The 275,008-nt window shown below is 48.0% G+C and overlaps 21 protein-coding genes, 1 non-coding gene and 1 pseudogene across 39 annotated transcripts in view; 6 read left to right on the top strand and 17 right to left on the bottom strand.

Annotated features, from left to right (window-relative positions):
• The window catches only part of LOC135409336 (olfactory receptor 10AC1-like), a 1,011-nt gene extending 232 nt beyond the window's left edge, over positions 1–779 (bottom strand). The window contains exon 1 of the mRNA XM_064644719.1: positions 1–779. This exon is cut by the window's left edge and continues 232 nt beyond it. Within this exon, the coding sequence (XP_064500789.1) occupies positions 1–779 (779 nt within the window).
• A 42,078-nt stretch (positions 780–42,857) lies between these two features.
• On the bottom strand, positions 42,858–54,203 carry PEX5 (peroxisomal biogenesis factor 5). 5 transcript variants are annotated; one of them, XM_064644711.1, is made up of 16 exons: positions 54,091–54,203; positions 53,596–53,799; positions 53,111–53,146; positions 52,801–52,933; positions 51,970–52,104; positions 50,828–50,933; positions 49,537–49,627; positions 49,053–49,169; positions 48,596–48,688; positions 48,305–48,424; positions 47,583–47,726; positions 45,384–45,454; positions 44,999–45,214; positions 44,694–44,859; positions 44,349–44,506; positions 42,858–43,985 (listed from the first exon to the last, which is right to left on the bottom strand). In XM_064644711.1, exons 2-16 carry the CDS (start codon positions 53,743–53,745, stop codon positions 43,784–43,786), a joined length of 1,938 nt encoding a protein of 645 aa, XP_064500781.1. In that variant the 5' UTR covers positions 53,746–53,799; positions 54,091–54,203; the 3' UTR covers positions 42,858–43,783. The 5 variants fall into 5 exon arrangements, with proteins under 5 accessions (XP_064500781.1, XP_064500780.1, XP_064500782.1 ...); XM_064644710.1 differs by lacking the exon at positions 54,091–54,203 and having other exon boundaries at positions 53,596–53,920; XM_064644712.1 differs by lacking the exons at positions 48,596–48,688; positions 54,091–54,203 and having other exon boundaries at positions 53,596–53,922.
• A 4,800-nt stretch (positions 54,204–59,003) lies between these two features.
• Positions 59,004–67,423, top strand: LOC135409337 (solute carrier family 25 member 36-like). 2 transcript variants are annotated; one of them, XM_064644721.1, is made up of 8 exons: positions 59,071–59,142; positions 61,142–61,204; positions 63,365–63,541; positions 64,115–64,192; positions 64,514–64,614; positions 65,214–65,280; positions 65,481–65,764; positions 65,872–67,423. In XM_064644721.1, exons 3-8 carry the CDS (start codon positions 63,483–63,485, stop codon positions 66,069–66,071), a joined length of 789 nt encoding a protein of 262 aa, XP_064500791.1. In that variant the 5' UTR covers positions 59,071–59,142; positions 61,142–61,204; positions 63,365–63,482; the 3' UTR covers positions 66,072–67,423. The 2 variants fall into 2 exon arrangements, with proteins under 2 accessions (XP_064500790.1, XP_064500791.1); XM_064644720.1 differs by lacking the exon at positions 61,142–61,204 and having other exon boundaries at positions 59,004–59,142.
• Positions 67,392–82,911, bottom strand: CLSTN3 (calsyntenin 3). Its single transcript, XM_064644682.1, has 18 exons — positions 82,671–82,911; positions 79,851–79,973; positions 78,692–78,887; positions 78,007–78,215; positions 77,555–77,704; positions 76,734–76,919; positions 75,832–76,101; positions 75,430–75,542; positions 75,186–75,348; positions 74,082–74,138; positions 73,135–73,292; positions 72,807–72,955; positions 72,120–72,346; positions 70,867–71,037; positions 70,117–70,262; positions 69,851–69,986; positions 68,190–68,407; positions 67,392–68,105 (listed from the first exon to the last, which is right to left on the bottom strand). Exons 1-18 carry the CDS (start codon positions 82,894–82,896, stop codon positions 67,935–67,937), a joined length of 3,069 nt encoding a protein of 1,022 aa, XP_064500752.1. The 5' UTR covers positions 82,897–82,911; the 3' UTR covers positions 67,392–67,934.
• A 348-nt stretch (positions 82,912–83,259) lies between these two features.
• Positions 83,260–85,256, top strand: RBP5 (retinol binding protein 5). Its single transcript, XM_064644726.1, has 4 exons — positions 83,260–83,722; positions 83,977–84,155; positions 84,634–84,735; positions 85,124–85,256. The coding sequence occupies exons 1-4, from the start codon at positions 83,650–83,652 to the stop codon at positions 85,175–85,177; spliced, it is 408 nt and encodes a 135-aa protein (XP_064500796.1). The 5' UTR covers positions 83,260–83,649; the 3' UTR covers positions 85,178–85,256.
• A 4,727-nt stretch (positions 85,257–89,983) lies between these two features.
• Positions 89,984–97,609, top strand: C1R (complement C1r). 2 transcript variants are annotated; one of them, XM_064644696.1, is made up of 11 exons: positions 89,984–90,232; positions 91,001–91,229; positions 91,460–91,652; positions 91,836–91,979; positions 92,127–92,323; positions 92,813–92,960; positions 93,043–93,164; positions 93,752–93,830; positions 94,247–94,387; positions 96,004–96,078; positions 96,321–97,609. In XM_064644696.1, coding segments are annotated over exons 1-11 (2,130 nt in total). In that variant the 5' UTR covers positions 89,984–90,230; the 3' UTR covers positions 97,121–97,609. The 2 variants fall into 2 exon arrangements, with proteins under 2 accessions (XP_064500766.1, XP_064500767.1); XM_064644697.1 differs by lacking the exon at positions 89,984–90,232 and adding an exon at positions 90,252–90,330.
• Positions 97,610–99,061: 1,452 nt separating this feature from the next.
• On the bottom strand, positions 99,062–108,067 carry C1S (complement C1s). Its single transcript, XM_064644698.1, has 12 exons — positions 107,893–108,067; positions 107,356–107,420; positions 106,725–106,929; positions 105,469–105,646; positions 105,077–105,202; positions 104,261–104,460; positions 103,895–104,048; positions 103,546–103,661; positions 103,235–103,313; positions 102,853–102,990; positions 102,279–102,353; positions 99,062–100,289 (listed from the first exon to the last, which is right to left on the bottom strand). The coding sequence occupies exons 2-12, from the start codon at positions 107,358–107,360 to the stop codon at positions 99,496–99,498; spliced, it is 2,070 nt and encodes a 689-aa protein (XP_064500768.1). The 5' UTR covers positions 107,361–107,420; positions 107,893–108,067; the 3' UTR covers positions 99,062–99,495.
• An 8,878-nt stretch (positions 108,068–116,945) lies between these two features.
• LPCAT3 (lysophosphatidylcholine acyltransferase 3) lies at positions 116,946–131,529 on the top strand. 2 transcript variants are annotated; one of them, XM_064644677.1, is made up of 13 exons: positions 116,946–117,091; positions 125,643–125,750; positions 125,869–125,975; positions 126,129–126,222; positions 126,336–126,373; positions 127,433–127,611; positions 128,033–128,141; positions 128,827–128,913; positions 129,229–129,395; positions 129,985–130,132; positions 130,652–130,810; positions 130,928–131,054; positions 131,185–131,529. In XM_064644677.1, the coding sequence occupies exons 1-12, from the start codon at positions 116,995–116,997 to the stop codon at positions 131,042–131,044; spliced, it is 1,410 nt and encodes a 469-aa protein (XP_064500747.1). In that variant the 5' UTR covers positions 116,946–116,994; the 3' UTR covers positions 131,045–131,054; positions 131,185–131,529. The 2 variants fall into 2 exon arrangements, with proteins under 2 accessions (XP_064500747.1, XP_064500748.1); XM_064644678.1 differs by lacking the exon at positions 116,946–117,091 and adding an exon at positions 124,403–124,504.
• Positions 131,530–131,746: 217 nt separating this feature from the next.
• Positions 131,747–136,833, bottom strand: EMG1 (EMG1 N1-specific pseudouridine methyltransferase). Its single transcript, XM_064644679.1, has 6 exons — positions 136,665–136,833; positions 136,483–136,584; positions 135,341–135,482; positions 134,889–134,947; positions 132,890–133,039; positions 131,747–132,075 (listed from the first exon to the last, which is right to left on the bottom strand). Exons 1-6 carry the CDS (start codon positions 136,800–136,802, stop codon positions 131,962–131,964), a joined length of 705 nt encoding a protein of 234 aa, XP_064500749.1. The 5' UTR covers positions 136,803–136,833; the 3' UTR covers positions 131,747–131,961.
• On the bottom strand, positions 133,111–134,213 carry LOC135409322 (adiponectin receptor protein 1-like; annotated as a pseudogene).
• A 175-nt stretch (positions 136,834–137,008) lies between the features above and the next one.
• PHB2 (prohibitin 2) lies at positions 137,009–142,270 on the top strand. Its single transcript, XM_064644676.1, has 8 exons — positions 137,009–137,186; positions 137,264–137,348; positions 137,424–137,503; positions 138,158–138,342; positions 140,410–140,539; positions 141,015–141,118; positions 141,544–141,621; positions 142,147–142,270. The coding sequence occupies exons 1-8, from the start codon at positions 137,060–137,062 to the stop codon at positions 142,225–142,227; spliced, it is 870 nt and encodes a 289-aa protein (XP_064500746.1). The 5' UTR covers positions 137,009–137,059; the 3' UTR covers positions 142,228–142,270.
• Positions 142,271–148,125: 5,855 nt separating this feature from the next.
• PTPN6 (protein tyrosine phosphatase non-receptor type 6) lies at positions 148,126–164,136 on the bottom strand. 5 transcript variants are annotated; one of them, XM_064644670.1, is made up of 16 exons: positions 163,981–164,136; positions 162,781–162,882; positions 157,733–157,855; positions 157,247–157,441; positions 154,030–154,252; positions 152,828–152,944; positions 152,522–152,635; positions 152,025–152,121; positions 151,533–151,612; positions 151,291–151,440; positions 151,040–151,171; positions 150,604–150,758; positions 150,238–150,305; positions 149,713–149,864; positions 148,965–149,062; positions 148,664–148,843 (listed from the first exon to the last, which is right to left on the bottom strand). In XM_064644670.1, exons 1-16 carry the CDS (start codon positions 164,034–164,036, stop codon positions 148,735–148,737), a joined length of 1,971 nt encoding a protein of 656 aa, XP_064500740.1. In that variant the 5' UTR covers positions 164,037–164,136; the 3' UTR covers positions 148,664–148,734. The 5 variants fall into 5 exon arrangements, with proteins under 5 accessions (XP_064500745.1, XP_064500740.1, XP_064500741.1 ...); XM_064644671.1 differs by having other exon boundaries at positions 162,781–162,879; XM_064644672.1 differs by lacking the exon at positions 163,981–164,136 and adding an exon at positions 163,079–163,206 and having other exon boundaries at positions 148,667–148,843.
• A 1-nt stretch (position 164,137) lies between these two features.
• C2H12orf57 (chromosome 2 C12orf57 homolog) lies at positions 164,138–165,292 on the bottom strand. 2 transcript variants are annotated; one of them, XM_064644681.1, is made up of 3 exons: positions 165,224–165,292; positions 164,539–164,715; positions 164,138–164,457 (listed from the first exon to the last, which is right to left on the bottom strand). In XM_064644681.1, the coding sequence occupies exons 2-3, from the start codon at positions 164,660–164,662 to the stop codon at positions 164,309–164,311; spliced, it is 273 nt and encodes a 90-aa protein (XP_064500751.1). In that variant the 5' UTR covers positions 164,663–164,715; positions 165,224–165,292; the 3' UTR covers positions 164,138–164,308. The 2 variants fall into 2 exon arrangements, with proteins under 2 accessions (XP_064500751.1, XP_064500750.1); XM_064644680.1 differs by lacking the exon at positions 165,224–165,292 and adding an exon at positions 164,858–165,015.
• LOC135410540 (U7 small nuclear RNA) lies at positions 165,026–165,086 on the bottom strand. Its single transcript, XR_010428729.1, has one exon. It is a non-coding gene; the product is annotated as a U7 small nuclear RNA (small nuclear RNA).
• A 177-nt stretch (positions 165,293–165,469) lies between the features above and the next one.
• Positions 165,470–193,844, bottom strand: ATN1 (atrophin 1). Of its 3 annotated transcripts, XM_064644668.1 has the most exons (10): positions 193,725–193,844; positions 174,440–174,626; positions 174,105–174,242; positions 173,610–173,723; positions 170,296–172,295; positions 169,855–170,077; positions 169,029–169,746; positions 167,712–167,855; positions 167,264–167,444; positions 165,470–166,728 (listed from the first exon to the last, which is right to left on the bottom strand). In XM_064644668.1, exons 2-10 carry the CDS (start codon positions 174,515–174,517, stop codon positions 166,695–166,697), a joined length of 3,630 nt encoding a protein of 1,209 aa, XP_064500738.1. In that variant the 5' UTR covers positions 174,518–174,626; positions 193,725–193,844; the 3' UTR covers positions 165,470–166,694. The 3 variants fall into 3 exon arrangements, with proteins under 3 accessions (XP_064500738.1, XP_064500737.1, XP_064500739.1); XM_064644667.1 differs by lacking the exon at positions 193,725–193,844 and having other exon boundaries at positions 174,440–174,481; XM_064644669.1 differs by lacking the exons at positions 174,105–174,242; positions 174,440–174,626; positions 193,725–193,844 and having other exon boundaries at positions 170,296–172,292; positions 173,606–173,714.
• A 7,314-nt stretch (positions 193,845–201,158) lies between these two features.
• On the bottom strand, positions 201,159–210,717 carry ENO2 (enolase 2). The gene is made up of 12 exons (XM_064644648.1): positions 210,543–210,717; positions 207,506–207,597; positions 206,488–206,583; positions 206,138–206,196; positions 205,068–205,137; positions 204,760–204,893; positions 203,945–204,167; positions 203,295–203,492; positions 202,965–203,166; positions 202,647–202,755; positions 202,451–202,509; positions 201,159–202,112 (listed from the first exon to the last, which is right to left on the bottom strand). Exons 2-12 carry the CDS (start codon positions 207,588–207,590, stop codon positions 202,043–202,045), a joined length of 1,305 nt encoding a protein of 434 aa, XP_064500718.1. The 5' UTR covers positions 207,591–207,597; positions 210,543–210,717; the 3' UTR covers positions 201,159–202,042.
• A 165-nt stretch (positions 210,718–210,882) lies between these two features.
• On the bottom strand, positions 210,883–219,648 carry LRRC23 (leucine rich repeat containing 23). Of its 2 annotated transcripts, none has more exons than XR_010428141.1 (7): positions 217,018–219,648; positions 216,829–216,941; positions 215,743–215,996; positions 215,523–215,653; positions 212,372–212,508; positions 211,561–211,725; positions 210,883–211,274 (listed from the first exon to the last, which is right to left on the bottom strand). XR_010428141.1 is itself a non-coding variant. In XM_064644649.1 (7 exons), exons 1-7 carry the CDS (start codon positions 217,117–217,119, stop codon positions 211,197–211,199), a joined length of 1,041 nt encoding a protein of 346 aa, XP_064500719.1. In that variant the 5' UTR covers positions 217,120–219,632; the 3' UTR covers positions 210,883–211,196. The 2 variants fall into 2 exon arrangements, 1 of the variants encoding a protein (XP_064500719.1); XM_064644649.1 differs by having other exon boundaries at positions 211,561–211,786; positions 217,018–219,632.
• A 1,380-nt stretch (positions 219,649–221,028) lies between these two features.
• On the bottom strand, positions 221,029–223,837 carry TPI1 (triosephosphate isomerase 1). The gene is made up of 7 exons (XM_064644663.1): positions 223,590–223,837; positions 222,792–222,915; positions 222,622–222,706; positions 222,356–222,488; positions 222,164–222,249; positions 221,856–221,943; positions 221,029–221,589 (listed from the first exon to the last, which is right to left on the bottom strand). The coding sequence occupies exons 1-7, from the start codon at positions 223,699–223,701 to the stop codon at positions 221,471–221,473; spliced, it is 747 nt and encodes a 248-aa protein (XP_064500733.1). The 5' UTR covers positions 223,702–223,837; the 3' UTR covers positions 221,029–221,470.
• Positions 223,838–223,895: 58 nt separating this feature from the next.
• Positions 223,896–238,768, bottom strand: USP5 (ubiquitin specific peptidase 5). Of its 2 annotated transcripts, none has more exons than XM_064644638.1 (20): positions 238,612–238,768; positions 237,044–237,169; positions 236,683–236,749; positions 233,709–233,842; positions 233,278–233,423; positions 232,789–232,973; positions 232,107–232,201; positions 231,399–231,592; positions 231,175–231,246; positions 229,854–229,935; positions 229,508–229,633; positions 228,917–229,070; positions 228,358–228,532; positions 227,018–227,106; positions 226,631–226,822; positions 225,935–226,078; positions 225,631–225,776; positions 225,394–225,544; positions 224,676–224,760; positions 223,896–224,505 (listed from the first exon to the last, which is right to left on the bottom strand). In XM_064644638.1, the coding sequence occupies exons 1-20, from the start codon at positions 238,717–238,719 to the stop codon at positions 224,412–224,414; spliced, it is 2,565 nt and encodes an 854-aa protein (XP_064500708.1). In that variant the 5' UTR covers positions 238,720–238,768; the 3' UTR covers positions 223,896–224,411. The 2 variants fall into 2 exon arrangements, with proteins under 2 accessions (XP_064500708.1, XP_064500709.1); XM_064644639.1 differs by having other exon boundaries at positions 226,700–226,822.
• Positions 238,769–239,053: 285 nt separating this feature from the next.
• Positions 239,054–241,621, top strand: CDCA3 (cell division cycle associated 3). Its single transcript, XM_064644665.1, has 5 exons — positions 239,054–239,249; positions 239,327–239,456; positions 239,539–239,748; positions 240,708–240,829; positions 241,221–241,621. The coding sequence occupies exons 1-5, from the start codon at positions 239,136–239,138 to the stop codon at positions 241,359–241,361; spliced, it is 717 nt and encodes a 238-aa protein (XP_064500735.1). The 5' UTR covers positions 239,054–239,135; the 3' UTR covers positions 241,362–241,621.
• Positions 241,622–242,309: 688 nt separating this feature from the next.
• GNB3 (G protein subunit beta 3) lies at positions 242,310–254,235 on the bottom strand. The gene is made up of 10 exons (XM_064644650.1): positions 252,605–254,235; positions 247,911–248,012; positions 247,503–247,541; positions 247,229–247,335; positions 247,054–247,117; positions 246,774–246,936; positions 246,606–246,672; positions 245,460–245,661; positions 244,105–244,321; positions 242,310–243,296 (listed from the first exon to the last, which is right to left on the bottom strand). The coding sequence occupies exons 2-10, from the start codon at positions 247,965–247,967 to the stop codon at positions 243,190–243,192; spliced, it is 1,023 nt and encodes a 340-aa protein (XP_064500720.1). The 5' UTR covers positions 247,968–248,012; positions 252,605–254,235; the 3' UTR covers positions 242,310–243,189.
• A 131-nt stretch (positions 254,236–254,366) lies between these two features.
• P3H3 (prolyl 3-hydroxylase 3) lies at positions 254,367–265,787 on the bottom strand. Its single transcript, XM_064644640.1, has 15 exons — positions 265,309–265,787; positions 264,427–264,579; positions 263,571–263,757; positions 263,312–263,443; positions 262,324–262,457; positions 261,946–262,035; positions 261,547–261,599; positions 261,305–261,363; positions 260,038–260,162; positions 259,823–259,918; positions 258,715–258,865; positions 258,431–258,548; positions 255,939–256,014; positions 255,376–255,516; positions 254,367–255,063 (listed from the first exon to the last, which is right to left on the bottom strand). Exons 1-15 carry the CDS (start codon positions 265,714–265,716, stop codon positions 254,851–254,853), a joined length of 2,136 nt encoding a protein of 711 aa, XP_064500710.1. The 5' UTR covers positions 265,717–265,787; the 3' UTR covers positions 254,367–254,850.
• A 1,001-nt stretch (positions 265,788–266,788) lies between these two features.
• On the bottom strand, positions 266,789–273,092 carry GPR162 (G protein-coupled receptor 162). Of its 2 annotated transcripts, none has more exons than XM_064644641.1 (5): positions 272,985–273,092; positions 269,559–271,327; positions 268,560–268,749; positions 267,846–267,997; positions 266,789–267,675 (listed from the first exon to the last, which is right to left on the bottom strand). In XM_064644641.1, exons 2-5 carry the CDS (start codon positions 270,396–270,398, stop codon positions 267,148–267,150), a joined length of 1,710 nt encoding a protein of 569 aa, XP_064500711.1. In that variant the 5' UTR covers positions 270,399–271,327; positions 272,985–273,092; the 3' UTR covers positions 266,789–267,147. The 2 variants fall into 2 exon arrangements, with proteins under 2 accessions (XP_064500711.1, XP_064500714.1); XM_064644644.1 differs by lacking the exon at positions 272,985–273,092 and adding an exon at positions 272,534–272,631.
• Positions 273,093–275,008: the final 1,916 nt, after the last annotated feature.

Here is a 275,008-nt window from a genome sequence, read left to right as displayed (position 1 = left end):
TAGTGCAACAACGTGATGGCCAAGTGTGAAACACAGGTAGAAAAGGCCTTGCCCTTTCCCACAGAGGACGTGACATGTAACAAAGCCGCAGCAATGCAGATATACGAGGTCAGGATTAGGAGGAAGGGGAGCAGCAGAAGGAGCACGCAGGCAGCCAGCAAGGGCAGCTCAGGGGTGTAGCTCTGTGTACAGGCCAGGTGCAGCACAGCAGGGACATCACAGAAAAAGTGGTTGATGTGACGAGAATGACAGAAAGGTAAGCGGAAAACAGCCACTGTCAACCCCAGGGCAACAGCAAAGGCTCCCAGGCAGCACACCACAGCAAGCCTGAGGCAGAACCCTTCGCTCATCACAACCACGTAGTGAAGGGGCTGACAGATGGCAACGTAGCGGTCGTAGGACATGGCTACCAGGAGGAAGCATTCAGCCCCACCGAGTGTGACAAAAAGGTGCATCTGTGCAGCACAGCCTATGAAAGAAATGGTGCTGCCATCCACCACTATCAGGCTGAGGAGTGCCTTAGGGACAATGACTAGGGTATAGCAGAGCTCGATGGCAGAGAGCTGGCAGAGGAAGAAAAGCATGGGGGGACGTGAAGGCTCCATAACCACTGCCATGAAGACCATCATATTCCCTGCCAACGTGACCAAATGAACAATGAGAAAAAAAAGGAAGAGGAGGACCCGCAGACAGAGCAGCTCAGAGAAGCCAAGCAGGAGGAACTCCATGGTTGCACCAGTGCTCATATTGTCCCTCTCCATGCAGCCTTCACATGGCATCTACAGGGAGAGAAGCAAAAGGGAGACAGTTGAATTTGACCTGATTCTTGGCAATCAATTCCACATAAGAAATAGTGTTGCAGTACTGTAGAACCAGTGTAGTAAAGCTGATTGTGTAGGGAGGAAGGTGATTTAGTTAAAAAAAAGCAGACTGATTTCACTCAGTCACATTCAGCATGCTCTCGACCCACATTCTCACAACCACCAAGGTTCTTGTGCCTGAATGATCTCCCTAGGATTCTTTACCATGACTTTGATGACAAAGAATTTCAACAGTTCTGTCTTCATTACTTCTTCTGAGTTGTTCTTAGGTTTGTGACCATGTGCAAGTTTTGAAAATGCATTAGGTACCCTTTAGGAGGTAACTCTGATTAGTCTCTCTGTCCTGTCCTTTCTGATCTGATGTCCTAAGAAGCTGCAGACAGATGTGTTTGCATCTTGATGACCATCAACAAGTAGGTCTTGGAGACATTCTGCTACTGTTTCTTCTGGTGCTTCCACTCCCAGGCAGACCCATTTGTTCTCTGTTCACACCACTAATGCAGCCCTCTATATCTGTCCCAGAGATGTACAGGGGCAACTAAACAGTGAGCTGGAGCTTCTATGCTACTGCTTGACTCTCATTAAGGGGAATTTGAGAAGTTTGCTGACTGGCTTTTCCCTCTTTTCCCTCTGCTACAGTAGATCTGCCATAAAGTTCACACAGGAGCAAGGTTTCAGTGATTAGGCATGAGGATTGCAAATTAGAGCTGATGTTTTCGCTGCTTACATCTTTATACCTGGCTCCACCCTATGGCATCAGAGTTAAAGTAAACAACCAAAGATTTCCATGACAACATACTTTATAACTGTTTTTTAAAAGAAAATGCAAAGCCAATATTTTGGACTTAGAGAGAATGAGATTCTGCTTTTCACAAGAAGAACAGAAATTTCCTAGGAATATGGAGTGATGCAAAGCTATTTAAGTAGAAAAACCTAGGAAAGATAAGGATGTAGAGAGCCATATAATAATAAATTACATATACTGGTCACAGTTGAACAGTGTTCACTGCTCATGTGTTCATCATGGAATACAATATTTACTACAAGGAATAATTCCCACTCTTTCTACACTTTGTTGTAAAATAAGAATAAAAGCAGTGATTCCTTGAAGATTTCTGCTTATATTAAAAAAACCAGCAATATTTTAGTGTGAAAGAAACTGGAAAAATACATCAAATATCATGAAAGACAAATTAAAGGAATGGGAAGTTGATGGGAAAAGTATTAGTCGAGACAGGTGTTTTCCTGGAAAAAGCCATCTCAAAAAAGCTCCAGAAAGAAATAATCAATAAAATTGAGGAGGTGAATATACTAAGCCTACAGATCTTTCTTTTATTTTTGCCCTAAGGTTTCCTTGTGATTCAGTATCTCAGCAGGATTCAAAACATCTGGGGACTCAGACAAATAATGAAAACCTCCACAATTATATTACCTCAGTGCAAAACTAGGAATTAAATTTCTCTGCTTCAGAGCAGAAGTCAGCAAAATGGACAGGTTAGGAAGAAACTACCATAAGCTCCAAGACAAAAAAAATGGACAGTCAGTGAAGACCAAGAAGGAGCTCTTTAGAGAACACAGAGGGAACAGCAATCCTGCAAAAGGAGGTAACTCAACAAAGACCACTGCTAGAAACAGTTCCCAGGGTTATAAAGCCACAACTAACTCCTACATCTACCTTTTGCTGCTGCAAGACCTCCCCAACAGCTATTCTAAAGTCTGACTACAAAGCTTTCTTGATACTCTATGTAAGTAGTAGGTCTTCACAGAAAACAGGAGTAACAGGTTGATACATGACTGTGGACTCAGTCACTGAGGACCAGCTTGCTCCAAGTACTGAGACTTTAAGAGGATTCCACTAAGCACAACGAAGGTAAAATGTGGGGAAGAAAGAGGGGGTTCCCTCCCTTTGGTTTGGATCTGATCACTTCAGTGACAACATACCGTCTTCTCTGGGTTAGAAGGTAAGGAAATAAAGACTTCTTCCCCTTGATGATGTGCGCTGCTCAGTCTGGGCTGAGATTCTGTTTCTTGCCCAGTCTGGGGTCCCTCTGGCTGTGAGTGTCCCTAGGGCCAATGCTTTCTTTCAGCATCTCATATTAATTCTCTCTGCAGGATCCAGCTCCTTATATACCATATGACACAGAAGTCTGTCCTCTTCCCTGATGCCTCTGTTCTCCCTGCACGAATGACAGGAAATTCCACTCCAGCTTTTCTGTAAATCAAGTGATAGGATGTAATTGGACCTTCAGAAGAAGGCAGAATTGTAGCACTAGCACTCTCCTCTCTTGTTCTTTTCACTGAAGCAGTTGAAAGTACCTGATTATTTACTGGGATAGTTTGTACCTGGAATGGCAACATTTTGATTAACAGAATGTGTTGCTGCTCTTCTTAAAAATAAATCTGTGGGTCTTTAAGTAAGTTTAAACTAAACTCACACTTAAAGGCAAAGCAAAGCACATATAAAAACTTTAAACCCATCTGTGTGTGGAGTTTTCACGAGTTCAGATGACCCATTGTTTCTTATTTAGTCAGATGAAATCACTATTCAGCAGTAAGTAGGACTGCGATTATTTGAACCCAGCTTATTTTCATTGCCATTGTTACATTCATTCCTGGCCACTTACACTGAAATCTAAAGAGATCTGTAGGCTTCTGTGAGTACAAAAGAGAGGCAAACTCAAGATTTTTGACTGCTACAATGGATCTGCTTTCTGTTAACCCAGCTTGGCAGAAACATGTGAATATGCTATTTTAAGATTTTTCACAAGTTTAAAAGAAGTCCTTTCAAAATATTCTTCTATATTTTATCTATATGACATAGTCATTTTGGGACAAAACTGCTTCATGCATCAATCCAGTTTGGGGACCAATTGTGTTGGGAGCAGCTCTGCAGAAAAGAATCAGGGCTTCCAGCAGACAGCAAGATGAACAGGAGCCAGGAAGGGGCAACAAAGACCAACCACACACTGGGCTGCAATAGCATGAATGTGTTCAGCAGGTGAAGGAAAGTGATTATTCCCCTTTACCTGTCACACATGTAGCCACATCTGGAACACTGGGTCCACTGTTGTATTCCCCCATACAAGAGATGACAACAAGCTCAAGAGGAGCATGTGATGTCCAAGGGGAGGCTGAGGGACTTAGGTCTGTTCAGCCTGGCAAAGACAAGGCCAAAGGGGTTGATTTTAGCTACAAACTGGGAGGCTACAGAGACATCAGAGTCAGTTCTCTTGGAGTGGCACAGCAAAAACAGTCACACTGTTTGAATCAAAGAAAATTCTGATTAACCATAAAGAAAAAAATGCTTCTTTTCACAGTGGTGGTTCAGCACTGGAACAGGTGTCCTGAGAGGCTGGGAGATCTTTCTCCTTGGAGATGTTCACAGGTTGTCTGGACAAGACCATTAGCATCCTGATCTAGCTCTGGAGCTAGCTGTCTAAATCTTTCTTTGAGTCTATGATTCTGTACAGCCTTGGTCAGGCATCCAGTATAGACAGGATCAGAATTGTGTGTACCCAAGGAACTTTAAAGAACTTTGCTGTCATGAACTGAAATACTCATAGAGTTTTGGCTCCTCCAAGGCCTCTATCTGGGATTCTGTAATGTCACAATTTTGAAATTAGATAGAACATAAATGACAAAGTTGGTTTTAGGTATTTGTACTTGCTTTTAAACCTGTCACATAACTTCTTGGAATTAAAGCTATGACAGTGGAGTCTATCCTCTTTAGTCTCTCAATTAATTTCCTAAACTTTCAATGCTTTTTATTTCAATTTTTTTTCCTTTTCTTTTTGTTTAAGATTCTGCAAACATTTCAGGGCACAGAATGTCCTTAGAGCATTTACAAAACCAAATTCAGAATTTATCTGGAATTTCTAGATATTGTTGCATAATACTGAACAAAACAAGAACCCTGAAGCCTCTCTCTGGCATGTTGTCTCTGCAGATGTAATAGGAGTAAAATTGAGGAGCTGATTATTTTCTAATTATGTCTAGCAAATTGAGGAGGTTATAAATGGAAGCAAATCTTTACAGTGAAATCTAGTTTAGTCAAATGCTTTGCAGAGTAAGATTGCTCCCCCTAGTAAACTCTGTGAGAATTTCAGAACATCAGCTGATTAACTCACTCATAGTTTGTGTTGTAAAATAACACTCAGGGGTTTAGGTCCATTTCTTACTTTATATTTATCCTCTTCTCTAACCCAAACTGTAGGAGAAAATCTGCTGCCTCAGTAACAATGCAAAAATAATTACAAGGAACTATTTTGACAAGTCTGTTCCAACTTTCTCGTCTTCAGATCGTCCTTTGCTCCTGCTGGACTGGAGGTGAACTGAGGTGAGTCAGCACGTACCTAGTAACCAATACCACAGAGTCAGCAGTTATATGCACTAATTTTTTTTTTTGCCATAGTGCCCAACCTTACACTGAAATAAGTAAGGCAAATTACTGTTTCAGTTTGTGAGTGTGTAGATAAGCTGTCATTTATTAACATGCAACTTACACCTCCCTGCAATGTTTCAACACACTCCCACACGTTACCTCCAAAACACAGCTCACCAAACAGGGGAGCATTAGCTGGAGTGAGGTATGCATCTCAGTGCCAGAACACACAGCAACAAGACAAACAACAAGCAGGAGAGGATGAGAATATGCATGTCAAAGCGACTCCATACTTCCTCCTCTAGCCCACAACTTTCAGGTTCCCAGCATTTTCATTGCATCAGCTTACAGCCAAATTCATAATAGATTATTAAAAGCTGCACATTGGCATTAGTGTTTGCATGTCTTGAGTTTGCAGCATGTTACAGAGATGTACCTTCTTCCTTGCTGCAGAGTTCAGCCCTGCTCTCCTCCCCCGCACTCTAACTGTGTGATTTTTTTTCAGTGCATGCCTGCGAGGCTTTGGGACGGCCTGCCTTAGCCCGAATTTGTATAAAGAGTTTCTTGGAATCCAGCTACAGTTAATGAATCACATCATATCAGCTTCTATCAGCAATTGCAACACACTTCAGAGGATGTTTCCCCTGGTCTTCAGAAAAAAGGACCCGTGCTGGGCTTGCCTATCCACACCCATGAATCACCAGCCTGCTCCAAAGAAGGCAACAGAAACTAGGAAGCTCAGTGTAATTTGGAGCAATCTGGACAAACTGGAAACAACTCAGACAGGTACCAGGAAACCTGGAAGAGAGGGATGGCCAGTCCCAGTGATAGCTGGGGAAACAGTGAGCTCAGCCCAGGCAGCCATGACAGAGAGATACAAAACTTTTCAGCAGGCTGAAAATAATGTTCAAGCAACATGAAGTAACTAGCCGGTGGTAAAAGAGAATAAAGAGGATAAGAAAGATTGCAGATCTTCTTTGCATGTAAAAGCATGCTGATATTGATCCTCTGGGGGTATCATGCCATTGTATGGCAAAGAAAAGAAAGCAAAGATTTTGGCTTTAGCAGCTGCACTGATGTTCTGCTGCAGGTATGTTTAGTAGCAGAGGCTACTTCATTATTGAGAAACATGATGGTGAGTTACCTGATTAGAGAACTAAAGGTAGTTTTAAGGCAGATTGCTTGAATTGGTTTTGGTGGTTGATGAAATGTAAGATTTGCTCTAATGAAAATGGTAAGAGTGGCAACGTAAAAATAAATGTTAGTATCATTTGAGAAAGTGCATTTGTGACTCCAGTAAGGTTGATTAGGATCAGAATATAGCAGGGCCACGGGCTGAAAATTATAGCATTTTGACAGAGACATTTTAACAGGGATGGGATCCCCATTCTGTAGCCAACAGAAGTCAAGAATGCTGCCTCCCACAGGGGCAAGGCACTGAAACAATTGTGCATAGCCTTTAGGAGGAGCAGTGTTTCCTTATTCTTATAATGTTCAGAGGTTTCTGGAAACCAGGAACTGAAACTGGCTGAGATGGTAACAGCAGGATGACTGGCATCAATTTGCCTTGGTGAGAAAAAGCATCACCTTTCTCTTGTTGAGTTTCTGTTGTTTGGCTTGATAAACACTGTCTGGGAACTCAGTCTGGGAAAGATGAACCATAAACCAACCAAAACAGAGTTTTGCAAAAAAAGGGTAGGCAGCCTGACAGCTGACTACTCCTCATGATTTTTAAAAGGTGGGGTGTTTCTTTCACCTCGTTGTACTTAGTCATAGTCTAACCAAGCCAAAGGCATCGTCTTGCATTTCTACTAAAAAAAAAAAAATCCCTTAAAAGTATCATAAACATACAAGCTCTTCTTATCTGGAAAAAAATAAAGTTACTGGAAGAAAACTGGTTTAGAACTAGAGAAAGAAAGGATGAATCTAAAGGAGGAATTCATGAAAGAAAGGATGAAAATATTTAACCCGAGAACAGCAGGTTAAATAAAAATGAAAAAGACAGACAAACTGAAAATTAAGCTACAGGCCTTGGAAAATATTAATTTGAACCCCAATAGTTAAGATAAGCAGATGAGGGTAATAAGGAAGACTGATATTCTGAGGACAGATCTAAGTTTTCTTCTTTTATCTGACATTAGTTTCAGATTCATTTGGACAACTTTATGAATGTCTCTGTGGATCTAATTAAAAGTTTGGGTTTTAACTACCTGCAACCAGAGAGACTCATCTGGAAAGGAACAGAGTAGCTACAACTCTCATAGTCCTTGAAGGAACTCAGCAGTGCTCAGACCCTCTTGGGGCAGGGATCACTCTGGGGTCTTGCTGAGAATCATGGTGTTGACTTCTGAAAATCATGTATTTATTGTTCCCTGTGCAATGGTAGATGAGGCACTGTCCCACCTGAGCTCTTCCTTAGGGTGGCAGTGGCTGAGACACTCCACCTGGGGACATCATTTGTTTTTGCTTAATTTATTCTGATGCAACTGCAGCTCCTGGGAGAAAACACAGAAAAGTTCATTCTCTTATGAAGTTCTCCAAAGGAGACACCATCCCAAGCTGATGCTGCACACACTTCATCCCCAATGTACCCAGGCTGCCACTCATTTCATCCTTCTTATCCCATCTCATGTTTGGCCATCTAGATTAACATTTTGCATCTATGTCAATTAGGAGCCCAAAGCTCATTTTCAGGATAGTGAGGTGAGTAACTATTAGATCAATACGCTTTTCCAAAGATGCTTATTGCAGAAAGTAAACTCTGGAAACCACCATCTCAGAGTGAATGAACAAAATCCAGACAAACTGGAGCTTGTTTAGACAGAAGAACTATGGCAGACATATATGTGTGGTCAGAGACAGCAGGTGAGCTTCAGAATGTGTTCTAGCATTGAACTCTTGAGGTTGTTTCAAGATATTTTTCAAGCACGTTAGTTGGAGGTGAAAGAAAAGAGAAATCTGTCATTAATGGTGGGAAAAAGCCATTCAGCTGTTGCCTTCAGCATTCTCTAGCATCATTTCTACTTATTGTGTCACATAATTATATACATTTCATACTTCTATTATTTTGTTTCTTGTGTTCACATCAGCTCTTTATACTTACCTGCCATAAGAGCAAAAACTAAAACAACTCAGTGAAAATTTGGCAAACTATTCTTCATATAAAGCCAAGCATTGCAACACCACAGCAAAATACAGGGTGAGATGCAGTACAATGTTACTGGTCCAGGTGTCCATGAATGCAGATGTACAGGAAATAGTTTCAAGACGAGTGGATGTAAAAGAAACAGACTTCTAACAGCTTTTCTTCATGAGGACCTGTTAGAGATAAGGGAAAGACCTGTCAGCCTGCAGGGATCCCTGTCTATAGATGTGTCATATATTTCTGCATTGTGTTCCATGGGTGACCAAAGCTCTTATCTGAATTCATGGCACAACAAAATCATGAGCTTCATGGAGGAACAGGAGCAAGAAGAGGACAGTAGCCCTATTATTCTTCCAATGAGCAGGCAAGCTATACCAGTCTGCTTCACTGCCCATTCCCATCTAGTTTTACTATTGGGGCTCCTCTAGAACAAATAATTGGCAGATAAGGTGACATTGAGCCCTCACTGTAAACGCAGGCCAAAAGCATTAGGCCCTTATCACCTTCTGGGAGTCTCAGCGAAGATGTGGCATTAACAGAGGACTTGTGCTTGGCTGAGGTCTCTGGAAGTCCTAGGAGTTACACTCGGTGATCCTTGTGGGTCCCTTCCAACTCAGGACATTCTATTCTATTCTAGTCTAGTCTAGTCTAGTCTAGTCTAGTCTAGTCTAGTCTAGTCTAGTCTAGTCTAGTCTATTCTTACCTTTTGTGGCTCCTTGCATTCCCAAATCTTCATTTGCAAAGCTTAGCCATGGAAAAAAAAAAAAACAAAACCCCTCATATTTACATGTTTGTTGACCAATACAGCAGCTCCAGTCCTTGGATGCATGATTAAAAGCCTGATACCTCTGGTGCCCATAATGTTTTCCAAGCTGTATTTTTGTGGATCTATTTGGTACAAAGGCTTGTATTCAGAAATAAACTGCTTGTTAGAGCACATGCTGGCTGATGTGCATATTTATGCCCTTTCCTTTATATTCAAACACTGAGAAGAGCTTCCTCCATATTCGGTTTTAGCAAGTTTCCTTTATTAGCAAAACCTCATTTTCCAGAATGGGGAACATAGGCTGCAGATCTTGTGATAGCCTGAGCAACAAACCAGGCTAAGTACTCAGCTGTTCTTTCAGCTGAGTATGAATGGGAAATGTAATGAAGCTGGATCAAGTGGATGTGATACCAAAACATTTTCCCATGCTACAAAAGCTCTTCACTGAATCACAAAAACATAAGAAAGCTGTTTGGAAGATCCAACCTCCTGCTCAGAGCTGGAGTGTCACTAATTCTGCTTCCCATAACGATGGTCTTGTCTAACTGCATCTTGAAAGCCTCCAAGGCTGGAGACGACTTCATCACTCTGGATACCAGTTCCAGTGCTGTGCTGCCTGTTGCCGAAAGTTTTTCCTAATGCCAAATAGAACTCCCCGAGGTATGATTTAGAGCTATTTACCATTACTGTTAATTTAATGGAGTTGTAATAAACTTCTGTTATTTGGGACTGGAAGGTGAGGGGCAAAGAGGAACAGGACAGGAAGGAGGAAAAACAAGATCAGTGCATGAAGACTAGGTTGGAAAACAGCCTGTTAGAACACCATAAAGACAAAGTAGTCTTCTTTACTCTTCTTTTGCACAGTCACAACGTGAAAGAGTTGAAGGAGCAGAGAGGCAGAGGAGACCTTCTTTGCAATAAGCACCATTTAAATACAATGCCTTCGTTTGAACTGCTGTGCTCACTAGCCAGCAGTCTTTCTGTGCTAAGCAACTGCATTTGAACTGGTACAGAAATAAAAAGCATGAAATCTACTGTCTTCTGTGGTATAAGGCAAGTGCTTGGCAGGCAGAGCCTATTGACTACTGCATTGCTAATGGCTTGAGCTGAGCTGACTGCAGGTAGCTGTGCAGTGAAACAGAGTCCAGCTTCCAGTATGCCCTGACTTCCATTTTGGTTTCCATACAGTTGGACAGAGGACCCATCTGCAACTGAGTGTGTGTATGACAAATATCTTGTACTGCTGAGAGACACTGCTAGTAGAGAGCTTTGTTTATAATTTTTCTTTTGTGCTTGCTTTTTTTACCCCCTATGGCCTCATCAATCATCATATCTCATTCACTACTTCAAGTTCACAGAGGACATCAGAATATCAGAATATCAGAGCAGTCAGTTCAAATGGGCTGCAGATATGAAAATTCATTAGTGAGATAAATGAAAGGAAAGTTAGGAATCCATTCTTTTTCTATCATAGGAAGTGCACTAATGTAAACAGTTTTCTCTCTCCTGAGGATCTGGATAGATGATGTCTCTTACAACAGCTCTCTCTTACAGTCTCAAGAGGTGAGTAGTCAACTGGGAAAGATGTAACTGTAACAGATGCAGCTATGCACTTGACAGTTATAATAAGGATAGGCCACCCATACCTTTGAAGGATGTGAAGTCAAAGAAATTTATTAAGTGCCAGCTGGAAATATCAATGAAACTCTGCAATATGTGCATGTTCTTAAAAACTGATTTTATTTGTTTTAGGCTTTGATGAATAGAACAGCCTTTTGTTGCCCAAAATTTGGAACAATGTTAATGTTGCATAAATTAGGTCACTGAGATAGGAGTCTTGATACGTGTTTCTCAACACTACTGACGGACACTAAAATCAGAAGATCAACTTCACTGGAATTAAGTAATGCATATAATTGTATCTAAGAATTAAACTTTTTTTTTCCAAGATGCTCCAAACCAAGGCTTTAACTTTTACTCAGGGTGGAGAAACAGTATCCATATTTTCTCAAATCACTACTGCGGATTTGAGAAATCACAAGTCTCATTTTGGAAGCTCCACAACTATTCCTAGAAGCACAATTGTTTTCCCAGACAACAACCTTCCTATGAATTTTTCACTTCAGAAGTTCATATTAGACTTAATAGTACCCATTTTGTGTCCAGACGTTGAGGACTGTGGAGCAATGGAAATGTCTGAATGGTGGGTAGAATGCGAGATACAAAATAGAGCTCTACATGTCATTAGTTACACATGGCATGGAAAGTAAAAAGGGCACAAGGCCACACTGAAAACAGTGAAGTCATTGGTAATAGAGGTTTTTTAATGTCCCACAATAATAGGCCCTAGTCAAAAGCAGAGTGATAAAACTGGGAGCAGACCAAGCCTGGGCACTGCTACTTGTCTCATGGGATATTTCTTTAGAGGAGAAAACCTGTGGAAAAGCATGAATTTTGACAACTCTGTTGCAGAGGAAGGTCAATAGTCAAAACAGTGTGCTGACATTCAGGCAGATAAATGGACTAACACCATTTTCCACTACACTGAGGAAGAAAAAACAAAAGTCTAGAAATTCAGATAATAAGACAAAAGCAGAAATGTTTCCTTTTAGTCAACTGCGTCTGTGATGTTTGATGTGCTGGCAACGTTAGGCAGGTATTCACTTCTCTACCCAGAAACAATCTCCTCTGTTAGGCTGATTTTTTTTTTGAGATTCACTTCAGTTCAGGAACGGCTTCAAAAGAGTATGTTATTTAAAACTGTAAACACAAGATTTTTCTCTCCAGGAAAACAAAGCCAAACTGAGAATGAGAATAGAACTGGTAAGTACCTCAGCCATGACTGCAAAAAACACGTAGGCTGTTCTTGATGTCGCAACTCTGCAGTGTTGTAATTACATTGCATTTAAATGGAGGACTTGGCTGTCTATACTTGTTTTATTTGAGTCCTGGAAGTGTTATATGTGGAGCTGTTGAAGGCAGCACCTTGTCTGTGGCAGCCTGTGCAGTTGGCCATGGCCATGTCCCTTCCATGGACAGGTGCGTGCGTGTCTCTGGGTTACACACCCAAACTCAGCCCTGGCTGAACTTGCAACCTGGGGAGCAGCAACCATGAAAACCTGCCCTGGATGGGCTCCAGCAGCTGACAGCTGAGCAGGAGGAGTTACTGGGGCTGAACCCTGGTCATCCCTTAACTATACTTACACACTGAACTTGAAAAGTGACTTGGCCAGAAAGAAACTCTGGAACTCTCTTTTCTCCCCAGAAAAAAAAGCAGCTTGTGTAACTTTGTTGTTATTTTCTTTTACTTTCTGTCCTTGTTCTGTGATATATTTTCATCCTTTCATTCTTTGTTGCTGATCAGCTGCTTGCAGGAACTACCATGAGCTATCTTGGAAGGGCATGTTTTGTGTTGAAATCTTACAGAACAGTGGATAATATTTCAGTTCTATTCTTCTTGCAGTTGTTGTAGGATGTTATTCTATTTTTGCCATGTCAAAAACAATAAAGATCTGGAAAAATTCCTTTCACAAAGGAAAAATAAAAAACAGATTTACCAAAAACCATAAGGTGGAAAGGGACCAGTGAAAGCCTCTAGCCCAATCTCCTGCTGACAACAGGGCTGACTTCAGTTAGGTGGGATTCCTTAAGGCCTTGTCCAGATGAGTTCTGAACATAGAATCACAGAATGGGTTGGAAGGGACCTTTAAATATCATGACTGCTGGAAACCACCTTGAAGGTACTGGATGGGGGGGACTGTCAAGCATTAGGAGCTGCATTTAGCAAAGGCCACCTGGTTGGTCAACACCCGAGGCTCCATCAGTTGAGGTGGCCCTGCCCAGTCAGAACCTTCACGTACTGTAGATGAAGTCCCTGTGGTGCACATAAGAGGTATGTTAGGAAAGACTGTTTGGATTAGTCCTACCTCAAGTAAAGGCAAACCCATAAGTGGGATTGTTTTTGCTCAAGGACCTGGTTTCACTTAGTGGGTAATAGATAAAGATGGGGAAACACATTTTGTACCACAAGAGGTCCTAATTTTGAGTGAGAACTGTCTGTAATATTTCATTATATATATACAAATATATATATGTATAGTTAAAAAAGGTATTAATTTAGGCATGACATAAACGGTATAGAATAAGGGGTGGATAACGTCCTAGTTACAGGGGCTGGGACCAGTTTATCACTATGTGGGTATAACCAAAACTGTGTATTCTACACCCTCTATGTAATTTCTGATGGATTGTTAACAAATGGATCATTTGCAGCAGCTGCCGAGGGCACACCTGACACCTCAGGCTACAAGCTGAGCGTTAAAGAAATCTTGAGAGGCAGGAGAGTGTTTCTTTGTCTTCACACCAATGACTCAGCTGAGACAACTCCCCTCCAGAGAGGCATAAGCACCTTCACACCCAGCCTGAGGGGTCATCTCTGCTAATGGGCCACAATGGACTGGCATAATAGGCAGCTGCAATGACCTAGACCATCAAAGATTCTAAAACTATCCCATGACTCACAGAGTTAAATTACCCATTGTGAAACTCCCTATCCTAGGGGAGGTACTGGGCATTCCCACCTGAACCTAAGCATATATAATCTTGGGGTTTGGGCACTTCTGGTACCACTCATCGGATCCAGAGGAGGACCAGAACTTTGACAGAGCTGCGACCATCATCTGGACCAACAGGTTTCCTTTGCTTTTACTTTGCACTCTGGGGGGCCATGTGGTGCTCAGCACAGGGGCTAATGAACACTGTTCTGTTCTTGTCCCAGGGAGCTGGGTTGTATATCTGTTTTTGTGGGTTAAAACCAGTTTTTGCAGTGTCATTGCATTTATTGTAGCCTTTTTAGTAAATTGTAACTCTGACTTGTAATCTCTCTTGAGTTGGGTTCATTTCTTCTGCCAATTTACTTTTAAACCAGCACAGTACCTCAGCCTTCTCCATATCAGTTTGTTACCATTTCTCCTGTCTTATTTATTAGTGGGGTGGGATATGACATTTTCTTTAATCTTCCTTTTCTGGTCAATGTACTTATAAAAGCCATTCTTATTATTCTTGCCAAATTCAGTTCCGGCTGTGCCTTGGCTTTCCTGATACCATCCCCTGTAGCTGGTAGTAGTTGGCTTCCTGCCAAACCCCACAGACTACAGAAGAAAAGCTCCCAGAAGAGAGAGAAGAAAAAAAACGGAATAGCAAAAGCTATATAAAATATATATATTTTACATATATCACATATATACAATTAAGGTCCTGTGTACATATGAACACATGAACCCAAATCGCTCCCAGAAGGGAAAGAGGAGAAGGGAAAAGGGACAGAAAGGGACAAAAATGAACAAAAACAAAACAGGTATCCACAATTGAAAAACCCGGTAACCGACAAAGTAAAGAATTAGCAAAATCTCACCACTTCCCTTGAGAAAAGCAGGACAGTCAGACCCAGCCCAGCACCCTCCCCTCACACATGGCAGACAACAGCAGTCGCTGCAGGCCTCAGCTCCAGATAAGCAAGACCAACACAGGGACCTACTGTTCCCAAACCTCGCCGGAAGAGGAGAGAGAGAGAGGTCTCTCTGACCGGTTTATTTATACCTCATGTCACATAAAGGAATAGCATGGAATACTTCTCTGGTCACTTCCCTAGTTCCTTCCTGGTTACAAGCTGGTCTCCAGGAAGGCCTAGACTGAAACTATCACAATCCCCTTATGTTTAGAGCATAGTTACATCAGTTAGGAACATGAAACTTCTGTTTCCTTGAGTCGCTGAGGGAGATATTTTTTCTACACTCCTCATATCATACTCAGTACCTTTCCTTGGAGGAGAGAAAAAGCTACATTTACCTACCCTTTAGTAGTTTAGGGAAGTCCTAAATTAAAGAAATACAGTACTGTGGGGTGGACAACCCTCACACAAAGTCAGCGTTTACACAAGGGCTTCCACCAACTGTGCTAACCATAATCTCAGTGCATGTCACTTAACGACCATACCCTTCTGGTGTTTGCACAAGTCTTCATCCATCTTCATAATTGTCCTGACACAAGATGTGGTTTGGGAGGGTTGGGCCAGGTATTAAGAAAAACTTTTTCAGTAGGACTCTATGCAGTGCGGGATCAGGTGTAGGATATTGACTTCATCAATATTTTCAACACTTAGCCAGATAAAGTCACGGTGACTTGACGTGGTGTTGCAGATAGTCTCACTTGAAGTAGAATTTCTGAACAATACACCACTGATTTTATGACACAGAAATCCATGAGCAACTGATAAATAACAAATGAATACTTACTTGTGCTTACAGCTCCAGCTTCTCATGCAGAGGTTATCTTAATGTGCTTCCCTTCCCAGCTTGACTGGAAGCTATTTCCACCACCCTCCTTTATGTTCCTGTCATATTCATTCACTATCAGATGAGAGACATATCCAATGATATATTGAAGTTCAGACCATGACATCTTTGCTTAACGTTAGCCCTTGACATCTTATTAATCGTAATGACAGTGCAAGAGAGAGTTCTGATGAAATTCCAGGCAAGTTTTAGCAGTTTTCTTCAAATACTGCAAGAATGGAATAAAAAAACCCTATCCTGATAGAGCCTATCGTCCCCTCTCCTCCCCATTCATTTTAATGATTGATATTATTTATTTTTCTAGGAAGCAGATATTCAGGCTATAGTGACCACAATAATCTGATAACGGCCACTGCAGTCTGCAAGTAATAGTCCAGCTAAAGATTAATTATGTCAGCTATGCAAATAATGATATTCTTGAAGTGTTTGGTTTACTTTTTAACTTCTCTTGCAAGGACTATAAGTAAAAAGGAGTTTCTTGTACTAAGTCCCCTTTCTTTAAAACCCTTTTGCAGCTGGCCCCAGGGCCAAAGGCACTAGGCTGTTGCACATCATGGCAACCAGTTCCTCAGGGCACACTGGTCCCAGCTTCATTGCCCACATCTTTCCAATCAGGGCCACGGTAACAGTGTCCCATCCCCTGCCCCCCGCCCAAATTAAGGCCAGGCTTTCTTACTAACAGCAACCCCCCCAACCCAACAAAGGAAGACATTTAGGGTCAGCTTGCTGCAGCTGCATCCTGTCCCTCTCCAGAGGATGGCAGCAGAGCTCAAGCAACCCTGAAGGATCTTTTTCCCCACCCTGGTTCATAGAATCACAGAATGGTTTGAGTTGGAAGGGACTTCAAAAACACCGAGTTCCAACCTCCAAAGTTCAGACCCTGCTGAGCTCCCTGCTATTTCCAGGCTTGATCTAAGCAAGCTTCCCAAGGGATCCAGGTGAGATCCCTTGGAATAAAGTAGTATTCAGTAGTACAAAAAATCTGGTCAGTATTCCGAGGTAACACCGAGAGAAAGTACAGTGAGCAGCGCAAGAGTAGCGTCACCACCCCAGCCACATGGCTGTCCTGGTGGACACCCAGGATAAGGAGGGTCCCCACCTGGATGCCATCCGATGTTCATAGTCCTCTGCACCCTGGTCCTGCACCTCCCGAAGCTGTGCAAGGAATGCTGCTTTCCTGCTTTTCTCAGAAAAACTTGGGATTTCAAGGACTGGGAAAGACTGACCTACCACAGCACTGGATTGCCTGTTGAAAATAAAACGTATTTATTTCAGCAAGCAATGGAAAGTGTATTATGGATGCTCTGGCTAGCATAAAACAGGGGTTGGGCAAATTTGTTAGATAAGGAAATTTCAGTGCTGATTAAAGGTGAACATACCTTGTACTACCTGTAGATTATTTTTCTGAAAGTTGGTGAGAGTAAAATGAAAATGCTATGTCTAAATAAATGTCTATATCAACAAAAAAATATGTCTACAATGGAGTTACAGCACTGGTGGAAAGGGGAAGTGTTTGGCATTATCCATCTGGACTTGTGCAAAGCATTTGAAGCTTTATAGCATAACATCCTTGTCTCTAAACTGCAGAGATATGAATTTGATGGATGGGCTACCCGGTGGACAAGGAACTGGCTGGATGGTCACACTCATGGAGTTATGGTCAATGACTCAGTGTCCAAGTGGAGACCTGCAACAAACAACATTCCTCAGGGGTTGGTATTGGGACCAGCACTGTTTAATGCCTTTGTCGGTGACTTGGACAGTGGGATTGAGCGTACCCTCAGTAAGTTTTCCAGTAACACTAAGTGTGGTGCTGTTGACACACTGGAGGAAAGGGTTGTCATCCAGAGGTACCTTGGCAGGCTGGAGTGTTGAGCCTGTGTGAACCTCATGACAAGGCCGAGTGCAACGTCCTGCATGTGAGTTGGGGCAATCCGAAGCACAAATACAGGCTGGGCAAAAAATATTTTGAGAGCAGCCCTGCAGAGAAGGACTTGGGGATGTTGGCTGATGAGAAGCTCAACACGAGCTGGCAATCGAAATGTCTGCAGCCCAGAAAACCAGCTGCATCCTGGGCTACATCAAAAGCAGCTGGCCAGCAGGTTGAGGTATGTGATTTCTCCCCTTTAGTTCCACTTTAATGACACCCCACCTGGAGGCTGCATCCAGCTCTGGAGTCCCAACATAGGAAGAACGTGGATCTGTTGGAGAAGGTCCAGAAGAGGGCAATGAAGATGGTCAGAGGGCTGGAGCACCTCTGCTGTGAAGACAGGCCAAGATACCTGGGATTATTCAGCCTTGAGAAGAGGCAGCTTTGCGGAGATCTTATAGTACCTTCCAGTACCTAAAGGGACTACAAGAAAGCTGGGCAGGGACTTTTTACAAGAACATGCAATGATAGCACAAGGAGTAATGGCTTTAAACTGAAAGAGAGCATATTTAGATTAGATATTAGGAAGAAATTCTTTGCTGTGAGGGTGGTGAGACTCTGGAACCTGTCGCCCAGAGAAGCTGTGGATACGCTTTCACTGGAAGTATTCAAGGCCGTGGAGCCCTGAGCAATCTGGTATAGTGGGAGGTGTCCCTGCCCATGGCAGGGAGGTTGGGACTAGAGGATCCTTAAAGACACTTTCCAACATAAACCATTCTATAATTCTGTGATGCTATTGCTTACATACTTATTTAGCCCAGACACTCTTGCCTCTGTTCTCCACAGTCATCTTGATCTCCTAACACAGCAGTTTTACTTCCCACACTTCAACCATCAGCCCTTGTCCCCGGGAAACGATGATTTTTCAGCATATTCCTGTCACCTCCTGAAAGGTGGTGCTGGGGATGGTTGGAAGGCTGTGTCTATCTAATATGTCATGGGCATTTCCAAGAGCAGGTGTGCTGAGTACAGGGTTCCAAGCAGCAGTTCATCACCTCTCATCTGCTTTGTACACTTCGTGTCCACTAACTTTGTCAGTGTCTCTTGCTCCTGGTTCCTGAGTGACCACAGGAAGAGAAGGAACATAAAGTGACGGGTAGACACCTGCCTTGCTGTCACTGGTCATTTCTTAAATATGCTGGAGATTTTCCTCCGGTATGTCTGTTTGCTGTGATTGCCTGTGGGGAAGAGGCTGGCTGGTAGGCTGTGACTTCACTGACACCAACAGAGAGTTCATTCCCAGCCTTTTCAAAGACATTTGACTGAGTTTTGCCACCTCATTTATTACTCTGATTTGTGAAGTCCGGTAGTGCACACGAACAGCAGCTCATTCCATCTCATGGTGCTGATAAGGACACTTCAAGCTGCGTTGTCCTTGTGCCTGGGTGTCACCGCAATGGGAACTGAAGCGCAGCAGCTCTAGATTGATAAGCTGCTTTATTCCCCACAGGTCACATTGCTTTGGGAGGGTGTCTCAAGCAGCAGATCTGGTTTGAGTGAGCCTCCCTATGGGACATAGAGATCATACACAGGCCAGGAGCCTGGGAGATCCCGGATGAGTCTGTGCTGAGCTCTGGGGCCGATGGTGTTTAGCTTGGTGAACTGCACTCTTAATATGTGGGACTGTGTGAACAGGAATAGGGCTTTGTGACAGTAAAAATGACAAAGACAAGTTTGGTCCAAGGAGGGAATTCCTCATAGGAATAACCTGCTGCAGTTGCGTACGTTTCACTGTCACAATTGTTTTCCTGATGATCTCTAAGGATCTCTGAAGGAAGGTCTCTTGTTAATGCTTTTGTCAGCAACATGCTTTGCATTTTTTGAGATTTGATTTACAAGGATGGAGAATCTCATTTAAACTTTGCTGATTAACCCAAAGTCATATAAGGCACTGTCAAGAAAACACAGTAGCATAAGGGGAAGGAATATTCTGACAAAGAAAACCTAGAAGAAATTAAAGGAAACATCTACAACTGAAATGAAGGTGAGGTGGTTGTTTAAAAAAGAATGGACAGACTTTCCCATTCAGATCAATCATTTAGCCGATTCCGATTTATCAAAGCTTTCTGTTTGATTATGTAATTTGGGGCAGTAGAAGGCTCTATTGTCGGTATGATCAATGCCTTGAGATACAATCATAGTTGTAATAGTTAAATACAATCTGCAGGTGAAATATGGGCCAGGATCACAGCAATAATCAACATGCTTACCAAGACTTTTAGTCTGATTGAGTCAAGCCTGAACGTGCTGTTACTGACCCATGAAACTGGAAGGAGATAAAATCTTTCAGGAGAGATCCAGGAAAAATGTTTGCAAGTGACTGTGTGAATCATTCTCTGGATGCACAGAGACATCTCATTATGGAAGGGCAATACTGGTCTATACTAAACAGTGCATAAAACAGACCCACTGTTGCTTGCAAGAGATTCTTTAATGGCATCAACAGAAATGGATTACAGAAAATGGCAGAGGCCAAGGCACTGCAAGGGCATTGTAAAACAAATTACAAAGGAATCAGCACAAGCAGAGGCAGAGATCTAGGTCTCCAATTTCTTGCTGGGGCTGCATCTTCCCTTGGCATTGTAGGATTTGCATTCTAATAGGAACGGCCAGGGTGAAGGGGACGCAGGAATGAAAGCTTGTTGTTGAAGTTGATTGCCTTGTAATTTGGAAGGTGTTCTTTTTCTCCTGCAAGGTATTGGATTCCACTTCCATCACTGTTCTCACACAACAGCCAGGCCCCTCTCTGGACTTTGTGAGAAGACATAATATCATTATCATGTCCCGCAGCCAGATTGGTTGCTTCTTTTATTACCCTCTCCTTCCCTTGAGACTGGGTGTGTTCATAGAGAGTGATCTCAGGATTGTGCAGATCTTCAGTGATCATCTGCAGAGAACTGATCCTATCATTCATCCTTCTACCAACAAAGCTATGTTCTCCCTCTCAAGACCAGAAACTGGCCGTTATAGTTTGCATGCTCATACGCCACCCAAGGCTGGCCAATTACTTTTGCCGAGGAGGCAATGTCATTCCAATCTTTATCTCTTAGATTGGAAACATCAGTGGTGAATTCTTTGGACAAACCCTGGAAGTTGGCATGCTCATAAAGAATGATTTTTCCCATCTCAGTAGGACTTCTGGAGTTTGGACTTCTTGCTGCAGGAGCTGGATGACAGCCTGTGTGAAAGAAACAGAGAAAACATGCAGTGCTTTTAAGAAGCCTTTAGGGAAAACGCACAAAATGATGGAGAGCCAGGAGGGAAAAAGAAACAAAGGAAAAATTAAACATTTTTAACAAAGAATAAACAAAGCAGCAGCTGGAAAAGAGTGGGGGCATGACACAGAAATTTGAAATTGGAGGAAAAAAGTAAAATATTTTATGTACCCACAACTGTCCAGTTTTATTTTGTTGTGCGTGTAGGTTTAGGTATATGCCAAAATTAAGTTGTAAAGTACTCCCGTTTTCACCCCTCAGAATTGTGTAGCCATAGCCCTCTCCACCCATTCCTTTTGTAGGCTATGTTTGTCCTGCAACCATCTTCTCAACACCTGAAAGATGGGATAAGTGTCCACAGATACAGACAGCATATTCTCACATATGTGCTGTAGCCCTCATCCCAACACTAAAGCCTCTTTCTCTTCAACTGCATTTCACGGCAGCTGCCCAAGAAATCATTACAGTTTTCATGTAAAAAGTGTGCCTCTCACTTTGATGTCAGCTTCAGGGATGGGAAGAGCTGAGGGCAATTCCTGCAGTCCAGGGCTGCTGTTTGTGAAAGGGATTTCACCTGCCTCCATTTATAGCTTGCACAGAAGTCTTGTGAAACACCCCAGTCAATGGAACTGGAAGTGGCCAATATTACACTCAGGGATCAAATTTCATTGACCGTATGTTCCTACAAGGACATCCAGCCACCTCACTGCTCTGGTTCAAAGTCTGTTGAAGCATGAGCATCTTGATAACCCTTAGAGCTTCAGTTATTGTTTGTCCTTATCCTCTAGAAGCTTGCTGAACCACAGTGGTTGGAACACATTAAAGTACTTTGTGACACATGGGCTGTAGAATTTTTCTGCTAATTGCAGTTTACATTTTTGCTTACCTGGGAAGCATAACTAATGCACAACCTTTGTTTCCAAAGAGTTTCGATGGGAGATATCCATCAACATTTAAGTAGCTTTTTTTCCTAAACCTCCTTTCCCTCTTAGAACCACAGTATTATTAATGTTGTAAAAGGCCTTCGAGATCATCAAGTCCCACCATCGACTGAATACCACCATGCCCAATAAATCATATTGTAAAGTGCCACTTCTAAATGTTTTTTGAACATTTCCAGGGATGGCTACTCCACCACTTCCCTTGACAGCCTATTCCAATGCTTAACCACTCTTTCAGAGAATACTTTTTTCCTAATATCCAACCTGAACATGGCATAACTTGAGGGCATTTCACCTTGTCCTATTACAAGTTGCCTGGGAGAAAACACAAACCCCCACCTCACCACAAGCTCCTTTCAGGCAGTTATGGAGAGCACAAAGGTCCCCCCTCAGCCTCCTTTACTGCAGGTTAAACACTGCCAGCTCCCTCTCTCTCTCCTCCTCATGCTTGTTCTTCAGACCCTTCACCAGCTCTGTTGTCCTTCTCTGGACTCACTCCAGCACCTTAACAGCTTTCTTGCTGTGAGAGGCCCAAAACCCAACACATGATTTGAGGTGTGGCCCTACCAGTGCCGAGTTCAGGGAGACAATCACTGCCCTGGGCCTGCTGGATCCACCATTTCTGATGCCAGCCAGGATGTCACTGGTCTTTTTGGCCACCTGGGCATGCTGCTGGCTCATGTTCAGCCAGCTGAAGCTGTGGATGCTCCATCCCTAGAAGTGTTTTTTAGGCTCTCTTCCAACCCAAACTGTTCTCTGATTCCATGACATATGTGTTCATACACACCTTTATGTATAGTCATAGATGTAAAGGGTACTATTGTAGATGATAATCAAAAGCACCAACATTGTTGTCTCAAAACCAGAAAGCAGGTCACCGTGTAGAACCTAGAAATAGGGTGTAAATAGAGGCCTATTAGTATGGTTTAAATAGTAGCTTAAAAGTCCAAATTTCAAAGCTGAGGCATGGGAAAAGAAACATGGATATTTGCAGACACTTTATTCAGTAAATACCAAATATTGTAAATTGTGCTTTATACTGTCAGTTTTGAAATTAAATAATTTAATCTGGTTAGAGGTGGAGTTTCTTTCACACCCTTGTTAACCTGCAATATTATTCTCCTAAATATGACTCCAAATATTTTCCCAGTTCAGTCTGAAGTAAATGATTGATATAGTATTTCTTTTTAATACTTTTCCTGTATCAATTGTTTCCATTTCTGTCTATGGAACAAGAAAGCTTAGAATGTTGTTCCCCAGCTTATTTTTCTCTTTTGAAATTTCTGAACCACTGATCTTGTTTCTCTTCATTTCCCCATCCTCCTTTATTTTCTTCTCTACATGGGCACAAGTATTCTTCTACATCAAGTTACTGGTTCTTCCAAATGCCAGACTTTGCTCTCAACCAGTCCTACTGGAACTCTTCTTTGCAGAAAACACCACTCCTTAAACTCTATTGGAGTGAATTCTGTAGTGTGTCCTCAGGACTCAACCCATCTTCCCTCTGGTCACTGTCTTCCAAGGCTCAAAGAGGGTTGACTTCCTGCTTTCTGCTCTGGTGTACTTGACCAATTGTCAACCACCAGAAAGATCATCTCATAAGTTATTGAATTGAATTAGAGTGAATTGCAGAATTAGCTGTATTTCAGTGTTTTTCCTCATAAGTATTAACTACCTGCCTTACATCACTAATCACTAGGAAGTTACTTTACAGAATCAGGCTACTGGAGGGTACGCTTCCTCTCTGATGGTTAATCTTGAAATTAACTAACAGGCATTCTGGACAATATTACAAAGTCATCACTAAAACAATTCCCAGAGTTGGCTTCCAACCTTGGTTGCTTTGTCAGTTGTTAAAAATATTTCTGGTTTATGTTTTCACAAAATGTCTTTTGTTATCAGGTAAAACATTTGTGAAAACCTACGTTAGCATAAAATGAATTTTTAGCACAAAAATAAGAAAAAGTGATGATGGATCGTTTGGTTGGTTTTCTTTTAAATTTCTGCTTGCCTTTTTTGTTGAAAGAACGTCATACACTACTGATGTCAACTCAGAGGAAACTGTCTGCAGTAGCCTGACCATTCTTGGAATTATAAGGACAGGAAAAGCTAGAGAGACCTGAGAGACCTATGAGACCTATGTCACTAGGTGGTCCTAATGGGTCTGAGGCTGTCTTCATCAAGCTTTGAATATTGTGTGGGACAGAGAAATGCATGATGCTTTGACAGGGAAGCTGGTCTTGCATTAAAACCTCAGATATAAAAGATGCAGTGACGTGATAGAGAGGCTGCTACAGGATATATGGTCTGCTAGACTAGATTTAAGAGGCATGGACCCTGCACGGGTCTGAACCTAAATGAATTGTTCTGCTGAGCCTTGTCTCTTCTGCTTCGGTCACTAGTTCTACAGGTGTCTCCTTCATTTGTTCTTAGTGTCTGCAAGCTTGTAGCACTTGTGAATTTTAAAGTTTGGGAAGTCAATCTTGTAAGAGTGTATGAAATATGACAGCATCTGTTTCATTAATTTTACCAAACAAAGATCTTTTTGGTTCAAAGTGAGCCACAGTGGTGTAATTTTCTAACAGACTTCAAGCCATCAATTAGGGCATGGATCCAGACAGGGATATCACATAGGCAGAAGACTCCTCCTGGTATTCAAGGCATCCATGACTGCGAGAATGTTTGAGACAAGTGTGTGATGTGTGTATGTGTTAGCTAGGAAGTAACAAGCTGCACCAGCCAACAAGTAGAAGGCACATATTCTTTGGTCAGAGTGCCAAGATCCAGGCATGATATTGGTCAGGGTGAGGGCTCATAGTCATATTTGAAGGACCTGTGAATGCACTTGTGGATCTAGAGACTGAGATTGTGTATGTTTTCACTAGTGAACTTCAATCTTGATCATCTGGAGAGGAGGAAGGAGACTTGGCTGTCTACACTTACATTTTATGTCAGTCCTGGTCATGTTATATGTGGGGTTGTCAAAGGCAGCACCTTGTCTGTGGCAGCCTGTGCAGTCCATGGCCTTTCCATGGACATGTGTATGTGTGTCTCCGGATTACACACCTGGGTTGGCTGAACCTGCAACCTGGGGAGCAGCAGCCATGAAAACCTGCCCTCAACAGAGACCCTGGCTGGGATCCAGCAGCCAAGCAGAAGGAGTTCCTGGAGCTGAATCCTGATCATCCCTTAACTGTACTTGGACACTGAACTTGAAAAGTTGGTCAGAAAGAAACTCTGGAACTGGTGTTTTCCCACAGAAAAAAAACACCCTTGTGTAACATTATTGTACTTTCCTTTTACTTTCTGTCCTTGTTCTGTGATATATTTTCACCCTTTCATTCTTTACTGTTGATCAGCTACTTGCAGGAACTATCATGGGCTGCCATGGAAGAGCATCTTGTGTGTTGAAATCCTACAGATAAGCAGATGCTATGTCAGTTCTCTTTTTCTGGCAGTTGTTGTAGGATGTTATTCTACATCTGCTCACTCAAAGGCAGTAAAACCACATCATTAAAAATTCCTTAAAAAACACCAAATTAGCAACAAAATTCCCCAAACACCAACCTGAGCAGAGACAATTTGCAGGGACACATTGATTGCTGAGTGCAAGGACAAAGCAAAGGAGCTCCTTAGACCCACTGAGTCAATGTCAGTGCACATAAACCCCCATCAGGACAGACTGTCATGGCTGAAAAGAAGGTATGGACAAGGGACATCAATCCCCTTTATTTACAGAAAGATTCCTGAGGAATAATATGGATTAGGAAGTACTAGGATCTGCCAGTCTTGTGTTTTGAATGATTCTGCTAGCTGGGAGGATTGCGGGATGATAGGATAATTCATGTTGGAATTTGCCTTTTGATGCCATAGAGTCCAATCTGCTGCTTAATAGAGAGACAATTATGAGGTGAGTTATGGTTGCTCTGGGCTTTATCCAGTCAGATTTTGAAAACCCCTCCAGACAGAGACTACCCAACTTCTCTGGGTGGTGTGATTTAAAATTTACTGAACTCACAGGGGAAAAGTTTCTCATTATGTCGGTTGGAAGCTCTCTTGTTTCGGTTCATGCCTATCACTTTTTCATCCTTCCATGATATGCACTCCAAAAAGCCTGACTTCATTTTCTCAGTAACTTACTTGCAAGTATTGGAAAGTTGTTGTTAAGTCCCACCAAAACATTTTTTCCAGGACAAACAAGCTCAGTCCCCCAGCTTCTCCTCCCAGGGAAGGTGCTGCAATCCCTTGACATCCTCCATGGCCCTACATAGAACTCCATCAGTTTACCAACATCTTTTTATGCTAGGTGACCCAAAACCAGAACAGTGTTTTAAATGCTATCAAAGAAGCAGTAAGCCCCCTAATCTACTGACTTAGGCTCCTGTTAATACACCCCAGGATGCTGCTGGTCATTTTGCTACCAGGGCAGACTTGGTTCATATTCAGCTTCGTGCCTACAAAGACCACAAGGTCTCTTTCAGCAGAGCTGCTCCCCAGACAGTCATTGCAAGGGGTTCTTCCTTTCCAGTTGCAGGACTTTGTCCATCTGAAATTTCATAAGGATCCCACCAGCTCATTCCACTTGCCTTATAGATCCCTTTGTATTGGAGCTCTGTTGTCAAGGGGCAAATTTGTTTAACGAGCTCTCCATCACCTCCTGCAGCCTATGTCTTTCAGTCATAAATACATGGGTGCTGCAAACCTCCATCTGAAGGGCATGAGGGGAAGTGTCCTACTGAACAAGCCATCAAAAAAGTGATATCTGTGGAACTGGAAAAGGGCAGCCCAAAAAAGGGCAATGATCCTGTATGTCAAGAGAGGGAAGAGAATCTGCAAGAAACAGTGTCAGCACTCTTTTATTCTGGCCCATGGCCCATCCTTTGCTAAAGAATCAATAATTAAAATGTGTGAAATATTTTAGCGGCATAAATACAAGGACATAAATTCTACTGATTTATGAAGTAACAAACATGAAGACCCAGATGGCAATGCAGTAGCCTGGTGGAAGAGCATCACTTTCTCCTCTTACAAACCTGTCACTCATCCATAGTTATTAGGAACATTAGGGAGTTTCTCAGTTGTCAAAATTATTAGTTGTAAGACCCTGGGAGAAACATACTTCATCCTTGAAATTCAGAAAGAGATTTTTTCCAGATGTCTTCTCTCAACACCTTCTTCTAGGATAAAGGTTCCCTCTCTTGCATAGTAAATATGCAAAACTTTCAAAGACTTTGACACTTAAACTAATGAAAAAGAAGATTTATTAAGACTACCATTTGAAAAATCCAGTTGTTGAAAAGTGACAGCACTGTACAGATAAGATCCTGTGTGACTTGGGTCTTCGTCCAAACAGGGTTAAGAGGCCTATCATGATTTAGGTGCAGTTTGTTGCCTCAGTCCAACCAAGAGTTCACATACCAGTCACCCTGTTCACCTGCCCACTCAAAGGCCGGTCTTTGTGTACACTGCTGTGTTCATCTGACAAAGGGCCATCATGATCTGCTGTGTCTGTAGGGCACAGCACCTCCCTAAAAAAAGACATGAACTTGGATCCTGTACACACAACTGTGTGTACGTGGCAGTAGGGCACAGTCAGTGTGCTAGGAGGGGCTGATTTACAACAGGTTAATTGACTCAGGTGCAGCCTTACACTTGCATGTTCCTTCAGTTTAGGCTCCAGAGTAGTTTTTTATGCCATGCTGTACTGCCATGTAAAAGCAAACCCATTGGCACCGCTAAGGCCAGATTCCCAAATTGTGTGTGCTCACTAGCCCACAGGGCTCCCTGGGGTGAGTCATGGGAGTGCCTCGGTTGGTGTCTTAGCAGGGTAAGTCTTGAACGTGTCTGGCCTGTACAGCCTGTAAAGCACCCTGCGGATAACCTGTCCTCAGAAAGGTGGTAAAAAGAATTAATATTTCACAGGTAGAGACAACCACAGAGCAAGACTGGGCTGGTTTAACTCACTGCCAAATGTACAAACTGGGCTCAAGGTCAGATCTTGTCTGCCTGGAAACCAGATGACAAGCAGGCATACCTGCTTCCCTTATTTTGCAATATATGTATGTTTGTAATATGTGTGCAGGATGCTAATAGTTGACTGCTAAAAGATAGGATGTACCAAAAGCAGTGCTCTCCTTGTCACTGAGCTGGTTTTAATGCCAAGGTTCCACCTGCAGGTGGAATGAGGTCTTCACACACTGTTTAATGACTACAGTATGGACAGAACATAGCACTGGAAAGGCTGGTCACCTGTTACTGTTTCCTATAATTTTAAAATTGGATTTCAGTATTTAGATTATTTTCTTCTTGTTAAGCTGAAAAATTAAATTGTGAACTGTTTGTACCACTTTATTTTTTACTCATTTGAGCAAATTATACTTTCAGAAAGCCTCTTCTAAATGAAGTTCTTTGGAATAGTTTGTTTTCTGAAGCTGGTTCCTCAGGCAATAGTGTTCCCAGCTCAATGGGTGAACACTTAATGCATGATAACTGGAGCAATGGTACCTCCAGTACATTTTTGGCAACAAGATCAAGTTTGACAACAGAAGTAACCCCATCATTTATAAAAGATGGCATTGTGAAGTTGGAATCAAACAACATTCTTCCATATCATGTTTGGACAAATATTGATTAACTAGAGGGATCCCAAGACAGAGGAGCTGGTCTTGAAAGGAGCAACACTCTCACCAAAGCTTCCTGTCTACCTTAAAAGAACTCAGGTTTCCCAGATATCCCACTCTTGAAGAAGAGAGATTGCAGAGAACCAAGATCATAAGACATCATATTATATGATATATATATTATATGTTTCATATTTCATATCATATACTATGCATTATGCAGTATATGCAGTATATCATACATATATAGTTCATATATCATATATATTATCTGCTATATATGATATTGTTCACACCCTCCACAGCAGGGTCCACTGTCTGCTGTGAACTGGGGTGATGGGGCTCTCAGAAATGGTGGTATTCGGTGTGAATGTCACAGCAGAACTGATCCATTGGCTTAGAAGTGAGATGAGCACAGACTTTGGCTGTCTCCTTCCCCTCAGCCTCTCCCCCACAGCAGAGTGGAAACTAAGGGAGCTGAAAGTTTGGCTGAAATGTGGTATTTCTACAGGATGACATGGGGCCCATAATTTTACAGGGTGAATAAGGCTGTTTCTGCTGAAGCTGCTAGAAGGATCAATGGATTGTGAAGACTAACAGCACAGGTGACATTTCTAGCCTCTTCTGTCAGCAGTGTGAAATGCCTGAGAAGGCTCACAGTGTGGGTACAGAAGATACCACAGTCTGGGACACAGTACTCAATCTAAAAATTGCAGTGTAAATTTGTATAGACGGAAATAAATGCATAACTATCTATATACCCAGCATAGAGATGCACAGATAGAAGCGTACAGAAGGCCATGAGAACATCCTGCCTCTGTGTCCAGCAACATGGCCAGACAATATCCTAGCAACTGAATCCCTCTCCACAGGGAGAAATACACACACCTGTGCACTGATTTCCCCTGAAAAAAAAACCCTCTCTGTCCCAGTTGGATTTTTGGAACACTTCTGATCTCATTCTCCGAGGTGTAATGCCACAGGCACCAACACAGAAACTATGCTCTTGTTTTACAGATAGTTGTTGCTGTCAAGGTCAAATGGTAGCAAAAATAGGGAAGAAATGTGAAGCACATCCATATCGAGATTAAATTAGATGCTCATAAAATTATCTGCCTTCCAAAGCAAATTATGTGCTTTTGTTGACAACATGGAAGGAGGGCAGGGGGGGCAGAGCTTGAAAAACATTCAGTCCTGATGGCACGCCTATGGGAAATGCAATGGTCTCAGTGCCTAATCCCTCTTGAGCAGATTCTCCAGCTAAACTGGAGCCAGTAGATGGCCAAAACATGTTTCTCATTATGGACCATAACTTGAAAAGTCTTTATTATAATATATTTCAGCAAGAAAGGAGCCTGTAATTGGGACAAAACAGGTAATCTGTAGGAAGTGGGGGTTGCTCACCACCAGATACTGCCACTTGGCTCCACAGGCGCCCACAAGCATGCTAAAGAAAGTCTATCCTCTAACAAAATGAAGCTGTGTCCCTCTTTAAGCAAAAGGGTGAGGATACAGCATACCTCAGGGTTTTTGAAGCAACTAGAATAGTAACTTAGAAATTTAGACAAATGTTTGTCTCATTTCCTTCCCAAAACAACCATTGACCTTTCCTCAGAGCTCTCAAATTCAACTCGTCTGCAATTCCTTTCATGTGGTGTCCTGTGGTGACTTCTGAGTGACATGAGCAAGGTAGGGAGACTGAACTCAGTTTTTCCATGTTTGTACAGGTCTTCAGGCAGTCAGATATTTCAATACTTAACTACAGTGGATCACATTGTGAATTACGGTTCCTATGTTTTGACAAATAAACTAGAACCCTTTCATAAAACCCTGAGGTCTCTGTAGACTGATGTATAACAGTGTAAGATTAAGAGAAATTAGAAACTTATGCAATGGATTGTAAAAGTACATTTGATCACCTGGAAATACATTTTATTGCCTTTTTTTATTCCTAAATGCTCAGAAATATGCTAAATGGCTCAATAATACAGTTAAGTTTTCATTCATGACTAACCAACATTGTCAAAACACAAGGATGACCACTTGACAGATGTTTTCTCTGCAACTGCTTTCACAGCCTCATCCTATCTTTGCTGTTTCAAGATTTCTTTCCCATTAGGGATCACAGTAAGTCAGTTCTCATTCTACACATGAGACCTACAAAGAGATGATAGGCCCGTGGGGAATTTGCACAACTTTACTTTCATTTATAGTTTTGTCATTCACCATGGCAGGTTTTAGACTGAATTACATTTTACAGAAGTTTATCTTATTCTATTGGCTGCCTAGTAATACAAAATTTCCCCAAAGTAGACTGTTCATGTATTAAGACAAAAAGAATTTCCATCCAGGTCTTGATTGATCTTCAGCTGTACAGTACAGATTATTTCTGGATGAAACAGCTAGGTACATCTTTCATCATCCTGAGCCACACAGACTCAGAAGTGAGATGAGAATTACAAAGGTCACAGTGAACCTTAATAAAACTTTCATCCTGTCATAGCAGAGCTTATCTACTTCAGAGCAATTATTTCCCTGCATCTCCACCTGCAAACATGCAGAAATAATAAATGAACTTTTATTAATCATCTCTTGAATCCACAAATAGTCCCTAGAAGGACCCTCAATTCAGAGTTTTGCACAGCATCATTGCAGTGACATCAAAACAAAATTCAGATGAGTTAATTTGCATTTGTCTCAGTAGCAGTCTAACCATACAGAAGCAGAAACCCTATTTGAATTAGACCATGTGTGATTTTTAATGGCACCTACTAGTTCCTAGCTAAGGAACTACCATTATGTAAACCTTCATAATATACTCCATGTCCGATAAATCCTTGGTGTGTTCTAATTTCTTAATCTAAAAATCCAATTATTCTGATAACTTTTGTATTTATATTTAAACTACATGCCTGTAGTTTTATATAATACACAAAGTTACTAAGAGAAATAGATTAGAGAACATTTATTATTTTTATTCAAGGGTTACTTTACATAATTTATTTTATAGAAGCTGTTTTTACAAATATTATCAACAGGAAGTTCTGAAATGCCTCCAGAATTATTTTTTTTTTACTAAGATGTAATTCTCAGTTTTGAAATTCAGAGGATGCAGTTACCAACAAATAGCTACATCTGCACTGTGTCTGTTATTCTACCATTTTGTCACTATTAACATTCATCTTTTTTACAGCTGAGATCTCTCAAAGTTTTGATGCCCTAGGAAAGTTAATCTGAATGGTCCTCAGGCTGTGCAAAGGATAGTCCATCTTAAACAATTCTTTTGCTTAACAGGTTTTTGTAAGCTGAAGCATAGAGGACTGTATGACAGCATTGTTCGAGCAAACAAGAAATGAACTTGCCCCATGCTTGAGGAGATAGCTGATTACATGTGGACTGTGGAGAGTTGCCTTGCCATTGGTCCCTAACAATGTTGACTTTGTTAAGGATGAGGTATGAAGCAGAATCTTGCAGGATCAATACCTATAGAGCCCCTCTTCTGTGAACATCTGAGTTCTGGACCATCTGGAAGAACAGGAGTCCAGCATGAGCTACATTTGATGGGCTTGCCATTTCCTAATCCAAAATTATTGTAAAGCACTGTGAAGTGGATTGACTTCACAGAATGAGGATCCCAGCATTGGAATACATAAGCCTGCTTCTGGAAGTCATCGGCTAACAAATCTGAGTGGGAACCACAGCTTTGGAAAGCAAAGACTTTGAGGGAAGTATGGGAGTGAAGCCCAGCACTTTGTAAAAAACTTGCATCTGACTGCAAGTTGCAGCCATGGTAACTTGATTAATGGACTGGACAGCAGGATGCCCAAAATGTAGATCACAGAAGCTTTCTAAGCTGGAGGATTTCTTTGGTTAAGGGAACTGATGACACCTGGCAACAGAGGCAACATGCAATGCTTCTACATTCCAAAGTCCAGGACTCCAGAATGCCAGCAGCAGGTGCAATGTGTTACACACCCTGATGTCTCTTAGCATAGTATCTCTTTCATATAATCAAGAACAATAATTCCTGCATTCATGGGGCAGGAGAAGAGTGCAAGGCAGGATTAATTACTTTCACTGAGGAGACAATATCATTCCAATCTATAGCTCCCAGATCGGAAATGTTGCTGGTGATTTCCCTGGACAAACCCTAGAAGTGGGCGTGCTCATAAAGAATGATTTTTCCCATCTCAGTAGGACTTCTGGAGTTTGCATTTCTTGCTGTAGGAGCTGGATGACAGCCTGCATAAAAGGGACAGAGAAAACATGCAGTGCTTGTAAGAAGCCTTTAGGAAAAACACACAAAATGATGGAGAGCATAGGAGTCAAAAGGAAAAGTAGAACATTTTTAGCAGAGGATAAACATAGCAGCAGCTGGAAAGGAGTGAGAGTGTGACACAGAAATTTGAAATTGGAGGAAAAAAGTAAAATGCGTTATGTACCCACAATGGTCTAGTTTTATTTTGTTGTGTGTGTTGGTTTAGTTATATGCCTAAGATAGATAAGTAAAATATTTTCCCTTTCATCCTTCAGAAATATGTAGCAATGGCTCTCTCCATCCTCTCCCTCAATAAGGTATGTTTGTCCCCCGGCCATCTTCTCATCACCTGAAAGATGGGATAAGTCTCTGCAGATACAGACAGCAGATCCTCACATACTTGCTGCAACTCACTGCAACACTAAAACCCCTCTGTCTTTAACTGAATTTCACAGCACCTGCCCAAAAAACCACTACAGTTTTCATGTAAAAATGTGCCTCTCACCTTGATGTCGGCTGTTTATCACTGCATTGAAGGGCAGATCAATGTGCCAGCGCTGTAGTCTTTCCCAAGCAAGAGTGTCGCACAGTACGTTTTTGCAGCCTGGGCTGCAGCAACCATGCCCTGGGTGAGGCTGTTATCTTTAGGAACACGGGTCTGGCAAAGAGCCAAGTCCAGATCACGAGTTTTGAAAGAGCAAAATTCCAGCTGTTTAAGGAGTTGGTGAATGAGATCCCCTTGGAAACTGTTCTCACTTCTTGTGGGGACCAGACCTGGCAACTTTTAAGGTCCCTTTTTGTAAAGTACAAGAGCTCTCCAACCCCATGTGTAGGAAATCAGACAAGACAGGCTGGAATCTGGCATGGTTGAGCAAGGACCTGCTCCTTACACTAAGGCATAAGAAAGAAATGAACAGCCGGTGGAAGCAGGGACGGGTGGCCTGGGGAGAGTACCAGGGTATGATTCGGACGTGTAGAGATTTGGCTGGGAAAGGCAAGGCACAGATAGAATGGGACTTGGCAAGGGATGTGAAGACTAACAAGAAGGGATCCTATGAGTACAAGGGTCAGAAAAGAAAGGCCAAGGAGAGTGTACATCCCAGATAAATGAGAAGGGAGAACTGGTACCAACAGATATGGAGAAGGCTGAGGTAGTCAATGAGTTATTTGTCTCAGTCTTCACCGGCAGTCAGGCTTCCCATGGGTCTCTGTAAACAACCTCATGGATACTTGGGCTAAAGAACATGGCACTGAGTGAGTGTGCCACATCCCCTGTCATGCACCAGCCTCTGGAGAAACTGAACGACGCAATGGTCTGTTAAGCGCTACACTGAGAGCAGTGGGTGGTGGGACCTTCAAAGATTGGGATACAAGCTTAGCAGAAGCTACCTATAATTTAGGGCAATAGAAGACTATATCATCAGTGTGATCAACGTCTTGAGCTAAAATAAACTGGAAAGAGGTAAAATCTTTTAGGAGAGATCCAGGACAAATGCTTACAAGGGATCATTTTCAGGATACACAGAGACATCTCACTACGAAACAGCAATATTTATCCATTATAAACAATGCATAAAACAGACCCACTGTTGCTTGCAAGAGGATTTTTAATGGCATCAACACAAAATGGATTACAGGCAATGGCAGAGGCCATAGTATTGCAAGGGTACTGTAAAACAAATTACAAAGGAAGTGATATTGGTTCTATATTCACATTTTGTTTATGTACCTGGCAGCAGAGGCAACATACAATGCTTCTACATCACATAGTACAGGGCATTGCCAGCTGTGAGTGCAATGGCTTACACACTCCTGGCATGTCTCTTAACATGAAGTCTTTTCTATATGATCAAGTATGAAAATTCCTGCATTCATGGGGCGGGAGAAGAGTGCAAGGCAGGATTAAGAAGTACAGATCTGCAGGGAAGCACAGCAAGGAGCTCTTGCATCTTTGCTGTTCCTGTGACACAAGGGAAAAAAGCAACACAAGCAGAGGCAGAGATCTAGGTCTCCAACTTCTGCTGGGCTGCATCTTCCCTCGGTCTTGCAGGATTTGCAGTCTAACAGTGCTGACCTGGATGACCTGGATGACCCGGATGACCTGGATGACCCGGATGACCCGGATGACACGAAAGACCCGGGAGAAGGGGACGCAGGAAAGAAAGCTTGTCATTGAACTTGATTGCCTTGTAATTTGGAAGGTGTTCATGTTCTCGTGCAATGTATTGAAATCCGCTTCCATCACTATGTTCACACAACAGCCAGGCACCTCTTTGGACTTTGTGAGAAGATGTGGTGTCATTGTCATGTCCCCTAGCCAGATTGGTGGCTTCTCTTATTATTCTGCTCTTCCCTTGGTAATCAGCATGTTCATAAAGAGTGATCTGAGGATCATGCAGATGTTCAGTGATCACCTTCAGAGAACTGATCTTATCATTCATCTTTTTACCAACAAAGTCATGATCTCCCTCCTCAAATACCACTAAGTTGCCCGAATAGTTTGCATCCTGATAAGCCACCCAAGGCTGGCCAATGACTCTCACTGAGGAGATACAATCATTCCAATCTACATCTTTTAGATTGGCAATGTCAGTGAAGAATTCTTTGGACAGACCCTGGAAGTTGGCATGCTCATAAATGATGATTTTTCCCATCTCAGTAGGACTTCTAGAGTTCAGATTTTCTGCTGTAGAAATTGGATGATAACCTGCAGAAAATGAAAACAGAAAACAAGAAATGTGAGAAGCCTTTACACACTAGAAACGAAATGCTGGAGAGCATAGGGGACAAAAGATAAAAAAAAAAGAAAAGTAAAACATTTTTAGCAGAGGATAAACATAGCAACAGCTGTGAAACAGCGAGGACATGACACAGAAATCTGAATTTGGAGAAAAAAATAAAATGAGGTATGTACACCGGAACTATCCATTTTTATTTAGTTGCACATATTGGATTTTGTGTATCTGCAAGGGACATCTGAGCATTTAGTTTAACATTTTATTGGTATATGCAAAATAATAATGAAATAAAATATAGAGCGGGTGATAAATCTTTCAGTTGATATTTGATGCTGCAATTGAGAATTATTTTAGAAACTGGCCCTCATTGTTTGGACTAGGTTTCATGATCCACATAGATTACAATATAAAAGCATTGAGACATAGAATTAATTTCTAAAAGAAAGTGCATTTTGTACTTCAAATAGGAAAAAAAAAGCTATTTTTAAAGGCAGAAATGAACTTTAGAGTCACTGAAATACCTCATTTCTCTTTTTATATGAAATTTTATTGAAATCAAGAGATTCCTGTTCTTGACATATACTGAGAAGCAATCAAGTTCTAAGCAACAACTCTTTGAATCAGACTAAATTTCAGATTGTACATGTCTTTTTCTAACACTGTTAGGAATACACATATCTAATTCCACACAGTCATCTGGATTCAGACCTATAGTATTTATTAGTAACAGTTTCAGGAACAGTCATGAGCAGCCAGTTATGGTAACAACTCCCTCTTTAAATCATATAACAGTCATCAGAGCAAAGATTTAGATTTCAGGGCAAATATATCTGAGGCAAAAAAGCAGTTCCTCTAGCTGATTGTGAGAAGGGATGAGAGAAGACCAGATGTGCCCAGTAATATTAAAAGCCAGACTAATACTGCAAGAAATGTGCATCATAATAAGTAATAAAACTCCCACAATCCCTTAAACCTTTTTAGAAAATCTCACTATGTGATTAAAAACACTTAAGCATTTTTTCACAGTTGCAATAGAATTTATGGAAGCTGAGGGAACCTGAACTTTAACTTACGGATTGATTAAGCAGCATTACATTCTACCTGTAGAAAAAGTAATAATAGTAAGCCAGTTAATTTTGCTGATACAGCATAAAGATCCCGTGACCAAGATAAATTTGTAAAGTATTTTCATTTCACCCTCGGAATTATGTATCAAGAGCCCTCTCCACACTCTCCCTTTGTAAGGTATGTTTGTCCTGCAGCCATCTTCTCATCACCTGAAAGATGGGATAAGTGTCCACAGATACAGACTGCAGACCCTCACACATGTGCCTGCAGCTCTCACCTCAACACTGAAACCCCTCTCTCTTCAACTGCATTTCACAGCACCTGCCCAAGAAATCATTACAGTTTTCATGTAAAAAGTGTGCCTCTCACCTTGATGTCAGCTTCAGGGATGGGAAGAGCTGAAGGCAATTACTGCAGTCCGGGGCTGCTGTTTGTGAAAGGCGTCTCACCTCTCTCTATTTATAGCTTGCACAGAAGTCTTGTGAAACACCCCAGTCAATAGAACTGGGAAGTGGCTAATATTACTCTCAGAGAATAAAACTCATTAACTATTTCATTTGAATTTTGATCTTCCTACAACCAGCCATCTTATTGCTCTGGGTCAAAGGTCTGTTGAAGCACAAGCATCTTGATAAAACCTTAGAACTTTGGTTTTTGTTTGTCCTCATTCTTCAGAAGCCAGATGAATTACAGTAATAAAAAATGTATTGAGGTATTTCACGACATACAGGCTGTAGATCTTTTCTGCTGGTTGCAGTTTATATTTTGCTTAGCTGGGAAACAACATTAATTTTCCAAAGACTTTCAATGGAAGACATCCGGGTGACAGAGGTGGCATTTAAGCAGGGTTTTTAAAAATTCTTTTCCCCCTTCTCACCTACATTGCCTTTTGAGCAGCCACAGAGATGCAGAGCTGGTAAAGTGGGGCAAGGAGGCTGCAGCAGAGCTGCAGTGGCAATATTTTTTCTTATTTTCACAAGGCAGGTTCACTCTGTAATGTATTTTCAGAGGGGTTCATTGGCTAGCATGCCAGAAAGCTGTACTACAGCAGGAGGAAGCAATGGGATCTTCATTAGTTTGCTGTGGGATGCTTCAGGCATCCCTCCTCTGTCAGGTAGGAAGTTACTAGCGAAGATGGGGAGCTGGAAAGGGAGACAGTTTATCCCTGCCAAAACAAGCAGCCTGTACACTAGCTCCAGCCAAATCCTCATGCTGCATCTCTTTCACTAGTGCTTGGCTGAGCCCATGGTGTGCCAGATGACAGAACTAAGCCAGCATTAAAATACATAGTTGTGGTTTTGGTTTTTTTCCACATGGTTTATTCTTTTGCTGCTCTGCAGAGGCTAGAAGCAGAGCAATCGAAATTTTCATTTTGGGATCTGGAGAGAAGCAGGCCCTTACTTTATAGCAGCAGCTATATGTGAAATCACTTCTCTGTACAGGCAAATCACACAATCACACTTTGAGGGCATGGTTTTGTGTGTTGCACTGACCTCCACCTACAGTTCAGTGCTGCTGGAAAGGGGAAGGCCCTGTTCCACTCTTCAGCCATTGTGTTCACTGTCTGGTAAGAGAAGGGAGGGAGAATGAGCACACCAGTGAGAGGAATGCTTGAAAGAAGGACTAAAACAGCCTAGAACAGGATGGATTTATGTGGCCATTGAACAACATTCTTCTTAGCCTGCTAGTATGTTTTACTCGTGAAATTATTTAGTTGTGTTCCTAAAAAAAAAATATATATACATAATATGACATAATTAATTGTGAACTAAACATTCCCATCTTTCTCAGCACCTGCATACTCAGAAAAGACCTTTGGCCAAATGTGTGAGCCATGAAGGCATCACAAATACTGAGTGTATCTCAACTATATTACAAGGTGATGCAGGCAACAGTGGACTCCTAAATCATCCACATACTCTCTGCAGAGCACCAGAGCTGGCAGTGGGGCTTTTCATGGCTTCAAGGAAAACCAAAAGGTGATATATGATGGGATATATTGATACAAAAAGATGGCAAAGGGTCTCTCTACAAATACTCCCAGGTTCACAGAAAAAAATGAGTCCTTGGTTCTGATGACCTAGTACTATTGGGATTGAAAACTAAATGGATTTAAATGCTGCTAACCTCACTTATATGGTGCTTTATGCACAAGGAAGTAAGCCACTGAAAAAAAGGAGAATAGCACAGGGTGGGGTTAGGGGTTTGACATTGGAAATACTTATGGAGTTTTCTTTGTGGGTTGGGTTTGTTTGCTTTTTTTCTTTATGAATCACAGAATGGTTTGGGTTGGGACAGACCTTAAAGATCATCTAATTCCAACCCCCCTGCCATGGGCAGGGACACCTTCCACTAGACCAGGTTTCCCAAACTTCCCCTTATCCCCTTCCTGCAGAAACAGCAGTATCTCAAAATCTGGAAAAGAAAGTTTGTTTCAAAAGTGAAAGAGAAGAAAACTCCAAGAGGAAAGGGTTAAACCCCTCTTTCTCTATTGCCCTCAGACAAAAATCAATAGGAGCGAGATGAATGATGAACATAAAGATTCTTTGAAAATGAGTAAATATGCAAAAAACACTTCAACAAGCAAAGACTAAAGACTAAAGTATTTTTATCTCTTTCATAAAACTGGTTTTCTCTCTTTTTTTTTAGAGACTATTGCAGGGTGATAAAGCAATTTCACTTAAAGCAGTAGATTTCTGTATGCACCCACTTCACAGTGCTCAAAAAGGTAAAATGGTGAAAAAAATCAAATTAACAGCAAACTCCTTCACCCACCAGATCATTTTGTGTTCCCATCCTGCTCTACCAGAGTGGATACCTTAGTCTGTATCTCAAGAATTATTCATCTGTTTTATTCCTTACTCTAAAACAAGAGGATTAAAAAAAATAATAAAATCACACATAAACTGCACCTCCCCAGTTTCTGATAGCTTTTTTTTTTTTGATCTGGTAGTTTTGAACTCAAGGGAGCAGGACACTGGTTCCTTTGTTTTGGAGGAGTTCTTGTGGTTGGAGGGGGTAGTTTTTTGGGTTTTACACTCTTAGCAGTTGTTAGGGCTGGTAAAGTAATTATTCACCACAAAGATGAAGTCTGTCTCACTTTTGTCTCTCAGACTTCTGTTTCTCAAATAAAACAGTCCCCAAAAATGCAACATAGGAACATGCAACTGGACCACAGAATCCCAAGCTGTGAACAGCCCACTTACAGACTAAAATGCATTTACTACCAAACCCTTGAGGGGCAACAAACAAACAAACAAAAAAAGCAACAGATCATCTGTCAATAACTGTTAGTTCAAAATGTCAGAAACCCAATCGGCTTGCTTTCTGGGTTGTATAATAAATGAATGTGTGGGTATCCATGGCATAGTTGCTAGCCTGGGCTCCACAAACACAAAGACCCGGATTAATTCGATGCTTAGTACCAGGGAGAAGCAGGGGCTTCACAGCACATTTGGCTGGGAAAGCCTCTCCAGCTCACAAAAGCTGCACGTTCAGAAAATGCATCCAGCATTTTGTTCCTTTCATGTTTGATTAGCAGGTTGTGCTCCCAAACCCTTTAGTGTCCTGGTCCAAGCATGAGTGTGACAGACACGGACCTGTCCTCGACTCAACACTAGGTGTCACTTCTGCTTAATAAATGCAACAGGGAAACGGAAAAGTTTCAAGATAAAACCCAACCCATCCGGCATCAGGTATTTCAGGGGACCTCTGTACCTATAACTCTTCCTAAAGTCATGGAGAGTTAGAGAGTTTTAAAGTTTTACATGCCTCAAATCAAGCATCCAAAAGCATCAGAAAATACCAGACAATACTTTGCCATACTAAGCACAGCAGTGACCTACAAAAAGTTTCTCTTTTGTGGGTGCAAAGGAATACCTCCCTCAGTGAAAAAGGGGCTACCCAATGGAGAAGCTGCCAGAGCCTGCTCTGACAAAGTAACCTGTCTTGCTGGCCTGTCTCTATTGCTGCTGTGCTGCTTTCAGTCCTTCCTTGCCTACCAAAAGATTTCTGAGCATCAGGGGCCAACTCAGAGGAGGAAAAAGAGGCATGGTGGTTGTGGTCAGGGCCCCGAGGCAGGCTAGGGCATGAAGGAAATACTGGCAAGAATACAGTAAAAGCAGAAAAGATACAGAAGTGTGGGGTACAGAGGTAGGGAATAAACAGAACCATTTCATTTGCTATGCCTCACAGCACATGAAATAGGACACCACAAAAGATGAGAGAGCAGGCTTAAAAAAAAACCCAAAAGAAAATACTTAGGTATTTAAACACAGTTCTTGTGTGCATCCACCCGACATCAAAAAGACCAGAAGCGCCATGTGGTTTAAAAGTCAAAAAGTCACAGGCAGAGAGTAAATTCACCAAAGGCTCTTAAACAAGCATACTGATGCAATTTCTGGGTCAGGCAGTCTTTCAAACAGCAGATTCCTAGAGAATATGAGAGTAGCCACTATATGCTTGCCCTTATGCTCTTTCCATGAAGACCCACTTCAGGTTACCACCCCAAGAGCATTCCTCTAGAGAAGGACTGGTCTGAGCACTTTTCAGACAACTTTTCAGCACACACAGGCAAAAGAGGTAAGAGTCTGGGACCCAAAACGTGAGCTCAGGGGTTAACTCAAGAAAACTTGGAATTATAATGAGGCTCAGCAGCTCAGGATGAGGAAGCTGCAGTGGTAAAGCAGAGTATACAATGACAGCACGACCACCTCCTTGAAAAGTATGGCAGCTAATGAGGAGCACAGCAGCTAGAGATATAAGGATCTCAAAGCACATTTTCATTTTCTGTCTGGATGTTAAGGTCAACACCAAGAGATTCTATGACTTATTGGGGCCTTAAGCAGCAAATAAATAAAACACTGAAGGAAGAAAAACAGCAGAAACATATCAAGAGGCACAGGTGGAAGAACATGTACTGAACTATCCCATTTGACCACATGCTCATGGCCCAATGAAAGATTAGCTTGTCCCCTGTAATCACCAATGATTTGGTAAAGGGCATGCTGGGATCCCTCACAAGTTTTCAGTGGTGATAAGCCCTGCCACTGTTCTGGGCATTGGGAAAAGTATGAGAGGAGAAAACACAGAAAGCACAAAAATTGGAGAGTATGTTCCTTTATAAGGCCCTCAGCTACCTGATCTACCATTAGGGTCAGGCCTGTTGTGAGCAGGGGGTTGAATTAGGGGCATCCAAACATCCCTCAGTGCCTTACCTTTCTGTGAATCTAAAATGCTCGGTACCTGCTACGCACCCCCACTGTACAACTGGGCTTGCTAACAGAAGACATGGATGTGGCTGGAAATGCAAACTAGGATCATGATACATAGAGTCCCAGTTCAAGCTGGGTTTGGAGACCAGAGACATGGTTGCAGAGGGTAGGCAAAAGGTGTGAATTGGAACCAGAATGCAGATCGAATCAGTCAGCTGGTGTTCCTTGCATCAACACTCCACCTCCAAAGACAGCTCTTAATAGGACAAGGTTAGACACAATTTGGAAAAAGGCAGCTCAACTTTCACTCAGCCCTGGGAGATTAAATAGGGACTAGTGTCTAGGTGAAGATTCATCCTCAGCAAAGGTAGCACACATGCTGTGAGATGATTTAAGGTGGGAGGGGGGAAAAAGTGAGAAGAATTTATGGGGAAAGAAAACAAATGGTGACAGCCCACCCTAACTGCAGGGACAGGGGAGTGTGTGACAGGGAAGGATACCAAGCACCAAGTCAAGAGATTAAGCCAAATGGCAAGGGTAATTGAGGCAACTAGGAAACCAAGGAAAGGAGAAGCATTAGTGAAACCTGAGGATGAGAAAAAGGAAAGGTCAAGCAGTTATAATGTGAGTGTGAACAGAGAGGAATGTGGTGGAGCAAAGAGGCAAAGGAAATGAGTGGTGAGAGAGACAGCAGAGAACAGGGGAAGGGAAAACACCCGGACAGCAGGTGAGGCATAGAATAGGTGCAAATGCCTTCTTTCACTTAGCAGAGAAGAATCTGAGATCAGTAAAAACCAAAAGACACATCTCTGACCAGGAGCAGTGTGGGTGAGCAGGTTGCAAAAGTAGTGTTTCCTTTCCTTTTAGGCTGCACAAGCAGCAAGTTGTTTTGTCTGCATTACAGCAATCTCAGACCAGTGCAGGTAGGTCTTGGAGAACACAGGGCTGGATGGGAGACACCGGGGAAACTAAAGCTCAGAAAACATACAGCAAGAACTATTCCCTGCACAGACTTCCTGCTCCTGACTGTTACAGTATCAAGAGAAAACCAAGCCTGAGAGGTAGAGGTATGAAGAAACAGGTGCCTGGAGGAAGAGAAAGGGTTGGTCCTCCCTGCGAAAGCCCCCAACCTTGACTACTGCAGCAGTCAGGTTCCATAAAGAGGTGATAAAATGTAACACAACCTCCATCACTGCAGATGGCCAGAAGATGAAAAAAAAGTGTCACTGACCTCTAAACCTAAGTAAGGAAAAAGAGCTGTTGGCACAGGGAAGCTCTTCTGCTGGCTCACTGAACTGAAGCCTGGGGCTACAGCAAAATGAGGTCCTTTAAGCTTCATTTAGATAAACTATCCAAAAAACAAAACCTGGGTCAAAAAGGGAGACAGAAACTGAGAGAGATTCTAATCTATCTTTTGAAAACCAGTGGGTTTATACCTTTATTATACAAAATACTTTACAATTAAAAAACATTTTCCCGAATAGAATCATATACAGATATTTATAATTAACAAGATTCAGTTACACACAAAATGGGAAACTTCTGCACAAAGGAAAACAATGACAGGTGAGCAAGAGAAAATTAAGACTTGACCCCTTTCCCCACCATATTCTGGGAGGAGAGGTTACATTTTAGACTTTTATTCCTATCACAATCTCTCAAGCCTGAACTCTGGGATCTCCTCTTACCCTAACAAGGTAAGGGCCTCCACCCGTGTCCCTAGCATAAGTAAATACTCTTGTCTTAAAAGGTTCATGAAGAGACACTGAGAAACTAGCATCTGTCTGTACCATGAAGTTACCAGTGGCCAGAAAAGGGGACTACTGCCCCAGTTTTCCCTAGCAACCCATATATACATACATGCAAGCAAATACATGGGGAAGCATGCTCAAAACCCAGAATTTTTCACCCTTTCACCAAATGGCAATCCCACCCCACCCAAGCAACCTGCACTCAAAATACACCCTTGCAGGCAGTCTCTGCAGAATGGCTAACACAAAGTCTCATGGCCAAGCTGGGCATTACTGCAAATGCAGTCTGGCAAGAGGGCTGGATGTTGCTATCTTCCCCATGTTGATGATCTGCATACCACCAAAGTGTCAGTCAGTCAAGGAGGTGATAACGTGAACCACTCAGAGATGCTCAAGCCACAACAGACAGGTTGCAAAAGTTGCACACGTCAAAAGGGGGGGCCTTGAAAAAAAAAAGTTGCCAATGATCTGCCCTACCAGGGCAAAGATTTGTGTGAACCCTTGTGAACATTTTCTCTCTAAGAAAGGTCACTCATTGCTGGGCTGGGCCAACCCTGCACTCACAGGGGAGCCCATCCCAGAGTCACTGCTGGAGGCCAAATGCCTGAAGCAACGTGGGAAGATCCCGGGCATCAGCTGCCCCATACAGGTCACTCTGCCCCAGCATGGAGAGGGCCATGCGGAGGGTGCTCCAGATGTTGTCAGACATAGCTCCTTGCTGCCCCCGTGGACCTCGGCTCTTCTGCTGCATGTGCAAAGCCTCTAAGAAGTGCTCCACAGCCTCACTGTCAACATGAGAACACACACATGCTTAGTGGAAAAGATAGCACATCTCATACTCCCTCTCCCATTTGCTTCTAAAGTATTTTCCCTCCAAAACAGTTTCCTCCTCTTCATCAGATTCTGCCCCGTTCTAGAACCAGAGGTCCCCCTTTTCTCTCTAAAAGAATCTGAAGTCCAGGTGGCCTCTACTCCAACTGTAACTGTGTGACACTTCGATTTCAGGGCAGAGTCCACACACTTGCTCTGCTCTCCTATGCCAAGAGGCATAGGCAGTGTGGCACTGTCCTAGTAATCTATTGCAGCCTGTCTCCCACAAACACATGCAAACTCCTGGGTCACAGCACATCTGCCCATCCTGTGCTCACCGGTGGGCACCTAAGTTGATGCAACTGATGCCCAAGTTGTAACGAGAGCGGATGTATCCTGGCTGGAGCTCCAGTGCCCGACGATATGCAGCCACAGCTTCTTCACTCCGATTCCCATTGGCCAGGGTGGCACCAAGCTTGTTCCACAGAAGATGGTCCTGGAGGAATGAGCAGAGAGAAGGGACTGACCTGAACTGGATGTCTTTAAGCTTCAAGCTTTCCTTCCCCGTGTGTCTGTCTTATTCCTCCAATATGTACTCCAAATATGTACCTCTCATACACAGAGCGCCTCCACCCAAGCCTTCACCCATAAACCTCTGGCATCCACAGTCTGCCCTTTCTTACATTGGGGCGCACACTGAGTGCAGCACTGAAGCAATCCACAGCCTTCTCGTACTCGCCACTGAGGTTGAAAAGGACACCCAGGCCACACTGAACATCAGGATCCACAGTTGAGGGGTTGCTGCGCACAGCTGCTAAGAACAGCTCTTTCACCTCCATGAACAGCGAGCTGGAAAAGCACAGAACAGGATGTTGGTGTACTGTGAAGAGAGCTGGCCTGGGGTTGCTCACTCTGTTCCTGCCTGGACCAGCCCGAGCCCTCCAAGAAGCCTGTCAGCTGAAGGCTGAAATTTGTCACCCTAACTCACTCAGACAGCAGGGAACCTAGGACACGCTTGGAAGGCCCCAGGTTTGTCCCTGAGACACTCTCCTCTGGTTCCTTCTCCAGCAGGTGGGCATAGTCCGGCTTATGGCGTAGCCAGTCCCGCAGGGTCTCACATGCCTGCTTCTGCAGGGACTCATTGGTGAAGCTGACTGCTAAAGCCATAAGTGCTGTGAGGTTCCCAGGCTGCAGTTCCAAGCACCTGCAGGTCAAAGAAAGAGAAGTGAATACAGTATTAAATCAGTCCAGGAGACACCCAGATACAGGAGGTAACACAATCGAGACAGAGCACACCATGAGAACCATATGGTCCTTGTGGCACCACACACAAGACAAGGAGCCATGCTCAGGAGCACTTCTGCAACACTCACTGTCTGAGGGCACTGATTGCCAAAAGTTCCTGTTCATTCTCTGCTTGGGTGGTTCCCAGATATTGCCAGGCCTGGGGAAGATAAAGATGTATAAAGTCCAACTTACTCACAGAGAAAAAGATCAGCCAATAAGCCACAGACACAGAGATTAAATCCACCATATTATCCTACACATTTTAAAAATGAAACCAAATATATCAAAATATACACATTAACCACAGGTATAAGTTCCTCTCAAAAGATACACAGATGTCATGGCACATAGGTCCTCAAGGCCAACAAAACTGGCATTGTTATAGTGAAAAGAAGTGAATGTCTACCTGGAAATCTATCATAAAGCAACTGTTGGCAGTTTTACACTTAAATCACAGAATCTCCACTTTTAACTTCTAACTGTGGTCAAACTGCAGAGGGAGGAGGAAAATGCCGATCTCTTATTTCCCAAGAACAACACAGCATAGCAGCAGTGCTAACAATAGGAAGACCCCCGAGGCAGGCAGCTGTATGTACTTGTGCAGTGGTCCACTAGCAAGTGGCAATCTTGGAGAGTTGACTATCAGACCTGAAAGTAGAAGCACTGTTATTTTACTGAATTTTCAATCATCGTGATACCAGTACATGAAAATGACTTCCATCTCCAGGCAGGTGACATAGGGAATATTTAACTAAGGCACTAAATCCAAAGCACGTGTTTTATCTACACTTTATGTTGATGTCCACACCCCCGGCTTCAAAATAGGCTACACAGTTGGTGGGACTGTCAGCACGAAGTACCTGCTTTTGGAACATAAGTCACAAAATGCAGCATCCACTGCGTCACAGAAGGAAGTTGTTTCATTAGCAAAGACCCAGAAATGCTGTACAAGCCACCACAAGCAGAAGGCAATCTACTGTCTTGAATTTCTAATGCCTTACCATACAGCCTGCTGCAACTCAAGAAGTGCTGACCACACAACTACATAGTGTTCTGCCAGCAGAAGAGCTGAGATTCAAGGTAAAGTTGTGACTTGGACCAAAGCAAACCTGACATTTCCTTCAGAGCAATTGTTCATGTCTATTTGATCACAGTACCATTTGTGAAGTCTTGACTTCTGTACTTTTTGCAGTCACAGTAGAAGAATTCAGAATGTTTTCAATACAGCCAGCCAGAACTGGACCAAGATTTCTTCCCCTAAGGTTTCTACTAGCTCTCCATCATGCTCAGCCTGCAGCCCACACTGCCTATGAGAAGAAAGCGACAGTTCTAAAAGAGCATTAATAATGCCTTTCGACCACCTTAAAGCTAAAGCTGATCTTCAAACCTTCTACTTCAAACCTTCAAACCTACTTTTCACCTACTCCCAGTATCCTAAAAAGACAAATGTCTATTCCCCGAAGGCAAGAACCTCTGTTCCAAGGCGTCACTCATCTAAGTCTCAGAAGAAACAAATTATGTATGTCCAATCACATACAATTAACAGGGCTTGAATTAGACACACAGAGAATTCAGCGGCCCCGAGTCCTTGAGGCAGACACTCCAGAAACAGACAACACAAGTATATTTGCATTCTTCCTCCTGAAAACATCCATGTCCTGTACCTCTGGAGAAAGGCACACAGACTATTCCATTTCTCAATTCATCCTGCAGAAGCTGAAATGATTTATGGAAAAAAGTATTCACTGAATTTGGAGCTGGAAATCTGTCTTCAGTGTAAAAATCATTCTTTGGCCCACAAATTCAAATGAAGACTGTGTAGACACCCAAGCCATCTCTCTCAACCCTTTTGGGTTACATCTTCTCCCAGCATCTAGATGAAAGTCTTAGCCAGAACCCCAAATCTAATGAGCTGCTCAGAATTAGACTTCAATACAAATACTGAAAGCAGTTATCTGTCATAAGTATCTCTAATCTTACAATGCCAATAAAGACTTTCACAGAAGCAACTTAAGAGATGAGACGTTGTCTTGGTTCCGTGTGCAGTATCATGTGCTACAAAGATTTCAGAGCTCTGGGCCAGAGCCTTTGTGTTTCCTCTAACTGACCTTAAGTCATAAACCTCCTTTGCTCACAGCCCCCCCTGGGATCCACATATATCAACTACAAACCCAGAGCCACAAAAAAATGAGGTGTTTTCATACATCCTGCACAGCTCCTAACACTGAAGTAAGTTTTCTACACTCACCCTGACACCTCTGCCTGTTACCTCCGCTGTCACTCACCTCCATATGATCTGGCTTCTGTTGCACTGCAGCCTCAAAGAGCAAGACAGCATTGGGGAGGTCACCTTCCTGTAAGCGCTTCCGCCCCTCTTCAAATGCATCTGGGTGGTCTCTCATGGGATTATCTTCCTCAAACTGGTAACCCTAGCAGGGAAGACAGACAGGGCTAATGCTAGGAGACAGGCTTAGGGAGAAGAGCACTCTCTAAAGCACAGCACAATCTAGTCTTGTTGCTTCAGGAACAATCAAACTGCAGACCAGCTAGCATCTCGTCCTCATTGCTAATTTGTAGCAGATCAGAGAAGAATGGTTCTTCTTCCTGTCTGCTCTGCGTTGAAAAATTCTCCCAAACCAGACCTGGAACAAGTTGCCACAGAGACGAAACATTTGGTATGGATCTTATCAGCTTGGGAGGGGTGGGGAGAGGGGCATGGACAGGGCCAGGGGACGCAACACTTGTACCCATTGCATAGAATCCCTGCATTCACTGGTATTTGGTGTTGGACAAGAACCACACAGCATTTGCAGACAAGCCTAAGTGAAAACAGCATTTAACTCCTAGCTGATCTGGGATGAGAGTGTAAGTAGCAGTAAAAGATCAGTGTGAGGACTCCTATCAGCATTTAGGGTCTGTGGAGTTCACATGTGAGCCAGACACACTGCCAGCCTCCTCAAGGCATCCTATCACAGTGCTAGGGCTGAGAGACCCTCTTCTCCATTACCTTGTCATATGATGAGGAGCTGAGGTCTTCATAATCAGAGAGCCAAGGGTGAGCCTCTGCATCCCTCTTGGCCATCTCCTCACACTCTGCCTGGAGTTTGTCCCAGAAGTCCACATCTGACTGAAGGGAGAACAGAATGTGACTAGAGTAACTCAACCATAAACTCAGATCTACACATGCCAGAGAACTCCCTCTAAAATGCCTCCAGCCCTCCTCATAGCATGCAAAGGAGAGAGGTAACCCTACTATGGGCACTCAGTTGGCACCCCAGCCCTCCTCAGTCAGCTTTACCTCCACAGCAGCCTTTGCCTGCTCAAATTCCGTATCAAGAGTTGACATGTTCCCAGATCGCGCAAATTGATCCACCCAGGCATCGGATGCCCCCTGGGAGTTCGGAAACAGAAACACACTTTTCTTTTTAGAATTTGGCTACCTTAGGGCACATCCCAAAACAGCAGGAGGGTCTGTGACGACCCCTCCTCCCCATCAGTAAGAACTGATGGCCTATAAAGTGGAAAAGAGTTCATCTGAATTTCCTCTTCCTCCCAGACGCTATGGGAGATGAGAAAACAAACTGTCCACATACATTCCCAGCTTCTGGCTAGACTCTGCTAAGAACCCAACAGCCCCTCCCTTGTCTCCCTCAGCATTGCTGAGAGTTGGATTTGCCATTCTCCCTTGCTCCCAGACTGTGGCACTGTGGCAAAAAACTTTCTTCCTTCAGAGCATACAGGCCTGGGGCTCCTACCTGCTGCTGTATAAACTCAGCTGCCCATTGCTCTGCCTGATCTTGGTCTCTGTGGGTCACCTGATTAGCTTCGATCGATACCCTCCCATCTCCGATCTGGCGGACAAACTTTAGGAACTGCAGCAGAGAAATGAAACAAGGGTGGAGCTGGGCAGATGCTGTGCCAACAAGCCCTCTGCCCATGCCCCCCTCCTTCGCTAAGAGGGCTTCTCTCTGCAAAGTGAGCTCAAAAGGCCCAGAAAGGTGGGGAGGAGAGTCATGTTGTAGAGATGGATAATATCTAAAAGTGGATTGTAGGATTCAACTTCCAGGAATCAGGGAAGAAATGGAAATATGGGACAACAGGAGGCTTTATTCCTTTACTGTCTTCACCCCTCTCAATTCCACACACCCCTCACTCACAGTAATATAACTACTACCAATTATAAAATTACTAATTCATAGTAATAATTCATCTCTCAGCCCAAATCAGGAGCTTTCTCACCTCAGTGTTCTTGAGTTTTGGATCGTCCACTTTAGAGAGGAAATCAGTAACAGTTTTCTTAAGATCTTCCTCAGGTTGATATTCCTCATACCTGTGTTCAGAGGCAGTAAAAGGGAAAGAGGTGGCCTGATACCAGGCAACAGCAAACTCTTTCATTAACCACAGTGTACACAATGGGCCAGACAACAGTACTGAGGGATACAACCCCTCCTCAAAGATTCTGGGGTTTTCCTATGTGATTCAGTACCACTATCCATCTGTAAAAATTCAAAATTAGTCCTAAGTTAACTGTGCGAGTAACTTACGCAAACAGTATCAGAATTAAACAATCACAGAGTCAGCACAGTTCTGCAGAGCAGTCTGGATTCCCTGGCAAGCTCTCATGCTATCAGACACTGCAAGTTTTAGCACTACCAAAAACAAGGTCATATATCCAGGAACAAAGAAAGTAGGTCATGTCCGTTGAAGAGGAAAACAGTGTCTTGGAAAAGCATCAGCTCCACAGAGGACTGAGGGCTCACAGTAAGTACAAAATTCAATATGTTGTCTGGCTTACAGCAGGATAGGACCAGTTCTAGGTGTTACCACTTGAGGAAGTCTTTGGAACTGGTGGCAATAACTCAGGAATGTCCATTATTTGCAGAAAGGCATCAGGAAAGGCATGAGCTGAGAGGAAGGAGAATCCAAATACGCAAAATGTCTTTTAGGAAAAGATCTAAGAGGTCCAAATTGCTTGTGTGTGTTTTGCTTCTTTAACTGAAAAATTTGACTATACTCAACAGGTACCTACAGAGAGATGATCCGAAGCAGTAGACCGTTCTTTTATCTACCAGAAAAAAACACATTGAAATAATATCTAGACAGTTGAATCCAGAAACATATTGAGGAAAGGCTAGAAGTCAGATAGTGAAAATAAAGTGATGAAAGTTTACAACTAGGAGAGTCTAGTACTTGAAATCTCTAAATCTAAAAAAGCATCTGTTGCTAAAAAAAATTTCCTGAGCTCACTCCTGAAATCACTATAAGGAGTTTTGCATTAGGCATGAGATTGAGCTAGCCTACACAATCAAAGTATCTTCCTGGAACTAGAGAACAGAAAAGCTGGGATCTCTTAAAAACTTCAGTCTCCAAGCATGGTTTCCTCTTCTCTCTGAAACCAAAGGCCTGAGAACATCATTTTAGGTTAAAAGACTCAAAAGCATTCAGGTCATAGCAGACTTGTATCATCTATCCAAATTTCACCGACACAAGTACCTAGCAGCAACAGCTAGTCTTGAAAAGTCAGACTCACCATTTATCTGCCAAAGACTGATCTTCTGATTCCCCAAGCCACAGTTTCTCCTCTGACTGCTCTAGGTATTCTTCTGCCCACTTGGCAGGAGACACAGACAGTGGATCTGCACAGGACATCAGGAGGAATAGGGAGAAAAGTAAGACAGGCAGACCACTACACCTTTGCTTCTATTTGCTAATTCTGTATTTGTTTATTCTGATCTCGAAATCAAGCCTCAGGTTCAGACAGTGTATTAATACAGATGCCACTGTAGTGAGAATAAACTTATGATTTTCTGCTTTAATATCACAACTTATTCATCTGCTCTCTGTGCAATACTATGTAGGTCAAGAAAATTAGCAATGCATTACAAGTTTCTGTCAAAAGCAGAGCCTACAAAGCACTAGGTTTTCAACAGGACTTTCTCAAAGACCTTCATAAATGCCAGTTTATATTCCCAGAAACATAAAGACTGAGGGTCAAGGAATGGGACTACCCAGTTTTCTACAGTGGCAACCCCAGGAGAATAGAATAGGATCTATTTAAATCTTACTCATAATTTCCAGATTAGGACATGGATGGTAACAGGATCCTATTCCAGACACAGTTCTATACACAATGCAGAATGGCTTTTCAGATAAAGTACTGGCTTGCTTTAAATAAGAAGCTTAACTTTTGGGCCAGAAACATTCACTTTGCACATTTCCAGGGTGTAACTCCCCTCTACCTCCATTTAACTGACACAAAATATTGGTCAAAGATTCGCCTTTGTACCAAAGAAAAATTTAGCATTAAGAGAGGGAATTAGAGAACATGAAAGCAAGAAGCAGTACCAGACCATCTCCAACTTGCATTAGTTGAATCACAGTTTTTATAAAAGCAGTTTAAATAGAGTGCTTCTCCTAAATTCTCCAAGTAATCTAAGATAAAACCAAAAGATCTTTACACCTAAATAAAGGCTTCCACAGCACATTGTTCACAATTTGGCTAAGCCATCGCAAAGCAGCTTCCCTACCCACCACTCCATTAAAGTTGCTACAGGAAACAATGACTGCTGGGCCCAAAGCAAGACTCCCAATTTCACATTCAGTAACTCTTCACTATACACAGGCATGTGACTGACATTCATCTTGACAGTAATTCCAAAAGGGACACTTCACCTGTCACTTCAGCAATGAACTCCTGTGACCAGTCAGCCTCATTGTAATCTGAAGAGACATCACCAGTGCTATCTGTTGCAGCCAAGAATTCCTGGGTCCAGTTTTCAGACAGTGCCAGAGCTGCCACACCTGGAGCTACATGAAGAAAAAAAATGGAAGTGAGGATTGGAGCACTCAAAGGCATCATTAAAGTGTTCCAGGTTGGCCCTCATCACCTCTGACCTTTCCCCTTCTCTTTGTTAGAATAAAATCACAGAAATATTCCACTTGGAAAGAATCTCTGGAGGTTGCTAGTTTTCTCATAGCAGATTAACACTAAAGCTGGAGATCAGGTTGCCCAGGGCATTCACCAGGTAACTTCTGAACTTGTCCAAGGCTGGCAATTCCCCAGCCTCCCTAGGCACCTGTTCCAGTACTGAACTGTCCCCTCCAAGGGAAGAAATGTTTCCATACACCTACTCAGTTTCTCTTTCCATAAGTTGTATCCATTTCCCTTTGTCCTTCTCCTGTCTATCGCTGTGAAGATCCTGACCATGGCTGCTGAAGACAGCAATGAGACACTCCACCCCCCTGCCCCTTAGACTCTTCCCTAGGCTAAACATATCCAGTTCCCTCGGCCTTTCCTCTTCCAACATGTATTCCTGTTCCTGAATACTCTACTGATCTCCACTGAACTTGTTCCACTAGCTCAGTGTACTGGGAAGCCCAATCTTGAAACTATACTCCAGATACAATCTCACAAGTGCTGAGTAGATGGGAACCACACTGCTAAGAGCTTAACCATAACACCAAGATCTTTTCCAGACCTCTACCTACTCCATCTCCCCTCACCTCGCTGAGGGGCCTGCCGGAAGCTTGACTGCTCAATCTCTTGCATCTCAGCCAACAGGTCATCCATCTTAAAGGTCTGGGGTGCACGGGATAGTAAAGGGCCATTCTGTGCTTGCAGAAACTCTCCAACCAGCTGCCAAAGACAGAAATGGATTACAAACATTGCATAGAAGATGAACAGACAGATCCATGGAGCATGAGAGAAAGAAGTGGGCTTGTCAGAACGAAATACTAGCATCAGGTAGGGAAAAAAAATAACAAATAGTGTTGATGAGAAAAGCTATAAGGAGATGAATTAATCTGTTCTTACCTCATCTTCGGTGGCCACTCCCAGTGGTTTGGATACCTGCAGGGAACAGTGGGCAATTGTGTCAACAGTTTTGATCCCATAACCCCCTCCACACACACACTGTGACCCAATTAGATTACATCTTCCTCTTCCTTCAGCTTAGGCTGTCAACATTTTCTTGCATTAGCTGCCTGCTAAAGCTAAAGCAGCAGGAACACTTTGAGGGATTCTGTCCAACCCCCCTCCCACCACTCTCTGGTTTAGGACGGTGACAGCAAGGTATACAGCTCACCACAGCCACCAGCATCCCCTGAGCGCCCACAAACATGCCCTCACCCCACAGCCCTGTGCCGGGTGACCCCGCGGCCTCTTTCCTCAGAAAAATGTCCCACTGCCCCTTTGTGCAGGGACTCCCGCGCAGTGCTCACCCTGGGCCGCCTTCGCAGCCCACCCCCGACCCGAGTCGACCGACCCAGCCATAGCCCAGCAAGCGGAGCAACACTCACGGCTGCGGCTTCGGTAGCCCCGGGGGGCCAGGCCAGCGGGCCCTGCAGCCCTTCCTGCCGCAGGGCTTTGTCCTGCGTGAAGTGCCCCGCCAGCTTCATCAGGGGGTTGGAGCCCCCGCACTCCGGCTCCACCAGCTCCCTCATGGCCATGGCGCCGCGCAGGGAGGAAGGGAGGGTCGGCGCCGAACGCCGCCGCGCCTGCACCTGGCACCGGGGCGGCACAGTCACCGAGTGAGCGCCGGGCGAAGCGACCTGCTGACCCCGACCCGACCGCGACCCGCCAGCACCGCCCGCCCCACGGGCCCGGCCCGGGAGAGGACGGACACTCGCTCGCCAGGACGGCAAGGCCGCGGCGCCCGCCCCCAGCCCCGCGCCCCCACTCGCCCCTCCCTCCCACCGCCCGGGACCCCTGTCCCGCCCCGTCCCGTCCCCGCCCGCCCCGCGCCGGCGGCGGCGCCGGGACGGGCCGCGGGGCTCCCCCCGCCAGCTCCGCACCTGGGGCCGCCGGGGCGCGCACGGCTCGCGCGGAGGGGCGGGGCCAGCCCTTAAAGGGACACGCACCGGGGCGCCTTAAAGGGGCAGAGTCCCGCGGGCTGCACCCCCCGCGTCACCGCCCCTGTCACCCCCGGCGTCACCGCCCCTGTCACCCCCCGCGTCACCGCCCCTGTCACCGCTCGCCGCCGGGCACCACACCCCCGGCCGCTGCACGGCCGCTGGACCCGCCCCGCCCCGCAGCTCCCGGACCGGTTCCCGAAGCAGTGTGTATATGTACATGGTATGCACCCTGCACATCTCGTTGAATATATATATAAATGCACACGTATATTTATATGTATAGTTATATACACATATATTCATATATACATACATATGTCCGCGAATACAACGAGATGTATATGGTATGTATATCTGAGATATATATGTAGCTCTATATACAAGACGTATGTGGTATGTATATATGAGATATGTATGTGTATATATATGTGAGGTATGTATATGGCATGATTATCTGAGATATGGATGTATATGTATATACAAGCTATATACATGCTATGCACCATGTGCATCTTCTGTATTTGTAAATACATGTACATATATATATTCATATATATATATTCAACAAGATGGATATGGTACGTACCTGTATATATTTGCATATATACGTAAATGAATGTATACTGTATTAGAACACGCTCATCTGGCTGATGGACTAATATTTTATAGTTTGCTCTGGGATCAATAAAATGTTGCAACTGGCAGCCACAGGTCAAAAGTGGCTGCGTTTGACTGAAAAGTATGTGATGGTTTCAGATAAGCCATAGAAACGTCAACTCCTTTACAGCCTTGATCCTTCTACACACGTGATTCCACAGGAGGGTCAAACCACTTGGAAAATCAGAGGTCATTTGTGTATAGCCTCTAAAAGAATGGGGAAAGCACAAGGAGGGGTTTGCATGATGTGTACTGCCTCCCATGACAATAGGGTACTAGAAATAAATTGTTTACAGAGTCAAATCCCATCTTCTCCTTTTCAAAGGAATATGTTCCCCTGCATGCTCCTGTCCAGATTTGCCAGGTGCAGTTCATCTGTCCAAACACTGACATCTGGTGCTGGTTTAGACACAGTTCTTTGGCAGTAGGTCTTCTTGACTGCTCTGCTTACAGCTTTGAAACACATGTGACATCTACAGCCAGTTCTGTGCTAGCAAGCAGTATGGCTCAACAGGAGCAAATCTTTAAAGTCATAGGAGCTGAGGCTGAAAATACAACATCCACACCAAACAGGTTTGGGGAGGTGTCTCCTATGTGCAGCACACTGTCTTAGCACCACCTAAAGGGAATCCTGTTTGCACACTGAGACTGTTCTGCAGCACAAGCCCAAGCTCAGCAAGCAGGGACTACTGGAAGATTCATTTTGAAAGACCACATCAGACACCCATTCAGGCACGGATGTGGAAGTGCCCTACATCTGACAGGTAGCTGCATTAAGGTGGTGATGCTTGAAAAGCCATTTACATAACTACTCTTACACATGGAGACCAAGTTGCACATGCGATGTAACACAGGCACAATACATTCCACTCTTCCAGATGTCTGCCCTATTGTCTGCCCTTCCTGTAAGTTGTAGTCATCCTAGGACTGCGAGTGCACTAACCCGACCCTTCCAGAATGAACCCCCGGAAGGACAAAGCAAGGCTCGCCCCCATTACCAAATGGCAATCCTACATACACTCAGTGTGATCAAGGGTTAACAAGAGCTCTTGAAGAAAGAAAGATGAAGGAGGCCTTGGGGCAGAATCCTGAATTACTTTCTAGAAGAACAGGTGAGCAATGCTGCTCCTAGGTAAAACCAACAGACTGCACAAAGACATGGAGAGCAGGAGTATAAGCATTGAGGCAAGGCATGGACAGAAAAAACAAAGTCATCACAGACTGAGCAGTGAAGAAGTCAAGATGAAGCAGTTCTAATTTATAAACATTTGTAACAAGGTCTTGGGGTATGCCTATGACACCAGCCTATGATACCAGTCCAGCCTGGCTTACTGGTTCAGGACAGGGACTTGGAAAGACTGCTCCGTAAAAAAAGTCCCCACAGCCTCCCTTCTGTGAGCAGCATGGCTGAGGAGCAAGAACAGCCCCATAGAGAATACACCCAGGGTCATCGCTGCTGCCTGCAGGGACAAGAAATACTAAAGAAAAATGTATCTTCTCTTCCCCTCTTTCTCTTCTCCTGGGAAGACAGCTTTTCCTGTTTCTTGATGGCTTTCAGGCTCACCAAGAGTCTTGTAAAGCAGTGCTCATTGATGAACCAGTTCCAACAATGAGCAATCTTTTGGTCTAGTGAAAATGTTGTGGTATCATTTGCACCAGGCTGAAGACAGCCTGCAGTGTAGGAGCCCTTCAGAAAACATCTTCTATGACTCAGTCATAGTTTTCCATTGCTTAAGAGTGAGGTATGGATGCCCCTCCACCTGAAGGTACAGAAAGAAACCTTGCAGAGCAAGACTTTCTAGGTCTTAGACCCAGAGTAAAGGAGAAAAAAGGAAAAGTTGGATGGCCCCATATATCCCTTATAGTCTCAAAAGAATGTGATGATACTGAAAGGGCCAGAAGTGGCAATGGTGGCAAAGCATCCAGGACAACCACAGCTATAGCTCATGGTGCATAAGTGTCCTGCTGAAGCCACAACTATTTCTGTTCAGAGACAGAAAACAAAAGGTCTGGATCTACAGTCATCAGGAAAAGAAGCAAAATCAATGGACCCTTGCATGTGAAGTGTAAATAATTTCGCAGTAAGAAGTGAAATATTAGGGAGCCTAAATAATTCACAGAGACGTGAGAGAAGCAAATTGTACAGCTCCTGAAAAGGCTATTCCAGGCTCTTCATCCTTCAGTCAGTCTGAGTACTCAATACTATGCTGAATTTCCTGGACCTGATGGGGACCAGTGACAAAATGCAGGTCTCTGCCTAGTTATTCCCCTTCCTAACTGTGAAATTCATTATTCCTTTCCAAGTACAGAACTTTGCACATGCTTTTATTAAATGGTGTTCTAGTCTTTCAGGCTATTCCTCCCATTGATCAAGATAATTTGACTAAGAATTTTCTCTACCAAATACATTGCAACCCCTCTCAGGTTAGTGTTGTCTGCAAATTTAATAGGCGCACTTTCTAGTCCATGTATAAATAACTGAAAAAACTTAATAGCACACTGAAAAGAGATCTCTGTGGGACTGCTTCTTGATATTTTTCTCCAGATAGATAGCATAGCATCAAAATCTAATCTTAGAATTTTCTAATCAGCATCAGACTCTCCTAACACTAATTTCAGTAGATCAGTTTCCCATGTTTCTTAATGTGTTATACTGTCAGATGAAATGGAATAAAAATCCCTACTGAAGTCAAAATATTTAACATATATTGTTACTTCCTTATCCAAAAGGCCTGCTAGTCCACCATGAAAGATTGGTTTGACTTGATTTCTTTTTCTGGCAAATATAAAATGTGAGTAGTCTACTTAATGTTTATTTGTTCCAGTATCACAGGGGCAGGCAGTAAAGTGATGCTGGCTGGACAATAATTAATCAGATATTATTATTATTGTTATTGTTGTTGTTATTTAGTAGCCAATATATTTGGCCTTTTCTAGTCTTCTGAATCTCTCCATTATCTAGATATCTCAAAGATAACTGCCAGTGAGCCTGATGTTGCTTGAGCCAGTTCTCTAACCATCACAAAATGAAGTTCATCAAGCCTAACTAGTCTGAAAACATTGACTTTGCGTAAGTGTTTAGAAATCTAGAATGACTTTTCCCCCATTTGCAGCTGGTGCTATTTAAGATATTCACCTAGCCACCATACAGTGAAGACAAGTAAAAAATACTTGCAACTTCTTGGTATCTTTGACCAGTTTCTGATTTCACTGACCAGAAAGCCAGTCTTTTTACTGATCTTCCCCTCATTGCTCATGTAGTGACAGGCACTATTGATGAGCTGATAGTTCTGCTCTTCTCTACCACAGATAAGGTACTCATTTCCTTTTTGATGTATCTTTGTATTTAATTGGAGTCAGTTGCCATGTCTCCCTCAATTCTTTGTTCTCTAGACTAAACACTGCATTTTTTTGCAATCCTTCTGCTTAGATGGCCAAAGTAGTTATTCCCCTCTGCAGGTTCACTTCGGCATGTTTGCCTGTGTTGTAGCAGCATGTGTCCAAACTGGACACTCGTCCTGTGCCACTTGGTGCTGTGGGTGAAGTCACAGCAGTACAGAGTTGATCTGACAGCTTGTTTCATCTGACCTACAGGCTATCCTTCTAAACACATAAACTGATATGATGTGTGCCTTTTTGGCAACAGCATGATGTTGATGTACGTTCTGCTCTTTGTAAGGAAGATGATGAATTCTGACACGCTCTGAAACTGTGCATTTGCAAAAACAACAGAGGATCTTTTGGCCCTGACTATTTCCCGTCTTTGACACACTGACCCTTCAGACTTCAAAATCATGGGTCTAATTTGGGTGGGTTTTTTGTCTGGAGAGCACTGGCCTGTTTTCATATGAACCCAAACATCCAAGGAAGCATCTATGGGTCCCGTGAGCGACAATGGGAGTCAGGAACGACTTGACTCTGCTCCTGGACCCGTCACTTCCCTGTAGTCAAAAAAAAAGAATTAGTTTGGCACTCTGCCTTGGCTCCCCTAATTGCAAAACAAATACGAGTTTGTTTGGTTGTGTGGGCTTGGGCGGTGGTGGTGTGCGTGGGGATGTTGTTCTCTTTTTTTTTTTTTTCATGGAAGAGCCTGAGGAACCGGGCAAAAGGGGCTTTGCGAGCCGTGTGAACTAGCACCCTGAAATCTGTAAGGAGGGAAACTCGGCTCCCCACCCAGCGCCCCGGCCGCCCCTCCCGCGGGCTCCTCCCGCGTCCGGCCCGGAGCCAATGTGGGGCTGCGGGCGGGCCCGGCGGGGGCCCGGGGCGGTGGCGGGCGGGCAGAGGGAGCGGAGCCATGGAGCCGCAGAGCACGCTGCTGCATCTGGTCGCCGGAGGGTGAGTGGCCCCGGGACGCGCGGCCGGCGGGCCCTGGACTTTGCTCCGGGGAGGAGCCGCGGGAGAGGAGCCCCCGCGCCGCCCCTGCCCCGCGATCCTCGCCCGCGCCGTCCTGGCCGTGCCGGATTCGCGTGTGGGCTTCATTGCCCTGGAGCAGCCGCGCAGCGCCGGGGTGAATGTCTGGCTCTGCAGTTTGGGAAGAAGGGGAGCCTCCCTGCGGGACGTGGAGTTTCATCCAGCCTGAGCTTGCCGGGGGTGGGGGACAGGGGAAGCGAGGAGCTGAACGGGGGGGATGACAGGCGCCACGAGGCCTCTCCAGCCGAGCAAATGGTGGAGCATCCATATCTTTGGGAGAGTAGCCAGCTCTCTAGCATCGCATGGCTGGCATTCCTGTGTGTCTTTTCTGGCTTTAAATAGTGCAGCTGATTCTGGTGAGTTAGGTGGTTGGATCCCAGCAGTGCCTCTCTGAATTCGAAGTGTGCCCTTGAGCAAGTCCCTTCTCAAGTGGCGTTTCGCCCTTTCTCCTTTTAAAGTCTCAAAACAATGAGCTTCAAGTTTTTGATGCCCTAAAGCAGAAGATAATTGTGGTCCTCTGGACTTTGCTGAGTAACTGCAGAAGTCCCTCGCTTAGGCAGCCACCTAATGCCTTTCCAAATCCCACCAGCCCGCTGGAGTCCATGTGACAGTGAAACCTGTGATACAGCGCGTGCAATAACGCGCGATTACTTAATTGCTCTTAATTAGCAAATTTTCGGTTTTCTGCAGCTAATGCAGTTGTTATACTACGGCAATCTTTGTTTATATGTACTTGCCCTCTCTGTTCCCAGTGTTATTTTGTATGTTATTCTCTTTTATTAAATTATCCTTTGAACTATATAGTTACTGCATCTTAGCCTTTCTCAATGTATTCTTATTTCTTAGCTTTCTTCTTAAGCCTTTCCTCATCCTCATTTTCCACCTTGATTACTGAAAAACTATGAGAGTTTGGGTAGGGACAAGAATGTCACTAGCGGAACTTTGTCAGTCTGTATCCTGTCCTCTTCCGTATTGCTTCCATTAAGCAATAATCCTTGAATTACAATTAATTAAAATTCAACGGATAATAAAGTAAGACATTAATGAGAAGTTCAGCTTATTGCTGCCATATATAGTTAATATTATTGTTTTGCTTAATGAAACAGGATCTCATTCATGAGGAACAGTTGTTCACTTTATCTTCTAGTGCAAGAACTGGGGACCATCAAACAAAACTTGTGAGAGGTTTGTTCAAAACTAATGAAAGAACATCGTTCTTAACACAGCGTGTGGCTAAACTGTGGAACTCCTGGCCACAGGATAGTAGGGCCTAAAGGCTTTTTATGTGTCCAGAAAGCATTTTAAAAAGATGAATGAAAAAGAATGTGTTGAAGGCTATTGAAAGCAAGGCAACATTTCTGGCTGGGGAAATCCCTGAACTGAAAATTGCAGGAAACTGGGAAAGTATTCTGGAGAGGAGTATTTCTCCTACTCTTCTCTAGGTGACCTTTATTTGCCCGTGTCCTAGGCAGAAGCCTGGTTTAATTATAGAGTTGTGTGACCTAGCATTGTTATTTTTAAATTAAGATCTTCAAGCCATCTCAATTTTTGACTAGCCTAAGAGAGAGCTAAACTTAGAATTACGAGTAAACCTTGTCACCTCTGTGCATGCGCTTAGGCACTTTTCAGATCACTGAAAAAATGTTGACGGTGGTTTTTGTATTTCTCAAATAATCTTCTTTTTCTATCACCTGAGACTTTCCAGTTTTCCTTTTAAAATGTGAAAGCAATATCTAAGGCAAGTACTATTTTCTAAGGTAAAATTACCTGCCTTCTTCAATTAGCTCTTTTTGATGCTGCTTTTCTCTGAGAGTACATGTTGTACTGTTTGTCAACTGCTGCTCTTCATCATATTTTGCAGGAATTGCTTTTTTTTTCTGCTTCTAGAGTAATGACACATAATTTTCCATTTCTCCTGAAACAGAAGAGTTTTGCAGACCTATGCCTTTCATACACTGTGAGCAGCTGTATCATCGTGTAGTTCATGGTAAGACAACATAGTTGAGATTTGTTCTAGTTTTAGTACATCTCATTTCCTTGGCTTTGAGTGTTCTTTGCTCCTCTTTAGCCTCGCCATTGAGCCATAGTGGCTCAGAGGTCCCCATTCACCTTGAACTCTCTTACTGCTGATTAAATTACCACCATACTAAGGAGTAACAATTTTTTAAACTCTTATTGCTTTTATGATTCTTCTCTATTGACTAACTATATGTATCAGTAGCTTGAGGAACTTGAACGCAAGAAGCTTTTATACATACTGGAAGCATGGGTTCAAACTCGTATCCTGACCATCGCAGGTGGGGACTTTTTGAAGAAACGAGATATTAGAAGAACATTACATACAGTTGTGCCTTCTTATGGACTGTTAGAGAGAAGAATTTTTAGTATACCAAGCAATTGCTTTTCTAAATGATGTCCTGTTGTAATGTTTGCTCAGCTTTTAGATAAAAAGTTGAAACTGGTCTATTCAGACCTTTTAGACATCTTAATCTGTCACCAGTGTGCTCAATCTTCTCCTGAACTGGAAACTACCCTTCTGATCAGGAAAACAACAGGCATGTAAATCTGGAGCCTGTATCAGACAAATCAGTGGAAACTATGGTAAATAACAGGACTGTTGGGCCCCTGAGTGAGTATGGTCTATATGGGAAGGATCAACATGACCTTTGTAAAAGGAGACCTTGCCTCATGCAACTCTTGAATTGCTATGTAGGCTGTGTCTTGGAGTCTGTGCTTGATCAGCTTGTTCATCCAGAGAATCTAAGCCAGAATGTTTACTGCTCTGCTTTGTGTTATCTTCTGAGCTGGAGTTAAATTCTTGGGTCATGTTCCCAGACTCCCACCGCTCATCATATCTCCTAAGGGAAATTGCTGCTGATTGGCTGCTCTGCAATTCATCACCACTGCGTAGATCTGCCAAGGGCTTGACAAAGCAGCATGAGTGTTATGGAATAGCATACTAGTTGCTGACATCATTATCTGCATAATATTCTAGTTGTGAGATCTTCAACTCTTGGACATCATTGCAATAGGCATCCAGGCCTCTTTCTTTTGTTTCCCCTCCCTAACCTGTAGGCAATAATAAATGAAGCCCTAGGAGCAAAGCCTGGGAGAACAATATATATGTGTGTTGAGCTCTATAGACTTTTTCAAAATAATTCTTCAGAACTGTAGCCATTTGCTGTCCTGTATGGTCACATGTAATTCTGTTGATATACCTGACTCTTCCCTGATATCTTATAGTTCTTTGGTTAGCTTTTCTTTCTTTGGAGTACAGTAAGCTTTTTTTTTTTTAAGCCTCCATCTCTTGTGAAACAAAGCAGCTTTGGCTGTAGCACACGTGAACAATTATCCATTTGTCAAAGCCTCTTGCATGGCTGTTACATGCAAATTCATCTCAAAGTGGTCTTTCAGGCACTGAGCATCCCCTAGAAGAACAGAGTTCTTCTGGAACAGAGTCTAAGGATCTGAAGGGGCAGAAGCCGAGAACCAATGGTTCTAACTAGTCCCTGGGTGGTAGAAAGGAAAAAAAGGAATATGTGTCCTTCCAGCATTCTTGCAGTGTGACTAGACTGATTGATGATGATGGCTCACGAGTTCCAAAAATAACTTCTGTCTGCTGAAGATCAGGGTCCTTGGTCATTAAGCAAGTCAGGCTTGGGGTGAGCCTGGCTATTGGCAGAAAAAACAGATCTTGCTTGCAGGGCCTTGCAAATTTGGGAATGTGAATGGGTTATGGGTTGAAGACATGGGTAGGCTGAGGGGTGGGGGTGTTTCGTGCTGCCCTTCTCGGAGCCTGTGCGGCTGTGGAGAGGTTGAGGCATGGTGCCTGGTGATCTCAGCAGAAAGCATTGCTGTGAGGTTGGGCAGCAGAAGTATTTTCTCTGGGGGACTGCTGAGTCCCTATGGACTTGGGACTGTTTGTGTCAAATACTGAGTAAGGTTTCAGAGTGAGGCTGCCAGATGATGTCCCAAGCTCAGCTGTTATTACGTTAATCAGTGTCAGAGCAGGAGGTCATGTGTGACGCAGGCTGGGATACCTAGCCTACCTCTTCTTCTAGAGGGGAGAAGTTGTGGACAAGCAGGGTCGGAATTATTGCCCTATTATGGCACAGAAGTCATTCTGAAGTGTGCTGTTATGCCCTAGATGTGGTGGTACAGCTGGAGCCATCCTGACCTGTCCCCTGGAAGTGGTGAAGACACGTCTATAGTCATCCCAGCTGGCACTGCGGCCTCTGTGCCTCTCAGAGGTACAGCTGCCAGGGATGAGTGTGAGGATGATTAATCCCACCCCACCATCTCCTGGAGTGCTCAAGTTGCTGAGGTGAGTAGGATAGAGCAATGTGCATGTTAGCACCAGAGAGGTGAGAGTTGGCCATCAGTTGAAGGGGTTGAGGGGGGGGAGAGAGAGAAAGAAATAGAAATAGCGTTTGAGCTGAGGCTCTGGATACTGCGAGTGTGACAGAAGATTTCATGAGAGCACAGGTACATCTGCTTCTCACCATTGATCTGTGCTTTGAACAAATTTGAACAAAGCTATCCGCAAGGCAGCTTTGGAGACTGTGAGGAATTTCTGAGCTAGTGGTTTGATCAGACCCAGAAAGATGGTGTCAGCAAGAGTATGAAGAAATGACTGCTGAAAGGTGTCCCTGCCTGTGGTAGGGGGGTTGGAACTAGATGACCTTTAAGGTCTCTTCCAACCCAAACCGTTGTATGATTCTATGACTGAAGGAGAGAGAAGTGGTTGGAGAGAAAATGAGAGCAGGGCAGAAAAAGGATAACATGGGAGGTGAGGAGAGGATGCTACAAAAAATTCTGAAGAACAAAGAAGTAGGAGAAACAGGAGAGCCCCTAGCTTAGTTATTCTGCTGATTTTTCTGTTCATTTCCTTCTGTAGGGCCATCCTTGAGAAGGAAGGCCTGCGATCCCTATTCCGAGGTCTGGGTCCAAACCTTGCTGGGGTTGCTCCTTCCCGGTGAGTACTGCTCCATGACAATGGCTCAGGTTATACGGTTATAAGGGACCTCTGTGATAGCTATTGCTCCACATTCTGAAAGCAGTCTGAGTCTTGTGCTTATGTGCCATAGGACCCCTTCACACAGACATTTTCTGGAGCTTCAGATCATAGTATTAACATAAGATGATTGCTGTGGGCCTGGATTAAATGTTATCTGATGTCACAAAACAAACCCAATAAACCTGTGCTGGGACTAAGAAAAGTTGGAGTCAGACCCACAGCAGTGTCTCTGCTCTTCATACAGGAGCTGTAACCTCTTCTGTATTTCTTTCCAACCAGGGCTATATATTTTGCTGCCTATTCTGGTATTAAGGAGAGGCTCAATGCTATCCTTGTACCTGAGTCCAAGAAGGTACATATACTAGCAGCAGCCTTTGCAGGTGAGCCTTTTCTGTCTCAAATCAGAGCTGAGGGGTCCTTTGATCTCTAAGTGTCAACAGGTTTCATTTCTTCGCTGTTGCTGCTCCCATCAGTCCTGCTCTGTCTCTGAGGTTTTCTCCCTCCACACCTGGAGAAGTGAGTTCAGATAACCAAAGTGTTTTCTCGCTCTTCATTCTTCTTAGGCTCACCTCTTCAAACTCTTTACCTCTTCAGCTGCTATCAGAGCTTCATTCAGCTGTGAGAGGGAGAAGGCAGTGTGTAATTTAGACCACTCACAGAATCTTTCTCTTGATATATCCCAGATCTCTAACAAAATCCTCCACTCTTGCAAAATTAGCCTGCTGCTTCCTGCCTCTTTGTAACACCAGGGCCTGTAGTAGGGTTTTGTTGGAGGCTAATTACCACCAGACAATGGCTGGAAGATGGGAGAAAGAGAATCAAATAGCCTGCCCTAAATATCTCTTCTCAAGGTCATTCTCAAATTGCAAATGCCTGCAGCTTGCCAAGCAGAGTTCAGAGAGCTGATAGATCAGCACCTCTTCACAAACTGTCAACATGATTCTGGTGCTCATGCCTGTCATCCTCTTCTGTTCTCTAGGCATGAGCTCAGCCACACTCACCAACCCTATTTGGTTAGTGAAAACCAGGATGCAGCTGGAAGCCAGGTAAGGCAGGCCAGCAATGCAGAGCCGCTCTGTGTCACATCATGACTAGTTTGGGGGTGGGGTTGGGTAGGGAACGTTCTGTGACTTGCCGTGAGAACATGGTAAGTCATAGACTGGGGAAGAGTCTTATAGTTGTGTTCACAACAGGATTTTGGGTCAGCGGAGCAGTGTGACGTTCTAACCCTCTCTCCTCTTGACAGGGCAAAGGGGGAGATGGCCAGCAATGCTCTCCAATGTGCCATGCACGTGTACCGCACTGAAGGCCTTCGTGGATTTTACCGTGGTGTCACTGCCTCCTACGCTGGAGTGTCAGAGACCATCATACACTTTGTCATCTACGAAGCGCTGAAACAGGAGCTGAGAAACAGCCATCATTCCCATTCCCCACCACTCACACATTCACCAAACAACTATGATTTCTTTGGACTAATGGGCGCTGCTGCTGTCTCCAAAACATGTGCTACATGCATTGCATATCCACACGGTGAGTGTTTAGTGGTCCCCTCTCCTTGATTCTGTTACCCTTGATGGGAGATGCTGCGTCTGTAGGATCCATCTGCTAATACATTGTTTCCCTTCCTGTCTCTCCAGAGGTCATTCGGACACGGTTGCGAGAAGAAGGGTCACGATACCGTTCTTTTATACAGACTCTGCAGCTTGTGGTCCATGAAGAGGGACCCTCAGCTTTATACCGAGGGCTCCTGGCTCACTTGATCCGCCAGATCCCAAATGCAGCCATCATGATGGCTACCTATGAACTCATTGTACATTTGGCCTCTTCCACCGTGTAAGCATGCTGTAGCTCCTGGCTGAGGCTGCTGTAGAGGTACAGGGACCTCGTGGTCCTGAGACCCGGTCTTTCTCAGTGTTCTGAGAGGTGGTGGTTTTTGTTGCAGATCAGAACTGGGTCAGGCATTCTCAGGACATAAGACTATTTTGTGCCAAATTTTCTGCTCCAGTGTGCACAATGTAGCCTTTTTTCTTTCTGGAGACTTGAATTATTCCAGCGCTTCAAGATGTCAGGGCACTGGTTTGACAGTGCCTGTTGTAATTTCCCTCCATGAAACAAGGGCAGGGAACTTACTGGGAAGGAGACAAAGCAGAAAGCATAAAAGTATCTTAGCCTTAGCACGTTCACTTCTTTTGGACCTAGTAACAACCATACGTGGGTACAGTTGGGCATGAAGACAGGCTAGACCTGAGACATTTGAGAACTGCAGCAAGCAGAGATCTTGTGCTGCAACCTTTCATGTCCTCAGAGGGGCTCTTCCACTTTCACCTACTGTGCTGCCTTCTTGCTCCTCAGGAGGATTTCTCAACCTTGGCTGCCAACAAATTGCAGAATTTTCCTTTGGGTCCTTAATGTTTGGCTGCCATTGCCTCAAGATGTGTCAGCCAGCTGACAGCCTGCTTTTGTCTTGCAAGGTCTGAAAAAACAGACCAAGTATATCAAGGGAAGAAGCACAACCTGCTATGAAGCACTACCCTAAAAACTCATGCTACTGCTGGGCTCAGAGCCATGCTTTCCCAGTATCTGATGTGTTTCCATCCCCACCCTCCTCAGTAGAAAGAGGAGGGCACCTCTTTCCCTCTGAAGTGCTCTGTTATGCTCTGTTCCAGCTGTTATACAAGCTGGAACCTCTAATATGAAAAAATACTTTTTCGTGCTGGTATGAATAGCAGATCAGGTGAGAAGATGGATGAAGCTAAGGAGGTTTGGCCTGTTTCTGTTGATGATACACTAAGTGTATCATCAAGAGATGAAAGAGTCTTATTTATTCTTTTCCATTATCAAGAATTTAGTTTCCTGCACACGCTACGTTTGCCTGTGACAGGCTTGGATGCCTTCTGTTCCTCTGTGGGTTCCTAACCCTGTTTCCTGGGGAAGGCTACATTGTGTTTACAAAGAGTATTTTGAGTCTCAGAAAGGCAGAGGGTACAGTCAGGAGTGACGTGTTTTTCTTGTTTCATCACATATGCTAAAAAATGTAACCCTTCCCCAAGATAAGTAATTTCAGTAAATACGCGCTCTGGACAACCTCCAGTCTCACATTAGAGCCTACACTGTTTCTTTCTCTGCTTGTAGTGAAAAACTGAAAAAGCCCTGAATATTTTATTTGAAATCCATTTATTTTAAAATCCACTTTGTTTCCTCATCTTTCTTACCTTCATTCCTTTAGTTTAGGAGTATTGACAATTTTACAAAGCGACACAAGCTGCAGTGGTTTGTTGGTTGTTTTTTTTCTTTTTTTTTGCATGAAACGAGAATAAACCTCAAATGACAACATTGAAAAAATATACAATATATATATATAATATCTGGGTAGGGGTTGTGAGAGACCCCACTCTGAGCCCTATGGCTGGCTCTGCCTTTCAGATTTCTGTTCTTTCCAACATCTGGATCATAGTTTGAACCGTGCCACGATCATGTGTAAGTGCCCTAACACATGTTTCTAGAGAGCCAGATGGGGGGTCATTAATGTGGGGAATGTCCACAATGGGAATGGCAGAAGATGAAGGAACACGGGAGGCAGAAATGACAAATGAGGGAGGAGCACATGTGTACACAGTGGGGGAAGAAGTTGAAAGTAAGACACCTCCTCCTTCCAGCCATATGTTTGGGGGGGATCCACTGGACTGGTGTTTTAAAGCTCCTAGTAGCGGTGAGAGACGTTGCTTTTGCCGATGATGTGTCGATCATCCACGTCGTTGCTGTCCGGGGAGTCGGGTGTCTCCGAGTCAGTGCTGTCGTCCTCGTCATCCATGCCTTCACCAGCTCTGCCCTCAATGCTTCCTGCTGCCCTCTCCTGACAGCTCTGGTAGGACTGGGGAGGTGAGACATGCAGTAAGTGAAAGGATCTGACAACCAAGCTGCCTGCCCAGCCCCAACCACTGTGGCTGCTCCTCACCTCCATGGGGTTGACGATGATGGTGAGGGCCGAGTCGTCCCAGAACATGTCGCTCTCTTTGCCTCCAGTGCTGGCGTGCCCTGATTCAGCAGCCCCAGGGACCTCTTGCCCCACTCCCCGCTGGTGCAGAGAGTGGATGCGAAGGATGCCAAGGATCACCATAAGTGCCAGGAAGCCCACACACACCACAATGATGACAGTGGCAGCACTGGGGACCACTTAGAAAGAAAGTGAGAAGGTATGGTTAGAGTCTGTCACAGAAACATGCATTTCCAACCTGACATGCAGGAGCTGAGATTCCTGGGCAAAGTTTGGGTTTTTGGCCTAGGCAGGGACATGTCCTGACTCTTCTGCTCCCCTGGGCACAGGCAGTTCCTGCCTTCAACTCCTGTGTTTTCTCCTGAGGGCTGCATGGTTTTCCAGGATGCGTAGGTCCAGGCACCCTCTGATATTGGCCTGGCCTTTAGACTCTGCATGTCTTTATCTGCAGAATTCACCAGAATATGTTGCACAGCAGGTATTTGTATCCCCCTCTTGGGAGGGAGAAATGTATGCTGAGGAGAGCCTTTAAGGGCTTGAGGATGATTTTCAGAGGGTGTCATTTCTGGGCAAGCAGTAGAGAAAGCAAGAAGCCAAAAGATGCCTGCATTGCACACAGGGAAGATGACAAGGCTATGATGGATTTCTGGCTAGTGCCATGGTAAAAGCCTGGCTTCTCCACAGGATAAAACTTTAAATTTATCTAAGACCCTTAACCCAACTCCCACCTGTTTGTTCTAGGCCTGTAGGCTGAGCCTTAACTCTCCAGACAGTCGCTTTCTCTGCAAAATCTATCCAGGCCCTTCATGACTGTTATGGCTCTGTACAGCAATGACAAGTTTTCTGCTGCCATCAGGCAGAGCTAGGGAGAAGAGTGACAAAGGCTGGCACATACATAGGCTGTCTCTGAAGTGCCAGCTGCAGGACTGGACTAGCTTGGAATCAGCTGCTGCAGGAAGCTGCAGCAAAAGATAGCTTAAAGGTGCCTTGTTTGTACCTTACAACATGGGACCAAAATGTCTGTAAAAAGTCCTGAGCTTTCACAGCCTGGAAGGAACCAACTGGACTGTGTTCATGCTTGTGGCACAGAGCTACCAGCACAAACCAACATCTAGTGTAGCTTTCAGGTTTCTCCTCTGTTTTGGGGGCAAGAATTCTCCTCTCGTCTTTGTAGTGCCATTTCCTATATTTTTCTGCCTTGCTGACCACCACATCTTTTTTTTTAGAGCAGTGGCAGTCTTGACTCACTTGTTTCTCTCCTGCTGTTGAAGCTTCTTTCTGAAATTACACAAGCATGCACAGCACCTTTACAAGGTGTGCAAATGAAATCATCCAGCTCACGGTTGTTCTTTATAGACCCTCTGAGGTGTAGGTTTCAGGCTGCTTCTACATCAAGAAAACAACACACCACAAGAGGAGGATTGTTGCGCCATGCTCTAAAATACAATTTGACACAGACTGCAGTCCATTGGCTAATGACAAGTGGGATAGGACAGTATAATGAGAACCCAATAATGGGTATAGGGAGCCTGAAAGGAATCCTCTGCTATAGATTCTGCCAAGATATCAGAAAATCAGCATCTTGACCTAAAGGAATAAACCCAAAAGACAGTGTTACATACTTGGGTTGCTATGGGTGCTTGCCAAACTGTGCCCAGACAGCTCTGGGGGTAAATGATGGCCTCGGTGCACGAATTGCTGGGAACTCAGAATATGGTTAGGATGAGCAGCTCGGTTCATGTTGTGGAGGACATTCACCTGTAGAAAGACCAGAGTGAGAGGACTCAGCCCTGTGTCCATGGTACATTCTACGCTGTGTGCATTCCCATCCACCATGTCCTCTCCATGCCTGCGGAAGAACCTATATGTGCATGTATTGGTCTTGTACCTCAACAGTAAACTCATTGCTGGAGTAGCGCCCATTCATCTCAGTGCAGGACAGGTGAAACTTCCTTTCATAAAGAGCAGCACCGTGGTTGATGTGGTATGAGACCTGGCGTAGTATTTCCTCATAAACTGCAATGCTCTCCACACCTGAGACAAGAAGAGAGAATTAGTGTGGGGTTAGGAACCTCCTTCTTCAAAGTCATCTGGCATCATAACCCTATAGCAACTAGAAGCTATAGAGGAATCCAAGGCAATGCTGGGTTCATTAATTTTCGGAGGGGCTCCAAGATGGAGCTTGCTACTAAGGACATGATGAAATCCCTGCTTGCGTTGATAAAACAAGTGGAAGGGAAGGAAGGACCAAGAGCAACAGCCCTGTTAAGTTCTGGAGAGCACAATAGTGTTGTACCAGTCCACAAGTTGTGGGATGTTGTCCCTCAGTCATGTGATGCAAAATGTTGCTGACACCTGAGAACACCATACCCCAAGGAGTAAGTCCAGAGGAGTGATACAAGCCTGGGTGAGCACTCAGACACTATGCTCCAGTACCATGTGGTGGAGGAGAAGCCACCTCCCCAAGGAAATGGCATGGGACCTCCAAAAGCCAGGAGTTCATCAAATGGTTACATCTCAGAGTGTCACAAAGTACCCCAACATATCTCTAACATCAGGTTAAGTGCTCCTCACAGTGATGTCTGACAGGCAATGAGAGAGACATAACTAGACAGCTGTGATCAAGGAGAGGACGTACCTGTGATGGTCAGGTAGGCAGAGGTGTTAACAAGCTCCAGGCCTCGCTGCTGCAGCAGTGCCCCATCCAGGAGCAGATACTCCCTCTCTGGGTCCAAGTCATCTCCTACCAATGAGATCTCGCAGCCATCCAGGTTGTGCACAATCTCATCTGACATTCGTGTGTCTGTCACTGAGATGCAAAAGGAAAGAAGACACGGCCAGAAAGCCAGACAGCCATCAGTGAAGGCAGGAGTTACTCAAGAGTGGTACCCACTTACTTAAAAGTACTCACATCATATGTAAATACTTCTCCTTCTCTGGCTAGCACTGACCTTGAGTAAAATCACTGTCAGTCTAATTACTTGTTGCAGGAATCCCTCTGGTTTTAATGACACTATTTATGCACATAATAAAGTCACTTTATTTTGGAACAACATACTAGTATCAGACTGGTTCATGATAACACATCTTGGCTGTAAGTACTCTGTTGACAATGACAATGTGCAAATTAAGAACAATGCTCACACATTCCCAGGCCCTGCACGCTTTTCCCTGTCTCATGACTGCTGGTTACCATAGTTGAGATCTTATCTTCTTTAAAATGGCAATCACATTCAATAATTATCTGCCTTCAGCAGGGTTGAGACCAATCTGCTCTAAGTCGAGAAACTCATTGTATGAGGAAAGACAAAGCTTATAAACAGAAAATTAGGAGCTAAAAATCTCATTACCAGAAGAGATACGGAAGAAGTGGAAGAACACATAGAGCACAGAGTGCAGAGAAATAATCTGAGGATGATGGAGAGAAATTGAAGAACAAGATATTATAGGGTGTGATGAAACTGAGGAATTCACAGATATAAATGATGCAGGAAGAGAAGGGAGGGGGCAAGAAATAAGGGAGAAGGAGAGAAGGAAGTAGGAGAACCCTAAGTAAGTGCAGGAGTAGAGAGGGTAACAGGCAGGACATCCATCTAGTGCGGGATTCAACAAAGAGAAATGTAGGTAAAATGTAAAAGGGATTAGGAATGAACAGCCTGGGAAAGAATTAGGAGAGAGTGAGGCAAAGGAACTGAGTGGATAGAAAAAGTACAGGGAGGAGCAGAAAGGGATAAGAGCCGATTAGCCTACATATTGACAGACAATGTGCCTTGCTTCTATATTTGTAAACTCTCTCTTTCAGGTGTAATTATAGGGGCTCTACTTCCTCTGCAGGACCACAACTCTCATAGGTCTTTACAGTTTGTCTTTTATATCTTGCCCTATACTCACCGGTACCGTGCCAGTTCTCATCCTTCTTGACCTCCACCTGGTGAGAAATGGAGCAGGTGATCTGGAGGTTGGGGAACAGGGGGATCCCATCAGGAGACTCAAAGTCTGATGCAGGATGAGCAAAGTGGGCACTGCCACTCAGTAGGATCTGTGGGGCATCAGGCTGTAGCACCACAACATAGCCTTCCACATCAGGAATGGAGACACAGGACTCTTCACTGAAACACCTGAAGGAGAGCAGTAGAAAGCATCAGTTGGCTCAAGCTTCCACCAACAACATTATGGACAATGCCTCCTGCCAATTACTTCCAGTGAAAGGAATATCCTTTTTCCAGTAGTCTTCCTAAAGCTTCCCTATAGCCTGCTGTGCAAGACAGAGTCATGTGGTGGGAGTGACACTACTGGGTTTCAGGTGCCTAGGTCACGTCAAGAAGAAAGAGAAAATTAAAACCAGTCCACAAGCCTGGTGAACATTGTGAGTGAAAGCAGAAGTTATGCACAGACCCTAGGAACCAGTATTACAGTATCCATTTGGATATTGGATACTTTAATGTTTATTTGCAGGAAGATTTTTACCCATTTTGAGACTATCAGAATTAAAATACAAGGCGGGTGCGTGTAACTTCAGTCCGAAAAGAGGTAACCCTCTTGCTGAACTTAGCTGGAGGTGATGCTTTGTCCACTCACTTGACAGCAGTGGTGAGCCTGAGAGGCCGGACCCCAGGGGTAGCGAAGCGCAGAGAATTCATGTAAGCCACGTGCTGGATTGCATGGTTGAAGGTTTCGACATCATCACCCTCCAAGGTGAGCAGGGACTGAGAGGGGTTCACGTGAACCTACAAGTGGAAGAGAAAATACTCATGGTTCCTTGGCAAATGCCCAGAGTCCAGGCTAAGTGAGACACAAAGGAGAAAGGCGGGGACTTGTCAGAGGTGGGGGAGCAGGCAAAGTCCTAGGAAGCAAGGCTGGGGAGGAGAGTGGAGGAAACTCATGCAAGCTGGGCAGATGGGCATACCTTCATCCCTTTGCCCAGACTGTCGAAGTCACTGTAATCAAGCCCCTCACGGCAGGCATACAGGCATTCAATAACCTCCCGGCTCTCCAAGCTACCAGGGCGCACAGTGAAGCCAGCCAAGTAACCATGGAAGTAGTGGTGTATCGACAGAGGATCTCCTGAGGGAAACATGGGAGGTGGAGGGTGTGAGAGACATGGCGAGGAAGAGAGCAAAACCACAAAAGCAACAGTGTGAGGGACTTACACTGTAAGGGAGGTAGAGAGAGAGAGAGAGGGGTGCATGGGGCACAGAAAAGCCCAGACAACAAAAGCAAAATATGAGGGACATACAGATGTTAAGGGAAACAGGGAGAGACGGAGGGTTGCACAGGACAAGGAAAAGCAAAGACAAAGACAAAAAAAAAAAAAAAGACAGGGGATGCTGAAGAAAAGAGATGATGAGTTTTTGAATTCCAGATGGGGGAAAGTGAGAAAAACAGACCAACAGAAAGACTAGGGCAGTGAACAGTGGGTAGCATAGAGAAGTTTCTGCCACACTGCTGAATGCCAGATGGAAACAATTTCTTGTCCCCTTCTCACTCTGCTTCCTGTGAGGGCTTGTAAAAGAAACTGTACATTCCACAGATAGTTAGGGATGAGGTGACATCTCCTGATGTCTCTAATGGCTATTGTGTTCTTCATAGAGCAGCTTTAATGATCAGGCATGAGGACTCTTTCTCCACATGAAAAGCATACTCTATCTCTCAAAGCAGGCTGCAATCCTTCCATCAGCCTTTTCATGCTCCACAGGTATCAAGGACCAATCTGCCAAATAAGGAGGTTTCTCCCAAGGCAGTGGGAGGTGGCAGGACAGGATTGGGGAAGCTGTATGAGGAAGGCACCATGCAAGATGTGACAGTCATGCACAGTGAAGAGGAGAAGAGGACCATGTTCTTTCTTTTCCCTACCTTGTACAGTATCAGTGGAGTTCTCACTTCCTTTGATTTTCTCTTTGTTTTTCTCCTCTGCAAAAGGAGAACATCCAGACAAGCAATCAGGCATTGGAAGATGGTAGTTACAGGGTCAAGAAATTACCAACACAAATGCCTGTATTGGCCATTCCACAGGAACAGCTCTGTGCCAAGCAGTGTACCCTTCAACCCTAGAGACAGCACATCACAGATGAAAGAAGGCAGACTCTCTCTCGTGAAGGGGATAGTGAGATTGTAGGATGAGTAACTGATTTAGGGGAGCAAGTAGTGTTTGGGTTTTTTTAATCCTTTCCCAGTGTTATCTATTTTCAGAATTATCCATGTTCACAACAAGCCATATTCTCAACACCCCTTTGAAACTCAGATAGCTCCATTAAGAGGTCCCAAGTTGATCAATATTTGTTGTCTGCAAAAGGCCAATCAAGAGCACAGAGCTGTGGGAAGATCCCTGACCTAGGAGAAGCAGCACTATAGTAAAGATTTGATCTTGCTAGAAATTTCTGCCAGAGTGAAGGCAAGCAGCAGGCAAATTCCTTTCATTCTGTTCTGCGTCAGTCTTGCAGGAGACCTGAAACACCTGGGAAATGCAGCCTTACATCTCCACAGAACAGGTTTTAATCTGGTAATGGCCTAACTTTGTTCCTAACCTGATTTTTGTCTTCCAACACAATTCCTGTACAGAATGATTTGTGTCTTCTTCATATAGACCTTCAAAACACAGAAATCCCCATCAATACAATCAGTAGCATAAATAGTACTGCCTGCTCTCTGCTGAAAGGCTTTAATAGAAATGCCAGTGTCTGAATGAGGTACAGAGTTTCAACTCTCCTCTGCCTGAAAGTTGGTTATCCATTGCATATTCTATGGCTGTTGTCCATGAAGCTGCCAGTGACACCTTTCCCTGAGTTGTTATAACCTTGATCCACAAGGAAGGAAGGAGCCACATTGGCTTTGGTGCCAAGGAGGCAAATTGGCTGCAATGTGGTTTGCATCATTTAGTATTGAGTGGTGTTTCTTTCACATCTTCTCCCCTTTTTTCCCCCATATGGCAGAAGCGTGGTTTGGGGAGTGGGCACTCACCAGTCCAGCAGGCTCCAATCATGAGCGAGGGTTCCTGTCGTGGAGGGTGAATGAGGCCATTGTCATGGATGAGGGCAGGGTCATAAGAGACGCCATCCACATAGAGCGTGACAGTGGGAAACTCCAGGTTGAGGGCATAATGGTGCCACTCATCATCGCAGACCTACGGCCAACAGCAGAGGAAGGGATCAGCAAAGGGCAGAGGAGTAGTAGGGACATGGGGAAGAGGCAAATGATTCCTCACCTGCTCAAGTTTCCAGAGGAATTTCACAGGCCTTGCACTTTCTAGCAACGGCCAGTAGAGGAAAGCAATCCGGCAGCCATGCACAGACAGGGAGTAGTGCGAGTAGCCCTCCTCTGCCAGGGACAAGCACAGGGAGTTATACATCACACCTCTGAGCAGTATCACTAGCCAGAACTCAGCAGCCCACTCTATCCTGCACAACTGGCGCTCAGCACCATATGCTCACAGTAGGTTTGAGCGCTCCCAGAAAAAACCTTACACCTAAAGAAGCTGTGTTCCTAAGGAGGGACCCCTGCTCAGGTCCTGCTCCCACACAAGAGATTTGCCCCTGCAGGGACAATCCATTCTAACAAATCAAAGGCAGAGGGCAGAAGTGTCACCACCCCAGGAGAAGTGTCTCACCACTCTGCACTGTACTGCAGATCACTGTCTCCTCTTCCCGCCTGCCTTTGCCAGGTACCACGGCATGCTTCATCCATACGGACAAGGTGAAGTGGTCACTCAGGCCCTCATGGGCATTCGGCCCATTCACCACAGGCACCTGGGCAGCCTGGCTGCCATTGAACCAGTAGATGAGGCTGCTGTCCTGGCTGTAGTGCACCGAGAGCCGCGCGGTCCAGTTTGCTGTGGGGCTGGGCACTGGCAGCAGGTCAATCTCTCCTGAGGCAGCACCTACCGAGAAGGAAAGGAGTCAAGAGTATTGGCACAGGAGAATAAGGAGACTGAGAACTGGGGAACAGAGAAAAAGGATGCTAGAAGGCTCATCGTAATGTCCCAGTGCACAGGGAGAGGCGGAGTTATCTATAGGCCTTCTCCTGGAGAAGGATTTTGACTTTTCCATCTATGCTGAAGGAAGTACCACAGACTCTGTATACTAGGGCAATGCACAGAAACCTCTGGCTTCCCAGCAAGGAAAGCACAGGCAGCCCCTTATAAAATAAGAAAGTTTGGATGCCCTATCCCTGGAAGTGTTCAAGGCCAGGTTGGATGGGACTCTGAGCAACCTGGTCTAGTGGAAATTGTTGCTGTCCACAGCAGAGGAGTTGGAACTAGAGGACCTTTAAGGTCCCTTCCAGCCACACCTTTCCACAACTCTATGAAATACGGGCAGTAATGCCCATTGCCCCTCAATGCAGCGTGCAAGCTAGGTGTCCTCCCAGCTCCACTGACCCCAACAGATGTGAGGAATGCACCCCCCACCATCTCTGTTGTGTGAGGCACAGAGCTACCATGTAAACCCCTGCAGAGGAAGCAGCAGGGTGCTGTGCCACAGCTGCTCTCAGACCAGGAAAGAACCAATTTACCACAGAGTTTGCGCAGTGACTTCTCAGAGTAATTATCCCGGTCACAGCCCTTGGCCACATGGTTTGTCTGCAGCTCCACCGTGGCCTGGATGTTCCACAGGGGCTCATCACATGTCTCCAAGTGAATGGTGGGGAAGAGTGCGAGGCTGCCTGCACCTGGGGTGTACTCAATCCTCTTGTTCCAGCCTAATAAAGAGGAGTAAAAGAGAGGGGTTAGGTACTGCCAAGGACCCAAGGCCAGAACACCTGGCACGCACACAAGTGGCATCTATAAAGTTGTCCAGACTTTTGGCCCTTTTCACATTGGAAAGACAGTTTTATGCAGCTGGCATCAATGCAAGGAAAGGTTTCCTAGAAGTACAGAATCCAAGGTCTCTGCTTCTACAGCTTGTACTGGTGGGGCATCACTCCTTGGTTGGTCAGCCTCTCCTATCAGGCAGAGCAGATGTTTAGCTGTTCAATTTCCCCTTAATTCTATAGACTAAGGTGAGCCTGCAGGCACACAACACCCCTAGAAAAGCCAAATATCCTCAAGATGAGCAGCCCCATTGAAGACAGCCTATGAACCTTATTAAACACATAGCAGCTCACAGCGATCCAAGGAATGATTTTCCAATGTTAGAATTTGCCTTTCAATGGCTTTGCGACAGACTTAGATGTCCGCTGTATCCCCTGATGGGGATGGGTTGATGCTAGAACTAAACCATATCAAAGGGCATACAAATTTATAGGTGTATGTACAAACATTTGCGATGAGCTGGACTGAGTAGTAGTTAAGCAAAAGCAAAGGGAAGACATATCTGTGTTTGGAGGTTTCATACCCTGCCAGCTGGGCTTGCAGGTGGGTTTCACCTGGATTTCCACTTCAGCATCATCTGAAGCCCGTTTCTTTCCACAGTCATAGGCTGTCACTGTGAATTTGTAGACATGATCTCCACTGTACTGCAGCTTCTCTGTGTTCTCGATGTTCCCTGGTTAGCAAAATAAAGAGATCAAGGGAGAGGAAAGACAGTCTCCTCTAAGATGTTCCTTCTAAAAATCACTCTTTCTTTATCAATGACAAACACAACCAAAAAAGGGGTTGATTCCCCCTGCCCAATGCCACTCCATAACAAGCTATAGCATCTCACAAAACAGCTGCTGCATCTCTACACCAGGATATATCAGCACTGCTAGAAAATTCACATAGCACAGCTCTGTAAATGGGACTGGCAGAGAAGGAGCAAAGCAGGAAAGAGGGAGTGATGTGCACATGGTGGGTGTGGATTCTTACCGTCATTGTCAATCAGAAAGGGAATATTGGGGGTCAGGATCTCATAGTAGCAGATCTGGCTGTACTGTGGTGAGCAGTCTCCATCAATGGCCTCCACACGCAAGATGCGGTCATACAGCTTTCCCTCAGTCACTGCCACGCGATACAACTTTTCCACAAAGACAGGAGCAAACTCATTCACATCGTTTACTCGAACGTGCACTGTGGCCCTGACACAGAGAGACACCAGTGAGAACTGATGGACTGCTAGGAGCCATACACCACCTAAGTTTCAAACCAGTCCCCTAAAGTGCACCAGTCTGATTTCCATCTGTCAAAAACAAGGACAAGGAAAGAGACCTTGGTTTCAATGCAGCAATGCTGGCACACAGGAGCTTGGACAACGGTTTCCAACCCCACAGAAAGAGCAAAGGAATAATAATGCAATCTGGACCTCCTGCCTATATGCAGCAACATAAAACATCACCCTTAGACACCACTGTTAGAAAGCCCTCATTTCTAGTATATTCAGTCATGTAACAGTCAATGAATATTTTTCTTTGGGTCTTCTTAACATGTTGAGTTATAGTATCACAGATAGAGAAAAATACTTCTGGCTAAAGAAAGTGTTTCCACAGCAACTTTCCTTTGTGTTTCTGTGACAGATCACATTTTGTAACATGCAGCAATGTCTGCATGAACTTACTTGTGTGATTTCTTGGTATTTGCTCCATCAGGTCCCTCTCCACAGTCATAAGCCTGGATGGTGAATGTGTGCTCCTTGTGTGCTTCACAGTCCACTGGTTCCTTGGCCCGGATGAGCCCCTCGCCCGTAGCTTTGTCCAGGATCACAGCTTCAAAAGGTACCCCTGACCCATGAATCCTGAAGCCACAGATTTCACCTGGTACACACAAAAGCAGAGAAGAAGGGGAGAAAGAAAAGAACTGAGGAGAGCATATCATACCCCTTGGTTTCCTTTTCCATATTTTCTTCCTTTCTAACTTGCACTCTCCATTCTTCCTCATTATCACCCTTCATTTTGAACAATTTTTAGTTCACTAGGACTTCCTCCTGCTATCCCCTACAGCCATTAATGGTGCAGATTGCCATCTACTGGAGACTACTCCCACGGCAAGGAGTGCTGACCAGCATCACAAAGGATTAGAGGTTACAAGGCTCAAACTACATGTGTTAGTGCTACATAGCCACAGTCCTAAGGGAGCACCTTATCTCTCCTTTGCAGCCCTCAGTGAGGTAAAACAGGCCATATACTGCAAATAGACAGCCAGAGCATGTAGATCCATGATGTCTCATCCACCCACACATGCAGGAGGCGCAGAGTACCGCAGGGAACTGCAGATAGGGTCACTAAATCCTAAAATTCAGCTCAGAGGGACCACTTTTCCTCTCCCAAAGCTGCGAGAGGATGCATGAGGAAGCTCCGGGCATGGCCTAAGCAAGCATTAGGAATATAACCCTTGTAAAACCTCATCTGTTGTAAAAGGCATTTGTGCTTACTGCGAGAGGATGTAGCACTGCCAACCAAGTGTGCCCTACCAGCTTTCTCCAGGGCTCACAGACACAGCGCTGTGCATGTGATCTTTGGAAATAGCAGAACTGCGTCAAAAAGTAGCTGACTCCACCCTCAATTTCCCTCCCTGAGGAAACAGCTCACAGCATCCTAAATCAAGCTGTGCCCAAATTGCCTCCAGACTTCACTAGGGACCTCCTTTGGAACAAGGTCTGGAGGTGATCGTTTCCTGGAGAGAGCTAGGATCCAGCATAGGGATGAATGTCACCCTGTCTCTGCCTCTTCATAAGTCTGTCCCTACCTCCCACCCTTTCAGAGCTCTTATCCACCTACCTGCATAGCGCAGTGGAGCATCTTTGTCCAGAGCGAATAGCGGTGGGTTGAGCAGGACTGTGTTGTCATTCTCCATGACGATGCCCTGATACTCGGCTTCAATCCAGGGTTTGTGCTTGTTTGCTGAAGTGGATTTGGGGCAAGGGATGGAGGACAGGAATGTATTAGCCACCAATGGCAGATTCAGTGGAAAACAAGCAGAATATTATCCAGTGTCAAGTAACAACCACCCCTCCCCACCTTCTTCTACGGAAATAAAGAAGTCTAAAATAGGCTGGGAGGAAGAAGTTATCTTTATTTAGTTCTGCTCTTGGGAGACTCATTAGAAACAACGTGTTCCTTCTGGTCTCCTCATTACTATCTTATCAGAAATATGTAGAGAAGCATATGGGTGCCCAGGAAAGCTGGAGCAGTTAAAAAAGAAAGTGAACTCCAGAGGCAAAAGTAGCCTGACCCTGGAGACATATCCCAAATGCTAAATCCTTTAGCTCAATGAAGCCATAATTAAAGGATCTAGGCTACATCTTCCCTTGGGGTGTCCCCAGGGAACAAGTCTTGCATGCAGCCATTAGTACTTGTGTGTGCATCCTCTAGACTAAGGCCCAGGACCTACACACATATACCCAGGCACACTTCCAGGCAGACATCCCATGCACATAATAACCTCCTCTGAGAGTGCCTTGCTCCTTCCTTCCCCACTCCATGGTGAGCACCATATTCCCTTGGCCCCTCCTTGCTAATCCTGTTGGCTGGAGCCCAGCCAGGCTTGGCATGGAGGCAGCAGCCAGCAGGAGGCTCTGAAAAATGTCACAGGCCCAGAAATAGCAAATTAATCTTTATCACACAGGCTCCGGGGCAGGGAAATGGAGAAATAAAGGGGTGGGGGGGAGGGAAGGGAGGGGAGAGAGAAAAAAAAATCATTACAAATTAAAAACCCCTCCCCCATGCCCACTCCCTGCCAAATGGGCCTCAGAGATTATATTACATGGCCTAGTTACAACCCCTATTCCCAGATAATCCCCCACTCTCCCACCCCCTGGAGACCAAGATTTATTACAACCCAGCAATACTTTGAGCATAGCATGGCTTAGAGCTGGTGGAGAGTAGGATACAGAGCCATTCCCCTCAAGGGCACTACTTCTAATATGTGAATCCATTCTCTGCAGCACAGTGTCCTCTGAAATGCCGTATTGGCTTGGCCTGATGTGTTGACTCAAGAGGGGTAGTATCCTGAACAACCAAGCACTTCTGCACTCCGAGGCCAGGGAATGCTGCCAGAGGTGGGTGGTGGGCTAGCAGGCAGGGTGACAGGTCAGAGTGGGGATGCCCCAGCAGGGCAGAGTGGGCAGACCCAGCCTGGCGTAGCAGTGAAGAGCGTGGGTTGGCACTTCTCCATCACCGTATTGATTGAGATTATAAAGCATTGCGTAGGAAACCCAGAGAAACATCCATCCTGCTCAGTATGCAGGTGGAATCCTCCCTGTATGCAAGTGCCCACGTCTCCCCCTACCCCTCCATTGTCCCCTCCAGCTTCCATTCTCTACGGCTCTAGTCCATGCGCCACACCACCGAGGTGGAAATCCATAGCTATAAATGCCAAATGTGCCCTGTTGCTGGGGTAACAAGCTGATGGTAGAGAGATAAATCCTTTGCTGCATCCACCTGCAACTTGGGAATCACCAATCTGATTTCTCAGGAAATGAGTTGCTGGAGAATAGAAAAACATTTTGGGAATATTTTTAGGATACAGACTCCTACCAGCTTCAAGAAAGCGCCTGTAAATCTAAAAAAATTTGCCAAAGGTGGGTAGATGTTTCCAAGTGCATATTCACAAAGGAGAGAGAGAATCCAGAGCATGAGGGGCCTTTCCTTGCCACTGGGCCGCATGGAACCAGAGCAGTACAAATAAATGCCCCTGCCAATGTCAGTGTACACACAGCTCTGCGGTGCATCCGCCCTGTAGCCCTACCTCTTCCAAAGCACGGGAAGCACCCTAAGGTGTCACATTCCCTGATGACCCCTGAGTACCTTAATAGTTTGCAGATTCCCCCACCCTGTCAGATTATTGATGCACTGACTCCCCTCAGATGAATCTCTCATGCCTGTCTCTACAGCAACAGATCTAGAAACCTACATCTTTGTACATCACTATACGTGTTCAAAGAACATCTGCATTCAGAACGTTACAGCTGTAGCACTGGGGTGGTTTGGGTTTTCTTTTATCTTTATCACATAAAATATTCTTTTATATAAGCAACCTGCATCCTTAACACATAACTGTAAAATAATTCCTATTGACAGATTGTAGATGGATGAACTGGGATTGGAAGGTGGAAATAGGAGATGTGTTTTAGAGATCGCGGGGGTCTGTGGAGAAACAACATATTCTCTCTCAGCATGCAAGGGAAGGGAAGGGAACGTAAATCCACAAAGCGTTAACTAAACAAAAGCAAGACAAGTGCATGGAAAAGGGGAAAATGCGAAGGGAACGCTAGAAGGAGATGACAGAACGGAGAAAAACGCGGTGGTAGGATGACAGATGGAGAAAGTAGAGAATGGGGATGGCATGGCATGAGGACACCCGAAGGGGCGAAGAACGCCAAAGCCGCCGGAAGATGCCGAAGATGCCCCAACAAAAACGTGTTGGGCGAAGGCGGCGGGCAGCGCGAAGCCTCACCACTACCGCGGGGGCGGACGGACGAGCCGCGGCCAACGTGCCCCTCCAGAGCCCCGGCGAGGGGGGCGACCGAGGGGGTCCAGCGAAGCGCCCGCCGCCGCCGCCGCCGCCTGGGACCGTGCCCACGGCGCTCCGCTGCTCACCTTTGTTGGAGGCGCTGCCGGGCAGCGCGGCGCAGAGGCAGAGCAGAGGGAGGAGGACGGCGGCGCGGGGCCGAGGGTCGCCCATCGCGGCGGCGGCGGGTCCCGGCGCGACCCACGCCCTCGCTCCCGCGGCGGCGGCGCGCAGGGACGGCGGCACCCCCGGCACCCCTGGCACCTCCCGCACCGCGCTCCGCGCCCCGCCCGGCCCCGCCCCGCACTGCAGCATGACGTCACGGGCCGGCGGGGGGCGGCAGCCAATGCGCGGGGCCGCCGCGCCAGGTGCTGCGGGATGGGGATGCGGGGCGGGGCGCGGGAGCCGCTCCGCGCCTTCCCACTGCGGTCCGGGCAGGGCGCGGAGAGGGGTGAGGGCTGGGCGCGCCTGCCTGGGAAGGTGGGGGGGCTTCAAAACCGAGGCGGCTGCCAAGGGACGTGCAGGGGTGTGAGGATCGGGGGATGCGGGAGCGAGGGGCTGCAGACCGCATCCGGACCTCGCCGGCCATCCGGAGCTCGGGCTCGGCAGGGCGGACCCGCCAGCCTGCCGCCGCCTCTCCTCGACGGGGCGTCCGGGCGGGGGGGAGCGCAGGCCGGGGCACTGCTCCGAGGAAGCTCGCAGCCACCGGTGTAACGGTGTGAGAAAGGGCCGGCGGGAAGGGTTCCTTGCCGCTGGTTGGAAGCCCAGAGTTTAATACGAGCAGCCCCCGAGGAGGGCGGAGGGTGAGGAGGTGACCTGCCATCCTTACGTCCTGCCCAGCCAAGGCGTAGGTGCTGGAGCAGGGGCCGTCCCGGCCCTTTCCGCGCCCCCCGGCGTGGGGACTCTTACTGCGGCGGGGAGCCCGGGAGTCGGGCCGCCCCGCAGAGCTCCCCTCCCCGCGGGAGAGGGTCCGGGCCGCTTTGCGAGCCAGCTCTGTGCCGGCTGCCTGTCTGCCCTGCTCCTTGCGCTCTTTCCTCCGCACCGTCCGCCCCGTCCCTCTGCCCCAGGATGCCTCCCAACCTCACCGGCTATTACCGCTTCGTCTCCCAGGAGAACATGGACAATTACCTGCGGGCTTTAGGTAATTCCACCCTCCCCACCACGCTCCCTCCTCCACGGCACGCTCCCCTCTATCTCCAAAAAGTCAGGAGTTGGGAAGCGGAGGAAGGTATTTGGGAACCCTCTGGTCCTTTCTGTCTGTGACCATCGCTTTTGAGCTGTGGTAGTAGGGGGAAGGAGGTACCATGGCTGGTGCTCCCTGGCTAAGAGTGGAGGAGCTCTGATGGAGGAAGGGCCCAGGTCGTCCACACATCTTCTCTCCCTCTCGTCCTTCAGATATCAACGTGGTCCTGCGAAAACTGGTTTGCCTACTGAAGCCTGACAAAGAAATCATTCACACGGGGGATCACATGGTTATCCGCACCATCACCTCCCTGAGGGACTATGTGATGGATTTTGACCTGGGAGTCCAGTTTGAGGAAGACTTGGGACCTGTGGATGGACGCAAGTGCCAGGTGAGAAATCCAAGAAGTGCAGTTTCACAGGGGACTGGGGTGTGCTAGGAAGTTCAGGGACTCACTCAGCTTTTGATTCAAAAACCAGATGAGAGCCCAGCCCAGAGCTGGCATGCCCCTGCAGGTCCAGGGGTAAGTGATTCTATGAGTAAATTACTCACAGCAAAGGAGGATGATCACTACAGAGCCAGAAAGCCAGTACTGTGGGACCCAGAGGATATTATCCTTTGGAGCAAAGCCCTGAAAAGACAGAATGTCAGCCCACTTGGTGGAACTCTGTTGTTGCACTTGGAAGCCAGAGGGTCATTCACCTCCCATGAAGAGCATCAGTCCCAAGAAGCCACTAAAGAGACACCAGATCAGGGACTGCATTTGAAATTGTGTCTGAAAGGAACAGCCAGTGACATCTCTGGAAACCTGTATTGCCAAGATCCGCTTGTCTCTGGACTGTATCTTCTCCTTTCCTCCTTTTTTTCAGACAACTGTCTCCTGGGAGGGGGATCAACTGGTGTGTGAGCAGCTAGGAGAGAAGAGGAACCGAGGCTGGAGGCACTGGCTGGAGGGGGACAAGCTGCATCTGGTGAGGAGGGGTCCAGCGCAACTTGATAAATCCTAATTGTGGTGGGTGGGGGGAACACAGTGCGGGTGCTGTGGGCTCTGAGCCAGCCCTGCAGCTTCCTTCCAGCTCCTCTCAGACTTCATCCACGGCTCCCCGGGAACAGCCACCACTTTACACAAACATCCGCCTCCAGGATTTAAAAATTAAACTCAAACAGGTCAACAAAGGCCATGTCCCTTCCCTACCCTGGAGCTGGACCCACTGAGGTTTTGGGAGGGTCGGCTGTGCAGCGCGTGGCCTGCAAGGCTCCAGCCAGCAGCAGGAGGGCTGGCAGGACTGCAGCGGAGGCAGCTGGAGTGGGAGAGGAGAGAATCTAGGCTAAACTCCTCTTTTACCCCGCTTTCCCCAGCGCATGACTGCTGAAGATGAGATCTGCGTCCAGGTTTTCCAGAAGGTGAAGTGATCGCTCCCCGGAGGGATGCCCGGGCGGGACCCTCGCTCCCCAGTATGAAAAAGAAAACGAAACAAGACCCGAGCGAGCCTAGTTCCCCCAGAGCAGTGTGTTTTCTTGTGCCTCGCCCCCCGCCGAGCAGCGGCCGGGCCGGGCCGGGGGTCACGGCTGGGCCGGGCCAGCGGGGAGCGGGAGGCGGGGAGCGGGATGGGCCGGGGCGGGGAGGGCGATGGGCCGCCGGCTGCACGGAGGCTCCTTTCAGAATAAGAGCAGTTGGGGAGGAGCGGCGCAGGGGCTGCCCCACGGCCGGCCCGGCCCCCGCAGCTCCAGCGCTCTTCCTGCCGCCCCCGCCGCAGCCCAACCCCGCGTTGCCCTCCAGCTTCCCCGGGGATGCGGGGGTCGGTGCCCGAGTGGGCAAGGGTGGCTCAGGCTGCCCCTTCTTCGGCAGCCACCAACACCTGCTGTCTTCCAGGGGTGCCACATTTTTCTTGGAGTCCCGGCATCATAGAATCATTTAATGGTTCGGGTTGGAAGGGACCTTAAAGATCATTTAGTTCCAACACCCCCACCATGGGCAGGGACAAATTCAGGAAGAATTTCAAAGAAGGGGTTGTCAAGCATTGGAAGAGACTGTCCAGGGAGGTGGTGGAGTCACCATCCTTGGAGGTGTTCAAGAATAGACTGGACATGGCACTTAGAGCAGCCATGATCTAGTTGACGAGGTGGTGATTGGTGAAAGGTTGCACTCAATGATCTTGGAGGTCTTTTCCAACCTAAATGATTCTGTGACACCTTCCACTTAGACAAGGTTGCTTAAAGCCCCCTCCAACCTGACCTTGAACACTTCCAGGTGTGGGGCAGCCACAACTTCTTGAGATCCTCAAGCTGGATGGGTAGAAAACAGCACTTCTCCTTCAGAGTCAGGTATTCTTATTTAATGCTGTGCAATCTGAGGGCTGGAGCAACTACGCCCACGTTCACTGCACTCCTGAGAAGGTCCCATGGGTGAGGAAGGCTCAGGCTCTTTTCCTGGGTAAGAAACCATGGCTACCCCCTCTAGTCCCAACACTCCCTCTGGCATTCTTGATGGCATCTCCCCATGACCATCACAGGTCCCCTGGTTCACAGCTGTCTGGAATTGGAGACCAAGGGGCAAAACCAAAGGAGGTGAAGTACCCTGAAAAAGCCAGAACAGGGACAAAGAGAGAGGTGTCCTTTAATGATGACACCTCATGGGGTGGGCACAAGCCCACATGCAGTTGTTTCTGAGCAATCTTTGTGATTACCCCCAACAAAAGATTAAAGGGTGGGGACACAAAAATGTGTTGCTATTGACACCACAGAGAACCAAGATATTGGCAAATTTTGAAAATACAGATCCTTTTCAAGCTGAGAAAATGCATTTTTTTTTCCTCCAGCAGCTCATTTAAAAATAGTCTTTTCTGAAGAGCTTCTTTTCAGGGAACTGCAAAGTTGAGTGCCATGAGAAAAGCATTACTTCAGAACATGTGATAAGCAAAGGGTTGGGGAGCTGCAGCTGTGCCTACAATGTCAACCTCTGGCTCTTCACAGTTGTCTCTGAGGACATACGAGATGGGAGCACCCTGTCAATATCCACAGGGCAAGACTGCCGCAATCAAACCAGTGAGCAACCCTAGCCATGCCATCCAGCACGTCATTTATCTGCTCTGTCCAGACCTCCTCAATCCATCATTCTATCACAGGGAGCCTCTGCGTGATCTTTGTTGTATCATGAAGTTGCAAAAGGCAGAGCTTTGACTAACAGCAGCTGAAGCTGGTTCAGCTGTTGCCCTCTTCACACTCTTCCATACCACAAGAGCCCCTCTGGGCTGCTTCTGATCCCCAATACCAAGCTCACTTCACCATGTCCAGGCTGGTATCTTCCAGACTGTGTGATCAACAAGTAATCAACTCATTTCAGGTCCTGGACCACAAGCTGGAGCCTACATTCTGATTGTATGGCAGACAGCTATTGCCTTCAGGTGATTAGCCAGACTCTTCCACTGGCCTGCCAACAGTTCATGTAATTGTCATGTAAGCCTGTGAGGTGACATGCTGAGTAGATTGCTTCTGACTGGTTGCCAGCTATCATATATCCACGACAGCCTCTCTTCTTCAGGAAGCATCTGGTTGTGCCAGAGCCATAGATAAGAATCATGCACACTTGATGTGGTCCACAGTAATAATAATCACAAGGGATAGTACTCCAACCTATTCTAGAGCTTCAGATAGTAACTACCAGAACTAGTAATTCATTGTTTTTTCTTTTGTAATCATGTTGTCGGTGTGATGGCCAAGTCAGATGGTGACTTTACACAACAGTACTATATTCATGAGACACGAGCCTGTGGGAAGTGAGGATGCCAGTGCAAGGCAGGGGATGAAGTGCGATATTGGGATGACACTGTCTTTGTTCATGCTCCATGCTGAGTGGTAATGCAGCAGAACTGTGTACCTCCTGGGGTATTACACTTGGCTTGGTTGCTTGATTTAGAAGACACAGAAGCAGATTACCAAGATGCTGTGGCTGCTCACCCTCTCATATCAGGGGAAAGACCCACTCTTAAGAGTCTTTTAAGAACCTTATTTTGGTCTAAGTCATCCTCTCCATATCAGCCAGAGCTGCAGGAGTGGCATGATTTGTCTGAGCCATTTGACAGCACAGACCTGGCTGTGTGAAGCTTGAACCCAATGGCTAGTGGCAGAGTGTCCCCAAATGGCTCAAACCAAGTGTTTGGGTACTTTGGGTAGTCAGCCAAGGGGGTTGAAGGTAGAGTGCCCTGGGAAAGCAACTCAGTGTTTACAGGGAGCCTGGGTCTATGGCCCTGGTGTGGTGTAGGGTAGGTGGTAGAGCTGTAGGAGGCCAAACAGAGGTAGTTCTCTGTCCTCCTTGCTTCAGGTCTGAGGGTAAAGTATCCAACTCTTCATCTTCTCAGTGGATGAAAGGGTCTGGTCTGCATTTCAGATGATAATCTCGTTGCTTCTGAGGCTGTAGAGCAGGTTTCTTTCAAATGACTTCCTCCAACACACTGTATTCAAAGCAGGAGTCATGCTCCATGAGAGGATGTTGGCATCTTTGACCATGCTGAAGATCTACATTTTCTTTACTTCACTCTGATATTGTCTGGATTTATTGTCTAGACCACTTGTCACCAGCTGAGTCAAGCAGGCTGCAAACAGGTACTAGTTTTGGCATTCTGTGTTCCTACGTGTATTCCATGGTCCTGTGTGAATTCTGCCCTTAAGCACAGAAAAGCACAAACATCCTCCTCCCGAGGAAAATTTGCTACCCAGGTATTACCTGGCTTCTATCTCACATAAAGATTGCACAGGGCATCTGAAGGGGAATGCCACGAGTGGGAGCACTGGAGCAAGACTGAGGATGCAGCTGTATTGTCTAAATCAGGTGGGTCTATGGGACATGTTAGAGGTGGGCTGCTCCGGCTAGGCGTATTCCCAGCTAATCACCCTTGCTTCACCAGCTGAAGTACTCTCCTATTATCACAGATTATGTTGTTGGGGTGGGAGAAGGAAATGAAGACATGGGAGATGTGCCTTGAAAGTGTCACAGGACACTCATAAGATTGTTTGTCAAGGACACAATGAAATGATCAGCTTCCTTACAAATGATCTTCAGGCACCTCTGTCCGTCTGTGCTTTGCCAGGGAATACTCTTCCCACTGGTGACAGGCTCATACCAGATCTCTCAAACAATAGCTTCCAGTATTTCCTAGCTACTTTCCAGATGTGATTTCTGACTAAAAGCTTCCCTTCTCATGAGACAGTAAGCCAGCAGAACCCACTCTGGCATGACACAGCAAAGCAGTGATCCTGCCCAAGTGTGTTCATCATGCATATTTGGACATCAGAAGTAGTGGGATAATGCCCCTCACTGAATCTTATATCTGATACATGGGGGCATAAGGTGTTATTACAGAGGCACTAATTGCATGTTTATTTGATCTTTTTCAGATAATAATTCAAAGATGTTTGATGAGCAGGTTCTCTAGTACACTTCCATAAATATCCCAAAGATGCTTTCTTCATTCTTTTTAGCACTATTTTCGTCTTCATTCCTCATGTTTTTGTAGCTGTGAATTACTTCCTGTGATTTCAATGCAAGACACTTGCTAACTTCTCTGAAGCCACCCATAATTCTAAGGAAAAACACTAAAATGGTGTTTTATCTCTTACACCAAAAGTCTGAAAGCCAAGAAATTTTGAACTTCATAAAGCTGGGGACACACAATATATGTCTTGGGCACTACATTGTTAAAAGCCTGAAATGGGTTTGTAAGTAGCTATATTTTCTCATTTCCCCGTTAAATAAAGGGCCTTATCTATCTATCTATCTTGTTTTTTGTAAAAATGCTTGCAGAAGAAACAGCAAGAAGGGTCCTTGAAAAGGGATTTTTTTCTTAGAATGTTTTTAATTCTGTAGACTTTCTCATTTTTCTTAATATTTATTTAACTCAAGTGCCTCAGGTTTTTGCTTTCCTCGAAGAAGATCCCAGTTCCCTTCCCACTCCAAAACAATCTCAGAAGTGCTCTTCAGCAGGCCGGAATTGAGAAAACTTGGGGGTGTTGACGGTTTGATTTTTTTTTTTAAGTTTAAATCAGTTTGGGAAGACTATATAAGATTTCTGGTCTTCTATATCAGAAAACAGCCCAGAAGGATTGGGGAGTGGACTTCCTAGGAGGATGTCCAAACTCAGAGCAGCCACTGGATTGCAGATCAAACCCTCGGAGGGGTCTCTAGCAATCGTTTTGCTGCCTCCTCGCCCAGAAAAGGTAACTCGGCTCTGCGTGGCCGGGCCGGGACAGCCCCCCCGGGGCACTCCCTTGTTCGCGGACCGGGACCCGGCAGCAGAGGGCAGCAGACGTCGGGCGCCGCGGACCTGGTCCGGTGCCAGGCCGTTCGCAGCCCGGCTTTCTATTCCCCGCTCCTGCCTCGCTCCCTCCTCCTCCTCCCCCCGCCCTGCCCGCCCCCCGGCTCCCCGCTGGCTGCCCCTCCGCAGCTCAGGCCGGGCAGGAGCGCACGGAGATGTGAGTCGGGGCTCTGTGGAGGGGGACGCGCTGGCACAGCCTTGCGGGCAGGGATCGGGGGGTTAGACCCCTCCAGGAAGGAGAAGAGGTCAAGGGGGGTAAGCTGCTGCTCGCTGTCCCTTCGTTGAAAACCTTGCTAGCACGTAGAAGAATCTTCCTGACTGATGTTTGCCTGAGATCTGGGCAGTGAGCTTCTTTCGGAGGAACACAGAGGGGAAGAGGGAGGATCTGCAGCATGAGGAGAAAAAAGAAACTGAGCTCCAGCTTTCGGCAGAGAGAGATCGAGGCATGACTGGGTAGAGGGCTGCCGAGGAGACATTGGCAGGATTAATCCTCAGCAAACCAAGCTTGAGATTTTCAGACCCTCACCAATGACCCTAAAACTAGCAATAACCAGAAATGACCTGCTGGCCCAGGGCCAAAGGGAACCACACTTCTGGTTCTATGAGAAATAGCCCCATAACTTCTGGGAACATGCAGACCTTGCTCAGGGAATTCACCCACGCTTCTTCGCGCTGCTTCCTGGGTTGATGATTTTCAAATTTCTCTGCCTTGATCACAATGTCTTGCTGGAATCTTGCTAATGCTGGTGTCCTTGCTTCAGCTGTCCCCCTTGTTCCTGAGTGATTCAACCTGGGAGTTCGTCCTGCAACTAGACCTCCTGTGTTTGCATTCCTTTAGACAGTGGACAAGTCACTTGTGAAATCTCCTCTGATTTTGAATGACCTAATTTTATGCAATGTCTTCATTTATTTGTCATATTCACAGGCATGTTCCCTGTCTCCCATGGGCCTTCCTCTTTTTTGGAGTGATCAGTTCCAGTCCAGTCCCAAAAAAGCTTTATGGGGAGATCAGATCCCCTGGTTATCCCAAGCCATATCCAAACAATAACGTCAGCATCTGGGACATCCAGGTCCCAAAAGGCTATGTAGTGAAGCTGACCTTTAAATACTTTGATCTGGAGCCATCTCTGTCCTGCTTCTACGATTATGTTAAGGTATGTGCATAGATACCTGCACCAAGGAATGGATCGAGATGGGAATCTAGTGGCCACCACATGCAATGGCTCTTCATTCACCAGGCCTCCTCTGATGCTTCCCACAAAGGAAAGGGAAGGAGTTAAAGATAGAAATGGGTGGAGCAGGTACTGGCAACTCGTGGTTGGGTAATACATGTGCATGGAGCACACTTGATCTTACAAGGCTGATTTCTCCTTAACCTTGACAGATCAAAGCAGACAAGAAGGACTTGGGCCGATATTGTGGCCAGCTTGGGTCAACCACGGGGAATCACCCGGGAAGAAAGGAGTTTGTATCTAAGGGGAACAGGATGCACCTGGAATTTCACTCTGATTTCTCCAATGAAGACAATGGCACAGTGATTCCCTACAGGGGCTTCCTGGCATACTACAAAGCTGTGGGTGAGTAGGAAATATCCTCAACATGTGGAAAGAAAAGCCTGTGTGGCTCCAACCAGTTTTCCTCCTTGCCAGGCAAATGAAGAGAAGCTTCAAGCAAGGATCTGGATCTCTAAGTACTTCCAGTGTAGAGCAGAGAAGTTTAACACTTTCCTCCCCTTGTCCCTGCATTTCCTTTGTCTTCAGATCTGGATGAATGTGACTCTAATAATGCTGCTGAGAAGGATGAAAGGCCTCAGTGCCAGCACTTCTGTCACAACTATGTGGGTGGCTACTTTTGTTCTTGCCGCACTGGCTACCAGCTTCAGAGCGACCACCACTCCTGCCAAGGTAAATAGAAACTCTAAAAGATTAGAGGGTTCCAGAGAAGGAGCCCTTCACTCAGGAAGGGTGGGAGAAGTGACTTAGCAAGCAGATGATGGGGCTACACAAGACACAGCCCCATGATGTGACCTCCACTTTCTTCCTCTTCACCAGTGGAGTGCAGCAGTGAGTTGTTCACAGAGGCATCTGGGTACCTGAGCAGTCCTGAGTACCCCCAGCCCTATCCTGAAGACCTTCGGTGTAACTACAGCATCCGTCTGCAAAAGGGCCTATCTATCACCCTCATGTTCTTGGAACCCTTTGAGATTGATGAACACCAGCAAGTCCACTGTCCTTATGACCAACTCAAGGTACTGGAGATTAGCAAACTCTGCTTCCAGCCCTGCTGCCAGACCTGGACAGGAATTGCGTGGATGCCACTATTCAGATGAGAAATATGGGATCAGTACAAGGAGAATGCCCCAGCATGAAGGACTGAGCGCTTGTCCCTCCCTCAGGGCACTTAATTACCACTGTCCTGAGGTCAGAGACTCTGGGTCACAGGCCCCTGTGAGTAGAGAAAAAAATACCCCTCCTTCTTTCTTCCAGTTTAATCTCCCTTTGATTTAATCTCAGGACTCGAAGGGGTTGATAACTCTGATTGCTATGATAAGGGAGAAGCAGAGCATGTGGTAGGTCAGTCCTGATCTGTCAGTGCAGACATAGCGAAGATGGGTCAGACAACCAGCCCTATTCACTGTCATAGGCACTCTGGTAAACTTGGTCTGGATTGAAATAGAGATACTGGGGCAGAGAAGCTTATGTGTTTCTGTCCTTGTGATACCTGTTTTTCTCATCAGATCCAAGCACGAGGGAGAGAGATTGGTGAATTCTGTGGCAGGGAATCACCTGGCATTATTGAAACTAACAGCAATGAGGTGGACATACTCTTCCTCACTGATGAGTCAGGGTTCAGTCGTGGCTGGAAGATCCACTACACCTCGGAGAGTAAGAGATTTCTCCCCCACGGGCTACTACAGCTTACTGACACTGTTTGTTAATCCCAACTTAAACTGTCCCTCTCTCACAGAAATACGGTGCCCACAGCCTGTCCCACGGGATCAGTTTACCATTATCAGAGACCTGCAGTCTGTGTATCAATTTCAGGACTACTTTGTTGTCAGCTGCAAGACTGGGTATAACCTGATGGAGGTGAGATCCCTTCTCCACTCCCTTCAGCCATATTTTGGCTTCTCTTCAGTTTGTGTCTTTCATCTTTCAGTAAGACTTTCTTTGGAGACTTCACTCATGACAACCTCTTGCAATTTCGGTTTCTTCCTTGCTTCTCTTGGCTGTCTTCCAGTGGTTTCTCTTTTCCTAGCTCTCTTCCTTATGCAGTTACTGTTTCATGAAACCATGGTAGAAGACGAGAAACAAAAATCCCAGGAAACATTAGTAAATAAGGATACCTCTTTGGAAGGATATAAAATCAGACTCAAAGCAGAAGATGTTACCTGCCTCCCTTGCCATCCCATTGCCAGGACTGGATAGCACCCCATAGTTGTCATGGTTTTATGGTTGCTGGCTGCTGGTATCTTGGCCTCTATGAAGAATGTGTAGGCTGTGGCAAATACAGGATAGAGGGAAGGCATCAAAGGGAGAAGACAGCAATTGGAACAGACCTCAGAGGGGCAAATATTGGACAGCAGTGAAAAGATGGGCAGATAGAATAATATTTTAATGTGGGGAAGGGAATGAAAGACTCTGTCGAACAACAGTTATTTTCCTCTTCCACATAGGGCAACCGAAAGCTGCTGTCCTTCACTGCTGTCTGCCAGGCTGATGGGACATGGCACCAACCCATGCCGCGCTGTGAAAGTGAGTGATCTGAGAACAGGGATTGTGTACTCTGCTGTGGCTTTCCCCCTCCAGGAAAATGGGGGGTTCAGCCTCTGTGACTCAGTTCGTCCATGCCATAGACTCATGGATGTGCTGGCTGGAAGGACCTGTGGAGGTCCACCATTGACTTACATTTTTCCACTTGCAAAAATTTAAATGTTTTTCCCCCCTTACAAAAATGCATAAAATATCACTCAAAATTTGCAATAATGTTGTAACATCTGAAAGTAAAAGATCCCAGTTTGGAATCCATTTTGGAACAATCTCTCTCTGCCAACTCTCCTAACTGGTCCTTCACACAAAGGCCACAATGCAAGTTGAGCCTAGACCTGCAGGCAGTATGAGTTTGTTTGAGTTGTCTCTTTTTTTTTTTTCCCTTTTTTCCTTTTTTGTAGTTGTGAACTGTGGCAGCCCTAAAATCCTGACCAATGGGGCATTCAGCTATGTTAATGAACTTGCAAACAATAAGTACCAATCAACTATCTCATACCGATGCAATGAGCCGTATTATCACATCGTCACTGGAACAGGCGGTGGTGAGTCCCAATCCCACACAGACACTGAAACCTGTGCATGAAGAGCCCTCTCATGTTTCCATTTAGAATTGTCTCTTCTCCCCAGGCTTAGGGCTCATGTTTTTCTCCTGTGAAGACTCAACAGTTTTTCCTTGACTGCATATATCTCCCGAGGCTTGTTGTTTCAGCCTATTCCCACCCTGCTTCTTTCCCAGAGTCCATTACATCCCTCTTTCATGCTCCTCCTAACATTTGCAGAAGGACTTATTCTCTCAGCTGTAGTCATGGTTCATTCTTTTGTAGTGGATTTCATTCTTTCGCTGAAATTTGAGACATGGTGTCTGGGAATCATCAAAATTCAAAAAACTCACCTCATTGGTCCAAGTTGCTACGAATGCAAATAAATAAACTCACACTCTGCTCCCCTATAACACTGTTTAGATATTTGAAATATTTTTCAGCTGCAGAGATATCTAAGAGCTAAATAAAATCTTACTGAAAAATATGTTTTTATGCAGCAGGTTAGAAAAATTAAGTCACTGTTCAAAACCATTCACACGCCTTCTTTTTACACCCAAGACATACCTTGATGATGCAGGACCTTGGATTCCAAGAACAGCACAAGGAGTTCATGATTTCCTTGCCCTTGGCAGCTCATTTAGCCTTCCCCTGCCCCCCCTTCCAAAAAAAAAAAAAAAAAGGCAGCAGATTTTTTAAACCGAATCAGTTTGCTGGATACAGTTGCCAGCACGCATGCAGCATTCTGGAGAGAGGTGACATGCTACCACTGGGGCCAGGAGCAAGCAGCTGAGGAGTTCTTTAAGTTGGTACTAATGTTGAATTTGATTATTCTCGCATCTGAGTTTAACTCCTTCATATAGAGTCAGAGCTTGGTCTCATCAGAAAAAAAATCAGCAGCAAATAAATATCAGCATTGGCCAAATTCTGATGGGGAGTCAGCGTGATTTAGTCAATTTTGAAAGAGAACAGCAAACACTTCCTTAGAAGCATTTACTTCAATGTTAAGATAAATTGTATAAAAATTATTTTTAGTCACCAGAACAAACTTTCTAAGAAAAGCAAGAGTGTTGGAGGTAGTGAAGTTTGTGTTGAGAGGTGACGTGCAAGTTTAGCCAACCTGCAACATCAGCTCAGAAATAGGTACTGAGCATGTACATCTTGTTCCCATTTCTGAAACAAACACCTTGTCCTACTCTCTGCAAACTACAAAGACCAGAAACTTGAATCTAAAATCCATGTCTTTACTTCTCATTTCTTTGGGATAAATTGGGTCAAACAGTGCTCTGTACACACGTGGACTGAGTGAAGTTAAGACTTCCCTCAGATGGCCCTTCAGGCTTTTCTTCTACAGAAGCAGTGTCTGAACTTTACTGGTCCCCTGGAACTGAGGTGCTTAAAGACGCACAGACAGAAACATTCCATACTGTACCACAGACAGCTTTTCCCAGGAAGGGATGCTTTGGGATGGAAGGGCTGAGTGTAGTATGTGGGACACTTTGGAGAAAGGAACCTCTTGAAAACTATTCTATTCTATACTATTTTGTTCCATTCCGTTCTATTTTCCCACCCCAGACCCTGCAGGCCTGGGTCTCATTTCCTTCTCTCTCATCCTGCAGACAGATTCACCTGTTCTCCTGAGGGAACCTGGCTGGACCAAGATGGCCAGGCAAGGATTCCTGCCTGCTTGCCAGGTCAGTAAGAACTCCGACTTCATCTAGTGTTTACCATCTCATGCTTACAATCAGTACAAAACTGGGACAACATGCAGAAAGGGGAGTGAGAATAATGGTATCAGTGAGGGATGACAGGGAAGTCTATCCAGGAAGCCAAAATAAGGTGAAATCAAGCAGTGATGGTGTAGGAAACAGAGAGACAAGCTAGGGCAACAGAGGGTGTCATGTTTTTCATGTTTTTTCCTTGTATTTCTCCACAGTGTGTGGGAAGCCGGTCCATCCTGTTATTAAAGTCCAGCGGATCTTGGGTGGCTTGTCAGCAAAGACAGGCAATTTTCCTTGGCAGGCTCTGACTGGCATCAATGGACGAGGGGGTGGTGCCCTCCTGGGTGATCGCTGGATCCTGACGGCTGCCCACACCATCTTCCCCAAAGGAGCAGTAAGGAACAACATGAGCCTGGACCAGATAGCAGAGGAGGCTGAGGTTTTCCTCGGCCACACCAATGTGGAAGAGCTCCACAAGATGGGTAACCACCCTGTACGTAGGATCTTTATCCACCCAGATTACAGCCCTAAAGATGAATACAACTTCAACGGGGACATAGCCCTGCTGGAGCTGAAACACCCAGTAACCTTGGGCCCTACCCTACTGCCCATCTGTCTCCCAGATACCACCAACACCACGTTCTATGTGGATGGGCACATGGGCTACGTGAGCGGCTTTGGTGTGGATAAAAACATCATCTCAAATGATTTGAAGTACGTGAGCCTACCAGCAGTTGCTCGAGATAAGTGTCAGAGTTGGCTGGACAGTAAGAAAGACATCCCTATGGTTTTCTCTGAGAATATGTTCTGTGCTGGCTTCCCCAGAGGCAAACAGGATACCTGCCAGGGGGATAGTGGGAGCGTCTTTACAGCGTTAGACAGGGAAAGTGGTCGTTGGGTGGCTACCGGTATAGTTTCTTGGGGTATTGGCTGTGCCCAAGGTTATGGCTTCTACACCAAGATCCTTAGCTATTTGGACTGGATCAAAGGGATAGTAGAGGAGGACAAGCTCTAGATGATGCTGTCCTACTAGCTGAAGGATCACTGCTAGCATACCAATTTCCAGATACAGCAAATCATATCCAAAGCTTCTGATGATGTCCCAAAGGCTTTTCAAACAGGCAAACCATGTAACCTTCATCATAAGCACTTCTGAAAGCCATCATACTGTTTGATGAATTCTTGGTGGTACCATCAAGACTTACCAAAACTGCGGTACCATTGGCAGCTTGTGGGATGCCTTTGTGGATGTTCTAGTTCTTCCAAATCTTATTACTGGATGAAGCCTTAATAATATCAGAAAATCTCAGGACAGCAAACATGTTATTGTTTGAAATGCTGACAATATCATGAGACTATTGTGGTCTACTTTTGTACTCTATTGTGTGGGAAGATTACAGGGCAGAAGACTTTCTTGAAAGATGTGGTTTGTGCTGTGTACAGTGTGTGTTTGCCCATTGGCATCACTGAGATTCTATAAATATTAAAATAATTGCTGGAGAAACCAGGTGTGTTATGGTTTTCTGTCTTTGTTTTTAATGATGACTGAATATTCCCACCACTGAAAGCAACTTCTGGACTTTATACAGGGATTGCTTTACCTACCGCTAAAAGTGTTTCCAGTTCCTCAATGCCCTGTGGCAGCTGCTCACCTGTCAAAAAATACTGTTAGATTACCCAGTCTGAAACCCCAGGTGGCTTCAAGGGAGATGAAAAGAAGTTGTCTGTGTGATGCCACATTCAAAAAGATAGGGAAGACAACAACCAAACTCATGGAGAAAAGAGCCTAGGAGCCTTTACTGATCAAGATTTGAGGGTGGATTTTTTACATAATATGAAATAAAGCTTTAACTGCAGGACAGCAGCTCTAAAATGATGCTAACCCAAAGAGAAGGTGATCTCTTTTGTGTTGTGGGTATTCTCTGGAGTTGTCTTCTTGTCTACTTTTGCTACTGCAGAATAACCTACCATTTTCTTGTGACTCACTGAGAGAAATGAAGTTTGCAAGAGCTTGACAGGAGAACTCTGGGGGTAAGGTCATAGTTGCCTTCTTGCACTGTTTTCTGTGAGATCCAGCTCCAGATCTTCTCAGATGTCAGTATATCTCATTTGCTTCAGAGATAATATGCCCTAGGAAGTGATCTGTGAAAGTCCACAGATGATAGAAGTTCATCCATGATATCCATGAATCAGAATTCTGTTGATTTTTCCCATCTGTATGGGCAAGGGAGCATGAGAGGCAACAAGAGCAGGGAAAAAAAGAGGTTTTACAGGAGCAAGAGATAAACCCTGGTTTGGGAGAGGGAATCTCTTGCTTTGCAGGAGACTAGGAAAATTTAGGAAGCTGAGGCATGGAGAGTAGATCATTTGCCAAAAATCCCCATAGGAATCTGAAAACCTCCTAGGAATAGCAATCCCAGCTAAATAAGTATTTTTCCTGTCTCCTCCTCCTGGACCATTCAGCTATATTTCTGTTTTTCTTGTCCTCTGCTGTCCTGAATTGAGTAATATGGGATCTTCTGGAGCAGAAAATACCCCTAACACATGTCAGGTAATCTTTTCCCACAACACAACCTGCCATAAATCAAGGGAAGGAGTGTTGTGGGAGAAAAGTGAAACTTCATTTCTTATCTAACTCCATAAAGTTTGAAAAAATAAAGCCCGAGGACCAGTGAATGACAGGATTTTGAAGACGTCTGTTCTGTTTAGCTTGATTGAGAAGTCTGAAGTCCTCATTGCTGGTAATGGTTGATCAGTGAGATGCAACCATCTCAGAAGAACTTCATAAAGACTCTCAGGTAGAGAGGTGAGGTAGCACATGTTATAGCTTGGTGCAAGCTGGCAGCATAGAGGGTCAGAGTGTGACTAGACATACAATTTAGGGAGTTCAAGGAGAACTAGGTCTAGACTGAGAAAAAGAAAGGCAATACACACACAACAGCACATTGCAAAAAAGGCAGTTTGGACATTTTTTAATGCTGTTAGATATTCTGAACAGTAAAGGAAATTCATAAATCAGAAACCAGGCTCTGAACATATATTGGGAACCAACAATTATTCTTTCTTGTCTTCATTGAAATCTCCCCGTTAGGTGAGCCATGGCCAGGTCTTCTCCAAGTGGGAAAAAATAGGACAGAAAAAAATAAAAGGAAGCTCTTTATTCAGAACAACATATTGCTCTTTAGCTATTATGAGCAGAAAAAAGAGAATTTCCCTTCCCAGACATGATGACAGCGGGAGAAACAGATACATATTCCTGACTCTCCACTCAGCATAGACACAATGAGTTACATTGTGTTATATATTGCCCATTATATACACAGAGTGAACAGGATCACAGCCAGCCCAAACATATAGCCATCATTCTAGGGTACGTGTGCTGAAAAAGAGCTATTTCTGCCAAGCTTCTTCATCCTCATTCTTGCTCATGGTCTCTCTAATCCAGTCCAGATAACGCACTACCTTGGTGTAAAGACCAAAGGTACCGCATTTCGGTCCCCAGGAGATCAGCCCCGCAACGTAGTACCGTGTGTCATTAAGAGGATCTTGGATAGCATAGGCTCCACCACTGTCCCCTTGACAGCTGTCCTTGCCCCCACCAGCACAGATCATATTGTCGGTGAACAGGTAAACAATGGAATCATCGTAGCCCTCTGGTTTCACAGATCGGCAATTGTCCATGTTAACCACGGGAATCTGGGCCTTCCAAAGATCCCTAGGTAGTTTTCCTCTCTCTCTCTGGCCCCATCCAGCAATGTACCCCAGAGTTCCTTCTTGCAGCTCATATTCAGGTGATTTACCAGGAAGACAGAGGGGTGAGATGTTTGGACCCATCTTCACAGGATCCCTCAGCTTCACTAGTGCAATATCATTATCAAAATCGGTCCTGGTTTCTTCGGGCTCCTCCTTCCAACCAGGATGGATGAATGAAGCTTCTGGGATCAGATGTTCGGCATTATACTCCAGAGATTCTTTACTAACATCGACTACCCCAGCATACATGGTGGGCTCTTCATATCCCTCCAAAACATGAGCTGCAGTCATTACCCATCTTTCAGAGATGAGTACACCACTTGCTCTTGGGTACTGGAAATACACCTGCCAAGGAAAGTTGCCCTCTTCTGCACGGGTGCCTCCAAAAATCCTTGCTTTGTCTCGGATGGGATTACTAGGTATCCCACAGACTGGAAAGAAAAGAAAAAAAGAGAGGAACCAGACGGGAGAATTAGCAGTTACAAACAGGGTTCTTTGGTACTGCTAAAAAGCCCATAGTTGCCTCTTTCCTGTGTCCTCTAAATCATTTTTGGTTCTGAGTAACCAATGTTTATATTCTATGCCACAGAGGTCACAACTAGTATTTACAGAGAAATTAAAGAAAATTTTATGAAAACTACTATCAATATTCAATTTAAACTGAAAATACTCATTCTCAAATTCTTTTTTCCGGAAACCAGTTGTCACCCCGCCAGTAACACCATTTAATTGCCTTCTAGCTGGCATTTTTACTTTGCTGCATTATGCCCTTTACATGAAGGAATTGTCTTTGAAAAAATATTTGCTTAATTTCTTAGAAATACAACACTGCTCTTTAATTTTTTTTTCTTTTTTTGGTGAACTTCAGATACTCTCAAGTTAAGTGCTCAGGTTTGTCATTGATGTTTTACCATTTTTCCTCTCCATTCTATTAGTATGTAAAAATTAAGCAGTGTGAGATCTCATCTGTGGGTCTTACGGTTGCAGAGATGCTCCGTGCTTTTTGAGTAAAATGTTCTGTAACATTTTGCAGAATGTGAACACCAAGGGCATAAATAAGATTGGCCATTCTAACATAGCTAGGAAATTGATTTCTTGTCACATTGCCTTGTTTACATTGAATCCTTAGTCATATAGTCAGAGATTAAGGAACTATAGCCAGTAGGTAGTTTCCAATTTGAATGAAGTAGAGTTTGTTAAGGAATTTTACATAATCATAGCAGGATTTAGGCTGGAAGGTACCTCTCAAAGTCTCTAGTTCAACCTATTCCTTCCTAACTGCCCTCCCCCCTGCCCTCATAACTACGAAGTCAGGTTGCTCAGGCGCTTTGACAGGTGACTTCTGATTGTCTCTCAGGGTGGTGATTAGCCAGCCTCTCTGGATAACAGTTCCAGTGCTCCTGGGGAGCATTTTTCCTTAAATACAGTCAGAATTTCCTTTGTTGCAAATTGAGCCTGTCATTGTCTTTTATTGCTGTGTCCTACTGAGAAGAGTCTGGCTTCATGTTCTTTGTAACCTCCTCTTGGGTGGTAAATTCCCTGAGCTTTATCTTACAATTTGTCTTTTGCACTGTTCATTTATACAATCCAAGTCACTGGCTGAGCTGGCCCTTAAGAGGGTTGAATCATCTTCATCTGGATCTTGTACTTTGCCAATGAGGATTTGGGGGTTTGAAGTAGTGAACAGGCCTCATGTACAACTAGGCCTAGTCATGCTGCCTCCTCTAAGAGGCTAAGCTGAACAGAGTGCAGTATATACAAGTTTTAAAATTCTCTCTATCAGCTGGAAGTTGAGACCCAGCTATAACTCCCAGCAGTCAGGAGCAGGAGCACTACCCTCCCTGGGAGACATAGTGTCTCCCAAGTACACGAAGAGAAGATGAGAAGGTCCTTGACAAGGATCTTGCTTGAGCTTTAAGACATAGTAACTGTAGCTGAATACTGAAGGACACATTAAACCTTAAGGGATTAGGCTATGACTTCCAGTCAGAGTAGTGAAAGGCCTTTCCCTATAGTGCTGCAGTGTAGCCTGGGAAAGACTAAAGATAGAGAGGTCCAGCATTGTCAGATATATTTTTGACCTGTCAGTCTTTTTGCTACTTTCAATGAAGATGGAGATCTAAAGCACTGAACAACTTGAGAATATGCACATTAGAAGGTGGGGCAACTGGTGCAGAAACACACACTGATGCTTGAAGAGGCCCTGTTATATCAGATGTCTTATTATGTTGCCCATTTCTGTTTCCAGCTTCTTTCTCCTGCCTCATGGGGCCCACAACTTTCAGAAATACCCTGTTCAATGTGACTCAAACATGAAAGGATCAACTGTACTTTCAGGCTCAACAGTTTAAAAACACAGGGATGAAAGAAGCAGTGGTCTTCACAGGCCACACATACATACACACAGTTCTTGGTAGTACCTGGGGCACATTTTGGTAGCTTTGTTCCCATCTCTTCATTGACCCATTCTCCGCTGGCTGAGCACTGATACACCACTTTGAAAACATGAGAAAAAAAAGGACTTCCATAAGGATATAATCAAGATGAAGAGAGGGTAAGTAGCATTACTGTATATGATGCATTAACCTTCTCATTTCCCAAGCAAGCACAGCTTGGTAAACATTGCTGTTATCTACCCACCACGGTGCTTCTTTCCCTTTTTTTATAGAGACCTCATTTAATACATTTCTTGAGTCCTTTACTTTTCTACCAGAAATCTGTGCTACGTGTGACAAAAACCTCCATGGTTTGCTCACAAGGCAAATGAGAGAGGACTTGCTAATGCATTTAGGGTCAACAATCCACGTACAGACATTGTTAGAGTGTATTAAACACAGAGGCAACACAAAACTACTGCCTGCAACCCCACACCAATAAGAACTTTTTCCCAGTCTTGACCTGATGGGATATAATACCAGCCCCATGACAATACCAGAACCATTTCTTAGGCCTTTGATCAACTAAATGTGATTGTGTAGCAGAGGAAATACTTACCATCCCCTTTGTTTTCTAGGGTATAGTAAGGTGCATCACACTGATACCGGACAGCAGCTTTATAGAGAGGCTCATGGAGTTCGGAGACATATAAGGCTTGGGCGTTGTCAACAGGAGGGGGATCACCACAGTTCACAGCTGTACAAACAAAATAAAAATGATTAAAGGGGCATCCTCACTCAACAATATGATTATTCTGTATGGTGGGGAACCACTCAGCTTCTCTGATCCCTGCACAGCCATGGGTGCTCACTTTCTCTGTCCCTTTAGCATGCTCACCTCCCAGTCCTTCAGCATTCACCTAATCTGGAAATATAGTGAATCTATAGCCTAAAGACTCCATTCTAGTCTCCTTCCCACAGTACAGAGACGGGTCACTTACGAACACAGCTCAAATGGGAGTTGCTCCATTCACCATTGTCCTGACAGCTGGAGTGAAAACTTGTGATGCTATCTCGTTGCTAGGGAAAAGAACACATGATCCATGTAAGTCTCCGGACATGAAATATATCTGATATAGGCGCTCCCATGGAGTGTCCTTAAAATACTGCTGTGGCTGGAAGAGGTTTCTGCTTACTACTGCTGTGTTGAAAACTTTGAGTCCCCAAAGGTACTCAGGGCACCTGATGGGAAGTGGCCTCATGATGTTGCTGAGAGGGCCAGAGTGGACACATGCTTTTTTATGTAACTTACCCTCACAATTTCATAGCCTTCCACACAGGTCACCTTCACATTGTCCTTTAAGATATACCTGTCCTTCTTTGGGTCAAGAACAGAGTTGGGGATGACACTCAGAGGACAGGTTACAGCTTTGAAGAGATAAGTGGAAATCAGTGATTATTTCGTTCAAGATTTACTTTCCTTCCAGCTCCCAACTTCTTTCTCCCAGTGATTTTTTTCTCTAGTAAACAGGCCTCCTCTTTTTACTCAGTATCAGCAGCAGTGAGCATGTTAATATGCTATTGTACCGTGAATTTGACCTGGAACAAACCCTCTCCCTAACTCAGTAGCAGAGTGAAGGCATTCCTAAGTGTTTACTCACGATCCCCATAGTAGCGTATTTTCCAGCCTTTGTGCTGTACAGCATGGTCTGTCTGGAAGATTATGTCAAGGATGTTGTTCCTAATTTTGATTTCAGGAGGACCTGGGAATTTGCTGCCACAATAGGGACCAAAGTGTTGTTTTCCAGAGACAAGCTGGGAAAATAACAAACAAAAATAAATGAAAGATATCAAATGTATTTAGAGAAAGAGTAAAATGTATGCTCAATATGTACATATTCAAATGCATTCTCACAAACTCCAAAAGGCAACAGAGCTGAAAATAAAGTTAAGCAGTCAGAGAGTTTTCTGAATATGAGGAGGTTGATAGGAGATCCAGAGCACCCTGACTCCCTCCCCACACCTACTGTTAAGCTGTCGAGGCAAGTCCCATTTGAGTCGGCTGGTTCCACGTCGAAGTCCCCGCTGCGTATGGTCAGCACCACGAAGTAGCCTGGACTCAGAGCCACTCGGTACTCACACCGTGAGTTCTCTGGGTACTGGTCGGGATAGTTGGGGCTGGCAATCTCCCCTGAGAGCTCAGTGAAGACATTTCCACTGCAGTTCACTAGGATTAAGGAAGGAATGCAAGCAGGATTCAGAAAGGAATCGGTCCACGTGCGCTGCTGCCAAACTGCTTCATGCAATAACCATGTCACAACGTTGTATCTCTCCAAGAAACTGAAGCCAGGTCCGCTGTCTATCCAGTTAGCCAGACTTTAATTCCTTTTCACCCTCCACCTGCAATTTAGGCTCCTTTCATCATGCTCTGGTCCTCATATTATACTCCTTTCAACATGCACCATTTGTGACCTTGGAACTTTTTGATTCAAGCCAAGCAGGCCCTTGGCCATCTTTTGTGTCTTTATGGAACTGCCCTGTTTTGTTAGAGATTTAAAGACTCAAAGATAGCAGTACGCTAAGGGTCTCCATCACAGTCTTTATAGAATGTCATTTAATAGTTTCTTAATTCTCTTGACACAAAAATAAAAATAAGAGTGTTAAGAATATGTTAATAGAAATTTCCAAAATCACAGTCTACTGCAGTTCAGATTTGCACTGGGTTGGGTTTTTTTCCCCAAAATATACCTGTAACAAATGGCAGAGAAGGTCTTCCAAGTACAATATCTCACTTGGCCTAAATTATCTCTTGCTTTTGACCACAGCTCATGTAGATGTCTCACCTCCACAAGTTCTGTTATCCTCATAGAGGAAATAATCTGGTGGACAGGTACAGAAGTAACCTCCAATGTAATTATTACAGTAATGACTGCAAGGCTCCTCCACAAAATCCGTGCACTCATCCAAGTCTGCAAGTGTGAAAAGTGGAATCAGCCAAAATTAGGAGAGGGCCCTGAGGGCAAGAGAAAGATTAGAAAATGAAGCAAACACTAAAGGATAATAAGGAAAAGGTATCTCTAAGACAGTATTTATACTGGCCATGTTGGAATGCAGTCCTGTCTGCTGGGATCTCTTTTAAATAAGGCATTCTTGTAAGGAAAACCCTTCTATCAGTTTTTCTTCCTGCTCCAGCCTGCACACTACAGAGATTCAGAGGAGACTGTTTTAACCTTACCTACTGCAACATAGTAGGCTGCAAAACCAGTGAAGCGCTCCTCATTGGAAAAGTCTGATTGGAAGCTCAAAGTGAGGGTGTTGTAAGGGACATGAAATTCCTCCACAATCGAGGAGCCAGGGGCACGAGGTTTCTTCCGCCCACAAAGCACACCTTCAACATGGTCACCAGACAGGATCTGCAGAAGAATTCAGAGACCTCTTACTTTGCTACTGGAACATGTGTGATTACCAACACTTGATTCTTTCAGCTTATGGGTGCTAAAGTGTAGCTGAATGGAGCCCCTAGACAACCAGTTGCATGATATTTGTGAGACACTTGAGTAGTGCTCCCTCCTACTGACTTCCCAGCTGTGAAATACCTGTCTTAAATTCTCATCTGGAAATTAATCCAGACAGTTCTCTGTTAACATCCTTTCCTCATGGCCACTTGTATAAAAAATGAGCACCGTGATTCGAAATGGCAAAACCAATCCCTGACAGTCTGAAGAGCAGTCCAACGGGTTCATCTGTTTGTTGCAAAAGGACACATTATTACAGAGCAAGTCCCACCCTAGTCCTCCTTGAAGGTCTCCTTCTGGTGGTGCACCTGATCTTATTGCGCCTTTTCACACAGAGATATGGCAGGGTAGAATGGTCTTGTTTCTGCCTGTTTGTGTGGAAGTGTTCCATCTTTAGTGCCTTATGGGACAACATGGAGCTAGTTTTAAGAGGTCTGTGGTACATAGATCATAGAAAACTATGGTGGAAGGGACCACAGCACTTTATCTGAGTGCCCGCTATCTGTAACAGATAGATTGTTTCTAACCTCCGTCCTTTCCAATCAATCTCTGATTTCATTTAATCATCTATGTCCACTCATGGATTAATTCTGAATAATTTCAGGCACAGACAACCATTACCCTAGGAAAACGGTCCTTTTACATCTACAGTTCACTGGGTAAGAATATGCCTTGCAATAGGGAAGTGTCAGAAATGCCTAAGAAGGCTTTTCCTGTGAATATAGGAGAAACATGGGGAGGGGGGACATAAATGGGACAATCAGCTAGCAGGCAACACTCATGTGGTTATGAGGCAAACTCAAATCCTTTAGTGACTGTTAGTGGAGATATACTCAGTTATTTGGGCTTCTTGGAGCTCAGAACATGAAGGATGTGCTTAACTCCTCTTTCAGCTCTGAGCTTTGTACACAGCTTTGTTGTTCTGTGTTCTAACCCATCTTCATGTCTTTTTCTCACTCAAGGATGGGGACAGTACCTTCACAAAGTCATATTCGCAGTTCTGTGATGGTTCAAGATCCAGATGCGTGAAATAAAGGTGAATACCATATCCCGGAGGGACCTGGATTTCCCAAGATTCCTTCACATCATTGGGATACAGCTGAGGATAATTGGGTGACAAGATCTCTCCATACATGGAAGCCGCATCAGCCCAGGCAGGGAGAGAGAAGAAGATAAGGTACCTGAGAAAAGAGGAGGGAAGATGGCATTGCAGAAGGCTTCTCCGTCCACATACGTGCACAGTCCCCAGTGAAAAAGCTAGTCTTCAACTGTACACAGCATGCAGCAGGGCTCCTGGCTCTGGAGTTTTAATGACCAGTGCTGGGCCTGTGTGGGGATTGTCTTTCACCTGTGACTTTTCACACAGGAGTACAACCTCAGTGGTGCTCTCTGGTTCTCTCAAGCTCTGTAAGAGCTGGTAATGCTGCAAGAGCTGAACACAAGGGTCTTAAATCCTATTCCCTACTTCATTGTCCTGTTCTTGAAGCTACTTGGGCTATAGATACATTCAGATCTGACAATCAGTACGGCATTACAGGAAAAACACCTAATTTATAAAATGAGATTACTAATAAACCTGAGTTCCCCTTGGAGATTTAATAACTCACCACATCTGGAAAAAACAGTTCTTCCTTTCTGCAAACTTTCACGAACTGGACTTTGGAGTTACGGTCTGGGACAAAAAACAGCATGATTGATTAATGTTGCCTGTGCTTCTGCATGTCCATTAAGCAGGTCAAAGACCCTAAAACCTCAGCTTGCGGAGACTAGGTCAATGTTTTGCTTCAGAAGCAAGTTTGTATCTCTGTATCTTCCTGCATATAGCAACCCCAAGCATCAAGAAGGGATGCTTAAGCTCCATATTGACAAAATGGAGAGATGATCTCTATCTTGGTACTCATCAGTACTCACACTCTGTCTTTGTGACCATCAGGGTGTCCAGACACCATGCTGGTGCACAGCAAATTAAGACAGAAACACATTCCCCCCTCCCCCCTCAGGTACCCAATTCATTCTTCTCAGCACCTCAAAAATCATTCTAAGACCCTGGGGTTGGGGAGCAGCTCGTCCTGACTCTTCCAGCTGTCAGACAGCAATGCTTGGAAATATTTTCCTTTCCCATTTCTAATGTTTGCAATATTTACCTTCTCTCCCTAGTTCATGTCTGGTTTTCTTCTCTCTTCGCTTCTCTTTCTAATCTTTCGCTTTTTCTTCCTGTGCACACCCTCCTCCAAACGCACCCAAAGCAGGGTCTGGGGAAGGGAGCTCTAATTCGCAACATCGCAGCACCCTCTATCTGTGGGATGCGGCTTCCCAGCCTTCCCTCTCGGGTGAGATGCTAGCCTCGTCAGCTCTCGGCAGGAAGGGGAATTCCCAGAAAGAGTTGCACAATCCTGCTGGCCCAGGCTGCCAGGGGGAGTGCACAGGTCTCGTCTCTATTTTCGGGAAATCAGATGACTTTTGGGAAAAGGGAGGGGTATAGAGTTTTCGGTTGCTGTCCCTCTCTTCCTCTTTCCCCTCCCTTTTAAAAGTTGAGAACAACATCCAAAGGGTGTAGAAAAGGGAGAGTCCAATGCTTCTGCATAGAAAACTTGTTTGATCATCCTGTCCAGAGATCACTTTGCTGAAGTTCATTCTTACTGCAACCTGGTGGCCACAGGGCTGCTCCCACTGCTCCTCATTTGATGCTTCAGAGACCCTTTTAAAGGGGAAAAAAAACCCAAAAGATTTAATGTTGTGCCTCTCTGAGGCTACCAGTAGAAGTAGGAGTGCATGGCTTTGCTGGATTTGGTATGGAACACTCATGTAAGGGTTTAGGACTAGGAATTCATAACTACCTCTTTATTTGTCAAGTGCACTTCATGTAAGAGCATGTTCATCATGTTCACATTCATCAGACTTAGCCCCAGAGCAAGGTAGATCCAAGACCCTTACAGAAAGGAGTTTAAAGGCTTACACTAGGTAGGACCCTTAATCCAGCCAGTGTCCACAAGCCAAGACTAAAATACAAACTAAAATCTCTGTCACTAATACTCTAGAAACCCCCTCATCTCACAAACTAGCTGCACTAGGATTGGACTATAAATGAAAATGTAAAACTCCATTACAGCCTCTACTCTTTACAATCGGCACAGCACACTCCAGGTCTTGTTATAGCCAGGAAAAAAGTGCTTCAAGTTTTAGCAGGCCATAGGCAAAGTGCATTAGCAAAGCCTGGCTGAAAGAGTTTTTTATATTTACAAGGGAGAGAAACACCTACAGATGAATCATAACTGACTTCATTGTAGTCAGGATAAAGGCTTTGCTTGAAGAACATGACTAGTCTGTTTTCAATGTCAAACTGAGAATGGAGAGAGAGAGAAAACAGTGTCATCTCACTTCTGATATCTCTTGGGAGCACAGCTTGATGTTTCTAACTGGAATTTTGGAAATCAGGAAAACAGTGATGAAAGATACACAACAAATCATGGGGAGATGTTTTCTCCTCTGAGCTGAGCAAAGTAAAAACCCTGTCAGTGACTCTTCGAGCCACAATCATATTTTAGAATGGGCATGGCAGAAATCAAATGAGTGTGGACTGATATATTATGCATGTCATTTCATCGTAAGGGAATTGTATATTTTCATATAAAACCTGACTCGACTTGTCTGTAGCAGTGGTAGATTAATATGTGTGTGAATATTAATAATTCTTTAGAAGACATATACCTATTAATTAAGAAAAAGATTGCTGATGTTAGTTAAGTAAAAAAGTAGCTGCATTTTCTCAGGTCACATATCTGCATAATGCTAACTATTTATGCAGGAGACTGGTAATATCTATGTATATGTTTACACTGAATACATATACAGCGTTTGATTCCATTTGCTTAGATCTGTATTGTTTTTACGACTTGTAAAATGAAACAGCTAGGTAATATATTTCACAATTCACTGAAATTATGTCAGGTAACAATTTAAAAGAGGCAAAATCGTGCCATTAAGTTTAATAAATGATAATATTAAGTTTGTCAATACAATATAATTCTGCTCAGAGGCACACGCATTCTCTTAAATTCCTAAATTACATGACCACATACTACTTTTCCCAAATTGCACAAGATAAACCTTTTCTTAAGATGACTCAGAGTTGAGTAGCTGTAACCTTTCTGCCAGATGTTATGAAGCACAGTAGTGTTCCAGGTTTCACAAAATTACCGTCTAAAACAGGCCTGACTGGCTTGTCTTCCCCCAGGAAACTGGGGGGGAAAAAAAGCTTTTCCCAAGTTCTAACGAAAAGCCACACTTTCCCATCTGGAAATATTGAGTCAGTACCTAAAGCAAAGGGAGTAAATATCAAAAGAGAAAACAACATTAACTAAATGAAATCCATCATGAGGGAGTCAAAGATATGTAAGTAACAAGTAAATATGCTCCAACTACCAAGACCCTGGCAGTAATTTGCTTGTTTCCTGTTCTGCCAATAAGAGGATTCAGTGGGTTTCTTGCTCACTACACTTCCCACTTCCCTCTTGTGATCCAGGGCAATTTTGTTACCAGTCACTAAATTTGGAGCCTTGTGTAAACCCCAGGAAAACGTGCCAGTGTGGGTGTGTGCAGAACCTCTCAGTATAACCCATAGATTTCCATCTCTGCTTACTGTACCAGGGGCATTTTCACCAGTCTGTTCACCTCTTTTACTCCCTCCATCACCAAGTCTGAATGCAAAGGTCCCAGTAAAACCTGGGAGCTGGGAGCTTCTGCTCTGTGCACTGTACCACACTGAGATGCCTGCTGCCTCCTGACTCCCTTCCCCTATGCCCCTGGGTGTAGCTTCAAGCAGCTGTGACTGTTAAGCACAAGCAATGCCTGTACAAGCAATGCACTACATTTCCTACAAACAGAAGCCCTATAGTCATTCCTACTTTTCCCTATTCTGACTCACAGCTGAGATGTCTCACCGTGGGATGACTGCTGTGGGTTCTGCTGCGACCTTCCAAGGGATATCCATCTTCATGGCACACGTGGCATTCCAGAGCTGAAACTGTGGCTGAAGAGGAGCAGTTGCATCTATTAGAGTAAAATATTCCTAAATACTTTGGCTTACTTTCACTTAATCATGGAATGGTTTGGGTTGGAAGAGACCTTAAAGATCACCTAGTTTCAGTCCCCAGCAATGGGCAGGGACATCTTCCACTAGATCAGGTTGCTCCAACCTGGCCTTGAACACTTCCAGGCATGGGGCATCCACAGCTTCTCTGGGTGACCTGTGCCAGTGTCTCAACGCCCTCACTGTAAAGAATTTCTTCCTAATATCCTGTCTAAACCTACCTTTCTTCAGGTTAAGGTCACTGCCTCTTGTCCTATCACTACTTGCCCTTGTAAAAAGTCCTTCTCCAGCTCTCTTCAGGTATTCCAGCCCCCTTTAGGTACTGGAAGGTGCTATAAGGTCGCCCCGCACCTTTCTCTTCTCCAGGCTGAAAATCCCAGCTCCCTCAGCCCTTAAACCACAACGCTGTAAAACGTCGAGGTGAAGCCGCTGCTGTGAGAGGAAAAGCGACATTCCTGCGGCAGGAGAACCCGCCGGACTGAAGCCATCAGTGCAGACACAGCTCGCCGGTCCCGGCGGCACCGAGAGGCGGCAGCAGAGACCGGCCGGCCCCGGGGAGACACGGCCCGGGGGCTGCCCCGCCCGGCCCCACAGTGGATATCGGGGGGGTGACTACCCTGATTCCCCTGGGTGACACGCCCCGTGCCCGGCACGGCGTGTCCGAGCCCTCCCACTAGGAACAGGGGCCACGAACTGCAGCTCCCCCGTTTCGTGGAGGGGGATTTCGGGTGCGGAGCTGGTGGTGCCTGAGAATCAGGCTCTGACATTGCGTAGGACAAGAGGACACCTTGAGACCTTGGCCTCAAGCTGCCAAGGTTTAGATCGCCTATTAGGAAAAAATTCTTCTCTGAAAGGATGTTCAAGCATTGGAAGAGGCTGCCCAGAGAAGTGGTGGAATCACCATCCCTGGAAGTGTTCAGAAAACATATAGATGTGGCACTTAGTGACATGGTTTAGTGGTGGACCTGGCAATGTTGGGCTGATGGTTGGACTCGACGACCTTAGAGACTTTTTCCTTCTAAGATTAATTTGTGCAATAATCTCCAGAGTGAAAAGGTGACATGATTTCAAGCATACTATTCTCTCTCCACCTCCAACACCACGGAGTCCTAGTTTCTCTGTCTCTCTGGTTTGCATTCACCCACTCCTGAATTTTTCCCCTGCTGGCTCCAAGGCCTCCTATTCATCCATCTAATGAAAACTTATTTTCATGTCTTCTCCTGCCTGTTATTCCAAGCAGTCACCCTTCTCCCTCTATACTCCATCTCTTCCTAGTGGTTATCTCTCTCTCCATCCTCCCTCTGCTTCTCTCTTGACACCATGATTGCCAGCAGCAGCCTTCTGTCCTATCTATTTTTACTTTAACTCTTGCTCTTGTAGTATCTTCCTCCTCCCCATCAGTGTTCAACCCTAAACCCACTCCCCAGATAGTTGTCTTGTCCCAGGTAACTCGCTCCTTTCCCATGGCCATTTCAATCAGGGTAGGCACCTGTGCCTGCCTGGAAGAAGAGGCACTAGTGAGGCAGAGCACAAGATTCCTGTTTCAGTACCTCAGCATACAAGAAATGGTCCTGGAAAGAATGTACTGCAAGAGCTCTTGAGGAACCATCTGGGGTCTCGTGCAGTTGTGGCATGTGGGAAAGCTGCATGAACCACTGGAACACGGTCAATGGAAATGAATTTACAGAAGTTGCAGCAGCTCCATTCCCATATTGCCCCATCGAGCTCATGTGAACCTCAAGTTTCATATTAATACCTATGTAATGTTATGAAACCACAGTGTATCTTCAGGACAATGAATAAATATTTTTGGCTACACCCCCTCCTCTCAAGCATGACACCACTATGATTATTAAAATAATAATACTACTGAAAAATAGCAGTACACTCATCATGATTCAAGTCTCAAAACCAGCTGCTATGCTCTGACCCAAACTGGCTATCTAGCATTTAATCTAAACAGGTCAAATATAGCAACATTTCAAGCAACTGAAAACAGAATCTTGCAATGGAAATTGTTAGGGAATCTCAGGAGCAGATGCTGCTCCTGAAACCCATCTCTGACAACAGTAAATTACAGAATGAAAGTTCATATGCACTCTGTCTCACCATACAAGTAGCTAACCTCAAGTGTATTAAAATACTACAGTATTTAAAAAATTCATTTCACAAATAGTGGACATTTCTAGTAAGTTCCTCTTTGCACAAAAGAAGTGTGTCAGGGGGTTGCTGCCTCAGCTATTCCAGAACACAAAGGTCCTAGACCAGAATTTGGCTAGCCCAGCATACAGCCTCTAACTCTCCCCTTTTTCTGCAACCTTGGGTCTACGGGAGGACACCACTTGAGAGAGACTGTGGTCCAAATCCATTTTTCCTGCTACAAATGTGTCCTCCCAAACCAGATGGAGCACCTTGCCTTTCGAAAAGCAGGAGTCTGTGTCTGCAGGAGACAGAGGTCTTCCTGGGCAGGACGTGTACCAGCAGAACGTGTGGAAAGCTAAGCCCAGTGCTGTAAGCCCTCGTGCCAAGCCCAACAGAGTACCAGCGGCTGCAGCAACAGTGGCATGGTTGGTGCCAGGTTACAGCAGTCTGACCTTCAAAGCAAGGCCATTGCCCACAGAATCTAAGTAATCCTCCAGGCATGATCTAAGCTTTTATGAAAAGAGGACAAGAAGGGAACGGGAAGGATGAAGGGAGGAGAAGCCTGATGTGGAGGTTTAAGGGAGAAGGCAAGTGTATGGAGATATTTCCCTGGTATATTCTCCCATTTTTGACTATCTAAAATGTAGCGACATACTGAGCCAGAAGTTATATCTGTATGTTACTGTTAACATGTCCTCAGTGGATCTTTTTTACATGAATATTCTCATCACTCTTTGACTCATTCGTGGACTTTTAATATGATGATAACAACTATAGTCACCTGTCAGACAACAGCACAACTGAGCAAGATAGAGACTTTAAGAGGTTACCCCGTCAGAGTGTTAAATCTGTGGGATAATTTAATTATACCAAAGAAGGGACGAAGCTTGGTTATGGAGTGGATTCCTTCAGCAGTGATGCTAAGAGGCCTTTCTGTAATCTGGCTCTCCACTTTCATTACACTTCTACAAATGTTGAAATTTGAGAGGATCATTCCTTGTGAAACATGACAGGGGGAGGAATAGACAGTCATCATGCTCACATAGGACTCACTCAGGAGTCCTAAACACCATAAACACACAATTGAATGTGGAAATGAGAGACAGATATTCCTTGGAAAGTCAACTGGCAAACAGTAACCAGTTAGGGTGGACAAACACAGTAACCTATTTGTAAAGTCTAACCTGATGGAGTCAGAAGGGTTTTTAAACCCCCACTGAACATCTTGGCCTGCCACTCTGCACCTTACACTGTCTTCAGGGGACCTCTGGAGATCAAGGCCGAGATCTCGCCTTCTTCATTCACTTCCTTACTGCACTGATTACTCTTCATTTCCATTTTTCTCATTTTCTGTGAGAAAAAGGCATCTTCTGAACATCTCCAAGGCTGAAGATGTCCCAGCCTCTCTAAGCATCTGTTACCATGGTGAACCACCCTTTGGTCCAACTGAACTTTCCTTTGCAGCAGCTTAAGGTCATTGCTTTTCACAGTTTCACTGTGGACCTCTGAAATGATTCTGGCTCAGTTCTCCCTTAGCTTCACATCAAGTCCCATATTATTTTGAATGCATTTATTTTCTGAACTTTTTGAGGTTTCTGTCAGATCACTCCTTCATTCTTTTCATCCTTTGTCTGTTCTACTCTCTACACTCACTACATCTTCTGCTGCACAGCCCAATGTGCAATTTAACTGCTCTTTCAAGACTTTATCCTCTTCCTTCTCTTGATCTGTGCCTTTCCCACTAAGAAATGGAGGATAGGAGAAAATCCACATCATTTAAAGTGAAAACTGTGCCCACCAGGGCCTGTTCTCAGCAGGTGAGCCCACCCCACAGCCACACCATAACCTCATGGCCAGACCTGCACCTGAAGCAGAGTAATCATATGTGCCAGCACAGACTGGGAGACAATGGGCTAAGGAGCAGCTCAGCAGAAAAGATCCTGGAGGTGCTGGCACACCAGCCCATGATACACCCTAACAACACACTGGGTGGCATGGATGGCAGCAGAGTCAACAGGTGGAGAGAAGCAATTATTTCCCTCTGTGTGGCATAGATATAGTTGTATTTGTTTCGCTGCGTTCACTATGGACTCTCCAGCACAAGAGAGGTGTGAACCAACTAGAAAGAGCCCAGTGGAGGACCACTGGATAGGTGACTAGAGCTTTGATACTGAGGAATCTGGATTTGTTTAGCTTGGAAAAGAGAAGGGCAAGAGGAGGCAAGGTCTTTAGCCTGGTCTTCTATATAAGTGAGGTCCAGATGGGCGTGTTGCCAGATAGTCCCTCTTCCAGTCAGATTTGACAAGAAATGGGATCTCATTGGGGCTGCTGTCTAAATGGTGATGATAAAGAGGATAGAGCAGGATAAAGAGGATGATTTAGCACTGGCTCAGGAGGCCGGGGAGGCTTGGAGCTCTTCACCCATAAAAATGTACAGAAATTGCCCAGGCAACACTCTGAGCAATCTGATCCAGGTTTGGAGTCCAGCTTGTGAGCTGGGGTTTGGATCAGAGACCTCCAGAGGTCCCTTTTCATGTGAATCTTTGTGTGAGCCTGAGTTTGCCCCTCCAGCTAAGTTTTGGTGCTACTGCTCACCTAAATGACCTAGCAGGAAAATGGTAAAGAAACAAGGGAAAGAGGATCACATCTGCTACACCCAAAGCTTTAGCTGAGGAGAACTTGGGGTGCACTCATGTACAGCTGCATGAAGGGACACGCCACACAGAACCACAGAATATGCTGGGTCGGAAGGTACTCACAAGGATCATCGAATTGAACTCCTGGCTCTGCTCAGGACCATCCTCAAGTCACACCATGTGCCTGAGAGTATCATCCAAACACTTGTTGAACTCTCTCAGACTTGGTGCTGTGACCACTTCCCTGGGGAGCCTGTTCCAGTGCCCAACCACCCTCTAGGTGAAGAACCTTTTTCTAATATCTAACCTAACCTAGGAGAAGGTCATCCAGTGGATGAGTTATGAGGACGCTGTGTGGGCAGACCTGCCCAGTGACAAGAGTCACAGAATTGTTAGGATTGGAAGGGACCTCTGGAGATCATCCAGTCTAATCACCCATGCCAAGGCAAGGTCATCTGGAACAGGTGAGACAGGAGTGTGTCCAGGTGGGTTTTGAATGTCTCCAAAGAGGGAGACTCCACAACCTCTCTGGGTAGCCTGTTCCAGTGCTCTGCCACCCTCAGTGTAAAGAAGTTCTTCCTCATGTTGAGGTGAAACTTCCTGTGTTTTGGTTTGTGGCCATTGCTCCTCGTCCTGTCACTGGGAACCATTGAAACTCTGCCTGGCACTGTGGCACACTCTGTCAGGTGCTACAGGGACAGGGCAAGGAACAGGTGTTGCCATAACGCTGGTATGGGAAACGGATCCCTCTGGGCCACAAGAGCCAAGCACCAGGGGTCTGTCCTCCGGGGACAAATGGGGTGGTGGACCTGGCAGCGTTGGAGAAGATCAAGCTATGCCCCACGCCGAAGCTAAGGCCGAGGCTAAGGCTAAGAACAGGGCTGGGGTTGCGGCCGAGGCCATGGCCGAGGTCAAGGCCAAAGCCAGAACGCAGACCCAGGCCTAGGCCACCACTCCCCTCTCCCGCCCTCCCCACGCGCTCTCCCGCCCTCCGCTCGCGCCTCGTGTCCGCGAATAACCCCGACCCCGCCCCGCCGCTCTCCTGTCCCGCCGCAGCCAATGGGGAGCCGGGCCCCGCCCCGCGCGCCCTCCCCGCCCCGCCCGCCGCTCTTGCGCCCCGCCCCCTGCCGTACTTCCACCAATCATTGGCCGGCGGGGCCGGGCCGCGGCCCCGCCCACCCGCGGGTAACCTTTGCCTTAGTGCGCTGAGGCCCGGCCCCGCTGCCACCGACGGTCCAATCGCCGGCACGGCGGGGCGGGGCCGGGCGCAGCGCAGCCAATGGGCGGGCTGGGGGCGGTGCGCGGTGCGGGGGCCGCGCTGGCTGGTGCAGCTGCCGGGTTCGGGGCGCGAGCGGCCGGCGGGGCGGCCGGCGGTGAACATGGCGGTGGCGGCGGCCGGCTGGAGCCTGGCGCGCCTGGCCGAGGCGCTGGGCTCGTCGGAGCAGGCGCTGCGCCTCATCCTGTCCATCCTCATGGGTAAGACAGGGCGCGGGGGGGAAAAGGGGCTGACGCCCCGGGCGGGGCTCCGCGCCCGCCGTGGGCACGGGCGACCCCGCCGCTCAAACACTGTGCCACGCTGCGCGGCGGCCGGGGCCGGGCATCGCCCCGCCGGCGCGGAGCCGCACCTGTGTTCGCGTCGCCGCACCAGGCCACGTGTGCGCGGCGAGCCGGCGGGCGAGCCCCCGCCGCTACCGGCACCGCCCGCCTCGCCCGGGGAACGCGGGACGTGCCCCGCAGCAGCCGCCCGGGGCGAGCCTCCAGCCGTCCCGGCGGAGAGGGGACTCCGCCCGGTTTCTCCGCGGGAAGTCGGGGCGCGGTTCTGTCAGACCGCCTGTAGGAGTGCGGCGGGGAGGAGCGCGGGGTGCCAGCGGAAGACCCCTCTTGGGGCCCGTATCCCGGGCACAGGAACTTTGTGAGCGATTGTCTCGGTGGCTCTGTGAGAGTGCCCCGAGGCCCCGTGTACATCCCGCACCCCGCGAGCCTGTGTCCGCTCGGGAATCCCCGCAACCTCTCCCAGGTGTTGCCCTGTCCGAGTGCAGGGCGGTCGCGGCCCAGAGATATCGCTGGTGTCTGCAGCAGTGATGGCACTGAGGGAGTGGCGTGTCATCACGGGCACTGCCAGGTAGGGTGAGCAGAGCCTGCCAGCACAGTGGCCGGGAGAACTGGGATGATGTCCTGTGCTCCACCTGCGACGCGAAGCATGTTGCAAAACACACACTGCCTGCGCTTATGTAAACATGAGATACTTAAGTCCCCTGTGAAATGGGTAAGGCAGGGCTAGCGTTATGATGTGAGCTAGCCATTGAGGGGGAGGTTATGACTCCCAAAACATTAATTCAAGTGTATGTATACACGCTATCTGCGTACATCTCTGCAGATGCTCAGTGAAACTTCAGGTTGTGAAAGCATTTGGGGGTGTAGTCACCTAGCAGAAAGGAAATACACTGAACCTGAAAATATGTTTGAAGTGATGCAGCTGCTCCTGTGTGATCTGTCAAAATAAAGTTGCTTCGGCTAACTAGAAGTATAATTTTTAAGAAAAGATGCAAGCAAGAAAAACTGTGTCACTTTGTAACTGTGGTCTGCACCAGACTTGTTTCTGCCTGATTTAGTTTATGATGTGCGAGATCAAGCTGAACCAAAACATTCCTCACATCAAGGGTAGATATAGGAGGCTGAACTGATTATCATTTTGAACTCCACATAGAAGTTAGTTAAACCAAACTTCTTCTAGAAGAAAAAAAATTAATAGGTAACATATACAAGACATGCGCACAAGTCAGCATGAGTTAGTCTAGCAGCTCCCCACAGCTGAACAGGGAAAGTCCTGCTTTCCTTTCTCCCACGTCTGTCTCTGATACTTTAATTGCAATCTGATTGAATTTACTTGCTTGGCAGAAACCTAAACCAGAAAAAGCAGATAGTTCACTACGAGGTTAGTCAACTGAATTAACCAAGGAACTAGTCTAACAGGTGCTTATGCAGAAAAGGTCCTAGAAAGCTTGTGTGGAGGCAGATAGCTACAGTAGAGAGATGCCTCTGCAGAGTGTTCCCACCTGGATCTTACTTTCTGAGTTCCTTCTTGCTTCTTACTAATAATAAGCTAGCACACTACACTGGAAGGCTGTTTCTTGCTCGGTGTCTCATGGGTGAGCAAAACTACTTCTTTGAAATGAACAGCAGATAGTTATTCTCCTAGAAAGATAAGAAGAGCTGCCCGCTGCAGTCGGTAGATTGAGGAAGCATGAGATCTGTGTGTGCTGTTACAAATGTTCACGTATAGTGTTGACGCTAAGCCACCGAGACAGCACAGTGCTGTTCCTGAGGTAGGCCGCTATCTATTTTGCATGGTCCCAGTGGATTTTTGTAACTTGTATTAAAGTCTGGAGATCAGGGACTAGGAAACCACTAACATCTCTCCCCTGCATACTAAAATGTATTTACTAAACCAGGAGGCTAGACCTGCCTTTCCCTGTCCTTTCTCCCCAGCTCAGTATCACTTAATTACATGCAATGGAAGGCATAACTTCAGACAGAAGGCTTCAGGGCATGCAAAATAGCCTTGCCTGTAGTTTGGCACTCTTGCAGGTCGTGTAGGTTGAACCACTCGGGCAGAGGGGATTGACTTCAGCTTTCCTGCTTAATGGATGGGAGGTAAAGCATTATACCATTACTGTTTGGACAGGCCAAACAGTCCTCCAGAACAACATGAGAGGAGAGTAAGAAGAGTTCCTTAGCCCAGCACAAAGAAATGTTCATTTAATTGCAGCTTAGTTTACAATCCATTTAATGTGATGGAAAGCCTTAAGCTTGTTGGTAATGCAGCTAGCACTGATGACCACTTCATAGGACGGCATGGGGTGTAAACGAAAGGCATTTCTGAAAGCTGGAAGTGGCGTTAGGACAGAAAAAGTATGGCTTTTCCTTCACTTCCTCCGTTTCAGGTGTTTGTATAGATTCAGGAAGAAAACTATTTTTTTGGCTGCAGCTAATACTGCTGAATTATTTTGGAACAAGACCATGAGGACAAAGCTTGGTTCCAAAGCTGTTCAAAGATCTCTGTTCCAAAGATGGACTAAAAAGTTGTTTCTTTTTCTTGCTCTGTGATGCAGTTTCCCATCTACACTGTGACAACAGTTTCTAGGGTTTCACTGTTCAGAGGATCACCAAAACTGGTAAAAATAGTTTTCTGAGAAAGAGGAAGAATCACAAGGGACTTTGCAACTTAATTTCTGGAGAAAGCTGAATTATTGTTGAAAAAAAGTCTAAATGGACTCTCTTGATTCAGAATAAGTGTGTTTACTTAGTCATAATCTGAAATAACTAAAAGAGGTTGTATAAAACTGTTAACATTCTGTCACAACTGAAAAAAATTAAATAAAGGGGAGAATGAGAAAGGAGGAAGGAAGAGCATCCAAGAACTAAAATTGGAGTAGTCCTAAAGGGCAACACAATGTTTTAGTGAACAAGTAATGGCACATTGCTGAGCAAATTATGGGGATTTTAGTCACAGCTTTGTATTTAGATCAGACACATTTATATATGCTGCAATTTTGAAGCAAAGAATACAACTAGAGTCCTTTACTCAGATTGTACAAGATTAAAAACTTACTGCAGACTTCCCGTATGTAAAAATTTGCGTAAACAGCCTTTGAAGAAATTAGTCTGCAATTTGGCTGCTTTATCAACAGCAGTAAGACCTGAAGCATAGTTCTGGACCCTGCCAATAAAAAAAGTGTGATGTGTCAGTACACTAATGTCTGTCAGTGATATGAAGGTGTCTTTGAGAGATGTACTCTACCTTGCATTCTTCAGTAGGTCCAGGGGCCACTGTTCTCACAGGAGAAACTCTGTCTTTTTGTCAGCATCGAAGACACCAGTGGTCTCAGCTCTGTCCTTACAGAGTTACTTTCCAGTTGCTGGAATAAGAGGTCTGAATCAATGCTGTCCTAACCCCTTGGAGGAAAAAGGAAAAAGGAGCCCTTTAATGGTGTGAAGGAGAGAACAGGGTTTCTGTGCTGCTGCTCCTGTCCTCACATGAGAGGGAACAGATTTCTTTCCTGCTGTCACCGCTCAAAGCATAAGCTAGGATGCAGGGGGCCCTGTGGCACTGTGTATTTAAGACTTTATGTTGATCTCATTTCTTGCATGGCTGTATGATCCCAAAGAATTACAGCTATTTATCTGATCATAGTATTACACAGTGGCTTGCAAGCTACCTGGCATGTCCTGCTGCACAGTGTGGAGGGGGGCCAACATGCTGTTTACACCCCTGAGCCAGAACTGACCCTGCTGATTTGCCCAGACCTGCCAGGAAAAGCACTGGGGAAGTGTTCCCTCATCCACACACATATCAGGGACCTGCAGAAATTAACACATTACTACTCAATAGGTGCCAGAAACATATTCCTTTGCTTGCCAGTCGTCTGCTACTCTTCTACCTTTCATAATTATTTTTACGTCCTCTGTTTCTTCCTGTTCTCTGCATCCTGAAGATTTTTAAGCTCAGTGAAATTCTCACTGTGGTCACCCAAAGCTGTTGACTTATCCCAAACCGAGTCACCAGCTGGTCAGACAAACAAGAACCTTACTGCAGGGAAGGCGAACAACTGGTTTTGATGGGTGAGAGATGGGAGAAGCTGTAAGAGGCAGCACTCCCCTGTCACGGGGTCTAAAACCAGCCCTGTCACAGAGCACTCGTGTGCTGCATTGTTTAAACTTCTAACTTCAAATACATCTTGTTCATTAAATAATAAAAAAATAGAGGGAGGTGTGTAATGCTACACACTGCCCGTGTCTACATTAGCCAAGTGGTACAGTAGGAGCAGATCTATAGAGCAGACTTGTCTATGGGTTTTGAGCATTTACTTTCAATTTGTTTCAGTCTGGTCATACGGACTAAGCACCCACTGGAGTGTGTTTTCAGTTTAGTTTCATCTGAAGAGAGCCCTGTTCACATGCTTTGAGACTAAAGCAAACTAAAGCATCGTAAGTGGACTTTGAAAGTGCAGTCCTGAGCTGAATTAAAATACTCATGTTTATGCACCCAGTGTTAGACAAGTATTGCAGTATTAGAGACAGAAGAAGGGAATACCTTTGAAGTCAAAATATTAGGTAAGGCTGGTATTTTACCACTTTCTTTTCCTGTTGTCCCCTTCCTTTTAGTTTTAGCATTTTTACGAGAAAATGAAGGCAATTGACCTGCTACATGTTAACTAAGGAGGAGTTAGCTGATCAGCAAAGGAGAAGGGGAAAAATAGTCAGATCTACTCTTGAAGATGAAACAGAGCTAATGCATATAAAAGGGGAAATAAAGGGAGCAGAGATGAAAAGAATGTTTCTGGTATTCTTATTTGCAGCTTTATATCTGGAAAAAGACAGGCATCTTAATCACCCATTCAAGAAGATGGCACTATTTTTGCTTGGTATTAGTAGAACTTTCATCCTGCCTAATTCACCTCCTCGATCATTTACTTCTTTTGCTTAGTTAGATTCTTGTATCTCTGGACAACTTGAGCGATGTGCAGTGGCCCATTACTCTCCCAAATGGCTGTGGCCAAAAAGCTGACTTTGTCCTTTCTTTTCATCACAGGGGTTCTCTTAACCAGAGATCATCCTCTTGTTACTGTGAAGTTTGAAAAAAAAAAAAAAAAAAAAAAAAGGAGGGATTTATCATTAGCAGCATTCATGTCTAATTTGCCACTTCTATATCAATTGCTTATTTCCTTCTATAAAAAGTCTGTCTAGAAGCAAAATCCAACTCTGTGTGCAGACTGTTTTTCAACTCCATGGTGGGTAGAGAAGAAGAATTACTTGGGATCAGGGGTTCCCTTCTGTTTTCTCCAGGAGTATTACAGCCTACTCTGCCTGAGGGAGTTGTGAAAGAGGAGGTTGGCAGAGTGGGAGCTGCTGTGCAGGATCTCTTGGCAGCAAGGACCAGGGACTCTTGTCCTGTTGCACTGAATGGCAGAAGCAAAGCAGCACAGCGTCCTGCTGCTGACATATCCAAAGGTGACAGCCAACTCCAAAATAACTCCAAAAACTGCTGTGCTTCAGGAACACGGTAGTGGGGCAGGAGTACTGCCATTGTTATCAGTAGAAGTTGCTTGTTATTTAATAGTTTATGAGTGTTCAGAAGGGCACAGGCCACAGCAGAATGACCATTGACATTCAGTATCCACTGCCATTTGGGGGTTAAAGTTTATATCTGCAGCGTGGAACTGGCCCAGTTGTAAAACTGAGAAAATTATCTCATGCAGCAGAACTGTGGGTAAATTGCAGTCCAGAGTACTAATAAGTTACTCTGGATATCAGAAGAATTTAGGCTGATGATATGACTTTTGAACTGGAACAGTACCCATGTAGTGCAAGACCAGGATTTGTTTGTGGCTTTCTAAAAACATATATGCTGTGCACATTAGTAGCTCTCTGTTTGCCAGGGTTCTTTTCCCTTCAGAGCATCATTAGCCAAACCATGATGTGATCTGCTGTGTCGAGCTAAAAAGGAGTATGCCTGACAAGTGAGACAGCTCTCTCAAAGAGTAGGAACTCTAGATGGGCATGGGATAAAAGAGATGAAATTTCTGGCTTTTAGAAATTTGCGGTACATTATAGAATTCAGTCATACTTTAATTCTGTCTACAGAGATATCTAGAGAAAAAAATTCTCATGAAAATGGACTTTTTTGCAAGATATTACTGATTTTTGAGAGAGTGGGACAGCCTTGAAAATGTAGTTTTAAGACCATCCATGTCAACGAACAGCAAGAAATTGTGCTTTGCCTGTAATTGTAATCTGATTTTTCTCCCCTTGTTCAAAAGGGGGAAACATTTTCTGCAGTAAACTTTTGATCTAATCTGATAGTAACACTTTACATTTTTTTACCACTTTCCATTTCTCAAAGCCAGTTGTTCCTGTGTTTATTAAACTTCAGCAGGAAAATTGGCACATGAACAAAGAATCCCCGTCTACATGTTCCTGAGTAAAAGGCTGGTAGAAAACACAACCTTTTTTTTTTTTTTTGATTATGTGAATTGCTCTAATTCTTTTAGTTACTCCTGTATCCCTAGAGAGCCTGTATGATGAATTCCCTTTACCAATGCCCTCTTTCCCCGTCAGCTGGTGTTCAGGGCAGCAATGGGGGAAACGGGACAGAAGGCCATGTTAGCGAATGAAAAGAACGCTGTGTAAAAATCATGGGGGACCAGGCAGGGAGAGGATGGTTTGGGTAAGACATTTTGTAGGGGAGCTTGGAGCTGCTGTTGTGGAAAGGAAGAGCAGGCTGGGTGTGCAGGAGGGAGGTTGCCAGGCTCTGTGAGTGAAGGGCCGTGGTATGTGGGGCTGGCCGGCTGCTCAGCCTGAGAAAGCAGCCTGTGGTGTGGAAACCAGTGTGGGACACAAAAGGAGGAAGGAACAGCAACAAGGAGGCCGGGAAGACCGAAAGAGGGGTGGCAAGAGGCTGAGGAAATGGGGAGCAGCAGTTCAGTTTCAAGAAGCAGCAGGTACGCATCTGGACTCAACAGAGCATCTGGGACCCAGAAGGGAGCCCAAAAGTCCCAAACCCTGGGGCTCCCTCCCAAGGGATTTTTGGGGACGGAGAGGACCTTAAAATGGCTCCACTGACAGACTGCCAGACATATATTTTACATAGCATGACAGAGTTTCTCATTTCCTCTCACAGCAGTGACTAGATTTGGCCTCGCTTATTGGAAACCTTCCATCCATCATACACTTCTCGGCAGAATGTGCATGTCGTCACCTTTTATTACTGCTCCATATAAAACATGACTATCTCCTGCTCCTAGTACTCCATTAGTGGAAGTATAAGAGATCTATCCACTGCTACAGATTTCAGCTAGGATAATAAGTAGCATGGATGCCAGTATTGTGGTACGTGATGAATTTCCTTTTCCTTTTGTTTATTTTTAAGCAGGACAAAAGAACACAATCTTGCAAAGTAAAACAATAAAATGCTAGAATTAAGGTGGCTTCTGGCATCCCAATTCAGCTCCTTGTGCATGTGCCTTTAGAAACACTAATTGCGTGAATGGGCTTCATGTACCCATGAGATGGGCAACTCTTCCTGTGTCACTGTGTATTAAAACATAACATATTTATTGTCTAATGAGTGGCAGTGTTTATTGCATGCTATGTGAACTCACCTAGACAACAGAATTTAGTTGACTCATGGTGTTCTGTGTGACACTTCTCACCGTACTACCAGAGTGTTTTACGAATGTTTGCTTCTCACTTGAGCCACACATGAATAACCTGGAGGCATTCTTAATTTAGGCTAGGAGTTAATACACAGAAAATGCAAGGAGAAAACTCCTTCCACTTATTTTAGTTGCTCCATATGATATGCTTCTGACTGATTTTTTCTTTCCAAAAATACTACATGCATAGTATTAGTGGATTTTAGTTACAGATGTGTACTAAATAGTTCACAAATCAGATGCAAATCTGAAGTTGCAGAGTTAGAAAAGCAAGAGTATCTATCTTACTGGAGGTCACTTGAGGAATTCCAAAATTAAAGCTGAAAGAACTCATTGAGGTGGGAGCAGGATTGAATTTTTCAGCACATTGTAATGGTATTAACCATAAAGTTCCTCCCTCCCCCCCTTTTTTTTTAATATAGCTTCTTGCTATGTTCAATGTTTTTGTTGCAGAATTTGGAAATGAATTAGAGACTAAGGTCTGATTCATGTATTTAAGCATTATTCATCTGTATTGAATGAGGCCAGAAACTGTAATCCTGTAATTTCTTGCACTTCAATGTCAATTTTGATATGATTGTGTTCCTGTTAAAGTATTTTCTTCTATACAGAGTAATTTATCTGGCATCTGTCTCCCAAGATGGAAATACTGTATCGGGATTAACACCACGATCTTTGTTGATAATGTATCCATGTAAAGTACATGTTCCTAGTAACATGTTCAAGAAGGCTCTAGTTTGGATCATTACCAATACTTGTCTAAACTTATTAACTCTTCCTTTGGTTTTTTTTTTCCTTTCTTCTCTACTCAGGATATCCTTTTGCCTTGTTCCAGCGCTATTTCCTCTTCCAGAAGGAGACCTACCTCATTCATCTCTACAATGTGTTCACAGGACTCTCAATTGCTTACTTCAATTTTGGTAAGATGAGTTTGGGAAAAGAGAGCTGCCTGGCCCAGGGTGAGCTGCAGTTTAGGAGAACCTGTAAATGTAATTTCTACTTCTTATATCTCTCTCTCTCTCTTTTCCTGTCCCACAGGGATGCAGTTTTTTCATTCCCTGATATGTGTCCTAATCCAGTTCCTCATACTGAGACTAATGGGTCGCACAATCACTGCCGTCTTCACCACGTTCTTCTTTCAGATGGTAAAACTCCCTTTCTTACTCCATCGGTTTGTAGAAGGGAGCCCTCTGTTCAGTTTTGCACTTCCCAGTAGCAACTGTGGGTGGAAAAGTGGAGGCAGATCAAAACCAGCTGGAGGAATTAGTTTGAATAACCCAAACAATGGTTTCTTTCAGACATACCTTATGGCTGGATATTACTTCACAGCCACAGAACATTATGACATCAAGTGGACAATGCCACATTGTGTCTTGACACTAAAGTTAATTGGTGAGTGACACCTCTCTTCTATCTCTTGCACTCTGCAAGCTGTGCTTCAGGGAAGAGAGGACTTGCTTATTCAGCCCATCCCAGGGATTCAAATAACTGTTTCTCACCTCTAGGTCTGGCCATCGATTACTATGATGGAGGAAAAGATCCGGTGAGTAAGACCATTTCTCCATCATTCCATGCTGTTCCAGTGAGCTAGAGGTCAGAAAATGAAGTTCAAAGAATGTGAGTTAGCAGGCTGCATTGTTTGGTAAAAGCCATAGCTGAGAGGGGAGCCTCTGTGAGTGTCTGAGGGCACTGAATTCTGGAGCAGAAAGAAATAATTTGGAACAGAGACAGTAGTGATTAGAGATGGACAAAAGTTGTTTCAATTATGTCAGAATATTACCCTGCTCCCTTCCAAATTCCCCACCATCTCTTTCCCCCAAATGTGTTGCATTAGATTCCCAATCCCTGATGCTCTGTGTCTTGTGGGTAGTGCACTTTGAACTTGCACACCATCAGTACTGGGTCTCAGTTTCCATCTTCCTTTTCTTTGATTAGTTTTAGCATACCCTGGTGAACAGTTGCCCTTTACCATTTGTTAGGGCCCTCCTTTTAGAGCAGATAAAACAGTGGCAGAAGTTGCGCAGCACAGTGTGTGGGAGAGGGCATTGCACTTGCTACAGTCTCTTAATCCTACTTCAAGTGTCTTGATCCTCCACCTCGTGTTTGAGGCTTGACCTAGTCTTTAGCATCCATGGAATCACTGCTGACTGCAAGAAAACAAGGTCAAGCTGAAATTTCCCAAGCTGAAGTTTCAAGTATTTAAAGACGATGAATTCTTGCATCAAGAAGTAGGAATCGTAGTATGATAAGGTCTTGAGAGTACATGCAACTGCAGTCAGGGACTGGAATAAGTCAGATACAGTCTTTTTGCTATGCCTACTGTGCTGACAGGCATGCATGTCAATAGATCCCTTCCATGTTCTGAGCTTATTTGGGAATAGAGATCTGTGCAACTCATCTCAACCATTGGATCTTCTTGCTGTTTAGAGGGAGAGGGGATAGAGAGGGCTGGGGAGAGGAGTGGATGAGAAATACAAAGTCTAAAGTTCTGTGTACCTGGAGAGCAAGAACTGAAACCAGTAAGGAGGCAGGCTGAGAACATAACATCCAGAGCTAGTATGAATTCCCCGGGATGATGTTAATGCCACTCCCTTTGGTGCAGGAGTTCCTGACCCCTGAGCAGCGGCGATTTGCTGTCCGGGGAGTTCCTACCTTCCTGGAGGTCTCAGGATTCTCCTATTTCTATGGTGCCTTCATGGTTGGGCCTCAGTTCTCCATGACAGACTATCAGAAATTGGCAAGGGGTGAGATGACTGACGTCCCAGGCCAGAGACCCAATAGGTAATATAAAGCGACTTGGCTTCTCACCTTCCTGCCATCCTAGAATGCTGAATCCTCCACTGAATCCTCTATGTTCCCTGCAGCAAACTGCCTTCTTGCCTGGACACGGGAGTACTGTGACCAAAAGTGATTTATAAGACAAGGCAGTCTTTCAAAAGTTGCTTGTAACTCTCCACTTAATGTCCCAGCATTGTTCCAGGGCATGAATGTCAACAGTTATTTGACATCTTTAGTACAGACTCGGTTCCAAACTGGTAGTATTTGCATCCCAGCTTCCAAATGGAGGCAGCTGCTGCAGTGGAATGTGGTACCCCCTATTGCTGTCCCCCCACCTCCTCTTTTCCACCTCTGTTTTTAAAATTATGGATTTGATGGTCTCTTTCCAAGGCATTTCTTTGACCTTCGCATTTTTCTTTCTCAGTTTTGTGCCTGCTCTCAAGCGCCTGAGTTTGGGTCTTGTGTTTCTAGTAACCTATACCTTATCAAGTCTGTATGTCTATGATGAATACCTCATCTCAGATGACTATATGGTATGTATTGACTTGGTTGTGTGGGGTGTGGGCACAAGAGTAGAATTTGTTAATTTTTAAATTTTTTTTTTAGCTTCCCCTCAATTTAAAAGTAATTCAGCAACTAGTGATAAGCCTTTCCACAATTGATTTGGCTTTACTGCCTGTCTGGTAGATTCCATTTGATGCAGAACAGAAATGTGTTATGGGGAACTGAACCAAATGAAAACTTTTACAAATAGATAATTAATCTTAGATGCTACTGCTGTTTTTGGAAACCTATGTATTTTATGATATTTTAATTACCCTCCTAATAACAATTACATGCAAAGAACTTCACTAGAGTAACTTGCAAAGCTCATCAGAATCTTTGAGGTGCTTAGAAAACTCCTAACAAATAATTCCTACTTGCAGATTGTCAGCATTTCTGTGTCAATGTGACTAAATAAGAGTGTAAATTTCACAATGATTATGCTAATCCCAGAGTCTTCCCAAACCGTAGCTATTTCAGTACAGCCACATATTACCAAAGGAAGGAGACCAATGTATAAGTTTGCATAAGCCTGGCAGCCTACTCCGTAAAGCAGTCTCAACACATACATCAGATAAAAACAAAAGACAGTGATGAGACCTCGTCTACCTTGTCCCATTACGGCCACTCAACTCCCGTTTTTATTTTTATTCTGTTTTGCTCTTGTCTCTGCAGGAGAAGCCTTTCTGGTTCCGTTGTGGTTACATATTGATCTGGGGCAAAATTATACTCTACAAATACGTAACTTGCTGGCTTGTTACGGTGAGTCTACATGTTGTTCCAGAGGCAAAAGACAAATGAATAAAGGTCACACCCTTGCAGCTACTTAGTATGCTCTTGGACTTAGCACTAAATGGAAGAAATTCAAATATCTGGAGATCAGTACAAGTCAATTCAGCTTGCTCCAAGTTAGCCAAGACTAGATAACTAAAAAGCAGGCAGTTTTTAAGCCATTTGTTCCATCTGCAGTGGTGCTCTCCACTCAACACAGCGAGAGTCAGAGCTTTCTCAGCTCTGCCTTTCCAACAAAAAAAGGGCAATATTTTCCTCTTATCTTACTTGTGTTTTTTTTGATAGGAAGGTGTCTGCATCCTTGTTGGTCTGGGGTACAATGGGAAGGACCAGAATGGAAAGCCTTTGTGGAATGCCTGTGCCAACATGAAGGTCTGGCTGTATGAGACAACACCTTTGTTCACAGGGACCATTGCTTCTTTCAACATCAACACCAATGCTTGGGTAGCCCGGTGAGCAGGACAAAATTCCCCTTCTATAATGTGTTGGCGACACCTGTGTCGACAGAACCGAGATCCTCAGCTGAGCGGGAGCATTAGAGGAAGAATCTGCCAGTTTCTTGCACTTTCTTTCATGTTTTGCTGCTGTGCCATTAGAAACAGGTTATGGGGTTACTGGGTTAGAGAGATCTTTTAATTCACCTGGAGGGGGAGTTTATTAATAAAGGCAAGCAGTTGATGGCAGTAGAGACTAGAACAGAACTACAGCAAGCCCTTGAGCTGCCTGCCTGCTCAGCCAGCCTCAGAACTGCTCTCACAGCTGGTTCCCACAGCATGGCTCTTGATGCTCCTGTGCCAACTCAACTGGGTTTTCGTTCAGCATTTGCTGAGACACAACTAAATTGTACATAATGAACCCCTTCTCCCCCTTATAGCTGGGATTTCTTTAAGACTGTTCTGATGTACATTTTGCTCTGGTCTTGCTGTTTTCTGTCACCACATGGTGTGCAAAGGCATATGGTCCCCTGGGCCCTGCCTCTCTGACACCAACAGGGAGGGACAGACAATAACCTGGAAGCACTTTGTTTCTTTTCTGATCTAGCTACATCTTCAAGCGTCTGAAGTTCCTGGGTAACAAACTGCTGTCACAGGCACTGGCCCTCTTCTTCCTGGCCATTTGGCATGGGCTGCACTCTGGCTACCTGGTGTGCTTTCAAATGGAGTTGCTGATAGTCATCGTTGAAAGACAGGTATGCTTTGTACGACTTACCAGAATGGGGTGGCCTGCACCAGTCTTTCCCCCTGAGTCTGGAAACTGTGAAGGCTTTACTTGGATTAAATATGAAAAATAGCTGCTTGCTTTGGAATTGATTTTCAAACATGATAGGGTTTTGTTTTTAAAGAGTTCAGTAGGTTGCTGGCTTCTGTGTGGGCAAACCGTAAATATATTGCAGAAGCTGACGGGAAGAAAAGTGGAGAACTTGGCATATGAGCAGAGGGCAGCTGAAGTACTTGGCAGCTGGAAAAGATTGGAGCACAAGTACATGAACTGAATGCCTCTGCTAATCTCCCAGTACTGAGAGAACAGTATTGCTTATTAAAATTTATTTCCTTAATTAAAACTTTGGCCAGGTGAGGTATTTAGCTACTTCTTTACTTACTAAAAATTCATTTTACACAGCTGGATAGAGAACTTCGGCCCCAGAGCCCACATATACAGCCACAGGACATCGAACTGATGAGAATTCTGTTTTTTTTCTTTAAATTAGTTCATAAACCTTGTTCGGGACAGTCCTCCCCTAAGCACTTTGGCCTCCATCACTCTCTTGCGGCCCATCTTCTACGTGCTGCAGCAGACTAATCACTGGATGTTTATGGGTTACTCTCTGGTGCCATTTTGCCTTTTCACCTGGGACAAATGGATGAAGGTATTTAGTAGCCACGAACAGAGGACCCATGTGGTAACCCTTTTCCCTCCATCCCCTCTAATATGTTCTTGGCTCAAAGCTCCTTGCTGATCCTCAACCCTCCCCTTCTCTTTACAGGTGTACAGGTCTATTTATTTCTTTGGCCATGTGTTGTTCTTCACCTTACTGTTGGTGTTGCCTTACATTCGCAGATTAATTGTGCCACGAAAAGAAAAGCTAAAAAGAGCAGAATAACAGCCAAAAGGTAAGGTTGTGCTAGGTTGACAGAATCCTGTGCTTGGACTAGGAGGTGAAGTGGGGCAGCAATGTTACAGCCCAAGGCAAAAGGCAAACATAAAATCAACCAAAACAAATATAGCACTTCTCTTTTTCAGATTGTACCACCTGTGCATTTGTAGGAGTCGATTTAACACTCCGGAAGCAAAGCATCACCTGCCAAGTTTGCTGTGTTGAAGTATGACTTTTTTCAATGCGAGGAGGGGGAAGGAGAAAGCACAGGGTCAGAGACCTGGAAGGAGAGGATCCGAGTAAGCCTCCTTGAGACCCTCAACCTTCTGTCCGTTGCCTTATCTCTGCCGCCCTGCGGCCGACACTCGTGTCTCTCCGCTGATACCAGATGATTGTACCACACTTACGGCAGGTGCTGCGTTGGATTGGAGCCACCTTCTGACTTTTCTACGTTTGTCATCTAAGATAAAAATTGCTCCTGGTCTTTTTCACATCGGCTTCAGCTCCTTTCCTCTTAGGTGCCTTGGTGTGGGAGTGTGAACTGCCACATGCCACCGAGCAAGGTGATTCTGCAGGACTGACTGACACCAGGGTGAGCAGGGCACAGCTAAGAATTTCAGTTTCTTGACAAATTTAGGCCAAGTCCCTGCTATAAAGGGATACGGCCTGCCCACGTATGAAGCATGAGAAAGTAAAATTCACAAGCACTTTTAAATCAAAAGATACATTTAATAGGAGGAAAAAGGGTCAGTGAGGCAGTCCGTTTAAAGTCTCAGTGCTCCAGAAGCTACAAGGACAAAGTTGAAGGCTTTTCCTTTCCAAGAGCAGAAACTTGCACCAGGTCCACACCTAAGTAAGAGAGCCTTTCTGGAACGTGGAGTCACTGTACAGAAGTCCACCATGACAGCAGTAGCAGCAGCAGCTCATACTACTCCCCAGACTTCCTCAAAGGCAGTAGTAATTTTAGCACACGTCAGGGCAGCAGAGAGGGGATAGTTGCTGATGGAGACCATCTTTTCTGTATAGTCAACATTGACCTGAGAGAAAAGAGGGATTAAAAAAAAATAGAAAAAAACCCCATCAAGCTGCAAGTTTTCCTTGAGCCCCATCTATCTCCATTAGTACAAGAAAGAGAAGGAGCTACTGGACAGGGTCCAGTGGAGGGCCACAAAGATGATTAGGGGTCTGAAACATCTCTCTTATGAGGAGAGACTGTGGGAGCTGGGCCTGTTTAGTCTAGAGAAGAGAAACTCAGAGGGGATCTCATCAATGCATATAAATATCTCAAAGGTGGGTGCCAAGAGGATGGTGCCAGACTCTTAAGTGGTGCCCAGCGACAGGACCAGGGGTAATGGAACTAAAACACAAGAAGTTCCACCTCAACGTGAGGAAGAATTTCTTTACATTGAGTGTGGCACAGCACTGGAACCGGCTGCCCAGGGAGATTGTGGAGTCTCCCTCTCTGGAGACATTCAAAACCCAACTGAACATGCTCCTGTGTAACTTGCTCTAGGTGACCCTGCCTTGGCAGCAGGGTTGGTCTAGATGATCTCCAGAGGTCCCTTCCAACCCTAACAATTCTGTGATTCCATTAACTGGGAAGGCACAGTATTTGTCCAGCAGGACAACTGTTAGCCCTCACTAATGCCCTCTCTTGAGAGGGAGAACAGTCCCAAGTGTTGCAGTATTGGGCCTTTTTTGACAAGCCTGTCTGGAGGGAAAATGGGGGGCTGGGCAGGGGGGAAACCAACCTGAAAAAAGGGGCAGGTAAAACCTCCATACTCAGAACAAGACTGAAATCTATGCTGATAAAGATCTTTACAACTCCAAATAAGGGATACACACACTTACCGAACCGTGGGCAAAAGCTCCCACTACAATGGCAACTGGCTCCGCTGCAGGAACCAGCTCACGCAGATCCGTCACTTTTGACGCTGCAAAGGAGGTACCAATCTTCATACAGCCCACGGGCAGATGGTCACTGACTGGATTCTTAATCACCTACAGAAAGCAGAAAGTTCACAGGGATGTAGAGGTAAGGCCACATAGCTAGGTCCATTGTTTGTTTCAAACAAACAAACAAACAAACAGCTGTTGTCAGCTGCTTGCAAACTGCACTAGGAGCTCACAACTAGTGCAACTGGAACAGTCCATCATCATTGTCCACAGCAGTTACGATGTAACATATGTCATTCAGCAACCAATATTACATACACAATTCAACATTACAGGCTGTTCTTACTCAAAAATCAAATCCTCTTGAGGTACACATCATGTTTCCCTGTTTCTCTGCATTACTCACCAGTTGCACCCAGGTCCTTGAGCAAAAGCGCTTGAGGCCATCTCTACTTGGGCAGAGATGCCCAAGACAGATGATGGTAGGGTAGGTGAGTCTTGGCTGAGGGGAGCAGAAGACAAGTAGTAGAGCCACAGAGTGAAGCTCCTTGTGATCAGCACTGCAATTCCTGAATAATCTGACTTCAAAAAAGTCTGTGAGACCACCTGAGTGACTGTAGACAGTGTTGAAAATCCAGGAGAAGCTGAGGCAGAGCACTGCTTCTAGGAAAAATATCCTGAACACCACCTTCTCCTGGAGAGGAGCCATGAAGTACACATTGGGCAGCAACATGGTCAGGACCCCCAGGCAGAGGAACAGAACAAATCCCAGCAGGTGTGTCCAGATGTTGCCAGCTTCAGTGTGTATCTGGAAGATGCTCTTGAAGCAGGTGGGGAAGGAGGGCATAGGGGGCCTCTCTCCATGCAGGAAGTAACTTTTGGCCTTGAGCCAGTCAGGCAGCAGACTGTATGAGCCACTGCCATTCCCAAACCTTGTACACAAACTCTTCCATGTTCTCCATGGCATGGTGAGCCTACAGGGGCAGAGTCAGTACTTGCGCCACCTACTCTTCCTCACGGGCTACTGGACACAGCAGGTCCTCAGCACTGGCCACGCCAGCGGGTCCTTAGTCCCCCTTCTCCTCCAGGAACAGGCACAACTGGAGCTTGCCAAGATGGGTACCAGGGATCATGAGTTTGGAAAAGTTGATGTAATCCACTTTAGGCACCTTTGCCTCATCTTGGCTAGCAAGCAGGATGCCGCTGGGATCTAAGACCACTCTACCTTTTTGGGGTAATCTGGATGTACAAAGTACATTTACGTCATAGCAGTTCTTGATGATGATTAATTCTTCAATATATCGTTCAGTATATTCCTTCCTCACCTGGAAATCTTGCTTCTGTCTCTGATGAGCAGCGCAGTAAGGTCCTGCTCCTGCCCAGCAGCTCCTTGTTCTGGCATAATACTTGAGCCAAGTTTGAGAGAGCCCTGAGCGAGGAAGGCCAAGCCTGGCTGCTTGTTGTCTATCCTTGCCTGCTGACCCGTTTCCTCAGGGAGATGTGCTGGCTGGGGCAAAGCATTCTCTGCCAAGATGACGACATTATTATCATCACCATCTTTCTTAGGCTGCTGCTTCTCTGGTGTTTCCAGCAACAAAGGTAATTCTCCATCCAAGGAATCCGATATCATGCCAAGACCTTCGTCCCTGCAGTTTATCCAGTGTCAGTGCCCAGCCATGGCAGTCAGGCTCTCACAAGGAAACAGATCACTCAGCTCCAAGGACAGCAGTGTTTGGGGTTCCTTTCCTGCAGCAGCTCCCACAGCAGATGCCAGCCCCATGCAATGACGAGGTGGTATGGAATAGTGACCGTGCCCACACACCTCTAAGCTCCATCCCCTCTCTGCAAACAGGACACCAACCAAAAAACCTCCCCAAAAATCCCTCCTAAATTGCTGTAGGATGCAGAGCTAGAACGTTGCAACATTAGCTGTGAACAGTTAAAGAATGCTTACCTTCAGCAGCTTCTGAGGCCCATCAGCTGCTCGAACACTGAGCTTATGCAGCAGCTGAACTGACAAGAGAAAACACGAGAAGAAAATTACTTAAGCTGACAGTTCTTTTGCTGGAGGAATCCCATGCTCTGCCTGGAGATCAGAGCTGAGGTACACAAGAAGTCTACCTTTAGATTTCCCAGCACTGCCTGAAGCAGCCTTAAGAAGTACTGACCAGCAAGTTATTTTGCTGGTAGCACAGTCTCCTGCAGGCACTCACCACTGCGCTAAGGAACACACAGTTGGAGTATGCACCCTGGAACATCACAGACGGATGGTTTCATTTATCTGCTTTTTTTCCTCAGTTTCACATTTTAAGGTTGGTGCCACTTTTTGACTTTTCCCAAAGTTCTTCCTCTCTTAGCCAGCTTCCTGCATTATTCTGTGGCTGGTATAAATTTTGAATCACTTACCCATAAGACCACAGAACCGATCAAAAGTTCTTGGGATTCTGGTTTGGGGATTGACTTCAATTAGAACGTTCTTCTGGGTATGGATATAAACCTGCAGGAGACCAGCCCGATTCAAGGGGCTGTCCATGAGCATCAGGAGACTCTGAAAGTGAAAAACACACAGAAGTGAGAAACAGAAAGGCACAAGAAAGGATTCTTGGGTAAATTGAGGGTTAGCTCCCATGACTGCAGAAGGGACCGATGTTAAGGCTGAAAGTTCATCTGACTACTGGAGTTCTACTGTAAGGCTAAGAAAGCAAGCCCAGACTCAAACAGTGACTAAACCCAAAAGCCACATGCACAACACAAGAGGCCAAACTCGCCCCCTGGGTTCCAAGGGCACAAGTGTCACTGAAAACCAGGAAATAAACCCTCCAACCCATTTACTAGGTTAGAAAGCAGACATTACTTTATTCAGTGCTGAGGCACATGGGGCATCCCTCCACACAACATGTGTGCCAGTTATCAAAACTTTTAACTATTTATACATTTTAACAAACAACGGAATTAGTGTTCATTGGCTACAAGTTACATAGTTCTCTTATTGCCCGGTATTCTAGTTTCTATTGGTTAATTATTCTCCCACTACTCATGCCAGTTAGTCCCCATGCTCAGTTTCTGTCTTCTGTTCGGTCAGTGGTCGCAGATCTCCATGGCAGAATTACCTTCTACCCACTCAGACCTGATTTCAACAAAATTTTTGAGCTGGTTTTATTAGTTTCTTCGTTATCTTGAGAGTCCTGCCAAATGCCCTTGTCGCCAGTAAATTCTGCCCATTATCAGTGGTACATCCTTCTCCCCGAGCTATATTAACTTCCCCCACCGGGTCCGAGATCACTGAAGCACGTCAAGCCCTAAAATTTGTTTTCCTAACACATGGACATCACTTAGAGCTTAATTATTAGATGCTATCTGTTTCACAGATTAAATCTCCCTGCTTGATGATTAGGTCAACGTTTTCCCCCGCTGCTGCATAGACTCCTTTTTAAAGAAATACAGCCTGTTCGGCAGCACAAGCAGGCCCGCAGCCCCGAGGAGCGATGTCACCAGGCCGCCTGCAGGGCTGCCCCGATGGCACAGGCGCTGCCGGGCCCAGCGAGTACCTGGTGGGTGATGTCGGGCCGCACTTCTCCGGGGTCCCGGCCGATCCGCAGCAGCAGCGCCTTGTGCTTGTCGCAGTTGAGCAGCTCGAATGTCTTCCCCACCTACGGCCAAAGCACGGACAGGTTGGGCGGCGAGGAACGAGGGCGCCCGCGGCGCGGTCGGACCCCCTCGCCGCCCGCACCTTCACAGTCTCCAGACTCGCCCCCTCCAGCACCACCAGGAGCCGCCGCTGGCCGCGGGGCCGCTTCGCTTCCAGCGGGAGCCCTTCATCCTTCTCACCCCCCTGCGCGTCCCCACGTGGCCGCCTGGGCGCCGCCATTTTGCCACTCCGCCCCGCCGGCCCCGCCCTGGCCCCGCCCCGTCCGCCGCGGCCACCCAAGATGGCGCCCGGGGCGCGCCCTCTATCTGGCTCCGGCCGGACCCGCTTCCGGAGCGCTCGCCCGCCGCGCCGGAAGGCAGGCGCCGGGGGCGGGAGGGGGCGGTGGCGGCGCTCCCGGCGCCGCGGTTTCTCGCCGGAACGCGGCGGCGGTGGCTCCTTCCGGTGTCCTTCCCGGCGGGGGCGGCGGCGGCGCGGCCATGGCGCAGAACCTGAAGGACCTGGCGGGGCGGCTGCCGGCCGGGCCCCGCGGCGTCGGCACCGCGCTCAAGCTGCTGCTGGGCGCCGGCGCCCTGGCCTACGGCGTGCGCGAGTCCGTGTTCATCGGTGAGTGCCCACCCCGCCCCCCTGTGCCCCACGCGCCCGTCGCCCGCGCTGACCGAGCCCCCGCTCTCTCCTCGCAGTGGAGGGCGGCCAGCGCGCCATCTTCTTCAACCGCATCGGCGGCGTGCAGCAGGACACCATCCTGGCCGAGGGGCTGCACTTCAGGTAGGGCACGGCCCCCCCGCTCCCTCCCTGGCCCCGCGGGTGCCCGCGCCCGTAACGCCTCTCCGCCTCCCGCAGGATTCCCTGGTTCCAGTATCCCATCATCTACGACATCCGAGCGCGCCCGCGGAAAATTTCCTCCCCCACCGGCTCCAAAGGTGAGAGGCCACGAGACGGGAGGGAGGGAGGGGACGAGAGTCCTGCCTCAGTGCCGGTTCCCTTCATGGAATCAAGGGATGATAGGGGGTTAGAATGGATCTGAAAGTCCCTGCCCGTGGTAGGGGCACTTTCCACTAGACCAGGTTGCTCGAAGGCCTTATCCAGCCTGGCTTTGAATACTGGTAGGGGTGGGGCATCCACGATCTCCCTGGGCAACCTGTGCCAGTGTCTCACCAACCTCCCATAAAGAATTCCTTCCTAACCTTAGGGTTAAAGGGTGGGTTCAGTTCCGCGCATACCGTGTTTCACCTGATCCACTGCGCAGGCTCGAAGGCCTTACCCACATTTGCAAAGCCGGGCGTGGGTCGAAACGGCCATCTTCTACAAATGCAGTCACACAAAGATTAAAAGACAAAGGCATATACACGTGCCTCCAGAGATGCACCCAAATCAATTAGCATGCTGGAACATCAGAACCATGCTCGATTCTGTGGATAGCGGATGTCTTGAGCGTCGTTTTGCCCCAAATTTTTTTCCCAAATCTTCTTTTGCAAAGCCTAGCCATGAAAGTTGAATCACTACAGTCCCTAATGAAGGGCTGCTCTCTGGTTTCCCTGTAGGCCCCTCACCTCTCCCCTTCTCCTCCCTCTCAGACCTGCAGATGGTGAACATCTCCCTGCGGGTGCTGACGCGCCCCAACGCGGCTGAGCTGCCCAGCATGTACCAGCGCCTGGGGCTGGACTATGAGGAGCGGGTCCTGCCCTCCATCGTCAACGAGGTGCTCAAGAGCGTTGTGGCCAAGTTCAACGCCTCCCAGCTCATCACACAGAGAGCACAGGTGAGCCCTGCCTGGGGCAGGCTTGCACTCGGGCCACAAAGAAACTGCTGAACTGTGGACGTGGGGAGTGTTGTTACAGGTAAAGGAGAAACATTTTAGGTTGATGGGTGATGCGTCCAAGTGGAAAGAGCATGGTGCTGTGCCCTGCTTGCAGCTCGATTCCAGTGCAGATACTAAGGTTGTATCATTTGCTTCTGAAGAAGACTGGACCCATTGGTACATGAGGACAAAACTGTACCGCAGTGGGAGAGGTGGGGGAGGGAGAGCTGATTTACAGTTCACAGTAGAACTGGCTTTGAAAAAAAATTACCTGGCTATTTATGGGTCTCAGAATGTCCGTCAGAGCAAGTTAAGCAGTTTTGAAGGGTCTGAAAAATGAAGGGGATGAGCAGTTAAAGCACTAACCTGTCAGTGATGGATGCTACAGAAGGGTAGCAAGTACTTCTGCTTAGAATCCCAGAATGTGCCAGCTTGGAAGGGACCACAGTGATTCATCTGGTCCAACCTCCCTGCCCAAGCAGGGTCATCTTGCTTCATCCATGGCACAGGATTGTGTCTAGATGGTTCTGGAATATTTCCAGTGAGGGAGACTCCACAGCCTGTCTGGGCAACCTGTTCCAGTGCGTGGTCACCTGCACAGTAAAGAAGTTTTTCCTCATGTTCAGGTGGAACTTCCTGTGCATCACTTTTTGCCCATTGCTCTTGTGCTATTGATTGGCACCACCAAGAAGAGCCTGGATCCATCCTCTTGTAACCCCCCCTGCACACACTGATTAGAAAAAGATTAGAGGGTCATCTGGAGGGAGGGGTGTTGCTAAATAATAGAAATATTTAGCTTAAAAATGCCTGTGTCTGAAAGTTTGTGTTGTGGTAATTTGATTGCCAGGGATTCTGAGAGTGCTCATCACCTATGGCAGCTGAGGGAGAGAGGAGGTGCTGCTTTTCTTTTCAAAGGCTTTACGGGAGATCCTGCAGGATCAGTAGAGTGCTAAAAAGGAAAAGTTGTCAGCTGAAGTACAAAGCATCTCTTAGGTAATTTCTGATCCATGACAAAAGAAGCGAAGATAGGAAGTAAGTGTCCAGGATTTGTTATGAGAACTGATCCATAGCAGGGACTTCAGGGTTTTGTGCTCGTCCATGCAGTGTGCACTGGGGGGATTTGTTCATCCTCACGTGTGGAGAGAATGAGTGGAAATGATGTGACAGCAAAGGCTGTTAAGCATCTGTGATCTTAGAGAAGAATAATTCTATGATCTCTGAAACTTTTGAACAAACTGAATTGGATTTGCCTTCTTTTCACATATCCTTACTAGTGTTTGTTACTGTGAAATGATGTGTATTGCGGGGGTTGATAATGAGGAGAAAATAAAGTGCCTTTATGTAGTTAGGCACTTGCAGTTCACACAGTGAAGGTCTGTGTCATTATTTTCGAGTTCAGCTCAGAAGCAGCTGCAGCAAGAGCAAAAGCAAATGCTAGACTGGCCAAGCATGTGATACTGTAGCAATAGTTTCTGTTTAAGTCAGTATTTAGTGCAGGACTTGTCACCCTGCCTGAAAAAGGTGCTGGCAAGTTAAACGTGTAATAAATCAAAATATCTTGCAGCAACACCCATCCAAAGTGGCTAAAAAGAGTGGAGTAGCCACAATAGAAAAGTAACAAATTGTGTGGTCACTTTTTTTCCATGTTGGAATACAATTGTGAGAAGACAGCCTGCAAACAGTGACAGGTTCAAGGTGGAGAAGGAAGTGCTTATTGCCAAAACGTGTGGGAACTGTGGAACTAGATGTGGTAGGATGTGAAAGCCAAAGATGCTTTCAAGGTTTTTTATTTCTGCAATGTTAATTGCATAGTAGTGACTATAAATAAGCTGTAATGTAGTTTTGAAAATGTGATGTGTAGCTATGGATACGCGGTGTTATTCAGAGGCAGTATTGATGTTCATGGCTTGGAGCTGGGCTTAGGCAATGTCTCCCCCCACACTGTGAAGAGCAGTTGTCCTTCACTTCTGGAGTGCACAGGAACACCCTGTGCTTGGTACTACACTTCTTGCTGTATTTGTGTTTCAGGTGTCCCTGCTCATTAGGCGAGAACTGACAGAGAGAGCCAAGGATTTCAGCCTCATCCTGGATGATGTGGCTATCACAGAGCTTAGTTTCAGTCGTGAATACACAGCAGCTGTGGAGGCTAAGCAAGTGGGTGAGTTCCATTTGTGCCTGAAAAGGGTGGATTGCCTTTTCCCTTTCACTGAATTATTAAAAAAGGAGGTAGAATTTGGGCTACTGTGTCACTGCTTTTGTATCAGTACAGGTACAGAGTTATAAATCCCAGCCTCCTTAGTAATGGAGCTGAACAGGTTTACTTTTTAAGTATTATCAGAAAGCTTTGGGCCATAGCTGATAGGATAGACTGTTGGAGGGACTGAGTTCCCAAGGCTAGGGTTCCTCTTCAGGCCGGGAATATGTTTCTTCCTGTGGGGATTACATGTGGAGGGTCTGGATGCTGTGGACTTTACTTAAGGTAAGGTGAACTCAAATACATTTCGTACTTGTGGATATGGTCCCAGAATGCCATAGGTTCTTTCGGAAGCAGAGCCCCTGGGCCTCCACTCTCAGGTTCTGATGGCTCAGAAGACACGATGTGGTTCCAATGCATGTGTCCTTTCTCGCTGCAGCCCAGCAGGAGGCACAGCGCGCCCAGTTCCTGGTGGAGAAGGCCAAGCAGGAGCAGAAGCAGAAGATAGTTCAGGCTGAGGGGGAAGCGACAGCTGCCAAGATGATATCCTGCTTCGGGAGATTTTGTGGGACGTGGCTTTTGAGCTTGACAGTCCTGAGAATCCGTCACACTGAGCTCACGCTCAGGAGACTGTGATCGGATGAAAGCTTCAAGTAGGTCACTGTTATTTTTTCCCCCACTTCTCCAGTTGGCTGGAGTGAGGTTCACCTGAGGTTGCAGGTCAGAGCAGAGAAGATCATGAGCCTTCACTCCCTGCTATAAGGTTTAACTTTTATTGGCTGTGTTGGACCATAATCCATAATGTTCTTGATTTGGGGAAGGAAAAACATGCCTGCCCAAAGGCCCATGTTATTGGGATAGAGATTTCTTTTTAGCCCTCAAGATGTTTTTTAACATGGCTTAGGAAGAATTCCTGGAGGGCAGGCAGCTTCTGTTTGCAGGTTTTCCTTAACTTTGTTCCTCTGTACCTTGGGGAAGCTCTCAGCAGGAATCCAGGCTACATCAAGCTACGTAAGATCCGAGCTGCTCAAAACATCTCAAAAACGGTGAGCACCTGGCGCACGGAATTCCCTTTGTCCTTTGCAGTCCTTGTGCTGTCCCCCCAGCCCAGTGGCCACGTGATGAATTTAAGGCGAATGTGATTTGCCCTGTCCTGGTCTTTGTTCCTGCCCAGCTGTTTTTGCTCATATAGAGTTTAAGATGGTCTGCAATTAGATGTGAGGCTAAGAGTTCATGCCCTTGATATGATAAAGCCAGATCTACATCAGATTCCATCACCCACACTCAGCTGCAGCCACCAAAAGCTCCTGGTTCCCTGCAGGCTGAGAAGGGGGGACAGATAAGTGTGGGATCGAAGGTCTTTGTGGCAGAGACAGAATGAGCACTTCTTCTGGAAAGTCTGATGGCTTCTGGGATGGAAGTCAGGAAGTTACAGAGTTGTTTTGGGGAATTGCATCGATTGAAATAAAACAGGAGTGCTGTATCTGGAGGGGGAGATAGGTTCCTAGTGCTGTTCCCCCATGTGCATTTATAGTCACTTATGCCGTCTCCATAATGGATTTCTCTTTCAGATTGCTGCCTCACAAAACCGTGTGTATCTCACAGCAGATAACTTGGTACTGAACCTGCAGGATGAGGGCTTCACCAGGTAAAGGGACTGGATGGCTGGATTTGTCTGCACCCTACCTGGGAAGCTGGTCCCCTCTCTGGAGCTCCCTCAGGATCTTTCCTCTGAGAGGAGCCTGATGCCAGAGGACACAGCCAAGTAGGGAGCAGTCATTCTTACTGTGGAAATGGAGATTTTTGTTAAATCTAATCAACTTATTCTTGTTTTTCTTCTTCCCCACCCTCCACCCCTTACTGCATCTGCTGACACAGAGGAAGGTAAGGCTCTATATATTTTGATAATTTTGTTAGTACTTGGAACAAGGATGTTCCTGTTTTGCCTGGTGCCTGGGATGTTTCTAGCTTGGGCCTTTTTGGCCCCAGGAGGTTTATTCCATCTCTACCTCGTTTCCCATTTGTGATGTGAAGTTTGAAGCTTTCCTTGCAGAGGCCACACAAACATCTACATCAAGTAGGAGATACTCAGTAATTGGAGCTCCATGTGTGTCCCATAAGGAACCTTGCATGGCAAAGGCAGGAGTGAGGAGCATTCTCTGATCTATCACACATCTACATGACATCCTGTGTTTGTGGCAAAGAGGGCTGTAAGAAGGCAGGCTGATGATCATAGGAATTTGTGTTAGTTTGGGGTAATGATCTCTAGGAAAGATGCTTTTATTACTCTCCAAAAGCTTTCCAGTCCATGCTAGAAATCTCCATTTCCTGCTTTCAGAGCTGGCAGGAATTTCGTGGCTTTGCCTAATCTATCTAGTGTTTACTGAAAAAGGCAGTGCCAGCTGAGCTAAAATGAGATGTAGCTGAAAGCTTAGATTTCTTAGAATCAAGAAGGGAAACCAGAGCTGTTTTCTTCTCTGTGAGATCTCTGAGAAGATCCTTCTTTGTCACCTCTGACAAGATTCTGTCTTACTCATTCCAGAAGGCTTAAGGGGCTTTGAAAAAAAATACCTGTAGGAAGGACTTGGAAGTCCAGATCCTTTGGGCATGACACCCCACATACTAAAATCCACAGTGAGGGGCTGGTTCAGCTTTGCTTGTGCTTTCTACCTAATGACTCCTGTCTGTCTCCCTTTCAGTGACAGTCTCCTACTCAAAGGAAAGAAATGAAAGAAGCTAAAGACTCCTAGAACCAGCGTCGCTGACCAGCAGAAGATAAGAGTGAGGATCTTTGAACTCCCTCCACTAGCATTGTTTGCCCTCACTTTGAAGTTTTTAATCCAGTAGCCAGATTTGGTCCCTGTACCCCTGCTCCATCTGTGGTGATTCCTGTTACAGGAATGGGCTTTGCCTGTAGGCAGCTGTAATTCCTTCCTCACCCCACTGGTTAAGTTTGGAGAGGAGACAAGGGACTGGTATTAACCCATGTGGATATAGTAATTTGCCTCTAATCTTCATTAATCTTTAGATTTCTGTAGGATATCAGAATTCTCTTTTGGTTAAGTGAGGGAGTTCTGCTGCCATCAGCACCAGGCTTTTTTTTGTAGTAAATTTTGTTTCACTCTTGATCCCAAGAGAACCTGGGACTGAATTCAGGAAAATGCCATTCATTGGGTGCCTGTCACTGCTGGAATATCTATTTGTGTCACTGCCTGCTCAGTGATGCTTTCAAACATTTGTAAAAATTAAAAGAAAAACAAATTTATATTGTGTCTAAGTGTGCTTAGTGCCTGAAAAAAGATGTTGCAAAAGGGGAGGTGGAATGGAGATTTTATTTAGTTGAAAACAGAATGAGGATTTTGAAGGTAAAGGAACAAGAGAAATACGCTCCTGTTCACTGGTTGATCACAGGGTGGGAAGACAGTGAGGAGGTGTGGATGCTCATACAACTGCATGGGTGACCAGGGCTGGTTTCTTAGCCAACTGTAAGTGCTAGAGATGAGTGTAGGTTTACCTGCTTTCCCAGGTCACAGAAGCATAGATATATATATACACAGTGTGTGTAGATATATATATATGTGTGTGTGTGTGTGTGTGTATATGTATGCATACTGCTTTCCTGGCCAAAAATATAAGACAAATCTTCCTCCACTGACTTAACTCTTTTTGCTTGGGTTTCAACAGCAAGATCTTGTCTGCTTTAAGGGCTAGCTTCCTCCCTGTCTCACTGGGCTGCCCTATACTAAGCTTTAGGACTTGGAGGTATCACATTCATAGAATCATACAATATCCTGAGTTGGAAGGGACCCACAAATATGATCAAGTCCAACTCTTCACTGCACACAGGGCAACCTAAAAGTTGTAAGAGCATTGTCTAAACACATCTTGAACAGAGACAGTCTTGGGATCATGACTGCTTCCTGGGGGAGCTTGACCACCCTGTAAGTGAAGTCCTTTTTCCTAATACCCAATCTGAACTTCCCCTGATGCAGCTTCAAGGCATTCCATCACGTCTTGTTGCTGGACACCAAGGAGAAGAGTTCAGCACCTCCATTGCTGCTCCTGGTGATGAGCAATGAGGTCAGCCCCTCGTCTCCTCTAAGCTGAACTAGCCTTGTATCCTTAGCTGCTCCTTGTAAATCACGCTGCCTTTTGCAGTCTTTGTTGCCCTCCTTTGGACATATTGTAATGTTTTTTATATCCTTTTATCCTGGAGCTTGGAACTGTACACAGTACTCATGGTGAGGCTGGACCAATGCTGAGTACAGTGGGACTGTCGCTTCCTTTGGCTGGTTAACTATGCTGTGCCAAATGCACTCTGGGATAACATTGGCCCTTTTGCCTGGCAGGGCACCCTGCTGGCTCACAGAGCCTGCCATCAGCCAAAATGCCCAGATCCCTTTCTACAGAGGTGCACTCCAGTCTCTTGTCCCCCAGTCTGTATTTACATCTGAGGTTACACTGTTTTGGGTGCAGAACTTAGCATTTGTTCTTGTTAAATTTCACATGGCTGATGATTGCTGAGCATGTTCGTCTATCAAGATCTCTCTGTCAGGCCTCTGTCCCCTTGAGGGAATCAACAGCTTCTCCTAATTCGGTGTTATCAGCAAGCTTAGTGCACGGCTGACTCCTGTGTCCAGGTCATTGAGAGAAGTTTTGAAGAGAACAGGCCCTAAAACCCTGGGGAGCACTGCTAGTGACTGACCACCAGCTAGATGTTACCCCTTTTACTACAACCCTTTGAGCCTGACCCCTCAGCCAATTGTTCCCCCACTGTATTATGTGCATGTCTAGCTGCATGCTGAGCACTGCTCAGGATACAGTGAGAGACAGAATCAAAACCTTTGCTAAAAAAAAAAACCAAAAAAACACCCTCATTTGCCTTCCCTTTGACTACTAGGTGGGTAACCTTGTTGTGAAAGATTAACTGTCTGCTCTCCCCAAGTCCAGGGGAGTAGCTTTACTGACAGTTTTTCTTTATATCACCAGAGATTTTAAACTCAAATATTTCATGGTCATGATGGTCAAGACAGCCACCCATGAGACCATCTCTTTTTACAAATAACTCCAAGTTGAACTCTCCAGTGAAGAAGAGAGGCCTTTAGGGACCTCTTTCTCTGGTAAGGCAGAGCATGAGACATCTAAATGAACAGATATAATCTATGGATTCTTGATTTTAAACTTACCAGCAGTCACAGCCATAACTAATACCCACATATTTTTACTTGCAGCATCAAGGAAGCAAAAATTTTTTGAACCAGCTTTCAAAATGCATTTTCAAGTAGCCACCCTAAAGTAATCTGTATCTAACAGTGCCTTTGTAAAGTAGACTGCTCATTTCAGTGCTGCGTTTCTTGATGTACAATCATGAAAGTTCTTTTTCAGTCTGATTTCTCTGTAGACGGACACAATAAGTTCAGGGATTTGAACACAAATGAGGTTCTCAGGAATCTGAGCTTGCTCCACAAGATGTCTCCATTTTCAAGCTTCAGGTAGAGTTTAAGCTAATCCTTGGTATGCCTTGCTTTAGGCTGTGGCAGCTTTTTAAGAACGAAGAGAATTGAATCCTGCCCATTGTACCTACCCAGGAATCTGAAGCAAAGATAGGTGTTTCCTTAGACTAGGACTTTAGTCCCTTCCCCATGACTTAGACAAGGGTATCTGGCATCACTGAGAGGTGAATCACAGTACACCCCCTTCCACACATCTTTACTTTTGCCCATTGCTTTCCCCACTGTCCCTTTCCTGCCTCTTCCTCTGGTGGCAGCAGGTAAATGCACACCTCTATTGGCTCACAGGGTAAGGGAAGCCAAAGTCCAGTACATGGGAAGAGGGTCTGCTTACAAAGTGTCTTTTAGCTTCCAAATGCTTCCAAGCAAGTTTCTTGCCATATCAAATGATGGCAAGCAATGTCTTTCCTCCCATTATATTGTGTCTCGGGTGTGTGTCTTTAGACCAGGCAGCTTTCTCAACCACATGCTCCAGCATCAGCTGCTGAACTCAAAAATGCTCTGGCATTGTTTCTGCCTTTGCTTGCTTGAGGCAGAGTTTGCAGCTGAGGAGGGGCAGAATGTCTCCTAGCACGTGCAGGACAGCATTCCTTGGGGCTGCGATCTGTCCCTTGTAAGTTTGCCTGTTGCCTAGGCATAGGATGAAGTTGCTTTTTCTACAAGGATGAGTTCTTTCATCTTGGAAGTAAGTTATTGCTGAACCTGTGCTGTGCAGTATTGGCTTGGGGGATGCTATTCCTTGTGTTAGCATGCCTGAAATCACTGCAGCATCCACAAAGTTTGTTCCCTCCCTTGTACACTCTCCAACCTTGCCTTGGCTCTGCTGGCACCAGATCAAAGCAGGAGACTTTGCCTAAGTTGCCTAAATCACCCTACTGCCACTGCCTTGCTGAGGGATCCCTGCTCCTTCCTGCCAAGTGCAGAGTGTGGGCATGTCCTCGGGCAGGTGACAGGGTTACAAGGATGCAGTGCCTGCTTCCAGCTGGTTTGTACAGGCTGGCAGCTGCTTCGCCTTGCCAGCTCCCAGGCAGTCACCTTGCAGGCACAGTGGCAATTGCTACTGTATTAAAAACTGTGGAACAGAGTTAAGGTTTGTCCCATTCCTTCTCTTTTCTACTCTTTCCCCAGTCTGGATTTGTGCTCTAAAGTGAGAGGAGAGAACCTGGTCCTAAAATCCCCACTCCAAAACACAGGACGATCACAGCTGGACTTTCAAAGTAAAGTGTTCCATATGGTCCTGTGTCAGACAGTTGATAGTGACTGATGGTGCAGTTTTCTTCCCACACGGGGCTGACACGTAGCTCAGACTAGACAAAATTCTCAGGCCCACGTTTCCAAGCATTCTTGGTCTGGATCATAGGTCCCCCTTTGTGACCTAGCTTAGACTTTTCCCTGAGTGGGACAGAGCTCTTCCTGCCATCAGCTCTAGACAGGTCCAGGACACCTGAGCCATCTTTTTTGTTGAGTAGCAAATACCCACAGCCTAAGCAAAACCTGCATCCCTAAATTAAGGAGTCACCAGCACATTCTCTGCCACCTAAGCCAGCTGCCACAGAAAGGTTCTCTGCACTCCTGCTGTGTCTTTATCTAGACTCTCTCAGCATTCTCCCAAATAGTTCCATGCTGAGTCCCATTCTAATACCACCAAGGATAGGCATTCACAGAATTATATGAATCAGAGTGGGAAGGGGCCTCTGGAAGCCTTTGGTCCAGGCTGCTGCTGCAAGTAGCACCTTTACCAGCACTAGGTCAGAGCAGCTGTGGCTTTGTCCGTTCAAGGATTGAAAACCCACAAGCAAAATTTAGGTGCAAAAGCCATATCACAGTTCGTCAGTGCCTGACAGCCACCAACACTAGAGCCTCACAGCAAGGAGCTTCCATAATTGGTCATAGCTTCTGTCCTGGAGCCTGAAGGCTGCAGGAAGTCATGAAAACTAAGCTAGAGATGTTCTTGTAAGTCTTTGCAGGGCTGCAGGTGAAATTAGGAGTACAGCTATAGCCAAAAAGAAATTATAGGAAAAACCTTTTGGTACTCAGTAGTCAAACAAATTCAAGTTTATTTACAAACAAAGAAGAAAATGTGGCCATCATATCTAATTCTGGTATATTTACAGCATCCAGTTGAAGGATCAGAGTAGGAGGATCATAGGGCAGAGGGTTGGTATTAAGGAAAGAGGAAGTTTCCTTTGAATTGCAGAGGATCTGAGCTGAAACAGGCCAAAACCTCCATACTTGGAAAGCTGAGGCTTCAGAGAACACTAACAGGCTAAACTAACTCACAGCAGTTGTCAGAGAGGCAGCTCTGTGATGCCCTTCCTCAGCTCTTACTCAAGAAGCCCGCTTCCTCACAAAGCTGACACAGCAGAGGTGAGTTTGGGCCCCAGTGCTCAGGGAACAAAGGAAAGAAAGGGCCTGATTTTTTTTCCCGCTAATGAATGACAAGGGGGCAGTAAGAGACTTTGCTCGCCTGCACAGGCAAGGGACCGTAAAGTCAGTCAGCTGAGCTGAGCTGGAAAGCAGTCTGGTTCCAGGCACTGAAAGCTGGCAGGGAAGAGAATGGGAAGGCCTAGTTCCAGTCCAAGAGCAAGGAATGTGAAACAGGCCTGTCAGGATGTGAACTCCAGTCCAGGTTCAAACCTGCAATTATCATCATTTTTTCTTTAGTGAGCCTTTCAGCTTCTTCTCTGAGGAGCGCTGTTTCCGCACCTTCTCCTCCTTTTTCCCCAAGTTCTCATAAACCGTTGACTCCTCTTTTTGCCTGTAAGACCCAGAGAAGAACAACGGAAAAAGTGAGGAAGAGGAAAAAGCCAGCCAAGCCAGCAGGCAGGCTATTGCCAGAGGCAGGCATAGCTGGGTCTCTGGTTTAGGGGGGCTCTTACTTGGAGGGTTTTCGTAAAACCTTGGCATGTGCGTTCCTCACTGCAGGGGGGTAGGAGATGTTCCCATACTCACACTCGTTTGGCTTGCCTTTCTGAGACTACAGGAGAGAAAAAACAGGCTGAGAGGAGTGTGGTTTGGGAGATGCACATGAGGCACCATGGAAGAGTTCTGGCTGTTAAACCACACTTTGTGCCAGCACCTCAGTGGAGGTTGGTGGATTGCTGAAGTTCCCAGGCTCAGTGCATTCTGTCTGCTGCTGTCAGAGGGGAGCAGCAGGAATGCAAACACAGCCAGGAGGGAACAGTGGAGCAACAAATCTCTGGAGGCATTGGAATTTGCCTGGGAGTGCCAAATGTCAGCTAAAGAATATTAAACAGCAGCAGCTACTGGATGCTGCCAGAGGCTACAAGGAGAGATAAAGATGCCACTTATCAGCCAGAAGGAAAAAATCCTGCAACTGCAGAATTTAAATGTGAAAGATGAAGAAAGGAGAGGGCAAAGTCTTTGCTTGTCCTAGATTGAGCTTGTAACAAAACAGTACTTGGTGGAGATGGTACTTGAGCTGCTAATGTTGTCCCCTGAGCTCAAAAGTCTCAAAAGAGGGGAATAAGGACTCAGATCTTCATGCACCATTGTAGTCTGTGTATGTCCCAGTGTTAGCTTAAAGCCTGTGAAACAGAGCACTTGGGCTCAAAGACAACATCATGCAAGCCTAGGCTCACAGGGCAGTAGAGTCCCCTTTTTCACCTGGATAATTTCCAGCTTTTTCTTGGTTGCCTCTATGAACTGGCAGATGGCCATGTAGATGAACTTGTACTGGGCCTCTGTCTGCACCATCCCAGATCGCTGAGCCCTCACCATCTGGATGGTCTTCTGGATGTCAATGTCACAGTCCAGGCCTAGCAAGGAGAACCAGAAAAGCTTATGGACATGTTCACTGCCTCCTCTCCCAGTTCTCTACCAAAAGCAGTTACAGGGGAGGTCAGTCAAGAATTTTCTGTCTCCATCCATATTCTTTACTCCTATATGGACTTCCTATCTCTCCCTCCTGCTCAGCATCTTTCAAGTCTGGCTCTGGAGGAAGAGCCAAAGCTCAGGGAAGGCTACAGCCACAGTAAGTGGCAATGGTACAGAGATCCAACAGCACAACCTTCTCGGGGCTGGGGCAGGATCTCTCCCACTTATACCTGAATAGTTTTCATCCCTTTGCAGCTGGACTTAAGGGCATAGCCCTACTGGGTAGGCCAGTTCACTTTGATGGGGTCCTCTTACCCTTGGTGGAGATTGTTTCCACTATCATATCAATGACGATGATAGTCCCAGTGCGGCCAATCCCAGCACTGCAAGGAGAGGACAAGCAGAGGTCAGAGCAAAACAGCTCCTGAAAGCTGTTCAGCTGCTTCTGGGGAAGGATGCAGCTCTTGTAGCAGCTGTCCAGCAATGACACAAGAGAGTCACAGATTCAATAAGCAGAGAATTTGGTTTGGGGGCATCAAAGAGGAAAAAGCAAATATCAGGGCTGGCATAGGCTTCAGTCACAAGCCCTGGGGTACAGGCTGGAAGCAGCAGGACAGACTTTCTGTGTCTCACCCTAGATAAGGAATGGACAATGCTTCAAACTCCAGCCTCTGTACCAACCTGCAATGCACCAGAATAGGCCCTGCACCTGGGATGCTCTCTTGCTTCTGGTTTATCTGGTCGAGAAAGCTGAGGACTCCTCCTGGCTCACTGGGCACACCGTGGTCAGGCCAGCTCAGGTACTGGTAGTGCCAGATCTCACGCACAGCCTTACCCTGATAATAACAAAGCACCTCATTGATGAAACTGCAACCCAGCCCTGTCCCTGGCCTCTGTCCCAGAGAGATGCAGGTCTGAAGCCAAAGGGAATCTCTGTCTCCTGCACACTTCTTGGTGATTCCACCAGTGTGATTCCAGCCCAAATCAAGTGGGAACAGCAGTCCCAAGAATGATACAACAGCAGCATCACCACAGCACCCGACAGTTCCCAGCTTTAGAAATAGAGTGGCTCTTAGACTCATGGACTCAATGACAGCCCTTGATCATTCACACTCACGTTATCCTTTGGACACAGACAGAGCTGCCGGAGTTTGTACTCCAACGCATCGTGCTCCGCAGCATTCTCCACAAGGTAGGGACCATACTCCTTTGTGCTGCCCAGCTCTGGCCAGTAAGGCACACATTTGTTCTGTGTGGGCAGAGAGGGCAGGGTGAGGATGGGCAGAAGGCAGGAAAGAGGGAAAAAGCAGAGCAGTGGTTGAAGGGGAAAAGAGGGCATCTCCAAGACACCTACAGACTGCTACTTACCCGCCCTTTTTCTACCTCCCGTGTCGTCATCACGATGATGCGTGTGTTCTCCTGCCACACCATTTGCCAGAAGTCATTGACTGTGGCTTCCAGGCAGCCCTGGCTAGCGATGTAGGTCTTGGTGCACTCATCTGGGCTGATCATGGTGTTCTGATTGTGGACAGGGAAAGGTCAAGAGGGCTGCAGGAGCAGGCAGGCCTTCTCCCACTCTTGGGCATACAGGCATCTTTCATGAGTCTCACCTTGACATAGTTGGCATTGATATAGTCCGATCCAGGTATATTTGGGTCCCTTCCTTGGAGGATGACTCTGGAGTGATCAACTGGGGTGCAGTAAAAGAATAAACAGTGCAATGAGATACTCTGTGCAGCCACAAGAAGCTCTTTCACTGCCCCATGCCACCTCATTTCACTGCCCCACGCCTCCCAGTGCATGCAGCATGCCCTCTATCTTCACCTGTCCCTCTCTAGGGTCAGACTAACCTCACTCCATCTTCCCATCTCTCTGCCCCTATCATGAACCATCAGAAGTTAATGAGTCTAAGGCAACCTTCCCTGCTTCCTTCAAGGACATGAAAAGGCTGTGACCTCTCTTATCATCTCTGAAATTCTCATAACCTGTTCTGGAGGATAGAGCAGGCTGAGGCAGGGCCAGTGATGCCTTGGACAGCTCTTCATTGCCTGTCTGTACATATTTGTTTGGTTTTTTTTTTATAGTGGAGAAGCAAGACTCACAGGGCAAGATATTCTTGTATCGGTTCTTGCTCTTGTTTTCAGGTCTCTGACCCTCATGACGGTCAAACAGGTGCTTGGCTTCCTGTTTTTGCAAACTCTGAGAGCAGAAGAAAAATAGTCATGGCAAGATCACAATATATGACAGGGGAGGTGGGCACTTGGAAGAGATGTGGTGGTTCTGAGGACACATGGCCATGTTTGTGGGGGAGTAGAGAAGCGAAAAGCAAACCTAGACTTGAAAAGTCCAAAATCTGTGCCCTTGCTGTCTTGGTGATTCCTTCTCCCAATCCTGAAAAAGTACATTTTTACCTCACTGGGTTCACTTAATGATGACATTCACTCCCCAGGAGAACAGGTTCTAAACAGACACTTCTTTCAGAGATAAACTGACAAGACATATGAGAAGTCTGTGTATAGGAAGAAATTGAGGATGGAGAATGAGGTGGTGCACTGGGAATTCCCAAAAAGACAAATAATGTCCCCCAGCAGTTTCTTACATCAAATTCCTCCCAGAATCCAGCCTTGGACGTCTCCTCAGATAGACTCTTCTTGTTCAGTTCCTGCACTCTATTCTCAATGTCAGCAGCATTCACCCTTGTAGCATAGTAGGGCTGGGGATGGGAAAACACAGTGGGTTGGCATGAGAGAGAGAGCAGGAGGGAGAAAGAGAGAAAGAGAGATGGTGCTGGAGAGCCAAGTCTCCTCTGTGTGCTGTGGAGAAAAGAAGGAAAGGAACATAAAGCAGAAACAAACAGCAAGTCAGTCCCTCTAAAGGATCCCTAAAACCAGAAAACTAGGTTTACCTGCTTCAGGTACACGAAGGTGCCAGACATCTCTTCAATTCCGATCTTCTTGAAGTGCTCAACCAGATCTGTCAAGCTGTCAAACATTTCAGCACCTCCAACTGTGTAGCGTCCATTCTAAATCAAGGAAGAATGTGTAATGTCTCACTCATAACATTCATAGAATCATGGAATGGTTTGGGTTGGAAAGCATCTTAAAAGTCATCTATTTCCAATCCCCTGCCATGGGCAGGGACACCTTCCACTAGACCAGGTTACTCAAACCACCATCCAGCTTGGCCTTCAACACTTCCAGGAATGGGGCATCCCCAGTTTCTCTGGGCAACCTGTTCCAATGTCTCACCCCCCTCACAGTAAAGAGTTTCTTCCTAATATCTAATCTAAACCCTCTCTCTTTCAGTTTGAAGCCATTCCCCCTTGCCCTATCACTCCATGCCCTTATAAAAAGTCCCTCTCCGGCTTACTCACAATTCCCCTTTATGTAATGGAAGGGCTGCTGTAAGGTCTCCCCAGAGCCTTCTCTTCTCCAGGCTGAACAGCCCCAACTCTCTTAACCTGTCCTACAGACAAAGCTGATAATGCTCAGGGAAAAGGCAATGCTGGGGTGCAAAGCCGTGGGCACCACCCTGCACCATCTAGAAAAGCACTTCCTCTGGCAGGCAAATCAAATGCAAGTTTGCCCTGAGAACACAGAATTCACAGCATGACAAACTGACTGTACTCTTGTAGGATGGAAGCCCAGAGAAGGTATATTGCACTCAAATCTCATTTAAGGTCAGTTGCTTTTTGTCCTTGAAATCTCCTCATCCCAAGTGAGAGAAATAGGAGAACTTGTGACAGCCAGGTTGGTAACATTCATCAAACTAAGTATGGAGGCCCTGCAGATACCCCTTCTTCCTGCTCCAAACACTTTTAACTCTTTGGATGAACTCATAATTAGGTTATGAATCCTCCTCTCTCTTTTCTCACAGACTCCCTGTACCAGAGGGCCCGGTCACACTGAGCCCTGCCTCCTCCTGTGTCTGAGCACCCAGCCCATGCTCACCCAGGCTGGAGTGAGGACACAAGGACCCTGCAAGGGAATAGCACTTTGATCCAAATTAAGAAACACTGCTGGTGGTAATGAAGCTGACAGGGCACACGCTTTTGGGGACATGATCAGGAGAGGTCTCTTCCCCTCCTTGTGCTCTCCCACTGCTCACCTCACACATGATCTTGATGTGCGTGACTTTGAGCCGGGCCCCAGAGGCACTGGTTGCCCCAGCTGGTGGAGCCTCAGACCCAGGTTTAGGCTGGTCAGTGAGGACAGACAAGACAAAATCCCCAGGTTTGCTGAGGCTCTCCCGCACCAAGAATGTCCAAGGGGTGGCTTTGGCCTGGAGAAGTGACTCAGCTGCAGGACCTGACAGATGCCCATGGTACCACCTAGTTAAAACAAGAGGAGAGAGGTGGAGATGCAGTAAGTGGATGGCCTTGAGCTGATGAATGAAGGAGAGCAACACTGGGAAAGGGTGAGAGAGGAAGAAAGGAAGAGGGAGAGGAAGGAATGAGAGAAAGAATAAAAATCAGGGGAGGAGCAGGATCTTGGGGAAAGCAGATGAGACAGAAAGTAGAGAGCTGGCAGGAAGAGGACAGGGCAAGGGATGAGGTGGAGGCAGAAGGGACCCAGGGAGCAGAATGTTGGAACAAGAGGACACAGTGGGAAAGCAGCATGTGTGATCCAGTTGCATGACACACACAAGGGGGAGAGTAGTCTGTGGATTTCAGCACCTCGCAGTACTACTGGGATTCTAGCATTACTGCTGCAAGGTGCTTTGGAAACTCAGACACCAGGGAAACAAAAATAATGCCCCACTGAGTCAGAAAATCTCCCATCAGATTTAACAGCACCCAGATGGTTGTGTTGAGATCAGATCCATCAAAAACCCATTCCAGCGACTTCTCTTTCTGAAACTCAGTCACCTCCTCAATCAAAGAATAATTCCCATTCTCTGGGCACACCACACTGCAGCAATCAGCCTAGCCACAGGACTGAGCCCCTTTTCTGCTCCTGCTATTTACACTGTTGATCTGTGTGCACATTCCTGTCCTCAGTGCAAATACCCAGTCAGCAGCTCCTTCTCTCCTCCCAGCACAAGGTGAGCAGCATCCCCATCTGACCAAGGTGCCCTCTGCCTTGCTGCAGGACTGGACCCAGGGCACAGAGGGACACAGAGTGGTGCAAATGGTACAGCTGCTGCCAAGCCCCTGCCCACCTACAAAGGTCTCTGGGAGGGTATGTGCCTGCCCAGTGGGATCTCACTGAACTGAGCAGTGCAGGTGAAAGCAATGGTCATCAGAAGCAGGCTGGGACATGGGACAACCTCTCTTCCTACTGCTGGGCTCTTGGCCCTGCAGAAACTCCAGATGTGATCCAGGTTGTCTCTGTACAGGTTCTCTAGTTCCTCATGGCTGTCCCAAGCTCCACAGTCTCTTTGGACCACATCAGAAGTCCTGGGGGGCATTGCTAAGCTGCCAAGTAGAGATGTGGAAGGCCACATTCACTGCAGCACTGTCCTGCTTCTACAAAACCCACTTGAAAAGTGGAGCTAGAGATCCAAATTACAGAAAGTTGAGAGCTCCGAGGTGCTCTGGGCACTGGGAAGTGTTCTGAATCATCCCACTCCTCTTAGTACACAATTTCCAGTGGAGCCTTTGCTGAGTTTGAACACATCACAGCCCAAGTACCAGCACAGTCCTGGCACTCCTGCCATGGCCCCTTCACTCCTTCCCAGCTTGGTTTCATGGAGGGGACTTGGGCCCTTCTCCTTCAGCAGGGATGAACCCAGTTGAAACAGTCCCCTCCAGTCCTGGAACATCCCCATCCCCAGCTGCAGCCGTGTGCTGGGCTCTGTGTTCAGGGGGCTTTGCAGCATGGCTGCTGTGCCAGCTAAAGGCCACAGCTCTGTTTTGGCCACCTCCCCTGGGGAACAGCATTTCAAAAGCAGGTAGCTGTTGCATCAGGCTGATTTGCAGTGTCCCTGCTGCTTCCTTTCACTTGCAGGTACCTCGACAAGCACCAGCCACACTCCCTGTGTCACTGTGTCCACTGCTGCCAACGCCAAGCCAGTGTGTCAGGGCTGTGGGAGCGGGTTTGCTGCCCACGGAGCAGCTAGCAGGGAAGGCCTGGAGTAGTACTGGTGAACTTCACACTGTAAGGAAGCTGTTCCCAGGAACCAAGATGGAGTTCAAGAGGCCATACCCCAGTAACATAAGCAGTCAGGGCATCCATTCACCCCTGGATCTGGTCAGAAATCTGGTCATATTACTCTACACAACATCTAAGAACCATTCAAACAGCAAGAGGTGGCACACAACAGCCTTGGCAAGTAGTTGCTGTTGATCCTTTCCCTATGCACTGCAAGAAGTAGCTGGTGACTGGCAGTCATTAATTTCTGAACCTCCTTCCAAAGAATTGCTCAGCTACCATGTGCTCAGATGGGGATCAGCTGATCTCTCCTGCTCATTAGAGAGGTCTCCAGGCCTCCCCCACACAGGTAGGATGGAGTTAATGGGTCCCATTACCCCCTCCCTTCCCCCAGCATAGCCCAGCTCTTCAAAGCCACGTGATGGAAAATCACTTGGGGAGAGAGTGAGAAGAGCTTTCGTAAGAGCCTGGGGGGGGTTGTGTGTTAAGTTTCCAACCGCAGAGAGGAAGGGAGGAAACTGCAGGGCCACAATGCAATGGCCTTGACTGGAGAGGACAGCCAGCAGCAGACCTGGCCCCTCTGCAGCCTGACCCCAGAGCAAGCTGGTTAGTACCCTGATGCTTCACCCAGGGCATCTCTGCTCCCTGCCTCCACGTGTCTGAGGAGGACCTGCCTGAGGAGAACTTGTCCACCCCTGAGCAGGGCATGACAGCTCCCCGAGCTGCACCAAAGAGCCTAAAAGCAAAATGCAAGGGCAAAACCACCTGATTTGATTTAGGAACTTAGTGTCAGAGACACATGCAAAGTGAGGACAGGAAGGAGACTAAGCAGGCTGGGAACAGCACGGGAACATAGCCCTGCTCTCAGCTATGTGAGTCACTCAGGCCCAGAATAACCAAGGAGGTTTGGGGTAAGACTGAGGGCTTCCACATAACATATGACTCTATGGATTGCTGCAGACCCACACCTGAGACCACAACCTTTGCTTTTAGGAACAGTGTATAAATAGCAAAGGCAACCGGAAACCAGAAGTAAAAATAGAGCTCTATTAGGTCTGCTGTGATGATCAAGGTATGGCCAGCTATTCCCAGGGATGCTGCCCCCACAGATGCAGAGGTGGCAGGTGACACTTTTTGCAGGACTTGCCCTAGGGATGCAGGCAGGGCAGAAAGAAGGCCACAAAACACAGAGGAGGTCTCACCACAGACACACTGCTTTGCTGTCCCCATACCTCTCTGTCGTGGGGTCAGAACAGTTGAGCGGGTATCGCAAGTCGATGATGGTTCCATCTTTGTCCTGCAGTGAGCCCTGTTGCTGTGTGTAGTACTCTACCAGTTCTGACAAGGTAGCAAACTTCTCCCCTCCATATAGGTCATAGAAATCCCCAGTATTCTGGATGCGGATGTGGGTTACCTGGTCACCAACCCTGTGGAATAAGCACAGAGCAGTGCAATGAGGTGGTTGGAAAAGAGGCAGAAAGTGTTCTGGACTACCTCCTGCCATGGAACCAGAGCAAACCATCCCCATGAAAGACGACTGGAAAGAGAAGCTCCAGGAGCAACTTGAAGGAAGGTCTAGATGATGCTGGGAAGCTCAGCTTGGAAAGAACTCAAAGGAATACAGATAGGATGAAGATGATGCCACAGGACATGTAAGGATCTCAACAATCTCTGTGTATAACACTGAAAAGACAGAACTTGGGGTTCAAGTTACCTACCGAACTGAAAGAGAAAAATCACCCTGATTCTTCCGACTGGGTCTGGCTAGAAAGCTCCCATGGACACCCCGTCCCTTCAGTAAGGCTTCAGCTTCCAGCCCACTCAGGTCACGATGAAACCACCTAGCAGAGAAGATAAAAGCAAGACCAAGTGAATAAAAATGGCCAGACGCTACTGTGGAGACCTGTAGGGTGAAGAACAGTCCCTGGTCAGCATCCCTAGGTGAGAGTCAGAATCAGCATCCCTTCTTACTTGATACCTCCCCCAGCCTATGGAAGCTTCCCATTAGAGACACGGCTGCCAAGGTGATCCCCATTCTGATTTGTCCTACTTTTCTGGTCCCCCTCCTTACACACACAGACTTTTCAGACCCTCTTACCTCACCATTGTGGAGAGTGAAAGAAGAGGGGGCCAAGTGGCTGCCACCAAAGAAAGTCAAAAAACACAGAGGAAAAATCAGTTTGTACTGGCAAGAAAAGGGAAGTCGGAGGTCTGTGCCGGAGCACCCAATGCCAAGCTGTTCCTGTGCCTCTTGGGAGCTGGCCATGTATCTCTCCTGGAGTCTACTGTCCCTCCATTCAGACCCTCTCCATCCACGATTTTCTGGTTAGGTGCCTTGTTCTGTGGCTCTCTGTATAGTGCTCTTGGGCACAGGCAGGTGCAAGCCCATGCGCAGCTGGGCACGCGCGGCTCCAGGAACAGGAAGCGCTCTGAGCCATCAACTCCCCAGCCCCAAGCTGCTTTGCACACACTTCTGCTTCTCCTTTTGTGTTTTTCTTCCCCATCCCCCCTATTATTTTTGGGCCCCTGTCTTTTTACACACTAGGGCTGATGCTATGCATGCACCTTGGGCCTTGGCCACACTCAGAAAATTTAGTTCTGCATGTCCTCTATTCCCTTTCTTCCCCAAAAAGCCAGTAAGCGACACGAGCAGTCCCAAATATCCTACATACTCTGTACAGGCACAAAGGGGAATCTGTGCAAACCCAGAGCCACAGACTTAGAGGTCCAGGCTAGTGCTCAGAGCACAGCGATGCCTCCCTGAAACCAGCCTGACCTGGATGGCGCCGACAAAAGCAGCGGTAGCTCAAAAGGGATGGCGTGGGAAGGGGGTGGTGTTAAAGCTGCCCAGAAAGGCAGGCAGAGACCAGGACAAACAGTTACTACCTACAGTGAGCCCACACAGCACCGAGAGAGCTTAGGCGAGAACCTTTAAGATCGCAGCACAGCCAAAGCTGACAACCTGGACAACTAGGTAGAAAGAAGGAAAACTAGCCATTCCAGTTACCTAGCTATTTCCAGCTATGGCCCATGGCTGACCTGTCCATAGCACTGGTTTCAAGGTCTGCAGGTCTCAGGAAAGACTAGGAACTAAGCAGTGACCTGAGGGCAATCAAGCTGGCGAAGGAGCCTGACTTTTCCCTGGGGCAATCTCAGCTACCCTGTGTGGGCAGCAGGAACAGTAAGAGCCTTGCTCATTTCAAGTACCAGCAGCTGCAGACTTCCCTGCATACCCACCAGACTGGGAAATCCTGCAAAAAGCTGAACAGGCTGCTAACTACGACCTAGACAAAAACTTGTGGCCAAGACAGAAACTAACAACAAAGGGAAGTACAGGAGAGATGAGTGGGAAGCTAAACTTCATTTGCTAGAAAGGCAACCCAGGCACCTACAACAGCTTCCTTTGAAATGCTTCTAGTTTCACACACATGATGAGCCATGAGCTGCAGGGATCCAGCTGTACTGATTTAAAACTGATATTAAAAAAAACAAGGAGACTTTAAAGGCACAGGTCTCTGTGCCTCAAGGGAACAACTTCTACAGAAAGTGCAGAAGCTGCACCCGAATCAGAGACAGTGTAGCACTGGCACAAGAAAGTATTGTGCAGAGGTAGGAGAGAGATGGTAGGAACTTCTGGGCAGAAGTCTCAAAAGACAGTTCCTGATATCAAAAGAATATTAGAGTATGTTGGGTCAATATGAAGCCAAGGCAGACGAAAAATAAAACCTAGGCATCCTCAGACCTCACGAACTGACTGAAGGAGAAAATCTGTCTGAGCAACTGAAAATCAGTTGGACTCGGAAACAAGAAAAGAACAAAGTAGCAAAGAGCCTAGATCGGAGCAGAAAGGGTGAGTTAGCACTAAACCCAATGTAACTCAGTATCCCCCGGCAGGACAAGCCACAGGGTGCAGTGTACCCCGTCAGTATTTGTGTGGACACAAATCCCGTATCACATAATTTACAGGCTCAGTTTATGCTTCTGGTTGCTTGCAGCTCAGGAAAGGAATGGATGCACACAGCTGCCTTGGTGTCTTTGACCTGGGCCATCTAATTTAAAACTACCAGGGAGGAGCTCCTGCCACTAAGGGAGGGAAATATCACTGTAGAGAAGGTTGGTATCTTTGAGGTTGCTCTCCCAAATGGATGCAGCATAGAACAGCTGACTATAATTGAGCCACTAAAATACTTTCTTAATATAATTAACAGGTCAAGAGATTTCAGCAAAGAGAGTTGTTTGGCTTTCAGTACAACACAGGTGTTAGAACCTCATCTTGCAAATCCCTTGCGGAGCCGAGCCACAGCTAATGCAGGAACAAACTTACAGGAGAAGATAAATGAAATAGCTAAGTAAAAAAGACACCCACATCTGGACTGCTGTAAAAAAAAAAAAAAAAGACACTGAGAAACTAGAGAGAATCCAGCATAAGGCCACAAACGCACAGGCACAAAGAGCCTGGAGCACAGCAAAGATGGAGGAAACTGGGTTTATTCAGCTTGGAGAAAAGATGCTTAAGGAGGGATTTAGCAGCTGCCTGAGACTACTTAAAAGGGGCTGGGGGGGGGTTAGAGATGATGAGTCAGATTCTCCTTTGTGGGACACAGCAAAAGGACAAGAGGCAATAGACATAACTTGCAGCAAGGGAAATTCTGAGTAGGTATCAGGAAAAATTGCACACGTGCTCCCCCCCAAGGGCAGTTTAGCACTTGCCACAAGCGTCCAGAACGGCTGGGGAACCTCCACCCTGGAAGATGTTCAGGACTCACCTGAGCAAGGCCCTGAGCAACCTGATCTAGCTCTGTTGTGATCAGGGGGCTGGACTATGCGATCCAGAGGTCAAAACAGTTGTTAAATAATAGAGGGAAAGGTTATGTATAGAGTTTCTTTTCCCTTAAGCCTCTATTTGCAGCTATTTGTAGAGTCAACAGTCAAATCCATAACAAATGAACAAATTTAGCATCCTCTGGCAAGGAGTTCTACTGCTCAGCTACAGAAACACCCCCTCCTTTGACCTGCTTATAACCTGCTCCCTCCCTCATTTTTATTAACATTTGATTGTTGCAAAGAAAGAAAGATCAGTGACTGATTCCTGTTCCCCCACCCTGCTCCAAGCTGCTCATGGTAACAGACCTGTAACATCCGTATGCATCCTCAGCTCTTTGCCAGGCTGGAGACTCCAGTGCTACCAAGGCGATCTTTGTACAGAACTATTCTACACCTCTGATCATCTTTGCTGTCCCTCTCTGAGATGTCTCCCACTCTGGCTCCTTGTTTTGGAGATAAGGGTGATGGTGGCAGAGAACTGTGGTGTTCAAGATGCTGCTGAGTCTCGGACAGTGATGACTTTTGATGTTCACCACAACCAGCATTAAGCCAACAACTGCAGGGTCTTTTATATATATAATAAAAGTTTAACTCCACAGAGGTTACAAATAGTTCACAGTCATTTTATACGTAAATTTTGAATTATTTTTCTGCATGAACATTGTTTTACATAGGCCTATAGGGAATTTCATCTGCTGTTTTATTGCCCACTTGTTCACCATCATAAGGTCCTTCTGCAATTATTCACAGTCAACTCCCACTCCATTATCCTGAATAACTTTCCACCATCACCCAATTTTCTCACCTCACCAAGCTGTATTCCCAGGTCACTTGGGAATATACTGAACTGTGTATATTTCAGGTTAGGCCTCTGTGATCTGGCCACTGATGACTTCCCTTTGCTGTAAAAATGGGGTGTTAATTTCCATCTTCCATTTCCTACTTTTTATTAATTTTTTACCTAAGAAAACCTTAAACTTCTTTTTTTATGCTATGACTTCAACTTTATTTAAAGACTTTGATGAGAAAATCTTGTTAAATTCTTTAAACCCAAGGAAACTGTATTGGCCAGACCTGCCTTATCTACAAGCTTGCTAGGTCCCTCAAAAATCTCCAGTTTAACAGGACAGGATTTGCCTTTACAAAAGCAAGTGCTGCTCTTTCTTTAGTATCACATTCATTGCTTTCTCTGTTATAATGTCTACCCTCTTGCTCAGATGATGATTTTACTGTTCCGTGCTTCCCTCGCACTTGGGGGATCTAATTTGGAACCCTTTTTGAAAACGAGCATTGCATTCATTACTTCTAATTCTCAGCCCTGAGATTATTTCAGCAAGGTTTTGCTGTTCTGCACAGAACTACATTCTAGTTCAGTCTAGTTAGTGCAGAGTGAAGGCCATTTGGGCTTAGGGAACAGACAGATGGACCCTCTTCCTGGGCCTGGCTGAAGCCAGATGCTCTCTGTCAGGCTATGGGACCCCAGGACAGTGCTGCACCAACAAGGTTGCTCAAATCCTTACCACAGAGTAATGCTAGAACGAATCCCATTTCCTGACACCCTGCAACTGCAGTCTCCAGAGTAGAGCACCTGTTTGAACTAACCAAGAAGGCTGTCCTCTTGTTCCATAGAGGGCTAGAAAGACTGTAGCAAATCAAGAAATAACCGGGATTTTAAAGGTCAGACAGCTGACCTCTCTCTGTGCCTAACACACTGAGAGATACTCTAGCTGTGGGGTGGCAGAGGAACTGCAAACCCCTTATCAAACTGAGAAGGAGCAACAGTAACAGCAATAATGATCTAAAACACTGGGAGCTCCAGTTCTCTGGCTATTAGAAGGTGGGTTTCTTTTTCCTTCTACGCCTAATTCCTAGTGCCAGTATTTTTATTTTTCTCATCAACAATTCTTGTTTTCTAGCCCTAACTAGCATTCATAGCACTCACCCACGGGATGGCATCAGGATGTTGTCTCTCAGATCCCCACTGATGGAGGACTGACAGGAGCTGGTGGAGGAAGTACCACAGCCCTCAACCCAGGGGGTCCTACTAAAAAAAATAAAGCAAGATTGGAATTATCAGGACAGTATCTTGAGATGGATTTGGGAGAGAAATCAAAGATCTTGGTAGTGGAGGGGTGGACTCGCACCCTCCCAACAGGGCTATACGCTCATGGCGGTGAGTGCCAGGGCTCTGGAGCAGCAGCTGGCAGTGTTTGCGGGCTGCGGCACCTCCGGTGACTCACCTGATCCGCACAGGCAGAGTCCTGAACTCCGCCTGTTCCTAGGCGGACTGAGAAGAAGGTAGCTCCAGGACAGGCAAACCTCAGGCCTCAAGTAGAGGGCTTAATTGTCACCATTTGCAAAGTGCTTCCTGGACTGTAGTTAATGAATAATCAGAGGGGTGGGGGAAGGCCAAGGCCAAGCTGGGAGAGGCAGATGGAGACGGAAGGGACCTACTGTTCTTCCTGCCTCCTATCCACTGCTCACGCCCTCCCTGGCTACATTCCTGCCCGGTTTGTAACTGAAAGGCACAGAAGCAGCTCTCTCACACCTGGCTCACAGCTCCCTGCTTTCCCGGGCTGGCTCCTTCACCCCCGGCTCTGCCACCCTCCTCAAAGATCTCAACTCTTCAAAGGGCAATGGGCACATGGGGCAGGAGGCTACAAACAGATACACCTGATGTCCCTCCATTTGAATCGCACTGGAAACATAGAATGTTACTCTGGAGAGAGGCTATTCCACGAGATTGATCCCTCTACAGTCCCAAAAAATGTGAGGTACGATTTTATGTTGTTTATGTTGTTCTAATCCAGGCTGCAGCCAAATGGGGCAAGCCCAGCTCTCCCACGCTCTGCCGCTCCCTGCTGCATCTCTCTGCTGCCTTTTTCACTAGGGATAATGTGCTGGATTGCACATTCAGCCAGAAAAAAAGGCAGCCACAGACACTAGAGGCATGAGTAAGTTAGCACTGACTCTGCTGGGGGCAGCAGGCTCAGTGGCATTAACAGCACTTGATCTGCTTAGTGACACATTACCTAGTATGTTTGAAACAACACATTTGTAAATGCTCGCTCTTAAGGCCTAGCACCTCCTACTAAAAAAAAAGTCTCTTTGATAAGGCTTCACAATAAGGCTCTGCACAAACCTTTTTGCAGAAGGCAGTGCATACTGGGTCTTCTGGAACAGCAGCACATGTGTCATGAGGCAGGCACTGCTGTACCTGTACCTGCCCCTGCCCCAGGGAGCAGCACCCGTGCCTGGGGAGCACCGCTGAGCTCATGGTCATTCATAGAACACGGGCATTTTCAACACAGGTTTTATTCACGAGCGGACACACGAGAGGGCACGAAGCATCCCGTTCTCTCCAGGTCAGCATCTCCCTTGTTCAAGTGCTCCATTCCCAGGGCTGACAGGACCTGCACCTTGGGAAGGAAGGCACCAGCCGGAGCAGCGGGAATGCTCCGCGGGAATGCTCAGGAAGCGGCAACTCCGCCAGTCCCTGCCCCGTGCGGCGGCAGCGTCATGGGCGGCAGGAACATGGCCTTGAGCTTGCCCGACATGCTGGCGATCTCCGGGTCCTGCGACTCGTAGGACTTGATCAGGCGGGCGAACTTCAGGACCCCTGCAAGGAGAGAGGGTGGGCAGGGGGCCCTCGCTGCCCCGGCGGGCCCAGAGCTCCCCGCCCGGCGGGGGCACAACCCACCTTCGCCATCGCTGCTGAAGCCGTAGGCCTTGATCACGTCCTGCTGGATCTGGGTGGCCACAGGCAGCAGGAACTGCAGCATCTTGCCCATGTCGTTGCAGGCGTTGTCCCGAGCCTCCTCCATGCGCTGCGCGTTTTCGGGCGCCCCGAACGCCTTGATCACCTCCGCCAGCACCGCTGCAGGACACGGAGACACGGACACTCAGCCATCTATCATCCTCCTGTACTCACCGCCGCGGGACGCGGGCACTCAGCCGCCCGGGAGATGGGGAGGTGCGGGGATGGAGATGAGGAAATGGAGCAACGCTGGCGCGCTCACCCTTCGCCTGCTCGGCGCTGAGCGCCGCCGGGCCCGCGGGCTGCGCGGACGCCGCCATGGGGCGCGGCGGGGCGGCCGCGGCTCCGGACCCGGGCCGGCGGACAACGATACCGCCCCCGACTGCGCCTGCGCCTCCCCGCCCCTTTCTGCCATTGCACCGGTGGGTGTGGCGGCTTCCCGCGAAGGCGGGAAACCTGCTGGACAAATTCTAAAAGAGCTGAAATCACTGCCGGAAATGAGTCCCCGGCGGGGCTCCGCTCCTGGCCGACCCGCCCGACGGTGAGGGCGAGAAACCCTCTTTCCCCAGATTGTTCCCTCCGAGGTTCCCCAGCCCCGCCACCCCCGTCCGCCCCTCCCCGCGCTCACATCGGCGGCCGCCGCCGAAACGAGCCCGGCCGCGCCGGTCGGGCCTCGTATGCAAATCAGCAGCTTCCCATTGGCATCGCGTGCGCAAGCCCCGCCCCTCTAGGCGAAGAGGGCGTGGCTCCTGCCCACCGGCTCCTCCGCGGCTTTCCCCGGTCCCAGCCCTTCCCTGTTTTCACCGAGAAAGCTTGTGTTGGTGCCCTTCCCCTCATGGCCCCAGGGAAAAGAAATGAACACACTGGAGTCCTGTTTCTGGAAGGGGGTTTTTTGTCCTTTTTTTTTGTCCTTTTGTAAGAGCTTCATATATATATTTATATATATAAATTATTAGAATGTGTGTCGGTGCGCGGGAGTGCAAGGGGAACATAGTTTGGGTGTTTGGTTTTGCTTTTTTTTTCCATAGCTGTGTTGTTGGTTGTTTTTCCTTTTAATGGTTAAGTAAATATATATATATATATGGGGGACCAATCGAGAGATACAACTGTGAAATCAGAACACGCACGCAGGGGCAAGGGAGTCACAAGTTGCTACATAAAACTGCCACGTCTAATAGGATGTGCATGAGTTAAAGTACATCAATTAGGATGGGTGAGGGGAAAGGGGCAGCCGCCCTCTTACAGTCCCAGGACTCAGTGTCACTGCTCAGCCACATCATCTCTCCCCGTGGGGCTCAGAGGGGTCGCAGTGGTGATCGCAGTCTTGAAAACAGTCTCCCGGTGCTTTGCACCTCGTGGCCGTGCCCATTCCCATCAGCCACAGGAAAGCACAGCCACTATCCAGCAAACAGTCCTGCGGTGCTTTGCACCCCGATGGCTGGGACCAGACCCCAGACCCTCTGTAGGCAGGAGTGGCCACTTAGGAAGGGGTCCTGTAACACTTTGTTTGCATCTGAAGGGATGTTGGAGAATGGGAAGCTGCTCTGGCTGATCTGAAAAAGTTCCACGTTGCTCTTCTGTATCGCTAAGCAGTATCTTACACTTAAAGGGGGGTGGGGTGTTGAGGAGACATCTTGAAAAAAGGCTCTGTTGGGTTTGGAGTTACTTCTTGGCTGCACCTCCTCCTCACAGAAGTAGAAAAGGCAGCACCATCCTGTACATGAAGTCCTGCAATGCTCTGCACTTTTTATTTAATGCAAGTGTTACCCCAAAATAAAGGACGGAGCTGCTGCCACCCTGAATTCATGTCAGTCTTTGTCTTTCTGAGCTCTGTGCAATGCTGATTCTCTTTTCTTCAGAGCTCAGCTGAAATCACGTACCGATTGTTTCATGTCCATTAGTGGTGTTTCAGTCCCTCCCCATTTTCTCTCCTCCACTTTCTGTTCCCAGGATGCCACCCTGTACTTTTCTTGTACTCTTACTGCATGGTGGGATCAGGATGTGTCACTTTGCAGCTTCCCCTTCATCAGGATTCGGTTGATTGATTGTTCCTCTTAAGAGAAAGACATGATGATGTCATGTTGACAGCAGAAGTCCATTTAAAGGGGTTTGTCACTCTCCTTCTTCAGGTGGCTAGGATAAAGAAGAGGAATGAGGTGATTGTGAAAGGGGAAAAGACAATTTATTACGTCCCCCTGCCTCTGTTAGTCTAGACCCACATGACACTGCTGGCTTGCAAAGTTTGGCAAATCCTTGAAGTAGGAGATGCTATTGAAGGTACAACACTGCACCTCTTTCTTTCCCAGTGTGCCTCCCCACGTACATGTGAAAGCCTCGTCTTGGCAAAAGCATCAAGCCCTTGCAAATGTTTTGTATTTTGGCAGGGCTATTGGTTAGTCATAACTGCATTTAGCATGTGTGAAACATGTAAAGTTCTTTCCCCTTCCAGAGGTGAGGAGCCTGGCAAGTGAATAGCCACTTGCCAAGAATGACCTTCCTGTGGCCAGCCCACAGCTGTTCCCCATGGCAAGGCAAGGCATCCCTGCTCCCAGGTGTGGGCTCAGGCAGTCACCCATCTCAGGGGCAATGCTTCCTCGTGCCCACCACCTCCACCAGCCCCAGGCTGGGCCTGGAGGCGTATGTGTGAGGTGAGAGCAGGCCCACACACCTGTAGTAATCCTCCTGCGTCGGGAGTGGCACGCCGTGCAGGGGGTGATGGGCGTGAAGCCACTGCTGCTGCTCCAGGGCCAGGCGCTGCAGCTCAGCCGACTGCGCGTGCATGGCCTGCAGCTGGTGTGCTGCGGACATGGGCGCGGAGAGAGAGCCCGGCAGGTCCCTGTAGGGTGCAGCTGCACCCGAAACAGAGAAGAAACAAGTTGATGAAACAGCTCCATCCATGGCCCCACAGCTCAGTCAAGACTCTGCTGCACTCCCATTCCCTGCCCTGCCCACATGGAGGACCTGCCCACCCCCTGATAGAGTGGTCCTGTCCTACACCATGCTGAAGCTCTGTTTGACAGACCTGTTTGGTCCTGTGACCCCTCCTGATGCCCCTGCCTGTCAAAGCTCTGTTGATCTCTCAGGAGGAGACCAGCAGAACCTGTGAGCATCCTTACCAAAAAGCTGGTGGCGAAGCACTTCATTCTCATGAAGAGGGTGAGGCAGGAGAGGGTTGGGGATGGTTCCAGCTGGGTATGGTATCCGGGTGAGGTGTGATCCCGAGGCAAGTGGGTCAATAAGAGGGTGAACAGAGGCTGAGGCTGGGAACAAAAGATAACACAAGATAATTGTCCCATGCTTTGTAAAAGCTAACATGAAGAAAGGTGCAAGGCCTCACAAAACAGACATGGAGAGAAGGCTGGAGTATGTTAGGGATGGAATCACTTCACAGCTAGACAATACAATACCATGTCCTTCTGAGTGTTACTCTTTTTGCCTGCATTGAGTTTCACATGAACCAGTCTGGCAGAGCTCTGTTCCCACACTCCTCAGGGAGAAGTACTGCTCCTTAGAAGTCAATTCTGCAAGGACCTGCTCTGCAATCAGGTCTGCACCCTGTATCATGCTTATCTGCCACCCTGGCAGTCATTCATGTGTGTACTTGGATGCTTCCGTTTACCGGTCTCATCCAGGACAGATGCTCTTTCCAGTGGTCTGGACTCACTGCCAGAGTGCTGGCTAGAGATGTCCAGCTACAGAGAACGGGGGAATGGACATTCATTTGTACCTGGTGCCACCTCTGAGCAGTTGTGGCTGCTTAGAGCCAGCGTCTGCCACTCTGCTACCAGATCCCACTGACTGCTCACAGCACCCGAGCAGGCACACCACTTTTTTCTTATTGTACTGTAGCTTGGGCTTTACTTCCCGAGATTTTCATCCCTTAACTTTTTACTTTGCTTTCCTGTAGGACATGGAAATGGAAGGGACCACCACTCAATTCTGAAGAACAGCAGCCTCCAGTTCCTTCTCCCATCCCATCCCATCCCATTACCTGCAGCAAGAGCTATAGCAGCAAACCTGATAACCAACATTTCATTAGTCCTAAGGACACTATCAAAACTGTTCTAGCAGGGCTTCCATTCCCTCTGCAGAGCCCAATGTGAGGGATGAAGTCCCCAGCAATAGCAGCCTGGCAGCCAGTGGGATGGATCCCAGCACTTATACTGTCCTCAGAGATCCAGAATGAAAGGACATGGTGCAAACAATTCTGCTTGCCACTAAACAGCAGTGTCAGTGCCTTTGGTGGGATGGGAGTGAGGGCAAGGAATAACAACCATGATGTTAGGCTCTTCTGGCTGAAGATCTGTGACCTTAAAGTCTAGTGTCAGCAGCTTTTGGGCTTCCCCAGTGCCAGAGGGAGGGAGCGTTAAGGAGGACACATTAGACTAGAGAGCAGGGCTTTGTGCAGGGCACCACCACCACAGGGTCCTTACCCGCGTGTATGGCATCCTGCTGGTGGAGATGGAGGTGGGAGTGGATGTGGGAATGCTGATGATGATGAGGTGTCACATTGAGCATCTGCAGCCGGGCCAGAGGGTCATTGCTGAGAGCAGCCACTCGCTCGGCGTGCTGGCGTTCGGCCGCCAAGCGCTCAGCATAGGACATGTCGGGACGAAGAGTGGGGCCAGCTGCCAGCGCCAGCCTCTCCCGCTCCAAGTGGCCCAGCCCTGGGTGGAAGGGAAAAGCGGGATGAAGGCCAGGGGCTGTTTGCAGACTCAGCCCGCCATGGCGTGGGAACGGATCCATGGCAGCAGCCGGCACAGCATGGAGCTGCTCCAACTCAGCTGGTTTGACTTCAAAGCCGGGCTTGAGACGTTCACGCAGGTCCCGGTCCCTCAGGTCTCGTTCGCGGGCTTCCCGTTCCCTCAGCTCCCGCTCCCGCGTAGCTGGATCGCTGCTGTAGATGGCTGGCACGTTGTACCCCAGCAAGCCCGGGTCGACTGCCCCCAGCGGCACGTAGAAGGGGTGGTTGCGGTTGCTGGGGGACATGACATGGGGCCGTGCGTATTCACTCAAGGTGCGCAGAGCCGGGGTGTCAGGGCCCAGGTATGGGGGAACAGTGGCTACAGCACTGCCCTGCTCGAAGGAGGGGCGGTGGGGAACTGGCCCAAGGGACGAGCACTCGACTGGACGGCCCTCCTGGGCCATCTTCTGCAAAAGAGCAAAGAGACCAGCTTCAGGGTCCCAGCAGGGAGTGGCCGAGGGGGCCCTAGAGCATCCACCCTGGCTGTGCTGCAGCCGTGGGACCCCCAGACCTACCACACTCCTCTCCAGCTCTCGTTCCTTCTCCCGCTCTCGCTCCTTCTCCCGCTCCCGTTCCCGTTCCCGCTCCTTCTCTTCACGTGCCTTCTGCTCAGCCTCTCGCCGCACTTTCTCCACCAAGTCTGCCCTTTTCTTGGCCAGCTTGGAGCCATCAAGGGGCACGAAGTACAGGTCAGTGCGGGAGCAGGAGTTGAAGCCACGGTCCAGGTGTTTGTTGAATCTGGGAGTGAGACATGAAGCCTGTCAGTGCTGAAGGGGCTGGAGAGAAGGGATGGGGACAGGGATAGGTACTGTGGGAAAGACACTGAGAGAAAGTGAAAAGTACCATGAAAAAGGCAAAAAGGGAGCAGCTGCACCTCAGGCTTGGAGTGATTTCCTCTTCCCTGCCCCTTATATCACACCCCAGCCTACAGAGAACCCCCCACAGCTGCCCCTCACCTGGCTGACTGGCTGGCATGGCTTGGCACATCCACCACCTTGGGGGGCGGCGAGGGGCTGCGAGCAGGAGGCACAGGGCTCTCAGGGGGCTCGTACTCCTCTGATGGCTCCTGCTTGATCTGTGCAGCACTGAGGGGGAGTGGGGGCGGTGGGGGGGCCGGGGCAGTCATGCTCCCCGGCAAGGGTGGTGGGGCAGAAGGGGCGGGTGAAGGGGCTTTGTAGCCGCCCGTCACAGGGGAGGAGGCCACCCGGTAGCCAGGAGGGGTGGCTGCCCGGAAAGGGGCAGCTGAGGAAGTGGGGGGTGAGCCTGGCTTGTAGGGGGCTGGGGGCTGGAAGGTGGGGACAGGGGAGGCCGCACGCTTCCCATATGGGGCCACAGCTGAAGGGGGTACCGGAGGTGAGACTGTCTTGTAGGGGGCTGCAGAGGGGGAGGCCATGGTGGCGATTACAGTGGAGAGGGTGGTGGCAGCAGAGGTGACCGGAGGGCCAGCACCATGGGCAGGGGAGGGGGGGGGTGGAGGGGGGAAAGTGTAGGTGGCAGGATTCTGTCCCGGGGGGTGAGAGCACATGCTGGGGTAGCTTCCTTGGGAAGAGGTGGCAGAGGAGGATGAGGAAGAAGAAGAGGAGGAGGATGAGGAGGAGGAAGAGGGGGCTGTGGCCGGGGTGGCCGAGGGAGCCTGGCTGTAGGCAGCCTGGCTGTGGGGAGGGTAGAGGCGCAGCCCGTAGGTGGGATGGGAAGGGTGATGGCTGTTGGACTCCAGGCCATGAGGGTAGCCAGGGGGCTGGGGAGGAGCTGCAGCTGCTGGGGAGACACCCCCGCTGCTCCCATGGCTGTGGTGGTGCTGCTGGGGCGGCTGCTGGTGATGGGGGGACTGGCCGGGGAAGGGGGCAGCAGGGTGGGAGCCAGCATTGCCCAAGGGCCGGCTGTAAGGGGGTGGCCCCTGGCTCCAGACGGGCTGCGAAGGCAGGGAGGGCTGGGTGTACTTGGGGGGCTGGCTGGAGACAGAGAGGCCACTGGGTGGGGGAAAGGAGTGCCCGTAGGAAGCGCTGTAACTGGGTAGGGGCTGGCCCGGGGAGGGCTGGGGGTACTGAGCTGAGGAGCTGGAGGGTGGCAGAGGTGGTGGGGCATAGGGGTAGCGGGAGGGGGCCAGGGCTGGTGCCTTGTCCTGCCCCATGCCATGGGGCGAGGGGAGGTGGCCGCTCAGGCCCTGACCCACCATCCCCGGAGAGCTGGAGGCAGCCACTGTGTTGTTGAGGGGGCGCAGGGCTGGGGGGGGAGGCAGGTTGGCAGAGACGTGAGGGAAGGAAGGGGTTGAAGCTGGGGGGGCAGCTGGAGGGTTGGCTGGGGGCGTCTTTTGAGGGGGGAGCCCCCCTCCTACTGACGCCAGTGAGATTGGGGTGGTGGGTGGTGGATTGTGCTTGGCGCTGAGGGTCTGCTCGCGACCCCCTGGTGCTGGGAGCCCCCCCACTCCACTGGCAATTTTGGTCCCAACCTGGACCACATTGGTTGAAGGGTAAAGGGGAGTGTGGGAAGAGGAGGAGGAAGAAGAGGAGGAAGAGGATGAAGAGGAAGGGGGAGCAGAAGGGGCAGCAACAGCAGAGGAGGAGGAGGAGGCGGGTGTCTGTGGGGCTTGAGCCTGGAAAATGCGGGAGGCTTGGCCCTCCAGCTGTGAATGGTAACTTCCTGCAGGGGGTCCTTGGGGGTGCACCTCGCCTGGGAGCCCAAAACTGGGCTCTGGTGGACGGGCCAGGCTGTCGGGAGGGGGAGCTACCGGTGGGCTCTGGGGGAAGAGCGGAGGGTGGTGGTAGGAGTGAGACGGCCCTTGGGACAGCACAGAGGAGGAGTCGGAGTCATTCTCCACACTCCCAGGGCTGTAGACACTGGGAGAGGTGCTCCTGTTATCCTGGTCAATGTCCCGTGGGTCACTGCTCATCTCATCGTTGAAGCTGTGGCCATCAAGGCTGTCAACATCGGATGGGGATGGAGGGCAGGGCAACTCCTGAAGTAGGAAGGAGGAGAAAAGACACATTAGGAAGCCTCCCAGACCACACCTAACACATTTCAAGTTCCCAGAAAACTTGCTTTCCAGCCCTTCCTTGCCAGCCCCAGCACTAGAAAAGCCCACAGAGGAAAGGAGACATCGTCTGGCAAGGAATAAATAACATGTCCTCCTGCCTCCCCTCTAGTGCTCTCACATCCTTCATGAGCATCCCACGTTCGGGAAGGAAGTACCTTGTGTAAAGGGGCAGCAAAGCAGGGCAGGGAACTGCTACAGAAAAGGTAGAGAGTGAACAGATATGAGCGGTCCTTGCACCACCACCACCAGTGGTGGGCTGTTGGCCAGGGCATGATATCACCAGGTGGCACAGAACAGCACACACCACAGTGGTCCCAGCACAGACGCCAGACTCAGACTCACTCTTCTTGCCCCTGCAGAGCTCTCCCTGGTCGAGGACATCAGATCCCCTCCAGACCCCTCTCACTGTCCCACTCCTTACCTCCAGGAGTTACCCCTGTGCTTCCCAATCCCTGCTCCTCCCCACCACTCTCACCTCAGGCAATGTGCACTGGTGATTAAGCAGTCATCCTGGGTAATTAACAAGTGCCACTCTTGAGCCTCGGGGCTTACAAGAGAGGCTAACCTGAAAAAATATCACTGTTGAGCTGAACGGAGTGCCCATGTGGAGAAATTACAAAGTTGTAACCACAGTGGTTTAACTACAATGACCTCATAATGTGAGCAAATATCCCAGTGTCTGCAGCCTCTAAGGCCAGTTCCCAGAACAGGAACAGAGAAGCACAAGAGCTGAGTCTTCTTCCAACCATCCAACTACCAATCCAGGCTGATGTTGTCGGCTTCTGGAAAAGTCCTGTCACAACTCTGTGTGTGCATGAGCAGGTTTTGCACGACTGTCACCTGGAACCCATCACAACTTAAGCACCTCCATTCCACACTGCGCTAGGGGATCGGAAGAGGCTGACTAACCCAACGAGCAGCTGCGCATGGAGCCAGGCTCTTGCCACTAATCTGGGAAAGGCAGGGCATGTGCCCGGCTCCAAGAGCACAGTAGTCCCCTGCAGACAAGGCAAAACAGAGAGCCTCTGTCTCCTCAGTTGTCTCTCCTGCTGGCATTTTTTGTAGCCAGACAGATGCCATTTAGATTGCAAGAGCTGCAGTGCAAAACAAGGTGCTGGGGATCCCAAGCAGTGGGAACCTCAAGCTGGACAGGTGTGAGCAGCACAGGTAGGAAAACAGGAGATTCCTTTGCCCTGGACTTGGGGCATGCCAGCAACCACAGCAGAGAGAACTCACCTCGGTTTTGGTTTTTTTGGGAGCATTAGTGTCCTCCCCTTCACTCTCTGAGATCTCTTCTGTTCGGCCCTGCTTGTTGCCCTTGGGGGTGCAGGATTCCTCCACTCGGCCCTTCTGCAAGGAAGAGAAGGAGAACAGGGAGATGGGAGGGTCATGGGGCAATTTCCCAACCTGCCACACCTTCACAGAATGCAGCAGGTGAGACACAGCCACCATTGCATGTGTGTTGATAACACTAGCAGAGCAACAAGGAGCCAGGATATGGCAAAAATTAGCACTAAAAGGGGATGGTGGGACCAAGGACCAGTTCTTAGGAGATGGCAGGAAGTGCAAGATGGTGAGGATAAGAGCAGAGGGATCCTGCTTGTTTTAGGGAGCTAACCCAGCATGGGTTCCTTGGTGGATCCCTTCTGGTCTGTGTTCCTGGATCCTCAAATGGATCCTACCCAGTCTGGGCAGTCCTTGGCCACACCACACCTGCGTGCTAGCTTATACCTTTGTCGCTTGTCGGGATTTCTCAGCCTTGCCATCACTGCTGGAGGTGCTGACGCCCCCGGGGGAAGCTCGACCCCGTGACCTGAGTTCCTCTCGGGGCCCTGGAGTCTCTTTCTTCCGTCCACTCCGCATTGACATCTAAGGGAAGGATCACTGTATCAGTCCTGCATGGCATCTCCCTCCACTCCTACCTCGTCCCCAGCCTCCCAAAGCCCCTGAACCCCTGGCATTCCACTGTGCCAAACTCATGCCCACTAGCTTGCTGGGAGTCTCAGTCCCAACCCACAGGTCCATCTTGGCTCTCACGTCCCACTCCCCTCTCCTATCTCACGTACTGAGTCCTTGTTCTGTCGTGTCTTCATTCTTTTGGGTGCGGGACCCCCATTCTCCTTGGTCCGGTTTGATGAAAACATAAATTTTTGTCACTCCGCACCCCCTTCGGCTGTTCCCAAGGAGACAGAGATGGGCAGTTCTTCTGGAAGGGAGGCTTGCACCAGTCACACAAAAAGATCCTGATGAATCCTGAAAGGCAGACAAGCACAAGAGAGGGGAGAAAGACTGAGTGGACTGTAGAACATATTTTTGTGGTTTGCTACAGAAATATGACAAAATTATTATTGTTTCCTTATTTAAAGATGCAAGGATGTTTACCAAGAACTCAATAAACTTTTCCATCAGTGGGGAAAAAGATTTGCCCACTGCCATACCTGATTTCCAGTTTCTGGGAGTGACACCCACACAATGAGAGGTATTCCTTTTTAATGACTTCAAACTGAGAGAAGGCAGGTTTAGATTAGATCTGAGGAAGAAACTCTTTACTGTGAGGGTGGTGAGGCCCTGGAACAGGTTGTGCTGAGAAGCTGTAGATGCCCCAACCCTGGAACTGTTCAAAGCCAGGCCAGATGGAGCTGTGAGCAACCTGGTCCATGGAAGGTGTCCCTGCCCATGGCAAAGGGGTTGGAACTAGGTGATCTCTAAGGTCCCTTTCAACCCAAACCATTCTGTGGTTCTCTGATTCTATGATTCAGGGCCCATCAATAATGCTTTGGAGGTAACACGGAGGAATGGTTATCAAGATTTTCGCTGTCTTCTGAAATAATTTTAGCATTTTCACTTCCTTAGAAAAAATAACAGGAAAGTGCTTTAAAATGTTCCTCATGACAAACTAAGTCCCCCATTGCACTTGTCAGCACAGTAAGTTACCTCGCCATGTGCTGTCATTCGCCAGCCCTGTGTCATGGGCCCCCAGTGGCCTTTGCTGAAGTCTTGCTTAGGCTGGTCCATGCCCAAGGTACACAAACAGGTGCAAGAAAATGCATTTGGCTTTGATTTTGCATGATGCAAACAGAACTGTCTCTGTTTAGCCTGGAGTGCCTGCTAAGGTCTCCTTCTCCATACAACTGGATGTTTCTCGGTGTAATAGAATCATGCCCAGAGATGCAGAGTACATCACATCCTTACATTTTGCAGCAGCGAGAAGATTTCTGAACCAATTTACAGCTTTGTGCCATGTCCAAAAGCACCATATATATTTAACACCCTGTTATACCACACAGTTCCTACTTTAGAGTATGAAAGCACCATGATTGTGTTAGCCTGGGAACTGGACTGAAATGATTCAGGGATGCTGCTCCTGAAGCAAGTTTCCTTGACTTCATCACGCCTGAGATCTTCTGCACTGCACTGCACTGCACAGATGTAACCAAAAAGACTTTATCCTTCCCCAGCCTGTCATTTGAGCTCCTATTCTCAGACTTTAGAATGGACAATTCACAAGACAAGTGAATGTGTCATGTGGATACGGCATCAGGAGAAAAGAGCCACATCTACTGGGTTATGGTCTCTGATCTGGAGGCACAGAGAAGTTTTGTGAATAAGAAGACTACAGATTTGGGACTCCCAAAGGCTGTCTTAGACTTGGAAAGTTCAGCTTCCAGCCGAGCAGTGCAGGAGCAATCTGGATGGACTTCCATTTCTCTGAGACAGGAGCTGAAACCTCAGGGGTTTTGGAGAAATCAGAGCAAAAGCACCAGACAGCAGACCTCCTGTGCAACCCTGCTGCTGGCCTGGGAGGCCCCAGGGTCACTGTCTTCCACCACCCTCATCTCCCTGCCCATGAAAAGGGAATAATGACACCGGCCTGTCTCTCCTGGGGCTCCACATCTTCCCCGACCAATGCTTAGAGAAACCCATCCGGAAGGCACTTAGGAAGAGCAGGGGGTTGTTTGTTTTAATTTCATTAATATTTTATTTGACCCTCATCACAAAAGCCACAGGGGACTCATCCAGCATTAATTCCCACACACATCAATTCATTAACTTAGACCTCTTCTTTAATAGAAAAATAGCTGATGATGGTTTATAACTGACCTAATGGAGGCAGAGCCTGCTCCCAATCCCTATCAGCTGACTTGTTTTACAGCCTTACATTTCTGCCATGCTTTGCCCTTTGGTTGCTAATTCAGCCAGTTACATTGGTGCTATTCTAGATAAGCATTTAGAATTAACATTTCTTACATGAAACAAACATTTTAGGTAGGGTAATCCTAATTTAATTCAACTTTGACACACACCATGGTGGCAACCTACAAGTATTAGCTCAGCTCTGAAGGCACAGCAGCAGCAATAGCACGCTGCCAACATGTCACTGCTCTACATTCCACAGGGATGCCACCCACACCTCCCACACCAAAGAACCCAACCTGGTACTGCAGTACACAGGTCTCACTTCAGCTTTTCAGTAACCCTGACAATTAGACAGATTAGAAGCTTCTTTCCAGAAAAGTCAGAGAAGTAATACGCAGCCAACCACAGACCAAAACTTCCCTTTTTAACAGAGATATACCCACCTGGTACTTATGTCAACTGCTGAATATGCAGTACCAAACAAAGCCAGAAACAAATAGGGGTGTTTCAGGAGACATAATCAACTCCTGACTGAGACATAAGTTTCTGTCACTTAGTGAAGACTTTTCTAAAATATGTAAGAGAACTGACACACACATTATTAGGCTCAGTAGAGAAACTGTTACGGCCAGATGAGAGGATCACAACACTGCCTTCTAATTTTAACATCTATGAAAAAAAAGCTTGCAATGTGAGCCTTGACAATCAGCAAAGTTACATCTAATGCTTCCTGTCACTGAAGATCCCTGCAAATGTCTCTGAAGGGCTTTTAGGGCTCCATGGTTTTGCTAAGGAGGTGAGATGTGGCAGGGCTGATGTCAAAGGGTTAACCTTTCCCTGGCCCTGTGAAGCCCTTTACAGGTTTGACTGAGTTATGAGGCATTGCGAATTGCTATTTTCTATTTGCGTTTCACACAACCCAGCTTGGCTTGGCTTACTGCCCAAAGCCCTCCATATTCTCATGTAAGCCCTGGTGCAGTCTCCTGTGAGCAACACACACTCAACAGGCATCCCCCACGTGGGATTCAAAATGGATCCCGCTCCTCCTCAGCTCCAACTAATTCTCCTTGCCAAAGCTGGACTGTCCTGCACAGACAGCCAGGAGCTAGCGAGCTCCAGTTCTTCTTCTATTGAGGGACACAGAAAAAACTCTCTCTCCTTCCCAGGCAGTAGTGTGGAGCAATTCTCACAGGTAACTAAACTGAAATCAAGTCCATCTCAAATGAGAAGCACTAAGGTTTTACCTCTCTTAGAAAGTCTGTCCTTGGCTCAGGATAGCATTTGCATGTTAGAGAAAATGGGTTTGAGAAAATAAACTCTCCTAGATGGCAACAGAAGCAGAGGAAATGGGAACTAAGGTCCAGCTAGCCCTCCCTGGGGCCAGTGCCAGGAGAAGGGAGAGCTGAAGGCTCCCAAGATCCACGTCACTTAAGAAAAAGGGCTAACACTATCATTACCACAGCAGTGTCTAGCTGGCAGACATTTAAGGCCTGATCCAGTCCTCACTGAGATTAGCTGCTGGTACTCAGTTGTCACGTTGCTGAGAACTCAGCTGCGCTGGGCAGGACACGTCTCCAGGATGAAGGACCACCGCCTCCCAAGATCTTGCTTTATGGCGAACTTGCCACCAGCTGCCACATGAGAGGAGCCCCGAAGAGAAGATACAAGGACTCCCTGAAACAACATCTCAACCTTGGCCATATTGATCACCATAACTGGTCTACTCTGGCCTCCAATCGGGAGGCCTGGAGACACACCATCTATAACGCTGCTGCTTCCTTTGAGAACACACGCAGGATCACTCTTGAGGAGAAAAGACAACGCAGAAAGAATCGTGCCTTGCAGAATTTACCACCTAAGGAGTCTTTCTGCTGTACCTTTTGCAACTGGACATGCCTGTCTCGTATTGGCCTATTTAGCCACCAGCGCGCTTGTGACAAATGTGGGTAGAGACCTTTCCCTAATCTTCGTTCGCAAAGCCCAGCCATGATGATGACTCAGTTGTCAATAGTTACCACAGTCTCTTCCCCTTCTTTTGTATTTCTCATCTCTTAGGGAAAGAACCCCAACCATCTGCTTGATTTTATTATTTGGTACTCTTGATCTTCTCCGACCATAACATCCCAGTAATCTCAGGTGGATTCAGACCCGGTCCAAACAGATGGGGAGATGCACAGGCAGAACATGACTATGGTACGTGACACAGGAGCCTGCCCTGAGCTAGTTAGTGGTAATTTGGGGGTGGAGAAGAACAGCAGTGATGGAGCCTCCTCTCTCCACCAAGGCACTGCACAACAGACCATCTACTGGTTGGAGGCACTGAATATGAAGGTGTCAAGGTACATGGTTGGATCATTCAGTCTCAAAGAAGAAATTAATTAAAAACTCTGCCACCCATCAGGACCCCAAATGCTGCAAGAAAGGGCAATTTGACAGCATCTGTAGCTTTAAACAAAATGGGACAGCACCTGTTCTCTGGTCCCAGGAGTGATTGGCATTACATAGCTTACACAGAGATGGCAAACTTCCCCTGCCCTCTGAAAGGGGACAGACACATCTAACCTGGCCACTGGCAACTGGTGTGCTCCTACACCAACTCCTAAACCACACTCAGGCATCATCTGCGAGAGCACTCGCTGGCACAGGCCAAAGGCTGTACTAGGAACACCAGCCTAATGGACAGATAGTGCTGTGCCTGGCCAAGCTGAGGCCTTATTATTTGGGTACTGTAGATATAGCCATCCTCTACTAGATGCTAGTCCATGGAAAGTAAGTTTGGAGTAAGGAGTCAGTGGAGTGCCTGCTTTAGTCTAAGTAAGGATGTTCTGAAGTGCAAACCTCTTGTTTTCTTCAGTTGGGAACCGTTTAAAGTAGTGACTACTGTTTAAACTGTTTAAACAGTGACTACTCTTTAAGTCACTTTTTGAAATGTAGGAACCACATCCAATATCCTGTGTGAAATCAAAGGCATTTGGTATTAAAAGGCAGGGACTCAGACGGAGACGTGAGAGTTAAACTGAGTCTGCTTCTTTGCCATTCAATAGCTCTGTGTTCCCATACTGGTTTTTCTCTTTCCCCTTCTGCAAAACGATGGGTTAGCACTGGAGAGAGGAACCAGAGTGACAAAACGAACACAGCTGCTTTCTAACACATTGCAGATGCTGAAAAGTGTCCCGAAAATAAGCTGGGATGATAACCAACGATCCCTCTTGACAAGCAAAGATTACTCAGATGGCCCACCGGAGCAGTATAGTCAAGGAACAGCACCATGGATGGGAAGTCTGAAGTTGTCACACACACACACACACACACACATATCATATATATATGACTGCCCAGTGAATGATAGTCCCAGGCATTTTTAATTCCTGTCTCAATTTCCCTAATTTTATAAAATGAAGGATAGATTTCCAGAAATGTAATCAGGTTTAACAACTATGCAGTATCTTGAAAACACTAAGTTTTGTCCAAAATACTGCAATCAGACAGCATTTCCCAATGGCTAATTACCTGATTTCATGCTTGAATCCTGGCATTTTACTATAGTGGAGAAAGGGAGGGAAGGAAAGGGCACTGTGTTCAGTGTTGGACAGCAGTGAATGAACAGGTCAGGGTTCAGTTTGCATGTCAGAGTCTTTTGATAGGTACCTGAAGCATGACATTACTGTAAAAGGGAAAATGACTCTGTGAGCAAAGGGATCAGGATGTCAAAATGGTTAAATACCAAGATGGCACATGTCTGTGGCTAATATTATCTTGGTGTGAATATTCCCATGACTGGCAAATCTTTTTTATTTAATAAATCTTGTTAAGAATAAATATATTTATAAGACACCAAATGAAAGGTAGTTTTGGAACAAAGGCATTTTTCTGTCTCCTACAAAATAACTACAGCACTGGGTGGGTGCAGGGGCTGTGAACTCAGGCTGGACGGTGGATTAACCAAGGAATAAGACTGTTAACCTGGGCAAATAATCATACTCCAGTTAAAACTCTCACCTACCAGTGGATAAGTTTGACTACATCCTTCCTGCAATACTAATGTGAAGCTGGAGGATCTCAGGGGACTGAAATACTCAGGAGCCCAGATTGCTTTGAGCAGCTTTCTCCACCTGCTCACCCAGTTCCTGCAGGTCACTCCTGCACCACTGCAGAGAGACACCTCAGGATCACAGCACACACCTCTGGGTCCTCAGCAGCCCACAGGGCTGCGACAGCAGCATCTGACCACCAGCTACCATCGGACATATCCATGAAGGGCTGAGACCTGCCCTGCTAGGGAGGATTGGCACTACAGTGTTACTGGGCAAACTTAGACAGACAAGTGAAAACTGTGATTACTGCTCAGAGGTCAAAATATAAATCCAATCTAAAACTAGAGAAAGTTGTCAATTTTTGTTATTTTATATAAAGGAATTGATTTCATACTGACAATGTACTGGAATGTCATTGCATTCTTCCGTCTTCAAAATATGGCATAGAATGGGTCACTATGGAATGCGTTAAAGTAAATTTAAACAATAAATGTAAATGTATGCTTTCAGGAACTTCACTCTGTGCCAGAGGACAAATTACACATACTTTAATACACAAGCTGAATGAACTCTCTTGATTTAGATATATGTATGTATATGAGAGCAGATTCATAATCCCATCGTAAGAGATCAGGTTTGAGACCACCTGAGGAAACCGAACATGCACAAGTCCATGGGACCCACTGAGATCCATCCCAGCGTCTTGAGGGAATTGGCTGACATAGTTGCCAAACCACTCCCCATGGTATTTGAAATGTTATGTCAGTCCCCCAGTGAAAATCCCCAGTGACTGGAAAAAAGGCAATATTGCACCCATTTCTAAAAAGGGTAATAAGGAGGACCCTGAGAACTAGCAACCAGTCAGCCTCACCTTACTGCCTAGCAAGAACATGGAGCAGATCCTCCCGGGAGACATGTCAAAACATATGGAAGACGGGGAGCTGATTAGAGACGGCCAAGCATGACTCCACCAAGGGCAAGTTGTGCCTGACTAATCAAGTGCCTTCTAGGATGGAGTGACCACATCAGTGGACAAGTGAAGAGGTACAGATGTCATTTACCTGGACTTTTGCCAGGCCTTTGACACGGTTCGTCACAACATTGGAAATATATGGGTTTGAGAGATAAGGAATTGGATAGATGGCCATGTGCAAAGAGTTGCATCCAACAGTTGAATGCCAAAGTGGAAATCAGTAATGAATGGCATCCCTCAAGGGTCCCTACTGTGACCAATACTATTTAATACCTTCATCAATAATACAGACAGTGGGATCAAGTGCACCCTCTTCAAGTTTGCAGATGACACCAAGCCAAGTGGTTGATACTCCAGAGGGAAGGGATGCCACTCAGAGGGACCCTGACAGGCTTGAGGAGTGGAACCATGTGAAACTCATGAAATTCAACAAGGCCAAGTGCAAGGGCCTGCACATGAGTCAGGGCAATCACCAGGATCAGTTTAGGCTGGGGACTAAAGGGACTGAGAGCAGTCCTGTGGTAAAGATCTTGGGGATACCGATGGACAAAAAATTAGGCATAAGCTGGCAATGTGTGCTTGTAGCCCAGAAAGCCAATTGTGTCCTGGGCTGCATCAAAAGCAGCATGGCCAGCAGGTTGAGGGACATGATTCTGCCCCTTTGTTTGCTCTGGTGAGACCCCACCTGGACTGCTGCATCCAGCTCTGGGGTCCTCGGCACAGGAAAGACCTGTCAGAGCAGGTTCAGAGGAGACCTCAAAGGTGATCAAAGGGATGGAGCACCTCTCCTATGAAGATAGGCTGAGAGAACTGTGGTTGCTCAGCCTGGGGAAGAGGAAATTCCAGGAAGACCTTCTTGTAGCTTTTAAGCTCAGGGTACTGAGGGAGCTGGTAGAAGTGCTCACCAAGCACCTTCCATCATTTATGACCAGTCCTGGTTAACAGGGGATGTCCCAGGTGACTACAGGTTAGCCAATGCAATAGCCTTCTACACAAAGGGTCCAAAGAAGGATCTGCGGAACTACCGGCCTGACCTCAGCGCCAGAAAAGGTTACGGAACAGATCATCTTGAGCACAATCACAGCACGTACAGGGCAAGCAGGGGATCAGGCCCAGCCAGCAAGGGTTTAGGAAAGGCAGGTTCTGCTTGACCAACCTGATCTCCTTTTATGACCAGGTGACCTGCCTAGTGGATGAGGGAAACACTGTGGATGGTGTCTACCTGGTCTTCAGTAAAGCCTTTGATACTGTCTCCCACAGCATTCTGGAGGAGCTGGCAGCCCACGGCTTGGACAGGTGCACTGTCCACCGGGTAAAAATCTTTCAGGATGGCCGGGCTCAGAGGGTGGTGGTGAATGGAGTTACATCCAGCTGGCAGCTGGCATCCAGCTGGCAGCCACTAGTGGGGTTCCCCAGGGCTCAGTGTTTGGGCCAGGCCTATTTTATATCTTTACTGATGATCTGAACAAAGGCATCGAGGGTACCCTCAGTCAGTTTCCAGACACCAAGATGGGTGGGAGTGCTGATCTGCTGAAGGGTAGGAAGAGTCTGCAGATGGACCTGGACAGGCTGGATCAATGGGCTGAATCCAACCGTATGAGGTTCAACAAGGCCAAGTGCCAGGTCCTGCAACTGGGTCACAACATGAAGCACTACAGGCTTTGGGAAGAGTGGCTGGAAAGCTGCCCAGCTGAAAAGGACCTGGGGGTGCTGGTCAACAGCATCTGAACATGAGCCAACAGTGTGCCCAGGTGGCCAAGAAAGCCAATGGCATCATGGCCTGTATCAAAAATAGTGTGACCAGCAGGACCAGGGCAGTGACCATTCCCCAGTACTTGGCTCTGGTGAGGCCACACCTTGAGTCCTGTTTTCCATTTTGTGCCCCTCACTACACAAAAGACATTGAGGTGCTGGTGCATGTCCAAAGAAGGACAATGAAGATAGTGAAGAATCTGTAGCACAAGTCTTATGAGAAGCAGCTGAGGGAGCTGGGGTTGTTTAGCCTGGAGAAGAGGAAGCTCAGGAGTGACCTTATCACTCTCTACAACTACCTGAAAGGAGGTTGTAGCCAGGTGGGAGTTGGTCTCTTCTCCCAATCAACTAGCAATAGGTCTTCAAGCTGCCCCAGAGGAGGTTCAGGTTGGAGATCAGGAAAAAATTCTTCACTGAAAGCGTGGTTAAGCATTGGAAAGGGCTCCCCCAGGCAAGAGGTGGAATCACCATCCCTGGAAGTGTTCAAGAAATAAGTGGATATGGCACTCATTGCCATGGTCTATTTGATGTGGTGGTGCTTGATCAAAGGTTGTACTCGATGATCTTTGTAGGTCTTTCCCAACCTTAATGATTCTAAGATTTTGCAATTCTAAGTATATAAAGGGGACTTAAAAAAAGATGGAGAGACAGTTTTTACTAGGGCCTGCAGTGACAGGACAAGGGGCAATGGTTTGAAAGAGGGCAGATGTAAATAGGACATAAGGAAGAAATTTTTTATGATGAGAGTGGTGAGGCACTAGAACAGGTTGTGCTAAGAAGCTGTGGATGCCACAACCCTGGAAGAGTCCAAGGCCAGGCTGCATGGGGCTTGGAGCAGCCTGGTCTATTGAAAGGTGTCCCTGCCCATGGTAGGGTGGTTGGAACGAGATGATCTTTAAGATCCCTTCCAAACCACACCAGTCTATGATTCTGTACTTAAAATAACACCTCCCAAGCAGAAAAGAGACTCATCCTGAGCCAACAGCTTCAGTCCTTTTCTTATATGTACTTGTTGACAAATTCACTTGTCATGCTACCTAGGTGCTCCTTCTCTGCATTTTAATACAATTTAAAATGCTCAAACTTCAAGAAACGGTGCCAAATAAGAGTACTAAAAATAAACGTGCAGAGTGCTGGCAGTCTTAGGATATAAAAGCAGTTTATATTTCATTAAGCCTATATTAATATTTTGTTTTCTTAATTCTGCACAACCATGAGGAGCGAGAATGTTACTTTGAGTAAGAAATCTCTAATTCTGGAACTTCCATTCAAATAAAAATGTATCTCAGAAAAAAATATTTCTGATGAGCAGAGTGAAATAAAAACAGAGCTAAAGCAAGGTAATAAATAATAAAAACATTCATGCATTTAACAATAGCTTAATTTACACCATGGAATAGCTTAATTTACACCACGGAAGACAATATTAATTTTTGCAGAAGCAACTGAAAATAAAGTTTGATTCACTAAATGAAGGTTAGATGTACTAAAGAAGGTTACATTAATCGTAAAACAATTCCTGAGGGCACAGTAAAATGACTGTTAAGTATGTAACAGATTTACTTAAAAATCCCAGAAGAATCATTCTGTCTCCCCAGAGGAGGGCCTCCAGATCTCCTGGAGATATAGGCTGGCAGAGCCCAGTGGAGGATCACACAAAAAAAACCCACCGGGCTCTTCCCTCTGCAAGTGGGATGGAGGCCTATGGATGTGTGATGCAGAGGAAGGATACATCACACTCCCCACACTCACTATTTTAAGAAGTAGAGCATCTTCTATATTTGCAACACCTGAGCACATCTCACCTGTGGAGCTGTTAGGGGTGAAGGGTCTACTGTAATACTTCACACCCCTCTTTTGATAGATGTCCCTTTGCTAAGAATGCAAAGTGAATTACTCAAAGACATCACAGGCTGGTTGTAGAGAGACTCAAAGGAGGATGTCATCTGGAAAGGACACCAGCAGGCCTCTGCTCCAAACTCCTGCTCACAGCTGGGCTGACCCCAAATTTAGATGACTCAAGGACTTGTCCAGGCAAGTTCTGAACATCTTGAAGAGTGAAGCTTTCCCAGTTGACCTGGAGCACCCATTCCAGTGCAGAAACACCCATTATCAGTTGTAATTTCCTTGCTGCTATTCGTGACCACAACTCCACATCCCATAGCTTCTCACTGTCAGCACATGGAAGTTATCCACCAGTCAATCCACCATGGTTCCAGACTTCTGCTGCAAGTCTTTGCTGTGGAAGACTGCTGGAAACTTTGCAGCTGCAGGACATGTGTAAGAACATGGGAAACTAGAAGTTGAATCCAAATTCAGGGTGGACACACCAACAGCCCCTCCCTTCCCTAACAGACCAGTGAATAGCAAGAATGGTCACCCCTTCCTGCTAAGACCTGTATCATTCTGAAGCTGGCACAAGGAGGCCTGGGCAAGCTGCCAACTCTGCTCAGAGCCCTCAATCCCAGGCAAAACTTGTTGGTGTAGATAAGAACCAGAGAGAAGCTCTGCAGATGGAAGGATCAAACTCTGCAAATGGATTTGAATGAAGTGCTGAAGAATCAGGCTGGGTGGAAGAACACCTGCTGTATCCTCACAATGATCAATGTCCTGCCTTCCAAGGGCATTGAGACACTGTCTGTATCACAGATGATCACCATTTAAGAGAACGTAAGAGAATAAAATATAAAGAAGCAAAATCAGGACGGATATAGAAAAAGAGCAAAGGGAAGCCAATGTGGCTGATGAAAGTAAATCAATGAGGGTAATAATGAGGGTAAGAACTAACTGAGCAGAACTGTGACTTTCCCATATCTTCAGTGCAGTTCTTCTCCTGCAGAAACTAGAAAGGGCAGTGACTGTCCAGAGAAAAGGTTATTAAAGTCAGGATGTGACTGGGGACTGTAAAACCATATATGAGAAGGTTGGATAAGAAATAATTTTTCAATGTTTTTTCCAGTACAAAACCAGATGACCATCAAATAACAGTACAAAGAAACAAGTTCAAAACCAACTAAAAAGAGAGAGTAGTTCTTAGATACGTGGCTGCAGAATTTCCCATCAAAGGACACTATTGGTGCTAGAAGTTTGTATGGATTTGATGGGTAACTGGAGAGTTTCATTCAAGAGAAAATAACTGACGCTTTCTGGATAGATAGAAACCACATCTGTCTATGGCAGGTCCTCCATGGAAAATGGCTGGCAGCTGTAGGAGTATCAGAGGAAAATGGCACATAAGCTTGCCTTAACTTCTTTCCCAGAGATTTGGTAGTGACTACTGCTGCAGCAGCAGTGGACAAGATGGACCTAGTAGGTATGTTTTTAACAAGTTCAATTGTACAAAGTGTTGAGTGATACACTGAAGAGAAGAGAGAAGCATACATGCCATAAGAGCTCCTGCTCATCCGTAGGGACTTCTCAGAAGGCATTTACTAATCACAGGATAGCTGTGGGTACCATTGTTACTTGAAGGGCTCCAGGTAAGGCATCATCAAGAAATGAGAAAATGCCACTGGACACTGCACTTGGAACAAAACCTCTTGCAACAGCACAGGCTTGAAGGAGGCCAGTGACATCCTGGATTGTACCAGTAATAGTGTGGCCAGCAGGACCAGAGCTGTGATCCTGTACTGGGCACTGGTGAGGCCGCACCTCAAAGCCTGTGTACAGTTTTTGGCCCCTGACTACAAGACAGACATTAAGGTCCTGGAGCAAGTCCAGAGAAGGAAAACTGAGATGGGGCAGGGTCTGCTGCACAAGTCTTATGAAGAGCACCTGAGGGAGCTGAGGCTGTTCAGCTGGAGAAGAGGAAGCTCGGGGTGACTTTATCACTCTCTACAACTACCTGAAAGGAGGTTGTAGCACGATGGGGGTCGGCCTCTTCTCCAAAATAACAAGTAATAGGACAAGATGAAATGGCCCCAAGTTGCACCAAGGGAGGTTTAGATTGACTATCAGGAAAAATTTCTTCACTGAAAGGGTTGTTAAGCATTGGGACAGGCTGCCCCAAGAAGTGGTGAAGTCACCATCCCTGGTGGCACTTAGGGATGTGGTTTAGTAGTGGACTTGCCAGTATTAGGTTCATGGTTGGACTCAATGATCTTGGAGGTCTTTTCCAACCTAAATGGTTCTATGACCTTGGAGCCACTGATCCAAGGGACACACTTTAGATTCTCTCTTTCTAGGGACTCATGACTGACAGCAAAGACAACATGAGAATCATGTGTGCCAAGGGCAAGTGTCTGGACAGGATGGACAGACAGATCCAGAATGAAAGGAGTGAACTAGGGACAGGGAGATGGGCAGAGGAACAATTGTACAGCAGACCTGAGACACTGATACACTCTGAGTCACTCCTGAGCTTGGGATCCCACAGCTTTTCTTTGGTCTACAGAACTGGCCAAGTGGAATGATCCTGTCCTCACCTCTGGGGCTGAAGGGAGGAAAAACCAGTGGTATGTCCAGGAAGATTTATGTTGGAAGAGATTGCTGGAATCCCTCAAATGCCCTGTTCACAGTAAACCGCAAAGCCAGATGAGGTTGTCACGAACACCTCAAAGAGCATCTCTAGCCTCCCTGGGAACCTGTGCCAGTGCTGAATCATCTTAGGAGGAAGAAGAGCTTTTGTCTTATGTACTTCACCAAGTTCATGGTGATTTTGGTCCTTGTGATTTTACAAAATCAGAAAATAGATGTTTATGGATAAATCAAGGTCTTCCTGATCATGATACAACGAAGGACTAAAAGTCACAAGTACTCAAAATTCTCCCCAATCCCAACAGAATTCAAAGCAGGCAATCTATGCCGAAGTGCTACCACCTATAGATACACAATGAGCCCTACCAACCACAAGCACAGGCCTCCGCCTCTCAAGTGGGCACCCACTCAAGAGCCCAGAGACTGAGCCCAAACTAGGCTCAGACTGGACTGCCAGGAGAAAAGGCACAGCAGCAAGTGAAAGCACTGCCCAAAATATTTTTCTTGCCTTGGGTAATCTCTGTAAAGCAACATGTGACAACCTGTGGGATAAAGCTTCGTGCACCGCTATGGCACAAGCATGACCTGTCCCAGCAAAAAGATGTCACGCATGGACCCACTGTCACAAAGCAAGTCCCCCAAAGCCCACCAGTGAGAGGAAATGGTGGCCTAACATGGAATATCACTGGTAGCTGGTGAAGGCACCATCCAAACAAAGTTTTCAGGAACACAGGTAAAGTTTTCAGGTGGTGCTGAGGCAGGTGAGTTGGTAAATGATGAAATGGAATTTCTAGCACAGATGAGTTGGTGCTACTGCTGCAACGGGGTCGCACAGAAAGGCCAGCCTTTTAATTATCCAAGATTTTTACATCAAGAACAGAAGAATGTAGAATGCTTTCAAGGCTGAAGATCCAAGGATACACAGAAGCTTGGAAAAGGCCTTGTAATTAGTGGCTGGAACAAGAGTTCCCAGCTGAAGACTTCTAAGAGGGCTTTTCTTGAATGAATGAAACCAACCAGTGCACAGAGAGTAACACTCTTCAGGAAAAGAAAAAAGAGACATGATTTTTACCTGACTATACACAGGACTGGTGGGGCCATTATTGGGGTAGTGTGTGCCGTTTTTACCTGTGTACTCCAGAAGGATGCTGACAAATTGGGAAGCTTGATAAGTCCTCCCCCTTACAGACTTAAGCTCAATATATTTAGCTTATCAGAGTAAAGGTTAAAAGGTGACTTGGGGATGGCCCATGAGCACCATAAAGGGAAGAGATTTCTGACAGCTCTTTAACCTACAAAACAAAGACTCCCAGATGCAATGGGAGTTGAAGCTAGGCAAATTCCACAGAGAATAGCGCAAATTTGAAAAGTGGGAGAAATCAATCACTTGAAACACTGGCATAGCAATCTAGCATATCACTGAAAATCTTTAAGAGTTTTTTTTTTTTATAATTATTTTCTGCAAAGACCAGCAGGTGACATTCCCTGCCGTGAGCTGGGCAGGGTAGAGGACCAGATAGTTGATCAGAACAGGTTTTTCGATACTAAATTCATTAGCAGTCATAGAGAGGTTGGCCAAGTGGTGATGGGATCTAGCTCTGGGTGAAAATGTAAAACAGTGGTCTAGTAATGTACGAGGAAAGCCTGATGGATAATTATGACTGGATAAACCATTTTTCATAGAGGGTGGACCCTCTTTGTGTGCCTGGCAAACTCTGAATAATTCTGAGGTAAATCACCTCATCTGTTGCACTGCCTGAAAGAAAAAAACAGCAGTATATCCACAATATTATGCTATAGACACACTTTATATCCAATACACTATGCTATATATCTCAATATAAATTTAATATACTATATAACATTATATTTTATATAAGATGTATTATATTACACAAACTATTATATATATTGTGATATATACACACACACATAAAAATATATATACACACATAGTAAATCCAATCCACTGTCCAAAGAGATGAAGGCTGCTCAAATGCAGCCTTCACTTAAGTGATCTATAGCACAGAGAGACCTTGTGGAAGAAAGAGGGTATCATCAAGTGCATTGTAAGGCAGAGAAGTAAAAGACTAAAATTTTCCAGCTAAACTGATCTATGATGAAGAATGTCACCAGGGCAAGAGACATGAAGTAAGATTGAAAGCAACCAGCTACCCTCCTTCAGCAAAGCCCAGACAGACGATCATTGGCTGAAATTGTTTGGAGAAGATACTGCAGTTAGCCTTTGGTTTGCAGGTGAAAATACTGCCACAACAATCAATCAAACACTGATATTTTTACAGAAGGAGACAACAACAAATCAGTGTTTGCTGTGACAACACACACAAAAAACAGACTTTCAGAGACTTCTGCGGGAGAATTATCAGAACTGGAAGCAAGACAATGCTTCGAAGGGATCGCTTCCTCACAAAGTTGACTTCTGCTAAACTTATAACATATGCCAAATCCTTACCCCCAAAGGCTCAAAGTCCAAATCAGCCAACCACACTAAGGTAGAGAGGTAAAGCTCAAACCACCTGAGTTGGAAAAATCCCCTTCTGTCTCATCATTCTACATACACATCTCACTGAAAATGGGGTGTGGGCCCATGGTTGCCCAACACACGACTGGAAGGACAGAAAGATTCTCCATTGTTCAACTCAGCATGACACAGAGAGCACTGGGACATGTACCTGGCCAATTGGCAACACGTGCCTTGGGCACTGCTGCAGCTTCAGTAAGTCAGGCAAGGAACTGAGATGGAGCATCTTGTGTTCATGTTAAACCATCTCCTGTGACCAGACTCGAGCAGAGATCACACAAATTAATTCTGCAGAGAATATACATCCTAAGTGTACCTCGCTTGGTTAAGAGCATGACTTTTTCAGAGATCCCTCCACTTCTGAACACACTTGGAACTTGTGTTGCCTTCTCATTTGGCCTTTAAAAAATCTGTAAAGCACTGCTACTCTGTACTTCACTAGATACAGTCTTCAAGATGTACAGGTGGAAGAGATGAAGTGATAAACGCAGGAAATATACTTCACACTTCCATAGTATCTCCTCCTAATGGAGGAAGAATGAGACCAGAAAATCCAATGAAAAAAGTAATTTATTTGTCCAAAAGAGAATGGGACAAAGAAAAAAACCAAAGTGGGGATAATACAGCCTGACAGAGGAGAAAACCAGGTTCTCAGAAGAAAAGGGAAGAATAATATAAGATATGTAAACATACAGGTAGATATGTAAGGAGGGGCACAGCCGAATACATGCTCAGATCAATTCCAGAGATTGCATTTGCAAATGTATTACACCTCAGATCTGGTAAATAAATAAACCTTCCCTACACAGTCCTGTATTCCACATGGACTGCTCCTCTCAACTCCCTCTCCACCCTCCAGAAATACACCGATGAACATGAGGAAGCTCCAGGTCAAATCAGGAAGGTGTACAAGGAGTAACAGGGGCTGAACTCTGGGAAGAGAAAAACCTGCCTGATGCATTTCACCCACCAATAAAACCAGAATGTAATATTTCAGTCAGGAGGGACCTACAATGGTCATCTAGTCCAGCTGGACTAGATGCTCCTCCTCCTATTGAAGAACAACGCAGATCATGTTGCTTTCAGTACAGCGATCCCACTATGCTGTAGAATCATAGTTCCTTGCATGACCATTATTATTTTGGAATACAAGTATGCCCATAAGAAACCTCATTTTAATTCCTTGTGCAGGCAAACCTAAAGATGAGAATGCAAGAACCTTTCAGAGACATCCAAAGTGTACAAAACCTAGGGGAGGAGGTAAATGCATATGAAGAGAGGTAAAGGCAGGTCACTGCAGCAGGTTAAACCTGTTAATCTTCTTTATTAGGATTCACTGCACATTTAATTTTCAAATGTTTGGAGGGTTTTTATAATTTCCAGCAAGAACCATGGTACTGTAAGTTCACTCGTTGGCCATACTTGAGAAGCTCCATCACGAATCACAACTGGAAAAGTCTGGTTTGAAAGACCAGGTCATCCCCAATAAGATGGGAAAATACACAAACGATTGGTTGTGCAATCACCAGTAACAAACACAATAAAAAGAAAACAAAATAAAACAACTTGGCAAAGAAACAGGGGAAAAAAGGATGAAAATCATTTCAATGAACAATCTGACCATTCACATTTACAAGCATCCCATCCATGGGTAATGACCGTGGAGCTCCAGCCCCTCGGGAATGCGTGTGCAGCACAGCAGTGATGCACAACACCCTCTGGCTTAGAAGAAAGGCGAGTCCAGCTTTCAACTCAGACAAGTGTGGAATTCGGCTGACACTAACACAGTGATTCTGGTGGTAAGTCAGGGCTGAACTCCACAGCTTTAGGCATCACACACCTGAAGGATGTGTAACCATGCTCCACGCACTAAGGTGGACAGTAAACGAAGGGCATTTCCAGCTCCTCCTCCTCCACCCTCCTGCTACACATCTTAGGATAATGGCCCACTACTTTCTCCTCACTTTTTCAATGCTGGGAAGCCTAGCGGCTCCCATGCGATCCACCCAATACAACCAGAGATAATGACAATGGATTTGAGTGCCCAGCTCGGTAAGGACATGCTGCTCCTCAAGAACCACAGCCCTGCAAAACAGACCCTGCAGACAAAAGCCATACAAATTCTTACAGTAGCCATCCTGGCAACTGAGTAACCGGCTGCAGAACTCAAGGCAGCCACGGCACTGAAGCAAACGCAAGGAAAGACACTGCCCGTCTGGAAAGCAACTTGGGGAACGTACAATAGCTATCAAGGCAGAACTCCACGGAGAGCGAAGGCAGCGCGTAAAGTAAATGCCACGGTGACCAAATGGCTGCCACTTCAACAGCACAGCGGCCACTCGGCAAAATACAACCGGCAATTCTCTGGGCAACAGGGGCCGGGGCGGCCACAGGCCAGCAGGAGCCGGCCGGGCAGAACCGCCACCGGCTCCATGGCACGGCCAGAAGGGCAGTGTGGGAAACTCAGATGCTACTTCTCCAGAAACCCTCAATAGCAAATGGACAACCAGCCCTACACACCGAGGAATCTCGGCCGGTTCAGCGGCAGCGCAGCCGCCACCCCGGTGCCACCCGGCCGTGCGGGGTCTCGCCAGCTCCCCGGTCCCGAAGCAGCACCCTGGCGTGTCAGAGGAGGGGGCGAATCCCACCCGCGCCCACTGCGCACACGGCAGGGGAGCCAACACTCTTGTCGGTGCCCCGATGGAAACGTTATTCCCAGACACTCCTGCCCTGCTCCCCGGCCGCACCTGGGGAAGCGGGGACAATGCGAGGCCCCTCGGAAGGCAGGGAGGGCGGGAACCGGTCCACCTCCAGCGTTGTGCCGCCTTCCTCCCCGCAGGGCGCCGGGCCGCAAACTCGCAACTCCCGCCCGCCGGCTGCCCCCCCGGCCCCCCGTTCCCCCTGCCCCCGCCGAACTTCCCGCCGCAGGGAAGGGGGGCTCCGGGGCGCTGACGTCACGCTGGGCTGGGCGCGCGGCGGGGGGTGTCCCCGCCCCGGGACCCCCGCGGCGGACCCGGAGCCCCCGCCCGACCCCCGCCCGCCAGGTCCGGAGGGAAGCCGCTCCGCCGCCGTCCAGGGGAGTCGAGCCCCGGGCGGGCAGCGCCCCCCGGTGATTTCGGAGCGCCCCCAGCCGTGGCCGGGACCCCCGCCCCGCCGAGCCCCTCGTGCCCCGCGGCGGTGTCCCGGCTCCCTCCCGGCCCCTTGCCGCATCCACGCCGGGGCAGGGACCGCCGGAGACGCTTCCCCAGCCCCGTGGGGGTTAATGGCACTCTAGGTGTCCCCCCCGCCCCAACTTTGATGTTCTTCCCCCCCCCGCCGCCTCGCTCCCCATCCCGACAGACGGACCGGAGGGATGAAATCCACCCGCGAAAGAATGCAGCGAGTGGGCGACAATGACAAGCGGGGCGGGAGCGGCTGGGAGCGGGCGAGGGACTCACCGGCGGCTCCTGAGGGGAGGTCGAATGAAGGGAGGAATGGAGGCGGCGAGGAGCGGGGGGCAGGGATTTAAACGCTGCCCCCCCCCCCCCTTTTTTTTTTTCCCCTTTCCTCCCTCCTCCTTTTACGCGCTCCCTCGTTTCCTCTCGCGTCTCCGGAATAACCGGTCGGTGGCGGGGGCAGCGGCTCCGGGAGGTGGGGGGTGCGGCGGGGAGCGGGACCCCCCCGCCCCGCGGCTCTGTCGCCCCCTCTCCCGCCGCGCTCAGGCGCCGCCGCCTGCGCCCCGCCGCCCTTCCATCGCTCCCACCGCTGCCCGCCTTAGCCACCTCCCATTTCCGAAGGGCCCAGAACGAGCCCCCTCCCCCGCCCCTCTGTTCCGCGCTCGCCACCGCCCCTCCGCGAGAAACACTCCCCCCACCTCACCCCCTCCAACCCACCCGTGGGCACCGCGGGACGGGGGCGGAGGAGGCGCGGGGCGCGCAGCCAGCCCGGCCCCCGCCCCGGCCGCGGCCGCGCCCCGCGCCGCCGGGCCCCCGGCGCCGGCACAAAGGCCGGGGAAACGGGGGGAGAGAGCACGGAGGGGCGTTTTTGGCAGGACGGATCCAGGGCGAGCAGGGGATGCGGGGGGGTGGCGGCCGGCCGGGGCTGCGGCGGGGCCTCCCGGGGGGCGGGGGCGGCGGCCGCCCGACGGGCGCTGCTCAGCGTGCGGCCGCGCGCGCATCCATCCCCCCTCCCAATCCCACTTCCCATCCCCCGCTCGGTTGCCAGGCAACGGCACAAAGGGAGCGCGAGCCTCGTGCGGAGGCCGCTCCGCACCGCCCGCACCGCCCGCGCCGTGCTGCGGGGCCCCCCCGGCACACGCACACACACAGCTCGGTCACGGTGCAGCGGCGATGGGATGCGGGCTCCCCCCGGTTCGCACGCACAGAGCGTGGTCACGGCAGCACCGGGGATGCGGAGATCCGTCTGGCGCGGGCCTCGCCCGAGCGGCGCCACATCGCCCCCACCCCGTTCTGCCCCCCGCGGTCGTGAGGTGCGGGGGAGCGGCGGGGCTCAGCCATAGAAACGTGAAACATCCCCCCCGGCTGCTCAGAAACGCGGCTGCCTCCCCTCGCTGGCCAAGTTCATGGCGTCGATGGCCATTTTGGAAAAGCTCCTGTCGGAGGAAAGGCTTCGGGAAAGAAGGGGGGAGCCCGTCAGCTCTGTCACCCAGCCAGCCCGCCCAGGGGCTGATCCAGCTCCAGCCGCTGCCTGCCGCGGGAGCACGGCCAGCGGGAGAGCGGGGCTGGGGGGCGAGGAGGTGCTACAAGTGCTGCCCTTCCTGCCCCGTTGAGCTGCAGAAGGCACGGCTGGTCGTGGGGGCAAACCCGGGGCTGTCACATGGACAGGGGCACGGATGCATGGTTAAATAAGGGAGATTTCATCTGCATATGGGCAAGTTGCACTCTGATGGCCTTCAAGCATAATCCCAAAATATTTCCTCAGCAGGACCTCTCACTGAGGAGGCTGGATGGCGCGTTCTCCGCGGGCTTTTATTCAGCAATTCTCATTGTCCGTTACATGGCTCCGAGCACTATTTACTGTACAGCATCCAAACTCAGCTCTGAATACAGATGCATTCACCTCCTCGTGGGGGTTTCTGCAGTGCTATTCACCCCAATGCTTTAAAAAACATTAATAAAATGTCCCTGCAACACCCCTGTAAGACGATGGCTCCCAATGCAATTGTTCCACACCCACTTCCCAGGGGTACTGTGCCATTTTGGGGCCTCACTATTTATCCTGGATGCAAAATTGGTCTTGGTGCCTCTCATTCCCAAGCCAGCCCCGCTGGCACACAGCACCCCATTGCACAACATGCCTCATGTCTCTAGCCTTCATTCATTCTTTCATCCACCCTTTTCCCCAACCTATTTCTTTGTCTTGCCCCTCGCCTAGAGCCTCCACCCTGCCAGCAGTAATCCCTGAGTGGGGTTGTTCCCTAGGACTCTGGTTCCCATGCGTGGAGTGGGGGATTGAAAAGGCCATGGCTGATGTGGGTGGTCACTCCAAGCCATTTCAGCATATTGTTTTGCAGAGGTGCTGTGTTGAAGAGAAAACCCTGTGGACACTGAGCACAGGAGTAAGCATTACCTGCTTCACAAAGTGCCTCACCAAGCTGACCCCCAGAGAACAAGGCAGAATGTTACTATTGCTGTTGAGGTGGTAGTGTTTGCAGTTGTTCAAACTGTCACCTTTAGGAGCTGACGGCCTTGCATCCCAAGCTTACAATGCATGTGACCCTTAGAGGCCAAAGTGATGATTCATGAAGGAAGACAATCTTGTCAAGATCCTTGTTTTCTGGATGCTAAACAAAATGTCCAGATCCCCAAGGTTTGTGGTTTGGGGAGAAACCTCTGTGGTAGCTACAGTGGTCAGTTTTGCTTCAGTTCTGAGATCCTCTGGATGAGTAACACGTGACACTAAGTTTGTTTAACCACAATGTCAAGCCCTGAATGGTTTTCATGTCATCATCTCCCACAACCAGGTCGGTTGCTTTAGTTCAAAAATTTGCCTTAAACAAATGTTAACTTTATTATCAAGATTTTAGTGTCATTTGTTGTTTCAGTAAGTGAAGAGGCAAAGACTCTAATGCTTTAGGAAAATCTTACTACGTTTTGGTTTATGTCAAGAAGCCAGTCACTGGTGGCCTGCAGTCTTAGTTTACAAAGAAACATCAGAGGTGTTTCAAACAAGAAGCAGGACCAAGGTAATCATTTGCATTTGTGTAATCCTGACTTCCCATGGCTTCCCTGTGGACAAAAAGCAGCATCTCCCTCTAATAAGGCCAAGGTTCTTGGACAAGTGGGAGGAAAAATGATGAGTGATTGAAGACAAGTGCAGCTGGTTGTGACCTTTTCCGTGTCCATGGCTGGCTGAAGACAGGCTATGGAGGATGTGAGCAGGAAGCTTCCAAAGGGCTGTGAGGAAGATTGACACGAGTGCTGTCAGCCCTCCCAAAAAGGTTGCAAACCATTTCTCCTTCTCCACTCAGAAATGCTCATAGCCAAATCGCTGCAGCTCAGACCACACTGTGCACTGTTTCAGGTTGGTAAGCATAGGTGGAAAACAGACAGGAGAAACACAAGCAGCTGCACATGCTTGTACAGCGAGACCAAGGTGGACTGGTTGCAGAACATGGGAAATAAAATTATCTCACGTCTGAAATCAACGCATTGAAGACCTTGGGCAAACCAAGAGATATATTAGCTGTGTCTCTTCAGGATGGATAAATGACCTGGAGAGTCTGCGAGCCAGCTAGGAGGTTTGGCAAGCAACCTTATTGGGCTGCAGCTGGACCTCCCTCGGATTGGGGAGATAGGACACGCTGCCTCATGAGGTCTCCAGCTACACCATTGCACTGTTTTCTGCTTCTACTGGGGGACAAACAGTTGTCTGCAAAACAAGAGGCCCTGGCTGGGATGTAGCCTTGTTAGAGAAATAAAGCACAAGAGACATGCTGATAAACCTGAGTTCCGTGGGGGAGGGAATAAGATAGCTGAGGTGCTGGAGCTCGTGACATACAAAGGGAGGCTGAAGGAGCTGTTTCTTTCAACCTGGAGTAGAAAAAAAGGTAAGGGAGAACTAATTACTCTCTTCAGGTTTTCTCTTTTTTTTTTTTTTCAGTTTGGAGGGCTACAGAGAAGTCTCCTCTCATATATGCACGGTGAAATGGCTACAAAAATTGCAGTAAGGGAAAGTGTGACTAGAAAAAGGGAAAACCTCCTCCCTGGAGGTAGTTCAGCACTGCTACAGGTGCAGATAGGGGCTGGGGAATCTCCTCACCTTAGAGATGTTTGGAAACTGCCTGGCCATGTCCCCAAGCAGCCTGATCTAGATTTGGGGCTAGCCCTGCCATGAGCAGGGCATAGAAGTAGAGACCTCCAGACATCCCATCTCAATATCCCTGTGAAACTCTGACACTAAAAATACATAGAGCCCCATTTCTTTCTTGACATGCAGCACATAATGGTCTCCTTGATGAAAAGAGTAAGCAGGCAAGCCTTCCAGTCTGTGCTAGGCCTGGGGAAAGTCTTTTTCTGAGCCAGAACACAACCATGGCCACCCAGGATGTCTTATACTGGCTTGCTCTCTCAAACTAGGAAAAATAATACCTGCAAACTGGTATTTTTTGATAAATGAAACACTGAGAGGGTTATAAACCTCCTTGCTCAGTATCACCAGTCCCCAGGAATGGCTGTACTCATGGCCAAGACAGTGGTACTGACTGGTACTGAAACAACAAGCTGCCTCAGTTTACCCTTTAATCAAGCTAATAATTGGGTCTGGGATGCAGCTCAGGGGGCTGTTAATTGTGGAGGTACATTCATGTGCCACTCTGGCAGACTCTAGGATTGAGGGACCAGAGTGGTAACCTTACCCATCAGCCCAGTTCAGTTGCCCACTTAGGTGTGCCAGCGTGTAACAGCATGGCTGATTTCTGAGGCACAACAGGATGTGTGCTGTGCCAGCCCTAAGACCCCTGAGATGCACACAGTTTATCCAAAACTCTGGCACCTTCATCATTTACAGAGGTGTTTTATCTCCCCTGTACACGGTGTAGCACACAGTTATAGCTGCTTCCACACATGCAATGCTCTAATAAGCTGATCTTTGCCTAGAGATCAAGCTTCGTAATGTCCTCCTGACAACCTGTCCAAGCTCTCCGTATTTAGTCTTCTAGCAATGGAGCCAAATGCTCTTCTTTCGATTAAGGTGCTCAGCACCTTACAGGAATTACCCAGCGCCCAAATTTTTTGACTTCTTGCCAGATGTTCATCAAAAGAGTGTCTCTGACAGCCTCCTATGTTAAAGATACTTGTTTCCAAAGGTTGGACAACACCCCATTGTTTTTGAGAGAGACAAGAACGTACCAGAGAAATTCGGTAGCTCTTCATCCTTAAGGCTTCTCTCTGCACTCTACAACAAGCCTAATTCAGTGATATCTCCCCTTCCAGCTCATTTATGGGTGCACACACATATTTAGAAATGAAAGAAATTCTGCAGACTTCAGGGGGGAGGGAGCAGCCAGTGTTAAATTATCCCTTTAACAGCTAAACATTGCTCTGAAAATGTAATCTGAACAGAGTATGATTTGAGAGGGAAAATAAAACCAATCCAACAAATGTTTCCTTTCACAGATAGTGTCACATCGCCAGTCCCTCCCCGGACTGTTACTCATACTCTGATTGAATCCACGTTACAGCACAGCGATCTGATGGAGGCATGAGCTTATACAACAGGAGTCCTCAGATGCAGGAATAGCCAAGTGCTTGGACATTTCTATCACAAAGAAACTCTAACCAAATCCTTGACACTGAGCCAAAGAGAAAGCAGCATATGCATCTTAGGGTGCACTGACCAAAGACAAGCATTTGCAGTGACCCAAGCAAACATGCCAGTGTCACGTCCTTCTATACACTGTGCCAGCAACAACGAACTCTTGATGTAGAAAAGGCACCGGGTGAGGTACTGCTACAGCACGATGCATTCCCATCCCCTCAGTGCTTTAGCATTCCCACCCCCTCAGTGCTTTAACACACCTTCCCTGACACAGGGACGTGGCAGTGTCTCACTGGCAGAAAACTCTTCCCTGACAAATTCTTCCCACAATGTAGGGACATATATACCAGTTCCCTGCTGTTACAGCCTTGCTGCATTTAAATGGGCAACGCCGACTATCTTGGGCACTTAATTGCCTTATCTGCACCAAAAAAAAGAAAAAAAAAAAAAAGACATGGGAGGAGCTGGGGGAAAGGGAAGATGCTCTTGGGAATATAAAAGGAAAGAAAGTTTATTTCCAAAACACTGCCTTGCTTGCTAAGCAATAGCCATACTGTTCAAAAAAACGCAGTGTCTAAAACAAAGGAGCAGTGAGGTGTACAATGGGAAAGGACAGCCCACTACCTGTACCCAAAATGCATGTTCCTTCAGGAAAACAGCGCTGTCGCGCACACAGCTGCTTTTGCGGGAGCCGCGATGGTGGAGGATGGCTGGGGTGGACCACAGGCTCTCGCTGGGCCCCGCGGGGTGCCGGGTGCCGCCCGAGGGGAGCGCGGAGGCGGGGGAAGATGGAGCGTTCCCTCCGCGACGCCCGGACTACAGCTCCCAGAGAGCATGGGAGAGAGACGGCCTGCAGCCGGGGCACGAGCTATTCCCTGCCACCGAGACGTGTGCTGTGTGCACTGGTGATGCCCTGGAAACCAATCCTGTCTCTACCCTCACATTCTCCCTCCCACCCTCTTTTCTGTTCTGGGCATGTGTGACATAGTCTTTGTCTTTCCTTCTTGGACTTACTCCCTATTCTGTGCTATTTAGTAAAGAATTGGTAGTGAGATGCCAATGTTTTAAAGTTTTGTCTTTTGATTTTAAAGTCTGCATTCGGACACAGTTGAGGGGGATTGGGACTTGCTGAGCAACCTCAGTCTATACCTTTGTCCTTGCTCATCCTGAAAGAGAAGACTTAAGCGAGGGTCTGGAAACTTTCTGTAGTGAAGTGGGGCAGGAGGTTTGCCAGAACTGAGTGTGCCTAAGAACATAAAGGGGATACTGATGTGAACCGATAATGGTGAGCAAGGTGGTTTTATCATTTATTCTACAGTCAGATTTCTCATAGTAGAACCACCAGCCTCCTGTCTTCCTTGGAGTCTATCCAGAATAAAGCTGCTTGTTGAGCAGCGCTGGGGGTTGCTGGCACTCAGCCTGCTAGGGAACTGGTTAGAGCACAGGCTACTTTCCCCACATACTGCTGAGTTGTCCCTGTGAAACCAGATGGAATTGAGAGAGACTGACATTCCACCTACTCCTCCAATCACTGCTCTGCAAGTCCCTCTGCAGGTAGGAGGAACAGCTTTTTCTCTCCCAAAGATTTGCAGTTCCAGTTTACCATCACTTGAGTCCAGTGGACAGCTGGCTGGGGGCCCACCCCTAGATCTTTATGTTAGTGGAGGGCATGATTATTTCACAGAATATTCTGAGTTGGAAGGACCACAAGGATCAATGAGTCCAATTCTTAAGTGAATGGCCCATATAGGGATCAAACCCACAACCTTGGTGTTGTTAGCACCATGCTCTAACCAGCTGAGCTAATCTGAATGTAAAATCTCTGCACAGCAGATCTTCATGCTACATGGTTTGGTGGAGATGACAGTGGCAATTCCCACCATCCCACGTGCCTTCCCCTTGCCATTTCCCACCTGGTGGCCAACAGAGCAGTCTGGCTGTGGGACAAGGCTGTGAAAGAAGGTGAGGGTACCTGGGCCTTTCCTTCATCTTGCCAGTCCCCTCTGCTCGTTTTGGTTACCTTTCTGTGTGAGCCTCTCCTGCTCTGATGACAAAATGTACGCATTTCCCAAACACTGGCGTCTAGAGAGAAACATCAGGCTAAGTCAGACAACTCAGGTGTGAAATACATTTTAATTGAGTTTAGGGATCTGTAGTTTGTCTGTTGCTCAGCTGAGCATGGACTGTCCAGAAGGTGAAGCAGACATCATGGGCAGAAGAGAGGGTGAAGGAGTGCAAGAGGGAAGGGAACAGAGAGAAAAAGGTCACAAGAAGCAAATGAGAGCACAGGTTTGTTTACGGAATGTGTTTTAATACATCGCCCCGCAGTACTATGTGCTGACCCAGAGACTGACAGCACGCGCACACGCACACGCACACCCAGTGTGGGACACCACTGCACTTCAACACCAAGCTGCCGGCAAGCACAGCCCAACACAGCACAGCACTCGGGGTGGAGGCAAGGGACATTCGGGTCCCACCAGGGCTCGGTGCAGACACACGCCTGGGGCACAGGGACGCCGTAGGCCAGTACATGTACACACACCTACACACATGCACAACGAGAGCGAGCCACTGGCAACACTCGTCCAGACACGGCTACAGGTGCGACACGTGCCCAGACACACCAGCTGACACACAGATGTTCACTGCACATGCTTCGGCGTACGAGGAAAACACACCGGGCAGCATGCTCCCATAGTCTAACACGTCAACGTGGTGACTCAGACATGGCCCTGCACGAAAAACAAGACACACAATGCCTAGGTCCAGAAATGCTTATGACCCCAAAGCAAGGGACAGGGTGTAGGCCTTCCTCTCATCCTTCACCTGGGTACATCTAGCCGAGGACACCTGAACTTGAGGGGCTTTGAGGTGAAAGGGAACCAGGTGACAGAGTGGGGAGAAAGAGCAAAAACAGGAGCAGTGGAGGAAAGGGGGATTTAGAGTCTGTGAGGTGGGAAAGAGCAGCAGGGTGGCTGTGCCCTGGGGACAATGTTCAAAGAACACTTGGATTGCGAAAGTTGTGTCCGGCGAAGCGTGCTTCATCACCAAGCTCTTCCTCAATCCTGCAGGAAAGAGAGACAGCACATGTCAGGATTTTGTGTTGAGGGAGCATGGGAGGCACCAGGTTGCTGGTGGGGCAGTGCATCAACAGAAAGCTGACATGGGTTGGAGGAGCTCACTTCCTGCCAGCTGCTGCACCAGGAGGGTTGTACCCTCACACAAGGAGGAGGAAAGGAGTCCACTCCAGAGGACTCCCTGAGATCTCACTGTCATCTCTGTGCCTTGTCTTCATAATATTTCATCCACAAGCCCCATCTACCCTTGGGCTTTTAGCTTCTCCCACCCCAATCTGTCACTCCCCCATTCTTTCTTCTGCATTCCCATCCCTGGAGCCCCTTACCTCATGAGCTGGTTGTATTTAGCCAGGCGTTCAGACCTGCAGGGAGCACCCGTCTTTATCTGTAAGGCATTCCCCAAAACAGACATTGTAAGACACTGTTATGACTTGTACCAGTTTCCCATGGCATGGCAGGGGATTCTGTCTTCACACATTTTCGCTTTCCTTCAGGCCTACGCGTGGCCTGGGTTTCACCTACCTGCCCAGTGCACAGTCCTACAACCAGATCAGCGATGAAGGTGTCTTCAGTCTCCCCAGATCGGTGGCTCACCATCACACCCCAGCCATTCTCCTGGGCCAACTTGCAGCTGCAAGGAGCAACAAATGCAGTCAGTAGCTCCCACTCCTATAACCACCACCCACACAGGGTGTGATCCAGGCACCCTCTGCTCCCACTCTCAGCATCCTGCACTCTGGTAGAGACAAAAGTCTATTCACCCAGTGGATAGCGTGACACCCTGCTGTGGTTCATCATCAATCCTTTCACAGGACAACAAGGGCATGGGGCTGGACTTACGCTTGGATGGCCTCTGTGACGGATCCAATCTGGTTGACTTTCAGCAGGAGGCAGTTGCAGGCTTTCTCTTCAACAGCTCGCTCGATGCGCTTGGGGTTTGTCACTGTCAGGTCATCTCCCACTATCTGAATCCCCACATTGGCAGTGAACTTGGTCCAGGCCTCCCAGTCATCTTGGTCAAAGGGATCCTCAATGGAGACCACTGAAAGGAAAACAGAAGAGACGTGAGTCAAAGCTGCCTCCCTTCTCACCCCAAAAACACCGAGGGTTTACGCTGGTTAAGTGTGCAGCACCAGTGCTGATTTCCTACTGCCAAGCACAGCAGCTCACCTGGATAATCACGTACGAAGCTTTGGTAGAGGTCACCCAGCTCATCTCCAGAAATGTAGCGGCTTGGGTCATCTGGGGACTTGAAGTCCAGGTCATATTTGCCATCACGATAGAACTCAGAGGCTGCCACATCCATACCAATGACAATCTTGTCCGTGTAGCCCGCCTTGTCAATAGCTTCCTTGAGGAGCTCCAGAGCTGAAAGGAGGAGAGGTGCAGTGAGGAGAGTCAGCCCATGCAGAGAAATCTGCCTTTTTTTGGGAATCTCCCCTCAGAGTGTTCCTAGAGCCACTTAGAGTCTAGTGGTGTGATGGGAGAAGGAGAAGGGAGCCCAGAGTGCAACAAAAACATGCCAAGGGGCTGTGGAGGCCATGTCCAAGTGGACAAGAAGGAATTAAAATACAAGCTCAAAGACAAGTTTGGGGGAGGCCTTGTAAAAGTGTGCACATGCGTGAAAGATTTGTATGGAGAGGCTATAATAAATCAAGGCTCCCTCCAAGGAGAAGGAGCTTAGAAACCATTCCCTAACATAGCAGGTCAGTGCCACTGAAGCATCATCTTTTGAACCAGTCTTTGGGGAATGCTGTGGGCTCAGTATAGGAACCCGCAGCACTGCAGGTAAGGGTACCCCATCTCTGTATGGCTCTCACCTTCGCTATTTTCCAGGATGTTGGGGGCAAAGCCTCCCTCATCACCCACGTTGGTAGCATCTTTGCCATACTTCTCCTTGATGACACTCTTGAGGTTGTGATAGACCTCAGCCCCGATACGCATGGCATCGCGGAAGCTTTCAGCTCCCACAGGCAGGATCATGAACTCCTGCATGGCCAGTTTGTTGCCTGCGTGGGAACCTCCATTGATCACATTGAAAGCCTGGAAGAGTCCACAAGAGTAGCAGAGCTGAAGGAACCGGTTTTGATACCACTTAGAGGAGGCTCTCAGATGAATCACCACACCCACTCATACCACATCCCACAGGGTAACATAATACATCAGCTACAATGCATCAGACCAAAGGCACATAAGCATGGGGTCTTCCTTCCAGTAGTGGCTCAAGACACATGGTTGGAGAGGACTTTCCCACCTATTTCCCTCTCAGAGATCTCCCGAGCTATGTGTGTTTACCTGTGTTTGTTTATCTGCAATGTTTTGTCGATCTTTCTTCCAGGACCTTTCTCTTTGACTCTGAGAAAATTTTGGCACCCACTACACCCTTTGTGAATGAGTTTCACAAGTCAATCCCCCACCACAAAGCCATATCCTCCTCAGGCTCCTTTTTTCAAATTGGAACTTGACAGACCTTGAGCCTTGGTTTGCTTCCCTGACAAGTTCAGTGTACTCATCTGATGTTCCAGCCCTATATCCCTTCCTTATCTACCTCCCAACACGTCCTTTGAAGTTTCTTTTGGAAACACCACTCTTTTGGAGCTTCTGAAGGTGGATGTCAAGGACAGAGGAGTCTTACTGGCACAGGAAGGATGAGGTCGGAGTTGCCGGCCAGGTCAGCAATGTGCCGGTACAGGGGGACATCCTTCTCTGCAGCTCCCGCCTTGCACACAGCCAGCGAAACTCCCAGGATAGCATTGGCACCAAACTTGGCTGTGGGCAAAACCAAGGGGGAGTTAAGGCTTCTCAGGCAGCAACCTCTTGCCCAGCAGGTGCCCTTGGCAGCCCAGCCTTGGGCTCACCACAGCTATGACAGTGCCCCCCACTCCAGCCCAGCAGCCTCCCATGGTCTTTACTTCACAGGCCAAAAAAAGAGGAATTAATTACATTTGTTCTCTGTGCCATCCATCTCAAGCATCAGATTGTCTATCTTCTCTTGATCCACGACAGAGAGGCCCTGCAAGAAAGAAACAGCTCCTGAGAAGGAGAGGATTGGAAGAGCTGTTGGCTCTGGTGTGCGGGAAACAAGGCGTTGATGGAGAAGCTGGGGGTACAGGGATCTTTTCAGCTTGTGAGGGAACATAAACACACAAAGCTCTGGAAACTGGTGCCTTGGTATATAGTCAGGTTAAGTAACCACGACGATGTTGCTGCAGTGCAGTGTAGATGTACCCACGCTGGAGAGGGGGTCAACTGCAGCCCAGGCAAGGCCACACATTACTGGGGACACAGGACTCCCTCAAGGATTTACTGAGGCTTTCAGCAGCTTCCAGGGAGCTTTGTGGTGCTGTGGCTACACAGAAGCTAGGCAGAACAACAGTACATGCTCAACCTCAAGCAAACAAATACAGACTGGATGGAGCCATCCCCGGGAGTGAGGTGGAGAGCAGGATTAGACCCAACACATGTAGCCCTCCACCAGACTGGGTATTTTTCACAGGTGGAGAGAGCTGGGCTCTCAGCCAGACCCTGCCACGGGCTACATGGTGTGTAGTATGTGGCTTCAGCTCAGGTCTTCTCAGAGCAGGCTCCAGGTCTTCAGGTGTAAACAAGCTGCAGATGTGACACCACTGCTCCGCAAGGCTGTGCCAGAGCTTGCACAGTACAGCCATTGCTCATCACACCATCACGAGGCCACAGACATGTGGATGAGATTCAGTGCTTGAGGAGGAGCATGGCTGGAAGAGGGAGTGAGCTCTACAGGGAGCACCGAGGGGACTAGCTAGGCTGTACAGATGCTGCGGTGGACCAGGTAGTGTTAAATCCTTTCCTCCCCGAGAAAAGATCACTGTGGACACATACAGGCATGGAGGGCAGGAGGGGTGTGCCCACGGTTCACAGAGAGCATCACTATGTCTGTTAACCCAGTGAAATGAAGAGAGGCAGAGACAGAGATTGGGGGACAGAGACGGACCAGAGTAAGCGTTGGATAAGGGAGAACAAAGAGAAATCCTTACAGAGCCCACGAGAGCTGGGGCGACAGTGCTGTTGATATGATCCACGGCCTGCAGGACCCCTAAAGAAGGGAAGAGACAGAGAAAGAAAGAGAGAGAGAGAGAGAGAGAGGGTGAGGCAAAGAGGAGAGTGGAAAGAGGGAGGGAGAGGACCAATAGAGAGACTGAGAGAGGGAGACAGCAAGGGAAGATCGAGGCCTGATCTTTCACTTTACGCTAGGTCTGTGCCTTTGTGGTCTCTCTGAGGGCAGTGGGACACATCCGCATCACGCCAGCGGATGAGCAGGACCCTCCTGCAGAGCCCCACACACAGGAAGCCCCAAGGACAGCATGTGCAGCAGGCATCTCCCCACCTTTTCCAAGGAAACGTGACTTGTCATTGTCTCTCAGCTCCAGCGCTTCGTAGATACCAGTGGATGCGCCGCTGGGGACTGCTGCTCGAAACATGCCTGGGAAACAGCAAAACAGGAGCATGAGACGAACAGAGGGTGAAGAGGAAAAACCCTCATGCACCTGCTTCTGCCCTGCTTTCATGGGCAAGAAGGTAGCAACTGCTTGTGAAAATGGATGGCCCTGCTGGCTGGCTGCTCCTGGCTGTTCTTCTCAGAGGTGGAACACCTCGATGGCACAAATAAATGCACCCAGGGTTTCCAGGCTGAGGAACCTGGATCTCAGGCACCCAGAGGTCCACATTGATCCCAGAACTGCAGATGATGAGTGGAAGTCTGGTTCCTCAGCCCTCCTCCTGATTCCAGAGGCAGCCTGAACCACAGCCACCAGCAACTTCTCCCCCTCACACTGGGATTGGGTTTCTGCCTCACTAAAGAAGGAAGAGAATGGTTTGTTGCCTGCTCCTCACCCATCAGTTCACACAATTTTGGGCCCAACATCGATGCAGGTCTTCCAGTTGAGATGGACATGCCTGCACAGAGATGTGAGGGTCAAATACCTTTACCCCTGCCATAAGCATGGCTATGGATGTGTTACCAAACTCGTACTGTGTCCCAGGACTAAAAGCATAGCTGCAGCAGGGCATCACAGGGATGTGACAAGAAGGTGCATATATTTATGTTAACAAAACCTTCCGTCCCTGCTACCAGCAGGCGGATGGCTCAAGTCACATACACAGCAGTCAAGTCCATCTGTCTTGTCATGATTTGCCCAGCACAAGTGCAGAGTTGCTGAGCACAAACACAAGCAAAGCCACAAGCAGAGTTTTGGTCTTTGCCTCTTCCCCTGGCTTGTTGTCTGCTGGGGGTTCACTGGTGAAGACCCTCCATGCTCTCAGCGGAGCGTGCCAGGCTACTGCACAGCACCAGCTCTGCAAGGATGGGCAGGGCTTTCCCTCCATCTCTTATCCTCCCCACATACCTTTGTGTGTGTACAAGTCCACCTCAACGGTGGGGTTCCCACGGGAGTCCAGGATCTCCCGGGCATGGATCCTCTCGACTGCCATAATGAATCTGTGGAAAGGAGACAACAGGACACATTCAGCCCTGAGAGGCCCCAGGATGTGGTGCTCACCCTTCTGTGTCTAGACTGACAGAGAGAAGGGAGCTGAAGGAAACGTGATCCTATGAGTTGGGGCTAAAACTATTGGCCCCAGGAAATGTAGAAATTCACCCAGACTGTGGGAATCTACTCATAGTCTGTTTTGCCCAGGAACAGGGTATCTATTTGAATTTACTCTGTGCCTTTGCTGCAGATGACAAACTGGGAGTACTCTCTCCCTCTCTCCCTGCGTCACGGCAGAGCGCCTGATACGAGCCCGGATGGCAGGGTTGGGGAGGGTGCCACAGCATCCACAGACAGCAGAGAGGGAGGGATCAGCTGGCACAGCGGGGAGGTGCCCCTGGCTCTGGCGTCAAGGACAGGGTACCAGCTTCTGGCATCTCCTGTCCCCTTGCCGCGAGGCGAGGACAGTGCTTTCCAGGGCCAGGCAGCAAGTGGCTGCTGTGTCCCTGTGCAGTGAGCCAGCCAAGAGCGATGGGCAGGGCAGGGGGGCAGCCAACCCGTGGGGACTCTCGGGTCCGTGGCAGGGGAGCTGCCCCAGTTTGGCTCTCACAGACCCCCATCCATGTCGCCTCTGCTGAGCACCCAGCTCAGCCTTCCTGTCTCCTCCATGAGCCGCCGGGTCAGGCTGTGCTGAGGCGGCGGGAGCACGGAGGCCAGCAGCCTGAGGAGACATCCTGCTGAAGGCCACGGTGCCTCAGATGTGGTAGAGAGGGCTCTGAAAGAGGAGGGACCTGGCCCAGATGCCAAACCTTCACTCTGTTCCTGAGACAGCGAAGTGGATGAGGCTGGGAGGTATCTCTGTTGGATGAGGAGGGGGAGGAAGCATGGCGTTTTGGGCATCTGGTTAAATCTGAAGTAGAAAACAAGCTGGTGGGTGATGATGGCTGCTTGAAAGAGCTTCTCTTGCTGCAGTTTGCTCCATAGGGGGTCCAAACCATCTCATTCCCACTATGCCACCTTCTCATTCTCCTGGCTGTGGGCCTGTGCAATGCCAGGGTGCTGCAGAGGTGCATGTTCCCCCACGCCCCCAGCCCTCCCAGGTTTTCCTCCCCCGGCTCCCACAGATGATTCACTGAACCCCGAGCAGGGCTGGCAGAGGCCGGAGTAACCACGGGGCCCCAGCCAGGACCTCCCCGTGGTGTGTGTGAGCAGGGGCACAGCCAGAACAGGGGCTCAGCGCAGGGTGGGGTGGGATAAGCTGGAAATAGCACATCAGAGCACTAGGGGGAGCTAAGAAGCAGGCTGGGGGAAGCCAGAGTCAGCGCTCGACCCCGCTGCCCCGGGTGGGTGGAAATCACAGGGGTGTGAGGAAATCGTGCTGCTGCTCTGAAGTTTCAGCCAGAGCTTCCCGTATTTGGGAGTTTCAGTTAGCGACTCCAGGGTTCTCTGGAGCCTGCGCAGGGCCCTCCACCATGTCCATCTGGGCTGGGATCCCCCATCAGACGCTTTGGCAGTGCTCCTCACGCCATCTGGCACACGCCACAGGAACTTCCTCCAGAGCCGTGCCCGTGCAGCTGCGAGCTTCCTTTGCAGCAGTGTCCTGGCCATGCCTCAACAGCCTCCACGGGGTAGAGAGGGACAGTACCCCAATTAAAGTGAGCTTTGACAGCGAGTCCCGTGCCCGATGCTGTGCCTTTCTGCTTATGTGGTCACGTTGTCCATGGTCACATCCCTCTGGCCACATCCACCTGCTCCTGTTGGAGCTAGCTCCGAGGAAGCCAAATGACAAGCCAAATCCAGCCTTGCTTGCCCCACCCCATCACTCACATGATCTCTTTTCCCTCTAGTCCTTTAAACCCTTTACTCCGCTTGTGTTGCTGCCCCGTGTCCCCCTGAGCTTGCCCTCCTTTGAACAGTGCAAAGAACCACCCTGAAATCCCTGGCATCAGCTGCACTGTCCAGAAAGGAGGTCAGAGGCGGATAAGCCAGGATAAGGGATTGGGATGGAGCCCATAGCTGGGAGGCCATAGACCACAACCAGGGGGAGAGAGGAGCCAGGCTGGATGCTGTGCATCCCCCCGTGAACAGGGGCTGGGCAGCGCACCCCGGGAGGCTGGTCCTGCTGCAGTGCCTTCCCGTGGGCACCGCTCCGTGGCACTGCCTGTCACCAGGGCAGCGTCTCGCTGTAGCTGGCGCTGGCAGCAATTCCCCCTCCCCGCCAGGCGGGCCAGCACGGTGAAGACCTTCGTCCCAAGCCACCGCCACCAGTCCCGTGTGTTGCTGCGATTCTCCCGGGCTGGGCACTGCTCCCAGGAAGCCCGCACTGCTGCAGTGTCGTGGCTGATGCAGCTATTGCTTGCTTGACTGTCACCTCCTCTCCCTGCTGCCCCCCCTCCCCTGTGTGGTGTGGGGCTGTGCAAATAGGAAAACACCCCCTCTCCTCCCTCCCTCTCCCGGAGCGCCCGTGGTTATGTCAACGCATCGGGAGACGGGGGCGGTTGGTCTGCCCTGAGGCTGGATCCTTTTCCCAGCAGTGCCCAGACTGAGCTTTGCGTCCTCCCCACTACCATCCCCTCCCCCAGGGAAAGCTCCATCCCGCAGCACCTCCCGACGATGCCCTTGGGAGCACCCCTTATCCTCGTTGGTTGCCCCCCTCCTGCAATTCCCTAGGTTCGCATCTGAAATGATGATTGCCTGGAGGGGGTAAGGGGGGGCTAGGGAAGGAGGGAGTGCCTGGAATTAAAATATGAAAGAAAAGTGAGAAGGTTGTGGGTGAGGAGAGATAGGTGGGAGGAGCAGGGAGAGGAAGTGAGGGGAGTTTAGTTGTTAATGCTGCTCACCGTGGTCCTTCTCTGCAGGGACCCCAAAGTGCATGTGGGGTTTGGAGGGCACAAGGTGGGGAGCAGAAACATGCATGTGGAGAGGGGGGTGCTGGCCGTGGGGAGACACTTACCTTCCTAGGGCAGGGGTGAACGAGAGATTGAGAGAGTGCTGGTAGAAAGGAGAGAGGACGAAGCTGAGGAGGGATGCAGGACCTCAAGGGGAGATGATGTGTCCTCTAAGCCAACGGCGGCAGCAGCAGCAGGATGGAGACGCCCCTGATAGGGCCGGGACAGCAGCATGTGACCCAGAGCTGCGATGAGTCAGGATTTAGCAAAGCTTTGCAAACAGCACGTAGGGGATGGAGAGGGAGAGAAAGGCAGGCAGCAAGGGATAGACGTAGACAGACTAGGGTGAAAGAACCAGGGAATAGGAGTGGGTGTGCAGGATAAACAATCCCAGTCACTCCAGGCTCATTAATTATTTTTATTCAAATCGGAAAATCTTGCAGGATTTTTGGGAGCCATAAATCGAACCACAGAACCTATAACTCTCCCATTTTCCCTCTTGGGCCTACCAAGAATAGAACATATCAGTGCAGTGACTGCAAAAACACTGCAGTGCCTCAGGGCAGCTTCCAGGACCAGGGTGGGTAGCCCTCCTCTTTTGTCCAGAGGTAAAATGAGGTGAAGCTGGTACCTACAGCTCTCGCATTCCCATCCGCACATGAGGGGAAAGGCATCTCCACATCCTGACAGCCTCTGGGAACAGGTATTAAAAACAGAGGTCACTCAGTCACACCATCCCCTTGTGATTCTTCCATTTCCTGAAGAGACGCATCATCCTTGAGAGATCCTTCCATTTCCTGAAGAAGGGAAGAGGGAGAAGTTAATGAATCCATGCCCAACTTCTTTTCCCCTTTCATCACCCTCTTTGGCTAGTGGGGTTGGGAATGACAGCAGGGCTGCATGCTGGCCATCAGAACCAGGTTGCAAAGCCCAGTCTCTTTTTCAGGCTCTTCTGCACTTGGAACTGATGCCCCTCACCCTTCTCCTCATATAATCCGGAGGGAGGTGAGGCTTCATCAGCATGTTTGATCCTTTTTCTTTCTCTTTACTTCCTTCTTCTTCCCCCTACCATGTTGTTCTCACCTTTTCTTTTTCTTCCTGCCTTGTCTGACGAATTTTCATCGCCTCTTCCCGCTCATCTTGCTCAACTACTTCCTTGTCAAGGCGTTGCAGGTGTGGCAGCAGAGCAAGGACCTCCAGCCGGTAACTGGGTTCATCAGCACATGGATTGTCCAACAGCACCAGTGCCTGCAGCATGGGAAGGACCTGCAGTTTTTCCACTTCCTGAAAGCTACTGATCCCATTGTTCCTGAAGGAAGCACAAGAGAGCGGGGGAAAGAGACCCGTGCAAGGAGTGAGATCCCTTTGGAACAGTAAGTGGACAAGACAGACAAAGCAAAACTTAGCAGCATGATGGACCGTAGACCTTAGACCACAGATCTGTCACCTAAGATCCAGATCTGCCTGCAGCTCCCCAGACTGAGGGACAAACAGGACATGTCCCCTGGATTTCTCTGTGCTCAGACAGTCCATTTAATCACGTGATATCTCCAACACCCTTTATGGCAAATGCTGAGAACTAAAGGGCACTTGCAAACAGGACATAGAGAATATGCTTTGAGGGATCCAATGGAGTTATGGCAAGGAATAAAAATCATGAGGTGGAGTATGAGAGTGACTGGAGAAGCAGATATTTCCTGAGAAGCCCAGGAGAGGTCCTGACTGTTACACATCTAAACAACGGAGTGCTGAATGCCAGTTAAGAACAGTAAATATCAACCCATCCCTACCAGGTCTTCAATTTCCAAAGAAACCAGAAAATCCTAAAGATCTAAATGGGAGTACAGTCTGATGAAAGAATCTCTAGTCCCAACACAGAGCAGGGAAGACCCACCGTAGATTGAGATACTGCAGGCACTTCATGCTACTGGAGAATCCATCCAGGGTCTCCAGCTTGTTGTCACGCAGGTGCAGAGTCTCCAGCTGCTCGAGTCCCTCGAGGCCTTCAAGGCTGCGGATGTTGGTCTGGGCCTGAGCACCAAGGAGACAGGAAGAGAGAAGGGAAAAGGGGATACGCAGCAGTTATTTCTGGCCTTTAAAGCTCTTTCTACCCTTCAGACTTTCTACCACTCATAACACAGCCTTCTCTGAAGCTATATCAGGTTGTTCAGGGTCTTGGCCAAGTGGTCATTCGTCTAAGCACTCAGATTCAAGGACCAAAAGTTTGCTGAAAAAGTGTTTCCTAGAGCATCACTTGGTGTCTGAGACAAAACCACCCCAGGTGAATATTCCATTGCCAGCACAGTACTCCCTTCCATGGCAGTGCCAAATATGGGCCTCAGAGAGCAACTGTGTGGAGGGGAAAGCTCAGACCTGAGCCTAAAATGAGTGTATTTAAAGGATAAGTAACCAGCCCCTCTCAGTCACAGAGTCCATGTAGTCTAGGCATCTTCCAGTCCCCCAGTGGGGGAAATCTACTACCAAGAAGTCTCTTCTACCCCTCTGGTAGCAGAAGCAGGCTGTGTGCTCCTGAGAGAGGAGGGGGGTAGGGGTTGCTGGTTGGTTTAAGATTTTTCAGGTATAATTGTTGTTATTCATCACAGGTGCACCTTCTTGAAACAAATCTGAAAATCTTAAATCAGGAAGTTTAAAATTCCCCATCACTGAATTTCATTTGCTTTGGTGTGATGTGGGTTAACGGAAGCGGGAAAATACGAAGCTCTGAATATCAGGAATAGTTTCTCAGCAAGATGTCGGCTAGAAAAGGCCACTAGAGGTCTCCAGCCCAAGCGCGGGCTCCCCGCAGTGAGAGCACCGGCGATCTGTCAGGCTGCTCACCGCCTTGTGCCGCCAAGTTTGGAGCATCCCTCGTAACTGCCACCTCCCCGCCACGTTCTCAGCTTGGAGCTGAGCACGGCTTCACTTGCTCATGTGGCTCGGGGCCGCAGTCTCTAAGTCTCTAAGGACACAAACACCTGAACGGGAAACGAACGTGGAGAGAGGTGCTGTTGTGCTCTCTGTTCCTCATAGGTACCCAGGCAGTGATGTAGACAATACCTGAGGCTAATAAAGGGACACAGGATGAACTGGTGGGATAGGAGAACACTTTAGGGCTGGGTCACTCAGGAAAAGGACATTTTGTAGAAAAGGAGCATTTTAATGGAAACTGGACAAGGGAGAGTCTGGACCAGCTGGGCCAAGTAAAAAGAGTAACACATGGACAAAAAGAGGAAAGTTGGATATTTAGTGAAGGTCACATGAGCAGATTTAACAGTCAGGGAGGATTAGGACACTGTACCTCAGAGGAAATTAGAAGCTGGGGTGAGTGGGGAGCTCACAGACCACTGGTTTGTAAAAGGAATAGTAACCTCCCATCATTTTCTCCCATCACTCTCACTGTGAATAGTTTTAACAGCTCTGGCCTTGCAAGCACTAGCAGGACAATGCAGAATGGACATTTTTCAGGGTTGTTTTATTCTTTTTTCCCCTAAATCAAATAACATTCCATTTGACACACCATCACCTTACCTTGCATTCCAGTTCTTCACATGGATGAGATGCCACCGTTTTGTATGGAAAGCTACCATAGTAGAGTTGCCCATGATTCCCTCTCCACTTCCTGCACACTTCACCTTCCTCTAGTCAGCCTTTGCCCCCGCTGCTGCACCAGGACCAGGAGCTAACACAGTCCTACTTTGACCCTCAAGCTGCTGCAAGTGCCACATGGTACACAGCCAGCTTATAGTCTTCATGTTAGTACCTAAAACTTTTTACATACTAAATTTCATCTCTAGCTATGTCACACATTAACCAAATGTGGTTCAGTTTGTTTAAACTGAACCCTTTGTCTTGAACCCTGTCTTTGAGGCATCAGCTGCACCTACCCAAGGCTGAAGTAACACCAAAATCTTTATAGAGAAAGCCAAGCACTGCTGAGAGAGATTTCCCTGCAAAAGGATGTAATGAGCATGTGGACATGGGAGACAAATTCAAGCCCCAAAGATTCCTGACAGTCAGTTGTTCTAGTTTTAATAGAACAATGCAGTTTTCCTGCTTCATTTGGGCAGCTCAGAAACCCCTCAATCATACCAGGAACCTTGTTTAAATACAGATGCTGTATTTGCTTCCCTCCAATAACTCACTGAAGTGTCTGGTTATGCTTTGAAATGCTGTATTGTATCTAGTGACTTATCCACTTCACCCAGTCTTTGAGAACCTCTAGATCTAAAATCCCAGTTTTCCACTAGAAAATTGCAGGCAATCTCAGCAAGCAATCTCCTCAGTGTTTTCTGCCAGGAAGACTTGATGAAAAGAAACCACATAGGTTTTCAAAGCCTTTATAATATTTAATTGCTTTTTAAGAAGTAGTGACTCAGGTTATCTATCTAGTCTTTGCAAGCTGTAGCACTGTGTGATGCGTGGCCATACATACATAGATGAGCCATACACATACATACACACAGGCCATGCTTACCCTCTTCGCTTCTTCCTCTAGTAGTAAATGTTCTCTGAAGCAATTGTTTATGATATGAGGAAATTGCTTCTCCTACCTGAGTTTTACTGTGATGTTCAATCAGGTTTGTTTTTTTTTTTTTTGGCAGCTGAAGGTCTGAATCATATAGTTTAAACCAGTATTTGATTAGGTCCATCAGAGAGGAGAAAGAGGCACCCTCCCAGTGTCACCCAGAGCAAACCTGTTGCTTTGCCCAGTGATCTCCGGTAGTCCCAGGACACATGAATATGAGTTTGCCTAACACTGCCTGAAAGGAAAACTGCTCTCCTGCAGGAGGTCATGGGGGAAGAACTTGACACACTGAATGTTGCCAACTCCTCTGCAGTTTGTGGTTAGTGGCTACTCCCTTTGCACTATCTGGGCCCACAGCGAACATGGAGCTACTCCAAAGAAGTGATTTGGTCTCTTTAGTTCTCTGAAATCTGTTGCTCCCTCAGGCTGAAAAGATTGAACTCCCTACCTCCCACTGGCTGGAGGTGCCAGGCTCTGCAGCCAGGCTCTGTCCCACTCCCCAGGCTGGTCGATCCCTTACCAGATAGAGTTTCTTGAGCTTGGGAAGACTGAGCCCTGCTGTGGTCTTTAGTTTGTTTCCTCGCAGCTCCAGGACTTCCAGGCTGAACAACTGGTCCTTACTCAGGCCCAGCATTGTCTGGATTTTATTTTCTGAGTGCCAGAGGAAGAAGAAACAACAAGAGAGTTAATCCCACCCAAAGAGTGTCCCCACAAGAGTGAAGAGAGGTGGTCTGTATCACCTTTCAGGCTGAGGGTGGCTAAGCGGGGGTGAGTAATGCCTTCCATATCCTTGATGCGGTTTCGATCAAAGCTGATGACCTGGAGATAGGACAGCTCCTGCATGCAGGCACTGGTGAGCAGGTTCCCATCCACCTTCAGCCAAAGCAGCTCTGTTAGGCTGCTCAGTGGAGACAAATCTTGCAGCTTGTTCTCTGACAAATCCACATACCGCAGGTGAATGAAGCTTTTGAGCACGCTGATGTCTGTCAAGTTCCTGAGGGAGGGAGAATGTGAATTAAACATCTCTCATATTTCCCCACCACCAACTTTTGGTTTGCTCCTTGCAACTACTGGAGGGAGGGCAACCTCCTCTTGCAATTGCCTGCTATCCTAGAAAGCCTTGCTGGAGAGAAGGAAGAAAAAGGCAGGTGATAGGGACAGGCCAAACAGTCTGTAAACAAGGACAAATGGTAAGATTTGACCTCCTTTCCTGGCAGAGGGAGTACTTATTCCCATTGAAATGTATCTGTCAGGAGAGGGCAGAACCAGAGCAGAAAAGAGGGTAAGTTTTGGGGAGGGGTCTGTTAGACAGCAACTGTGTGTAAGGACTTTACTAGTGGGAAAAATGGTGGTTCACATATGTATGAGGCTGCTGAAAGAAACAGTCTTACTGAGGCCTCTTAGTTAGGTCCAGGGTAATGTGGGTTTGCTGATCTGGAGGCCACTGTGGCACTGTACTTACAGCTGCATGCCTTAAATGTTAGTTAATGGGACAGATGTTAGTGAATTTTCTCAAAGTGCCTGTAGGGAGGTCACCCGGTTCAGGCTCCCCTAGGAGACCACAGCCCAGAGCGAGGGGCAGGCTCCCCTCAATCCTTAGAGACACTGATGTCCCACTAGTGCGTCTGGCTGTGGTGGAGGCTGTGCCCACCTCAGGGCTGAGGATGGACAGGCTGTGCTAAGGCACAGACTGGAAGCCAGGCAGCTGGAGAGCAGTGCCTGGAAACGCTCCTGCCCTGCATGGCCCATCACCAGTTTATGGCACAGCTGCTCCATGGCTGCGGGTGGTTGTGGAGCTTCTGCTGGGGCAGGTGCTGCACACTCACTTTCCTTTGGCTTCAAACTTCACGTAGGTGTGGGCCAGCCCGTTGCCCGTCTTACTGAGGAGAGACAGGCCCTCCTTCAGTACTTCCTCCGTCAGAGGACAGGGAGCCGGCACCTGGGAGAGGAGGAGAGAGCACAACACCAGCGCTGGCCTACGCACAGCCGGGCGGTGCTGAGGGCCCCCCCCTCACCTCTTCTTCCTTCTTCTCCTCTTCCTCCCCCTCCTCCTTCTCCCCCTCTTCCTCCTCCTTCTCAGGGCTGTGCTCGTCCCCCTCTTGCTCGTCGTCCTCCATCCTCCCAGGACAGAACCCTGTTCCCTCTTCCCGCGGAGGCTGCTCCCAGAGGCCCGGCGGCGCGGGCCGCGGCTCCCGCTGCCATGGGAACCGGGGGCGGGCACGGCTTCCCGGGAGCGGCGCGGAGCCGCCGCCGGGGTGGTCTCGCGGCTTCCCGGGGCACCGTGTCCTTTGGGTAGTCACTGCCACATGGAAAGCCGAGAGCGTGTCCCGCCGTCATCAGAAGCACTTTGCTATCCCACTCCACCTCCCCAGGTGTGTGGGAACAATCTGCAATTGTTGGCGTATCCAGAGAACTGAAGGATTATTTTGGTGGGAAGGGACCGCCGGAGGCCATCCTGTGTGCACTCCAGCTCAAAAAATGGAGCCAGCTTCACAGTCAGGCTGGGCTACAGAGGGTGATGGTCACTGAGGCAGTGAATGTCCTGAGGAAAGACATTCCTTCCAGTAAATGTTTAATTAACATGTTGAGCAGAATTGGGCTCGGGGTCTTCATGAAACCTCCCCAGACATGACTGCCTGGATGCCAGGAAGGAGCTTTTGGGGTCCACCGCTCCAGCCCTCTGCTCCAGGCTGTGGAGACGGGAAGGGGTGAGGCTGCCCACGCCCAGCCAATGCCAACAGTGCCTGCAAGAGCCGGGTGTTTACCAGCTGGGAACGCTACTCAGAGCTGACGGTCACCAGTGATTTGCAGTCAATACAAAGTCCAAGGCCCTGCTCCCTTTCCCTCCAGTGGACTTCACTCCTCTGCAGGCCCCGGGAAGTGTCAGTGTTAGATAAGCTGGTCCAAGTGGAGCTGGATGTCAGACAGGAGTGTGCCAGCCATCGCCCCTCCTGCTACGCACTCCTCTGTGCTGAGGGCTGCATGGCAAGCTGCCATCTCTGTCCCACTGGACCATCCAGTTGTCCCTCTGGACACTCTGGTACCAGCCCCTTCTCCTGTGCTACATTTGCCCCATCTAAATTCAGTCCCTGCTCATTATTGTAGAATCACAGAATGGTTTGGATTGGAAGGAACCTTAAAGATACCTAGTTCCAATCCCCTCTGCCATGGGCAGGGATGGCACCCACTAGACCAGGTTGCTGAGGGCGCCATCCAACCTGGTCTTGAAGACCTCCACGGATTGGGCATCCACAGCTCCTCTGAGCAACCTGTTCCAGTGCCTCACCACCCTCACAGTAAAGAATTAACCTGCACATGAACTTTTCCTTTCCTGCCTTTGATTCCTGCCCTAAATATCCCCCAATTACAGGAGGAAAGCCAAATCTTTAAAAGAGAGAAATTTTATTTAGGTTATATACGTATGAAAAGAAGGATCCCAAACCTAACTATACTGGTCATTAGGGAGGTTATGTGCTAAAAGCTGGTTTGCATAACCACAAAGGAGCACAGGGTGATGATGGCAGGAGGGGGAGCCCAAGCAGCACCCTGCTGGGCTGCTTCCAGGCACATCCCAGTGGCCATCAGCCCACTAGAGGCCCATCTTGATGAGCACAGGGACACAATGGCAGATCGGAGCCCAAATTAAGGACTCATAGAAAAGGACACCCTGTCTGACTCCCTCCCACGGCTGTCCCAGGGGATCCTGACCCCCAGAGCACCTTTAGGATTGGGATGTCACTGTGCTCAGGGGTGTGAGACACAGGACAGGATGCGAGAGACAGGACGGGATGCAGGGGAAGAGCGTTTGGGTATTGCATAGTACTCATTAGGGGGTGTTTACGGCAGGAACCAAAGGCAGGAAAGGGAGGGATCTAGATGGCTTGTGGGGAAACAAGTGTGGGATACAGAAATAAAAAGGGCCAGTCATGTGTAAATGGTTTGTGATGGTTTGGCCATTCCCTGCACCTGATCAGTGCAGCCTGTCCCATCTTCTCATTAAACTCCATTCACAATTTGCCCTGGGTGAAGGACTTGTGGCCAGGGAGCTGACTACTGGGGGACCAGAAAGACTGGAGAGATTGGGATGGGGGGGCAGCTGCTGGACACTGCCTGAGCCCAGCTACTGGATGGACACACTGTACATGTGTGTGTATATACTTATATAAATACACATATATATGTGGGTGCACACGAGTGTACTTCCATCCTGCTCAGCCAGAACACAGGGTGGCATGAGGCTGCTGGCACTGTGTGTGAGTGCTCTGTGTGGCTGGATGTGTAATCTGTGTGGCCATCCATGGTTATATGGTTAAGTGATGTGTATTCAGAATCACAGAATATTCTTAGTTGGAAGGGACCCACGAGGACCTGTCAATGTGTGTGTGTGTGTGGTGCCTACTGGAAATACAAGCTCAGCCTGGCTATTGTTTGGGGCTGAGGACAGGGAGCCACCACAGCCTCTCAGACTGTTCCATCTGACACAATGCATTTTCCCCCAATAGCAACCTGTTTAAGATTCAACCACTACAGTGTGCAGGGAGGATCTGGCACTATTTCCACTCCGTAGAGCTGCAGTCCTGCCAGAAAGCAGACAAAACAGAAGAAAAACAAGATCTGGCACTCCTGCTGATACAGAAATGATTTTCCTTGAGTTTATTCCTCATTAAAGGAATGCTTTCATGCCTCTGTATTCTCCCCAAAGCAGCCAAGATCAATGCTCGGCTCCCATCTGTTTTTTTTCTATGTAGGTCACTCTCCTGGGCTCTTGTGCTGTGGGCAGGACTGGGCAGGAGCAGGAACTGACAGTAGAGCTGCAGCCAGCAGCCAATCCCTGTGAATGATTCTACCCACTCCCAGCAGCCTTAGGCCCCCTCCATGTTCCTGCTGCATCACCACTGCTCTGGCCACGCTGACCCCAGTGCACTGTGGCACCAAATTGCAGCCATGGCCCAGCAGCCTCTCAGAAACACAGGCTCTGGTCGTAGACAATACAGCTTTCAGAATTTTTTTCACCTTTGAATTATCCTCCTCCTCCCCACGTCACTCCACACGCACCTGGAGCTGGGAGCTGCCACCTCCCTCCTTGCTGCTGTCAGGCTCTTCTTTCTTAGACCATCTGACATCCTTCCATGTCAGATGACCTTGCTCTCACCAGACAGCTTCCCAACAGTGCTTATCCCACTGCCACCCACCAGTTTCAGCACCATTTTAGCCTGTCTCTCCTTCCACAAGAAGCTGTAGCAGCAGAGGGCTCTGCTCCCAACTGGGAAGGAGATGCCTCTGAAGGGCAGAGGGCTTTTTCTTTCCCATCTGCTCCAGCTGGGCAGCAGGAATTCCCCCCCAGCAGCAGCGAGGTGGAAGCCCCCACAGCATTAGGCTTTCTCCTCCTTGGTCCTCAGCTCCTGCCTCTCATCCCTCAGGTGATGCTGGCATTTGCAGCTGGAACACTGCCCCTAGACTCCCAAGGATATGCCACCTCATAGCTAAGCTCCTCCTTGTGAGGCACTTCCTTTTTCGTCACCCTTAGTACTACTGAAAAAAAAAATCAGCAGCTGGGAAGTAACATCTAGCCTTGTGTCCTCGCCCACCAGCACACAGCTGAAAGCAGGCAGCAGGCACAGCCTCAACACACAGCCTAAAATCCTTCCCTGCACAGGGAGGGAGCTGCTCGCTCCACATTTAATGAGCAGTCAAGTACCAGTCCTCACAGGTAGAGCACAAGGATGAGCACATTACAGAGCCTGCCTGGAAAGACTAGCTCACTAGTGGGACAGCCAGGTGCTCCAGCAACTACCGGAACACAGACACTGACGGAAAAGATAGTCATCACAGGCCCAAAGAAGAGCTGTTACATGACAAACATTGCAGGCTGAACCTGTGCAATGCCTACTGGGGCAACAGTGGGCCCTCAAGGAAGAGCCTACAAAAACCACACTACCCTCTCTGCAACCAGCCACCTCCAAAAGCACCAGGTTCTGTATGCTGCCTGTCCCCAGCTGCTTCCAAATAAGATCCAAGACACACCCTTGCTTTTTCAGTTTTTCCTTTATTGTTCAGTATGGGACACAGGTGAGGTAAGACGTCTCACAAAGGTTGAAGCTGACAGGCTCCTTGCTGATGGAGCTGAAGGATGCAGACTGTGTGGTTCCTTCCCCCAGCACCAGTGGTCCCCTCCCACTGCAGTACTGCAGGGAAAGGGGGAGATACTGGCCAGGTGGGCTGTGGGTTCTTAACAGGTCAACAGGCAACTGAGGATTCTGCCAATTCAGAGGAGGCTGTCAAGACTTTGCTGAGACAGGCTCCCACTAACAGGACTCCAACATGGTGGGGGTGGTTAGCAGAACAACTAGAACAACGACCGTGGAGGGGGAAAGCCTTGGAGGAGGCCTCTGTACTGAGACGTGTGCAATGAAAGGTCCCTTCTTGTTTCCATTTTTTAACCACAAGGGACTGCTCCTCACAGGTGCTTCAGTGTTTGGCATTGATAATATCCACAAACTCTGGCTTGAGAGAAGCTCCACCAACAAGGAAGCCATCCACATCATGCTGAGAGGCCAGCTCCTTACAGTTGCTACCAGTGACTGAACCTAAAGAGGGAGCAGTGTTTTAAGGTCAGATGCAGCCAGGACAGGGCCAGGACAAAGGCAAGACCTGCAAGGTACCAGCCACCTCTTGCAGACAGCAAGACTGTCTCCCATTTACCCAAGTAAGCTAACAAACAAGCTAGTAGGTGGTGGTTCTTCATGCTCTGACAGTCTCAAGTTTCCTCACCAAGCAGAGCATGATGTACAACTACAGCAACAGGCAGAGAAACTAAGCACTTTCCTGCCCTGGAAAGTAGCTTCAGACTCACCGCCATAGATAATCCTAGTTGACTGAGCAACAGCATCAGACACATGGCTTTTCAGCCACCCCCGCAGCTTCTCGTGAACTTCCTGAGCCTGCAATAGAACACAAGAGTCCCACTGAGGGCCGAGCCATTCTGCACACAATTCCCTTCCAAAGAGAAGGGAACCGTTAGACAGTCTTTAAATCCTTAAGTCTAAAATTCTCTAAGTTGCTAAGAATCTCCAGAAAATCGTCACTAAGAATCCCCAGGAAGATTTCTTGAGTGGGAAGGGTCAGTTGGCATCAAATCAGCCACCCTTCTCCTGCTCATACCTGTTGGGGAGTTGCAGTTTTACCAGTTCCAATAGCCCAAACTGGCTCATAGGCAAGAACCACTTTACTCCAGTCCTTCACATTATCTAGGGAGGAGGGAGAAGATATAGGTAAGCACAATATCCTTATGCTGAGAAAAACAGAGCTCTTCTGATAACTGATAAAAAGAACACCCCTATTTTCTTCTCTTACCAGCAATAGCCTTGGTCTGTTCAAAAACCACCTTCTCTGTTATGCCAGCTTCTCTCTCATCCAGCTTCTCTCCAATGCAGGCAATGACTCCAAGGCCCTCAGCCAGAGCATGAGCCACCTTCTGCCCAATCAACTGGAAGTAGAAAAGAAACAAGGCAAACAATAAACCAGAGCTACTCTTGTAGTACTGTTTTAACTGCTCACCCTTCCAGTCTTTGCAGGCCCATCCAAACTGGACCATCTCACCATTCCATGAGGTCACTCACCTCATCAGACTCTCCAAAAACATGCCTCCGCTCTGAGTGGCCCAGGATCACCCATGCAGCTCCAATATCTTTGATCATTGCTGGGCTGAGGAGAAAGGAGATGACTCAAACCTCTGGAGGAAATTCAGGTCCCAGAGGCATCCTGACTTTACTCTTTCTCCAGGGCTCACCTGATCTCTCCTGTGAAAGCACCCTTTGGTACCTTATAACAGTTCTGTGCTGCAACTGCAATCTTTGCATCAAGCTTCTGACGGGCAAAGTCAAGGTAGATGGAAGGGGCTCCACAAACCACCTCTGGAAGGCAAAGCACATGGTTACCTTTGAGACAGGCAAAGGGCAGAAACTGTACCTAGCCACTGACCCCAAGAGGTCATCCCTCTCTCCCGGGAAGGCTCAGCCTGCCCCTCCTCGCTGACCTTTGGGGGGCTCTGTACTGCAAGACTATCCCGGCTATCCGATGACTCAACAGAGGGGAGGAAAGCCCTTTTCAGCGGGCTGACAGGCGATACCAGGCCGCTGGCCAGGTCACAGCGGTCCCTTGGAAAGCTCCCAACTGAGAAACCGATGGAGAATCCCACCCTGCGGGCCGGGCCGAGCCTGGCCTGGCCGAACCGGAGAGAGCCGCACCGGGCTCCGCCTGGGGCTGTAACCGGGCACGGCGGCGGGGCAGGGGCAGCGCTCCGCGTCCGCCGGTGGCGGCGGGGTGGGGGCCGGGCCCGGGGGAGGCGCGGGGCCGCCGGGGCCTGCGGGAGCAGGGAGTGCAGCCGGGGCGCCCCGGGGTTCGGCCGCACGTGTCCGCCGGACCCGCGGAATCCCGGATCCGGTTTCGCGGGTATATTTAGCGCCGCTGCCGACGGGTTATATTTAGGCCCCCGCCGCCCTCTGACATTTGCCGCTCCCCCGTCCGGGCCCGACCCGGGCCCGCTGGGCCGTGCGGGACGTGCGCTACGTGCGGGCCGCGCCCTCACCGGTGTCGGCGGAGAGCTTGGCGCCGTTCAGCGTGTGGATGAGCTCGCCCAGGCTCTTCTTGTCGCCGTTCATCTTCCAGTTGCCCCCCACGAAGAACTTCCTGGGCGCCATGGCGGGAGGGCCGGAGGGAACGAGCGGGGCCGGTACCGGAGGAGAGGCGAAGGTCAGCGACGGCAGCAGCGCGCGCTCAACCCGGCGCCCGGCTTTATAGCTCGGCGGCGCGCGCGGCCCCGCCTCCCCGCTAGCCCCGCCCACCCCCCGCCCGCGCTTCGCCCCAGCGAGGCGGGGACAGACGGACACAAGGCGGTATTTCGACTTTTATTTTGTCCCTCGTGTATTTTGGCATGTAAAGGGCACACAAGGGGAAGCGCTGCTCGTGGCCCACCTTGCTGCCTGCCCTGCGCCCCCGCCCAGCAGGGCAGGCAGGAGGAACCCCCCCCCCCATACACAAGCCACACGTAACACACAGGCCCCCTCCTCTCCTTCTGGACAGCAAGGAGGTGGCATCGTCCCACCAAGCAGCGAAGCACTAGGGCTGTGTGTCACCGGGGTGTGGACAGTGAGGACATTTCCTAGAGAAACAGATATTCCCACCCTCCCCCCGGACCCTCTTCAGTCATGTCCACAGGGGCTCCAGCCCCCAGTCAATTAGTCAATTAATTTGTCTCCTCCTGTGTCTCCACAGAGGGGCCATGAAGGGACTACTGGGGAAAGAGGAGCAGGGGAGAGAAGGACCCTACTCCCATCCTCACTGCCCCCACCCCTTCCTCCCCCATGCCTTCAGCCCACTCTCCCCCCACCACACACAGCAAGAGGATGTTCTAGCTGGGAATCCGCTGATAGAAGTAGATGTAGCCCAGGTCCTTCGGTGGCTTCTCAGAAGCACAGACTTTCTGGTCGTTGTAGATCACCCATCTGCAACAGGCACAAGAAGAGCTCAGGGATGCCATTCCATGGTTAAGACACAACTCCATTGAGTCCCCTCACCTGCTTTCATCCCTGATCCCCCCAAGACCTCTGAAGAAACAGGGTGGGACTTAAAGCAGTACCTCAAAGTCCCCTTATGCTGTGGAAATCCCTCTCACCTGCCGTCTTTCTTGATGTGACAAACGTAGTGTCCACACATAGTTGAAGTGCCCATGTGGCTGATGAAGGCAAACAGCTGGTATTCTTGAGAAGAGGAGGGAAGAAAGGATCATCAGGGAAAAAGGAAAGGCATCTTACTCTGAAACACCCTGTGCAAAGCCCTCTCTAGAGAAGGTCCCTGATGGTAGTTCTGTTGGGTAATAATTTAGAACTGGATCCCCATCAAATGTGCCTGTGAGTGGTCTTAAGGCCAAACATGTAGGGAAATGATGGTAACTTCCATTTAGCCTTCTCTCTTCCAACTTTTCATTTAGCCCATGGGTGCTGGATGGGTAAGGCAGGGATTCCCTCTCCATATGGCATCCAGCAGCCCGCAGCACTGGCACCAATTCTGCACACAGACTGGAACCAGATTTCCCTGAAGGGCAAAAAAGCCTTCTGGGAATTGAAAAAATGCAGCACAGCCCTTCCTGTCTTTCACTACACGGCACTTCCTCTGCCTCTCTCTTACTGGCTTCCAGGTAATTCCTACCCAGCCTGAAGGGTCTGGACTACATCACCATTCCTCCTCTTTTCCTCTCGGCTTCTATTTCAACAACCAAACCAGCTTCGTGACAGTTACTGCTCCTAAAACCTGTAGTACTGCATGGATCAGGGACAACAAAGTCATGTGGAGTTTGCACCCCAAAATCCACATTCCTACAGCGTGGAACTCACTTCCAGGCCCATCGCGCACTTTAGGACCCACAGGGACGGATTCAGAGATGGAATCAGCTGCCGAGTGCCCTTCTGAGATATCCATAGCAGCTTCTGCAAGGTCATCAATGTGACTAAAGATCCAATCCACAGCACGCTCCAGACTGTTGTTCTGGAAGGAAGAAGAGAAGACAGTGAACTCAGGAATCCCTGTTCCTGAGAATATCCTTGCACTCTGATGTCACCCATGCCTCTCACCGTCGCCCTGAGCGCTTTCATAGCGTGGTCCCGGGAGAAGCCCATGGAGACAATAGTGGCCACACTGTCTTCTGAAGGAGGGTCTGGGCAGGCAATAGTTGACCCCGGTCCACTGGATCCAGGGAGAACTAATGGGTTAGCAAAGTCTGCAGCAGGAAACAGAACACAGCTCAGAACAGTTAGATCTCTCTGGGACGGATACAGTCCAAGTCCAAACGACTTCAGTTTTCCATTGTGGCAGCGGGACAGGAAGTACCATGGCCCAGATGCAGTTAAGCTTCACTATGGCCATGTGGCCGCATACCTGGATCATCCATATGTGACATGACCCACATCATGGCCGCCTCAACCCCACTGTTCCCTGTGTAATATACGGCTTTGCGGCAGGCATCCATGGGAAAGCCCATCTCCACTAGCTGGATAATCACCGACTCATCCAACATGGGTGCTGTGGGAACACAGAGATTAGAGCCACCCACTCCCACCCATCCCTGCCTGCTCCATTTTGCGTAGTGTCACACAGCCTCCAAAGCCACCACTTCTGACTTTATTTCACACCAAGCTCCATCTCTCTGCTCTTCTCATCCTTTACCACCCTTGCTCTTCAGAAGTGCAGTCTCACACACAGGAATCCCAAAAGAACAAAACAACTGAACTCATGAACTTGGGAGCACTGGCTCCTCCCTAGGCTCCAAACCCAACCTCCCACTGTGGTTTGTGAAAATAAAATAACTGTACCAGTTAAATCTTGTATAAACCCCAGCTCTGCCTCCTCTAAATGCACCAGACATGCCACCCCACCAACCTGCACAGAACAGGAATCAACAAACTCCCTTGAATAACACCCTTGCATAACAGGCATGCAAGGGAGGCAGCCGGCAATCACTGACAGAGGGACAGGGAAAGTCCGAGCAAGTGGGAAACTGCTAGCATGGGAGACAAGGCAAGGAGAGCAGGGAAATGAGTCAGGCATCAGGAAGAGAGGAGGAGAATCACTAACATGTCGGAGAGGAGAAGTGAGGGGAGCAGAAGGAGTCGTCGTCCTCGTTGCCATAGAACCCCAGGCTACCTTTGGGCTCGTCTGGTGTCACCAGTGGGGGTGCGATGTCTGGCATTTCCTCTTCTCCATCCTGCAGCCCTGTTCCCTGCAGCGCAGAGATATCCAGCTCCTCTGGCATTTCAATGGAAACATCTGCAAAATAAAGTCTTGCTCAGCCTCCCCACAGGGGCAGAAACAAAGGATTTGGTTGAGAGATCTTGAAGGGTAAGTCCCTGGGGATGCCTGCAGCAACTTTTGGGGTACTTCCTTTCCTCTTTGCAATGATGACCACAATATCCATATGTGACTCCCAGTACCTATATGTTCTGTACTTCTCATTCTTCTTACCAAGCTTTTTGGGCACCCAGTCCAGACCGAAAGTGAACTTCTTGATCTGGATGACCAGATAATCTGGGAAAGAGGCGAACCGTGTTGTTCTGAAAGAGACACATAATATTTTTAAATACTTTGTCAGCAACGATTGAGGGCACCTAGTTGATTTAAGAAATCAGTGAGTAGGGCAGAGGCATATTCTAAGCCAGGAGGATACACCTATTTGTACAGCACTCCTGTGCTGAGCTTAGAGGTCCTCAAACAGAACAATTTCTAAAGAAGCCCTGACAAGATGGGACAGAGTGCAACGTTTACAAAATCTTGGGGGTTGAGGAAAAAGAGTACATGCTCTCTTACCCTCCAATCCTGTATTTTACAAGCCTCCTCACATTTTGGTGTTTAATTAAAAGTCTAACCCTTAAAAAATGTAGAGGAAATAATATCTTTTATTGGACCAACAGATACAGCTGCAGGAACTGACAAGCTTTCAAGCACAAGAGCACTTTTTTGGATATGAAGCAGAAGTGAATTTTAAGTTAACTGAATTTGATTGAACATTATTTTGGAATCTATGAAACAGAGGGGAATGTTTGTGAAGGGATAAGTGCCTGTGAGATAAGATACTTATTACCAGGGAAAAACTGCAACATGCTGTAGAACTAACTTAATCAATGGTAAAGTGTTTGAACACAACTCACTAAAAAGCAAAACAAAATGTTATTTTTCAATGTGATGTTTGTAGTAGCTATTTCTTACTAACAGAATATTTGTTAGAAAAATACTTCCAGCTTCTTCACTGCAGAAGAACACACAGTAGCATCACAGCAGAAAGCCGCTTACATTTGTAATCTTCTCACTCTACCTTTTCACTCTTGCATGTGCTCCAGGCAGTGAGAAAAATTAAAGCTGTTCTTTAAACTTTGCTACTAGCACTTAAGTTACCATTCTTAAAAAGAACTCTTGCATCTGTTACACTCAGCGTTTTTTTCTAATCTTAATAGATAAAAACTTAAAGAAATTTGAGAGACTATGCAAGACCACTGTCGCCATACTGTCAGTACTGATTCTAAAGCTAAATTTTACATTTACAAAAGCTACTAGTTTTCTGGAATATCACTGTATTTTCATAGCCTCTCAGTAACTGAAATCTGACTTCATCAACACTGCTGTTCTGCCCACTCGGGGCAACCACTCCAGCACTGACAGACTGATTCCCACTCTGCTTCAACCTTCTATGGGTCCAGGGTGTGGCTGACTACAAAGCTTCAGTAATGCTTCTTCCCCAAGCCACTACAAGTAGTCCCCAAAGATGCAGCTACAGCCAGTTTGTCACAGCCTAGCTGACACACACTCACTTGAGAGCCACAGACTTGGCCTGCAAGGCTGTGCTCCAGAAATCATCCACCTGCTCTGGAGCTCCATAGGCCTCTAGGCAGGAGCTGAAAGGCACCTTGGCTCGCACCAGCTCAGGCAGTGGCTGCTTCTCCTCCTCTGCCTGCCTCTTCTTCTCCTCATATTCCAGTAGTTCATCTAGAGAATAAAGCAGAGTCATCAAGGACCACCTCTAGGTACCTACAAAATGACTGGTGTAAGCTATACCCAGGGGCGGAACAGGCCTATAGATACACGCCATCAACAATGGAGCATAACTTCCAGAGCACTGTTCTGCTACTGCAGTCAGTCCTGGTTTGCTGAATCACAGGCCAGCTTGTGGTGTCTGAGGGAAAGGCTCCACAGGGACATCACCGTGTCACACCACCTCTGAAGAAATCAGCCTGATCCCACAAAAGCAGGAGAAGGATCTGGCCTCAGAAGTGGCAAAGAAGTCCCCTTCTCATTTAAGGAGTTCTGTAAGAATAGTACAATACACAAGCACAGAGTTTGCTACTGTTCAGGTCTTGGCACATTACTGACCTTTGTTGAGTGCAGCATCCATTGGCACAGGCAGCTGCATAATATAGTCCACACGCTGGGTATATTTCACCTTTTCTGTGGCCAGGCACTTCAGCTTCTCCTCCACCAGAAAACGGAAGACCTCGTTAGGGTTCTCCGAGCTGCGGCAGTTCCTCTGAAGAAGGAGAGATTAGAAGGACAAATGTAACATCAGAATGGCAGAAATAACTATCTGCAGTAGCAGTGATCCCACACAGGACGTGGCTGAAGAGTATTCACTTCTGTACCCAGTCCTCTTGAAAAGACAGCAAAGAGGAAACTAGAGCCAACTTCACTACCCCAGGAACCCATGGCACTCCTGCTCCTAAAGAAGAAAATTTGCATCTCCAGCTGTGCCACTCCCAGCAGAGATTTCTCCAAGGAATCAGCCCTGAAAACATGGCCAAGCATCTCTCCTTCTCTGCCTCGGCAGGTGCTGGCTGGCCAATTTCCCTGTGTTCTCTCCCTCTCTCTGCCCTGATTGCCAGCTTCTCACCTCCACTCCTTACCCTTGCTGTGGGGAGAAAACCAAGCTGGCTTTTCCATGATTTGACAGATAGACTCAACCATTACCTCCACCATATTGATGAAGTGCAGAAAGAATTCCTGGGCATCCTGCTGTCGGTTAGTGGAAAATTCTGGGTGCCCCTTTCCGATGAGGGACTTAAACATGCGTGGAGCAATGCCATTTTGCATACCCTGCAAACAACAAAGTGGAACAGGAAAGTGGTCATAATTTGCCAAGCATGTGTCCTGGCAAGTAGCACGCTACTCTTAGCCATGCTTTTCTTCAGGTGACACGGTCTTGGAATGAGCCTTAGGAAATGTCTGCAGAAAGGGTTCTCTCTCCTTTCCTACATAGTACACACAGTACCTCATGCAACACACACATCAAGAGGATGCCATATCTAAGGATCACCTTCTGATCAGGCTGCTGTTCCCCATCTGCAGAGGCTGGCCTTGAATACTCCCCAGAAAGCAGTCCATGGCCCAGTTTGGCTCTGGAATGATGAAGTCACTGTTAGCATCAAAACAGCTTCTTCCATCCCACATACTCCGGGAGCCACAGCAACCCATCCAGCTTTAACACTGTCAGTCTCACAGGTAACAGCTTTCTCTGCTGCACCAGACAAGATCATCTTATTGTGGTCTGCCCTCTGGCCCCAGGAGATATCACTGACTTCAAAGTTACCAGGACTTTTGGGCACCAACTTCAAGCACTGCTTGCACACTGAGTAGCACATAAAGGAAAAGCGAGTGCTGAGCCACATGGCAATTGTGTAACAGCCAAACTGAGCTGCAGTCCGACACGGGTAAGGTAGCAGTCTGTCTGACTGTGCAGGAGACAACAGGGCACAGGGAAACTGTCTGAACCAGAAATAGCATTGCTGTGAGCAGACTGATCACTTTTTCCCAGAGGAAAAATCAGGGATGACTGCATGAGGCACTTAATGGACAACAGAAGTGTTCAGGAACTTCCTCCTATGCTGACTCTCCTACTGTTTCACTTCACTCAAGTCATTCCCCATCAATACTGCCATTTGTCTGGAACCAAACCTTACCAATTCTTCCCTCTGCTTTCTGGCTGTCTCATCTTAATCCCCTCTAATTGAACAACTCACTCCAGGCTGTCCAAATTTAGAAACCACCCCTCCCACTGAGCTCCCTTCCACAAATGCCACCTTCCCTTTCTTCATCCCAAACCTCCACATGCTGCTTTGCCGTTTTAGAGCAGCTGTAGCATAGATTTCATGTATTTAAAATGTAAAACCCTCCCAAATTTGTGTTCCTCCATCTGCATATTCTCCTGCTATTGCTCACACAACACCTCTTGAGGGAAGCCTCTTTAAGCATATATAAATTACCCATTGAGAATAAAATTGACTAAATCTACATATTCCTTTGCTCTTTACAATCTCCCTCCATTGCAGACAGCAAGCACTTTTGCTGTTATGCAGACTGAAGCTGCCTACCAGAAATCCCCCTGGGGTGACAGACAATACTGTCTTCCCACATAACTCATTTAACAGCCTCCCATGAACACTGAGGTGCTCTCTGTCCTCTGCACCTAGGGCATTCAGCTGAATTTCTTAGCTTACATCCTTATTGATCACTGAGGATCAGTGTCTTCGGTGGTGGGCATGGAAACAGAGAGTGAGGGAGAAACCTGAACAAACCAGCAAAGAAGGGATGCACCCAGGCAGCTTTGGCCTTCCTTCTCTCACCAAAACTCTACGTACACTTGTGTGCTGAAGTCCTGTGTGGGGTCTGAAGGTGCGCTTTGGAATATCTTCTCCAGCTTGTCCACGTACCTGCAGAGCAAAATGAGACAATCTAAGGGATATATAGGTTCATCTAGTATAGAGGCAGTTCTGAGCATGATTACTGTAACAGAAGCTCCCAGCTCTAGGAGACCTTTCTACTGATCCCAGACTAATGGAAAAGGGTGACTAAACTCACTTACTTTCTCTGGAAGTCTGGGATACTGAACAGCACCTGCATCACAGAATTGAGGTAGCAACTGTTGCCCAGGTTACGGATACCAGTGTACCCAGGCCCATAGAGAGGCTTGAGCTGCACGCCAGACTCCTGGATGAGCTCCCACTCCCCAATGCGCTGATTCATGTCTATTTCCAGTTCTGTCATTGTTTTGTCTGTCTGCAGAGGGAAAGAACAGGAAAAATCCTCAAGACAGACTCAAGGGCACATTAGAGATGTGAAAAGTTGTGGAGATACACATAGTCAAATCCACTGTGGTTTATGCTATTCAGAGAGGAGGAAGAAACAAGAATTGTTTCTATATATCTGAATACCTGTGACAGAAAGAGGAAGGATGACAAACACGGGAGAAATCTGAACCATTCCTTGAAAAGAGGCATAGAAATCACCCACTAACACTGAATCTAGGGAACAAAGCTCAGCACCTGGGAGTCTCTGCCCACAGTACTGACACATAACCCCAAGGAAATAAACTTGAGGGACATGAAAGAAAGGCAAAAAAGGCAGTGAAAGAAGAGAGGTAGATGAGATAACTCTCTGTGTGACAAAAAAACCCAGGGTTTCTTGATCAGGAATGGTTCTGCATAGTCACAGAAAGCTGGAATCCAACCAAAATACCTAGAGTTGCTACTCTCTCCCTCTCAGCCTATGAAGGATCACCCTTCCCCCTCACCTTCTGCATCTTGAGCATGTCAATCCCAAAGTGTGCCAGGTGTTCTGCCAGGTTGGGATCCAACACCATGTCATCCTCGTCATAGGAGTAGACATCTATGCAGGAACACAGAGGAGAAACAGAGACTTATAATGGCCTATGATCTCAAATTCACAGCTGGATGAAGAGAACAGAGTGCTCAGAACTGTGAGTTTTGACAAACTGGGCAGTTGGGGTTTCTTTTCCTCCTCAGCAGAATAGCATCACAGAACACTGAGATTCCTCTGAACGACGTGACAAGACAAACAACTTTGCCACTGATCGAGGTACAGAGGTACACATATGGTTGGAGTGAGGAAATTGGGTTACTGTGCCATATACTCTCTGCTTAAGATTTGGACACAAAATTCCTTGATAAACACCCCACCACGGAAAATAAGATGGCAACCTGGATAACTATTCTAAAGTCCTCCAGTTACAAGGGAGTGGAAGAGGAAGGCAAGGTTTTATCAGCTGTTTCTTCACCTCATACAAGAAGTACATCAGAGTGGGGAAGTTCACAATGGGATGACACTGCACATTCCAGGTCATAAGATGGGCAGCATTAGTCCCATACCTGGAAATCCTCCCTGACCTGCCTTGTCAGAGACCCAAGTCAGCCCGAGTGTGCCTGGGATTTCCCCACAGAGGATCCCCTTCTCACCAGCCCCATCAGGAGTAATTGTTCCCAGTTTCACAGCCAGTGGGTAGCCAGTTTCTCGGTAATGCTCGACCGCGTGATTGTTGCCACCACTGCCATCAAAGTAGCGCCGACCACAGAGGATGGCTCCGTCCGTCATGTTCAGCCACAGGTTCTCCTTCATGTCACACTTGCTGCACTTCCAGCCACTATGGACAAGGAACAGAGAAAAAGAGATCAGAGCGAAAACCTTTGGATCCTACCTCCCCAGCCCTCTCCATTACTACCCACTGCTGACCGCATTACCTGCACTATAGGCAATCTCAATCCTCTTTCATTTCAGAACACTGAGCATCCTGAAATGCCTTAGTTTGCCATCTCCCCCGAATTTACTATAACAAGGCACACTCAGAGACTCACAAAAGCAGTGTCATCTGCTGCTGCAGTGCAGGACAGGAGAAGAAAGTGACGGGGACAGGTCTGGGACACACCTAGTTTCAGTACTAAGCTCACCATGGTGGGATGCGGACGTCGTTCTGAAGTTGGTGCAGAGAAAAAGCGTGTTTGGAAACACGTCGAACCTCCCCATCCCAAGCTTGCACCTCCTGCTTCCGTGAGGCTGAATCTGCTGTCAGGATGGCCTCAATTGCACTGGCAATCTGGAATTAGGACAGCAAGAAAAAAACATGAAGGGCACATGGAAAGAAGCTTCCAGTAGCACAACACTGTACATTTAGGCAAGTCAGTTGTGTTATGGAGCCTCAGTCACACACAAGCCAGGACTTCATAATATAAAGAACTGTGTAAATGCAGAACAGTCCTGCTTATTGCCAGCTGAGACTTCACAGCAGCTCTGCAGGATCCCTTTCACAGGGTAGTGTTTCCTTCTCTGTAAAGGTACATTTCCTCATCAATAGAAAACACAGGCCTACACTCAAACATACCCTATCTCTGACCATGTCTGGTAGGCCCTCCAGCCCATCACGAGGAATATCCAAATGGTCTGGGAAAATTACTATTTTTACATCTTCGTCATATTCAAACTTTTCTTCTGTGATGTCAAATCCACCTTCTACACCTACAAGAAGAAAAAAACATTGTGGTAACAGGTAAAACCAAAGAGCTCGCCAAGCTTCTTTACCCAGAGTTTACATGAAATAAAGCACTATGACTAAGATAAAGCTCTAAATCAGTGATCTACAACCTTTCTTCCACTTCTGGATCCCAAAATTTCTGCTGTCGGTGTGGACTTCACAGAAGCAAATATAAGCCCAATGACAACAGGTTTGCCTTTTCCCAGCTCTTTTTACCGATGCTTAAAAAGAGTCTCTAGACCCTGACTACAACCAGAAAAAAAACACTTGTTCTAGAACAGAGCCAAGATAAAGCACTGGTGTTCATCCTTCACCAGAAGACTCAAGATGGTGAATGGAGATGCGCATGAAGAGATCATCTTGCAGCCCTGTGCACAGGTCAGCTCTGCCAGCATCTTTAAGGAGCCTGCCTCTGTTTCTTGCCTTTTCCAGAAAGGATAGTTCAGAGTCCTGAACTCAAGCAAGAAGAACCAGGAACTCCCCTGGAACATCCAGAATCGCAGAAAAAGTCTTAGGAAAGGTATAGTGCTAGTAGTTTCTCATGTACACTTAAGCCTTGCTTTCCAGAGGTTGAAACAGAAATGGGAGATCCATACATAAAAGGTTATTTGCCAGCTGCCAATAGTCATGATGGATGTTCACCTAAAACATCTGTAGTTTCTGCAGATTCCCTCAACTACAGCAGGGAACAGTTTCTGAATTATGTAGGAACTCAGGGAAAAAGCTTGGCCGTTCCTGTTCTCCAGGTGTTCACATGCTACATCCCAGAAGGAAACGGGCAAGACAGACAGGGTTTATTAGCAGCCTAAACCCCCTGACTTTTTAAACTGAATTTCCTTTATTCCTTGAACAATTGCACATTGTGGCTCCAATAACCTCTGCAACAGATCTACGAACATCTGTGACTGCAACAAATCTCTGCAGGGAATACAAGCTTTTGCTGTGCAGTGTCTCTGCCTCAAGAATCTTCTGTGTGACACAGTTCTGATAACCACTACTGCATTTCCTTAAAACATTATTGGCAAAAACACCCAGTTCCATGAGATCTTCTGCAACTCCCTCCTTAGATACCTACAATTTTTACACTGTGCACAAACTGCTACCTATGAATACAGTGATTTTAGAAATACCTGAAAACAGTCCCCAGCATCATGCAACAACATACCCAGATAATCCTCTTCTGTGCCTCTTCGGCACAGCCCAGAGAGATTTCCTGTCACCACTTCACAGAGTAAAGCAATACACAATCCCCCAGGGCATTACACGATTCCCAAAATCTAAACGAACTAAACCAGACTGGTGAGGTTCCCTCAGTGGTTATATGAACCTTCTGAGGCTCTATTTGAGGAAGAGTGTCTTCAGCCAGCAGACTGACTCCTAGTCCTTTCCCCCCCACTTATAGCCAACACCTTGCCACGAGGCACACTGCTTCCCTTTCCATGGTATCTACGCACCACAGATTACAAAAGTCATTCAACCAACATTCAGGCATAGGAGGCAAGCACTGTAGATTTCTTTTTTTTTTTCCATGGAGAGGGGAGAATGAGGTACAGAGAGATCAAGGGCTACATTTTGCAGCTAATGACATTTTGCCCTGAAATCTTTCTAGTACTTTAAAAAAATCTCCTGTGTCAGGATTAGCTAAACCACCATAGTTCGGCTAAAATAAAGATAAAAAAAATCTCTCCTGAACTTAAGACCACTGTGTCACAGGGCTAATACTTTCTTTTATTCTCTCCTGATCCATTCACACCACTAAACTGTTATCACAGGCAGATATTTGCCAACCCACTGATAACACTTCTCTCAAGACCTTTGTAGAATTCAGGATGCAGAAGTAACTCATAATGCAGACTGGGCCTCATCTCTCCAAAAGCAGTATAATTGTATCAATAAAAGCACTGGCTACCTGAAGAAACATAGATTCTAGTCTCAATTTTGCTAGAAGTGATCTTTTGGACTCCATTCAGCTCACCATCCAAACAGAGAGCAGCTGACAGCCTTAATAGCAGTGTTTGTGCTCCGGCAGCAGTGGAAAAAGTGAGCCAAAAGCAAGATGTTCCCAGTCCAGGTTCTGGATTTCCCTCTAGTGGTCAGCTTCCAGCAAGCCAAGAACCTGTTACTGCTACAAATGTTCCTGTCCTCTGCTTTATGTGTCTCCATAATGGTTCAGAAATTACGAGCTGAGACTGCACCAAATAAGCAGCATCTCCACTGATTGCCATGACAGCCTTTTCAGTTGGTGCAAGAGAATAATGGAACACCAGCCCTGTTCTTCAAAAAGAAAGGGCTTGTTTTTAGTATTTTAATGTTCACATGTATTTTCTCCAACATCAGCCTTGTATTTCAAAGACCTATTGAGCCAAAAACGTTAATACAGCATTTACCATTAACTTCTTCCCCATCTATATCAATAACACTAGTTCGATATCTGAGAAGTTTACAGAATAGTTTATCTGTCAGAAGCTTCAAACTTACTTTTCTCAGACTTATATATTTTCTCAAACTTCCTTTAGCCCCACACTGGGCACATCCTGTTTAAGCAACAATCCCATTCTGGTTATAACCATAACAAGCTGAGCCAGAGGATACAAAATGTATTTATCCACAGAAAACATGATGCAACTTTGGACACAAAACACAACTACCACCTCAATGACTGTTCTGCAGAAACTATTCACCTGAGACACATTAGAAAACGTGAAGTCTTACTTTGGCCAGTCATACTAGCCCAGAGGAGTAAAGGCAAAAGAGACGAGCCAGGCAGCTCCAGAGAGCTGGCTCAAAACAACAAGGACCACAGAGTGCACAAGTACTTCCTTACCAATAGCCAAGCGAGTTGGTTTCTTCCTTGGGGGGTCCCCAGCACTGGAATTGGTGTCTTCTTCCTTCTATGGCATTGACAAGAAATACGGAAATAGAATTAGGGGGACAGGCAAGCGGTGAGGGGCCTTAAGGATTGAAATTAAGCTACCCTGAGAACAGAAGGAAGCTGGGCCGAAATAGCATGGGCAATCCATACAACAATGCAACACAAGCAGAGCTGAAGGACTGGTGTCCCTCAATTCACCAGGAAAAACATCAGTTGTGTCTGAGGAGAATAAACTGTATCTGGTTGAATAAAGAGACACAGCCCAGCTCTCAATTTCAGAACAAGTTTGAGCATATGTATTTTTATTTTTTACCGGTTTACGTGTTCTTTTGAGATGCAGATAGACCCGCTGGCCTGTTTTCTGATAGTGCCTTTCCACATACTGCTTCCCAAAGCCCAGGAACGTGTTCATGCAGATATACAAGCCGCCATCTGACTCCTGGAAGGAAGGAGGAATAAAACTGAAGGGAGGTGGGAAAGAATGCCATTCCAGCTGCTAGGATAGGCACGGAAAACTAGTCATTACTCAGTAAATCATGGCAACAGCTCATTCCTACATACCAGTCACTTAGCAGCGAGTCAGAAATAAGATGGCAAGCCCCTGCCTGGCTGTCCCACAACAGGCACTCCTGTCATGATGACATATTAAAAAAACTATTTGCCTGTTCACTTATGGCAGGGTGCTACTGAACCAGGAAAGTCTGAGCTTCCCCAGGAGTCTACCTTGCAAAAGGCCCTTAGCACTCACAGTTCACAAGTTCAGAGCACAGTACAATCATTACCAGCAAAACTGTGGTACCCTGTCCAAGAGCATGATTCCCAATGCCACAGGGAATGCTGCCAAGCTACAGTGTGAATAAGGTTAACAGACCACTGTTTACTTTTGCTATTGGGTTCAAAAGCTTGTGAGCAGCTCCAAAACAGACACAGAATGAGCCCCACTATCCCCCCAGCAGCTGGAAAACACCATGCTCGTTCAGCAGAAGTATCCTTTTAAAACTGAAGGGGTGAGAGACCCAAATGCAGAGGCTGGAAAGAGTGAAACCACTAAGGTCTCAGCAGCAGCTTAGACAGTCAGAGTGGGCAGTGCACGGCTAGGCATCACTGTGGGACTCGGGGAGGGGATGAGGGCCAGGATGCCATGTGCCGCTTCCTCGAAGGACCCGTATCTTCCAATTACAGTCCATTTCTGGTGGGCTGGGGCTCAGCCCGGACGAGCACCCGCGGAGAAGCCCAAGGGGGAACCTCGCTCTCCTGCCGCCTGCGCCTCCCCTGGTCCGCCTAGGCCGGGCGTGGGTAGCGCAGGAGACGCAGGGATGCCGGTGGGGTGGAGATGGCTAGAGAAGGGACCACTGCCATCTTAATGACACAGCACGGCCTTGGCCCCCGCCTGCCGGGCCACACCGCGCGGCGAGGCTGGAGGAGGTTCAGACCCCGGCAGGGCGGGACCCCCGGCTCGCCTCCCGCCGCCAATGGCGGGCCCAGGGCGCGCCCCAACCCCCCGCCCATCGCCGGACCGCAAGTCCCAGGGAGGCCCCGCAGCGGCGGGTCCGGGCCGGGGGCACCCACTCCCTAGGGCCGGCCGGGCCGGGCCGCGGCTGGTCGGGGAGAGCGCCCTGCCCACGCCCGCCCTGGTCCCAGAACTACAGACCCCAGCGCGCCGCGGGCGGGCTGGACGCGCCGCAGGGCACGCCGGGCGCTGTAGTTCACGAGGGCCCCGCAGGCCGTCCCGGTGCGGCCGCCGCAGCCGCCGGGGAACCACAAGTCCCATGAGGTCCCGCGCGGGCGGCGCCCGGGAGGGCGGCAGGGTGTGAGCCGGCCGCGGCGGGAGTAGCCCGGGCGAGCAGGCGGGCCGGCGGGCCGGCGGCGGGGCGCGCTTACCGGCGTGTCGAAGGAGAAGGCGCACTCGTCCTTGTGGACGCGGTCGCCAGCCTTGGGCACCCGGATGGACGGCAACACGGACAGCAGCGCCTCGCTCAGCTCCGCCATGACAGCGGCTCACTGCGGCACCGCCCTCAGCCCCTCCCCGCCCAATCGCAGCCCGGCGCGATCAGGTGGGTTCTGGCCAGTCAGCAGTGAGGCTGAGGCCCGAGCTGGTGGCGCCCACCGGCCGGCTCGACCAATCGCAGCCACCCTGCATCCGTCACAGGGGGTGGTGCCGGGCTTCTTGACCAATAACAACGCAGAACGGGGCGTGGGGGGCGGGTCAGTGTCCGAAGATTGACAGCGGGACGAGGCGGGACGTGACGGGCGGGGACAGCGGGGCCGGCGGGCGGACGGGGGCGGGGACGATGGGCGGGGCGTGTCGGGCCCCGCCCCCATGCGACGGCCAATGGGCAGCGGCACCGGCCGGCGCGCGGGAGATTTGAACGGCGCGGCCCAGCAGCAGCGCAGCCGTCACTGCCATGGGCGTCTCGGGCAGCGCCCCTGCCACCCCCGCCGCGCCCTGCAACAAGCACCTAGCGCACGTCAGCGACCCCCGCTCCCCCACCGCCGGCATTCTGCGCACCCCCATCGAGGTAGGCGCCCTCCCGGCCGCCGCCGCCCCGCCCCGGACGGCTGCGGCCTGCCGCCCCCACGGCTGCCCTCTCCGCAGGTGGTGAGCTCCCCGGCGGGCAGCCCGCAGCCCAGCCCCGCCGAGCCGCCGGCGGGCACCGCCCAAGAGCGGGACCCGCGCTCGCCCACGCCCGGCATCTCCCGCACGCCCATGAGAGCCGTGTCGAGTGGTAAGTGAGGCGGGTGCGGGGGTGCGCGGGGTAGGGGCTGCCCGGCCCGGCGGCTCACCCCACCCTCCTCCGCCCCCGGCAGACAGCGTGGACCGCCTAGTGAAGCAGCTCAGCGAGGCCTTCGGGGCAGAGGCCGCGGCCCCGGAGCCGGCGCCGCCGGGAGAGACCGATCCCGCCGAGGAGCCGGCCCGGCGGAGCGCCCCGCCCGCGGTGGGGGAGCCGGAGGGTCCGCTCTCTCCCAGCACGGGCCCTTCTCGGCCCGCCCGCCCCGCCGGGCACGGCTTGACCTTCGGTAAGTGCTCGGTGTGGCGGTGACAGGGCTCCGTGTGCCCCGAGAGCCGCCCGGGTCGCGGTGTGAGCAAGTCGGGGCTCTCGGCAGCCTCGGAATCAGTTGCCTTCTCCAGGCTTTGCCCCCTGACAGAAGCCTTGTCCTCATCCCCCGTTTCGGCTGTGTCCCACCACCCCGGGCAGCCTGATCTGGAGGCTCTGCAGCTGGGAGGCCCCTTTGGGAGGTGTTGGGTTATCAAACCTGTTTCTTTGAAGAGTTGAGAAATTGTGTTTTCAACCTGTAGTCAAAACCAAGAGGTATATGTAAACTGCTCCCCTCTCTGAGATGGGTTTGTGATTATGGAGACCTATTCAAAGAAACCTTTCAGCTTTTCCTTGGGAAGAGTTAGGGAGCAAAGGTGGGAAGCACAGTCACAGTGCTATGGATGAGTCTGTGATGTGGACTCTGCTACAGAAAGCTCTGTGCTGAGCATCTCTCCTAGGAGGAGAGGCTGAGAGCTGGGACTGTTCTACCTGGGGTAGAAAAGGCTCAGGGGGTATCTTATGATACACATATAAATAACGGAAGGGAGAGCCAGGCTCCTTTCAGTGGTGGGACTAGAGGCGACAGGGACAAAATGGAACACAGGAAGCTTCTGAACATCAGGACACACTTTTTTTCACTGAGAGGGTGACTGAGCACTGGAGCAGGTTGCTCAGAGAGGCTGCAGAATCTCCATTTGAGAGATTCAAAAACGACCTGGACATGGTGCTGGGCAACTGGTTCTAGGTGGCCCTGCTGGAGCAGGTCCTCTGAGTTCCCTTCCAACATCAACCTTTCTGTGATCCCTTTGCCTAGAAGTCCTCAGGTAAGTCTTTGCTGCACAGGCAAGCAAGCTAGATCATAAAGGCCGGGAGGCATTTAAAATCTAGGACCTTCTAGCCTTGTTGTGATGCACTGATGTGTTTCCTTCTGTCAACTAGTGAGCAAGCCTGTAAGACACAAGCCCAACAACAAAATCATGGCAACATCTGGAGGAACTGGCCGCTCTCCCCTCAGCATTCTACGAGATGACAATTCTCCCAGTACTCCTGCTCCTCGCCAGGTAAAGCTTAATGGGTCATATTGTGGGACAGAAAATGGGCTGGAAAAAGCCAAATCCTTCAGTTTCTGTGTGTTGTAGGGCCCCAATTTGGAACTGTGGTCTCCTAGACCTGTAGAGCCTAGTAACTTCATAAACATTTTTCTGTGGGTCAGCCCTGTCCTTAGGTGCCTACAAGTCTTGTTTAATGTCTGTCTTAGGTCTTAACATGATATTGCCCATTTCAGTGCATTCTTTCTCTTTAGGCTGTAGAAAGAAGTCCATCACTTTTTTACATTGTTACAAGAGAGCCAAAGCTGAATGGCCTGAAAATAGGCTACATGTTTCACTGAGAATTACCTAACCATCAATTAATTTGTGTTTTACACTTTGTTTGGGTTTTTTATTTCTCTAGGGCAAGAAGCATGTGTTGGGAGAGAACCTTGGGGAAAAGAAGGAAGTGACAGTGGACTTGAGCAGGAGCCTTAAATCTGGGAACTGTGCTTGGAATGACTTGAACAAAGAGAACCAACAGTGTCCTTTTGTGGAGAATTAGAGATTTCCTTTTTCAGGATCTTGCTGTAATTTGAGTTTTCTAGGGGGGGAAAATCCTGCAATAGAGTGAAATTCTAGAGCAGTGATCACACTTCTTGTCTATCCCTGTGGGGAAAGATTATTCTCTCTTTCTCTCCCCCTCCTAGTTTGCCATGTCTTATGTACAGCACAGACTTTGGCTCTTCTATTGTACATTGCTGTATTGATTTTTCTGTTGATTTTTTTTTTATCTGTGGTAAATAAATTTGTGTTAAGCCTTTAGCCTTTGCTGACTGTATGTCCTGATAGGACAGCAGGAGCCCCCTGCTTGCCCAGCACGATATTTTCTTTGGGGACAAGGGTTCATGAACAAATAGTTCAACTTCCCATTAGCCCTAAAAACTGTAACACGCGGAAGGGTCTGGTCTTGAACCCACATGCTCTAGCAAGGGCCAGGAAGTTGCAGCTCCGTGCAGGAGACTGTACATTTGGGGTTGCTTCTGAAGTTAAACTGCCTGCACTGGCCTAAAACTAATGTATACAAAGGACTGTAGACTATTGCAAGGGTCTGGCATGAAGGTGAGATCCAAAATAGCGTGGGATAGTATTGTGTGCTAATACTGACCTTCTGTCGATAAGTCGCTAAACCTTGCTGACCATCAGCTCTCCCTAGCACAGCCTTGGGACCCCAGGATGTTGTTATGAGCCAACAAGTGGAATAGGGACTGAATAAAATGTCTGTGTCCTGTAACTGAGCTTAAATCTCCAAGGTTTGCAAGGGTGCATTTTCAGCTCCCTATCCTAATTCCAGCCTCATAGGTGAGGAACACCCTCCTCTGAGGGATTGTGAGCTAGGGCAAGATCTGTGGATGAGGTGTCTGGATGGGGTCAGCAGGCAATATTCATAGGAGAGAAGTTGTGTTTGCAGTAGCTCATTGCAATGCTGGAAAGAACACAGCCTGCAGTGCTTATGTGAGTTTTCTTTATTTGCCTGGGCTATGAAGATCTAAGCAAACTTGAAAACAGGGACCAATGGCTACTGGTTAGACAGTGTCACCACACAATGCAGGAGTGAGGCAAAAGGGGAAGGTACAGCAAGAAGCAGAGAATAAATAACAAATACAATATTCCCTGATATTCTGGCAGGTCTGAGGGCTACCCTTCTGCCATTTATGCATAGATAAGATTTGATCTAAGAAAAGAATAAATATATTCTCTGGTATTTTGGAAGGTCTGAAGACTACCTTTCTCATGTTTATGCACAGATAAGACTTGAGCTAAGTCTTCCCCAATGGAAATGAGCCAAATTTACATTAGCTTTTTGTTTGAGGTGATGTGATAGAAATCTCAAACCCAGTACACCTCCGTGGCTGTCTGCAGGGATATAGGACAGCTGCACAGAGAAGGTAGGTAGAGTTAAATCAGGGAGAGATCTTAGTTGGGGGCAGGTGTTGGATGAGGGATCCTCTGAAGGAGGAGGATGTGTGTCAGCGTGGGTAGAGGTGTTTGAAGGAAGATGCAGGTTGTCTGAATTGTACTGAAAAGTCCTGAGACATAAAGAACAGTGTTTTGCAACTCTTCAAGCCTGCACAAGGCTGGAAACTGCCGGGGCTATTTAGAGGTGGAGAGAAGGGCCAGCATGTGTGCTCCTGTTCCCCAGCTTCCCCTGCTTCTCCTCCCTGACCTTTGCTTTCCCTTTCGCTCTGGGAGACTCCTACAAGTGACCTGTGTCTAGAGACAAGCGGGAGTGGTAAGTAGGCGTTTCTGTTGTGCTCATCTGACGATGCTGCTTGCATGGGCTTGGGCTGTGGGCCTTGCTTCCACTGCTCTTCCCCTTTCTGCTGCCATCCTCAGTTCCAAATCTTGAGGAAGCTGTCCCAGGAGCCAGTGGCAACAGCCATGCCGTCTGCTGTCACGCCCAGGCAGCTCACTCTGTTATCGTGGCCAGAAAGTATTCCTATGGGGGAGAAAGGAAAGGTCAGGGAAGGAAGTGGGACTTGTGAGAGATGACAGGGTTGACCACGCAGAAGACATGCATCATGGGCTGTGTACCTACACCCCTGTGTGTCACCCTGTTCCTGTACAATGTGTTAAAACTGGTATGTGTCTAATAAGAGCAAACACAAAGAAGAACTTTTGTGCATGGCCTACAACCACCACCCATGGGACTGGCCGAAGAGCAGTGTTCTTGGGCAAGTACGACCAGCTGAATCCTCATACAACTGCTTTCACCCTGGAGTGATGTAGGAGTAAGGAGGGTGTCCTTGATACGGCTGAGAAATGGCAGTGATGTCGGTGGGCTGTGTTTCATGAATTTTCTGAGGGTAGGGGCCACATTTGAAAGAAAAATGGTGTGTATTCTATGTATGAGCATCAGAAAATATCCAAAGATGTTGGATGGAAGCCATAGCCCACTCTCGGCTTGGTGCCTGGCCACCGAGTGGCACTGTGAGTACCTGGAACTGGCAAACAGCAGAGGCTAGGAGAAAATAGGAAAGTCTGCTGGTGGTTGTGAGGGGTATTAGCTAATAGTAACCTTCTTTCCCCCTTGAGACGATGTTCCTTAAGGTCTTGACTTCCTTAACATGAGAAATGATAGTTCTGCACAACTGAGAGTTGTACTAATTATGGTGTGCTCCTTAAGTGCAAGGAAGCCTTGTTGGGTTTCACTCAGTATAGGATGTGTTCCCTTCAGAAAAAATAAATGCCTTTTCCTTGCCTTGATAGGGACACAAGGCCTTGCAGGGAATGAAAGAGCGACTCACCCACACGCTCTGCTTTCAGGGAGTCCCAGATGTTGCAGTTGAAGTCATCGTACCCAGCAAGCAAGAGACGCCCACTGCGGGAAAGGGCGACTGATGTGATTCCACAGATGATGCTCTCGTGAGAGTACACTATGAGCTCCTGGTCCGCCCGGAGGTCAAAGAGACGGCAGGTGGCATCATCTGAGCCGGTGCAGATGGCTTCACCATTAGGGAAGAACTGGGGAGGGCACATACCAGATTTTAGTGAGGTTTTCCTCAGATCCTGACAGATTTCCTCAACTCTTCAACTCCCTGCTAACCTCCAGGAAGCCACGGAGGTAAGAAAACCCAGTGGGACAAGGTACTGGATCATAAAAGTTGAGTCTGCTGAAGGGGGTGATTGATGCTTCTCCTAAGACCTAATAAACCCCTTCCACCTCAAGAAAACCAATGACCTAGGGGCTAGAGCTGTTGCAAGACATCTCAGTCCTTGAGGAAGGATTACTTTAGCTCCACCCCAAGTTTGGGGCCTGACAAATGTCTACCCATTATCCCCCAGCTGGGGTCTAGCATGATTCAGAGCTATGAGAGCCTTCCTCTATCTGATCCTCATACCCCAACCTTCTCATACACGCTCCCTTTCTGTGGCCTTAGTCTGAGAACCAAAGAAAGGGCTTCTAAGGAGCAGGTATGGCAGAAAACCATGTGGCTGGTAAGGTAGCAGTGGGACAGATGAGAAAAGTTGTAATTGAAGTCAGTGGAGGGTGGTTCAAGCAGCAGACTGCAGAAAGCTGGCAGACTCGTTGCTTAGCCACAAGGATTAGTCTGGCATGTTTCTTGCCCTTGCTGTCTCTAAGGCTCTGGTTTGAATCCTTGCCTCTAAGGGCATACTTTCTCCCAGATGTCTGTGCTGCCTCTTGTGAAAATTTAATCTTCAGAAGATCTCCCTGTGATCCCAAGTTCCTACCTCTTCTATCTGGAGCTGACTAAGACCCTCAGCTGAATTAGGTATTCCCACTGCCTCACATGCATCTTGTGCCAGGAATGCTGGAGCATGCCTGAAACACAGTTCCCAACAGCTGCTATGAGCAAAGCTGCACCAGCACCTGTGTTAGGGTGCTGAGCTCCACAGACCATGGTGTGCTGGCTGTCTAAGACCTAGGTGCTTCGGTACCTGGGAAGAGCCAGCCTCCAAACTTCAGTGAACACAGGCCCTCCCTGCTTCAGGCTGGATGTTTGGGCCAGGGTCTCCTGAGACCCTTGTTACTCACACAACTGTGACAGCTTTTTTCAACCTTGTCCCAAGACTCTGTTTCAGAGCTGGTCCACCCTCCATTTTCCATGCTTCCCTACCCCTGTGCAGACAGCATACGTACAGAGATGGCGTTGATATCAGACTCATGTCCTCCAAAGGTCTGACGGCAGGAGCCCTCCCGCACATCCCAGAGTTTGGCAGTAGCATCACAAGCCCCAGAGATAAAGAGTTTGAAGTCTGGGGAGACAGCCAAGCTCATACAATCTCCGGTGTGTCCCAAGAACACAGTCTTCTGCTGCCCTGTTTCAATGTCCCAGAGCGCACTGTGCAGGGGGAGAGGAGAGAACTTCTCAGAGTCAACCCAGGCAAACAGTGTGGAACAGATCTACAGCTGGGCCAAAGGGCTGTCCCACTTGCAAGCAAAAGGAGGAGGGAAGCCACGGCTACAGCATGGAAAAACGGGTGATAGCATCCCTGGAGTCAGCTGTATACAACAAGTGATACCTTCACAGCTGTTGCTGGTGACACCTTTGCCAAAGCAGAGTTAAACTAAGGATGGGGGTTGTGAGGTTTGATCATATTCCCGTAACTGCAACAGTTGAAGGGAATACTGAGAGGAGGTAAGAGTGACACAAAAAGCATGAACCAGCAAACGGCTGAAAAAGATCTGCTGTGGCCACGCTTGTAGGATGCACACCCCATGTTCACACTACAGCCAGGCAAGCAAGCCCTGTGTTACTCTGATCTCTGATGGAAATGCCACATCCTGACTCATCCTTGGTCAAGAGGTTCTTCCAAAGCAGGTGTTGGGATGGGGTGAATAAAGGCTCAGCATTGCTCAGAATCACAGCACAGCGAGAACTGAGAACCAGGAACAAAAGGCTCCAGGCGCTAAGTCTGATGGTGTCCCTTGCACAGTGGGCAAGACTTGAGAAGTGAAGCACACTGGTGGGCTTCACATAAATTTAAAATGTTTTCTGTCCTTGGATAGCTGACACTGTGCTTTGTGAGAGCTGACAACACGGTCCCTACTGCTTCACCAGTTGACCTTCATCTTGACCTGGCATCAACTGGGAAAAGAAGCACCTGTTCTGCCCAGGGAGGAAGAACGGATCAGGCTTCTTAAGGTGTTCCGTGTGGCCTCCCTATATAGGAGAAATTCTTCCTTAATGGACTGCTGCAGAGCCTAAAGACTGCGCTTGCTGATGTGTGCTCTGCCTCTAAGAGCCAGAGGTCACATCACTAGGACACAAAAGACAGCACTCACCACGTGGTATCTCCAGAGCTAGTCACAATACTGTTGTCATCAAGAAATCGGCAGCAGGAGAGGTATCCTGGGAAGCAGGAACAAGCAAATATGAGAAAAGGTACAGGGCTAGAAGGGTGAAGTTTGGAAGCAGGGGTTGCCCAGGTTGCAGGCAGGTGGTGGACACACCTGTATGGGCTGAGAGCTCCCTGCTCACTTTGACGTTGCCTTCACGAGACTTGAGACTGTAGATGGAGCACACGTTGTCAAGACCCCCACAGGCCACAAAATTCCCTGAGGGAGCATAGGCACAGGTCATGACCCAGGAAGAACGCAAAGGGATGGCATGAACCTGGGAGGACAAGAAACAGTGTCAGGACTCTTGACAGCAGAGGGAGCAGGACAAGGGCAACAGCTGTGAGGGGACCCACTCCAGCATCCCCATTTGCTGCAGCCACCTGACTCCTACCTTGTTAGTTGTGTATGTGTCCCACACAATCAGTTTCCCATCTTGTGAGGCACTGACCATAAGTCTGTGAGAGAGGAACAAGATCACGTTAGTAGCTCTCTTCCCATCAGAGCCTTCCTGCCCATCACGCCCCTCTGCTGCCCTGCATCCAGCAGATCGGCAGCATTGCTCTCACTTGGAGTCTGTGGACCAGTGCAAGGCGTAGATCTTGGCCAGGTGCCCCCGCAGGGTCCTTCGGGTCCGCATCTGGATGCGGCCAACAACCTCCACTCCAGAAACAATCTGAGAAAAGAGTGGTGGGACAGAAAATCAGTCTTGGACTGGCAGAAGCTTTACTGCTATCCATATCTCTGCCTTCTAACTCTGCTTCCCAGCTGGAGAGAGACCCCCTCAGAGTGGTGCTAGCTGACTCCCACATAGTCACCTGCCCAGCCATCCCTGTCCCTTACCTGAGCCAGTGTTGTGTCTGCACAGGCTTTCCGGGCATCCTGGAGAAGAGACAAGAGCAGGAAGGTGAGACAAAAGCTGGTCAGCATCCAGTTCCCTGTGGTGCACCCTTTCTGTGGATCCTCCCACTGACAGAATATCAGCTGCCTTGGAGACAGAGGTGACCCCAGGGATTCACTACACTCTTTGGACTCTTGTCCCCTCTTCTTTCCCTTCCCCTCCCACTCTTCCCCCCGACCGTGCTGTGAAGATCTCCATTAGCACTTAAAGGGCTGTGGAGAACTGCATAGGGTTCCGAGTGTGTAGATGGAGAAAGCTCAACTCCAACTGGTGGCTGAGAAGGAAAGTTTGTTCGCATGGTGGGGGGATAGACACTCTCTCAGCAGTTTCACGACTGTTGCCAGCATTACCGCAATCTGCTTCTTCAGCTGCTCAGCCTCCTGCTTCATCTGTTCCATTTCCCCCATCTTTCTGACCTAGGGGTGGCTCCTTCACGTGGGGCAGCCTTGATTCTGAGGAGACAAATCAAAGGAGAGAAGTGTGAGGCAGAAAGGGCACTAATATGACTGATCAGTCATGCAAATGTAAACATAAAGTCTTAGTGACCGTTTCTTGGCTGAATGCTTGGTAATGTTATCTTGTATCCAGTCAAAGCTCTTAGCATTTGGAAAGATCGTACTGGGCCTGATCAAAGGTTCAGTTGGTCTTGTATCCTGCTTACACATACACATTGTGAAGCTGAAGAACTCCAGAGCCTCTTCCTGCGTTTCTGGCCACACTTGTCCTCTCATTTTTAACCTCTCCATTCCAAGCCCTACCAAGTCCAGGTCCTGTTCATCAGGTTTTCCCTGTTCATGGCCAAGCTGTCCCTTGCAGCTCCAGGAGGAGAAAATTTGATGGGGGGAGCCCAGTGGCTATTTCCCGTTGTTTGTCCTAGGCAAAGCATCACCAGGCAAGACCCACTAAGTCTTTGACTACTAAGGAAATTTGGGGGCTGTTGAGATGCTCTCTCAAGATTCCCTTTTAGTTTTCCATAAAAAAAAAAAAGTGGAAGCCTAGGGAAGGATCTAAGGATAACATAAGCTGAGAGTGATATTTCTCCTACTTGCTCAGCTCCAGCTTTTCTCTGATATCCAAAGCTAGAGCAGCATTACTGTATGGAAGTCCTTCATGGACTTTTCTTCTATGCATTTGTCCACACAACTTTTGTGCCCAGGTTAAAGTTTAGCATCCTCAATACCCCATCATGATGACTTCCACAGCTTGGTGGCAGACTGTGCAAAGAAGTTTCTGCTTCCATTACTCCCCAATGTCACTAATTCCACTTGGAGGTACCTATATTTTGAGTTGGAAGAATTAGCAAATGAATGGTCTCTATTCACCTCTGCATCACTTGGTATTTTATAGATTTCTGTCATATCTGTCTTCATTCACCTATTATCCAAACTGCAGAGCAAACTTAGTCATTCCTCCCATGTAAGTTGTTACATCCTATTACCTCTGTTGTTCTCGGAGCTCTTTTCAGTTGTTTACAGAGCATAGATGATATGTTTTTGCAGGGAGAGCAGTGAACCAGAACTGTAATCCATATTCAAGATGCAGGTGCACTGTATCATTATACAGCATCTCTGTTTTGTTCTCTCTTTCTTCACCAGTGATTCTACCATCTCCCATTCCTGTAGACAGACCTGGCCTTTAATTGCTTCAACATTTCTCCTGGATAGGTGTGTGTCCAGATGTGCTCCAGGTGTTGTTTTCATTAGAACAAGTGTTTTGCCCCTAGGCCAAGAAATGTTCCAGCAGCATCTGCAGAATTTCTCCTAGTCCCTGTGGGTCACACCACCTCCATCCCTCTCTGGCCTGTTGCCTGAAGGCCTCATTTCTTCCAGCCCGTGAAGCTTTGGGTCCATCCATGCCAGTCTGCCCTCTTGCTGTGGGCAAGCACATTGATAGATCCCGAGTCCCATCTTTGCTTGCTGCTTCATTGAGCTCTTTGAGTTTCCTCTCACAAATTCTTTCCCCTGAACGTCTCCACAGCTTTCCTTTGATCCTCCATGCACAGTGAGTTTCTGAGAGGTAAATCATTCTTGTGGCATGGTGTTGAGTAGGAAAGACAAGGAGATACAGGTTTCCTGTACATCCTGGGAGGCTTGAGCTTATCCCAGCAGGAGTCTACTTCAGGCTATACTTTGCAGAGAGTCTTGTGCCTGCTGCCTGCAAGGCTGGACAGAGCTACAGCACTGCTGACTCTACCCTGCTCCCTGCCCATGCACTGCACATGGGTGCTGGCCTGGTCTGCTGGCCCCAGCAGACAGTGAGGGAGCAGGAGAGGAATTTGGGACTGCACTGTCAGAGGCACGTGCCACAGCAGTGGCCTGGGGCTGCCAGCCTCATCTATACTGAAGGATGGAAACAGATCAGCACCTGAGCTGTGCCCTTTACATTTTTTTCTCTTCTCTCAGAGCAGTGATGAGGAGTGTCCTCCCAGTAAGGATGCACAGCTGCACCTCATTGAGTGACTGGCCATGAAAGCCCACATGCATGCAGTTCTCCTTTGGGAAGGGAATGGATACTCCACCTTTCTCTCAGCTAACTGACAGAGGGGGGAGATGCTACGGAAGGTCTTTCAGCTTTCAGTTGGAGGTTGCACATCCTCCTTATCCTGTGGTGTTTGTCCCTCAGTTTCAGTGTACAGAAAGGCTGTGAGACTGTGTCCAGCTGTGGTCGCTGCCTACTGACACCAAGTGGCACACCTGAACTTCCAGCCACCCTGCAGGGACCAGCAGGCCCACCCCAGAGACCGCTGTGGCCCAAATCCTGACCTTTCTCAGTGTTCCTTGGGACTGATTCTGCCTGCCCTCCATTAATGCTAAGCGTTGGATTGCCTTTTCCTTCTGGGTCACCTCTTCCCTCCAATTCTCCCCTTCCAGCCTCCTCTGCTTGGTTCCCAAGCTCTTCAGGCTGTTATTTCACAAGCCTTTGGCTGAGATCATTGTCCATCCAGCTGCCCTAATCTGTCTTTGTAGACTTCTGGTTTTGCCTACGCAGACCCGCACGGGGATGGGAACCTTGTTCTGCCTTCCTTCCAGTTTCTGCCTCAGGTGAAGCTGACTGCACATGTCCTCCTCGTTGCCCATCGGATCCCAGTCATCCTTGTATTGCTTCTGCTCTTTTATTGCTGTCTTCCGTTGCCTGAGTGTTTCTCAACTCTGGCACTAGCACAGGAGTGCCAGTTCACAGCCTTCTCTGTAAAGCTGCACAATGAGATGAGGGGCTTTCGGAGCCAGTAGGCAGATCAAACGGCAGGGGCAGGATGTCGAGGACAGATAAAAAGGTCTAAATATAGAGAAGGTGCAGCTCAGGACTCTGTCCGAACCTTTAAATCCCTTTGAGGGAACACTCTAAATGAAGCTGGGAATTGTTCTCAGCCTCAGAAGGACAAGGAGCCTCAGATGAGTGATAATAATAGCTCCATCTTTGCCTGTCCCCTCCATCCATCACATCCCAGGGCAATTTGTGGAGAGTGAGTTACCCAGTCCCCAGCGTAGTGCAGCTGCCTCCCAGGAGGACTACAGCAGGTGTGCAAAAGAGCAGCTCATCATGGTCACGTAAATTTAGAATAGGAAATGGGGGGAATCAAATGGGAGAAGAACAGAGGAAAAGAGAACAAATTTTAGAGTTTGGCCAAGGCATGTTCCTGCCTTGACCAGCAGGACCTCAGGAACACACATTTCTTGTGGATCCAAGGATCAGCTCATAGTTGCTCATGGCAGCTGTCCAGGCTGGTTTTAATGGGAAAGGCTTCTAAATCGTTCACACTCAGTCCTTTCTGGAACTAAGGGCTCTTTCAGGTGAATGCTAAGCAGTAGAGGAAACCAAGTCCTTAGGTACCTTTGGAAAAAGCAATTCACCACCATTAGCACAGCTGATGACAGGTGGACCTTGGCACCAGCACTGGTCCAGAGTTGTGACCCCTACAAGCATGACCAGAGAGCATGGCACAGCCAAACAGAGCCTGGGCTCAGTCAGCTCATGCCAGCCCTGTTCTGAACTCTGCCTCAGCTGTGCTCATTCAGTTCACAGCTCTTGGCTTCTGAAACCACATTTCATTTCTTCTGCTCTCCAACATGACAGTTCTTTCCACTCCTGCCTTTTCCAACAAATTTGCTGGAGGCACCTGATGTAGCATTCCTGTCTGTGGGCAAACAAACCCATCCTGAGCCCTTGGGTGTCTGCTCGTAGCAGACCAAATGCCTCTACTGTGGTGTGAGGCACAGGGGAATCTGAAATCACCTGTCTTCTGCCTTTTGCTGCCACATCCTGTCTTTTTAGGGCAGTGGCTATATCCCTTGCACTATGCCATGGAAGGGGCCCAGCTTGCACCCTAGGGACTGTCCCACTAAGTCACCTGCATCACTCCCTTGTGAGGATCAGGGTGCAAGTTATCTATCCTCTGGGTAGCTTCCCCCACGCAGGGGAGGGAGTGGTCCCTCTGTGGAATGTTGGGAGAGGGCTGTGAATGGAAAAGGGAAAGGTGCAGAAAGGAGGACTTGTTATTAACAAGCAGCATCCCTGGGTCTCTGTAATCCCTGACTAGCTTCGCAGACTCGCCCTGGTGACCCTGGACTCCTTGCAGAGCCGGATACAGAGATGATCCCTCTCTCCTGTGATGGAGATCAAAGGTCAGGGTAAAATTACCCTGATCTGCTCCTTGCTTTTTGAGGGCTCCTTCTCTATCCAGTAAAGCAGTCAGCTGCGAAGAGGTGTGCTCAGGGCACAACAGGAGTGAGAACTGTGTACAGGTAGTGAGTGCCAAGGTCCCTCAGCAGAGGTGTTACCCTCCTGCTCCAGTGTGAAAACTAGTGAGATTTACCTGCCAAAGGGAGAACAAGCAACCCCATCCCTGTGCAAAGCCCCTCACCACTGTAAAGACATCTCAGTGCCAACCCCAAGTCCCTCCCCTCCATGATCTCAACCTTCCGTATCCTCTGATGGGATCAGCCCTTGTACAAATACTCCACAGAATCACACCAAGAAACTCAGGCTCCCAAATGCCTGATTCACCAAGGTGACCTCAGGCATCACAACAGGGCAGGGTACTTACCGGGATCTGTAGAATGAGGTGGGTTGTAGTCCCTTCTGGATGGCACCCTCACAGCTGCCTCCCTGGTGAGAACAGCTCCTCGCTGGCCAGAAGCCCCTTGTCCCTTTGCCTTCTCCAGTCAGTCCTGTTTGTCCACTCGGTGAGTCCCTTGCTCCCTCTCTGCTCCTCAGCCTCTCCCAGGACTGATCTCCCCATGGGGAGCTGGAAGGCTGTGGACGGGAGGGGTTGGGGGAGGGCTGATTCCAGGAGCAGCGTCAGGCAAATTAAATCAGACACCAGAGACTTGGGGAAATCGGATTGGGACGTAATGCAAAGCAGGTGGATGGGGAGGGGTGAAAAGAGAGAGTAGCACACTGTTCCTGAAGGGAAAGAAACCATCACAGGCAGATTTGACTCTGTTTATATCAGCAACAAACTAATAAAGTGAAGATTAGCCAGAACAGGCTTGGATTATCAGCCACTGGGGCAGGGCTTGCTGTACCTCACAGTCCACAGGAATTCCCATTTTCCTGGGGACAGCATGCTACGCATGTCCTGGGCAGGGCGGAAAGAGGAATGATGCCACCCACAGAGGCCCTGATAAGGGAAAACCAATGCCAGGGCCGTCACACCCTCTCTGGGCAGCAAATGGGGCTCTGGATGGGGAAACTAGAACTGGGCACAGGGGTCCAGGGTGGCAAAAGATTTGGTGGCATGCCTTTTGGCAGCCACTTTAGTGGGATGCTGCAAGGGGATTATCTTGGCCTCAATCTCTTTTAATCTCTCCCGCGGCTTTGGCCCAAGCCCGAGATAAATACCTTTTAACGGATCTCATCTGACGTCAGGAGGCCATCAGTCTAATCACCCAAGCCACCTTTGGGCAAAGCAATCCAGAGATGTGGACACTGGCCCCTCACTCTCCAACATGTCCTCACCAGGAAGGAACCACTCAGCACCCCCCCATAAATCATCAGGATGGACATGTGAATACTAGGATGTGATGGACCCCTTGCCAGTGAGAAGGAATTTGAAATGCATACATCAAATGGTCTTTTTCCTGTGACCCTGGGGAGGATGGGAAGCAAAAAGAGTTGCCAATGCAGGTTTCCCAAGCTTGCATGTTAAGGAAGTGTCAGGATTCAGATTGAGGAGAGACTTCCCTTTCCACAGAGCAGGGGCCCTGTGTCAACGGTGATGAGGGGATCACTCACCCACCTCTTACACCACTGACCTGGCCCTACAGATTTCTTCCACTTGAACTGTAGCTGAGGTCTCCACACACAACTCATCAAGGCCTGAGTATGTCATGACCACAGATTGATCTCTGGCTCTAATGCTTCCCAGGAAAAGGGTCACTGCTCTTTTTGATACTCCATATCCACCCCATTCAATTCCTATTTGGCTACAAAATAATCCCATCTTGGGACACTAATCTCCCAGGCAGTGACAGCAGATTGTCTTTCTATCAGGGTGGAAAATGATAAACAAAATCTCTCTTCTGCTTTCAGGGACAATTTAGTGCATGGAGAGGGAAAACACAAACAAACAAAAAAAAAAGAGAGGCTTTGCTGCAGAGAAACACGAACATATAGTGCTTTTTCTTAAAGGCACTCCTCACCCTTTCCATGCTAGTCATGGCCGAACTCACTTTCTCTCCTCTAGGCAAACACTGATTTCTTTCACCAAGCACTCAACCCCCTTCCATTATTTGTTAATTAAATTTCCATCAGCAACAAGTGTACACGTCTCCCTCGTGGTGCACAAACTCCGGCTCCCACCAATATCTGTGTCCAGCATTTCGCTTTTATTCCATATATTCACAGTTCCTCAGCTTCCCTGTCTCAGACCAGTGGTGAGGTTCTGGAATCTGCAGGTGCCTAGGAAAGTGAAAGGCTTCAGTTTTGAATTCCTAAATGTGAGACAGCCCTTCCTGAAAGACTCCAGGCTCCTCCTCCCCCTTTCAGATTTAGCCCTGGATGACCAAAAAGTTGGCACTGAGAGGACTGGGGTGAGAAGACCTTATCTTCTTACTTCTGAGAGACAAACTGGTGAGGCAGTGAAAAAAGTTCCAGGTGCCACTGACTTCCACACTCTGCCCTTCTCCCATTTTTCAGCTGCTGGAACACCACAGAGAAGAAAGCTGCATCCCTTCCCATCACTACAGCTCTAGCATGCTACTACACTGCTCCAGGCCTCGATGGTCCCGGTCCTACCATGACCTGCCAGGCCACGGTGTGTGCCAGTCCTGCCCTCAGGGCCCTGCGTACTCAGAACTCATCTCTGGCCCGCAGCACCTTGGGGTGCTGCTTGCTGTCTGAGCCAGGCTTCTGTCTCCGATTTGCAGGCTTGGTTCCACTGTTGTGAACAGGAGGCTCTGAGGAGGATCTGCTGCTGCGATCAGTCCCCCGACGTTTTTCTCCATCAAGCTGGTCCTGCTCCACAGCCTTCTGCTCCATCAGCTCCTCTGCCTTCACCCGTTCCTGCAGCCATATAGACAGAGAAGATGTGAGCCCCTTCCTGCTGGGGTCTCGGCTCTGCTCACAGGGGCTCACAAGGCACATCATGTCTTTGCCACATCCATCCAACCACCCCAGTGGTGAGGTTCACCATTCTCTCCTGCAGGACCCATCACAGGCTGGCCCCTCCACCACACACCTTGTCGGAGGGCAACCAACCCCCAGCTGCTGTGCTAGGCCCTGCCCCAAGGGAAAGCCCAAAAGCTATTCCTCAACAGGATTTGATCTCACTTGGAAGTACTTGTATTTATTTGTTTCTTCAGCATGGTCCTTCACCTGCTCCGCGTGCTCCCGGGAGTGTGTGTACCAGAGAGCAATGGCACAGCGCCTTCCACGGCTCACTGCCCACACGCCGTGGGGGTTCTCCTTGCCAGAGCTGAAGGCCACCAGCCTCCCACACTTAGGACGCACCTCGGCCTGCCAAGAGAGAGAAAAGACCGTGAAGCCATCAGTCCCCTGCTCTGAAGCACAGAGTCTTTCTACAGAGGTGGCACTGCCTCTGGGAACATGGAAGAGCAGAGAGCTGCTAAGCATCCACGGCCAGTCTTATGAGCAAGGTGGACCTTGGAGAGGGACAGAGAGAATCAAAAGGACAACAAAGGTCACAGACACCCACAGACTGGAAGAGCCTGGAAAATCTCAGCTAGGAAAGAGTTAACCTCTCCTCCGTCTGAGATTTGCCTCGATTTGCCTTTAGCTGTCCATATTTGAATCTGCCACAGCATCAGCACTGGACTGTTTTTGGAATGGTGGGATCTAATAACCAAATAGTTTCCTCCCACCCAGACTAAGTCTCACCCTCAGTCCTCTCTCCTTCTTTTGGCCAGTCCCAGACTTACTGTGACAGTCACAGTGTCCACTTCAGTGAAGAAAAGGCCCCCACCTTGGAAGTCATCGTTGAGGTAGAGAATGCCACTGTGGACAAAAAGGAAGAGTACATATGAGCTGAGAAGCTTATTCCTCCCAGGTACTTCCCCATGCTCCTTGTCACAGGAGGCTGTGGTTACTACACATTCAAAAAGTGAACAGACCAGTTACCAGGAGAATCCATTTGAGGGTGTTAAATACAGCAGTGCCTAGCTCAGGGGAGTCCCTGAGCTGCAAGGGAGGCTGGGAGAGTGTGCCAGGGAATTAGCTCTACGCACTTGTCCCGTTTTGTTTTGTTTTTTCTTAATCCTCTGCAGTGTGCAGAGGCATCTGTGGCACTGCTGTGACAATGCTCAGGGCTTGACAGACCCTGGTTCTGACCTGGCATAGTGTTGTTTATGTTTTAGGGTTGGGAATAATCCAGTGTCTGGAAGACGAGACTGATCAGCAAAGAAAGCCATGTCTTAACAGCCAAGGAATTTCAAGGTAACATAAGAATGATCAAAAAGAGGCTTGGTGCATAGAAAAAAGAAAATTAAAACAAATTTATGTACTAAAGTTATACAAAAAGAGAAGTAGTGAGGTCACTGTGCACCACAGGTGAGATTACAGTCAACTAGGTGAAAGAATGGACCACAAACTGTGTGAGTTCCTCTTGGTATTCAATGAAGCTGATAGAAAACTTCAGAGGAACAACAGAGGCTCTTAATTAATGGGACTGAGGTAAAGAAATAGAAATCAACACTGTGGCTGCTGAAGCAATGTTAAGGATATAAGGGCAGTGAGAGGATTACCAACCCTGAAACCCAGGAAGTTACAGCTCTTCTGCCATAGAGTTTTAATAGGCTGAGAAGCCAGGGGGGAACATGAGTGGAGAAAAGCAAGGAGAGCTCTTACATGTACAAAGGGACAGGAAGGTAAGGATAACGGTTGAAGCCTAAACAGGCCTGTTATCCTGACCTCAATAGTCTGCAGGGCTTTAGACTCCACTACTGAAGAGAAGGGTAATTGGAGCACAAGAGGTAAATGGAAAATGGTCTTAAAATGTAACACAGGGGTACCAAAAACAGATTGGGCTAGCCACACAGTATTTGACAAAACAGTTGATTTTTCCAGGGAAAGACTACATGCTCAATCTCAGCAGTCTGGACTCTGGTAAAAGTATTCAGAATGGTGCCACTGGAGAAATTCCTAATGAAGACAGAGAAGGTGAAGAAGAGCACGTGAACAGCACACAGTGACCAGTGCACTGCTGGCACCAAAGGGAGCAGTGTTCACCTGAAGGAGCATCGCTATGACTCTTGGGCCCTGGGTCCAATCCTGTTCAACAGTATCATTAATGACTATAGCACAAATACACAGAAGAGGCCCAGGAAGTTTGGAACACAGGGACTTAATTCAAAAAGATACCAGAAGAGCTCAGCCCTTGTGAGCTCACGAGCCCTTGGTTAGTCACAACTCAAACTGCAAGAGGACAGGGATACTCCTGAAAAAGCTCAGCGGCATAGATTCCAGGAAGGTATTTTACCATACATTCAAGTGGAAGTCAGAGAATTCAGGGAGGAATGAAGTGACAGGATGGCTTTCTCCCAGGAAGGACAGAGACCTAACCAGTTACATGACAAAGCCTGGTAACTTTACAATCTGATTATACCAAGTCAACACCTGTATCAGAAGGGAAACAACTCAGTGATACTGGAATTCCCTTCAAGTCTCACATTCTTGCCATAGGCTGCTTAGAGTTTTCTGCTCTGCATACAGCTACCATTCAAAGAAAAGACAAGTAAGATTTCTGGATGCTCAGGGATAGAATGGTGAGTAGCAGGGAATCAGCTGTAGTGAACTGACCTCATCTGGCTGCAGTGTGCAACAACTGGTATCATCATTAAAATGTATTTCACGTTCTTGCACATAAGAGTAACAAAACCTGCCACAGGCTGGAAAAAGCATAAACTCTCACACAGAATGGAAAAACCCAGTACAAAGTATTGGCAGTGATTCTTGAGAGAGGTGAACAGAGAACAGTCACCAAGGTACACTGACTGCCCAAACAAAGGAATTCTGAGGAGCTTGATTATCCCTCTTCAGTAATGCACAGAAGACTGTAAAAGATGGAACTCGACTAGAAGAAACAGACTATCAAAAGGGTTGTCAGTGGTAGCCCCACAAGACAACAATTTGATATCATGGTTCTAGTCCGTGCAGCCTCCTACCCCCATTCTGATCTCTGTTAAAGCTGGCTCTGAGAAGTAAGGAGGGAAAAAGGTCAGGTCTTCTTCCCAGCCTAGGGAAGGTGCCTCACACCTTCTTCTGAAGGCACTGATGCAGCCTTCTGCCTGATGCTACAGTCCTGGATGGCTTTGAGCCAAAAACCCATCACCTGGTTTCTATAAGCTAAGCTCATCCTCTGATAGGGCCAGGGAGATGCTCTGATCTCTACATGATCTAATGCAGGTCCTCTTACCTGTAGTCCCTGTATACATAGGCAGGTGGTTCTTTCCAGCACTCTTGCCCCTCAGGATCCAAGAGACAATTATCAGCATGGACAGGATGACTAAGATCCATGCGACCTTCCTGTTGCCCTGAAAAGTTACAAAAATGAATATGGGAGTTTTCAGTTTCAAGAAAGAATAAGTCAGAGAAAAAGGGGCACAGTGAGAGTAAACAGAAGACAGTCTCCTGAGAGCACATGGCTGGAACTGGGGAGACTCCAGGAGACAGGGACTAACAGGATGAAAGATTCTTTACCATCTACTGCCGTGCGACACACAAGGTGTGTGAACGAAAAATGGAGTTTCTTTCCAGGGGTAAAATAGGACTCTATGATTTTCCGAGATTTCTCACTAGCCTGCAGAAGCAATTTCGCGTCTCTCCAGTCCACGTCCCCATTTTGGGCCAGCTACAAGTGAATAACAAGTCTGTTAGAATACTTACAAAGACACTCTAAGAATGATACACGTACACAGTACAGAAGAAGAGGCCCCTGTAAAGCCCTGTGGTCACTCAGGTAAGAAAAGAACACGTTTTCTCATTTAAAGATAAGCCAGGAGTAGAGCTATACAGCACAGCAGTTTTTTCCTTTGCCACATGAAGCCACATCTGGAATGCATCATCATTTTGGGTCTCCCACTACACACGGGATACAAGTAGACTGGAATGAGTCTTCAGTGAAGTGTCTTTAGATGACAGGAGTGCTAGAGCACATGACTTAGAGAAAGAGGCTGAAAGATCTGGGATTCTTCAGCCTAGAGAAGGCCAAAGGAAGATCTAACTACACTCTCTTGTCACATAACAGAGAAGATGGAGACAGACTCTTCTCAGAGACACACACTGAGAAGACAAGAGGCAACAGACAAAAGCTGCAGCAAGGGAAATTTGGGCTGGATATAAAGAAAAATTTCATCCTCACAAGAGTGGTACAGCACCAAAAAAGGTGCCCAGAAAGGCTAGGGAATCTCCACCCTTGGAAATGTTCTGGACTTGCCTATGCAAAGTCTTGAGGGATCTCATCTAGCTTTGGAATTAGATATGTTGCAAGCAGGGGGTCAGATTACAGACCTCCAGAGGCTCCTTCTACCTTAATTTATTCTCCAATTCTAAGGTAAGCATGTCTGTAAGTTTACCACACAGGGACAAGTAGCATTCCTGAAACCATGCCTCACAGGAGAGAAAGCACACGTACAACATGCCTGAAGGTGATCATGGAGGAATCAGGTCAGAGGAGACCTCATGTGTTGTGAGGGAGAAAATACACCCATGACACCATACAGAGTGCAATTCACAGAGGAAAATGCTCAGGTGGCGAACACTCCTTCTGGACAATCAGGAAGGTGGCAGACTCACAGAGCCACTTTACCTGCATGGCCTTCAAAACAGTTAACCCTTCAAATCTCTCATGTGGGGTGTGAGGTGACCGTCTTGCCCGGTAGCCATCTCCTGCTTCTCCTGCTGCCTGGAATAGAAGGATAGAGATGACATGCATTAGGCTGCCATCTATCCTCCATGGAAATCCTACCACCCTGCCTGCTAAGAAGGATGCATACAGGACTTCTTACAGGACTCTGGCCTCACCTTTGTCAGTCGGAGAAGGTCCTTACACTCAGACTCCGTCAGCACTCTGTCAAACACAACCCTCTGGGTTCCATTCATCTGGTGGGAATCCATCGTAACAGCAATACCCTCAAAAGGCAAAGGGCCTGTTGAGAAGCAAGTACAGATAGGCATGAGCAAACTTTGGACAAGGAGCCCTCAGCCTGGATGTGGAGAGACACTATACATTCTCTGAGAAGACAGGACAGTTCCCTAGAAGTGCCCATTCCTCGCAGACCTGAGCCACTTGCACCCCTTGCATGCTTCAGGGGAACCAGAGCATCAGCGGGGAAGCTGGGCTACAGCGCGTGCTCAGGAGCCAGCAGAAACCTGGGGCTTGCTGGGAGAGCAGCAGGGAGGTGGGGAAAGTTGAGTGCAATGTGGATCGCAGCAGCAGAACAGGTCCAGCCTACTGGCGTGAGACTGGAGAAAAGAAACAGGTAAACACCTCCATCAACCCTCCTTTCAATCACATATCTTACTCCAGAATACTCTCCAGTGAATCTTTCTTCAGCCTCAAAGAGAAGCAATGGGTATTAGTTGGCGATTTGGTCTTTTGATATTTGGCCTTTTTTTCTACCCCCTCTGACCTCTGGATGGTCAGGAATGCCAAGGCACTCAGGCCCTCAGAAGGATCTGCTCTCACATGTGCCACAGCAGAGAACCACTTGGGGTCACTTTAAGCAAAGACTCCAGGACAGAGGCCTGCAAGAGGCTGTGTGTCCACACATAAGACTAGGAATCAGCAAGAACACAAGACTCTGCACTGCAGTCTATATCATTCAGCCACAAACCATTTAGAATTCTGTTTTTCAGGGAAAGACTTGCCCAAGCCGAATCGTCTGTTTCCAGTTTCCATTTCCCGGCCCCTCCCTCCTTGTCCCCTTCAGAAAAATGTTGTTTGAAGTTGCGCTGGTGGAGCTGAACCAGGTTTGGTGTAGACACTCCTGCCACCCTGAACAGGGATCTGCACGTCCACAGGCTTGTCACGTATTCAGGCTGCTCTCAGCATCTCCAGCCACAGTGCTCTTTGAGTTCCCATCCCAGAGATGTACGCAGTGAGATTTTGCAAGATTACACATGCAGCAAAGAGGGAGAAAAGAAACAGTGAGAAGACTTGCTGAGCCATTCAAGTCAGTCTGCATCTATGCTAGCATTCAAATGTCTGAGGATGGAAGAAAAGACAGCACTTAGTCTGACTAAGCCTGGCTGACTGCATCCAAGGCCTTCTTCAAGCTCTTTTACTCACCCCTCTTCTCCCTCTCTTCCATATCCAGAGTTTCCTCTTTTTGCTTCTCCTGATCCTCTCTCGGGAGCAAGGGAAAAAACAGAGACCAGGGCTGTCAGTACACAGAGCTATGCCTAACCCTCCTCTGTGGTAGCATTTCACACCCTTCCTGTTCCTGTTCTGCTCATTTCTCTAGGTACTACTGTTCCTTGGACCATGCCCTAAACTTGTATTTCAGTCCTAGTCAACTTGTCCAATCTTACCTGTATTTCTCCTTTAGGTTTTCAGGAATAAGCTCATCTGGAGTCCAAAGATCCTGTAGGAACACATGGAGGTGGTTCAGTACACAACAAACTTCTCACACAGTGGATCATTTCAAACAGCCAGTCCCTTGACCTACTTCTCCAGTGAATACCAGACCAACAGTTCTGGACCACTTCTCAGGACAGACAGATTGAGCCAATGCATATGGTTACAGCAGCAATTTCAAATTAACTTCAGTCCTGGAGCAGTGGAAAGGCCTTAAAGACCCACCTCATAAGGACTTTGGGGTCCTTCTCCTCAGCATCTGATCCTTTCTGGATCATTTCCTACTCAAGTGAATTCTGGCAACTGACTTGGTGAAATCAGGGCAGGAAGATTAAGAGGATACTGTTACTTACAGGGTCATTAAAAGTTTCTCCTAGATGTTCCACTGAATAATAAATCAACTTCTTCTCCATCAAAGATCTCCGCACATAGTGTTGAATATTCTAAGGAAGAAAAGAGACTGTCAAACAACCACCCTACTAAAGATAACGCCATCCCTGCCCAGGCCGAAACTTGCCCAAACACACTGCTGTGCACTATTAAAGCGCAGTTTTGTCCTGAAGGGACACTGACTGTGACAGACTATAAGTAAACTCAGGCTCCAGTTTCTTCAGTCCTGGGGTTGGCACACATCTGCAGTGAAACACATTTCCCTTTTCGCCTCCTGGACTGCAATCCCATGGTACGGGACAGGAGAGGGTGAAGAAGTACAGAGCTGGAGTTGTAACTACCTGTCTGGCTGTAACAGCTGTGTCCTCTCCCAGTTCTGTGCGATACTGTTTCATTTTCTCCAACATGGGCTCATCCGTGGGATAGAAGAGCAAGTAGGAAGCAGCACATTCAGCAGCTAGTGTCTGGTTCCCAACTTGGGCAGGGACAGAAGAGAACAAACATATATGTCTCTGAAAGACTTGAGCAGCAAATGTGTATAGGCCAGCAGCACTCAATGTCTCAGTCAGGATCTGGCAGCTGGCCTTATACCAAGTACACATCAATCCCTGCCTAGCTGGGCCTCTGCCCAATGATGGGCAGAGAACACAGAAAATGAACCTTTAATACTTATTGTGAGCTTGTTCACAAGAGACAGAGAAAAAAAGTAAATATTTGAAAGACAGATGGTCCCACCTCCATCATGCAACAGACACGATGAGGGGTCTGAGGCTTCTTTGGTCTGACAGAGCAGATAAGAGACAGTTGGGTCAGTGTGGGAAGGAGCAGGGGTGTGCAAGAGAAGGGCTGAGGGATGTGTGCAAGTGACACAGTGACAGGATGGCCAGTGTCATGACAGGCCATCAGTTCAGCAAGGGCAGGTAGGGCTGGCTCAGAAGGAACACGACTGCTGACATGAGATGCACGTGTGGGCCCTAGATAGGAAGTGGGGGCCTGATCTGGAGCCATGTACTGAAAAGGAAGGTATAAAACCACACAAAATAGTTGGAGAAAGGACTTGAAAAGGAGTTTGTTGAAGGAAAGACATGGGAACAGCCCCATATTACAGAAGCTGAGCAAGACTGAAGCAGACCAAAAAGGACCTCTCCCAAGGTGGCCACAGGCTCGAGCAAGAGAAGAGAGATTTTGGGAAGAGTCAGTGGGCAGATAGGACCAGATCTCAGGTCAGCGTGCCACTTTTTCCCATGACATGCTGCCCTCCAGGACCAGAGACAAAGGGGAAGTGTAGGAGTGCCACAGCATAACCTGCTGGGTTGTGGCTCTGCTCACCTTGACTGTAGGCAAACTGCAGTAAATCAAGATGAGAGGGTATGAAGTCTTCCGTGGCAGAAATCCGCCCCGGCTTTGTGGCAATTTCAAGGACACACTGCTGCCTGCACTTCAAAACCTGAATATAATGGGCTGTAAGAGAGAGGAACAAGAAAGGCAGTAGCCCACACTTCTTCCAGACGGGAGTGCTGGGAGATGGGACATGTCCAGCGTGTGGAGCACAGCCTTCCTACCCAATTCTCTGTGCTTTTAACACTACCTGCAATGGCTTCATACAGCCCAGGTTGCATGTCCTCCTCCTCGTCCTCATCCTCCCAAGGCCCTTCACACAGGGCACGACAGTCCTCCAGTGCTGACAGGGCCTCTGTGAGTGACTCCTCCAGCTTGGCCATGGCCAGCACGTACTCATCTGCATCGTAGTGCTGCACACCAGCCTCATATGCTTCCTGTGAAGGACAGATCCAGGTCCCTTCATCAGTGTGGGTGACACCAAAGGATGCCCCGAGACTTCTGAGTCACTCACAGGATGGTGCTGAAACATGGGGGCCTGCCTGGTCATACACAGCCCACCACGCAGTGACAGCAAATCTTATGGACTTAAGCCAAATAACTGTCACCAAAAAGTCTCCGTGTCACACTTGCAGTGGTTTGTCTTCACCCTGAAGAGAAGGCTCCAGGGAGACCTTCTTGCATTCTTTCAGACATAAAGGGGTCTGAGCAAGTCTTTTGACTAAGGCCTGCAGTGACAGCACAAGGGGCTACAGTTTTAAACTGAAAGAGGGTTTTGATTGGAGATAAGCTACTTGTTGGATGGGAGATAAAATACTTGTTATGAGGACTGTAGTGAGACACTGGAGCAGGTTGCCCTGAGAACCTGTGGATGCCCTATCCCGGGAAGTGTTCAAGGGCAGGTTGGATGGGGCTTTGAGCAACCTGGTCTAGTGGAAGGTTACCCTGCCCATGGCAGGGGGCTTGGACTAGGTGATCATTATGATTCTACGTATGGGGGCCCTATATGAAGCCATGGCCTTTGTGTGGGAACAGATCAGAGTCCCAGACTGGTCCCTAGGATGGAATAAGAGCTGCTAATGTCTGGCTCTGCACTAAGCCCTCACCCAGTGTGGCATGGCCTCCAGGTCCCGGAAGCTGTTTGACTTCACCCCTGACATACGCTGGTACTTCTCGATGTCCTCCCGCATTTGGAGATGCTGGGGATTAGCGACGAAGAAGGTGTGAGCGGCAGACACGGCCTGATCCAGCTTCTTCAGCTGTGGAGAAAAGGCACCAGTGTCTGTCATGCTCCTGTGGGCCCCTGATGTTCACACCCACCCCTCACCCCAGCTGCTCCCTGGGTTCACAGAATGGGTCAGGTTGCCCACAGCTACCACAGGGAGCACAGTAGGTCATCTGGTCCCACCTCCCTGTTTAAGCAGAGTTGTTCTACAGCACGTGGAACAGGATTGCATCTGGAATATCTCCAGTGAAGGAGACTCCACAACCTTTCTGGGCAATCTGTTCCAGTGTGTCACCCCTCACAGTAAAGAAGTTCTTCCTCATGTTAAGGTGGAACTTCCTGAGCACCAGTTTCTGCCTGTTGCCTCTCATCCTGTTGCTTGACACCACTGAGAATAGCCTGGTTCCATCCTCTTAGCATCCCCTGTTTACATATTTATACACATTCAGAGAATCACAGAATCAACCAGGTTGGAAAAGACCTCTGAGATCATCAAGTCCAACCTCTGACTTAACACCACCTTGTCTACTAGACCATGGCACTAAGTGCTACATCTAGTCTCTTAAATACCTCCAGGGCCGGTGACTCCACCACCTCCCTGGGCAGCCCATTCCAGTGCATTGATAAGGTCCCCTCTCAGTCGTCTCTTCTCGAGGCTGAGGGCGAAGAGTTCACCCTTGCCCACCACCCCCTCAGGCCCCCTGCCCCGGCTCACAGCAGCCCCCGGGGATGGCGACTCCCATCCCCCTGGCCCGATGCCCACCTGGAAGAAGGCCACCTGGAGGTAGTTGTAGGGCTCCCTGCGCTCGAAGTCGCGGCGCACGGCGCGGCTGGCGCGGTGGGCGGAGGGCGCGGGGAGCAGCCGCCGCCCCAGGCAGCGCTGCAGGCAGCCGGCTCGCTGCAGCACCGGGCCGAGCAGCGCGGCCTCCCAGCGCCCCGGCCCGGCGGGGAAGGGCTCCTCCCGGGCGCAGGCGGCGCGGCAGGCGCGGCGGGCCGCCCGCAGCCCCGCGTAGCTGTGCAGGGCGCGCTGCAGCAGCTCGGCCGCCCGCGCCCAGTCCCGCGCCAGGTAGGCGCGCACCCCGTCCGCGTACAGCAGGTCGTACGGCACCAGCCGGCCCGGCGACGTGGCGGCCGCGGCGGCGAGGAGGCTGAGGCAGAGGAGCGAGGCCATGGCTGAAGTAGTAGGAGGAGAGGGGGTCCGAGGCGGGCGGGCGTCCCGGCGAGCCCCGCGCTCGGCCCACCCGGGGGCGGTGCCGGGCCAGGGCAACGGTGGGCGGGCAGCCTCGCTGAGACGACGCCGCTTCGGGGGCGCCTGGTCGTGGTGCCTCTCCGCCTGACGTGGCCCTTGGTTCAGGCAGCCAACCCAGCCCGAACCCTCCCTTTGGTGTGGCTCGCCCAAACCCCTCCAACGAGGGTAATCTATCAGGAGTCACACTTGGATAGTTCATAGACCAAGTCCCATCACATGGAAAACCGTTTTAGACGTGAAGGGCTACTTATCTCCCACAGCTCCTCTGACACTGCCAAATCTTTGCCCATGGCTGGAACTACAGCCAGCACTGGGCAGGAGGTCCATTTCCCACACAGCCAAACCTATGCCTGTGCTTGGAACTACAGCCAGAATCAGGCAGGAGAAGGTCCATCTCCCATATGCTACCCCTGCACTGCCCTCCCAAGAGTTTTGCGTGGGGCAGGAGCCTGTTCCAGATCTCACCGCTCCCAGCTTTGATGACATGGGCAGCTGGGGGCCTTCCCCCAGAAGGCTCTGGCAGCTTTCCTGTTTGGGTGAGAAGTTTGGGTCATCTGATGTTTCATGCACAGTTCACACTGGAATCAACAGTTTGCATTGGTGAAATGAGATGTTATGGGTCAGGGACTTTTTAGAGAGAATTTTTTTCAAGCCTGGCATTTCCTCGAAGCAAAACCTTTTGCTTGAGCAATGTTTGAAACCCCAGAGGCCACTCCTGCTTAGCACTATATCCCCTGAAATGAACAGGAAGACTTTTCACCCAGTCTCCCATGACAGCTCCTCTGTGGGCATCATTCCCTTTCCTGAGCTGTGAAGCATCTGCTACCTTTCAGATGCACCGACAAGAAAGGATAAAGAGGGAGGAAAGGAGCCTCGCACGTTCTGCATTTCCCTTCCAGAAGCCTGTGAAGATTCATTAAACATTGGGCCAGTCATTTTGTTTCTATGGAAACAAAATTATTATTAATATAGTATTTTAAAAACAGACACACAATTGACACTCCAAATATAGAATTTTAATACCATTCTGCACCTGCCTTTTCTCTTAGGGCAGAGCGGATGCGAGGGTGGAGTTCACAAAGGGACGGGACTGGCGAGGATGCCAAGTGGCGGTGGCAGCAGTGGATGTGTTTGTAACCTGAGAGCAGGCACAGGCTGGCTGTCCCTCTGTTGTGCTCCCTTCTGCGGATCTGTCCCACTTCTTTTTTACCCCAACAGAGTGGGGTGCTGTGTTTCCTGCCTGCTGGCGAGAAAGATGAGAATGGAAATTAGTGACTGGGTCCCGGAACAAAGGGAACACTTGCAGTTTTATTTAAAAATCATGATGGCACTGAATGTTTTTGATGCTGTCTCTCATAGTTTGGGATCCTGGAAGGTCTGTGGCTCGCAGGCCTCAAGGGTCCTTTCACATGGCGCCTGCTCTCCGTTCTGCAGATGCCAGACTTCGTTGCCAACAACGGAGCAGCGCCGTGGCCGGTCGGCATTCTCCTCCTCTCTGCTGCCGAGGGAGAGGCGGCGATCGCGGCGTGATGCGAGCAGGAGACGGGAGTGCCGTGGGCTGCAGGCTGGGGTGGGTTGCGGCGTCTCGTCGATGAATGTGGTGATCTCATCTCGGAAGAAGCAGGCGCTGGAGCTGGAGCCCCGGGGCAGTAGCCCCCCCTCCAAAAATTGCCGTAGGGTTGTCAGCTCATCTTCTGGGGGCCGCCGGCGGTGCTGGTAGTCATGCAGCTGAGGAGGCAAGAATCCAGGGGCCCCAGGCTTGCGGGGGGTAGCAATGCGGATGTCGTCAGATGAAGACCACTTGTGTAGGAAGGATGGAGCAGAGCGGTGGGCGGAGAAGATGTTAGTCTCATCATGTGACATTCTCCGTGAGATAGGGACCTGGAAAACAGAGAAGGAGGAAGGTGATGGAAGACTTGAAGAGCCAGAACAGGAAGGGAGTAGCTGAGGCTTTCTCGGAGAAGAGAGTCAAGAGGGCATAAAGGCGTGAGAGACTGACAGAGAAGGAAGGAAGTGGGTTGTGGGGCTGCCCCTGCTAGCTCTCAGCTCACCTGCAGGTAGTGCACCTTGTCTTGGGGCAACAACATGTGGTGCATGGGCAGCAGCTTGATGTCCCGGGAGTCCCGCTTCACAGCTGCAGCGCCGTTCGCATCAAATCTCACTTTGCAGATCCTGCCATCACCATAATCATCACACACACCATCTGTTGGCAAGGAGGAGAATGGCAGTCAACACTTTTCAGTCAGAATTCTGAGTAGCATTATCAGGGCACCTGGATGCCATCCCAACGCTTGTCTGACTTGCTGCCCTACTTGCAGCCCTCAGGGCTCACCTCTGAACAGGGACCTCATTTTTCTGCCTGCAGTGCACTAAAGCACCCACAGATTGCCCTATTTCTTCTGTCTTGCCTTTGAATTGCTCACTGCCAAAGATCTTGGACCTTTGGATCAGCAAGTTGGGCTGAGGCCCAGCATGCCACTTTGGTTGTGGTCTGGCAGCCACACACAATGTCTCTACACTTGAAACTACTGAGAAGGATGTTGCACTAATTCTTCCTGGATGCTAGTCCTAAAGCAGCAAGTGGCAGAGCCTTCTCCAGAATAAATTTTCTCATGGTTGCTGACTCCGAGCTGTAACATGCATCTCACTTAGCCACCTGCAACACCATCAAATCCCTTTCCCAAGGCAGACCCCCTCTTTCCTCTGTAGTCTTTTGGGGAGGTGGTTAGTGAAGAAAGGTAACTGTGGGTTCGTGAGGAGCTTACCATCATCTGCATCTTCCTCAGACATGATAGCCACACACTGCTCCCACACGGTGCGGAGATCTGCTCGGTAGCGCTCGCAGGACCAGATGAAAGACGGGAGCAGCAAGGTCTGCACCATGGAACACCAGAGCACAGCCAGGACCATCCAGGTGGGGGCCGTATCATAGCGCAGGCTAAAAAAGCTCACAACCTTCGAGGTAAGAAAAAGAAACAATGCCAAGAAAGGAGACAGAAGTGGGGATCAAAGGAGAAAGGTAAGAATCAACTCTGTAGTGGAATGTAATCTGTCTGTAAAGGATTCATCAAGTAATTACCCTGTGTCCCTTTGAAAAACTGCTTGGTTTTGGGTCTTGCCCCAGGTTTGCTGCACCATATTCCAAGCTGTCATATCTCTTAACGTGAGACCTGGTGCTAGCATCCCTTCTTCCCCATGCTCATTATGAGCTGGAGCTAAATGCATGCTAACAAAGGACGCAGCCACTGGGGAAAAAAAAAGCTGTGACTAAGCCCCTCTGTTCTCTTAATGATTGCCTTTGAGAACTTCTTCAGTTTTGCAGAGAATCAACCGTCCAGCCAAAACCTGAATGCTGCCTACAACTATACAAGCAGAAGGAAAAAGAAAACTGGATGCAACAGCTTTTAAAGCTGGTATATCAGTTCTCCAGAAGCAAACTGGAGAAATAAAAATCTCATTGTTTTTACAAGTAAATTGTAAAAATATTGGCAGAATAATCTCCTCTCCTCTTGGCCACTTAAAACTTTCACAGTGGTTTTAGCTGTGTGGTGTGTATTCCCTAGGCTTAGACTTAAGAAAATGCTGCTGCAGAAGGATGACAGAATTACTGCAATCTTTTTAAAACCGCTGCTCAGAATAACACAGATTCAGATGCGGCAGTTCTGCAGCTGGTGGGACAGGAGAGTTTCTTTTCTAAAACTTGAGAGAAAACTAATCTGGTTTAACTGCGGACTCTGAAGGGAAAGGGAGAACTTGCTGCTTACCAAGATAGGCACCCCAGTGAGTGTGTCATACAGGAAGACAATAGCACTTATGAGGTTGGTCATCTGCAAGGAGGTCTTGGCTGACTCAGAGCCATCCAGTGAAGACCTCCTTTTGCCTCGTACATCCTCCACCACAATGGCTGGCACATTGAAAGTGGTGTGTGCTGATGAAGAGCAGGATGATGCTTCCTCTGCTCTCTGATGATGGCACCGCCGGCGTCTTCTGTGTGCCCACAGGGTTTGGTAGAAAGTGATACCCACACACACCAAGCCCATGACGATTCCTCCGAGCAGCAGGAGGCTAAAGCAGACACCGAAGCCTAGCCCTATTTTGCTGACAATGAACTGGCAGCCCCGGGCATAGTAGCGCTCGCCATTGTTGTGCCAGCCGATGGAGGGCAGGGTGGAGAGGATGAATGACACCATCCAGATGCCCATGACTGCGTGCAGAGCCTGCTTCTTGGCGTTGCTCAGGCGGTAGTTGACTGGCCATCGCACCATCCACATCCGGTGGTAGGACAGGGAGGCCACTGTGAAGCAGGTGGCCAGCGCCAGGGTGTAGTATGTGGAGACGAAGACCTTGCAGATGCTTTCGTTCCAGTCATAGTCAGAGGACTCGCGCCGCAGCTGCACCACGGCATAGGTGGTGAGGGGTACTGCTGCCATAAGGATGTGGGTGCCAGCAAGGAAGCATAGCAGCAGCTCCAGAGGCTTGTGTTTCTGCTGTTTGGCTGTGATGCTGAGGATGATCCAAGAGTTGGCCAACAGAGCTAGCATGCCACATGCCAGCCACCACAGTGAGTTGTTGTGCAAGGTGGACTCTGAATCAGAGTCCCCCATGCTGCCACCCCTGCTAGACTGTACCCTGTCCCTGTCGCTGGGGTTTTGTAAGAGGGTGAGCGGGACTCTGCACTGGCAGAGCCACGTCCCTCCTCATCTGCTGCTGCAATGCAAGTTGTTTGCACGCTGGAGGGGTTCCTCAAGGCATTGCCACCAGGTGCCAGGCAGAACAGCCGTCAACTCTGTCTTGCTTTCAATCCTCCCTTTCCCTCCTGTTTGATTATATTTCTTTCCCTTGTTCTAACTTTTTCATCTGTTTTTTCCCTAGTTCTCTGTCTTTTTCCTTCTTCCACTTTCTTTCTCTCTCATGAATACTTGCCAGTGCTTCTTCCCTCACTTGCTTGGGCACACTTTTTTTTTTCTTCCCCATCTATTTCATCTCCCTCCTCCGCTCTTACCCCAAAGAAAAAACTCTCCCTACTTCATGTGACAGCCAGACACCTTCTGACTCAGAGACCACCTCCTACTGAGACTGGTGAAGGCCACACACAAGCAAGGACTTCTGGGGACTCCAAGCAGTTTGGTAGAAGCAGCTGACCAGTGTCCTAGGGAATAAGCAGCTAGCCAAGATTTTCAGAGATGACAAGAGGGAGAACAAAGGTCCTGCGGAATTAGTGAGGGTGGAGCGTACACTGTGTGTAATTCCCCTCTCACCAAATGCCACCACACTTGTGGCCCCGTAGAGGTTCCTGCCAAGGCTGTCAGAGAGCTACCAACCTACCAGAGAGAAGAGTTAGGAACAGGATTCAGAGGGTTCCCTATCCAAGACCTCACAGCACTCTCACTACATTGTCTTTTTCACTGTCTTTTAGGGCTCAGCCTGGTCTTTCAAGCTTTCTTGTACACAGCAGAGCTGGCAAACAATGAGATGGTGGGGAGGGGAAGATCCTTTTCAAAGGTTCCCTTGGAGATTCAGGGCATGAGGTTCACTGTAGAAGAGAGAAAAGAGAAAAAGAGATTTAAGATCATTCTATCTCCCCAGATCTCTCTCTCTCCTTGCCCACACTAACACCTTGTCATGATTTAGACAGTGAAGAGCAGCTCTATGTCTTTCAAGGAACAGAAGAGCCAGATTTGCATCAGTCTCTGCATAGCTCAGGCCAGACTCCGTCCTGCAGCAACTCCATCCAGTGCTGCTGACACATATCATGCTCCCTGTCCTTCCAGTCTGAGGCTCCCTACCCAAAGTGTTATTAATGGCATTTCTGACATGGAACACCTGATCTGCACCATCCCTTGCCATTGCAGTCCTGCCATTCCCATATGTGCACTGCTACGCTCCTTGTTTCTGCCGTACAGCTCCCACAGTCTTTGGGCCTCAGCTTTTCTCTGCCAGTGCTCTGGATTTTAACCTGCTGCTCCCATCCTGTCCCATCCATGGGTGTGTTCCACCATTCTAGCAGTACCCTCCCATCCCACCGTCTTGAAACACAAGTCTTTCGGCCACACACATTTCAGCTAGAGCAGTTCCAGTCTCCAGACACCCCACAGTCACAAACCCAGCAAACAAGACTGCTAACCTAGCCCTGAGAAAACTCGCCTTTGCCAGTGAGCCCTAGTCGTACCAGCTCAGACCCCCTCTTCAGCCTTCATCCATAGAGGACATCCAAGTAGTATATTCCAGGAAGGAATAGGCCTGTTCTGTGCCTTGACCAGAGCAGATGTAAACTTAATCTCTGTGTGGATGGCTCTGTGCTCCCCCAGTCTGAGATAGCGGCTCAGTTCCCACCCCTCCCTTTCCTTCTGTTTCTCCCTATTTTCTCACCCTCTCTGTAACCACCTGAGGCATTTCCTCCTTTCCTCCCTGGAGCAGTTTGCCATGACTGGATTGGAGATGACCCATTCTGCCCTGTTTCATCTTTTCCCCCCCAGCACCACCACTCTTGCAGTTAGGCCTGTGGCCTCTGGAGACACTTATGGAGCTACCCGGCCCCAATAATACCAGGGGAACGAATTTCCTTGCAGCATCTCCTTCTGCTGCCCTTCCCACTCCGCTTGTTCTGGTGGCCCACACTGTTCCCTCTGAGGCTGAAACCCTCCTGCTTCTGCTGGCTTTGGGGCCCAATTCTGCTACAGGCTGTGGTCCTCCCCCTCCCGGAGACAGGAGAGCCCAGGTCGGGGAAACCCGTCCTCACCTGGCCCTGCTCCCCGGCTTCACCCCACCGTCCATCCCACCTGCGGGGCACACACTCCCAGGGATGGTGATGCAGGGGCAGGCGAGGGAGGGGGTCTCGGAGGGCAAGATGACCCAGAATGATTGCAAAGAAGCGCGGAGAAAGCCGGGGGTGCCGGGGGATGCGGCGGCCGGGCCGCGGTGCGCTGCTGCCCCGCCGCCCCTTCCCTCCGCCCCCCACTCGGCAGCCCGGGCACGGCGGGGGGTCCGAGCGGCGGCGGCGGAGCCGTGCAGCCGGGGCTGGGCTGGGCTGTGCGGGGCGGGGGCCGCGGAGCCCGCGGGGCGCCCCGGGGCGCGGCCGTGCCCGCCGGCGGCGGCGCCGCCCTGCGCTCGGCGGAGCGGGGGCCGCCGGCGGCGGAGCGGGGGCCGATCGCGGCGGCGGCGGCGGCGGGGGCCGGGGGGACCCATCTTACCTCTCGCCGGAGCAAGCGCTGCCATGGCGACGGGCGCCCCGCGCGGCTGTGCGCGCCTCTGCCCGGCTCTGCCGGCCCCCGGCCCCGGCCGCCGCAGCACCGGCCGCCGCAGGCAGCCGCCCCGGCCCCGCGCTCCGGCCACCGCCGGGCGGGGCTCGGCGAGGGGCGAGGGGCGGGGAGTGCCGGCGGGGGACGGCGGCGGGAGCACCGCCGGGCCGAGCAGCCAGGGGGCGGGACGGGCGGACGGGCGCGGGAGCCGGAGCCGCCGCCCCGGCACCGGCTCCCGCCCCGGCCCCGGCCCCTCCGCGACTCCCGACGGGCGGGGGTGACGGGGCAGGCTGTGCCCGGCTGTGCTCCCGGAGCCGGTCTTGGTCATGGCCCAACCACAGCGGCTGCCCCTTGCGCGCTGTCCTCCTGCCCCACGGGGCGAGACGGGCCGCCACCGCAATGCCACTTGCAGGACAAGGAGTTGCTGGGTTCCCGTTCCCAAAGAGGGTTATGAGGAGACACCCAGGCCGTAATAGATGTCGGGAGGATGGGGGGAAAGGCAAAGAGTTGCTGCCCACAGAGGTGCCTGCGAGGGGTGCTTGGAGGGCAGGGCGCCTTGGTGCCTCAGTTTGCCCATCTGCTGTGGTGGCCTCTTCCACCACCAACTAGCAGTGTAGTCCCACAAAGAGGGAAAAAGGCAGGGAGATAGGGCAGGAGTAGTGCTCAGATGAATGGATTGGTCATGCCAGAGGAGTAAATCTCCCCCTCCAGCTGTGTCACCTCAGCGAGGTCAATCCTGGCTAGAACGTCTTCACAAGGAAACAGACATCTCATTTACCTGTTACTGTCTTGCTATTGAAGCGAAGGCACCAACACCCTCCCTCTCTTCATTCATTTTAGGACCTGATATATGCCAAAATCTCTGTGTTCCTTTCCTGCATCAGAATTGGTATAGGAGTCCATGTTTCTGGACAGTCAGGGTGCAGCTGCATTAGCACCTCAGTTTGGATCAAGAGAACCTGAACAATTTAGGTGAAAAGACCTGCAAGGTGTGCAGCAAATGTGCGCTGAGGACTATGAGAATTCAGCTTTGCTTTGGGTTAGTCTGAAGTAAGTCCCCAGGCATTTACAGTATGGCCACAAAGTCCTTGTCATCAGATGTCTTCCTCTACGAATCTGCTCCTCCTCCATACCCTGTTTGCTAAAGTGGACCTACAGATCCAGGGTCTGCTCAGTTTTATCACCCCCTCTGACAGGGCAGATTTCATATATCATTCTCAATATTGACCGAGGTGATCCCAAGTTCCTTGGATACCAAGGAATTTCGTCTGAGGTTTGTAGAGGGAGAGAATCCTGAGTAAGAAAGCTGGAGGTACTGCTGGTTCTCAGGCCCAGGGACAGCAGCAAAGGCAGTTTCCAGAGGTGTAAAAAAAATTTGCATTGCAGTAGCTGTTGTTACTGGGGCCTCTTTTAGAGACTGAGTAGAACGAGGAACCACTAGAATAGATCTGGCTTTGTGTCAGGTAGGTGATAAGAGATATTTTTGAAGAAGGTGGGTGATGATGATGCTGCCATACTCTGGCTATTCTTTGACATGCGGGACTCCCACAGCGGAATGGCCGCAAGGTGGTTCAGCTCAGTGGGCAGTCTACCTACAGCAGGAACCAGAGATGTGAGATGAGACAGTCCTCTGTCACTGCTTTTCAACCCATATAATTTGTGGGAGGTTTATGCCTTGAAGTAAGAAGGTCTATATCCACAAATGTAAACATTTTGCAGCTCCATTTGTGTCATTTGTGTGAATTGCTTAATGTGATAACTTCCACATTACATCCTCTTCTGATTCAGAAGTTGAGTCTCTTTAGCGTAAGTTGTTAGCCTGCCTGCGTGGGTGAATAAATCCTCTTGTTCTCAGCAAACCAAGCTTCTAGCACTTTCTGCACTGTCTGCCTGCCTCGGCTCTGCTCAGGTAGGGACATCCTGCAGCTGGATGACTGGGCTACACCTGACAGAGATTGGTGAGCGGAGCTGCATGG

The sequence above is a fragment of the Pseudopipra pipra genome, chromosome 2, assembly GCF_036250125.1.
Source record: "Pseudopipra pipra isolate bDixPip1 chromosome 2, bDixPip1.hap1, whole genome shotgun sequence".
In the NCBI taxonomy this organism is placed as follows: Eukaryota; Metazoa; Chordata; class Aves; order Passeriformes; family Pipridae; genus Pseudopipra; species Pseudopipra pipra.
The sequence above is the reverse complement of the archived record's forward strand: the minus strand, read 5'-3'. Positions and strand labels throughout refer to the sequence as shown.

Excerpts from the sequence above, each read along its gene's own strand:
- ENO2 (XM_064644648.1), bottom strand. The coding sequence starts at position 207,590 with ATGGCAGTCGAGAGGATCCATGCCCGGGAGATCCTGGACTCCCGTGGG. Across the intron at positions 202,756-202,964 it reads GTCACAGAGGCCATCCAAGC|CTGCAAGTTGGCCCAGGAGA; the intron begins GTAAGTCCAGCC and ends TGCTCCTTGCAG. Across the intron at positions 202,510-202,646 it reads TAGGACTGTGCACTGGGCAG|ATAAAGACGGGTGCTCCCTG; the intron begins GTAGGTGAAACC and ends AATGCCTTACAG.
- GNB3 (XM_064644650.1), bottom strand. The coding sequence starts at position 247,967 with ATGGGGGAAATGGAACAGATGAAGCAGGAGGCTGAGCAGCTGAAGAAG. Across the intron at positions 247,542-247,910 it reads AGCTGAAGAAGCAGATTGCG|GATGCCCGGAAAGCCTGTGC; the intron begins GTAATGCTGGCA and ends TCTCTTCTCCAG. Across the intron at positions 243,297-244,104 it reads CCTGAAAGCAGAGCGTGTGG|GAATACTTTCTGGCCACGAT; the intron begins GTGAGTCGCTCT and ends TCTCCCCCATAG.
- PHB2 (XM_064644676.1), top strand. The coding sequence starts at position 137,060 with ATGGCGCAGAACCTGAAGGACCTGGCGGGGCGGCTGCCGGCCGGGCCC. Across the intron at positions 137,349-137,423 it reads GCCGAGGGGCTGCACTTCAG|GATTCCCTGGTTCCAGTATC; the intron begins GTAGGGCACGGC and ends CGCCTCCCGCAG. Across the intron at positions 137,504-138,157 it reads CTCCCCCACCGGCTCCAAAG|ACCTGCAGATGGTGAACATC; the intron begins GTGAGAGGCCAC and ends CCTCCCTCTCAG.
- CLSTN3 (XM_064644682.1), bottom strand. The coding sequence starts at position 82,896 with ATGCTGCAGTGCGGGGCGGGGCCGGGCGGGGCGCGGAGCGCGGTGCGG. Across the intron at positions 76,102-76,733 it reads GTCACTGCGCAAACTCTGTG|GTGCTGCCTCAGGAGAGATT; the intron begins GTAAATTGGTTC and ends CCTTCTCGGTAG. Across the intron at positions 69,987-70,116 it reads GCAATGAGTTTACTGTTGAG|GTGAATGTCCTCCACAACAT; the intron begins GTACAAGACCAA and ends GTCTTTCTACAG.
- EMG1 (XM_064644679.1), bottom strand. The coding sequence starts at position 136,802 with ATGGCGGCGCCCAGGCGGCCACGTGGGGACGCGCAGGGGGGTGAGAAG. Across the intron at positions 136,585-136,664 it reads CGAGTCTGGAGACTGTGAAG|GTGGGGAAGACATTCGAGCT; the intron begins GTGCGGGCGGCG and ends CTTTGGCCGTAG. Across the intron at positions 135,483-136,482 it reads GGCCCGACATCACCCACCAG|AGTCTCCTGATGCTCATGGA; the intron begins GTACTCGCTGGG and ends TTTCACTTTCAG.
- C1S (XM_064644698.1), bottom strand. Across the intron at positions 105,203-105,468 it reads AGCCTACTATGTTGCAGTAG|ACTTGGATGAGTGCACGGAT; the intron begins GTAAGGTTAAAA and ends TCACACTTGCAG. Across the intron at positions 100,290-102,278 it reads GCTACCAAAATGTGCCCCAG|TCTGTGGGATACCTAGTAAT; the intron begins GTACTACCAAGA and ends TTTTCTTTCCAG.
- PTPN6 (XM_064644670.1), bottom strand. The coding sequence starts at position 164,036 with ATGACACATGTGCTGCTGTTCCAGAAGACCCAGTATGCACTGCCTTCT. Across the intron at positions 157,856-162,780 it reads ATCCTGATGCCATCCCGTGG|GTGGTTTCATCGTGACCTGA; the intron begins GTGAGTGCTATG and ends CTTCTCTGCTAG. Across the intron at positions 150,759-151,039 it reads GTCTGTGTCCAAAGGATAAC|GGTAAGGCTGTGCGTGAGAT; the intron begins GTGAGTGTGAAT and ends TGTTATTATCAG.
- TPI1 (XM_064644663.1), bottom strand. The coding sequence starts at position 223,701 with ATGGCGCCCAGGAAGTTCTTCGTGGGGGGCAACTGGAAGATGAACGGC. Across the intron at positions 222,707-222,791 it reads GCTTTCACAGGAGAGATCAG|CCCAGCAATGATCAAAGATA; the intron begins GTGAGCCCTGGA and ends CTTTCTCCTCAG. Across the intron at positions 221,944-222,163 it reads AAACTGCAACTCCCCAACAG|GCTCAGGAAGTTCACGAGAA; the intron begins GTATGAGCAGGA and ends GTTCTATTGCAG.
- GPR162 (XM_064644641.1), bottom strand. The coding sequence starts at position 270,398 with ATGGGGGACTCTGATTCAGAGTCCACCTTGCACAACAACTCACTGTGG. Across the intron at positions 268,750-269,558 it reads TCACTGGGGTGCCTATCTTG|GTTGTGAGCTTTTTTAGCCT; the intron begins GTAAGCAGCAAG and ends CTTACCTCGAAG. Across the intron at positions 267,676-267,845 it reads ACAAGGTGCACTACCTGCAG|GTCCCTATCTCACGGAGAAT; the intron begins GTGAGCTGAGAG and ends TCTGTTTTCCAG.
- RBP5 (XM_064644726.1), top strand. The coding sequence starts at position 83,650 with ATGCCTCCCAACCTCACCGGCTATTACCGCTTCGTCTCCCAGGAGAAC. Across the intron at positions 83,723-83,976 it reads CAATTACCTGCGGGCTTTAG|ATATCAACGTGGTCCTGCGA; the intron begins GTAATTCCACCC and ends CTCGTCCTTCAG. Across the intron at positions 84,156-84,633 it reads TGGATGGACGCAAGTGCCAG|ACAACTGTCTCCTGGGAGGG; the intron begins GTGAGAAATCCA and ends CCTTTTTTTCAG.
- ATN1 (XM_064644668.1), bottom strand. The coding sequence starts at position 174,517 with ATGTTTTCATCAAACCGGACCAAGGAGAATGGGGGTCCCGCACCCAAA. Across the intron at positions 174,243-174,439 it reads CACGACAGAACAAGGACTCA|ATGTCAATGCGGAGTGGACG; the intron begins GTACGTGAGATA and ends TCCTTCCCTTAG. Across the intron at positions 172,296-173,609 it reads CCAAAAAAACCAAAACCGAG|GAGTTGCCCTGCCCTCCATC; the intron begins GTGAGTTCTCTC and ends TTCCTACTTCAG.
- PEX5 (XM_064644711.1), bottom strand. The coding sequence starts at position 53,745 with ATGGCCATGAGGGAGCTGGTGGAGCCGGAGTGCGGGGGCTCCAACCCC. Across the intron at positions 47,727-48,304 it reads GCTCCTCATCATATGACAAG|GGTTACCAGTTTGAGGAAGA; the intron begins GTAATGGAGAAG and ends CTTCCCTGCTAG. Across the intron at positions 44,860-44,998 it reads CTAGGTTCCCTGCTGTCTGA|CTCGCTGTTCATGGAGGTGA; the intron begins GTGAGTTAGGGT and ends GTGCTTTTCCAG.
- USP5 (XM_064644638.1), bottom strand. The coding sequence starts at position 238,719 with ATGGCGGAGCTGAGCGAGGCGCTGCTGTCCGTGTTGCCGTCCATCCGG. Across the intron at positions 225,777-225,934 it reads GTCACATATGGATGATCCAG|ACTTTGCTAACCCATTAGTT; the intron begins GTATGCGGCCAC and ends TTCCTGCTGCAG. Across the intron at positions 225,545-225,630 it reads TGAAAGCGCTCAGGGCGACG|AACAACAGTCTGGAGCGTGC; the intron begins GTGAGAGGCATG and ends TCTTCCTTCCAG.
- LPCAT3 (XM_064644677.1), top strand. The coding sequence starts at position 116,995 with ATGGCGGTGGCGGCGGCCGGCTGGAGCCTGGCGCGCCTGGCCGAGGCG. Across the intron at positions 126,223-126,335 it reads CTTGACACTAAAGTTAATTG|GTCTGGCCATCGATTACTAT; the intron begins GTGAGTGACACC and ends TCTCACCTCTAG. Across the intron at positions 129,396-129,984 it reads ACCAATGCTTGGGTAGCCCG|CTACATCTTCAAGCGTCTGA; the intron begins GTGAGCAGGACA and ends TTTCTGATCTAG.
- C1R (XM_064644696.1), top strand. Across the intron at positions 93,831-94,246 it reads ACCCATGCCGCGCTGTGAAA|TTGTGAACTGTGGCAGCCCT; the intron begins GTGAGTGATCTG and ends CCTTTTTTGTAG. Across the intron at positions 96,079-96,320 it reads GATTCCTGCCTGCTTGCCAG|TGTGTGGGAAGCCGGTCCAT; the intron begins GTCAGTAAGAAC and ends ATTTCTCCACAG.
- LRRC23 (XM_064644649.1), bottom strand. The coding sequence starts at position 217,119 with ATGGAGGACGACGAGCAAGAGGGGGACGAGCACAGCCCTGAGAAGGAG. Across the intron at positions 211,787-212,371 it reads CTGCAGTATCTCAATCTACG|GAACAATGGGATCAGTAGCT; the intron begins GTGGGTCTTCCC and ends TGCTTCCTTCAG. Across the intron at positions 211,275-211,560 it reads GGCAGGAAGAAAAAGAAAAG|GAAATGGAAGGATCTCTCAA; the intron begins GTGAGAACAACA and ends TCCCTTCTTCAG.
- LOC135409337 (XM_064644720.1), top strand. The coding sequence starts at position 63,483 with ATGAGTGTGAGGATGATTAATCCCACCCCACCATCTCCTGGAGTGCTC. Across the intron at positions 64,615-65,213 it reads ACTAGCAGCAGCCTTTGCAG|GCATGAGCTCAGCCACACTC; the intron begins GTGAGCCTTTTC and ends TCTGTTCTCTAG. Across the intron at positions 65,281-65,480 it reads AGGATGCAGCTGGAAGCCAG|GGCAAAGGGGGAGATGGCCA; the intron begins GTAAGGCAGGCC and ends TCCTCTTGACAG.
- CDCA3 (XM_064644665.1), top strand. The coding sequence starts at position 239,136 with ATGGGCGTCTCGGGCAGCGCCCCTGCCACCCCCGCCGCGCCCTGCAAC. Across the intron at positions 239,250-239,326 it reads TTCTGCGCACCCCCATCGAG|GTGGTGAGCTCCCCGGCGGG; the intron begins GTAGGCGCCCTC and ends CCCTCTCCGCAG. Across the intron at positions 239,749-240,707 it reads CGGGCACGGCTTGACCTTCG|TGAGCAAGCCTGTAAGACAC; the intron begins GTAAGTGCTCGG and ends TCTGTCAACTAG.
- C2H12orf57 (XM_064644680.1), bottom strand. The coding sequence starts at position 164,915 with ATGGCGGCGTCCGCGCAGCCCGCGGGCCCGGCGGCGCTCAGCGCCGAG. Across the intron at positions 164,716-164,857 it reads CAGCGCCGAGCAGGCGAAGG|CGGTGCTGGCGGAGGTGATC; the intron begins GTGAGCGCGCCA and ends CGTGTCCTGCAG. Across the intron at positions 164,458-164,538 it reads CTTCAGCAGCGATGGCGAAG|GGGTCCTGAAGTTCGCCCGC; the intron begins GTGGGTTGTGCC and ends CTCTCCTTGCAG.
- P3H3 (XM_064644640.1), bottom strand. The coding sequence starts at position 265,716 with ATGGCCTCGCTCCTCTGCCTCAGCCTCCTCGCCGCCGCGGCCGCCACG. Across the intron at positions 261,600-261,945 it reads GAGAAACTTTTAATGACCCT|GATCTTTGGACTCCAGATGA; the intron begins GTAAGTAACAGT and ends GTGTTCCTACAG. Across the intron at positions 255,517-255,938 it reads TGGACACTGTGACTGTCACA|GCCGAGGTGCGTCCTAAGTG; the intron begins GTAAGTCTGGGA and ends CTCTCTTGGCAG.